Consider the following 247,044-nt stretch of genomic DNA (forward strand, 5'->3'; position numbering starts at 1 on the left):
GATGCTTTCCTTAAGAGGAGGGTAAAGAGGAGCCAGGAAATTTGCTTGTCTAGGTTTCCCCATGGGGGTCAAGTGGGGGGAGAGAGTAGCAGAGGGTTGGCTTGTAAGAAGGAGGTGTGGTCAAAGAGGTGGCGCTTAGGGAGCGCACTTGTGTATTTTGTTACTGCTTGCCATTACTATTATCAGAGGAACAATCACAGACTTGACTTTTTAAAATATAATACAAATGAAATTATCTAATTAGGAAATTTATATCTGAGCTACTTCGCTGACATAAATTTAAAAAAAAAAAAACAAAGTTTCAAATAAAACCTGACCCTTCTCTCACCCTTCTCCACGTCTGAACAAAATATATCCCTGCTGGAAATGCTGCTTTTTAAATGTAAAAAAAGACATAAATTGGTTTAGAGAAACAATCGACTGCGTGTTACTAAAAATGCCACTCATCCCAGTCTCAGCCCTCGGCTAGTGCACAAATCAAGACTGACTGACAGCCTATTACACAAAAGACTCAACACACATTCTTGGTATAAATGCTTCTCTTTCTTTCTCTCTTCCTCTCCTTTTCTGGCAGCTGACTGCTGGAATTTACTATCATATATAACAAATAACTTTGAGGCTGTGGATTTGAGATTTGGCCCCACGTTAAAAAACACTGGAGTGACTTTCCCAGACATGTGGGGCTGGATGTAAAAATGATGTGTACGCACAAAAAAACACCTTTTCCCACACATATATCAGTATGTGCATGTGTGTGCATGTGTAAATGTGCAGGCATACCCACATTACTCCAAACAACACAACAATTTTTTTAAATTTACAAATACAATTTACCCATTAAAAACCTCACCGCAACTAATTTTGAGTACTAACTTTATTCTTAACATTTTTTTAAATTATTGATCATTTCTCATGAGCGGTGGCTGTGTATAACAGTCTGCTTCCCTTGTGTGAACTTCTATACACTTTTCCCCTCCTTTTTGTAGCCCAGCTGTTTCTTTTTCTTTTTTTTTTAACTCTGTCACATTCTTTTTGTCTTTTTTCCTTCAGAAGTTTTTCTTCTATTTGTGATTCACATCACAAAATACACATTTTCTTTTACTCCACCACTCTGGTGAAGTGTCTTAAATACAGTTTTATTTACAAATATAAATATACCTTTTTTAGTTATATGCATGTATTTTTCTCCTTTTCACGAGTTTCTGTCTTCAGCGATGAGTGAAAAGGAAATACATGGAGACATGGCTATGTGGCAGTTTACTGTTTAATGCAAAAACATTTTCTCGTTTAAACAAGAAAACATACTTTGACTGATGTCAGAATATTACAGATTTACTTTCATATAAATGGAACAATTTTAAACACGTGATGCCAAATTTGCCTTGCAGTCCAGCACTTCTCTGTGGAAGCATTTGCACAGGATACAATGCCTACTTTTGTTATGTTAATCACAAACAGTCACAAATTACTATTCTGGATTCAGCTTGATAACTATAGACAGCTTCAGAGCTGGATAGAAAAGCAACAGTAACTCAAATAACCACTTGTTACAACCAAGGTACGCAGAAGAGCATCTCTGAACCTTAAAGCAGATGGGCTACAGAAGACCACTCCAGGTACTACTATTCTCAGATAAGACAAAAGGAAGCTACAATTCACAAGGGCAACATCTGGATGATAAGGTTCAAATTTGACGTAAACAACATAAAAGCATGAATCCATCCTGCTTTGTATCAGTGATTCTGCCTGGTCCAGCTGGTGTAATAGTGTGGAGGACATTTTCCAGCACATTCTGAGCCACTTAGTACCAGTTGAGCATTGGTTTTAGGCCACACCCTACCTGACTATTGTTGCTGACCATTTCCACTTCCAGTGGGATCATGCATTACTTTACTCTGCTCAAATCAAGCACTTTTGGGATGTGGTTTGATGGTAGGTGACAAATCTGCAGTGATGCTGTGTGATGCTATCATAACCCAAAGTCTCTGAGAAATGTGTTCAACACTGCGTTGACTCTATGCCATGAAGATTTAAGGCGGTTCTGGAGGCAAAAGGGGGTCTAACCCAGTAAAAGACAGGTGTATCTAATGGATGATGTCACCAAAATCAATAATTAGGGTAAAATTCAAATCTCAAAATTCTGAAAGCGCCATGATATTTCCTTGTCCATGGTAGTGCAGCTGCGGTAGCTCTGCTCTGACAAGCCATGATGATTGCTGCGCAAAAGACAATACGCGAACCATTCTGTGGTCTTTTTCCTACCAAAGGAGGAAACACTCTCAATTCACCAAAGCAAAGATCCAGATCTGTTCAAAAAAACTAAAGCTCAGCAACTGTCACAGTAACAATAGCTAAAGTGTTATCCTTAAGTTCTACTGAAATATGCATTAACATTTCATTTCATGCAGCTGGCACTCGTATTGTAAATCAACTTTACTTCAGGCTAAAATGTTAGCAATGGCTAACATTGTATGCTAATAAAAACATAACATAATTGTAACATTAGTTGCTTAATCTGCAACCATCGTAAGATTTCATCAGTCAACCAAGTATAATGTTAACATTTTAAATAAATGATCTGCCACCCTGTCACGTTTTAATACAACCTTTTAATAAAGGACTTTAAAATGGTCAACCCATGTACTTAAACATTATGTGTTATTAAATTGGATATTGAGAATCATGTGGTTATACAGGTATTGGTTTCTGATATCGTGACATTCCTAGTAACTAATAAAGTGTCCAATGAATGACTGTATTGTATTGTAGCAGCCACCGACTAACTACAGATCTACAGAGTTCAAAAAAGCTGACCAGAAAAAAAGCTAACTGCCAAAGTAAGTAAGACCCTTACACGACACTTGGAGGTTAATCTCTTCCACGTCCTGCTATTTCAGTGACAATCTTTAATAAAAAAAAGTCACTTTATGTGTCAAATGTGTGTTCATCTGAAAACTTGCACAGTTATGTATACACCGATGTATACTACTCAGCTCTCATGCATTTGGCAAATCCTTTAAAGCATGACTGATCTAGAACTGGCGTTTTACCGCTCAGTTAGCCAGCTCATTAAGTCACATTAGTACTCTGGAGATGAGATACAAGTACTGACTGAAAGAATAATCACTAACCAATCTCTTCCTCTCAATATCTCACTCACTCACTCACACACGCACGCACGCATGCGCAATCTTCACAGCGAGACCGAGACACTTACCCGAGTCAGAGCTGGATGTGGCCACGGGCATTTTAGAAACTGGTTCTTCTGAGTATCCTCCACAAGACTTGTTAGGTCAACTGCAATAAAAAAAGAGAGTGCAAAACGAGAAGGTAGATGCATTAAAAAATGAAAACCTTTATCTATCCCACTCCTGGGTTAGAATTAGGAATGAAATAAGCGACGGAGGGTAAAGTTGTGTTGTTAGGTTGAAGCTCAACACTGAGTGATCGGGAGAAGACTTAGTGTACAAATCCCTTTCTGGCACAAGCGCAGTCAATGGACTAAACATTCACACTAACAAGCTCCCACACAGGGTAATTGGTATTTAACTTTATTAAGACCTAAAAACAGAACAGCTAGTTGCCCTGGTAACATCTAAACAATTTTAGCCATTGTATCTGTTGGGAATACCATTAGCAACAGTTGGAAAGACTTTGTAAGTGGGTTCAGCAAGGCCAGTTATCACTAGCTTAGTGAGGATCTCTGCTGACTCTAATTGATCCATTTATCGTCATGAAAACGTAACAAGCGTCGCAGGCAGAAGACTGCAGGATTAACGATCTATTGTTCTGGGATCTAAAATTGGCTCCTCAAGTCATGAAGAATTTGTGAAAATGCAAACAGTGAAAAGTAAATAAATGACATGGCGAATGAGGGGGAACATAAACTCAGCAGAACAATGAATGGGAATCGTGTCTATAGAGAAACTGAAAATGTAAGCGGAGGAGAAAAGGCAGGAGGAAACTAAAACGTATGCAAGGGAGTTAAAGAGAGAGGGAACAATGGTGAGGAAGAAGAGAGCGTTGCTGATAGGAGACAGGCAGCACTATTCAAGGATGCTAATTCCTGGTTGTCATGACAATAGCTATCCTTAGTGGAATAAATGCTGTAGTGGTCAAAAGCGAGCAATGTCACCGCAGGGTAAATGTAAATGTCTGGCAACATAAAAATCCCATGTTAGCCTTATTGTCACGTGGATGGGATGATGCTTATTTTCAAAAAAATGCTACATTATGAATGTTTTCTGTCAGGGTTACAAAAAATTAAAAAGAAATTCAAGCAGCAGCTTCCAGGAAGTTTTCAGCTCTCTGATAGGCTTCACCCAAACTAACTCAAATGACCAAACTGGACCTCTGAACTGGGTTTGGGGTTTGGTGCCTTTTGGATCTGTGTACATCACTGACTGCACTAACAGTCAGTCTGAGAAGTCTGCAGTCTCTATTTTATTTGTAATCAGTATCTGAATCTGTGAGATGCATCCATAAGGTCCTTGGAGCAATGCCATCTAAATCTAATCAGTTCTGGTACCAAAGACCCAAGACAGTGTGGCCATAATGCTGATGCTGAGGTAGTAATGTCACAGTGGCTACGTCTACCTTTTTGTGTGTGTGCATAAATAAATACCAGAATAATACCAGATCAGTCTACTAAAATCAGACCCATACTCAAAGAGGAGTTGCGATTCCTGTCAACTATGGATGGACGAACAGACGGATGTTGGATGCCTCGCTCATTTGTCCTTCAGCTGGATGAGCTAAAAACTTTTATCTTTTACCACTACTGAGCAAATGATATTTTTTAACTTCCCCTTAGGTTGAAATTTCCAATAACAAAGATACTCAGAGCAGTTTCTTGTAGCCCATCAGTTGTCAGTGAGCACAAACATAAAGATGTCTTTAAGCCCAGCAGTATCTAATCTTACTCATTTCATTCTCTGCACTGAGATCAAAATATTCCCAAATCATATTTGCTCAGATATCGTCTGCAGTTTTGTGCCTCAGCATTTTATCAACATATCCCAGGGCACAGATTGAAAATTCAGCTTATTAACTATTAATGTGACCCCACTGTGCTTTTTGGCCTACTTCGAAGGCATACGCTGCAATAAAAACTATGATCTACCAAAATATAGGGAGCTTGGGATTACTGTGTTACCACCACACCTACCTCTTCCATCTGAATAAGTGTCAGAGTGATTTGTTTGGATATACTAATGATACCAAACTGCTGAATATCATTATGCTTTTATTAGTTCGACTGGTTCCACTGGGCCGCGTGTTTTGATTCTGTCTGTGGTCTTTGGCCATATATACTTGCCTTATGTAATGAATCTACTTCTCTTTGTCCCCAGACATGCCATATCATATCACATCTGGAATAATAAAACCCAACTGAATGTAACTGGCCTTTAGAGAAAAGCTTTTGCAGTTTTTATTTTTTTGCGGTTAGTAATTGTTCCTGGGTGTATTTTAACTTAATTCTAACGTGTAATGATACCAGAAGTGTCCAAAACTGTATATTTGAAAGTAATTTACATAATAATGAACCACAGATGGAAAATATTCTCATTAGATTGCTTGACTGCACGGACAAAGGTCTTGTCTCATTCCTCTTTGTGGATTGAATATAACTGGAGGGCAGTATTTGATCTGAGGAGCAGTACACAAGGGCTGGATGAAAAAAAGGATCTTCAATAATCGTCACAGAGTACAAAAAATAATTTTTTCGTATGACATCAATTTTATCTGAATATACCAATTCATTTAGCAGTCTGCTCAATTACTTAGCAATTATGTTAAGTTTTGTGTTTTTTCATATTAAACCACAATTTTGTGGTTTAATATGAAAAGAAGACAATAAAAAGCCTTATTCTGAAATACTTTCAAATTAACCACTGAAAGACGTAGCTTGATAATCTATTTCAAATCTGACATTATTCCTCCCTTTTATAGTTTTTATATCGCTATATAACCCTTCTTCAAGTAGTATCACAAATTTAAACCTACAAATCAATCTCATCACAAAGTTATTACATTTTGTATTTAAAGTATTAAGCTATTTTTATTGACTCGGTGAGAAACAAATCTATTCTTTTGCTCACTAAAAGGACTGTTCTCTGGATTTGTGATTCATATGAATATTGTTGATGACAGTATTAAGGAAGAAGCTCCAATGTATCATATCTATTCTGTGATTGGATGATTTCATAGCTGCAGATTTAGCACACAGCTGAATCTCCCTCTAAAAACCTTAGTGCAGCGTTTGATACTGTTGACCATAATATCCTATTAGAGCGATTAGAACATGCTGTAGGTATTACAGGTACTGTGCTGCAGTGGTTTGTATCATATCTGTCTAATAGACTCCAATTTGTACATGTAAATGGAGAGTCCTCTTCACACACTGAGGTTAATTATGGAGTTACACAGGGTTCGGTGCTAGGACCAATTCTGTTTACACTATACATGCTTCCCCTAGGCAGTATCATTAGAAGGCATAGTGAGTATGCTATGTACCTTCCTTGGACCACTGCAGACCAGAAACACCCCACAAGAGCTGCAGTTTTGGAGATGGTCTGACCCAGACGCCTAGCCATCACAATTTGGCGCTTTTCAAACTCGTTAAATTCGTCACTGTTTTCCTGTTTCTAACACATCAACTTCGAGGACAAAATTTTCACTTTCTAACATACCGACCCGCTAAAAGGTTCCATGATGAAAAGTTAATCAGTGTTATTAACTGTTTGTGGTCAGAATGTTATGCTTAATCTGTGTTACCTTGTGTTACCTCTTTATCAGACCCTCTTTTGTCTTGCCATCACAAAAAAAGTTACAAACTTTAAGATCTGCCCTACTTAGACCTGCAAGTAGTGATACTAAAGAATCAAGAGGAAGGTGGATCCCCTCACTCATACCTCTTAAACCCTGAGGAACACAATTGAAAAGAATCATTTTGAAAAGTGAAAAAATATAAAAAATATATTAAGTCAGCACTAAACAAGTATAATGCCTGCCCGATAATTGTCCCAATAATAACTGATATAACTCAAATCCACAAATTCCCTTCACTATAACTGTAAACATTGTTTAACCTTAAATTAAAGGTTAAACAATGGAACCCCGACTTACGAATACCCCATTTAACGAAAAACTCAAGTTACGAAGGCACTTAACGGCAATATTTCTGCCTGAGTTACAACAAAATGCCTGTGTAACAAAATCCGCTGGCTCTGATTGGCTGAGCCCAGAATGCACACAATGCCCACAATGCCTTCCGAATCATGTGACAACCCCTTGGCTTTCGTATTTGCACTTCGCTGTTCCACTTGAACGACGTATTGTTGTTGCAGTTAGCAATTAGCCTATAGTCTATCGTTCACTCAAAAGGCGCGATGGGTGCTTCGACTTACGAAATCTTTGACTCTCGGGAACGAATTAATTTCGTAAGTCGGGGTTCCACTGTTCTAGCTTATTTCTCTTCTGAATAATTCATTCATTTCCACCTCATTAGAAGTTTTGAATTTTTTATTTTTACTTAGTTTTCTGCTGAGTTCTGCTGTCAGTTAGGTTTAAATACACCCCCTTTACAATGTCAAACACAGGTTAGAAATCTCAATATTTTCAGCTACTGGGGTCCCAATATTCACACAACCGAAAGTTAACATCACTACCAGAAGCTTTACACTGTCCTTTCTAATGGCATTTAACTGAAAAGCCTGTGTCCACCAATTAATTATTAAATTGAAATATGGTTGAGAGTCCCTCTCTGTTATCGACTAAAATGTGACATTTGGGGCTGAGATATTAATTAACCAGCCTGTGTATCCTGTTTCGTTTACTGGGATTTGTAATTGATCATTTTTTCCCCTGAATCTTCTATTTAGATGGTTAAATTTCCCTTTTTTTTCTCACTTGTTTTTTAATTTTTGTAATTTTTTTTATACTTTGCACTTCTGATGGGAACACCTACAGGCCGTGTTTCTAAAAGTGTAACAGTAAAACACATTCTTAGATGCTAAAGAACTCATGGCTTTTGCAAAACTCTGATCCGAGTGGATCAGGTCCTTAATACCACATACCAAGCCCCCCAAGCTTATCCGAGGCATCCCATGTTTGCACTGAGAAATGACGGCACTTGTTAAAAGTATGCAAAGACCACACAGCAGCTAAGAAGTCAAAGCCGACTGCAGCAGACCTTGGCCATGCAAGATACCAACACACCAGGAGGGTTGGAAGGACAGGATGCCGGGAAGAGAACCGAACCCTTTGAGCTTTTTACTCTGCTATTCTGCCTTTTGTAATATTAATAGGGTAAATTAGTCGAGAGTCAATGATGGTGCGGTCATAACCAGCCAAGGCATTTTCTTGGTAATTGGTGCCATTTTCAGAGAGAATAGCCTGTTACATGTAACCAGTAATCAAGCTCTACAATCAAGGATAAAATAGGTATTTCTCAAAAATAACATTAAGGGTGAAGTTGTTCAAAATTAGCATTTCTCGCTAACTGCCTTTCTACTACAAGCTACAAGAGACCCTGCATGCAGCTTGTGGGTCAGTGTGTCTCCACTGTAATACTGTATCGCAGCATCTAAACTATCTCTGCTCTCTGAGTGGTTTTTCCCGCTGGGTCCGCATTAGTCAGCTCACACACACACGCTCATGCAGATCTCCATCTTGCTCACTGTATTGCAGGAAGAGAGCAGCTGTCATGACATCACATTTGCCGGCCTGCTATCATCTCTACATCAACTGTCAGTTCACCAAAACAAGAGGCCAGCAGCAGGTTTGGTTCTTGTGGTCGACGTACACAAAAAATTATATTCATTTTAATATAGCTTACTCAACATTTCCAGTGGAACAACATTATTCTGGAGATTGCTGCAACACAGAATAAAAAGGGCAAAGGTCAGTTAAAAATATCCCTAGAGTTGAAGGGAATTCTTAATTCTGCATTCAGGGAATTCTTTGTTGCGCAGACTGTAAGCCTACACTTGTGTGAACCCAATGCACTGTGATAAATTTATTATTAACTCCATTTCCTTTAAGGTAGTGCTTGCAGATATATGGCATACAACTGCAAAGAAAGCCTGTGTCCAATTTTCCTGAAATTGCACGCTCCAGGACACTTTGGCCTGGAGCAATGACACAAGCAGCGGCTCAGGTGTTTGTACGCCAAGTGTAAAACGCCTTGAGGTGTTCTCACAGTGAGGCTGCATTAAAGCCTGCACACATGCTCGCACATACAGATACACATGCGAGCACACAAGCACCAGCAACCAAACAAGTCTTAATCCACACATGCAGGCTGGCGTCACGCCTAAAAATAACCCTGTGCTCCCACAGGTTCAGCTCCTCTCATTACTTTACAAGGGAAAACTGTCGTATCCAAGACAACCGTGAGCAGCTCTTTTTCTGTTCCCCGGTGCTTTGCCATGGCAACAAGGGAAAATGCGTAAAATAATAATAAGTTGGAGCTAAAATTGGGTCTATTACAGTGTTTGAGCTACACTTCAACTCAGCTTTGCTCTTTGTCTGTGGAAATGATTTCAGATTAGCTTTATATTTCAAAAGTATTCACACAACAGCCTGGAAATACATTTTGACAGATCTCACCAGCCAAAATTAAGCTTGTAAAGGACACATGACACCAAAACAAACCACAAATAAATCTATGGGACAATTACATAACAGCCATTACTACAAAGAGCCAGCCAAACAAAGAAACATACTGTTTGAGTCAATCATGTTGTCGCACTCACACATGCATGCAGCTGGGCTTCACAACAGTCAGTTGTTTAGTGACAGAAGATATCTATGTTTCTTGTTGCTGTTGTAAAGATGCAGGTTAATGGATTCGAATGAGAAATGCACCGATCAACCGGCCAGGGACTGGATCGGTCAGTTTTCCCAGACAGGCGGGCAGCCAGTCGGCTTCCTATAATTACAATTAAAAGTCTGTTTCATGTCTACACAACACGTGCGCATGCAGCACACGGAAATCACGGCATGCATACTCGCACCCACACGCTAAAATGTCACTAGCATGATAGAGCCTCACCGTGACACAAACTTGACCAAAGTAAACTGTGGGGGGACCTGAAATACAGAAACCTAATGAGACAAGCTTTTGCACAACTGAACATGGTCATTTTAAAGACATGAACAAAGAAGTGGCTAAAGCTAGCCAAGAGCCTCGGTATGAGCAAAGGATCAAAATAATTATGAGTGAAAAAGAGAAAAGTATTGGTGACATGTTATCTAATGAAGTTATAAGCATACTGAAAAATAATGTATGTACCCGACAGCTGTTTTGTTATATAAATCAGTTGGACCTGCTTTTGTTTGATAGGGTAAAATATGTCAGGTAAAGGTGGGCGTACAGCAGCTTATATTTATTTAGTTATTGGTACCTTTTTTCATTAGCAGAGCGCTTTTTTCCAGTTGTTTAAGCAAGAGAAGTTCCTGTAACCTACAGCAGTTTAAGAAGATTGTTAAGTTTAATCATTTCTTTAATTTCTTTTATTTTCTTTTGGGGGGGGGGGGGGGGGGTTGCCTATCCGGTCAGTTATAGCTCTTACAAAGAAAAATGAAATTGGCAGAAATTGCTATTGGCAGGTCATGTGTACAAAATAAATAAATAAACATCAGAAGCTGGAATCAGCCAAGAAAACGACAGTTGTTACATCTCTAATTGAAACATTCTAGGAGGGGAGCAATGTAAAAAAAAAAAAGTGTTAATTAGACCCAGTGCTACCTCTGCTTGCTTTGTATACAGAAAGACAACGGTAATTAAAAACTGGACATCATTGAAAATTGTCTTTTAAATGCAAAAAGCTAATAACATTGTGCTGGGGATAAAATATTATCAGCCATGTTTCACAAAACACAAATTATACTTGACCTTCTAACAGGAAGAATGACATTTATACTGAAAGAAAAAACAAATACATTTGTAAAAGTCTGGAGATATTTCTTTAAACTTTGTAAAATATGTAGTCAATCGGGACAATTGAATGTCATACCTTAGCAGCATTATATCTTTCGAATAGACATCTCAATTCAAGGATATGTAGTACCATGTGTCATAAAAGAGAAGGAGCTTTTGGTTATCTTTGGGGCTTTTTAGTTTAGATTTTACTATTGATCTGTTCAAAAAACAACTAAAAAGTAGACTGTAAAAAACTTTAGGTGGCTGTACTGTTATTTTTATTGTATATCTAATGTGAATTAGCATGAGATTAGTTAAGTAAACTGTTGGGATGAACCAGATGAGGAAAAAATAGGATATTTAAGCCTGCTTTTCGGACAAAGTCACCACACAACTTAAATATATTTAGCTGGATTTCGCTGGACAAAACAAAAGTTATGGGTCTTTTCTCATTTATTTATATAGGAGGCACAGTTTACCCCAAAATAACTCTCCAGAGGAATATTAAACTCAAGGTTATTGCTTCATATGAAGTCAAACTTGATTTAAAGTGGGCTAATAATAGTAACAGTAATAATAAACTCCAACAATGTTCCCTATCTTTTAGTGTAAATAAAAACAAGCACATTCTCGGAACGTTAATGGGCCATTCATCTAAAAAACAGACGATGAAAAGCCCTGCTTGTCTTTAAAAAAACATAAGTGCAATTTCACTAATATGTGTATGTTTCTGTGTTTTCCACATAGAGTCAGTGTATTATATGTGCTTTATAATGTACAAATCACACTTTAAAGGCACAATGACATCACATATTTTGGAGCTAATAAAAATATCTGATATTTTGCAATCTTGAAATAACTTTAGCCTTCCATATATTTCCACTACTGTGTAATGCTAGCATTGGAATACCAGGAGCAGCAGTCTGTTTAATAAAAACCAAAATGTCAGTGACGTAGTAGCTCTTCTGACTCATGATCCATCAAAACTCACACATTATTTCAATGTTTGACGTACTGAAGAAAGCAGTTTTGTAATCATTGTTTGACTATGCTTCACAATAATGAGAGTTTCAATCCTATCCAGAACAAATTAATCGCATTCACCACCAAATACAAGTGTTTGAGCTGAGGAATCACTGTGTCACAGCACTGACCATATTACCCAACCACACCTTCCTAACGTGGGAGTCTAATGACTAATAAGATGATGATCAGCACCTTTTGACAGGATACAAGTGCTACAAGTGTGTAGCAAAGTGATATTTCAAGCTTTCCCATCATTTTGCATTTCATGATGTTCTTTCTTTATCAGTTTGTACATGTAAAAGTAATCAATATAACATTAATGACACAACCGGCCATGACCCTAGCTTATGACATTATTATGCTATAAATAAACCTAATGATGAGCACACGCCAACGCTCATTTTATGATCATTACAAACCAGACCAATAAGTACGCATAGAAAAATGGAAAACTCAAAGTCAACTTTATTGTCAATTCTGCACAGAACATACACAGGATCAAAATGTTGTTTCCCCCGGCCTACGACAGGCAGCCAAGATAAAAATAATAAATAAAGTAAACTAAAGCAGGGAGCTGTAAGAATACGAGATATAGGTATGAAAATAATTATTAGTATGTAATCTGATTTCAACAAGATACATTCACGCTTATAAACAACAATTAAGCTATATGCATTATTTAAATTATTTGTATAAAGTAGCAAGTATAAATGAATTACTTGCAAAGCAACAAATATGACCTGATATATGTTTAATTAAATTCTGGCCAGTGCTCTATCTTCACTTTCCACTACTGATATGCTATCACACGGTAGTGGCTTTATGTGCTGACTCCTTAAGATGTGATGAAGTTGTAACATCTGCTGCTAAAAGCACTGCAATACAACTTCAAACAAGCATACTTTAAAACTTTTAAGTTCTCTCACCGACATAGATTCATTTTGATTATTCTTACAGAAAAAACATATTATAGCTTAGCAGGTCTCATGAAATCTTCTAGGAGAACATTGGTATGTTCATTCTTTCCTGAAAGAAATGGAAGAAGTGTCCTTAACATCACCTTCTGGTGATCATATTAACTTTCAACTTACAAATACTGATACATATCATGATAGTGTGTGGAGGTCTTTTGAAGGAAAAGTTAAACTGAAAACCAGTTTAAATCATTGTTGAGTGATTCAAAATAAAAGTGTTCTCTGCTCCCCACATGCATACTAATACACCCAGTGCACAACAGTTTGGCTGCATGAAGAAACAACATGGAAAAGAACACCAGATGTAGTTTTCCGTTGAAGAGATTGAGGTTGATAATGAAACTTTATCTTAACGGGGCTTTAAAAATCTAATTGTAGATGGTAAATGATTAACAATCAGCTAACAGCTTTCAGACCCCATGGCCATTTCTGCCACGAGACAGTTTGTGATTCTCAAATAGTTCAATTAAGTTCATTATCTCCTCTGTCTTTTGCTTTGTATTTGGCTTTATGCTGCTTTGCACAAAACCCCCCAAAAAACAACCAATTTTCTATTTTAAAGCAACATGACTACAATTGAGTGCAATCACTGCATATCATTTGAAAACCTGTGGTTTAAGTGTTACGAGTCTTCCTTTTCTCTCTGGTGACAGAGATTGTAATTAGACTTAAATGTCATGTATGTATCAGTGAAAGGGTAAAGGGCTTAGGCAAAGTGCTGTGAGCTACCCAGGGGGAGCTTTAACAATCAGCACCCTGGCTGGATTTCATTAAAGGATCACTTTTTCTTTTTGTCGTGATGAAATATAATTGTGGGCGTTTCATTGAACCCAAATGTTTTACACAAAATAACTTACATTAGCCTGACTAATATCAGCATTTATCAAGTATAACACAATACAGTATGGCATGCGTAAAAATATTAAAATTACAGCGCAATACAGATACTTTTAGTACAGCTCTGGAGTACGCTAACAACATCTGACGCCAGCTTTGTAATGTTTCGGTTTGTCTCTTCATTTCAGCAGCTTTCATTAAAAATGACTAGTTGCTTCATCAACAGTAGTGTGAAAACAGCTTTAGTAAACACAGCCAACGGGTACAGTCATGTGAAAAAGGAAGTACACTCTTTCCTAAGAGAAATCTAAATGCAGAAGCAGAGTGTGATAAAACTAAGTACACCCCATGATTCAAGAGCTTGTAGAACCACTTTTAGCAAAATAATGTGAAGTAATCATTCTCCGCATGACTTTATCAGTCTCTCACATCATTATGGAGGAATTTTGGCCCACTCTTCCCCAATGTGACGTTGTAGTGACATCTTTTATATGTCATTTTTGCACGTCTAATTTTGGTCCACTGAAGGGGACGTCTAGTGTTGTCGTTCGTACGATCTCCATGTGCGGGTTAAGTTATTTTTGCTTCTATAGACTATGTAGCCACATGTTTCCAGCGGGTGGAGGCCATGTTTTTTGTTCAGTAACAGTTATGTGTGAAGGAATGCAGAACAAAGTTCAAATGTTGAACGTCATATTGACGTCTAAGTTGGGTCATGGCTGGACGTCGAAATTGTAGACTTAGTTTGGACCGCCGTACCCAATATAGACATGATCTGGACATCTATCTGACCTCCAGTGCTTAGTTGGTTGGTCCTTGCAGTTTCTCTGAGCATTGCAGTATCTGACCTTCAGGTGAATTTGTTGGGATGGCTATGCCTAGGAAGATTGGCAATTATTCTGAATTTGCTCCATGTGTAGAATTATAAATTTCAAATTCTTTATCAAGAAGACAACCATTGCTTTCCTAACATACTGCCTGATATCTTTCTTCCTTGCATTTATGGTAAAACACACCTGAATGCTCTAGACCAGCCAAACTGCAAACACCTTTGCTTTTATAAAGATGATCAAACTTACTGATTATTACTTAATCAAAGGCAGCACCTGACTGGTATTTATGCCATTAATTCCTATGGAAGCAGGAAGGATGTATTCAGTTTTGCTAAATAAGTAATGATGTGTTTTATGTCATGTGTTGTTCACGAGGTTGTATTTGGACCTGCAAAAGAACAGATGACTTTTTATTATGTTCTGATAGAAAAACCCTTTCAAATTGAACATTGCACTACCATTCTGTCCTCCAAAAGAGAGGTCCAGTACAGGTAGCCTAGCAGACGACTAGTCCACCTTTTTTTTACCGAGATGTGAACATGTTTATTTCTGTTGTTAAATTAGGCATTTACACGGGGGGTCCATAGGGATTCACTCTTACAGCCACCCTCAAGTGGTGATTCTAGTGACTGTAGGTTTTGGCACTTTCACTTTGGCTCCCTTTTAAAGCTTTGCAAGTTGCCGCCTGGTGCCGGAGGGGCTGAGGTGGCAGGTAGAGAGTAATGAGCAGGTCATTTCTTATGAATAGAGGTTGGGAAAAGATGCTGAGGCTATGTGAACCACGACTCATTAATTTCCCTGTGGAATCAAGCGTGGATGGGGCCTTTCTTTTAGCCTGCTACAATTGATTAGAATTCCTAGTTGATGCAGTAATTCACCACTGGGGCTGTGAAAGCAGTAAGCTGAACAGAGTCACAGTTGAGAATCATTGAAGGTGGTTTGACTAAGAGTATTCTGTATGTATCATAAAATAACTTTTTATTGTATTTGGTTGTGACTCACACGTAGCTCTTTGAATCCTCCTGAAAGTTTGAGTAATACAAAAGGATTAGAGTTTGTTTATGCACTAAATCGAGGCTATGGCATGCTGACATTTTTCTCCTGATCTAAATCAATGCCTAGAGCTACATTTATTCACATTTTTCTTGCGGGAGACATTCTCACTTTATATAAACAACAAAAAAATAAATAAAAGTTTAAAGCAAAGCTGCTAAATGATTAAAGAACTCCTTTGGAAATCTTTCTGTCGAAGTGGAGCCACAACTGCCAGTCTTCTAGTCAATCCCCAAAGCTGGGAAATTTATGGTAAACCTCACACTTCCAAAATAAAACTGATAAGAAGGCAGAAGTTTCTTTAATCCCAGTAAAAAAGCTCTTTAGTAGATTATGGATCCAAATGCAGGACTCAGGAAACAAAGACTCAAATCAAATTTAAAGCTGTCAGCTCAAAGTGAATACAGAAAGTCCAAATATTTGCAGAGCAGGGACCCCAAACACCAGAAATCTCAGGAAACATGAGGCAAGCTGACATACAGGTATGAGGGATGATACGGCAAAGGACATAGGACAAAAGATAAACATCGGTCAAATGCATGCTTGTTTCAGTGAGTGCATCTTTAAACATTAATGTCGTAAAACGCTGATTAATAAATAAAAACCTTGGTCAAATTTTTGGATATCCAATCTTATTGTCATCAAAACAAACCAAAACGCCTCTAATCTATAAATCAGACAAACTCTGTTAGCTACAAATTGTTGAAGAACAATCTGAGATACATTTTAAAGAAGGCACACTTTTAGGCAAAATCATTAAACACAATGGGGTAGTTATATATTTTGCTACATTTTAATTTAGAGGTAAAATAAATAGCAATGGTCATTGCCTCTACTTAAAGGAATAATAATAATAATAATAATAATAATAATAATAATAATAATGTGCAGGCTAAATCAGAAACAAAGGTCACTTTAATGTTTTTAAATTGAAGACACTAGCAGTACTTTTTAGACTAATATAACGAAAATATTTCACATTATAGATTACTTTGCGGCTCTATGCCCAAATGAACCTTTTATTGTCTATCTTCTCTCTTATTGCTCTTTATTTACAAATCAGGCGTATTGTTAGTTGGGTAGTCCTCACGCGCTCAAACACCTGCACTTATCCCCACTATACGGGCATGCGCAATAGCATCGAATCCAGTATGTTACCAATGTTCCCAACAAATCATTTCATTGTACAAAAAAAGACAATAATTCTGCCTAGGGTTGCCATACAGAGCAATACTGTTTGCCTGTTCTGACTTTACACAGAAGCAAATAGCGTGTAGCCTGAGGCCAATTAGGCTAGCTCAATAAAAATTGCATTAGCCCCCCCCCCCCCCCCCCCCGCCTCCTCAAGCGAATGGGCGTAACCTCGAGAAACGACTCCACGACATTACCTGGATTTTAACAGGAATTCCTAATGGCAGCACGGTCTCTCCTCCTCGGAAGCGCTCATAAAGACAAGGAGTGAAATAGCTGGACTTCTTTGTAGAGGGTAGGGTAGCTTTAATGACAAGAACGGGGTAATGAAGACTGAACGTAGCCTGTAACAGTAGACACCTGGCGAGTGGGGAAGGTAGACTATGCCGCTGGGAAAGGCTTTGCTTCGATTAACGGTATTAATACTACCCACTGCCGCTAAAAACTAAACACCGCGTGAAAAATAATAATAAACCACAGGATGAGGTGCTCACCTGCCCGGTCACCTTTATCCGGACGCCCTCTCGATATGAGATGCAGGAAGAAGACGAAGAAGGTGTGAGATATCAGACTGACAGTTGCTGGAGCTCGGCAGCCTTTTTCCCCCCTCTGTGCAGTCACTTTCACAAAACCAGCAGCTACCCACACAAACTGCTATCTTTAACGAGACAGCACATAAAAGGGCTCGCGTGCTAATAGAAATGGATCCATTGATTAAAAGCCAGTAGGCTGCCGGATATTAAGCACCGGTCTTGTTTCCCCTCCAAAGGACGTCCAAGAAGGCTTTGTGATGGCAAACGCGTGTTTTGGGCTCGTGCCCCTGTGTGAAGTTAAAGCCTGTCCACTGCCGTCGATGTGAACCCACGCACGAGCAGCAATAGGAGAGCAGAACTTGGAAATGTGCGTTTTCTAGTTATATAGTGACACCTAGCGGCAATCAAAGTCATTGCAGTTACAGTGCAGCTGCTACAAATACTCTTACTCCCATCCTCCTATTACTACCACCACTATTACAACTAATAATAATAATGATAATAATAACAATGCAGGATTACAAAAGCACACGTTGGTCGGTGTAATACTTTAAATTCACAGAGGTGTTTATTGTAAATTTGATTTCGATACAAATTATTTACACATTTGGGAGAAGAATTATTACATGTACTTAGAAGGGCAAACAAACATAGTGAAGCAAATAGACATACATGCTTATCATATAATTAAACATATGGCATCACTGGATCCCAAGCAGGTTGCTTCTTGAGGATGTTTTGGTAGTGTGGGATTGTGTGTTTACCACTGGTCAACGTAGTCAGAGCTGTTAAGAAAAGAGAGATAGTTTTAAAAAATGGTTACATTACTTGAACTTTTTTTGCATCTTAATAAGTGGTTTGCAAAAGCGCTAAAAGATTTCTCATAGTTCAATAATATAGTCGGTTTAGTCTGAGTATTAATTAACTGTTGCTTTCTGGTAATGGGGCTCTTATTCAATATTGGTTATTAGCCTGCCTAGTAAATCTGATACACCTATTTCAATTTTTTCACATTAAAAAAAATTCTTCTAGGCATCATGGCATGTTACTCACCGTGGCTCAGTGTCTTGGTTTGAATTTCCTCCATACAGCAGCCAGGCCACCGCCTCCTCAGGGGCTGATCTCTTCCCATACCTGAAGAAAGTCCACACCAGCATATTTAACAAGTACGACTAAATATTAGAGGTTATTATTGACTATACTCAGCATCCATCTACTAAACCTAAGCACCCAGACATGTAAAAATCTAATTTTGAATATTTATGACTCAGCTTTGACTTTCACCTGTCAGGAAACAAGGAAAATGAATAAAAATCTGTGGTGTTCCAGAATGTGTATTAAAAGATCTGGAGTATCAACAGAAGCATCACAGTCTGTCTGGATTGCAGAAAAAGAAAAATAGCTGGACTCTTCACCAGCATCTGAAAAGCCTTGATTTAAAGTATTGAACAAACTTTACGTGACTGAGTCATGTCACAACGGGAGGGCTTCCATGCCCCATTTGGCAAACCTTGCAAACCTGTCCTTGAGCCCAAGACTTTAATCCCTCACATCAAAGGAGACAGACTTTGTATCTGATCCAACCAGAGCATGAAGAGGTACCACATCCCTACAAGTTTATCCAGCATCTATTAGCCTTCTTCTCTTCTTTCTCACCTTTTCCATCTGACATATTAGCTTATTTAAGAAAACAACCTGATGCACACCCGGGTTTTCGCTACTCCTTTAACTTTCTTTTAGAGACTCACCTCTGTCTGGTGATGAGGTTGACATAGTGCCTGACGGCTGCGTGATATTTGGCCCAGTCCTCCGGTGAGGCGTCGCTCCCGGGGCTCTCTGGTTTGGGAGGGTAGGCGTCCGCAAAACTGCTCAGACACACCAGGATGCAGACGACGAGCGCTGCGAGCATCATCCACGATCTGAGCGTGTTGGCCATCTGAGGAGAGAGGAGAAACAGCAAGGAACGATCACATCAAAGGCAAAATCTGCTAAGGCTCTGTTTCACAGGAATAGAGAGTATTACAAAGGTTATATGAAAGTACGCAAAGTGCCAATAAGTTTCGAAGTGTGTGTGTCTGTTTGTGGTGAAGTTAAAAATCAAGACGCAACAGAGAAACAGAGTAAGAAATAACTTACTGTCTGATTTGTCTCCTGATGATCTGACTGTCACCTCGGCAGTGCACCTCTCTTGTTTCTCTCCTCTCAGTTCACGGTTTTTATATGATCTGGATGGACATCTGATGCGCACCGAGTTAACGATTAACCACACCCCCCGGCTTTAGTGGCCGTGTGTAAATGGGGTAATTATGTCCCCCACGAAAAAAAAAAAACTCAGACTAAACTTATGTGCCTGGGTTCCGATATTTGGCTTTTATCTGAATTCTGAAGTTTTATTGGGTTTATGGGGAAAAGACGCTGATTTTACTGTTGGATTAGCCAGTGTGTGTTCAGCACCACGAACAGCGCATCAGGGCAACAATATAGAAAAGAGCACAAACTGCTCTTTAGAAACCATAGCATGGTGTTAATAGAAGTGAGATATATAATGTTTAACATGTGAGAGAAAACATTTTAACACACATTACATATTAACTCGGTAGCCTATCACTGTTCTCACATAGTCCTGCTTTATTTCACGATTACTCAGTGAACTGTTATTTTGTTACACTGCCTCGTTCCCATAGCGGAAGACTTTCTGTATTTCTTTGCATTTATGTGAATGAATTCATTCTATGATGCAGCAATGCAACTATAAATCCTGCTGCATACATTTTTAGTTCCCTTCACTTTCTTTCTTGGTTAAGAAAGAAAATTCTTTAACATCAAACCAGAGTTCCCCCCTACTCTCTCTCTCTCTCTCTCTCTCTCTCTCTCTTTTTAAATAGCATGTTTAAAAAAATCAAAATCAATAACACCACAAATCTCATAAATATCAAAGCTTTCTAAATCCTGGCATATTATTGTTAATTTGCGGACATTGTTGTCTATTACCCAAAATAATTTTTGAGCCGAGCACAAGATCTTTAGTAACTGATTCTGTCAGTATCAGAAAGTTTATATCAGTTGATCTTTTATTTGCTTTTATTTTTTAATAAACTTTTTTTTGGCACCTGGGAGTTTAATTTGACTAGACAAAGTAGTAATGGCATGCTTATAAGAGTTGGGAAGCCAAACTTCAAATTTAAAAAAAAAAAGATTTGTGGAAATTTCTGCTTTACTTTAAGAAAAGAGACTTCTAGAATTGTCCTAACTTGTGTAATTATTAGTCTGAAAATGCTTAGCTTGCTTTGAATAATCACCGCAGCATGCATTATTCAAATGGCCATAAAACCTTTGTTAGGGTAGGGGTCATAGGCCACACATGAGTGTTTGGGCCATTGCACTCACGTGTAAGTGGCAGCAGTGTGCTTCATTTTCAGTGAATGCTTGAATTAAATGATTTAATGAGGTGTTGGAGAACCAACCAAACATCGAAAATAATAACATAACCTTCATGATGCATGGATGTCATGTCACTCTGTCCGAAACACTGTGTTTACAAGATACCTTTCAGGTACTGAGTGCTGAGGCTGACTGTTAAACGCTCACGTGTGTGACCCGTGAAGCAGCTCCAGCGTATCTTGGATCTTCACAATTCGCTGTTCACTTCATGATGCCTGAAGGCATCCTGCAGTGCCTTTGTTGAGGTTTGTGTGCAAGCTGCACAAGATGGAGGTGTGCAGATGGTAAATGTTTTTTGTTTCTCTGCATTTTTTCACTTTTGAATTGTTGTGTATGAATTAAGCTGTAGGGGATACTTGCAACTCCTTGTTGATTTTGCAACCCAAAGGTTAGCTTGAAATTCACAAAGTCAGCAAACAATCATAAATCTGTTTGGTTTTTTTCATGCATTTTGCCCGAATCTTATTATATGATATTAGTTAGGATTAAACACGGGGATAAACATGACACAGATGTGCAATGCCACATAGATATTACGTTAGGTAATTCTCCAGAGAATGCTTTCAAATCATCCTCAGAATGCAAGAAAAGCAAAACTACAGCACAACTACAATACATACATCAAAAAGTCAACATTTGCAGTAACATTTTAAAGGCTCTTGTGAGATAATACATGAATCAGAGATGCTGTCATCATAGAGTAGAACATAAGAGCATGTTTGTCCTACTCGGCTCCCGAGGGAAGTCATGAAAACTCTTCTCTCCTGTGTTTTATAGAGTTGTAAAAAACAAAGGTTTTTCCTTTGTCTGTCCCTAAGCCCTTGTCAAAAAAACAAGTTGACGCAGGCATAAATTCCACCTGACAGCCTCTGCAAAGCTTTGGACAATAAACAAGAAATTAAAGTGGATGTTCCCCTGCCATAAAGGTTGTAAGTGGATTGTGGTATTGCCCGTTGATTGCGCTGACCATTTCTAAGCAATTATTGTACAATAATTCAAACCGATAGCGAGGGGCAATTGTGTTTTATACAACCAACGATGCTGAAATTGACGCAAAATAGCAAAAATGGAATTTAAATTGGTAAATCTTAGCTTTTAACAACCCGACGGGCTTGGATAGGCTGCTTAAATTACACTGATCAAATAATAAATAAGTAGTCTACTATTCAAGATGACCGATATTTGTCCTGTTCATTGTAAGCACCCATTTCCCCAAGATAACAGTGGCTATCCTATTATTTCTACTCCAGTGGTTAACCTCTTTGCACTCTCTCAAAAGCCCATAAAAGTCAATGGCAAGAAACAACAATATGCATAAGGCAAACTCATTAGCTTGGTGCAATGTTTGTCAGTAAACACCAAGAATGTAACAGGCCCCTGATAAGAGAAAGGGCAGACAGTGAAGTTTTCACAGTCGAATAAGCCCCAGCTAATGCACTTCTGAAGAGCAGTTTGGGCTCCTGCATAGAGGTGAAGTGTTTGGATTGCCATCAAGGCCAAGATAATAGCACCTGCAGGGGTGCCACTGATTTCAAAAAACTTTTTCTCTCTTGTCTTGTTCAGTTTTACCAACTTTTCTTTAGTGATATCGGTGCCGCTGATGTGTGTTACAGCATTAGGTATTACATTTAAAATGAAAGACTTCTTTAGCTTAGCAAAACTTAAGCAAATCTACTTACTGTAGGCATTTACCTGCATTCTCCAAACGTAGCCCTAAAAGCTTTTCTCCTGTAAGTCTGTCTTTACTTTAGATAGTAAACCCACCTCCATTTCCATTTGCATTACACAAGCTAGTTCCCAGTCCAAATAAGAACACACACACACATACATGCAGGGAGTCCATTGTGGTGTAAGAGCAATCTGCCTGGAGAATGTCTGACTCCTTCCTGCCTTTGCAGACAGTAAGGGGGAAATGATTAGGCCCTTTTTATTTTGCCTTATCTCCCGAACGGGGTAGCAGCTAATATGAGCAGAGTGCTTTTCAGACAACCAGGTCTGTTTGCACACCTCGGGAGACAAAACGGGGCTGCCCACCAGCAAAGGGCAATAATTCAAGAGCACATAAGTGGCTCGAAAGGGGTCTATGAGGGGCGCTGTAGATGGGAGGCCAAACATAACACACATTTCTCTTTCACGGTACATACTTACTGTCTGTCTGTCGATGACACATGTGCACACACACATAAAATGAGCTTCTTCGCCACAGCAGGGTCAAATAACAGGTGCACAAGTCAGGGCTTCACATTTTCTCATTTGGTTTCCAAACCAGTGATACCTCGTATTATTTCCTTTCTCCCCTCCAGGGGCTTTCTCCGCCAGCTGCAGCATTCATCGTGACCATTTGTCTGTTTTGGGAAGCAGAGCTGACGCATTACATCAATATCCCGCCAACGGATACGTGTATGAACGAGCTGGCAGCGGCAGTCAGATGGGCGATGACACACAGGTTAGACAGCTCAAGTGGGGCTGATGATTTAATTCGGTGAATGTCCTCAAATATATTACAAATTAAGGAAGCCATTGTGTTATTTAGGTGCCCAACCTGTCCCCTGAAAATCTGTCACGCTCTATAATGTGAGGTGTAAGAAAAAAGGAGATCATACTAGATGTGATTGCAAAGCAGCTCATGGAGATATTTGATATTTCCTGTAAGCTGTGGGGATTTTGAATCTGTGGGGGATTGATTTGGGATATCTTCACGATGGACTTGGCAATTACTCAAAACATGGGAGAATCTAAATGAAGAATGCGCCCTGGAGCCTAACAGGCACGGTGCACACCTACCAAAGTCAATTCTTTTAGTAATTACACCAAATGAGTTTCATGGAACTAGTTGGTCATCAATAACTAATCAAGCAACAAAGAGACTCATTGTTGTCTATGAATGCACGTGTTGTGTGTCCATTTTTAATTCACAAAGGTTACATGTGCTCCTTGGATGCCTTAAAAGGCCTTTAATTAATGCAAACTGTTACCATGATTACTGTTATTGAGCTGTTTCTTAAAGGGGACCCGTGCTCATTTCCTGCTACTGCCAGAGCTGCCTGCCTGAGATGACTGTATTAAGAATATCCCCTCTCACTGATCATCATATTCGCCTCAGCTATTTTTCTCAAGTTCCATTTCCCATTATAAGAAATTCTAATGCAAAGTCTCGGTTAAATGGCCGGACAAGAGTGCAGACATTTCAGTTAATGTATGACTTGCTTAAGCGCGAAATAAGGCGTGCATAATACGAGTCAAATTATATAAGGGCGTCGCAAAGTGGCTCAGAGTAGGTTTACTTGAATGAAGGACCATTTTTTGAACATAAACTAACCAAGACACAAACATCCAAGCAGGTGGATGCCAGGTGGAGAGGAAGAGACTGAGCAGTTCATCTGGGCCAGCTTTTAAAGCCTGGAAGGCCCAGGTGAGCTGCATTACTGGTGACCCACTCATGTCAGCCAATTATCAGTAAGCGTAGGCCAGGACTTCCTTGAGGTAGTGGGAGGGGTGACACGATGAGTTACTCTACAGGTGACTGGATTCTTAGACAGGGTTAAAGACAGACTTTAGCTAGGAGTGATAAAAAAAATTAAAATGTGCAGTTTTAACATTTATTTGGTGAGTTGTGCTCTTAATAAATGTTGTAAAGTAGCCAAAGATAACATTTCCAGACCTCCAAATCTCACTGATAAAGAGGACGGTGTAGCTCAGATGGGAAGTCAAGAAAACTATTCAGTGCCCCGAAATTCATGGTTGCCAGTAATGAAAATATCTCTATATCCATCCCGTATTCTTGATTTGAGATGGTTCCTAACAAGATCTCTGGACTCTTTCATAATAATGTATCTCAACAACTGCACTGACTTCGTTTAATTCAATATGGTGATGATAGTCTCCAAGTAAGCTTTTAATCTACAGTGGGAGAACCACCCATCCCACATCCTTCATCAAATCCCTGCTACTGTTCTTATTATTCTTTAACCCTTAACCTCCTGAGATCCAGGTACTTGTCTGGGATGAATTTTTAATTTCTCCTGCTGGAATTAGTTGGACCTGATAAAAACAAAAACTAACAATCACGTTTGATATAAATAGTGTAGAAAAGCCGAAATGTGATGCCTGTAAGTGAGTTTGTCCAGTTTGGCTTTCAATTAAGCATTCCTGGTGCTAAATCAGCTGCTGCAGGACACTTTGAGCTATTCTGTTACAGAGTTGGCGTTCTGTGTCAATGACATGATGATAACTAGTTGCCGTGGTGCTCAAATGTGACTCCAATGCAAATGCAAATAAGGAAATTGGATTTATTGACTTTGGGCTCCATTCCCAAAGTAACAGCTAACATGTATGCCTATGTGAATCAGTTAATAATGTGGATAATATATCTTAAATAGGATTTGTATGACCCAAAAGGTGCACATATGGAGTGTGTCATGTATACAGTGAGTCACTATGAAAACCTCACTTTTGCAAGGAACACAATGCACGCAATCTCGTGCACTTTTGTGCATTGGCAGTATCTTTACAGACGTGTAATGTAACAAAAAGAAATATATTATATAAACTTTTGAGCTGCGTCAGTCCTCGCTTGTTGCGTTGCCAATTTGAAGGAAAGGTTTTTACAACAGATTGCCTTCCTCGGTGAATGGAAACTTGAGGCAAATGGCTTGTATGAGTGTGGCCACAACTAGTAATGTTTTTTTTCTTGACTCTGACCAGCAGCAAATACCCTGGCAGTTTTGCAATCAATCACTTTAAATCTCAGGCTTTAAAGTGTGTGTGCGTGAGTCTTTGTTTACCAGCAGAGCCTTTGAAAACAAGCGGTGATATTGGAGTAGCCTGGAGAGCCGGTGAAAGATAGCGCCATCAAGAATAAACCACAGACAACAACAGTAATTGTTTCAGCTTAAAAAACAAAAAAACAAAGACACAAAGAAACTTGAAAATAAATCTACAAAGACATCCATCTATTTTCTTAACCACTTACCGACTACAGCATCAGAGGGTTTGGAGCCTACGTCTGACTTTGGGAATAAAGGGTAGGGTATTTTGGGGTTTTTTTTGTTGTTGTTGTTTTTAAAGTACTGGGTATGAATTCTGGAATTATGTCAATCATCACAGTTGATTTTGTGACCACTGATCATAAAATCGAATCATGCTTGAGTCCCATGTGACCATTTGTGTCAAATTTAAGGAAATTTCCCTAAGGACTTCAAACGGCGTCTCCTTGACGATGACGGGACAAATGGATGGAAAATTCCTCTCGCTGGCTGTCACAAAGGCATAGCGAGGCAAAGAGGTGGCCACCTCTGGATTTGCCCTTGCACAACATTGAGGAGCTAAACAATGCAGAGGCAGCTCTTCAATCACAAGAGGCAAATAAGGCAATAAGTATATAAAGGTTATGTACACTTTGTAACTATAAAGTGTAATAGCTGTCAGATGTGATTTAAATACATAACGACGGCATTTTGATTATACACACAAGCACTTGCATACACATTTAAGACATGAGACACGCTAATTCCATCTCTTAAAATGTGTCTATAGGTGAGACGCTTTGCCTTGATTGGTTGGAGGGACCACACTGGAGGTGCGAGTCCGCCGTGTAATGGCTTATGCCATTACAAACGAGCTGGCCTCGGTACTCAACTGAGCAGGGGAAAAAACCAAGGACAAACCAAGGTCATTTAAAGATACAGCGCTGTGCAGATGCATATTTGGTAAGTTTTACCGTTTATTGTAGTTTTATGAGCCTAAAGTGAACAATAAAGGGATCAATTGATGTGCTGGGTGTGTTTCACATTTCCTATGTCCGGTTTTTGCTATATTACTTTGTCTTTCTTAATAACAAGACTTTCATGTCCGGTTAATCTGGAGATGGAGTCTTTGCAAAGATCCATCTCCAGATTAACCGGGTTAGGGTTAGGTCTTCAGCTTGTTTAGTCCTCGGGTTGTACAGTTTGTACAGCCCGAGGACCCCATGTTTATTTTGTTTTAAAGGATACACGGCACACCAGGCTAAGACTCACTTTTTCCACTCATAGCTCTTACGAGTACTGGCGGCAGTCATAAATATTGTAAAAACATAAATTGCGCCCTGATGATGGCGCAGTTTATGTTTAATGGCAATTAAAGCTCTGGTCATGCATTTGTGTGCTGAATTTAATGGCAGCCCTTCCAGTTGTTGGTTCACCATCTCACCAAAGGACTCCAGGTATTCTCGAGCTCTTTTTCAGTCCAGTCCTTGCCCCTGACCATTTTCAGAGGAATATTTGTTTGTTTGTTGTTAGGCCACTTAGCAACACTGATGATTCAAGCAGAAAAAAGGCAAGAACCGATGCTGTGATTACACATAACAGACAACTTAGCAAATAACCAATTTTAACTCGTATTTGTAGGCACTTTATTCCTACCAGCCTGTCATAAAAACACACGTCTTTAGTCAAATCTATGACAAATCCCAAAGATAGTTTACCTGACATGAAATAGTATTTTTGTTCCAGCAAGGTGATTCCAAAAGAGCTGTTAACATGAAAGTTGATATATATAAAAACTAACTGCAACAGATGACGAGTATGTGAAAGTCATATCCTTTGGAATTAGAAAAACATCAGCAAAGACCTGTCACAGAACCTGCCTGAGCCTTAACATTACTGAAGCAGTGAGAACAAAAGGCAGCCAACATCCAAAGAAGAGCTTTGAAAGTCCTTCAAGACATCTGGAGAACTAATCCTGAAGACGATTTTTAAAAAATATGACAAGAAGTAAGAGTGTTCAGGATGCATTGAAGAATAAAGGTGGTAACACCAAATGTTAACTTTTGACCTCATTAGAATTACTGTTTTTTCTTTATTTACTCAGAAACACAGATGTTTGCACATTTTAATAAGTCAATTTCCATTATTTTGCTTACAAAATGTAAAGGAAGGAGGGGAGGATTGTGAAATATGGGCCAAAAATCAAACCAAAACTGCACATTACCACAAGTTTCCTTTTTTTAAATAGCAGTCAGACCCAAAATACACTGTGAATCGTGAGGGATCACAAATATCCTAACCGGCTGGGTCATACGTTACAGTTTCCTCTGTAATAATGTGGCAACAATAAACATCCTGTCATTAATGTGAACCAGCGTCAGATTAACATGTACTATCTCATCTCAACACTCTTTATCATCACAGCTATCTCCATAGGCCTATCTCACAAGCAGACCATCTGTATTTCCCTATAAAAGTGAGATGAATGATGTTAATCAGCACATGGGAGCTCTGTGCATCCCTCAGCTCCACCTTGTCCTGCTGTAATAAAGAAGACTGCCTGCCTGAATAATTACTCTCATCTGTCTAAGTCATATGAGCACAGAGCCGACGAGGGAAACAGAAAAAAAGAAAGCTTCGCCCAACGGCTTCTTTCTGGAAAACCGTGAAACAAACAACTCTATTTTTGCAAATTTGTTACACTTTACAACTCTTTATGTAAAAGAAAGTGTTGAGAGGAAGAGTTTTTACAAAAGGACTTTATTCAGCTGAAAACAAGATGTGGAGCTGTTAAACCAAACAGAATGACTTTAAAAATAAGACAGTAAAACTAAGTCACGTTAAACTTAAAAATGGGCCAATCAGAACCTCAAATGTGAAATATTCAAGAACTCAGAAGTACAAACGTACAGTATGAATGAAAACCATTAAAAACATATAATAGACAGCTGTTTGTCCCTTTTTTTAATGATTCATTTACACAGCATTTACTGCATCTTTTTTTCATAACTAATACAAAAAAAATCTTTCATTTAGGGAAACATATTGCCTTTTAAGCACTAGCCTCTTCTTTTTCTAACAATGTCTCTACCATCTTGGGTAAGAAAGCTTCCAGGAAATGAAAGAAGTCTTGAAACACTCCTGTCTTGTCGCTGCTCGGCTCTAACTTGAGCACTGCCCTTGTGCTTTCTGTTCCTCCCAGCATCTGGGGCTGAACATTAAACTCCAGGGGTTCCTTGAGCTCTGGCTCTTTTTCAATGATGAAAGCCGTAACCTGGGACTCCAGCTCCACACAGCTGCCCTCTGGCCTCGAGTCAGCATCTTTGATCAGCTCCCGTTTCACTTTCCTCCTGCCCGCCCACACTACGTGTTTTTGCATGCACATCCATGCCAGGAGCTCAGGCTTCCCTCGTCTCGCCATTCTTGGCTTTTTGCCTTGCGGCGACACCGAAGCATCACTGCCAGAAGACAGCGGCCTCTTGCCACCGATAACAACTGTACCCAGAGGGCTGGCTTCGATTTGGGCTTCAGCACCGTCAAAGCTGTCACTGAGTGACGATGTGACAGAAGCTTGTGTAGTTTCCATTTCCTCAGCAGAAATGGACGAGTCCTCGCCAAATACAGCATCTTTAGAGGGAGCGAGGTGACACTTGAGAATGTTTTTCAGTACTTCCTCCACAGCAGAGCAAACTCTCTGAAACCACAGCAGCCGGAAACCGTCTCCCGCTGCGTGCAGTTCGTCGCGCAGTCGTTCTGGGAGCGAGGCCGACTTGAACGGGATACTGATGGTCAGCTGCTCTGTTTTGCACGGTGTCGCTTCCCCATGTGGGCTAAATAAGCGCACCAGGCCCCACGGTTTCCCCTTAGTAGATTTTCGCTGATACTGCAGGCTGCGGCAGTACTTCTCAGCCTCTTGGCACTCCCTCTGAAAGCTGCGCTGACACCGTTCATTCAGGTTTCCTGCTACATTGTGGGAAAGCTCAAAGGGGTCTAAGAGGTTTAGGGGGCCAAGTTTGGGACGTTGCTGATGGGCCTTGGTGGACTGGTCCTCTTGCAAAGCATCGTCCTCTTTATTCTGACTGAGGAAATCTGTGATTGGAAATGAACGGCCCTCCCTAACAGATATAACACTACTTGCAAAATCAAACTTGGCATAAAAGGAGAAGAAGGCAGCCAGCAGGGTACCTGGACAGAGAAACTATTTGTTTAGAGCGAGCAAATCTCTGACTAACACATTTCTTTCTTTACATTTTAACTTTAACTTACAGAGCTGCTGAGTGTTCTTGCTGGGGGGAACAGCAATTGGCTGACTGGGGAAGGTGCAGTTCCAGCCTTCAATCACACACTCTTCCTCCTCACCTGCAATCAAGTTAATAATTATTAACACAGGTTAAACAGTTAATACATAAGCTAAAGTCACAGTATACATTATCTAAGTTACCTTTAATAGAAACGGTCATTTTAGTCTGTCTGCAAGACAAAATATATTAAGAAGTATTTTGTTTTTTATTAAAGTTTTTCTTTAAATTAAACAGTTAATTGTAAAAGTAGGGTCAGGTAACTCTCGGTGCTCATACACTCAGATTTGTTCCTCAGTGCAAGTGATGAGAGTTGAGGGAATTCAAACTAAACAGTAGTTTAAGGAAGAAAAATTTATTTATATAGCATATTTGACACCAAAGTGCTTTACACTAAAATAAATTCGAATAAACAGACACGCATTCACAGGGTTTACATGAAAAACCAAACAGTAATCAATCATCCAAACAGAGGTCCGGCAAAGTTTCCAAAAGCATAACAGAAAAGCTGTGTCTTTATTTTAGATTTAAAAACAGCCACATATTTGTCTGAGGTCATTTGGGAGGTCATCCCATAATTTTTGGTGCAACTGCAACTTCTTTTTTTTTTTTTCTCCGCCTGTCCCATTTGGTTCTTTAGCCATCAGAATTGTTGTCTGAAGACCAACAAGGATACCCAATGGATTTACTTTGCCAAATGGATCATCGTGGCATTGCCGTATTGGTCCATTTGGTCGATCTTTGTTTTTATTATTTATTATATTTTATTTTCAGATGTTACAGACGGGACAGACATGAGTGAGATAGGAAAGGGAGAAAGAAAGAGGAAGGAAAGGAAAAACAGAAGGGGAGAGGGACAGTGAGAAAGGGGGGGAGAAAAAAAATAAAAATCTCCTGGATCACCTGTTGAGAGAAGAATAGAAAACAAGCAAAAAAAGACAAAAAAACAAAAAAAACAAAGCAACATACTAAACACAACACCATCGCATTAATCTAGCTAAGTGTAAACAGCAGTAAATACTAAATATTCAATGTTGTTGTGCAGCACGCAGGACAGATGTGCTTCGAAGTAGCAGCCAAGAAAGGTGTAATTTGGGTCTACGAGCAGTGAACACCCGTGTGCATACCTGTGTGGATCAGCGCGCTTGTATTCCAAAGGTTTCTCCATGTAACGATCTGCTAGGGAGTGTGGGGGGGCCACAGCCCCGTCCTCCAGGGTGTGAAGCAGGTATGGAGGAGATCAAAACTCCAGACATCCAGAGGCCCCCAGAACACAAGAAACCATGGAAGACCAACAGAGGGGCAGCCGCGCCACTGTTCCAGTAAGAGCTGAGGAGAGTCCCAGATGAGGGTTCACTCAGCAGCCGCGGAGCAGAAGCCAGGGGGAGTTGCAGTGACGCGCCCGTGAGCTCCGCCGGCCGCCAGCTGTGCCTGAGTGACCGAGCCCCAGGCCGAGAGGCCGGGGGCACCCCACCCCCAAAGGGGCCCGAGCGAGCCCCAGGCTCCAGGCCCCGATAAGCGGCCGCCAAGGAGTGAGCCGGTGTGTACCTGGACGCCCACCCCCAGACACAAGGAACCACCAACGCACCGACACCTGAGGGAGTCCGCCACCGGCAGGGGAAGTGGTGGTAGGTGGAGATAGGCCTCCAAACCTTGGAGGGCCTGAGGTGTCCCCAGAGAGGTGGCGTCTGATACCCAACCTGACATATAGACACAGACATACAGGCACACACAGACACAAACATCCATTCCCACCCTCATGCTCTCATATGCACTCACTCCACACTCAACCAACGTGGAGACAGACATAAAGAGACGCTGTACACACGATCACACTCCCCAAGCGTACTCTAAGCCCCAGGTCTAGGTACCCTTGCCCCTGGAGGGGGGAACTGCACCCAGACCCAGGTGGTGTTACCCTTTTCCCTGCGGTGGGGAGAGGCAGACCACCCCGACTCCGTAGCAGCAGGGAGGCCCCACACTCCAGACCGCAGTCGGACGGCCAACTCCACCTAGCCCTCCCGCTCCAGCAGGCCGCAGAGAATGGGGGTGGGAGAAGACTCCAAACCTCCCTCCACCCGCTCATTGTAGTGTTGATGCATGTGTGTTCTAAGGTGCAATTAAAACCCAGGAGGGCATGGAGCTACCTGCCAAGGAGCAGCAGGTAAGCGCATAGTCCCTCCTGATAGCCCTCAATGTCTAAGTGTATTTAAAATTGAGAGGTGGGCAACGACGCCAGGGGTGAGGTGTACACCCTGATGGTAATTTGGACTCCGTGATTGTGCCCACCCCCAAGATCCTATATGTATGTGTAATGAGAGTGTGAATAATGTGAATGTCTAAGTTGTGGGATAAAATTGAGGCAGAGGCAGCCAGAAGGGGACAGAGGGGGGGGGGGGGTAGCCTCCTCTGCACCCTGGTGACATACCCCTACTCCAAGGCCCTGCATGTGTGGGTGGTTGTGGTGGAGCGGGAAGAGAGAGGCAGCTGGAGATGCCTTCTCTGGAAATAAACTTCAACCACAGAGTGATTGAGAAGCAAACCTTAAAGATCTCCAGGGAGCGTATCCAACACGAGACAACAAACTGTGCCACTTTATACTGGACTCTGTAATGCACCAGAGCCAAAGCTGCCACCGCTGGAGGAACGTGACCTCGCTTTTTCGTCCTACTCAGTAATCAGCAGCTGCAGCGTTTTGGACTAATAGTAAACAGGCAAGGGATGATTGATTAACTTCAGCATATAGTTCATTACAGTAGTCCAGTTTATGTGTAACAAAGACATGCATAATCCTTTCCAGATCAGAAGGATTTTGTTTCTGAGCTCTTGATCTATTCCTTTGTCAAATTTCTCATTTTTGTCAAAGATTGTCTCAATGTTCTTAACCTGTGTTTTGGTACAAAAAGAAATCTTAAGGGGTCGTGAGCCGCTGAAGGAGCCATGAACAGTTTGACTCTCCCTAGGACAAAAACCCCCCGAACATCAAAATGGAAATATATACACGAGAATATATTTTTTCTCTTCCTGAAGCATTCTTCAGGAATCGTTCTCCAAGCTTCTTGAAGGACATATACATTGGAACTAACATTTACGAGGTGTGTTTGCTAGTCCCAAAAAATGTCTGTTAGCTACAAAAAACAAAACAAAAATAGACTGAGAAAAAGACAAGTAGTTTTTTTTTTACTTAAGTCAGAGGTAAAGCCACGTGTTCAGCTTGGGGAAAGCAGATTGCTGTTTAATTACTACAGTTTGAAGAAAGAAATATAAGAACTTGAATGAGCAGAACAGATATCTAAAGCTTTGTTAGCCAAGCTGCAAAAAAGCCTTTTTCACTGAGCTGTACAAATCTAGGTATGCAGCCGTCAGGACCAGCTTTGTGATTTCCCAGAAAATCACATAAAATTAACACTGAGCAGAACTGAGTTCAGCTTATTGGTGCACCCACAAAAGCACCTCATGTGGACCCTTGGGTAAATTAACTGGCCACCTCTGACGATCACTAAATACTCACTGTTCTACCTCTACCAACCTCCGTGCATATTAATGATGATATTAACCAAAATTTTTCATTTGGATTCATCACTCCATCAGACCCATTGCCACTGGTTTTCAGCCCAGTTCTTTCTCCCTGTGCCTCCTTCTTAATAATGGCTTCTTGACAGCCACCCTTCTACTGAGACCATTTCTCATGAGGCTTCAGTGAACAGTAGGCAGATTAACTGGTCAGGTGCATCTCTCACATCCTGTGTCAGAACTTTGCTGGATTTTTTTCTTAACGACTTCAGATACTGTTCATCCGCTATAGATAGTTTTTTAGGCCTTCCACTTCTTCTTTTGCCCCCCCTTGTCCAGTCTGCTCATTTTCTAAGCAAACACTGTGCAGAGATAAACCAGGCTTTAAAATTAATATTCTGTTCATTTTTGTTCCTATTAAACAGTGTTATCTTTGGCATTTTTCATAGATTCAACTAAATAAAAAGAGAACAGATTATGTGTTTTTGTGACAGGCTGCTAGTAACAAAGTGCCTAAATTTAAAAATTGCTTAGTTGCTTGTTATGTGTAGACACAACACAGGTTCTTGCTTTGAATTAGGTGCCTTTTTCATCCTTGGATGACTCACAGCTCAGTTCTAAGTGACTTAATAAACAAAGAAACATTCCTCTGATATTTGTCAGGCACAACAACTGGATTGAAGAGGATTTAAAAAAGCAGCCAATGCCCAAGGAAGAGCTTTGAAAGACCTTAAGAAAGCCCAGAGAACTATTGCTCAAAACCACTTTAAAAATGATTAGCAAGTCTGGCTCCTTGGAAGCAAAATATAAAGAAATGAGGGGTGGCTCAAAACTTTTGCACAGTACTGTATTTAGTTGGTTAAGTATACAAAAATGTCCTTGTGTGAAGTGTAGAAGCGATGCAGCACTTACAGGCCAAGTCTTTGAGCTGATCCACTGTAGGGAGGACAGCAGGCTCACAGTTTTGCAAGAAGAAGATGATCAGCAGCGTGAGAGCGTAGTTGTTCAGAAGGGGACCGGCACCACTGGGATTACCTACACACCACAATGTGACAGCATTACTAAGAAGAAGAAACGAATCAGAACACAGCCACAAGTTTTTTTGGGGGGTTTTGTCACCCGTTTGTTTACGCACTCAGACTGACGGTGACTCACGCAGCCATAACATCATTACAGTTCACTAATAAACCCGAATAACTGTTGTGCTGCTGTGACAACTGGAATAGAAGAACCATGGCTCAAGAGTAAAGGTAATCACCAGAAAGGCAATTAGTAGTGTCAGTGAGCAACATTCATTAAGATTTTAATATGAGTCGACACTGGCAATACAAGAAAAAAAGCTGTTTGTGTCGTCTTATTTCATCATAACAAGGTAATAAAATTGTAAAATCACTCTTCTCGCATCAGTGATCTAAGAGGCAGTGAAGTTCTACTGACATCTGTTGACCAGAAAATGAAATAACCACCTAAAATACAGAGGAAACTGAAACACGGGCATCCGTTTCAATGATCTTGTTTTAAGTTGCTGCGTCTTACCGGCAAGCTGCTTCTGCTTGGCCCAGTACCGGATCGTGTACACAAGAGGCCTCAGCCTTTCATCAATCCCTGAGCACAGCTGGAGGAAGCGGGTGTTTCTTACTGCTAGTCTAGTGAGGAAAAACAGCTGTTACGCTCACAGATAAAATAAAAACAGAGCTGAAGACAGCAGATGCTGCACAATATTGCATTCGCTCACCAACCTGTTATTAATGGTGATGTCCCCCTGCAGGTTAAGCTCACGGTGATGGAATTTGACAACGGGGAGACGAGCGCTGCTGACCACGTGGACTTTATGCACGCTGGGGACGCAGCGTTTCAGGATCATCGCCACGAGGTCGAGAACCTCAGCTGGAGCGGCTGTGGACAGGTCGATATCAGACAGTATAGAGTCCTCAGACCGCCCATCGTCTGACACGCCTTCCCCTGGCTGAAGAAAGAGGGAATCTCACCAAAGGCGTCTTCTTTATCGAGCTACATGTGTGATATTATGTGACCAAATGTGCGCATCGAACCTGTTCTGTGGTTGACTTGGCATGAGCCTGGAACACCTTGGTGTGTTCTAGGTCTAAGAACAGGTCCAGGTCACATGAATGGATGCCAAACGTGTTGACAGATGAACCAAATGGGAGAATCTGGCTGTCTGCAAACCACCCAACATATGGCCACAAAAGTTAGAAAAACATTTCCTTCTGCTCTTTTCCCCTCACCAATATGCATGCAAGACCTGTGTACGGGTATTTACAAAGATCACCTGGGAAAAACTCTACAAAAATCTCCTGCATGAGTTGAACCAGCAAGCTTCGGGCATTCTTTTCATTTTCTCCCAGCTGAAATTGCTCAACAACATGCTGCATCTGGGCGTTCACCTAGAGGGGAACAAAGGGCAACACCGTAGTCCCTTTGTTAACAAACATATATGTTATAAGCTCGTCTAGTCTATTCTCAAAGCTGCATATTTTCGATTACACTAAACTTGTCTATTAGCAGAGTCGAGAGTTTCATTGCTCCACAAGCACCAAACAAGTGTATTTGTCATTTTTTAAAGACACACACATTTTAGCAAAGTTTAAAAGAGGATGCTTACAGACACCAACTGACACAAGTCGGGTTTAAGGCAGTCAAGAACTTGTTGGAGGTTCTCGGGATCGTTCTTCTTCTTGGGAATCAACTTGAAATTCTTCTTTTCCCGAGGTTTGACGCGCAGCTTCAGGCCTTTCAGCTTATGCTCAATACAGGACAGAGCTGCTTGGATGCTGTCTGTCTCGCTGAATTGCACGATGGCATACACACCCTGTGAGCGCAAAGGGATAAAGTCATGCTTTAATAGAAATGCAGTAATTTGGGGTTGCTTTAAGACTGTGCACATCTGGATCGGGTATAGTTGTCTGACCTTGTCTTTGTCAATGATGACATCTGCGACTGACCCAAACTGCTGAAAATACTCCGCTAAGTCAGTTTGGGAGATCTCAGGATTGATGCCACCAACGAACACGCTGTGGTCTTCCTGGGTCTTTCTAGTGGCGCGCACGCCACTCAGTGTCTGATGCTTCTTCCCTTTCAGATGCTGATCCAAACTTGCCGCTGCAGGACAAAAATAATGCTTCAATAAAGTTCAGGTACGGGCTCTGGAACGGGGCAGATGCATCTCTCAGGTCCTGTGCCAAGTGTTTGCTGTATTTTTATTTTATTTTATTTTTTTAACTTTGAGACATTGAACATCTGCTACAGATAAGTGGGTGTTTTTTTAAGCCTGACATTTTTTAAGGACACACTGTGCTGGTTAATAGCTTTTTAAGAATCATCTTGTTTATTATTTTGTGCCTTTTAAATTGTGTTATCTTTGGCAGTTTTCATAGACTCAACTAAAGAAATGTGAACAAAATATATATTTTTGCAGCATGCTGCTAGTAACAAAATGCCCAAATATACAATTTAAAGATGGTTTATTTTTTTATTTTTGAATGAGCCAAAGGTATGCGTTAACCGGCATAATAACCAAAAGATTACTCTGAATATGGTCAGGTAAAACGACTGGACTGTAAATGAGTGAAAAACAGTCCATGTCAAAAAAACAAAACAAAACAAACAAAACCTTGAGGCTGGAGAACTAGTGCGCAACAACACTTTACAACATGGCAAGAACGTCTGGCTGCTTGGAAGGAAACTATAATCCTTCGGATCAAGACTTTTGCAGTGTTGTAGAAAAAATTACGAATTTTCTGAGTAATGTTAAACTTTAAAGCTACGGAAAATAAAGCAGACATAACTTAGTAATGTATGTGTAATTTGCAAAGTGCGGTAACACTCATTAAACTTATGACGGAAATGACTGCAACGTTCAAACTGTAGCCGCAGTTTTATTAGTTATCTGTAAATTAAAGAAACTATTACATTCACAGCACTTCAACAGACTCGTATATGGTTGAGTTAGCTTCCGTTACTTACAGTTGGATAAATTGACGTTGCACAGGGTGCACTGAAACCCTCTCGGCGTTGTTTTTATGTCAATGTCCTCTGACATGATGTAAAGAATAAGTTATAACGACAAACGCAGGAAGCACAAAAATCGCTAGCCAAGTTTGAGGCCAACAACCTTCCACGCGCCTCAAATCTCCCTCCAGCGTCGACTCCGCGTTTGCTTTCAGTCCGTCACCAAACTCCGTCCGGGTTGCTCCCATGTTTTTAATCATACAGTTCCTCTTAGCTTTTGAACTAGAGCACTCACTGTAGCAGGCATAGTCTATGGAAGTTTATTTATAAAGGGGTGGCATTGAGGCCATAGAGAAACGCTAACATTAATTTAAAAAAAAAAGAAATATTTTAAAATTTGTCCAATTTCACTTGAGGTCTCTAAAGTAGAATTATAAAATGCATCATTTTAAAGCCAATTTATTTCAGCTTGAAACCTTTAAGCCTTTCACTTAAGGTGAACTGTAAACCTACTGCAGAATAGAGCTTAAATTACAACCTCTGAGGTAGTTACAGCAGAGGTCTCAGGACACATTTAATTAAAACATTGTCACAAAGCCCACTATGATAACAGGCTAAACATACTATTATTTTCTTTATCACTAATTCTATTACACTAATAACTATTTGAGTTATAAACTGTGTTTACTTCTAACCTGATCATCTATTTACCAGCTGAACCCAATATGTAGATGCATTCAAAAATTGTGATTTAAACATTTTTTAATAAAATAAAAACAATTTCCACACATTTTCCAATGTAGAAAAAAATTTAATAACCAATTTTTTGAACCATAAAGTATTTGCAGAATCAGTGAAGAATAATACAGCTTGACACCAAATGATTAAAAACAAAGATTCCCTGCTGAACTCAGGCAAAGCTTTTTCACTATAAAACTATGGACTACAAAGCATTACAATCTTAAAAAAAAAAGAGAGAGAGAGAGAAAAAAAGCCACAAGTACAAAAATAGATTATCATTAAAAAGGTACTGATGTGTACAAATACATCTATTTGTTTGCTGATCTTCCTCTGCGGGTTTTAGGCTGCGTTTTGGCTTCAACGTTTTTCTCTGGGTTGTTTGCAGGTTCCACTTTGGCAGCAGTCTTCGCCCCTCGTCCGACTCTCTTAACAGGTCTACTGTCAACAGCTTTATCTGAGAGATCCTCCTCTTCAATTTTGTTGGCATCATTTGACACATTTTTGCTTTCACTGTTGACTTGGTCTGCAGCTTTAGACTTCTTACCTCGCGCTGCTTTTACAGGTGTCGCCTTTGGAATCTCAAAGACTTCCAAGTGTGATTTCCACTTAACGCATCTTTTGGGCATCTTTGCGTTGCTCTCAACAGCTTCAGGATTCTTCTGATCAGTAGTCGTCGTAGGCTCTTCTGTTGTGGACTTGAATGCTCCCCGTCTTCCCTTTCTTGCTGGTTCCACTGACGTGGGAGCAGGCTCGGAAACCAAAACTGTGGATTCTGTGCTGACCTCCTCAGGAGAAACAGTTGTACCTCTGCGGGCTCTCTTGGCTGGAATGGCTTGTGAAGTCTCACATTTAGCAGAAGCCCTCACTCCCCTTGACCTGCTAGTTTTCATAGACGAGGAAAGTGGCTCAGCGTTTTTCGCCTCCTCAGCCTTCGGCTTGTGTTCAGGACTTTCGGCAGTGGCTTTAGTTTCTTCGGCAGCTGGTTTTCCCCTCCTGCCTCGTTTGGGTTTATTTTCTGTGCTGAGAACAGGGACCTCTTGGACCTCAATGGATTCCACACTCTCTGTGTCTTGTTTTGCTTTCCGCCCTCCTCTTCTGGGCTTCGTGGCCACACTGGCCTGTTCGCTTATCTGGGCTGGTTCTGTTGTTTCTGAAATGACCATTTTAACAGTTTGGGCTTCTGTTAATTCCGTTTGGGCCTCCTCAGACTTTCTTGTTAGTTTTATTTTTTTAGCAGGCTCATTCATCTTTTCTTCATCCTGTTTGGCATTTCTGCCCCTCTTTACTCTGGCTGGAGGCTGAGACTGCTCATTCGTCTCCACTGCTGCCTGCTTGACCACCTCTTCTGTCACCTCATTCTGTTCAGCGGTATCCTGTCTTGCCTTTCTCCCTCTTCGTGGTTTTCCAGCAGTGGGAAGAGTGGTCTTCTGAGGCTCAGAGTTTTCCACTTGGCTCTGTTCCCCACTTGCTGTTTCAACCGTTTCAGGCTCTGGTTGAGCTGGCTTAACAGGTGTTTGTTTTGCTCTCCTCCCTCTGACTGGCTTAACAACAGCTTCTTCTGTCTGGAGTGCAGACAGACTGGTGTTTATCAGAGACGCTTGGGCACTGGCATCAGCGGAGGTCTCAGAGGTGCTCTCCTGAGACTTTGCATTTCTGCCTCTTTTTGTGTGTCTAGCTGCAGGTGGCGCTACAGCTTCCATTTTCTTCCCTCTTCTTTCTCCTCTCGCTGGAGTAGGCACAATGGGATCTTCAGCAATTTCAGCTGCCTCTTTTTTATCTTCAAGTTCTTCAGATTCGGCCTGTTTTGCTCTTCTGCCTCGGACAGATTTCTTCTGAACTGAAGCTGGTGTCTGCACGTGAAGTAAGCTTTCAGCTTGACGTGCTTGGACAACAGTTTCCATGGCATCAGATTTGTTTTCATCAGCTCTGCCTGGCAACACCTCAGGCTGGTCACTGCAGGCTACATTTGCATCTAATTTAAACAAGAGCAAGATAAAACAAGGGGGAGAAAATTATACATAAATTATAAACATACATATGATAAAAATGAAATAACATAATGCAACATGCTCAGTTATTAGTTATACTTCCTAAGAGAAGGCACTAAATAATCTAAAGTGTTATACCTGGTGTATCTTGGGGAACATCCTCAGTTGCATTTCGTTGCTGTGACTTTTTGGGTTGCTTAGCTCTTCTTCCTCGCTTGGGCACAGCACTTTCATTTGCTTTCTCCTCAACATCAAGTGGGTGGCTCTGAACACGCTCAGCTTCAGCAGCAACTTCAGGCTCATCAGAAGACTGCTGTGCACTTCTACCCCTTTTTGGCTTAGGAGCAACTTTGGGAGAAGGAAGGTGATTCTCTTCTGCTGACAGCTCAACAGCTGTCTTCGCATTTCTGCCTCTTGTCTGTCTAACAGCAGGTGGTGCTGTAGCTTCAGTTTTCTTTCCTCTTCTTCCTCTGGATGGAGCAGGGATTACAGGCTCTTCCTGTTTATCCTCAGCTGCTTTAGATTCCACCGTTTTTGCCCTTCTGCCTCGTACAGATTTCTTCTCATGTGCAGGATCTGCATTCACAGCAGTCTTCACCTCAGCTTCCTCAAGAAGTACTGCATCTGCCTGAGAGACCGTTTCCATGGCATCTGATGTTTTATTATCATCATCATCATCCAAAAGGAGAGAGAGAGAGGGGGGAAAGAAACAGTTTAACGCTGAATCTGTGTGGAGGCTGATATGTTTTGACAACATTACAAAAGAAAGTCACACTGATCAAACCCTTTTCAAGTCCACGCTCCCAAGAACAAACATTTAACAGTTTTAGTTAACCTAACCCACCTTTTACCACGTTTGCACTGCTGTCGAGAGACATCTGAGCTTCACCCTGCTAAAAATAGAACAAAACCAATTTGGACAATGAGGTCTTGTTAGAAAACTAAACCATGCACACCAAACAACTTTCTAAAACCAGGGATTAGAGGCAATGGCATTGATAAGAGTTAACTCAGTAACAGACAGATGTTCAGACTTTTTTGGTGGGCATGTATTTTGTATGAATACTGAATGCATTACCTCCTTTGCCTCTGGTTGTACTGTGGGCTCAGTCAGTGGCTCCTCCATAAGTTCTTGAAGTCCCTCGAAGTCCTCCACTGGAGCATTACCCCTCAGCCTTGGCGACTTCATGAGTCTCTTGAGCCCGAAATTCGCCTCAACAGGTTCGCCTTTCTGTCTGGGAGTTCTCATGAGCCTCTTCACGCCAACCACATCTTCGACAGGAGCACCTTTCTCCACAGGTGTCTTCATCACTCTCTTGACTCCAGTGAGGTGAACCACTGGAGAGCTTTTTGGAGTTTTCATGCCTTTTGCGTCAGATTCTTGCAACTGTGCTGGCGTCTGCAGAAGCTCCTTACCACCACCCAAACTGGCATCACCAGCTTCTGGGACTTCGGGGGTCTTCAGAATCTTCCCTTGAAGGTCTTCAAGCGGTTCAGCCTTCTCCTTTGGAGTTCTAAATATTCTCTTAACCCCAGTGAAGCACTCTTGCTGTTCAGGCTTCTGTTTGGGAGTCTTCAGAAGATTCCCTCTGATGTCCTCTAAAGGTTCGGCTTTCTGTCTCGGAGTCTTCATGATCCTCTTGACTCCAGTGAGGCACTCCTGTTTTTCAGGCTTCTGTTTTGGAGTTTTCAACAGCTTCCCTCTCAAATCTTCAACAGGCTCAGCCTTCTGTTTTGGCGTTTTCATGATCCTCTTAACTCCGGTCAGAGAATCTGGTAATTCTGGCCTCAGTTTGGGAGTTGTTACAGTGGACACCTGCAAATCTGCATTCTGCCGTTCACTTGACTCTGACTGAATCTGGCCGATGAAGGTGGCGTCTTGATCTTCATCAAGGAGGCGTTGGACTGCCTCATTGTTGTATCTTCTGCCTTTTACTGCAGATGTAACACTCAGCGGAGATACTATCATCTCACCTGTAAATAAGTCACATTTTTGTTTTCCTTTATAACAATTTAATGTCCCAGCCAGCTTATTTGGACTATGCAGAACTCAAGATTCACTACCAATCAAAACACCACAAATACACAGCTTACCTGGTTCCTCTGGTGTGCTCAGCACAGATGGCTCCATCACAGATGCGCTCTGACCTCCAGCTGGTGTCTTTGTGACGCTGTTATCATCGATTAAAGACTTCCGCTTCCTTTCGTTTACAGGAGTTTTAAACATTTCAGAAATACCTGAAATCAAACAGCACAATGTAAGAAGGCACAAAACTGAAATTGGCCACAAGTTTCACCACCTGCTGCGGATGAAGGAGAGGTGCTTACCAGTCAAGTCTTCATCCATTTTCATGTTCTTTTTGAAGAGTGCAACATTGGTGACCACTCTTGGTGCAGCACCAGTTGGCTGCACAACGGTCTGTCTGTGTGCTCTACCAACAACAATGGTGGCGGGCGAGTCTGCATGTCCAGTGCTCACGTAGCCCTTCAGATTTCTGGCAGGTGTCTGATTGGTGTTTTGGAAAGACAAGTAGATTTGATAAAGATCATTATAAAGATTCAGAACAACAGACGCATAAACATAAAACATAACTGTACTTGGTACAATATGTACCTGTGGTTTGGGCACTGCTCTCTTCTTAGGCTTTTGGCCAATGGTTTTTTTAAGTGGAGCAACAACTTGAGCCTTAGGTTGACCAAATTTCACAATGTGCGCCCAAGGATTGGAGACTGGATGGACATGAGAGAAAAAAGAAAGAAAGAAAACACACAAAATTAATCTTCTCATTCTCATCGTGATCATCAGATTTCTTTTTCCACAACAACTGCATTAATTAATTATAAACAGCTTTGAAAGATTAAATTAAATTTACATTTTTAAAGATGATAAAAAGAAAATGAGTAAAACAAGTAGCTTTCAGCTACTCCCACTAATGACCTTCATTCTGACTGGAACTGACAGATTTCTAGTGCTGGGAACAAAAACCAAGAGTTGAAACCAGCTATCAAACATTTCAGCATTTATCATACCTTTTATAGATGCTCTTGAAATGCCACTTCTTCTGTGCATCTTTACTGCACTCTTCGCAGCACCTGGAGTCTTCTGCGAGGTGCTTTTCCTTCCCTTGTGTGTTTTAGGGGTGACGGTGGGCAAAAGAACCTGGTCAGTGACCTTGTCGGCTTCAGCTATTGGAGAGGGTGTACTAATTTGTGACACAGAAAATCGCCCCTTGACTGTGGGGGTCTGAACTCCTGAATTAGTGGGAGTTTTAGCTGGTGTAAGGACGACAGTAGGGACACTTTCCAGAGAAGTACCAGGCAAACCCACAGTTGCCCTTCTTTTTCCAGCAGGAACTTGCTCGTGGGGAATCTGCCCTGGGGCTGAAGCCCTGCGTTGAGTTTTCTGCTGTTCATTGGTTTTAGGAGTTTCCACTTTAGAAGGAGATCTTCCTCTTGCAGGAGATGGGCTCTTGGATTTTGGTGATTTATTCGCGGTTGCTTTAGGAGAAGCAGATCTAGATTTGGGTGATTTATTGGTAGGAGAAGCTGCTTTGGGAGACGGGGACCTGGACTTGGGTGACTTGGGCGACTTCTTCGCGGGAGACGGGGACCTGGACTTGGGTGACTTGGGCGACTTCTTCGCGGGAGACGGGGACCCGGACTTGGGTGACTTGGGCGACTTCTTCGCGGGAGACGGGGACCTGGACTTGGGCGACTTTGCAGGAGACGGGGACCTGGACTTGGGCGACTTCTTCGCGGGAGACGGGGACCTGGACTTGGGCGACTTCTTCGCGGGAGACGGGGACCTGGACTTGGGCGACTTCTTCGCGGGAGATGGGGACCCGGACTTGGGTGACTTGGGCGACTTCTTCGCGGGAGACGGGGACCTGGACTTGGGCGACTTTGCAGGAGACGGGGACCTGGACTTGGGTGACTTGGGCGACTTCTTCGCGGGAGACGGGGACCTGGACTTGGGCGACTTCTTCGCGGGAGACGGGGACCTGGACTTGGGCGACTTCTTCGCGGGAGATGCTGCCTTGGGTGATGGTGATCTGGATTTGGGAGACTTCTTCCCAGAAGTTGGAGTCTTAGGAGAAGCCATTTTCTTGCTCGGTGATTTCTTAGGTGATGGTGTTTTTGTTTTTGCAGGACTTTTTGCACGTGGGCTGCCCTCCTATGGAAAACAATATGTTTTAAATAAGTGTTTAACATTCCAAGTATACTGTCACTTTAAACTGCCCATTCTTACTTTTAGCAAGCCGATGACGGATGCTCGTCTAAGCAGTGACTGCTTGGGTCTCAAGAGAGACAAGCTCCTCCGTGGGGTAGCCCCCTTGCGTAATGGAGAGTCAGGAGGCAACCGTTTGTCAAACAGCTCTGGGCTCAGGTAACCTCCAAAGGAAACGCGTTTCCTCTTCGCTTGCTGTTTGGGCACGTCTTCTCCAAGTTCTCCACTCTTGCGTTTTTTGGACACTTCTTTTCCTATGAAAACAAAATATGCTCGTACATTAGTATCAAGCTACCAGAAGTGTACAATATCAATTATACAGCCACACCCAGAAATATTATAATTCAATTTTGAGCAGGAAAACCTTTTCCAGCTGAATTCCTGGGTGATGCCTTTGTTTTTTCTTCTTGGTTCTTGGTCACTGGAGTTTTGCCAGGTGACATTTCCTTACTCCTCCTCCTCGCAGGCGACTTGGGTGTTTCAGCTGTAATTTGCTCAATAACCTCATTTACAGTAAACTTCTGAGGAGTTGCGCCATTTCTTTTCCGAGGTGAAGCCGTTTCAATCACGCTGCCATTTTCAGCCTTTTCTGCTCTGGGTTCAGCCGTCTCAGCAGCTGGAACCTTCGCTTGCTTCCTCACAGACGCTGGGGTTCCCCCGTTTGTACTTCCAGGTCCAGCTAGAACTTCACTTTTCTTAGGAGTGCTTTTTCTCTCAGTGAAAATGGCACTACCTTTTCTGACCGAATTGGGTTTTGGAGAGGCGACCTTTGAGGAAGGCGTTGCAAGCTGACTGGCACAAGATTTCCGAGGGGTCTTGACATCCAGAGATTTTTTGATCATTTGATACAGGTCGCTGAAGGGGGAGTTGCTCTTGCCTTGTAGCAGGCTATCATCTGCCTTGGACTCCAACTCTCCGGTTTTCTCCAAGGAACGCTGAATATTGTCATGGCTGGCTCCATCTTTAAGACAAGTATCTTAAAAAAATAATAAAACAAATCAGTCAGTGGCTGTTTAGCTGCTTGTTCTGCAAGACCATTTACAGCTTTGGTTACATGGGTCTGCTTATTTTCAGACATATTTAGTAAGTGTACGCTGCTTCACATAGCTACATTGCTAAAAACGACTGTTTCTAAATAGAAATCACACCTGATGACACTTCAGAGAATCTCTTTTCTCCTTTTTCCACAATAGGGGTGTCACCCACTTGCTGGTCTTGAAGAACCTAAGAATAAGACGCCCCCATTAGTAAAACAATCCAATTTATTAGAAAGGTAATAACTTTTTTAAGAGAGTTGTGGAAGGCTGAAATAGAGTGGTTTAAAAGGAAAATAAATAAATAAAATTACCTTGAGGGTTTCAGGTTTGCCTCCAATGGCAGACCTCTTCTTTGGCGTTTGTGCCGGAGGATACTCAAACCTGAAATAATCAAAAGCAAAGACATAGAAGACGCCCTTTAGGGTGACCATGACAATGCTAACATGGAGACACTAAGTACAGGACTGTTTCATTTCCACTGCAAGCAGTATAATCTATGAGCTCTTAAAATATGTTAAACACATCAGAAGATTCCAATTACCCACCACTTTTCTACAAGATAGATTATCTCATTTTTATCTCTACATGAAAAACAATAAATTAACTCCAGTGCTGCTCACCTGAATTTGCATTTAGCAATAATAACCAACAAACCAATACCATGTTAACTGAAACGGCCAACACAGATTTCATATTAGTATAGAGATTGAAAATGTGACGTCACTCAGGGGTAAAACCGCAAATTCTGGGAACTCGTGGCAAGAGGTACTAGCGCACGCAGGCTTTCAATTGAAATCAGTTATACAGCGATAAAAAGAAACACAAAAAATGGCAGGAAGCTGTTGTATTATTAACTGCAATAGCCGGTCGCATGACAGCCACGGAAAGCCGACAGGTAAAGAGATCGGTTGTTATCGGATTACGTCGTTGAAGAGAAATTGTTCGAGCCATGTTTCCGAAGTAACAAAGAGGCGACTGGATTGCAGCCATTCAAAGACAAAATATAACGTCCCAGAACACTCCAGCTCACAGGTTAGTCTGCTCCAAGCATTTCCACAAAGGTCAGTCTGCTGTTGTAGTTAATGCGTCATTTTTATCACATAATTGGTGATATAGGTTACAAGCAAGTCTGGCGCTGAACAGAAATTGTCGCGCTATGCTCCTTTATTTATTGTGCATAAATAGTAAATTGTCCTGACACAATATTGTGTTTCGCTTCTGTTATTACCATGGTACACTGACAAAAACATATACTTTTATTCACAGGACAAAACTGTTGTTTTGTATCACTAATTGCCCAGTACGATTACAGCATACAATATTATTGTCACTGCTACATTTCTGTAATGAACCAGAAATTATTTCTTCTACTAATTAATTACCGTTGAGCTCAAAGGTCCTATTAATAAACTGTTAGCGAATGTGTATTTATGAAGACGATTTGTGAGACTGGTAAACTTTTGATATGTACGATGGTCTTTACTTTCTACACGGTGCATTTCAAGGTCCTGCACCCATCCGTCGGTAAACTGTACCTGGGCTTGTTGCAGTGACCTGAAGTTACTAAACTTCACGAGTGTATGCACTCACTCAAAGAACCGTATAATTATAAATATGAGCGTGGTGAAGTTGGGCAACACGCTAACGTATTTTGTCCCTCTGTGTGCTCGTAAGGGTCTAACACTTTCACTGGTTTGATTTTTTTCCTCGTACCTTTTCTTTGACTTTTCATTAAGTCTGTCTTTGCACGGACCGGCATTGTTCTCCTTCGTTTTGTACATACCTTTTTGGGGGGCAAAGAAAAAGCAAGAATTTATTGGAACCGAAGAATGAACGTTTTGCGGTGCTGCAAATGCTTGCATTTGATGCAGGTATTTGGATTGTTTTGCCACGAGTTACCGGCATGCAATGCGCGAAAGTCACGTGGTCTGTCAATCTCTATTGTTGGGCTTAAGCATTACATTCGGTTTCAGCGGGTTCCTCACATCCTTGACTTTTTGCAGGTTGCATTTCAGAGATTAGACTTCTGTTCCAACAACACACGCAACTTGAATGCCCTTTACCTCAGCGTTTGTCTAACGGCTTATGAAAAAAGGTTGTTAAAATGTTTCTTTCAGACCACACTCACCTGAAAGAACGGTCGATAATGGTTATAACATCTCCATGCTTCAAGCGCTCAGACTGCTGCAAAACCTCGCCATTGACAAGCGTTGGATTTGCTGAGCTTAAATTGGTCAAAATGACCTGGCAGAAAGACAGAGCGAGAGAGAAACACCACATGAACAATGAAAACATTTCAAAGCAGAAGCACAACTACATGATTACACAGCATCTAAGCAAACATTCCCCACAGTAATCATTTTTTAAATATCGGCAAACTAAGGCCATTAAAGCAGTCGCGCTCCTTGTATTTTCTTACCTCTTTATTCTCATTCAAGTCAATCCGGCAGTGCTCCTTGGAGACTTGAGGAAGCTGAATACGAATATCACAGTCAGGCTTCCTGTAAGGTCACAAGCAGAAGGCATTCAGCTGCATGATAAGTGGAACCTCTTCATATTTACATGTAACTGGGAGCTGATCTTTAAAGGCTCATGAAGAAAGACTGATTCTTATAGAGCGCTTTTCTACTCTCACGGAGTACTCAAAGCGCTCTATACAACATGCCTCATTCACCCAATCATACCCATTCTCACAAGCACTTTATTTATACATAGTGCTTTCTAACGACATTCATACTCCGATGGACCCATCGGAGAGCAAGTTCGGGTTAGTATCTTGCCCAAGGATACTTGACATGCAGACTGGAGGAGCCAGGGATCGAACCACCAACCTTCCGATCAGTAAGTGACCAGCTCTACCTCCCTGAGCTACAGCCGGTCAGATGGTGCAAAACTGATGTGGATTTTCTTGAGAGCTTTGATCTAACAATGTAAAGTCTACTGTATATGAGAACAAACATAGTTTCTTCACTTCAACAGCTTAACAGTAAAGTTTTTATAGCCCATCACAATCGCAACATGAGAAACATTGATGAAGTGTATGCGTTTTCTGTAGTACACGAGGGTGTCTTACATGTATGAACACTACTGTAAGTGGGATTAAAACAGAAGGTAAACAAAGGCCAACTCTACCAACCTTCCAAATAAACATGCTGCAGTCAGAGGAAATTCAGTCCCATCTCCTCCACTCCGCTTAATCACGACAATCTTACCGTGCAACGGCATTTTCCCAACGTTACCTGGGAACATTACGAAACACAAGTGTCAGCAGCGAAAGGCACAGTCAAATCCACATTAGACAATCAAACTTTAAATGTTAAATAGCATTTAAATGTCGTTCCAAGCCGAGGAAAGACATTTACTAGGCGGCAACATTGTATTCATACCTAACGATGACATTTAGCTATTTTTTTTAATTTGGTTTATGACATTTTAGGTAGTTTTAGTTTATTCTACACTTCTTTTTAACTCTATGTAGGATTAATCTAATCCTAGATTTGTTTTGTATTTCTATTACAAACCAGCAGGACCGTTGTTCCTCAGTAAAGCGCTAGCAAACGTTTTCCCAGTATCCCACGTGCATGGTGGCCTCGACTGTAGTTTTCGTCTTGCCAGAAATACATAGCTAGCTGTAAGTTTGATTGTTTTTTATCATTTACTACATTCTCTAGTTTAAAAAAAAGAAAAAACGTGTATCGTTATAACGCCACCGTTAAAAAAAACTTAATGTCGGGTCGCCACTTGTGTTACACGACTTATTAAACTCTAATATAACGGTCGTTTAGGACTATCGTATCCTCACCTGAAAGTCACTTTGCAGATGCGTGAAATCCTGGGAAATCCATAAACATAGACAAGGATACAACGAGGACTTTAACTACACGATCATATCAGCCTAAAGTTAAAACGACAATCTGCCATGCCGACGACTACCTAACGTAAGCAACCTTCAACAGCGGTCCCTTGTTGTCCGTCGCCTGGTCCAGGGAAGTGTTGTGATATCAATCCGCCAGACTTAAACGCACTCGGTCGCCCCACTAAAACTTGACTTCACTTGTGTTTTGTAATGAAATGCGTGTAATATTTTGTCATACTAGGTTTGTCATGCACTGTGTATTTGCTCTGATCAAATTGAACTCGCGTTTAGACAAAAGGGACTATTTTGTTTACAAATTTGGCGGAACAATATCACATCGGTGAATGGATGGGCATTTGAAAATATTTGAAATTCCGCGCGAAGCATCGTGATTGGCTCAGACGTCATCGTTTCGTAAAATGGGTGGGGCTAGTAGCGCAGAGTAAACTTCTCGAAGCAGCACTCTAAGCGCCCAAGTAGGCTATTTAAAGCTCAGCAGCATATTCAGTCCACTTTGATGCAAATAAATACAAAAATAAAAAGTTACTAGTACTTACCTTTTTCATTCACAGCAGCTCCACAATGGTGAGAAATACAGTCTACACAATACCATACCATACCACCTTTATTTATAAAGCACTTTAACATAAAACCAGAGTTCACAAAGTGCTGTACATGCTAATAGCATAAGTAAAGAAAATTAAAATGAGATAAGATAAAATAAATAACTAAAAAACTAAAATAAATTGAAACATGTTAAAACAAATTGAGTCAACCCCTCTAATCAATGCCAAAGTCTTCAGCGAATAAATATGTTTTAAGAAGACTTTTAAATTCAGAGAGAGAAGAGGCCTGCCTAACATGCAAGGGTAGATCATTCCACAACTTTGGAGCAACTACAGCAAAAGCACGATCACCTTTAAATTTATACTTGGTTTTCGGTACCTTAAGGAGCTGCTGATTGGCGGACCTAAGGGAACGGGCAGGTGTATATGGTTGTAGTAGCTCCGAGAGGTGGGGGGCAGGCCATTAAAAGATTTAAAAGCAAATAATAGAATTTTAAAAACAATCCTAAAATGTACAGGTAGCCAGTGGAGTGAAATTAAAATTGGGGTAATGTGCTCAAACTTTTTTGTTCCAGTTAAAAGACGTGCTGCAGCATTTTGCACAACCTGCAGGCGCCTAATGGACGCATCACTAACCCCAAAATAAAGTGCGTTACAATAATCCAGTCTAGAAGTAACAAAGGCATGGATTACTGTCTCAAAATGCTGTTTCGATAAGAAAGGCTTTATTTTGGCTAATTCCCTCAAATGAAAAAAGCTAGATCTTACAACAGCTCTGACCTGGCTTTCAAGTTTAAGATTTGCCTCTATTTTAACTCCCAGATTAGTGATGACTGGTTTAACATACTGTGCCAGTGAACCAAGATCTATAATAGTGGCCTCAGAAGCGCCACCAAAAACCATCACTTCTGTTTTCTGTTCATTAAAATGTAAAAAGTCCATCCAGGCCCTTATTTCATCAAGGCATCTGAGCAGCGGGTCTACTGAGAAGCCATTTATCTTTTTAAGTGGGAAATAAATCTGGGAGTCATCGGCGTAGCAGTGGAAAGAAATCCCATGTTTCCTGAAAATAGACCCAAGGGGTAGGAGATATAGAGAGAAAAGAAGCGGGCCTAAAACTGAACCTTGTGGGACCCCACATTGAAGAGAAGCAGCAGAGGATACAAACTCCCCGAGTTTCACAGAGAAAGTTCGCTCTGCCAAATAGGATCTGAGCCACTGCAGTGCGGTACTCCGCATACCCACCAACTGCTCTAAACGGGAAATTAAAATATTATGATCCACTGTATCAAAAGCAGCAGTTAAATCTAACAGCACGATAATAACACAGTCACCTGAGTCATTTGCCAAAAACACATCATTAAAAACTCTTAAAAGGGCAGATTCGGTACTATGTAAAGCTTTAAAACCAGATTGGAAAACTTCTAAAATACCGTGTTCTTCTAGGAAGGACATTAATTGCTTGTAAACTACCTTTTCAAGAATCTTTGAGATAAAAGGCAGTTTGGAAATAGGTCTGTAATTCGCAATAATATCAGGATCAAGAGCAGGTTTCTTGAGTAGAGGCTGAATCACTGCATGTTTGAGATTGACAGGTACAACACCAGAGGACAGACTACTATTTACAATGGATTGTACAGCTGATGCTATAGTGAGAAAAACCTCTTTGAAAAATCGAGGAGGGAGAGCATCATAAGGGGAACCTGAGGGCTTCATGTGAGCAACCAACTCCTGCAGGCAGAGCAAGGAAACTGGCTCGAACCTGTCAAAGACAGCAGAACTAGGGACAGGGGTAGAAGGGTCGAGAACAGACTGGGAAGTCTGCGCTTTGACAGATAGCACTTTATCAATAAAAAAGTGTAGGAAGTTTTCACAAATTTCCTGAGAAGACTCGACACCAGCAGTCTGTGGAGCATGAAGGACCATGTCAATAGTCTTAAATAAGACATGAGGCTTACGACAATTTGCCTGAATAATAGCAGCAAAATGTTTCCTCTTAGCATCTTTTACAGTTTTCTGGTAAGAATTCCAGTAATCTTGTAACATTTGGTATGACACCTGAAGTTGATCCTTCTTCCATTTACGTTCAGCTCTCCTACACTTTCTTCTGGCAGCCCGGGTGTCTTCATTCAGCCAGGGTTCAGGTTTGGCTTTTACTTGCCTAAGCTTAAAGGGGGCCACTGAATCTAAAGCAGTTTGGCAGACAGAGTAAAACCACGTACTCAGCTCTTCTGTATCATTGCATATGAAATCAGGAAGGCCGCCGTTCTGATTAAAAACAATAGAGAACTGTCCAGCAGAGGAAGGGTTAAAAATACGACAGCTCCTAGCAGCAACAGGAGGAAGATTAACTTTAGTACAAGGAAGGAAAACCTCAAACAGGACAGGCCTATGGTCTGACCATACAACATCACAAACCTCTAAGTTAGAGACAGGTAAATTGTGAGTTAAAACAAGATCCAACGTGTGCCCATATTTTTGTGTAGGCACAGACACAGGTTGCACAAGATCAAAAGAGTCAATAAGATTTAAAAAGTCCTTTGCCATTGGCTTGTCAGGGCAGCACACATGAATATTGAAGTCCCCAATAATAAGGACATGATCATATTTGGGCATAATTTCAGCCAACAGATCAGAAAAGTCATTTAAGGAAGTTCTTATTGTATTTTGGGGGTCTGTAAACCACAGCACAGAGCACTGTGTGAGAGCGACCTAGCTGAGGTTGATAATGGCAGTGGTTTACATTTATACTGCTTCTTAAAAACAACCGCTAGTCCTCCTCCTCTGCCTGATATTCGAGGAGAGTTTAAAAAGCAGCAGCCATCAGGTAAGAGATCTGTGAAAGCGCTGGACTCACCGGCCCTCAACCATGTCTCAGTTATACAGAGGAAATTCAGTCCTTGGGTCATAAATAAATCCCTTAAAATAAAAGTTTTATTACTCAGCGATCTAGTGTTCACCAATCCAAACCTGGTGGAGGTCAGCGTGTTCGTGGCTGACGGCGAGACCCGACGCAGCGGCCGCAAGTTCTGTAGGTTCACAATAGACATTTCTCACACATTTACTGGATAGCTTACTGGCTAACTTGGGATATTTATTGAAGAACATTTACTGTATTGTTTACAATGTTTTCTGTACTGGTATCTTTATCTTGACACTGGTTTCTTTTCCAGTTAGTATATTCTGATATGCTGCACGCATCTATTTTCCACTATCTGCATATAGATTCATCAGCCAGTTTTTTTGTTTGTTTTTAAGAATAGCTTGCTACTACTGCGTTCAACCCCTTTTCTTTCAAGGTGCTGGAAAAATTCCTCTGATATTTTCTGACCATACTAACATGACAGCATCACATAGTTGATGGCGATGTGTCGTTTGCACATCTATGATGACAATCTCTTGTTCTACCACCTGGTGACTGTGGAGACCATTTGAGTACAGTGAACTCATTCTGAAAAGCAGTTTCAGAAGATTTGTGATCTGTGACATGGTGCGTTATCCTGCTGGAAGCAGCCACTGGAGGGATAGATGTGGTCAGCAACAACACCCAGGTAGGTTGTGGCATTTAAACAATACTATTTCGGGATTAAAGGGGCCAAAAAAGAAAATATCCTCATACTATTACACCATTATCAACACCAGCCTGAAAAGATGGATCCATGCTTTCATGCTGTTTATGTTAAATGCTGAAGGAGACTCATCAGACCAGGAAATATTATTCCAATCTTTTTCCATTCAGTTTTGGTGAGCCCATGGAAAATTGTATTTTCAATTTCCTGTTCTTAGCTGATAGAACAAGGTGTGGTCTTCTGCTGTTCGAGCCCATTGGCTTCAGGATTTGCTATGCTGTGCTTTCAGAGATGCTCTTCTCCATACTTTGGTTATAACAAGTGTTTATTTGAGTTGCTGTTGGCTTCCTATCCTTTCAAAGCAGCTTTGCCATTCTCCTCTGTCATCAACATTGTCATATTTTCACAGAGAACTGCTGCTCACTGGATAGCTTCCTTTTTTTGATCATCCTCTGTAAACCCTAGAGATGGTTATGTGAGTAAATCCCAGCAGATCAGCAGTTGCTGAAATACTCAGACCAGCCCACCTGGCACCAATGACCAGGCCACATTAAAAGACACTTAAATCACTCTTCTCTGTGTTGACCTTATTAGGACATCTTGACTATATTTGCATACCTAAATGCACTGAGTTGCTTCGATTTGAAAAAGAAAAAATACCCAAACCATTTCAAGAGAAAGTATTTTTACAGCTTACAAATTTGCAGTGCTGGATAATGTTTTACTCTGACATTACTGTAATGGAGGTTTTCATTGTGGTCATAAAGCTTCTCTGTTATATATTCATGCAACACAGCTCCTGGCTGTTAATAGTGGCCCCAAACCTTCCAGAAAGCATAATTAAAGTCAGTGACTGCGTGTGGATGGTTCACCAGTGTAAATGAATGAAAAGCTAATGAGTGTGATGCTGTAAAGAAAAGAATTGAAAAGACCACCATATGAACAACACAAACGTTTAATTATTAAATGTTGGTTTTATTATTTTTTCTAAATCTTTTTTCTCGTTTTGTTTTTTTTTGTTTTTTTCCAAAGTCGCTTGATAATCTTGACAAAATTGCAACATATTCCATACTTTTCAAACTGACGGTGTGTCTGTTGCTATTCCAGATTCGCTGTGGAGGGAAAATTTGTGCACCGTTCTGGACAGGTTAAGTCCTAAAATGACGAAAGCAGCTTTGACCGTACAAGAAAAAAAAAAAAAAGAGAAAAAAAAAAAAAAAAAAAAAGAAAGAAAGAAAAGAGGACATGTGAACGACTCGGAGAGAGTCCACACTGGCATCCTACGGATGTTGGAAAAATGAGCGGTCAGGGGTCAGTGTCTCTCGGCACAAGTCCTGGTTTTGCCAGGCCAAACAAAAGTGAGTGAAGAAAAATCTGAAGGGCTCAGTAGCAGAGGTGTGTGTGTGCATCTGTTACCGGAGAGGGAGGGGGTTGCAGCACAGAACATATACAAATGACAGGCCAAGCACACAAAAATGATTCCTTCCTGAGACATTGGTGCGCGTACAGTAATGATGGTCTGGGTGACGTGTAGCAATGGTGAAGGCGTTTTTGGTGTCACAGGGCACGAGGTTGCTCTGGATTCAGTTAAGTCACATATTGTTTCTACCACAGGTTGCCAAGGTGGAGGTGAGGGGCGGGGAGTTAGCTGACAAACATCACATTTGGGACCTCGCCTTGCCTGATCGCTGACAGGGCAGAGGTAGAGGAGGGGGATCAACTAGAGTCTAGTCTTCTCCTATTGACTACAAATTGATGCACTGAGAGAGAGCACTGAGATTTACTTGTGTTTAATACAGAGTGTATGTACACCATTGTTCACATTTCAACTCTCTTTGAAGCAGAGCCGCCGCCGCTTGTTTGAGCCCGTCAGGCCACAGAAGGCGTCTAAACCATTTCCTCAAACGCCGCCTTCTCTTTCTGCTACATGGCCAAACACACAAAAAAAGCTATGCCCCGACAGGAGTGCTACTTTCTTACCTACTGTACATAAAAAAAAAAAAAGAAAAAAAAGAAAGAAAAGTGGGGTCGGGGGGGCAAAACTGTTCGTGAAGCCAAAACCTTTAGAGCCAGTGATTTGTGATGGGTCTGCCATGTTTTTGTTTTTTTAAAGTAGGACACGAAACATGAAAGAACTTCCTTCAGTAAAATGTGCTCAAAACGTCTTTTCTTGAATCACAAACCTAAAAACACATAAAACGGTATTCTTTAAAAAAAAAAAAAAAAAAAAAAAAAATAGATCAGGTGAACCCTAAAACTCTTCATAGTTTTAAAGAAATGAATACAGCTTATATACACAAACTCAAAAGGCTACTTAAAATACACCTTAATAATGAATCTTCATTAATTTGATTTCTTGAAAGGACCTGTGACCATATCATACAACTGAGTTCATACAATCATTTCCCCCCCAATCTCTTGGAAGAAAAAAAAAAAAAAAAGAAAAAAAAAAAAAGGAAAACAAATCCGACCTGGAATAGTAGGTGATAATCATTGCGACTTGTTTTCTGTGCACATTTGTGTGTGTTTGCTTGTGTAGACTGGAAAGGGAAAAAAATAATCTTATTTTTCTTCCCCCCGTCAATTAGAATATACAAATGTGAAACCAAAGCATTTTTCCTCAATACTCGATGGGTATGAAAAAGATTCAAACAGTGAAGGAGTACAACAATTTCTAATCTCAGCTCAGAAAACATGTCCTCATTTCAACCTGCCATCCTGTTCTGGACATGTCGATCGCAATAGGTCCTTAATTTTTCTCTATATATTTATATATCTTTTTTTTTGTACGAAATCTGTTATTTTTTCATGAAACTGGAAAAGAGGAAAAGACCCAGAGTCTTTGAGGAGTGGGTTCTTTTGACAAGTCCCAAAAGTTCAGTTGTAGTCTGCCTCAGAGCACAACAACAACAACAACGAAAAGAAAAGAAAACAAAAAAAAAAAAAAACAAAAGTGTCTGGTGTTTGTCAAGTCAGTCTGTGTTCATTGTTCTCGTCCTTATATTTGTTCCATTGTGCTCCAACCGCTCTCGGGTTCATCCACACCTCATCTCCGTTAGTCTTTTCAAAAAGAAAAAAGAAAAGAAAAAAAAAGGTGGAGAAGGGAGGGAGAAGGAGGAAGAGTCATCAGCAGTATTTACGGTGTGGTATGTTGGAGGCATCCGGTTACCCTGGCCTGTCCAGCCTCATCTCCCCTCATGTCTGGATAGAAATCCAGAGAGAGGGGAAAGCGGATCAGGAAATTGGGATTTTTGTTGTCGGAGAGGAGGTGGTTGGCTCTGCTGGTCTCCTGTGTTCAGCAGTTAGGGGTCAAGAAGACCCACCTCCTTCACCCCTCCTCTTCAGAACATTAATGGGAGGAGACAGAGCGCAACACAAAGAAAAAATGAAAATGAAAACGTGGGCCGTGACTACGGCGATTGTGTAGCTGGACTGCTTTGGGCAGAGCTGGGGGACAGGCTGGGGCTGCAGCTGCCTGCGGGGGCGCCGCTGGGTCGTCCGCCTGCGGCTCCGCTTTCCAGACCTTCTGAGTTCTCCAGCATCTCCTGGATGAGAGGTGGCATGGAGCCGGGGATCTCCATCTTCAGCGTGATGACACGCTCAGCTCCTGCAAGATGGAAAAATGTAAGCTATCAGTGTAAGTTCTGGTAAAACATACTCATTCATTCATTCAAAAATGGAATATACAAAAGAAAAAGTAGAAATGATCAATTGTACACCTGAGTAATCACTGTAGCACTATATATGTAGAAACACAAGGGAACTACAGACCTTTAGCACTGATGCTTCTAAGATCAGTGATCTTCATCAGCATCTTGGGGAACATGTGCGGTTTGTGTGGCCTCCTCTTCCTTACATAAATCTTCAGCGCCTCCAGAAGGGGTTCCTGCAGGATGTCCACCTTGTCTGCCTCTTCCAAGTCCTGTCGATCTGTAAACAAAACAAACAAACAAAAAAAAGAAAGCACAGAGAAAAGGGTCAGCCAATACTCTCCGACTGTTAGAACCACAGTGGCCACTAGATGGTGCTAAGGAAAAGAGTGCAGCATTGCTACCCCGCTGCTGTTTCTGACACAAACATGACCCAAGCAAGCTTTAAGGGCCTTTTTTTAAAGACCTGCCGTACCTCCACACAGCAAACAGATGGCACTAAGCAGCCCCGTCTCTGCATCATCCATCTCCAGAGGAAGGAGCTGGTTGGCGAAGGCAAAAACCAGATCAGTGAGGGGACCGAAGCCAGCGTTGTGCATCTGGTTTCGGTTTAGCGTAAGTCCATCTGAGAAAGTCATCGTGTCTTGCTCTGGTGTGTAGCGTGTGCAGATCCGCAGTATCTGTGGACAGCAGACAGACTCGGTTTGTGAAAAAAAAATTAAAACCGAACTTCCAGTTTTATTCATTGAAAACATCTAAGGTAGATGTTTTTTGTGTGTGCGTTATTCGTACCAGGATGTCCAGACAGGCAGCTTTGAGCAGAGTGATCTGGTCGGCGATGGTGAGCGTCGTGAAGCCGGGCAGCTGCTTGGCAAACTCCACTGTCTTGATGATGCACTTAGTGGACAGCTCACTGAACTTGTCCCACAGGTCTACGTCCAAGGACACACGTCGTTCTGAGCTGTTAGTCTGTACGAATAAAGGAAGAAAATATTTGCAGATCAATTTTATTTCAAAGGCAAAGAAAAAAACAAAACTCTCACACTTGAAAAAGGTGAATGAACATAAGGACACACAGACTGTCAGTCTCATGCCACTGACCGTAGTGTATTTGCCCAGCTGGCAGAGGGAGGGGAAAGTATCCTGGTGTGCCTTGCGAACCCTGTCGATCATCTGCTCCGTGTCAGGACTCAGCACGTAGCTCTCTGTGCACTCCTGCTTCTTCTCATCCTTTTTCTTCTTGTTCCGGTCGTTCCTCACCGCTAAAGGGACGGAAGGAACAGAGAGATTAGTATGCATCTCGAACCCTTTCGACAAAACTAAGTCTTGGCAAACTTTACATTTAATCTTGTATTCTTTTTCCTCTTTAAACACAGCGGTTCATGCAGCAGCATTTCAGAGCTATTTCAAGTGTAGCGTACAGTTCATGGAGCTAATTACAGTCTGCACGCATTCCTTTATCAGTAACCCCTGACTGCAGATCGAGGTAAAACTGAGGCGAGTTATAAGCAGGAACCGATCCTCAGTGTGCAGCAAACAGCGGCAGCAAACACATCTTTTCTTATCCGATACTGTAAGATAAATGTTGTGAGACAGCTCCATCCAGGATGGGCTATGGTGATGGAGAGGGAGAGAAGGGGAAAAAAAACAAAACAAAAAAAACCTTGAAATAATCCTCTGTCGTTTCCCTTCGGGCGCTCTGGCTGCGAGTGGTGTGCTCACCCCAAATGACAAAAAACACTAGGAGGGGTGTTTAGCATTGGAATCCCATTATGAGCTCGATCCATTTCTCCCATCTACGTTTGGATGCGGTTTTGCTTCGACTATGTTGTGTGTACGTGTGTGCGCTGAGGCTGGGGTGGGGGTGTGTTGGGTGTGATGGGGTGCTAGTTGATAAATAGTGGTGGGGGATGGAGCTATCCATAAGGCTGACAAATTGCCACAGCTTTCATTAGAGGTCCCAGCTAATCTAATAACATAATATGACAAATATCCTGCCTCTAATGGTTTTAAAAGGGCTCGGCTGCGGAGACCATACCGGGGAGAGAGAGAGAGAGAGGGAGAGAGAAAAACCTTCCAGCTTTTTCTCTCCCTCTCACATCTCTCTCCCTCTCCTGGTTATACAACACGTTCTCGCTTTCCTAGTCATCCTCTCAGTGCGTCTCATTCTCAGCCAATGCACGCCCTCTCTCATTTTCAAAATGCTTTAAATCATCCACCTTTCCAACTCTATCACTTCTCCAATCTCTACCTCCCCTCAAGGTACCTGCACCCCCCCTCCCCACCTCCCCCAGCCACTAACCTGAGATCAGATTTTCCTTGTCTTAATACCAACCTTGACCATTAAGGGCAAGAGCGCTCGGGCTGATGGGAGATCAGTGTCTTTTGACAGAGGGGGCCTGGACCAGGGCCAAGGAGAGGGGGGGGGGGAGCACTACTCTGTGCTGCTGCTCATTCATCAGCCCACAGACAGGCCTCCCTGCCTGGGAGAACAAGAAGGCGAGGAGGAGGGCGGGGGCTGGAAGTCTGATCTGGCATTATGTTATTGCTAAGCACCGCTCACCACAACAAGAAGTGAAGAAGACCCCGCTGCGATCGTGGTAATGCATTATTTTCCAGCATGCACTGGTACTTGCACAGAAAGCTCTGCAGCAAAGAAAGGCCGATGAAGAAGAGTATGCTGTGATGAGACCGCTTCATAAACTATGTGGGTATAAACACGGAAAACAAAATGTTTTTTTCATTCCCATTTACTTTAATGAGCTAATTATGACTTAGTTAGGGAAGGAACACCCTGTTTAACAAGCCCTCATCTTAGGTTGCATAACACTGTAGTAAGCTGCTGAAGATATTTGGGCCAGCCCTGTTTGTGGAGCTGATTGGGATTCTGTGTCCTGTGTGCAATGAGGGGAGGGGTGGAGGGCTGCAACGCACTCAATGTCCAATTAATTCACAAATAAAAGTGGGGCATCCCTAGTGCCCAGACATTACCCTCGCTGACAAATCGGCAGCACAATCATAAGCCGCACAACACAATTTAATGAAGTCATTAAAGAACTATTAGGCACGACTGGCGATCTGTCATGGCGAATTGCCACATGCAATAACTTGGGGGGAAGGAGGCCTCTGGCAGGGGAGTGCAAATGAAAGAAATACTGCCTTGCCTTGCTTTTCTTTTTTAAAAGTATTTATTATCATCATCATCATCCGCGTGTGGATGTGTGTAGATACAAATGTACATTTGATGTTTGTGTGTCAACTTGTGTGTCAACCAGCCATGAATCTAAAAAATGTATTATGAGAATATGAATGCTAATGGAGGGACTTGCATCATGGATTGTCCACAGTTGCGCGCTCGTTGCATAAAAAGGATTTACATGAGCCGGTGTGCAGCGTGCACAGAATACTGCGTCGGCGTGCACGCCCAGCCATCACTCAATCATTCCCTCTCGTAGTGGATTTCGGCTGCGCACGTGCAACTTAGACAATTTCGGTGCCACGGGTGTGTATGCGGGGGTTTTTTGTGCCCGCGTGTTTGTGTCTGTGTACAAGACAGAGGGAGGTGGGCAGACAGGGATAATTCGTGTGAGGAAAATTAAAGCTCTGGCAGCTCGTCCATCACACAGATTAAATTCAATGGAAAGATAAAAATGTCAATGTTACCCCTGCTCCTGCTGCTCGCAGCGCAGAGCCACCGTCGACAGTGATGAAACTTTCCCCCCTCTTTCTCTCTCTTTCTCTGTCCTCCAGCCTCACTCCTCCCTTCCTCCCCCGACTCCCCCCTCGGCTCTCTCAACTCTAGATTTTCATTCTTGCTCACACTGGGTTCAGTACACTTCTCTCCCTCTCTCTGCCTTCATCTTTCGTCGCTATCCTGCCTCTCTGGTTGATGTTATCCCCTCTTCGCACCATTCTCCATCATTCTGCGCTTCATCTTATTTTGCTTTTATTACTTTTTCTATCGCTGAATAACACCTTCCTCGAGGAAAGGGTGATTACTTTGGGAGAAAAAGGTGGGATACTGTTGAGAGGACTCCAACATGAACGCAACATGGTAGTGAACTGTGATTATATAACAACAGTTAAAAAGTGGAACTGATTTGCTATAAATACAGCCTTTTACTTGAAACTTCTGCTTCTTGTCCCTTCCCCCCCTTTCTTCTTGAGAATGTACATATTTCTCACAAAATTTAGAGAACAATGTTGCAGCTTTTGCAATCCCTTGGAACAGCTGTTGCTCGTAGCTGTCCGCTTCAACCACACACCGTCAGGTTGAAGCTGGCACTAGCCTTTACAGGCGTTTCCCTTGTAACCCTCCGCTTGCTGCCAACGCCCTCCCCGCTCCTCCCGGCTCTGTCTTGTGTGCCACTGCCACCTGGCAGCAGGCATGGCACTGTCATCTGGAGCTGTCTGCCAGCAGACACAAGGTCACCCAGACGTCCCCCGGCACTAGCGGGGGGTCCACCTTCTGCGTGTGTGTTTGACAGGGAAGTGTATGCCGTTCCAAGCGAAGCTGTCGGAGTGTATTTCTGTTACGGGCTTTTTATTCCTACCAGCTTGTGTTTGTCACCTTGTATGCGCATAATTTAGGCATACGTGCGCATGGAATTATGGTGAACAGTGCACTTTGATGAGCGTGCCCGTTCTCCTGTCTGTGTCAGAGGCGAAGAGAGAGTCCCTGCTGGCCCCAGATGGCCAGTCCCTCCCGCCTCGCCACACCAGACCAGTTCCACTGGCCAAAGTCAGCACTGTGTGATATGAAACCTGCAGAACATGAACACACTCCGGAAAAAAAGTATTCAAGTAAAAACCAAAAGCAGCTCAACAAAAGGAGCCTGGAAAACTATAAACTTATAACAATCATACATCCTTCCCTTGAGTCTACTTCAGAAAAGCCCTCCCCCGCCTGTTCTCTCTCTTATCCAGTACTATACAGTCACCACTAGATGGCTCTCCAACTCCAGTCTGTTGTGTGTTGGGTGCCTCGGTGCCTGTGTGTGTAAAAGAACTGGCTGCTGTGATCTTTCTAACCATGATTAATGGCCCCATTCAAAGGTAAGGAGCTCAGAGGATAACTTCTTTTACTGTAAGCCACAGCGCTGTGGCGTGGGGAGCGCTCCCTGCACTTTCTGCAGCAGAGAGACGAGGTAAATAGCTCCGGGAAGACAGGAGGCGCAGAGAGACTGAGCAAGGAAAGCTGTACGCAAGAGTGTTTAAACAGGAAGGAGGCATGCTGCACTTTCTGATCACGTGATTTTTATTATGATTTTCAAATCGACACATGCCCAGTTTCAGACCATTAAAAAGTGTTTATCAGAATATAAAAGCATCCCCCGCCTACACACAAGCACTCTCCCTCTCTTTTCTGCTGGGAAGTAAGTATGTGTGTGTGTGTGTCATGTGATCTGGTTGAGGTAAAAACCCTGCTGGCCTCTGTGGTCACACCTCTCCCAATTACTTTATCAAGTCTGACTGCATGCGTGTATGTGTGTGTTCACACAGCCCCCGGGGGTGCAATGATTGGAGCAGACGCCTGCTCTTTCACTCTCGGCAGGTGAGAACATATTCATCACAGAGGCCTGCCAAGCCTGGAGACACCCTGACTGCTAATGCCAGTCTGCATCACGACTGCATCTCTGCCGCTCACACATACGGTGGATACTCTTTTCAAATGGAAAAATCGGAAAAGCTTTGTGCTTTAATTTCTTTTGATAATCTTGATAAGACTCCACCTATCGAGTAGATTATGACATGTGTTGTCAGATTGTGCTGGAGGATGGGGATGAATTCTTACGCAATGTTAGCAAAAGAGCAAATGTCAACAAACGCTGCGACTTAAGACTTCCTGCGGTGGCCACAATCATGTCAAAAACCCTGGGATTAAAGAGCGGTGATGAGATCTGTGCTTGTCCCTAAATGCCCTGTGAGGGCAGGGCACTCTGGGTAAAAATGATCACGTTTTTACTCACACTCCTTCGACATCCCAACTTCCAGGCACTTCTGCAACCGACAGTACTGGCAGCGGTTGCGGGTGACTTTGTTGATGATGCAGTTCTTCTCCCGGTGACAAGTGTACACCATGTTTTTCTGAATGCTTCGCCGAAAGAAGCCCTGCGTGACAGAGAGACAGACGTGTAAGGTATTGAAGAGACAATGGGAGGGTTGTGTCGGTGGAATCATTGGTAGAAATATGACTGCCATAGGAAATGGAGCAGTTAGTAGTAAAATAAGCAATTTTGCATACTACATGTGTTTAGGCTTCCTCGTCCAAATTGCGCGTTTGTTATGGCATTCGCCTTTTGTCCAGTTCACATTAAGCAAACAATTTAGAAATAAGAAGCAAAAAGAGGCCATGCTGAATACTTAGAAACATCTGCAAATAAAAGGCAAACAACAGCCAAGTCCAGCAGTGGCGTAATCTGTGTGTAATCACTACAGAGATAATGGTCAGTGAACTGTCACCAACTTATGAGGCTGCCCACCTGCTCGGAGAAAGCTCAAATGAGAAACCTAAACAATAAACGATTCGGGAGGTTTTTCCAAGTCCAAAGGCTTTTGGGGTAAAAGGCACAGGGTTATTGGGTGTCACATAACCATGGCCTAGTTTAGAGAGCCAGAAATAAGCAATTCTAGATCCAGGCCAAGTGCATATAATTAGAGAGAGAGAGAGAGCGAGAGCGAGAGGGAGAGAGTGAAAGAGAGAGACTGACTATAGGCTAAAAGTGTTGTGTAAGAAATAAAATGTAATCCAGCCCCATGGGAGATGAGGGGAAAAAAGGATAATGAACTCATTTTTGGTCAGTAGGCTGAAATGGGAGATTTCTGTGGACCACAAACTAGTTTTTGATTGCACAAGCACGAGCAAAAAAATATCCGATTTATACGACATGCACACCAAGAATGTGGTAAGATCATTTTTAACTCCCTAAAAATTTAAATACAAAAAAAAAAGAAAAGGTAAAAAGCAGTGCAAAGTTCAACCTGAGAGAACCCAGACCATCTCACATGCATTGAAAAGTAGTGCATCCCAACCTATATATTCCTTAATATGCCTATGCAATAAAAATCAATGTTCACCCGTGCAGCCTCACTGCTTAAACATCCCTATCATGTCAGAAAGATAAAGAGAGGTTAATGCAAATTAAGCCCAATTGAGTGAGTACTCAGCAAGCAGGTCTCTGGACAAATGTAATACAGGTCAGTGTCAGTATTGATGCGACGAGGTGGGTCATGTTTTGTGGGTGGGACCAGCTGGGGCGGGCGAGAGGGAGCTGGGGTGGAGTGGGGTAGAGGAGCTGCCAGGGAGCCCCATCCCACGCAGAGGGATTAGCTTTGCTAGCTGACAGATGGCTGATGGATCTAAGCCCGCAATTTGTCCTTCCCGGATCACCGGCCTCTTTCTACATCTCCTGTCCTCCCGCCACAGAGTCATTCAGGCTCCTGATAGGGGAACTGTGCGCAGTTTGTCACGTTTGTCATCTGTTTCAACAAGGCACTTTACAGGTGTGGGCGATACTTGTGATTACGTATGATGGCCTCCATCTCTGGCTAGAAAAGAAAGCCATTTGGTGCTCAGGTCACCTCGTCAAACCCTTTTTTCCCCTGACTTTGTAAGCGCCTCACATCTGTGCTGCAACATGTCAGGGTTTTTTTTTTTAATTTGAGAAAAAAAAAAAAAAAAGAAAAAAAAAAGGGGGGGTGAAAAACACAATTTCCAATAAAATGTGCATTTTATTGCAATGCTTCCAGCAAATAAACAATTCATTTTCTGCTGCTTTCAGATATTTCCAACCCCCTCTCACCCCCAGCCGCCACCCTGGAAAAGAGCTGTTATCTCACAGTGCAACCTGAGCAAACAATCAAGTGAAAAAGAACAAGGATTGTAGCTTATTTATAGCTGCTGAAGCTGAGGGATAATTCTCCAGTCTTTGTTTGGGCGAGTATCATCTCCTCTTTGATCCAATAGTGCCCCGACCCTGACCCCAGGGTCATCAGAGGATTGACCACTGCCTGCAGATAATGCAGAGGCTCAGGTGCCCGCTTGCAGCACCTCCTGATTGGCTGTTGCTGCTGGCTCGTGGGGCAGTCGATTGTTCCTGCCACCACCACCACCACCCCCTCCAACTCCTCCTTTTAGGAGTCATTGCTTCCTGTGGCTCTTAAGCCTCTTTTTGTATCACCGCTTAATCCGCCCGGCGACAAGAGCCCTCAGCAGGCCTGTCAGCCACCCTGCAGAGTTCAGTGGAGATGAGGGCGGCAAGAGGAGGGAGAAGGGAGGGAGGCACGAAAAGGACGAGTGAATGGTTCCTAGTGCATTTGTGATTGCGAGTGTCATGTGCTCCTAAATTCCCTGCTGTCTACCTGGTTAAGAGCTTCGTGTGCTTGCGATCACGTTCCGCTCTGTGCACGTGTGTGAGGAAATGCTTTACTAAGTGGGATGTAAGGAGTGCCTAGAGTTGGTGAGTTCACAGGGAAGCACAGGAATCTTCTCTGACACGAATATCACACTGCGCCTGGATTAGGAACGCGTTCCCAACCTCCTACTGCGGTCATGGACGTGTGTATATGCAGGCCTGTGCTCTTGCTCCTATTACGAAACAACTATTGCAACAGCTCGCACACTAATAAAGGCTTTGTTTAACAAAAAGAAAAACACCAAATAGGGGACATTCATCACGGGGAGGTTGGGGTTTTTTTTGTTGTTGTTTTTTTGGGGGAAATAGCCACTTCCCTTGCACTGCAGTGCATACCAGGAAGAAAGAATGCCTGCTTTGCACTGGCATGCCTCAAAGACAAAAACATAAACATGAGGGGGTGGGCATGCATATTTAATGTTTAAGTGTTAATATCTGCAGGGGGGGAAAAAAAAAAGAGAAGTGCAATTCTAGTAAGTGTTTGCGAGCGGTAGAACTTAAACAAGAGAATGAGCTGTCTCCAAGCAGCAGAGCTCGATACCCCCCCCGCTCCTGCTTCCTCCGTTCACTGCAGCCCCCAGGAAACGCCTTTGTAGTTTGGCATGCTGCAGTAAAGCAGACGCTGCTAACCGTCAACTTACCCCAGTCTCAGATGAGACACCGTATATATTCTCACGCCTGTAGTGTTGAATTATTGAGTATGCTATGCCAAGTCATCTCCTCTGAAGTGAGAGATGCGGTGAAGGCATGGTGAACTTTTCAAATTATTACTGCAGCTACTGAGTGAGGAAGGCAGCGGTTTGTGAAGAGGGATGGGACCAGCAGGTGACAGCGGCTGTCGAACTAATGAGGTTTTAGGAGTTTTAGTGCGATTATGACAACATGTTACTAACCTGATGAATTGTTGTGCTGTTAGGGCAATGACATTATTTGAATGGAGCACAGAGGTTTATGTTTTTATTGCCTGCCTGTTTGGTAATGCAAAGAAGCGCCCAATTAACTGCTCCCTCCCCCACCTCTGCCTCAGTCTAACAGTGGCTCCCTCCCTGTATCTACTCAATATATCTGATTGACTGAGTAGAGCCGCTCATTATTCATGCATTCTCTATCTGGTTAATAATCTACCATTCACAGTAACACACCTATTCAGCTGAGAAGGCATGCATGCCAAATTTGCTCGTGGTTTTCTAGATAAAAATTTTATGACCTGAATGCGAAGAGATGAAAGAGCAGAATTTGTATATAGCGGAGGTGTTGCAGGGGGAGAGAGGCCGTCGAAAACTGACAGTGAAACCTATCTAGTACGTTACTGCTTTTCATCTGAAACAACTTATTTTGTGCAGAATATCTCATGACTGACTAAAATATCAGTTATATCTCCAGTGCATGAAAGCCTTCAAAGGCTGATTGCAATATTGGTTCTGACACAACTGCTCTACAGTCAGAAAGAGCAACACTCCAACCACTAAAGATGTCTTCATCATGTGCTTAATACACCGTTTAGAGTTTTTAACCAACCAAAGGAAGTGTATAATAACCGATTCAGTTCGTTAAGGAATAATAATATTATTAAAAAAAAGACTATCCACACTTCAGAATGTTGTAGTGTGAATTTTACAGTTGTTTTTTAACACTGCCATCTGAATATGTGAAAGAAACTGCTTTATATTTTCCATTTTTATATCAAAAACCTCTCAGATTAATGCAGATAAAACTGCCTGAGGTGACACAAGGTGTGTTCAAAATCAGTAGACACACACACACACACACACACACACACACACACTAGAATGAGGTGTGATTTAGCCTCATTATGTATCTTATAACCCTGCTTAATTATTGCCTGTGAGACAATGGGGATACAATGTTAAGTGAAAACATTAAAAGCAGATTAAGACTTGGAATAGCCGCATTGTTGCAGTGCATCTTTTGAGATCAAAGTCAGAGCTCATTACATGCCAACAATCAGAGGGGGGAAAATGGATACGCCCACTCAGCTTTGAACCAAACCTGATATCCACTCTCTGTGCCACAGACAACTAAAATGCATTAAATGTCTAGAAATCCCAACTTGCTAATTTAAAAATAAAAACCAAATTGTATATTCCTGAATTGGTCATTCCTTCTTAATGATAGTTTCACAGGATAACCCTTAGCCACTGAGGTCGTTAGCATCATCAAATCCCAGCATGATGGTTCTGGGAAGAAAAAAAACAACACCCATCAACTGTGTTTTTTGGTTTTGGTTTGGAGCTTGCATGCTCTCGACATGCCCGGGTTTTCCCTGTACTCGTCCAAGGTGTACCCCTGCCACCTGTCTTATGACAGCTGGGATAGCTTCCAGCCCCTGTGGCCCTTAACTGAAGATGATGAATGTATAACTAACAATGTATAAATAACAATGTAGCTTGCCATCACCAGTGTGTGAATGTGTGTGTGAATGGGTGGATGACTGGATATGTAAAGCGCTTTGGGGTCCTTAGGGACTAGTAAAGCGCTATATAAATACAGGCCATTTACCATAACTAACTGTAGCATGTAACAAGCTTACTAAATACAGCATACTTAAGTAGCTGTGCATCACCATTATCTGCACATCTGTGGGGGTGAAAACTAGGCATGCACCAAATATGAAATCCAGCAGTTCCTGACGTTTAATATAAAAATTAGACTGATCGCACATGCTTTCCTTCGTACCAAGAAAACAAAGAAATCTTTGCAATAAATGATGTTTTCAAAGCCTCTTTCAGCTCCTTGAAAATAAACTGGCACCTGACACTGGTAAAGGTGCAAAACTGACAGATGAAGGGAAACCTGACAACAACATGTGTGCAGTTCACTGCTGGTGTAATGCTAAGCATCATCCTGTTGTTCAAACTGTTTGCTATTATAATCTGACACCACTCACAAAATGTCATGCACATGCCGATTCTAAATGAAATTATTTCAAATATATTTTAGACATTCACGTATTTAAATGGATTCATACATGTTTTCACATATTCGGATATGGCAGCACACAGTTATGACACTTCTGACCCTCCTTTGCTTCCAAAACTTAAAACAGTAAAATAAATACATATTCAGATACTCGAGTTCATACATGATAATTACAAAAGCGGTGAATAGTAAAAATATCAAGAAGAGCAACTACAACATCACCATTCTCGTGCATTCAGACACTGAACATCTTCTGCTGTAAACATGAAACAAAGACTGACAGCTCTGCCAATATTATACTTACATATATTTCCATTACTACTTATCACACGTAAGGACATGCAAAAACTAAATTTCATCTTGACCAAAGTGGTGGCTGGAAACTGCTGTCTTTTGTTAAACCAGCAGTTAAAAATGCTACTTGTTAATCGTCAAACTACCAGGATTTTCCTTGGAAAGTGGATGGAGAAGCACAATAAGCAGCATTGTTGTTGGCCCAATTTATTTACTCTGCCAAGTATTAACCTGCTGGAAAGCCGGGTGTACTTTGTATCACACTCCCAACTTTCCTGTGCTCTCCTCCCTTTGTGCATTCTTTTCCTTACTTTATCCCTTCCCCCTGTGCTCTGGGGCGCTGACCATCTTTTACTTTTGGTGTCAGTGAGTTCAGCTGTGGCCCCTGTGCCCTAATCGGCTGCCCCTCCAGCCATCCCAGCTTCTCTCTCTCTCCTCTTTTTTCTTTTTGCTTCTTCATGCCTTCCAGAGCACAGTCTGCTCTCTCGCTCTCAACCAGCTTAGGCCTCTCAGTCTTTGAATGGTAGCGTCTGCATTTCTACATCCCGCCTGAGTGTGTGTCCTTTAATGTGGACTTTTCTTTTTTCAGTACCCGTTTCCTTTCATTAGGCTACTATCCGTGCATGTATGGAAACAAATACACACTGGCCGAGGAGCCATTGGTCACAACTAGTACACCACCCTGCCTGTGCCAAACATACAGCATGTTTTAAAGGCGAAGACTTTCGCTTTTTTTGATAGCTAGAAGACGACCAGAGCGTAAACAGAAAATATTAACAGCACGTTGGGTTTGTGAAATGCACACACCGTGCAGATATAAGTTATGCACCTGGCAGTAACATTACATTAGATTGCACAGATCCCTGCTCCTCATCTCTATCCTCCTCCGAGCTTACACAACTCTGGCTCCTTGCCTTGGGAGCCGTGAGATAAAGAAGTCTGTGTGCTCACACTAACAGGAGAGCGTGTACACGTGCACACAGCAGCTATCAACTGATAACAGAACAGATGGGCGTTATGAGGCCTCTTCTGCACCTGTGCAACATGGCTGTATTGATAATGGACAACCGATGCAGACACGTCAGCAAGAAGGCGATACGAGGAGTAGCAACACTCAAAAAGAAAGAAAAAAAAAAACGATGACTAGATGACAAAATTTCACATTTTGTTCATGATAAGAGGCACATTTATCATATACGTGTAAAGGCCTGAGTTTCCATATTCTTGATTAGACAGCTCAGTGATAATGTCAGTGATAATTCTCAACATGCATTCAAAGACATCTAAAGTCAACAGAAGAAGAAGAAGAGAAACAGGGGGTGTGAAATACTCAAAATGATGTGATTCATCATTTTTATCATATGAGCTATAAAAAGTTTTTTTTCTTTTTTCTTTCCAGTGGAAATCACATGAAAGCAATAAGATTGACAAATATCTTGCTTGCTTGGCAGATTCAGAGGAAGGCCGGGAGTCTCACCTTGCAACCCTCACAGGCGCTGACACCATAGTGGTACCCTGAGGACTTGTCCTGGCACACAAAGCAGGGCTTGTAGACGCGGGGTGGAGGGGGAGGCGAGGGCGGGCTTGGCACTATCTCCTCTGAGCTGGTACTCTGGGTCTCTATTGCTGTGGAGAGGAAAGAGCAACAAGAGAAAAAGGTTAGTGGACGCTGCCAGATGGAGCTCCGGCACACTAGCAATAATCAATGAGTGGGATAAACGCATAATCTCGTGTAGACACTCACACAGATCTTAAACAATCCAGTGCAAACAACATGAAGGGGGAACGCTCTCAGTTTCAAGTGTTTTCAGATCAGCCACAGGAAAGATGCCTTCAAAGAACAAACACTCTTGCACACACAGAGGGAGCACAAATGAATCCACCCCTCTACAACATTCTTATTTACAGCTGAATACGTGGTTTCTCTGCCTCTGTTTGGACATTACACAGGGGGTTACATCGCAAGCAGGGTTCAAAGGCAGGTTTTCTCCAGGCGGCCTCGAGTTGTGCCTTTTAAATTTCGTGCTCTTTTTAAGTGCTTCAAAATATAAAAAGGATTAAGGGTACACGCTGTACTAGTCAAGAGAAACAAGCTGATTCTCACCAACCAAGACAAGTCTTTGAAACTCCACTACCCCACACAAGCTTATTTAATATCACACAGGTAAACATGAGGTTAATTACTAAGTAAAGGGTGAAATGACAAACCAAAGAGCAGTAAGGTGTATCAAGTTATTCCAAAGTACATTTGGTGTCTTATTGTAGCATTTCTAAAAAAAAAAAAAAAAAAAAAGTCCCTTCATTCTTATTTTGAAAGTTCAGTCACTTCTGACCAGCTATCTCTGGTCGGCACGCTGACCAGGTTGCTTTAGTGACCGTTATCCACAACATTTAGCTGCTTCACTGGTGCCTCGTCCAGCAGTCGGAAGTACTCCAACTCCACAGACTTGGGACTGCAGGTGGCGAAGGTAATCCTCCTTCCACATTGGTTATCAGCTGCGAGCTTGATGTGCTACTCTAAACAGAACCAGCAGCAGGTGGATAATAGATTCATGAACCACTACACCGAGCTCATTGAGGCAGGAATACAGAAACGTGGACCGAGGGCCAGTTCGGCTATAAAAGGGAGACACACTGAAGAGGCAAGACGATCGCTCTGCACCCTTATTTATTTGTCACAAAGAATAAGCACCACTTTATAAATTGCATAACTGTGTGCGGCGGAGTCTCTGTTTGAGTGAATGACACACACATACAAACAGCATGTATCCTGTCATATCATTTGTGCATGTACATGGTAAACAAAGCGACCAAGGATTATACAGAAGTAACCTCCCTTCACTGGCCTCAATGTTTTGTGTATTACAAAACACAGCGCTTCCATTAGATATAACAACACACATTCACAGCAAAGACCTTCACCCTGTAACTTATAAATGAAGCCAGAAAATAAGCCACAAACACACGAGTGATGGAGCAGACTGGAGCTTTAGAATCCCATGCTATGGCACTCAAAGCAGGTTCAGGTTCATGACATGCAGGTGTGCACCCTTTTAACCCACATTGCTCCACCCAGCATCATCAGCTTAACAGAGAGAGAGAGTGTGTGTTGGCAAGACGCTTAGGAGTTACCAGCACCTCAGTGCTTGTGTGTAAACAAGCCGTGTACAGTATATTATCAGAGGGGGTTGGCTCAGCAACACACTCCACGTGACTACACTTCAGACAAACCCTGCGCTTGCATGGTGCCTGCACTGCACAGTGGGCAAAATAACAAAAGAATGCCTGCCTGCCTGCCTGCCCGCCCCCCACATGCACACACAACTATCCTTTTATACTGTCTCTGTGCAGGTGTTTACTTGCCAGTCTCTACGCGAACAGAGCAGATGGTGCAAGAGAAGATTATATTCAGAACAATCACAATAAATCTGACACCCTTATATGTTCCTGTTTCCTGGAAAAGGGTAACAGACACAATCACACTACACCAAAATCTAGTCCCTCCAAAGCCTGCTTGTTATCTCTGCCATCAGGAGAGAGAGAGAAAGAAAAAAACAAAACAAAAAAAAAAACATACTGCGTGTCCGAGCAGGTTTCAGGTGTCGGAACAGCTAAGCTTCAAAGTAATAAAGCTCACTTTGCATCAGCTAACGGTGACACTTAATAAGGCCTAGCATAGCGAGAGGCGTCGTTTATGAGGCCCAGATGTCGTATGCCACTTTCGCACCGACGGCGACCTTTAAAGCTCTTGGTGTAAATTGGTCAATGTGATTTAAGGGGGGAAATATGTGGCTCAGAGGGGGGAGATAGTGGTTTTCATTATTTTTAAAAGCAAAAAAAAAAGTTTTATGGAGTGAGCAGAGGGGGGATATGGGGAATGAAAATGATCTTTTTGGATAATGAAGGGTGGAGATAAAAGGAGGAACAACAAATCTAGTTTTAGGGAAGAAAACTGTGTTGTTTGAGTAATAAAGCAAAAGACAAAAATACAAAACAGATGAACTGCCTACAGACATCAGCTTTACTCCTCCCTGAAGAGTCATCAGCAGGTGGTATATCTGTCCAAGAGACTATTTGAAAACAAAAGAAATCTTCAATCTGACTCACGATTCCCCATTTAGTTGAACTCGTGTGATCACCCGTTTAGTTGTGCTTGGATACAAAGAACGGGACTAAAGTCAAAGCAAGAAGGTCCAGCTCCAACCTGCTTTCGATCATATTTTATTGGTAAAATTCGGACCTGAAGTGATCATTTTAATTGACAAACACAGAAGCCTGGGAAGGATAATCAATGCCAAAATCAGCTGTATCCATCTCACACCCGCTGCTGATGGATTCACTGCCTGCAGGCATCGTAGATGGAGAGAGGGGGTGGAGGCTGTCTCACTGCGCAGCAAAGTTTACAAGATTTGCCAGATTTTAAGATGCGCGTCAAATTAAGCTTTCATTTTATCTTGATCATAACAATTCATATAAGCCAGACATGGGCACTGTAGTGGTTTAAAACATACTCTCAGACTCAAAAGTATAAAAAAGCGTGATAAAGGACACGACTGGCTTCTTGCTCAATGCGTACACACATAAAGAGCAGAGTTATCAGCTCTAGATTGATCTTTCACTTCACTTGAGCTCATTACAGAAAGCATCAAACTGGAATCTTATCCAGAGCAGCAGGTGATTTAACTGGACCAGAACCTCACCAGCATCTATCATCACTGATATCAAAGAGGTAACGTGTATGCAGAGCCTAAAGGGTACTAAGAGACGCTACAATACCCTGCCATAGCCGGTTCATCCTGGCGCCATCTGGCAAGCAATTAAAAATAAAATAAATAAATAATAAAAATCGAAAAAGAAAAAAAAAAGATGTACCACCAGACATCAGGGTAGCTTCTTTGCTCTGACTGTGAGGCCACTGAATTCACCCTCCTACGCTTCATCATGAATTAAGCTTCAGTTATCAAATATCTCGTCATTCATTTTTTTTGGTAATACAAAGGGAACGCATCTGTTTGGTTATACAAGTTAGTGTTGTGTAATGATCACTGAAATTAATCTTGAAAGCGGAATCAGTGTCCTCATCGCCGCATCTTTAAAGATTTATGCGTCAGATGAGAAAACTCAAGCTGCAGCTCAACCATGAAAAAAATAAAATATTTGCACTAAATCGGCAGGTGGTATGGAAAGAAAAAGCACCACCCTAGACTTAACTATATTACACAAACTTCTGTTTGCACTTCAATCCAGGCATTCAATCCAATTATAAACATAACAGAGAATAGAGGGCAGGAATAATACATCCAAGAGAACATGTGTGGACATATCCAGAAAAGAAATTACAAATACAGGAGGTAATTTTGTCCGAAGGACGTGAAGGATTCAGTCTGAATGAACATGACAAGGACGACAGATTGTGGGCAGGGAGACGGCCTGCCCTTTGTTTGCATATTGCCGTTTTATTGGTGTCATTATGAGCCATCTTTGCCCATGCCACTGGGCCATGTAGTCACCACACTCATGTCAAACAAATTAAACTTAAATAGAGCAGGCCTTACATAACACCGCATCTTTTCTCATTACGGATAGAAGGGAAAAGAAAAAAAAACATTCACAGTTTTGCGCGCTCTTCTGCGCCTCTTGATGTGGACTGATTACAGCCCTGCATTATTAGGGTGACCACAGAACTATTCATCCACATTAAAGCTGCCATCATTAGAAACACATAGACAAACAGATGTGCCACCCACAAGCACACACACACACACACACAAAAATCACATCTATGCTTACATTTAAAGCAGGCTAAAGGGTCTCTAACGGCCATTTAAAAAAGACCCAACAGTCGAAAACAAACACACAGAATGTACACTCGCTTAATGAGAGCACCCATGGAAATCTGGGACACAGGGATAAGAGTCTGTGAGAGGGCTGGCGACTGTAATTAAATACAATGGCTGGCTTCTGGAGCCTTGTCAAGCTGAGGCATGGAGCAAAACAATGGCAGGCCTGTGGACAGCGAGGCAGAGGAGCTCAGAAGAGAGGACAGAGCTATTTAGTCCTTAAGCAGCTCTCACCCATGCATTATTCAACACCAGCCTGCATCCAAGCTCTGATCAACACCACCCATCTTACAAGCCTGCCTTTTGTATGATCTGCAAATATCATACGCACAAGCAGTGGAAAAACTGACTCACGCTCGCCTGGAGAGCTTCCCTCAATATCCTTGAAACACGTTAACACTGGGGATGTGTGTGTCTTTTAAGGTTTCCAGATCCGAGCCCCTTCCAGAGCTAAGTCACCGCTGTTAACTTCAGCTAGAGTATCACTCCTTTAACCAAGGCAGAGCAACAAAGAGCAGACAATAACCTTAGGGGATGTCGGTAGGAGTTACTGATAAGAAATCTATTGTGCTTCGGTGGGGAACTGAAACACAAACCATATGGTTGCAACAGTTGTTAAGCAGACACAAGGGTGAATGAAAGTCTGCAGCAGCCTGGAATTTTGTCAGACGAGTCCCAGCAGCGGGAATAAGCGACACAGACTGCCAGGTGTAACCAGCGAAAACCAAACTTGACATGGCGATGACTTGGAACTGCAGAACTTCCCTTAAAGGAAGCTTTGTCTGACCGCTGACTCGTGACCGTGTCTGAGAGTTACGAACGGCGGCTACCAATGAAAAGTTTGAAGCATTCTTTGGTTAGAAATTGTAGCGAGGAGCCAAACACAAAAAGAACAGAGTTATCTAATAAAACCAATTCTGAATGACCAGTATGTCCAAGCACCTTGATTTAATTTAGTTACACATCTCCTTTGATTCCCAGACAACTCTTATACACATGTGCGTGCATGTGAATGTGCACGTACGTGCAAGCTACCCCCAGATGTTTTAATAGCTTAATGTAGTGCGGTGTTAAGATAAGATAGAACTTTATTAATCCCTCGGGTGGGTTCCTCTGGGAAATTCGAAATTCTCGAACTCAGAGCCAAAGCATTTTTGATTTAATTAAGTTCAAGTGTGAGTGGTCTGTAATGCTGCTCTTCAAATTCACTTTGCATACATCATGAGCCACAAGTGCACTTAGAGCGAAGCCGAGGCCTCCCAGCCACATCCTCCATAAGCAATTACCGCAACACTAGACTTAAATGGACAAATATGCACGAGAATGAAATGAAATTTATTCTTATGATAAACTATCCTTAGATGTAATACTGACACAAGATAGCCTGGCTAACATCAGCACTTCAAAGGCATCAAGACCAAGAGGCATACACGCTCTCACACATACACAAACCCCACTGGCTATTATCAAGCCTCCAGACACCAGGCTGTCTCGGCCCAGTGCTGCCGAGCAGTTCTTGAGGTTCAGCTCTAGGTTAGTCCTCTGAGATTTGATTACCTTCATCCCCACTGGTTACTGGGGCCAGCTGTGAGGCATATTAATGAGATTTCACCATCATTAGGGAGAAGCTAAGTACATTAGCAGGCTGGCTGGTTGGCTGGCTGGCTGAACTGTAGTAAAGACTATTGCAGAAGAGGAAGGAGAAAAAAAAAGGGATGGAGAAAGAGACAGGGCTTCATCGGGGTCCTCCACTTAGCTGAACCCTATTCAGTCAGACTATTGCGCTCTCTGGGTTCCATTAGATTATCTGGACACACAGACATGCACATGTACAGACACATGCCGGCCATCTGTACGCTACGTACGACATATAGACTTCCATTTGTGTTTCTGTACAGTGTGTGCTGGAGAAGAGACATCAGACAGACCACCATGCCACAGGCTGCTGCATTAGGACTCGCTTTGAAGTCTGCTTAAAATAATGAGGTGGGATGGCCGATGGAACAGCCCTGTGGATAGAGAAAGCCTAGGGAGTTGTAAGCCAATGTATCATGACTGTCCACAAAAACGAAAAGCAGCAACCTAAGCGCTGTAACAGAGCAGCAAGCGAGCAGAGAAGGGCATCATTCATGCACGGTGTTTGACTTTTACCAAATATTCAGACTTTATTTCTGTTTTTCAATGTAAGGAATGCGTGTAAGCATAACAGACAAAAAAAAAAAAAAAAACTTACACACATATGTACAGGAATGCTTTGTCAGCACTCTTCAATTACCGAAGGGGGAAATGGGACCGCTTCCTTGCTTACGGGGAAATCCTGCCATTCTCTAACAAAGCGTCATAACAGCTCTCTGCTGAAAATGGACTGGGGTTCCATTCGCCGCTTTCACACCGATTACTGAGGACACACACACACACACACACACACACACACACACACACACACGCACAGACTGACAGCTGTAAGGAGACGACCAGTAGGGTGTGTTTGTGTTCAAACACAGAGTGCGAACAGTTATTAGATGGGAGACGGGGGAGGAAACTGGTGGCGAGGCCGACAGGCGTAAGCGAAAACACACGCTCACAAACAGGAGAGCCCGGGGAGGTTAACATCGGGCAGGAGTGGAGCGCAAAGCCTCCTCCGCTAAGTGAATTTTTCCAGTTCATCCTTGCCAAATGTGAGTCCCAGAGCTTTGAGCAGCAGTCATATTCAAATTTCTGCTTGTCAACACACAAAATAATCAACAATATATAACTGAAGTTTCCCTGGTGGAGGGCTAGCAATGGTAATCATGTCTCCACAGCTGTTTTCATACAAACTGCTGGTAACGATGGGAGAATGGGGCGAGGACACAAGCGGTCCATTCGCTTTAGCCCTCAGCAGGAGATAACCTGCTTTGGATGTGTTCACACTACAAGCATAGATAACAACAGGCTGCTGACTGTGAAATCACCTGACAATTACCTGTGCTGCCCTAAAGCAGAAAATCAGCATAATCAGACATCGCACGGACTCTGTACTGGGGGCAGTTGGTGTAAAGACCATTTAACCTGTGATCAGCCTGAGATATTGAGACATTTGCGCTCTCATGTGAAGTTCCTTCGAGCAATATCTTTTAAATCAAAATGGCTCATGATTACAGCTTAGTTTGAACAATGTGAGTGTGCCACCTAAACATGCAAAGACAAAGACTCATAGGTAAGACGAGCAGACTGCTCACAATCAGTGCTCATATGAAGCTGGGTTAGGGAGATTATTGGGGATTGCCTTACTTCCCTGGATGTGCTCCACCTAAACTGCTGCATGTAAAACCTTCATTCTACCATCTCAACGTACAGAGAGGGGGCAGAGCGAGGTGACGAGAGGAGGACAAAGTGACAGAGGAACACGTGAAGTTACAGGACTCTGTCACTAGCGGGTCTCCAGGCTTTCTGAGCATAATAGCGACCACATATTTCCGGAGTTGTGCAACAACAACTGATTCCAAGCCCTGTTTGAAGGTCACATGATTCACATATATATTTCAAATAAAGCATCGGACATCACACTGCCCTTAATGCAAAGGAAGGGAAGCTCAAACTGACAAGTTTAGCCTGATTATATCATTTTCTGCAGCAGATGTAACATCACTTCCACTTAAGTGAGTGCACTGTGGTCTACATTTCAGGGAAATGACAGACTAGTATTTTGCAACCATTGCAGATATCCAGATTCTGCAGAGAGAGCAGAAATTGATGTGACAGCTTAAGTTTTTATTGTGCACCATGTTTTGAAGACTTCACTGACTCAAGACAAAATTGTTTTTGATGGATAACGCACCAAATTGGGGCCCAAACACCCCAAGCCGCCAAAATAGTCCCATCCCATCTAGACTGCAAGAAAAACACACACGTATGTGAGTGATAAATGAGGGCCCGAGCAGAGGCCGAAGGGCAAGGCGGTTCCCGAGTAGGGAGTCTTTCTTGCCTGTTACTACGATCTCTCCTCAACACCAGGAAATGGTGATGTTTGTCTTGGACCAGGAGTGGGGAAAACAGCAGGTTGGGTTTAGCATGGGTAATTTATCTTCACACCTGGACGAGCAGGAGTGTCTGCATGCATAAATGTAACAGTGAGATGCACTTTTATTTTCTGCTTTATTAAGGGAAATAACTAACAAAAATGTAGTTAATCAAAAAGTCTTGTATGAAAAGAGCAAAAGTTAAAGGATTTTAAATTGGCGGTTGTCCCCTTTAAGGTATCCTCGTGCAGCAAACACAGCTCTCAGTGCAGATGTTATGCTTGGATCTCTCATAGGAAGTCCTATTCTGACCACCTGCTGGTGCAACTTTCACTGGATATCCTCAATATGTCTGAATGCTGCGTTAAATTTCAATTCTGAGAAGGGGACAAGACATTTTTGGTTAAATTTAAGGTAGTCAAATGTTTCTCAGATACAACAAGATGATGAAAGAAATTCACATGACACCGCCAATAATAGGGTGAATTTACGATACAGAACTTTGGGAATTTTGAAGAAAACAATGTTCCTGGTTGCACTCCTGATCTGATAAGCGTTCTTTGGAGATACAGAAGGTTCTTTCACAAAGACCGCTGCTTGTTCTGTCATTAGGTCTTAACCAGAGACCACTCATCACCAATTATGATCCTTTTCGTGACTGCATTAGCATTACAAAAAAATTTGTTTACTCCTTTACAAGTTTGGGGTCGATGAAATTGTAAATGTGCACCAGCAAATGCTCACATTTCCAGGAAGCGCTCCAGTTCTAACACTGGAAAACTATCTCTGCATTTTAAGACAACTGATGTGAAGCAGCAAATAAGTTTATATTTATAAATGCAGTCAAACTGTAACTGACACTTATGTAAATGTGGATCTGCCTCTCCAAACATGTATACTGTGTCATATTCTGTATGTGTCTCGGAGCCTGTGCGTGTGAACACCAGCATCTTCTTGTCAAGGCGAGGCCTGGTTTTTATCAGCGCAGTGGCCCCCATTATGTTCCCAAAATCCTTCTCCAAGGGGCCCAAGAAAACTTCCCACTCTGTGCTGCCAGGACTCTGAAATAACAACACGCCAGGTTTTCCTATCACAAATGGAGAACGAACTGAGAACATGTGTGGACAAACTGGATCGTGGGGGGAGGGAAAGAGCAGAGAAATGAGTGATTCAGCATATGGCAAAGGTGAGCTCTACGGGTGCTAGACTTTTTAACGGAGACTTCGTGTTAACCTCAGTAGCTGCTATGTCCCGCTGCTGCTGCTGCCACATGCTGGCTTTTGGTACAGCTAATTCTAAGTATTTAGTATTAGTATTTATTTATTTATTGTCATTGTCAAGAACAATGAAATTGCGTTTGGGGCTTCCATACAACCCAAAAAAAAGAAGAAAATAATAAATACCCCTTAAAACCCAAGTGTACATATTTAACCCAGTGTGACTCCAATGCAATAAGACAATCCTTAGCAATAATGTTCGTAGAAATTCAGACAAAGACCTGAGAAACATGACAAAATACAACAATGCAACCCATTCAATATTATTGTACTGTGAGATATGATATCAGATATGATAGTTATCTATTTAAGAAAGAGGGGGGGGGGGCAGGAGGGGGAAGAGAATAAAGATATGATGCACCAATGCAGACCAGTTCATTGCTATTAAGAAGTTGGATATGGTTATTGTCCGTGAGAGGGGGGCAGAGAGTTCAGGAGCCTCACAGCCTGTGGATACAGGCTGTTGGCCAGTCTGGATGTTCTGGCCTGTATAGACCTGTACCTTCTCCCTGAGGGCAGCAGATGGAAAAGGTGGCGCGCAGGGTGATGTTGGTCCCGCAGGATACTGTGCACCCTCCTCAGACAGCGAGTGGGGAAGATATTACTGATCTCTGGCAGACTTGTTCCAATAATTCTGCCAGCTTCTTTCACCACCCGCTGGAGTGCTTGCTGATCGGCCTTGGTGCAGCTGGGGAACCACACTAGAAATCCATACGTCAGAACGCTGCTGATGGCACAGTTGTAGAAGTTCAACATCAGAGATCTGGGAATGTGTGCGCTCCGCAGTCTCCTCAGGTAGTAGAGGCGCTGTTGGGCCTTCCGTACAACTGAGGTGATATGGTTGCCCCAGGACAGGTCCTCGGTCACAGTTACCCCCAAGAATTTAAAACTGCTCACCCTCTCCACCGCCTCACTGCCAATGAAGAGAGGCAGATGGTTGTTATGACCCCTCTTCCGGAAATCTACAATGATCTCCTTGGTCTTTTTGGTGTTTAAGACCAAGTTATTGTCGTGGCACCATGACTCTAAAACACATTTCATAAATGCAATAAAACACTCCAACATTTAGGGACCCAACTGAAAGAAAAACAAAAAGACAAACACATCAGAAGGCATCCAAAGACTGCCATCTAGCTGGAGAGAACCACAAGATCCCTGACAACAACGCTCCCTTGCAACCACGAGTGATGCGGTGTAACTCTACCCAGCAGCTGTCCATGCCTGCTGACTGACACTGGGACTATGTGAATTGGCACTCGCCCCGGGCTGACTGGAGATATCTGGCATGAGCTGATGGTGTGGGACATGGTGGTGAGCACAAGGGGGCAAAAGGCAGCCCCTGTAAGCCAGAGGATACCAGGATGTGCTCTGGAAAAGCAGCACATTTTAGTAGCCTGTCGAACTATAGTGGAGACTCCGTGATAGTGAGTGCAAGAATATAAGCTCTTGATTAGAGAGCCATTAATCCACATGATGCCCACAATGGATCTGCCATTGAACATGGAGTTACTTTAAAAAGCTGATCACACACATTTAGCAGCTGTATAGAGCTGAGTATAATGACTGACCTACATTAAAGGAGAGAAGAGGGGAGGCAGGGAAGCGGGAGGAGAGAACATCTGAAGAAAAAAGACGAGATGAGCGACAGGACCAAGGGAGGATGGTGACACGTGAGACAAACATTTCAAAAGCAGGACCCAGATAAAAGCTCCGCATGCTGGCATGTTTGCTTTTAGACGTTTAGTTCAAAGTAAGAAAAAGCAGAAGGTGTAACCACAGTGTAACCTTCCTTTGTCAGCCATTATAAAAGGGAATTTACGCAGCGTTTCTGGAGTAACATACAGCTGGGTTACTTCAGTACAACTCAAGATCAAGGTCATCATCGGATCATAACAGGAACACATGCAAGTAAAACCCCGGCCCTTTGCAAACTGCTCTTTAATGTTACCACTCTGACTTTAAAAACGACTTCATGAAACATTAAGCCTCTCTGTTACAGAGTGCCTGCATTGGTTAATTATAGAACTATGCATGAGCAGATGACTGTGTACATGTTTTTGGGCTTTTTCCCCCCTAAGACCACAAACTGTACTCATGCACACTGTGAGCCAGGAGGGTGCCAAAACAATACTAATCCTGGGCCACCCAATACAGACTCAGTGTGTGGTCTGACAAAAAAAAAAAAAAGCCTTGAAGGTTAGCATTTACTCATCTGGGTGATGCAGTTTTGCAGAGCCACTTAGAAAGAGTGCAACATAAGCTTCAATTCCCTCTATTCCCATAAAAGCCTCAAGGTCAGTGGCATTACAAGCAGAGTTGGAGGGTCAGGGGCCTGGAAATATTCCTGTGACCTTAAAGTAATCATGGAGAGAGACAGGTGCTGGGGAGGAAGGAACAATGGTTTAGAGAGAGGGTGAGTTTGTGAACACTGCACGTCTTTTTCGAAAATTACAGTTGAGTGATGCGAGACAGATGATTTCAGTTAGAGTGGAGATCATGAACACATTTCTGCCTTTAGCATTTAAAAACAACGACACACTAGAAAATGCTGGAAAGTGCATTTGATAAAGGAAATGAATTACGTTCACACACATTAACCGGGCCCTATTCATCTTTATTGGCAGGAGTGCCACACACATTGCCTCTCCTGGTGTTTGAAGGCCAAAAGGCCTTCATGAATACTTGTGCTCTAGTGTTTGCACTTCACTTGCTAACAGAGAGGTTATCTGCCCATTGACACTCACTAATCCAATGTGGCTGGCAGCATTCAAAGTCCTCCGTTCTTAAGCGCATATTCAACAGTGGAGGAAGCGGGTCGTAAATATGGGAGGGAGAAAAGGGCTATTTGCATTAGAGGGCTAAAGTGGACAAGGAGAGGCCTCGAAGAGGTAGATAAAAAAGGGGGGACAAGGATCAAGAGGGGGGAAAAAAGAAGAGGATCACGAGGATCTGGAGAGAAGAGAGGATCACCAGGGACAGGCTTTGTCATGTTAAATCGCTTCTCTCAGCCCATGTTCTCCCTTTCTCCTCCTCCTCTCTCTGGAGAATACAATAGTCAATCACAGGGGAATAGATTACAAGGGTCCGATCTTCTCAACTTCAGAGCAGGATAGTGACATTGGAAGTGGGCTTGAGGTCGCAAATAAGCGTGTGCAGGACTCAAGTGGGTGACAGCGTGTGCTCAGGGCGAGCAGCGACCCACAGGGCAGAAAACAGAACCCAACAAAACCTACAGAATACCTCGAGCGCACACAACTTGAGCCAATTTCAGCAGGGCCAAATTTTAAATTTACAACATTGAAATCTCTACATCTATATATGCAAAAATCCACTATTTCATTTGTGTGCTAGTTAAGTAAATGAAAAACACACTTTCTAATTTTGGCCTGTTTCAAAACAACACAGCAGAGGTCAGAAGGCAAATATTGGTTATGAGGCAATAAAAAATGCTTTAAAAAAGTGCCTCTTCATCACGCCATTTCTCCCCAAAATTAAGAATCCTTTTAGGTTTGTCACTTCATTTACTTGTCAACATGAGTTACAGGTTCTAGTTAAACCTTACATCTGCCTTCAAGCCTCAGCAGGTTAATGTGCATTCCTTTAACATAGACTGCAAACATAATGACCATGGTTCCCTTCATAAATTAGCTAAAAGTACCAACGTCAGCTTTAGAGTTAAAAGGGCATTGTGCATGTAAATGGAGGCATCTGCAAGAGTCTGGACAAGATGATGCAGCAGGCGTGCCATTATCCTGTCACTAGTCTGTTAAAGAAGTCAAAGATGCTATGACCCAAGGGCTTTTTTTTTTTACTAGATCGGCAAAGTGGTTAGAGTGGCCTAAAGACCCCTCGGAGACAGCTGACATATGCAGAATTGCCAGACGCAGAGGAAAACAAGCTAAATGCAATTTAGTGTGGCTGCCCATCCTTCATATACAGAGATTTGGAGCCTATATCATTGCCTGACGAGGCCGCACATTTGACAGAGCCATTCTGCATAAAGCAATGCGAGTAAATCCAAAGACGAGAATAGCAGCTTATAACAAAAGTTCCCCTAAAGGCTGCACAGCCAGCCAAATCTTCTCCTGCTCATGTCCCCTAATGATGAGTGATGACAGGCGTTTTATTCAAATGCCTGGTGCACAGTGTCGGTGGGGCTCCTCGGCGAAGATGTGGGCAGAGTGAGGGGTAAAACTGGGAGGCAGCAGGAGGCACATTCAATTGCATTTGATGTCAGTGCCATCGCAATAAAAAACAAAAAACCCAAAAGCAGAGGTGCATGTCAATAGCGCTGGGACATTAGGTTTGCTCTGTGTTTAGGACAAATGGCTGCTGACAGCAGGCAGAGTCATTAAGGGAGTGCAGTGGGATGTTACTAGAATTTAATGGAGGACATGTTTAGCTTCCTCGGGTATGGGTCGTGCTCTTCCCTTCTCTTCCCCTCTCTGTGGGTGCTGTCTCTGTCTCTGCAGACACTAATTTCCTGCATGGATCCCTGACCTTTCAATATAACCTGGGGGAACCATTTGATCACAGCACAGACACACATAAACCACACACCATTTCCTGTGATATGGCTGCCCACCAGTCAGTGGGACTGTTTTTTGTCAGACCACATTGCCTCTTAGAAATGGAAGCCTTTATCATAGAACATCAAGTAACTACATCTTCCTCAACTTCCCTTTTTTCCTTCTTTTTTTTAAGAAACAGTAACAAAACTGAAACTGACTTTCAAAAAAAACAATCTAGTTTATAAGTTTTGTGAGGTCGCCATTATTGTCAAACTAGTTTAAAAGTGAAAACATGAGTACAGTTGTGCTCCAAGCCAAGCGCTTGGATTAGCCTGGTGTTAAAGCTTCCACCTCTCCCTCCTGTCCTTTCCCCCCCCAGGGTTCAGTTAACCCCAGCTGGCCTTTGCCGATTCAACTGCTGCCTCTGCCAGCCCTGTGACCTGGGCTTCATTATGACCCTCGGGGGCGACTGGGTCTCGTTTTGCTGCGACCCAGTTCCACTGCAATAGCAATGTATGCCACTCCCAGTTAACTCTGTCCATTAAGCTAAGTGGGGCCCGTCAATTATTCAACAGTTTCCAATGTATAATTAAAGAGATAAGGTGTACTGTCATGAATAGCGGCGCACGCAGGTGAGGAAAGACAGCAGTACTTTTAATTCAGTGTTCTTTGTTATCATATATCTGAATGGCAAATTTTTTTCCAATGTGATGAGAGGGATGTTCAGAGAAACAATAATGTTAATCAGTAATAAAAAGCAGCAGCAGGGTGTTTCATAATCATTAGATAAAAGACAGGCGAGAGGACAAAATGAGGAAGTGGAGAATTAGGGGAAGTGGTTTAGCATAGGGATGATGAGAAGATGAGAGCTGCATAGAAAGAAAAAGATTCACGGCCCGAAGGATGAGTAGAACATACTGTGTGTTTATTCTTATGCTTTAAAAAGAAAAAAACAAAACAAAATCAACTCATTTATAAATCACACTGAACTCAAACGAGAGTGAGTGCAGAGAGAAAATTAGGCCATAGTTTTAAAAGCAAGAGAAAGCAGATTTACAGAGCTTCCCCCCCTGCTGTGTAGGTGTGCGTCCTGGGGGAGCCCGTGATGTTAATACAGTTATTAAGCCTCTCCACTGAAGCCTGCTCCACCTCCTCTACCCCGAGCATCAAGGAGTTCTCTCTGCCTGCCAGGCAACGGGCAAGCTTGCCTCTTCCACAATGAGATCAAACAGACCCAAGTAGGCCAGCTCAGGGGAAGCCTGTGATGAAGCGTCCCACTGAGCAGCGAGGGCAGGTGGGGTTGGGTATGTCAAGCCCAAGGAGAATCCCAGCAGGCTTTAGGAGAAGGGGTGGGGGTTAGACTTTAACCTTGCGATAGCTCCTCCTTCACTTCTTCTTCTCTTTAAAGTCAGCTGACCAAGATTCCCATGCACCTCTTCTTGGAGTTGGGGATTACAGCCATGAAAGGTTTTAGTGAATGTATATGAGAGCTGACTTTTTCTCTCGTTAGCTTCAAGGATATGTGCAGCCATCAAGGAGGTTTGCAGGTTGATAAGACGTGCACGGCGTACAGCCAGGAAAGCCCCCCCCCCCTCTCTCTCACAACCTAACTGGTTACCCCTGCAGCAGGGTGTAGGTGTGTGTCTAATCGCTGCGTTACTGCGTTATAATTCAGACAGGACAGGGAAGGTTAGTGTTGCCACTCCTGCCTGTAGCCAAAGGGAGCAAATTTGGACAAACATCTAGACAGCGTGCAAAAGTTGTTTTTCTAAAGTACTAGCAGGTTTTTTATTAACATTTTATTTTCCACTTATCTGCAGCAGTTTTTAACAGGAATATAAATGAAATGGCTAAGTTTTGACAAACATTGTGACAATGCTGGCCAACTGGCTCGCACACATTAGGAAGATCACAGGAGGGCGTTTTGTGTCATGATGACACTTGAAACTAAATGAAAGGAAAGAAAGTTAGTGACTAAAGAGATGGGCAAGATAAGGCGTAATGTGCTGTAACGTGGTAAATAGGACGGGGATATAGGTCATTCTGTACCAGACTCAGTTCCCCAACACTGGCCTGTTGGCAGCTAATGGATGCAGGCCAAGTCTCTATCAGTCGCACTAGAACACTAATAATATGAGTCACCGTGGCAAGAATCTCCCCTTCTCTTTCCCTCTCCCAGTTTTATCCCTTTACTCGTTTGCCCCTCTTCCTCCTTTGCCATTTGTTCTCTGCTGCTTTTTGTTCAGAAGGAGAAAAGGCCAAAAATCCAGAGACCAAAAAAATGACATTAAACCCCCTGAAAGGCTCCACAGAGATTACTGTTTGAAAATGCCAGCCCCTGCCCACCTCCCCCTCCTTTTCCCTGCGCCTGAGATCTCTTTTTCCTCCCTCCCCTTACCTCCATCTCAATTTCTTTCAGCTGAGAGGTGCTGACAGCCCAGACACAATAATCTGGCTCTATTGTGGAACTGCCACAGTGGCAGCAGCGCTGTGCAAAGGTTTCCCACGTATGGCGCGAGGGCAAAGCGGGGTGTCACGTCACGGCGGTGCCACTGAACAGTGCCGCTACAAGGGGGTGGGGGGACTGGTAACTACTTGCAACAGAGCACCATGCAGAGCTGCTTGACAACTCCAGTTCAAAATGTTGTCACCTTTTCCATTAGTCAGCTCCGGGGCTCAAGCAGAGACCGAGAGGAGGGGAAGGGCTATCTAAAATCAGAAGTGTAGGAGCTCCTTGGCAAAGCACAAAGAGGACTTCTCTTTGATCACAATGCTATCACTGGGAGCACAGAAAAGATTATTTGAAGGTTGTTAGACTATGGTCAAAACAAAGCAAAAGTCCAACACTGGAACACCAACTGAATTATTTAGTGAGCTCCATCATATCTTTGGGCAAACCTAGTGGAGCAAATGTATTTCTTCATACACTTTTCTCCGTTTCCTTCATCTTTTCAGCCAACTATAAAAAGCCTTCTACAGGTTACTGTTAAAAATCTCATGGAATAACAGAATGCACCCTCTGAGCTGCATGGCTGCATATTTCCCCGTAAGCCCAGCCTTAAACTGAAAGGATATCCATGAAAACAGGACTATTTTTTTGAAGAAAAAAAAAAATAAGGAAAGGATAAGGAAAAGAGAATCATTTGTGTCTGATTTTTAACCAGAGAAGAGAGTGCGTGTCATCCTGAGGGTTGTTGACTTAACTCCACTCACAGCAAAATGAACAAGCAGCAAGGAATTCCGGCACATTATTTTTCCCCGGAACAAAGAAAGGACCTCGGCATCTGACATAACCATTTAATTAACATGATATGGGCCTAGAAACGCTCTCTCCTTACTATCAGCCAGGGTACATCAATAACAATAGCCCAGATAAGAGAGAGCAGGTCACAGCAAAGGTTAGACGTATCTTTAAAAAGACAATACCACCTCCCTTTTGAGAACACAGCAACTCCACTCGTAACAAACAGGATCGAGTTGTTTCAGTCTGCACTCGTCACCTTTCATAACCCGCACTGGTTTGGAGCTGCTCAGCTAGGATGCATCTCTTTGCTCACAGAGAGCACAAACATATCAAACGTGGTTACGGGGGAACAAGTGGCATGTAACCTGAGCCCGTCTGCCCCCTTCAGTCGGACATGCTGTCCTATCCATCACTATCCAGCTCTATACTCTTCCTTCCCACCTCGACCACACTGCTGGCAGTCTATTTCATCCTGGTCCCAGGTGGGTCTTTAAGAGTCAAATGTCAGAGGCCGAGCTGCAGCCAGACACATAATGAATATGAAGCGATTCAGAGGGGCTGTGGGAAAGAGAGGAGACTGGTGTCCAGACAGTCCTGAGTCATGCTGAGCAGACCTTTGGCTGGGATGATATGAGAGAGAACCACAGAGGAAATGCTACGCAACATGGACATCTGATGTTATTTAGAAAGGTGCTTTCATAAATCAAGACAAGACATATGAACAGGTCTCATCTTCCTCCGACTCTGTATGTTCCTGCGGGGCTTGTTAGAAACGGAGATAGCAGGTTAAATATAAACCAGAAAACAGACTCCAGTTATTAACTACAATGAGATCATCAGAAACACCGAGACCGTTTGCTATGTTAGGAGCTGGCCTGCTGGCTTAATAAAAGCATAGTTGAAACCAAGGGGATTTTGTTTTGATGTGCACAAAATAACTGCGGAACATTTTGTGATGGGATCACACCTGCTGAGATGCGTTCTCAGACCAAATATTTTATATTGACAGCCCAAATGAGGATGAGGATGGGTCACCTGAGGATTTATGAAATAGATTACAAATTAAAAACAATGTGGGACGGCGGTGTAAAGCTATCATTCCCACACCCTTTACACACTGCACTTGTGGGTCGGATCGCACAGGTGTTTGAACTTGACCTTCATTCTAATCTCAAATACACATGTGCAAAGTTTCACGGCTGCATATTGCACAGTTGAAATGCTACAGTGTTGAGAAACTCTGCCCACAGACTGAAGGGACATGTGAACACCTGCCCTATAAAAACAGCCTTTAAAAGGCAGTCTCTGCTACAGCAGGTGTCACCGGGGAGCACACAGACTCACTAGGTGAAAACAATGGCAGTCATGCTGTTGCAGCTGATAAATAAGGGCAGGTTTGATTCAGGACTCCGTGCTGATTTTTTTCCCCCCTTGCATTCAACGCAAACACGAGCTGTGACAGAGCATTCGTTTTCAGTTAACAACACCAACTGAGACGGCAGCAACACGGTGCTATTTTTTTGTCCCGCTCGTGTGAAAGTGCCAGGCTTTTGTATTTTTAGCACACTAACCTCTAACCTATTTTTCCCCCCCCCCTCTCGCTGTCCCGCTCTCAAAATAGGCGGGCATTCCACTGCGGTGCATGTGCAAGTGTGCGTTTGTGTGTGAACTACTTGAGGTGTGCACGGTTGTCATCCATGTGATGCTAACACAGATCCCCAGAGGCAAAAACTGAGGATGAGTGTGCTGGTGGGAAGCAAGCAGTCCTGTGCTCTGGCCTGGAGCTAGTGGCCTGAGAGAGCCTGGCTGACTGCACAAGAGAGGCAGAGGCATGCAGCGGTCCTCTGCAACTGATGAAACAAGGCAACATTCCATGTAATCACTCTATATATAGAGGATGCTGAAAAAAAAGAAGGTTGGAGGGCAGGAAATCTTGTAAAATATGAGGAAAAATTAGGGCAGGGAAGCATTAAAGATTAATCGCCACACTGACTGCCCGGCTCAGGCTTGCCATGCGGAGAATGCCACCACGAGATGGGAAACAGGGAGGAAGATAAAGTGTGAGAAAGGACACACTTTAGGAATGAAAATGCCTCGCAGATGAATTCTGGGATGATAAATGTCCGTGGTTCAATACCCTGATGAATTTATGTGTGTTCCATTGTGGGAGGGTGGGGATAAAACATGGAGATGGGGAAGAGATGGGAAGCGCAGGGAGAGAGAGGGGAAGAGGGAGACAGTGCCGGTGAGCTAGCCATGCAGAGCACATTGCGAACAAGCCATCTGTAGAGATAAGTAAAGAAGTGATTACAACAGGCCCAGCTCAATTTCTGACAGTTGACGCTTGACTGCCCCTGAAGAGCAGAATTGATTTAAATGAAGCAGCAATGAATATTTTAGAGGGCAGAATCCCCCTTTAACCTGAACAGTTTTGATGTCCCTCCCAGCCCCGTGCGTGTGTGTAACGGTGCTGACACCAGGGAGAATGTAATTATTGATAGCGAGATTACAGCCCTGTTGTCGCAACGGCTACAATCAGCTGCCTCCTTTAAGCCCTGATGAATCAATGACACTGCCTGGATCTTTTCTGTCTGCACTGCTTTGTTCATCAAAGTCAGCTTTGCAGTGTACACCAACCCTTGTTTGGGGATTTAGCGGCAAACCAAACTGGTGTACAGTACACTCTGACTTTTGCCTCCGGCTAATTCTCTCCGCAAACAAGCTGAGGCCCATCAGTTGGTTTGAGCGTGCGTTCATGTGTGCACAAAGGAAAAGAAAAAATGAAATGCCCAGACAAGAATATGCTGAACCCGTGATGTACTCGATATGCAATAGCAAGGCATTACGTCGCGCCACCTGCAAGACAACATCAAAGTTGCGAGCCAGCTATAGCAGTGTTTGGAAGTAAAAAGCCGGTTATTCTGCCACTCTGTTCAAGGTGAGGGACCACACCCAGTCATTACACTTTGTGGAGTGACTGAGCCAACGGGCATTTAAACAAACAAAAACACGCATCTTTGTTGCTCTTGGTAAACTTACTGCAGCGACTGTTGTAAGTAACTGTTGAATTGCATTAAAAGGGCAACGACTGCTCCACAGGTAGGTGGCAAGGTGCCGTTTTTGGGAGCAAGTGATGGCAGGTTGTGAAATGCTGCCCTGCAGCCTTTCCCAGGAGAATGGCAGGAGCAATGCTGAACTCCGGTCACTCCTCTGCCATTGCAAACATACCTTGATGACACAATTTGTTATTGATGTTACCCTGAAGGTGAGAGCAAGCGTATTCCAGTGGACAATCAGATTGCACTCTTTCACCCACACACATCTCCCCGCTCTGTGATGTCCCAGGCATGCAGGCTACTAAATCGCAATCACCTTTGGTTGATCGGGTTTAGATAGATGTGGCAAAATGAGGAGACTGCCTAACGCTTTCCTTCTCCAGAAGAACAGATGACCTTGTCTCAGAGCTGTGCATCATTTCTGCCAGTCCCATCAAGTCCGGACCAATAAAGCCCCACAATAAAATCCTGATGTTCATGATGGCACCAAGACACATTTGTGTACAAGCAAAAAACATAAGACTCAGGGACCCCACAGTCGCATAAAGGGCATGGTCATTCAGGAATACTAAGGCCTGGAATTTGCATTCCTGCCTTATATAAACAGTCACAAGCTGTAATGTTATTAAAGTAGCTTTGCCAAGAAATCCTTGATTGTTCCAAGAAAATAAAATTTGTACTTTATGATCTTCCCCTTGTAGGATAGAACCCCCCCACACACACACTTCTGTGCCAGAAACCGACAGTACTCTAGCCAGTTCTGCTTAGTGACCCGACTCACCGTTTATTTTCTGTTGTTCATGTTTTTCCAGTTTCTAGCATGCACTATAAAAAAAAAATGCACATAGAAAGAAAAGGTGCAGGAAGTGATATTTGCATTTCTTTCGTAAGGCTGACACAATCTGTTCTCCTGCACAAAGTCCAAACACATCACCCACTTTCCGTGTTTCAGTGTTGCTTCACAACACAAACAATTACGGGTGCTTTTTGTTGTGCTGTCTGATACTGCAGACTCAGAAAAAACTAAATGGACTTGCCTGTAAATCTGAAACTTAAAAAAATGCAAATTCAAAAAACTGCTCTTACAGCCAGAAAAAAAAAGGGGGGGGCAAGGACTTAAGGACTAAATATCAAACAACTCAGATTAAGACACATACTGTTCATGTAAGCGCACTTTCATCATCTTTCATCATCAGAAGACAAACATGACAAAGAATGCTTTGCTCTCCATCTCACATATGCTCTATGCAGTGACTAATTCTTTTACACTATAGACAGCCTGAGAAAAATATACCCCAAAGAGCAAGACGCCCATGGGCTGCAGAGCATTTGAGCCTACCGTGCAATCCCCCCTTTCCACCATATCCCCAGTTTTTAGTGTGTGACAGTCATGTGAACAAAGCCGCGTGCATTCTTTCGTGCATGAGCCTATAACCGCTGTAAGGATTCTGACTGTGACTCAGTGAAAAATCAAGTGGATTTAATCTGCAAGGCCACACACTTTTCACCTGAGCCATTCAGAGCCTTCTTCCAAGTAGAACCAAAATACAAACAGCACACAATGCCTATGACTGGGAAACCTGGTGATAAACAGAGGCTACATGTAAACAGTCAAACCTCTTAATACACACCATCTTTTAAGAACTCGTTTTACAGGCTCATAGTGTGCTGGATTATATCAACTGATGTAAAATGGAAACATAATCTTTCTCATATTGCACCTTTCAGTCTCTTTAAGGATCCCCTCGGGAAAAGACCAGTCTCCTATGATTAGTTAGCTAGCCTGGCAAAAGAGCACTGAACATTGGTTATGTATCATAACCTCTACTCTACGAATGCTGTTGTAGGCCTTAACCCTTTATCATCAAAGTATCATACTTGCTGTGTAATTCTGACTGTAAAATGACAAAATAATGCTCATCTTTCTTTTCTCTCTAGCCCAAAATGATTGAGGGGATATGAAAATCTAGGCAGGGCTGGTTTTTCTGTCTGTATTCAAAAAGCAGTACTTACAACTGAATTGTGTTACCGTGATACACCGAATATCCCGGCAAAACCTGACTTCTCTTCTTTCCAAAAATCATTAATATTGTCTCTAGAACAAACAGTTATAGAGATGTGATCATCTGTCATTTAACTATAGCATTACAGATTCAAAACAGCCATGTCTAATGAAGTGTATGAAGGGGCTCCAACAGATGAATAACAATGGAAGAAGCTGCTGATTCCATGACTTAAGCTAGACAGGTATAATTCAAATATATATTGGTGATACAAGTAAGAAAATGAGGAGTAAATCTGAATGTCAGTAAATCCAAGCTGAGCAACAGCAAGTCCTGTACGACTTAATTACACCCCATTGGTGTGTGCTTTGGACTTTATAACGTTTAAATGCACAAAAGAAGCAATTTGAAGGAATATCACTATCACTAATATCACTAAAGGGAAGGGAGTAGGCTCAAAAGCATAATATGGCCTTGTTAAAGAACCAATAATACTGGGATGAAGCACCCATATGATGTGGATTTATACCCACTCACTTAGTGGGTCCAGAAGGCCGTTTTAGGCTAGATTCACTTTAGCAAAGATGTCACTGAGTGCATGCTTAGAGCCAGAAAGCTCTTCTGTGAAGCCTGTAATGAATAGTTAGATCCAATGTGGAGGGGTTGAAAAAACAGAGGACCAAAAAAGAAAAGCACAGAGGGGGTAAAAAGAAAAAAAAAATGGTAAGACCTACCAGGAAAAGTGCAGAGGAACATACCATGACACTACTCTCTGTGAACTTCAAAAAACAAAAAAGCAAACAGATGTTTATGGGATTGTCTTGTGATTTTTTTGAATCTGGCTCATTTGGATTCCTGCGTGAGAGCGGGGAGTGACGAGGAAATCTCGCGCTGTTGTCTGGGTTGTTTTCTAGCCCTATGATCCAATAAGCCTCTGAGCCACGTGATGACACTTACGGATGTTGCGCCTCTCTGCTCTACACCCTCCCGTCAATGTTCTCTGGTTGTGCACTAAATTTTTTATTACATTCAAGCAGTAAGGCAAAGAGCAGATATGCTACCCCTCACCCACACACACACTCTCACTCTCCCCCTGCAATTCCTCCATTGAGCAAAACAATGTGGAGTCGAGTAAAGGATCAGAGGTCTTTTCCTGGGCCAAACCCCCACAGTCTCCCCTCAGACGAGCTCACATGGTTTGAATCAATGCCACCACTAGAGCTGTTTTAATGGACCGGTTCAATAAATACTATCAGGCTCTTTGAATATCTGTTTAGAAAAAAAAAAATGTACGGGCTTCGCCTCTTTACTCGGGAGAGATCTTTTTCAAAACAAATAATGAGATGAGAAAGATGAAGAAAAGATTACAGCACGTACAAAATAGTTATGGCTGCTTGTCTTTTGTTGTTGCTGCCAAACATTAGAAATTCCTGTCTAAATTTCCCTTTGTCGTGCGTTTCTATAGTCTTGAGACAAGGAGGAAATTGGTCCTTAAGAGCCCGTGGAGATTCCTGCCTTTTTTTTTTTTTAGCTCCTTCACCAGTGAAAGACAACAGAGCTATCCCTTCATAAAAAGGGCCTGCTCACGCTTTATGCAGCCTGGCTCTACTGAGGTAAAGAATGGGAAGCAGCTCTTGCTATACTTTGTTGCTGCAATAAAACTCTCTCTCTCTCATATCTGCAGCAGATATGCTATCAGCAAAATTAAATCTCCCACGGCTGCTGGCGGATACTGACCCAAGGAGATCATGCAGCAAACGCATGAACGTATCATCAATCTAAACTAAATCTCACTGATATAAAAGCACAATAAACCTGTCATTTATAAAGACTGCTATCCTCACTACCTAGCACAGGAGTCTACACATAAAATCATACTAACTGAAATATTGTTTTTTTAAAAATAAAGTTATGCGAGAACATCACTTCAAATTATTTATTAAATATAAATAAATGAGTGCAAGGCTTTCAACATTTAACAGATACAGTTGTCTGGTGAAGGCCATGGTGCTGCTGCTGAGGAACTTTGGCCTGTGGGTACAGCTTCCCAGAGGACCAGGGGATAACACTGGCATGAAAGTTTGATCTGATTAACGCTGGCATCGCTTGCACAAACCTGGTTTGCATTAAGTGCAGATTTCAGGAACGCAAAAGCTTCGGGTAGCGTGGCCTGGATCAGAGCGCAAACAGACTGGCAGGAAAGAGAAGGAGGGAAAAACCCCAAACCTGAGCGAACGCTCAGAAAGAAACGAGAGAGACGAAAGTGGGTCAAATATATATAGGCCTGTTGCAGCATTGACGGCTTACTGATTGTGATAACGTGCAGCGCTGTTGAGCACATATTATGGGGTTTAAATAATGGAAGTGGTAACTCCAGAATAAAAAGGCCTTCAAATGATCGTTTCACATGCGACCGGCGTGTGCTGGGAAGCGCAAAATAGGAAATATAGTGATTATTATGCACACACACTAACAGGGAGGGTTCAACTTCACCAATTAGTGAGATGAAGGGGAGGGGGGGGGGGGGGTGTTTAAAAAAAAAAAAAAAAAAGCACCTACAGTGATTGGAGCCGTTCCAGTGCTGGTTCCTGATGGACGTGCTGTACGGATGGGGCGCCCCGGGCATCAGTCCTTTCTCCGGGATCAAGCATCCTCTGCTCTGGTTGTAGTAATCCATCATTAAAAACGGGTTCGGGCTGGGATTCAGTCCCACAACGTCCACACTCTCATACATCATATGAAGCAGGGCGACGGCAGGGGGGAAATATTAGCAAGAGGGCAAAAAACAAAAACAAAATACCCGAATTGTTTGTGAGGGGTTGGTTTTCAGCTCGCCACCAGCAGCGGTGCCGAACGGAGGGGGGGAAACTGCATTAAAATCGAGGGGAAAGTGGTAAATCCAAACACAGCAGGGACATCGGAACATTTGGCATCTTCTCACGGCAATGTGAAGATCGAAAACCAGACCGATGGATGAATCGGTGTCCGAATGCGCCTGATCGGATATGAAAACATAATCTCAAAGAGCAGTCTGCGTTGTGTCCGAGGTAAGAAACTCGACAACAGAAATACAATAAAAGGAAAAAAGAAGAAGAAAAAAATCGGGGACGAGCCGAATAACTTCAACAGAAGGTGTCTGTCTTTACGGCGCTGCTCAAACAGAGCAACATATGAGGCTGTATCCACACGACAAAGAATAAATCCAACCCCCAGTCCAAACAAATCTTTAAATAAATACAACACAAATCTCCAAAGTCTGCGTGGACAGCGCAGGGAGATTTGGGAATGTGTTGCAGGCGCAAATATTAGGAGAGGGAATTCCGCAGAGTTGCAGTTTGTCCTTTTGGGTTACGGTCGGTTGTCCCGTTTGCGCCCGTCGTGGGTGGACTCCTGTCAGCTCCGTAAAACGAACCAGTCCCCCCTCCTCCTCCTCCTCCCCCCAGCCTCGCAGACTCTGTTGCACTACAACGAGCGGCCGCTTCCCTCCGTCAGACCCTGCTCTCCAACATCCAGGCTCCCGTTAAAACGCGCAGCGCCGCCTTGTTTTGTATTCGGGGAAGAGAAGCCTAAAACCATTCCCACACCAAACCGTGCGGCTATCATGTTCTGCAGAAATGTGACAAGGCACAGCAGCTGAGAGCTTTGGCTCCACCTCCACTCGGCTCTTTCTCTCTCTCCTCCCCCCCCTCTCTCTCCTGCTTCCCCTCGGTGCCTTTCATGCGTTGCTCCGCCCCTTCTTTAACCCCTTCAGGGACGTCACGACGGATCTCCCTCTCCCGAAACACGGGCACTGCGGGAGTGTTTCTTTTTGGGGGGTGAGCCCGCCGGCCGCCGTCAAACTGAGCAGCGAGGGCTTTAAATAGGAAAGTATTTGAGGACATGATTAAGTTATATAAGCTCAGTAATTAGTCTTGCGTGTCTTTACAGAGTGATTGTGCACACAGCGGCTGCTATATCACAATCTAACTCTCTTGTTTCTTTTTTTCTTTTTCCTGAAAGTCCCCGTTTATGTTCTCACTCTTTACTGGGCTCCTCCTTCCAACTAATTTGACCCTTTCCCCTCATCAGTCCCTAACCCTCCCGATTTTCTTCTCCCCCGGCCGCGGTCTCCCTAATTTGCCTAATGCTATGCGGCTGAACTTTTCCTGAACCCAGGCAAGTAGGCAGCCTCACCTTCTGGTGACCCACTGGCTGACTCGGATCTCTGGCTTGCTCTCATCCCCACATTATTCAAGGTTTCCCACCTTGTATACCCAGTGTAACACTATTACACTTTTCCTCTGGTGCTGCCCAGAGAGGCGCCTCGGTTCACACAGCACACACAAGGATAAAAAGTGCCAAAGTCACCCAGTCATAGTAGCAGGGCGCTTAACTTTTTCTTTCCTCCCTCACAGTTTAGTTACAGCTAGAAGAAGTCCAGGAAGTTGTTTTCAGAGTTGCTGCCTTTATACCGCAACATTCCAGGTAACATTGTTCCAGCTTATTAAGCAAACCCTGCAGCTGTGTCATCCATGAGGCATAGCAAAAACTCACACTATAAAAGCAGTTTGAACAGTCAGCTGACGCTAATATCAGTGCTGATAAAATATAGTGGCAATGAAGTTTGTAGCCCCGTGAGTGCATCCAAACTTCTCATGTTTTGCCTTTTTCCCCTTATGTGCTTCAGAAATCCCAGCCTGTAATTTTGTGATTGTCATGTGATCTGGAGGACAGCTGCTGGCCCAAATTGTCTGTGCATGCATAATAGTAGAGATTAAGGCCAGGCACCAACATACAAAACTGTGTGGGGTTTTTTTTTAACCTTAACAATGTAAAAGCAGAAATGTAACGTTCGAAACACACAGAGCAAATTCTGCCTGTTTCATAACTCAGTGGGACGTCCCTGACAAAGTCGAGAACATAGGAGGACACTTTCCGAGCTGTTTTGGTATCTCGATGTGGACGCAAAGCTTTTCCAAAACTGCCTGGGTGGACAGTGAACATCTGATACCCGATCTTGTGAAATGTATCTGCGCAAACACAAGCACGGCCAAAAAACCCTGAGTGGCTTGTATTGTAACCTACACCACAGCCGAGACAATACCTCTCCTCCCCCACTTTCCCTACACCTGAGCCACAGGCCACAGCTGGGTCTGACCAGCATGTTTTTTTTTTGTTTTGTTTTTTTTGAAAGGGATTATCTGCACACTGGCAGGGGGGCTCGGCTTGCTCCGCCTCCAGTGACTGTGACACTTATTTAATGCAGGCCCCTAGTGTGTTTACCCTGCCTGATAAGAGCCGATGTGCAGGCCTGGGCCATGGCGACCCCTCGTCTGCATTGATAGCGCAGCCACACATTCCTTGACAGGATTAGCCCAGTGAGTAATGGTTGTCAGAAAATGCTAATTTTCCAGGCTCTGTTTTCCTCTCTGAAGAGGGAGCATTCATCCCTGGGTAATACCCCATGATTGCATAAAACAAGCTGAGAGATAACAGACTGCTGATCATTACTTATTAAGAGAGGGGAGAATACAAGATTAGGCTGACATACAGTCCTTTTCCCACAGCTTTTTATTTGTAGCGAAAAGAGGAACTCCATTAAGTCAAAAAAGAAAAAAAAAGAACTGAATATATCCAAGTGGCTAAGAGTAAATACGTGGCAATTTTCACAGGAGAAGGTGATATTGGAACAGCGGACTCCTCTGAGTACGCAGTTGGAGAATTGAGTGTGTTACACTGCATTAGTGGAAAAATTAGGACTGGTTTTTATTCCCAGTAATAATATGTAATATGTCACTCTCACATGAAAGTCAAAATATAAGAGCCAGGACATACACTTGACGGCTGGTACCACAACAGCAGAAGTAAGAGTGGTAAGTTAAAGAGGGAGAGGGACGAGAGGCACGCACACACACACAGGTTTCAGCCCACATCAACACACACCAGTTCAAGTGGCTATTCTTGTTCCAGCATCAACAAGCGCCACACTCCTGAGAACATGGAAAAGTACTTTGGCACTGGAAAGCCAGAGAGAATGAGATTGTGCCTCGATCCCCTAAGTTGACGCTGAGGACCCAGTCTCAGATTCGTCGCTCGGGCTTCAAAGTGAGGGTGCGTGAAGTGCCGACTCCAAACCGATGCACGGACCTGATCAAAGCTGCATTCAGACGCAGGGGCCTTGCAGAAAGAGTTATGCAACTGAAAATAATAGGGAGACACCACGAGCGGCAAACATAACCTTGATCTGAAGCAAAGCTGCAAGTGAGAGTCTGGTGAAGAAATAGAGAGAGAAATGGGGGGTGGGGGTGGGGGGGTTTAGGAGAGAATTCAAAGAGTTTTATGGGCTAAGAGAGAAGAGGAGATTGCTGGCTGGACTTTGAGGGTGTCAAACTATTTTTACTGCCCCCACTTTCCTTCTTTCTGAGTCCAATCAGGGGCACTAGGAAGCTGTAAAAAGTGCACGCCTTGCCATTCCTTCCCCAAGGAGATGGGCAGACAGGTTAGAACAAACAATAGGTTGTTTTGTCATTTGGATTATGGCGCACAGCAATAGTGGGGGGGAGCACAAGTCCTGTGTAAGTGCACAAAGTGGACTCAGCAGTATCCTTCTTTAGAGCATGAGTGAGAATTTCTGTTTCTGGAGACGATCCACTTACATCTGCAATCAGCCCTTGGCTCTTGTGTTGCTACCTTCACTCTGGAGATCATTTCTGTCCTCTGTGACTAACGAACACATCCTGCACAATGTGCTCTTTATTGGACATGATGGTCAAATCAAAACAGAATCAAATTGTCTCAATGTCATGGAAAAGTCTGCTGAGCTCTGGCTGCCTAGAGACACTAAACAGGCAAAACAAACAAAAAAATAAATAAAGAAAGAAAAACCAACCAGACCTGCCGTATCGCTCAGACAACAGTCGGCTTGGGTAATAGCCATCTCTTGACACGATAAGGCCAGAAATGTTCCAGTTAGAATGGCCTGGGCCTAATTTTAGAGTTCCTGTCTGCCTTAGTGGCTACTACACAAACACAGGCACTCATGGCTCACCTCCCCCAAAGCACTCCTGCACATGTGCCAGCAGATGGCTAATGCCCAGACGATAAAGAAGTTGGGGCAAGCCTCGGCAAAGGTTTCTATCTTTCTTAAATCTTCCCAGCGGCCTAATAAAGCAGCACAGCGGTGGAGAATTCAGAGAAGAAGCACTTTAAGGAGTTGAAATGTGTCCTAATTTGAGACGGCAAGATAGTGATCGAGTCTGTTCAGGTCTCTGTCACACTGTGAGACAAAACGGGCTCTCTGTATGTCAGCATTATCCCACGACTGATCAGCACCGTAATCCCACCCCACCCCACCCCTATCACTAGCATAGCCCTGGCAACCACTTCCTCCTGTCACTCTCCAACTAGAATCACATCTTTGGCGTGCATACCTGTGTGGGTTTACGCATGTTTGCTTTCAAGTCTACCTGAACCTCCGTGGCCCGTCTGTTACCACTCCGTTCCCCTTACTGCCTTTACAGTTTCCGTGTGTGTGTTTGTTTGCACAGCTGGTTTTGTGCAGCCTGTACAGGCAGCACCAGCCAAACCCAGCAGCTGTGCTCCCTGACATTGAGCCAGTGCGTAATGAGGGCCCGACCCTCCAATGTGAGAACAAGCTCCAGTTATCAATGAACAACTGTATCACTTCCACCTCCCTCTGTCAATCTAATGGAAACACATACACACGCATGCGTACGCATGAACGCACACAAACCTTGACCTAAAGTTAAACTGGTCTATAGATCTCAGCCTTGGTGCTTTGCCATCCTGTGTGTGTGTGTGTGTGTGAGAAAGAGTGTCTTTTCTAAAAGGACCCTCTTAGCCCCCCCCAGTCATTATCCCTTTAATGTCCTTCCGACAGCAGATTCCAGCATTTATGGTACAGGCATATATCTGCCCATAAAGCCTTTTATTGTTCAGCCCAGCTCTATGGTGGCCGTAACCTGGTTTTCCCATTTTTTATGGGGGACCTTCACTATATCACAGAGGGGGGAGGACAAAGCTGCCCACCATCGGTGTTTACCAAAGTATGGCCGACTCATAAATCCATCGTGGCCGGCGGCATTCTGGAAATACTTCAGCAGAGGAAGAGAACGAGAAAGAGAGAGAGAGAAGAGGTAAGCGACGTAGCTTATTGTATAGCTTGTAATTGTCCACACTCTACAGCCTTGAGTTAGAGAGCCATCTCCTCAACGATCATTAGGTCTATGTTGCTTTGCACCAAGTCCATCACTCAGCAAATCAAGAGAAAATTGCTATGGATGTTACCCTGGAGGAAGGATATCTCAATATCAGTCATCCAAGACTTGGAATGGCCTCCATTAGATGTCAGAGACGGGGAGATGTTTTAGTGCATTCAGACGGATACTGGCTAATTCTATTTAGAGAAAAAAAAGGACAAGAAGAAGAGAGAATAAAGCACAGAAACAAGGAACAACAAAGAGAGCAAGAAAATGAGAAAAACAAGGGGAAAGAAAATATGGTCAAATTCCTCCTGAAGTTTTGTTGGCAAATTTATAAGTTTTGTTGATTATCAATTACAAAAAAAGTGTTTATTCACACATTAACCATGATTAATCACAGAGAAACCATTGCAGAGAAAACAAACTGTAACCAAACCTTGACTGAGACTTGATAATCATTATCCTGATTTGAAATTATGTGCGCCTGTCAGCAGAGTCATCATACCCGTATGGTATATTGTCTGGACTGGTCCCGACACGTTGCTACCAAGCTATCAACCTCCAGGGCTGAAAAGTGAAGCCAACAGAGTTGAAGCAAGTCCCAGTCCCCATAGACTCCCGAAAGTGAAAAACTTCAGATGTTTACAGCCCAGCGCTTTAGTTGATTGCCATTGGTTAGTTCCACCTCGGCTAGTTCCAATAACTTCACTCTCAAAGCTGACGGCTGTGTTAATTACAGTAATCAATTACACAGATTGGAAATTAATTGCAAATTTAATGTTTAGCTCATTTTGACAGTGCTCCCTGCAATGCATCCCTTGCTTTTGCTTTTGCATACACGTTCCTGGATGACATCCTTCTATACTCATATTTTACCTGCAGCTGCTGACTAATTAACTAAACTGTGAGAAGCAGGCGAAGTATATTATAAGGAAGTTACAGAAAGGAGATGAGCTCTTGCAAGAAAGCGCAGAGGGAGAGTCAAAAGGCAAGGAAGCAGGAAGCTGGAAGAATAATCTCTCTGCTCTGCCAAAGCTCACTCAGAAACTGGCATTACTGATGCAATTACAACTCAAGCTACACTCATTTATCCATGTCTGCATTTCCTGAATCCAGGTTTTCCATCTCGTGGTCTTAAATCAGAGCTCTCAAAAACTAGAGATGTGCTGATAAAATGGGGGGGAGAAGTAAGCATGTTCTGCATCTCTTTCAAGTTTTTGATTATGACCATGCTGTCTGCTTTTCTGGTTGAAAGCATTTCATCTCTTTCTTTTAGAGATCTAAGTATTTTCCCCACTCCCTCTTGGTGCCTTCTCTCTCACACTTCAGGATTTGAAGTGCTACAGAGGACCAATTTCCTGTTTTCTATTCAGAAGTGTGATGCTCGTGGTGGCCTGGAGGGGATATGGGAGGTGGTGGTGGTGGGAGGGGGTTAGTGGTTCACTTTAAGTGGATTGCCCTCATTCTTGTTGTGCCCAGCCCAAAGCATTATGATGCCTCGGTGACTGACCTCCGCTTCAGCAGTGCCCCTAACACCAGTACAGACAGGGCACACCAATTGTTGTGCTTGTTGCACAAAGGCTGAATGTGTGCCACGACCTGCACAAAAGGTTGGACAACTGCAGGCCAAATGTGTAGTCAACACTCACTGAAACCACAGTCTGCAGTGTGTGGAGTGGGCTGGGAGTTATTTGCGATACAGCTCTAATCCTGTGCTCGCTCTCTCATAAAAGTTGACTGCCCTCTCTCTCTTCTGGGCGCCTGTATGCATGTCGGTGTCTGTGCACAACTCTGCCAAATGATATGAAATGTTCAAAAAGTGCCGATCTAATTTGGATGTTGATGAAACGTGTGAAATCCTCAGCTTACCCAGCAAAGTTGGGAGCCGGTGGGGACAACAAAGGCCCTCGGGAGAGCGGCTCAGAGCATGAAAAATGCCCCTTGCCGTCATCACCGCCACAGCCCCTGCTGGCCTGCCTTTTACAGAGAGGTGGGGGGAGAGAGAAAGAGGGGATGGGGGGTTGGGGATCTGCCTCATTCTAACTTGGGAAGGCAAGAAGGAGGAGGGTTAATGGAATGGATGACTCCGGCACATTAGATGAGAAGTGAGCAGAGCAATGAGCAGAGAGGGAGTCATCAGCGTTTCAAAAGAATGGGGTGCAGTGAAAGTAGACGGAGCAGCTATACTCCTTTCCCTGATTTTATTTATATATATATATATATATATATATATATATATATATATATATATATATATATATATATATATATATATATATATATATATATATATATGTGTGTGTGTGTGTGTGTGTGTCTAAGAAACAGAGGAGTTAACTGGATGAAAGGCAGCCACATTTAGCCACAAATCCCAGAGGTACACATACGGGTCAGCTTCAAAGATATTCACTGTATGTGGGGTTGTTACTGCAGTCAAAAGGTTTACTCATCGTAGCCCCAGGGAGTAGAATAGAGCTGCGTCATTCTCACACAACTGGCACGTGAAACAGATATCAGTGGAAAACCTTTTGCCCTCAGACATTGGCTCGTCCTACCCTTGGCATTTAGGTGCACAAACATTGAGGTGGGGGAAAAAAAGGGAACTAGTGAAAGCAAAACTAACATCACATGGCTTATCATATGTTTAAAAAAATGCATTTGCATCTGGCAGCACAGAGAAACTTTTGTGCTTTTGCTTCACTCGGTTGCGCATATCATTGCAATCCTAGTGAAATGTGACCGTAATAGAGAAGAGGAACCTTTTTTAAAAAATGAACAGATCTGTGAGAAAGTCAGGGTAGAGGCACTGCTAATTTCTTTCTATTCATTCACACTGAAGAAAAATTTCTTGAAATGAGCTGCCTTTGCAGTTGGGCCTGCCTGTGATTAAAAAAAAAAAAAGGAGAAGAAGAAGAAGAAGAAGAAGAAGAAGAGCACAGACTGGCTTTGGACTGATGGCATCCAATGGCAGTCGCTATGGCTACCCAAACCATCTGTGTTGTGAACCCATAGAGAGGGGGGAGTGTCTCTAAAGTAAGTAAATAGGCTAATACAAAAAGTGAATGGCTCAGAAGGGCAGATCATTAGCTGACCACATCTTGCTATTCTCTGTGTGATACCAGGACAGGAGGAGGGGGTGTTGATAGATTAAAAAAAAAGAAAAAAAAGCAGCCTGATAATATTTAACCAGCAGAGATCTGTCATCAGTCTGGACCATCTTCCCCCCACCCCACATCATCTGTCCTCACCGCCAGCTCTGACCCATTGTCATTCAAACCCCAGCTCCCTTTCACTCCTTATTCAATATTTTTGAGCCATTGTTCCACCTTACATGCCCCGGCTACACTACATTAACTTTTCCCAGTCAGTGGTTTAAAAGGGTGGAGAGCAACAGCCAAGAGAAAACAAAACAAAAAAAAAACCCATAATAAGTTATAATGTCAGAAAGTAACAAAAACATCAGCCGGCCGTCACACAAGTCTGAGTTTTGCACACATTTTCAAGCATGCACATTGTGACACTTTCTCCACTTCATACACACACACTCCTTTTCTCCCCTCCCTTCCTCCCCCCCCCACACACACACACACCCACCCACACGGAGCAACCCTGTGGGCTTCACTGGGCTCTTTGAATAAAAAAGAGAAGTCATTTATCCGACTCATCTTTGCTGCACCTCGCAGCACCTTTTAAAAACACTCTATATTCCTTGCTAAGGCTAAAGCTGCACCTTACTGACAGCATGATGGAGAGCCCTATTCTACCCCCCTTCTCTCTCTCTTTCTCTCTCTCTGCAGTCTCCCGTCTTTCCATCTTAGCTGCCAACAGCCCTGACTTACAAAAAAAAAGTAAAGGCTAAGCTTCAGTGACGATGTAAGAAAGTGTAGATCCTTGTGCATCTGTCTGTGTGTGAGCTTCAGTGTGTGTGTGTGTGTGTGTGGTGTGTGTGTATCAGTGTTTGCATGTTTAATCGGGGGGAAAAAAAGTGGCATAGTTAAATGTGTAAAAAGGTGGAGGGGGAGTTCACAGATGAGCTTGCTCATGTGTGGAGGTGAGAACAGGAGTGCCAGAGGCTGCTGGGAGGCCTGTCGTGTCAGAGCTCATCAGCAGCTAACAAAATCATCCACCAGAACCTGTCAATATTCACTTCGCTACCCTCTCTCCGGATCAACTCGTTTGCTGTATTCCACTCATTCTATTCGGTTTTTGTTATTATTGTATAACCTGGAGAGACATCACAGGCACGCTTGTCAACTTTGCTGTTGTTAAATAAACTAGGTACATCTTTGCTTTCTCACAGATTACTTAGGTTTTAGTCTTTCACGTGTAGGGAGACCACACTATGCAAAGTGTGGACCTGTGTAGGTGTCACGTCACCATTTTTTTCTTTAAATCAGTCAAGGTCACTGCAGAAGCACATTACACTGAAATCGAGTTAAACAGCAGTATACCCACTGCACGCATTCGTCTCAGGATCTCGTAGCATAATGCTCCATCTTATTGATTTTGGGGCAGTTGTTTTGCTTTCCTTTCAGGACATTGTGGGCCAGACGAGATGGTGCGCAGGCTGCGTCTCGCTTGATTTGGAGCGTGCTGCGTCCGCATTTTTAGAGTAAAAAGCAAAAGGTCTGTGTAAAAGGTTCTCTGGTGACTTGTATTGTGGTATGGTGATATGGTAGCATGTAAATACAAATCATACAGATTGAACTGAATATAAATCAGTTGGAAATCTAAAAAAAAAAAAAACAGAAGGGAAAAAAAAGAAAAGAAGAAGATGGCGTATATTTCTGTTAGCACACGGTCGAGCGTTGGGTTGTCTAGACTGTATTTGACCAAAGGTGTGCGCGCTCCACATTTGTGTGTTTATCTGGAACAGTTTCCATGTAACCGAGCAGACATCGACAGCAAAACCTTTAACCTACTTGGCAAACAGCCCGGTTCTTTCTATCTCCCTCTCTCCATGGACGGATCATTCATCATGCTCTTCCCCTCCCCTTTCTCTCCATACAGCATCGTGGTCTGCAACATTATCTTCATCAATACAGCTTTTAAAGCAGATAAAGGTCACGATCGAGACAAGAATGATTGAAAAGTGTTCTTATTGAATAAAGTAATAAATGAAGGGGGGGGGGGGTGTGTAAAAAAAACTTATGGTATAAGCCTAAAAAAAAAAAGTTTGTTATTAACCTGTGCTGTTTCAAAATCATTCATTATATTTTTTTCCACCTCTGTGATCATCTGTATCTAAATCTAACTATGTATGCACCGATGCTGTATGGCTCTCTGAGGCCTGGATGCTAACGGTTGCCTCTTCCACATTTTAACCCTTAAAAATATTAATATATATCTGTTCAATTGAAGATGGTAAGGAGTTCAGAGTAAATAATCTCACACTGCTGCTATGTCTTTGGATTGTGTGAGTGGTGGGTCTAATTCAACCAAGCATCTGTCATGGGAGGTGCCGCTCCATGTCCTCCATCCTCTCCCCTCCTGCTTCTCCACAGTGGTATCAATCTTCTGCCCTTAACGACTAAACTGATTCCTGAAGTGTTGCTGCTCGGCTCATCAGGGCAAAGTGTAGCTGTGATCTCCTGTGTGGATAACCCGAAAGCATTTTGTAACAGATTTTGAAACAAGTCCTGATAATTGTTACAACAGTGGTGACGGCAAAATACAGTAAGTGATGTCAAAAAGATACAAGCGCTGACAGTAAAGACTGATGGTTTCTACACTTCCCCGCTATCAAGCAACTTCCCTCTATTTCAAAATGGTTGACATCCATATTTCTAATACTCAAACACATTTTTTTGTGCGTGAGCAGAGTTTGTGTTGTAAGAGTTGCCAAATGTACTCTGACGGTGGTTTAGTCATTGTGTCATTTGCGTATCCTCCGGTTCAATTTCTATCATACTGCACTGTTGCACACTGTTCAGTGTTATTGTTTCTACATCTGCACGTATATCCCAGCCTCCAAGAGCACTTGTCAATGCACTTGTGTCAATGAGTGTTTATCCAATGTGTCCACAGCTCTCTGCCCGAGATGTCCCAATAAACAGCTCAAAATCCTTTGCGCATCACTCGTGCTACATCCATTCTCAAGGTCAGGCCTCAGTATGATAGTGTTCTTAGTCCGCAGTGACTTGAAAAGGCAAAAAGTTAAATATCTGGAAAACGTCTGAGAAGTGAAGTGAGACAACAACAGAAAACAAACAAACAAAAACAATCGGAACTATTCACTGAAGCCATTGTTTGCTTATTTCTCTTTTTGGTGAACTGTGCCGTTGTTACCCTTTTCAATCAACCAGCATTACACACAGCGGCACCAGCCTCAGGCTATGAGGAGTCCAAGCAAGTGCATTTCTATATGCTCTGTGGTGGTTGAATTCCCAGAATTATCTATGCACAGCCAGAGAACTATGCAAATTGGTATCCACATGGGACCGTAAAATCCAAAACAACACAAAAACACAAGCAGAGAAAAGCATATCCCTATGGAGTTGGGGCTTTCTGTTTATACTGAACTATTGTATTGGGGGAAAAAAACAGAGAAATGTGTTTTTTGACAGTTCCGCACATATGTATATATTTCTGTGTGTGTGTGTCTGAGTGTGTAGATGGTGGAGGAGATCGCGAGTATGAAGTGAAGAAAAAAATATAGTGTGAATAATTCATAAAGGACAAAAAGTGACAGTTAACGAGAGTGTCACAGGACACTAACGTCCTATCCGTCGAACCATCTGTATCCCGCCCCATCTCACCCTCTCCTCTAGGGAGTTCAGATAAAGGATAATGGATCTGCTGACATTCATCTGTCCTAAATAAAATTCACATAAAATAACCCTGTTGGTACGAAGGAGCATGAGAGTGCCGTACACGTATAGCAGTCAAATGAGCTCACGCACGCTCTCAAGCCTGTTTGAGCTTTTGATCAGACAGGTGTATGCGCGATCAGTCCACCGCAGAGCATGTATGTGCATCCATACGCCTGAAAATGTACACAGCTTCACAAAGTGGTGCACAAACGTATATACAAACATAAATTTATAAACTAAATATCACTCCACACATACTCTATGCATTTACAAAAACTAATTCATAAGCGATTAAGCACGTTGACCAGCTAGCTTCTCTCTTTCTCCATTTTAAACACGCACATGCACAAAGTACCCTGCAGACCTGGATCCGAGATAATTGCTACACCTCGGAATTTAATCTTCAATTCAATTACTTTTGTACCATTAATTCACAACAACAGTCACTTCAAGGCATTTTATATTGTAAGTTAAGATCCGATAATATTAGAATGAAACCCCAGTAACCACAGAAACCCTATCAGCAAGCATGCGGGTACAGTGGGAAGGAAAAACTCCGTTTTAACCGGAACAAACCTCTGGCAGAACCAGGCTCAGGGAGGGGCAGCCATCTGCTTCAACCGGTTGGGGGAGAAGGCCAGGATGTGGAGCGAGAGATAGAACAAAAGGCACAGATGGGAGAGAGCCAGAATTTAATAATTGTTAATAATTAAATACAGCAGTAGTGTATACACACAGAGTGAAAAGAGATGTATAAAGAAGCCCATAACACACTGAGTGGCAGCCTAAGCCTATTCCAGCAGGAGTAGCAGAGGATTCAGGTTTAACTGATCCAGCCCCAACTTTATAAACTTTATCAAAAAGAAAAGTTTTAATTCTACTCTTAAAAGTAGAGAAGTAAGTCTGTCTACCAAATCTAAACTTGGAGCTGGTTTCACAGAACAGGGCCCTGCAAGTCTCTATCTCCAGTTCTACTTTTGAAAACTCTAGGAGCCACAAGTAAGCCTGCAGTCTGAGAGCAAAGTGCTCTGTTAGTATAATAAGGTCTTTAAGCTGTGACAGGGCCTGATTATTCAAGATTTTGTATGTGAGGAGATTTTAAATCCAATTAAATGCAGGCAGTCAGCCAGAGCAGCGCGGGCTAAACATGGCTTTGGCAGAGTGTGACACCAGTGACGGCCACGTACGTGTCACTGCCACAGTTCAGATACCGAGTAATGGTCAAATGATCTGCGTGCTGTTTGCATGTGAACGCACAAAGAGTTGGATGCAGATGTACATAGGATGTAAATGGACAGAAAGTCGGGTGTATGTGGATAATTAAAGAGACTGAATCAATAGATATGTGCAAACAATAGGTGACTTCAGCGTGCCAGGTCACCAACCACTAAGCAACACGCACATACTTGTGAGTATGTGCAAAAGTCACAGACCAAGCAGATTTTATCAGTTTTCCAAACCACTTCAGTGGAATTTTGATAACTTTTTCATTACTCTAAAATGAGTCATGAATGAATTAAAAGGTTATTTTATTTTCGTTTTTAAAACGAACTAAAGCAAGATGTTAAAGCATACCATTAACACACACACACACACACACACACACACACACACACACACACGGAGCAAATCCCACCATCAGCACCACGCAGGTGCACGATCATTCCAGCAAACCGATAACAATGGACACCATCCTCTCTGTGTGTGCCCAAAACCCAGTCATCTGGCAAAAGAGCTGAGTGGGACACATCATCAAGGGTATTTTTGTTGTTCCAAAGCACAACCACACAATATGGCTAACACACACACAAACGCATGTAGCTCTCACTCACACAGACAGACATGCACACTCAAAAGCAGGCTCAAGGCTCTGTTAAAACTGTAGGTGTTAATATAATAATTATAAATAATATATATAAAGATACAGATTTTATTCCCTGCTGTAATTTCTTTTTTTTTCCTGTTTTCAGTCCTGTTCAGACATTTCTGGTGTGTACACATTATTATTATTATTTTTTAGATAACAAAATGCCTTTTTATAAATGCACTTAAAATAACATTCAACTCAAATTACACTTCTGATTTGAAACCATCTAACGCAACTGAACAACCCCATGAAAGAATAATTAGACAAAGATCAGTGTGGCATTCATGTGACACTCAAATCACCTTCATGACGCTGCTCTCAACTTTGCTCCACTTTTACACAGGCAACAGGAAACAAAATGGCAAACACCTGACGCTTTCAACCACCAGCTTAAAACTGCTCGAGCAAAAAGTGATAAGAATGAAGTGTCAACATAAAGACATGAAGATCTGGATCGCTTGCTTTAAAAACCAGGCAACAGAATGAATACGGTGCACTGTTTAAGCATTATTAAGCTATATGGATATATGGATGTTGCAGTCACTGCAGTTCTTTAAGCCAAACATCTCATGGTCTAAAAATCAGTGGGATTAAAACTCTTGTTTGTATTTTGGTTGATTAGAAACCTGAGACTGAAGAAAAAAGAAAGAAAAAAATGTTGGCATGGTAACAAAAGCAGTACTAGCTTTGCTTGTTAAATATAGTACTTTTTTGGCAAGAAAAAAAAAATCCATTTTTAGAAAGCACATCCAAAAGTACAATGACTGCACTTAAGGACTACTTGAGCGTCCTTTCAGTTCCGTCGAATTTGGGAGAGAAAAGGACGAACGTTTTTAGAACTGTTATTCTTATAACTCTTCCATTTAGATAAGATAAGATAAGATAGAACTTTATTAATCCCTCGGGTGGGTTCCTCTGGGAAATTCGACTTCCAAAAAAAAAGCACAGCAACGACCAAAGTTACAGTTACAGAACTGTTTTTTTTATATATATATATATATATATATATATATATATATATATATATATATTCTCCACCACCCTTGGGGGCATCTCCCATTTGAGAATGACCGAGCTAAGATCCTGTGGGACTTCCAGATACAGACGGACAAAATGGTGGTGGCTAACCAACCGGACATAGTGGTGGTAGACAAACAGAAGAAGACGGCCGTAGTGATCGATGTAGCGGTTCCGAATGACAGCAATATCAGGAAGAAGGAACACGAGAAGCTGGAGAAATACCAAGGGCTCAGAGAAGAGCTCGAGAGGATGTGGAGGGTGAAGGTAACGGTGGTCCCCGTGGTAATCGGAGCACTAGGTGCGGTGACTCCCAAGCTAGGCGAGTGGCTCCAGCAGATCCCGGGAATAACATCGGAGATCTCTGTCCAGAAGAGCGCAGTCCTGGGAACAGCTAAGATACTGCGCAGGACCCTCAAGCTCCCAGGCCTCTGGTAGAGGACCCGAGCTTGAAGGATAAACCGCCCGCAGGGGCGTGCTGGGTGTTTTTTATATATATATATATATATATACACATACACACACACACACACACACACACACACACACATATATATAAATACAGAAACAAATATAAATAAAATATACAAAGGGGATAAATAGAATAAATAGGAATAAAAAATAAAAATACAAGTGAATTGCACATTTCAAGTATTGAGTCTATTGCACTGTTGACTATTTACAAAAAGTATTGCACAAGGTATTGTACAGTGAGGTGCAGAGGCACTACAGCTTAGTTGTTCCCCCCTCCTTTGTCCTCCTGTTTCCCCTCCCTCTCCCCTCCAGAGAGGAGTTAAACAGTCTGATGGCGTGTGGGACAAAGGAGTTTTTAAGTCTGTTAGTTCTTGTCTTGGGGAGAAGCAACCTGTCACTGAACAGACTCTTCTGGTTGTTAATGGCCGTGTGCAGAGGATGCCCAGCATTGTCCATAATGTCCATCAGTTTCTTTAATGTCCTTTTCTCTGCCACTGTCACCAGAGTGTCCAGCTTCATGCCGACCACAGAGCTAGCCCTCCTGATCAGTTTCTCCAGCCTGGATGAGTCCCTCTTTGCTGTGCTGCTCCCCCAGCACACCACAGCATAGAAAAGTACTCCAGCAACCACTGACTGGTAAAACATCCATTTACAGTTCTGATTGGCCAGAAGTAAAACTGAGTTTTACTTTTTCAAATCTCACTCATCTAATAATAAAAGAAAATTAGACCTATTGTAGCCAGAAACATAAAAGTGTCTCTTTTCTATAGAGCTCAAGGTTTGGGGTTTTTTATTTTCCTAAGTTCCGTTCTGCACTTCTCTGAATTTCTGTGTTTATTCTCTCCCCATACAGCGTAAGAGCAGTTGGGTTGAAGGGCTTTTGAAGCTTTTATTAAGCAAGTATAATTTGAAAAAACATTCTCCAGTAAATCTATGTTTTTTATTCCATCATACAAAATTACCCCTACAATTCTCAATAAGAACAACCTTTCTGAACATACTTGTATATTTGTTGACATGCCTGTTATTATGCTTCATTATCCACCATTATTTCATTATCCAGTTTGTTCCATTCTTGGAACTTACATTAACAGGATCCTTCCTCTCTTCTCCTTCACTCTGCATATCCTATATTAACTTATTTCTCCCTCCAATTACTCTCTTCTCGAGCATCACAAGTATCTCCTTAGCTCCCTGAGGCAATGTACATCTCTATATAATCAACTTAAGTGCTTTGCCGTCTGCCACTGCCCTGCTGCCATGAGGTTTACTGGTCACAGGACCGTACTAAGCTTGTTGTGCAGTCGTCAGAGGCCGAGGCTGGCAGCGACCGAGGATCCAGCTGTGCCTCGTATGCTGCTCCTGGTGGTTACGCCGACTGAGTAGCTAACAAAAGAAAGTAAGAGTTGGGGTTGTGGGCGGGGGTTCTTTTTTTGGTTCAGTAAGTACAGTGTGGCAACAAGAACATTACTTTTAATACTTGTGGCAGAATAGGAGTAGAAATCCTGTGAAGAAAATCTACAAAATGAGTTTGCAGTAATTTTTAATAGTCACTGTGATTATTGATGAAGATGAAATTGCATCTTCTTTTTTTCCCCCTTTCCTTTTATCCAGCTTTCTCAGATATTAGAAGTGGGACAAAATATTGATAGGGTAATATGTCAAACAGTTTGCTCTTTGGATACAATTACTAACACAGAGTTAAAAAAAATCTGGGTTTTTATTAAAACATTCAGCCGCTTTGGGCAAATTTCGCCACCAAATTTATTTCAAATCACTACTTTATGACTCCTTGCGGTGAAGCTTATCAAATGAACGAGGGTAGGGTGAACAGAGGAGAAGAAGAAACTTACGGCGGGAAAATGGCAGACAGCAGGGAAAGCAAATCAGCGAGCTAATGGACTGAACGGACGAATTTAAACAGACGCTGCAACGTACCGAACATAAATCCCGTATAATCTGTAAAGTATCACGGGAACACTGAATTGCGAGACCACTTTTGCTGCGTGGAATCAAGACAGTTTCAGATCGTGAGTTACTCCACATATGATTTAAAATGGAATATATTTCGAGGATTAGTTGTTGATCATCTTAACGGGCTTTTTGGTGTTCTTAGACGAAGTCATTAAGTTAACAAAACACACATTTTTCCTTTCTCTGTTTGTTTGTGCGAAGCTGAATGGTGGGCTAATGTGAATGCAGCAGCAAGAGAGGAAACAGGTTATAATCGGGTTTCCTTTTACTGTTAATGTTGCCAAGATACAAAATAATGCCTGCCTGTTACAAAGCACACCCAGATTCCTACTGAACGCAACTGGTCATAGTGCTTCTCCTGGCGCAAAGACGAAAGTCGACGGGGAGAGGTGCAAGCGTGACATTCGTCGGTGTGCCTACACTCACGGTTGCATGTCTTTATCCAGCAAAAATGAACTCTTATCCAAAATGCACAGGAGATGAGCCAAATCCTGCAACGAGGAAGGGAGGGTTGCTAAGGGAAGGATGGGAGGAGGTGATATGGAGCAGAAGAGGAAGATGGATGTCATAAGTGTGGGGGACTGTGTCGGCGAGGCTCGTGCACAGTTCTATCCGAGTGCTAAATGACTGTTACCAAAAAGGTTTTTCCAACTCTTTCTTAAAATACCTTTGCCAGTTGTTGTACACTGTAATCTGACCATTGCCTTTTCCTGTCTTCTCTTCCGTCTGTCCCGCTTTATAGCAAGCATCCTACCCCCTCCTTCCCTGTTTCTGTCTCTGTCTGTCTCTCTCTCGGGGGAAGCTCTGTGACAGTGTGGGGTTTTATTTGTGTAATTTACATCCACCCTGACAGCCTTCTGTGCCCCCCTGCAACCCTTGGCTTTTACTACAGCCAGACCCTTGTAAAACAGCCGGTCTTTGTGATGAGAGAGATGGGGGGAGAGTGGCACTGTCTGAGCTACAATCCAGACAAAGCTGATTGTAAAAACACCACGCGGTCACTTGGTGTCATTTAGCTTCCTCGCCAGCTATTTGCGGGTGTGAGTGTGTGTGCTCGAGTCTCCAAATCTGGATGTTTGTGTGTGTGCCCTCGTGCGTTGCACTAAATAGGACTGGGGAAGTTGCACGATTGGTTTCTAGACCCAGCAAGCTCTAGTATATCCAGGGATCAGGCATTAATCCAGCAGTCATCATGGGCTTGCTGTGTACTTTGCAGGATCGCCCTTGGAGGTTAATGGTCAAACAGAAATCCCATTAATAGTTAGTAGGGACTTCCAACTCACCTGTAGAGGTGAAATCCCTTTGGGGTCAGGTACGTCGCAGAGTTAAGACAGCTAATTTAACACTAAGGAGACGAAAACAACCAACAAGAGTCTTAAAGCAAATCTCAAATGTAAATGGTTAAATTTGGATAACTTTTATCTATTGACAGAAGGAGAAAGAAAGAAAAAAAAACATCAAAGAGGGGAAGAGATCAGTGAGTTGCTGCATCTCAATGAGAGAAAACACACAGATGAAGGCAGGGCGATTTAAAGCAAAGACTAAGGGGGGGGGGGGGGGGGGAGCAAAAAGAGGCACCACCGAGAATATAAAAAGTAAAGTTGCTTGTTTGCAAGAATCGAAAATGTACTTTATGAAGAACAAGGTCACAGATGAATAAATCAGTGAAAGTGAGCAGCAACCCCAATCCCCCCTCTTTTATTCAGCTGTTTCTCAACCTCACTTGTTGTGATGTATTAAACGAGTGATGAACTCGTGGTGAGCTAACATCGGCACGGGCTGCACGCACAACTACACGCACATGTACTCGCACACGCTGGAACAACAGCAGAGTTTGAGAAGGAGCTTTGGGGAACAATGACCCCCAGTGGCTGCAATGATGCTTTAGAGTAGAGTGGATCAGAGGTGTGTGTGTGTGTGTGTGTGTGTGTGTGTGTGTGTGTGTGTGTGTAAGAGAGCTGAGAAGGAGCTCATTAGGAGTGTTTGGCCAGTCAGCCTCTCACAGTTCAGAGCAGCCAAGGATGGTAAACAAGCCCACTTCAGCACCCACTCAGTAATGTCACACACATACACAGACACTCCGCAAGCAGCCTCTGTCTGTACGAGACAGCATTTGAAACGTGAACACAGCTTATTAAAGCTATGAACGCACTAATACATGAAAACTTTGTTTTTATTTGTATTCTGTGAAAAGATAACTCAGACAAAAAGTTATTAGACCCACAGCGAAAAAGGCAGGTTGAGAGCATCCAAGCAGACAGCAAGTAGAAAAGCAAAGACGCAGTTAGCAAACACAAACATGCATCATGTGTCACCTGTGACCTGTGTCATCTGCTTTAATTGAAAACTTTATAAAAGGAGGAACAAAAGGACAGTGGACAAGAGAGGAGATTCCATGCTTTACTTTTTAAACCCACGAGATGTATTATAAACAATCACGCAAAAAGCCATTTGACCGTTCATCAATTATAAAAATCACTGAATTTGCGCTATTAAATCGTTTTTCTACCTCTATAAATAACCAAACACCGGCAAACCACAATGTTTCACATATGCCCGTCCATCCATAAAATCTCAATCAGTGTTAATGTGAAGAATAACTCCCTCCTGTGATGTGGTTTCAGCCACAGTACCAGCAACATCATGACGGAGCGATGAGTCTTCTCAATGAAGGGGACCTGATGTGTTATTTTAATCAACTCGGCCTGCCGGCATTAATTATTCACCACGTTAGTGAAGTGGGACAGCCCGCAGGGTAGAAAGAGGGAGGGATTGGGGGGGGGGGGGTTCCTTCTTATTAAGGGTTGTGGGGAGGGGAAAAAAATAAAAATGAAAAGAGAAGAATGTGAGAGAAAATGAGAAAGAGGAGATGTTGAAGGAGATTTGTGCTATACCTCCTCCCCTAGATCGTGTTAGCCTAGTATGTGCATGAGTGTGCGCGTGCATGCATGAGTGTTTGTGTGCGTGTGTGTGTAGGTAATAAAGTTGCTTACAGACACAATGGGAGTGTGAATGCGTGTCCTTGTGTGTGTGTGTGTGTGTGTGTGTGTAAGTGACAGTGAGAGTGTGTGTATCAAAGGTCAAATCTAATCATGATGCTGCATAATCCAATTCTGAATGGCCAGGCAGGTCAGACCCCGCCTTCATGAAAAGAGGGACCACTGGATTGGTGAAATGTGATTGGTAGGACAGTATGTGGCCTGACGCACGCACGCACGCACGCACACACACACACACACACACACACACACACCTGACACTCCTACAGTGCCTTCTAGGCTGGGATGAGATGCAAACCGATTGGACCAGATGTGGCACCCATCTAAGGGCCAGTGTGTGTGAAAAAAGTCTTAAGTGAGACCACATGAGCGCCTGTCTGAGAGTGAGTATTTTTGCGCCAAAAACACAAGCACCCCATGAGTGAATGCCTGTGTCTAAGCAGCTCTGAGAGCCATTCTCACAGCAGAAACAGAAGGGGGAACAGAGCGCCCCTGCTGACACTCTCAGTGGGCTGACACAGAAAGCTTGTTTGGGGCATTAAATCTTAAAACACACGGACACTGGGGAGGAGATAGGAGAAAGAGAGAAAGAAAGTGAGAGGCTGGATTGAAGGTGGAAGGACGATGATAAAAGAGGAGGAGCCGTGTTAGAAAAGGAAGAGGAGAAGGCTGCATAGCAGCACACTGAGGGGAACTCCTGGGGGGCAGGAAGGATGTTGCAAGGGAAAAGAAAATTCTTTCCTCTCCAATCCACAGGAGGATAGCCCAAGATGCCAGAAAAATGTAGCACGGCACTAAATCAAACCACTTAAATCATCATGTGTTAATGAGTCCGTTAACCCACTTCTCCCCCTCCCTCCCTTTTCTTTCCCCTTCACTAAAAGCCTGTACAGAGGCTTTGTCAACCCTAATTCATCCTCTCAGCAGACAGAGACAGACGATGGTGAGAAAATTTCGAGGGAGGCAGATGATTAAGGGCTGCGAACTTTCTCCTGAGATTTCTCTATAAATACATTCTGCCAATCATGCCTCAGTTTGTCGACAATATCACTGTAATGGCATCATTATGTTGCACCCCTGTGTAGCTGTGGACTGACGTGCGTCTCCACTATATGCTACTTAGCATGTACAAGAATGACAGGTACACCTGTATGTGCTCATGTGCGACCCACTATGCACTGTTAGGTTTACCGTCATGTAGCAAGTTCCATGTAGCATAGTAAAAACTTTGTGTTTACTGCAAGAAAAACAATTTAGTCTTGTTAACCGAGTGTTTGTGCTGCTCTTCAACAAAGACTCTTAAAAGTGAGCGAGAATATTGTAATGTAGAGTACAGACTGTACTTCCTGTCAAGACGGGTTTGTTCTTATGACAGCGCACCATCCTTCCACACCTGCTTTGTTTCTGCAACAGAACAAACTGGATGAACAAAAATTTTAGCATTTGGTGTCTACCAAAGAAAATCAATTTTATCCATTTTCCAACTGCTCGACCTGGCACTAGGAAAAATATGCACATAATCTCTAGATTACTTCAATCAGCCACAGCAAACCGGATCCATCATTGGTTGCTTTGTTTTGTGTTTTTTTTTTTAGTGGTCTCTCCCTCACTCTGAGAATTCAGCTCTGTAAAAAAGACCACAGCTTTGCTTCCCTTGTTCTTGTTTTGTTGAGTTGAACTAAAGTGAAGAACTGTCCACAGACACTGAAGGTAAATGGTAAATGGCCTGCATTTGTATAGCGCTTTACTAGTCCCTAAGGACCCCAAAGCACCAGTGCAGATGTTCCCATTCATGCGTCCAACAGCTTTGTGAGCTGACAAGTTATCACAAAGCCCAAGTCAGGTAACCTATCCACACTTTCCTAACTCTTCTCCAACCTCACCACACGTTATAAGTTGCACACTCTTATGAATTAATAGCATGTTGTCCCCACTTGATTGATTATGTAGGTTTATATTATATTTTGACAAAATGCAGCCACATCAGTGACTGCATTGACCTGCTGTCAATTAGTTTGTAGAGGACTCAGAATCAGTGTTACTATACTCTACTGTAATCACCCTACATTTTTCTGTAATGCAGTAATATAACCCTTTATTATTCCAATTTCAGTAATTACATTAGTTATAATTACGTCGTTACTTGTGTTACAAAGGTTCTTCAGTTATTCTTGCACTACAGTCAGCCTACTTCAGTTCATGTGTGGGAGAAGGCAAATGGCGTGAGTCATCTACAGCGAAGATATGGAGATTACTTTGACTATTATTGCCCAAAGAGATAAATGTGCAATGGTAAAGTGCATCCAGGACAGAAATGACTGCATTATACTGCAAACACAACTTTGTCTCTTTGCACGCATCTGCACAGACAGCGTGCTAACGCAAAGCTAGCCAAGGACCCAAAGTAACATTAAAGCTGCTGCCAGACCCTGAACTTCAGCAGGTAACAAACTGATGAGCAGTCAGGCTTGCAGGCTTTGTTCCTACCTGTTCATGTTTCTTCAGTATAATCACTGTGGAATTGCTTTGATTGCGTTGTCCGCCCTATGTTCATGCATAAACACTAAAAGAAAGATCCCATGCGTGTCTTTGTTGGGATACCTCAACATTGCTCTGAGTACATGTCTGTTAATAGTAGTGGTTTAATGTGTTTCTATTATAGGATGGATGTTTTTCCATGGATTTGGCAGTTTTCTCCTCATAGGTTACACCAGTGCTTCCCAGACCAATGACTTGAGAGCATATTGAACAAATTGACCAGTGAATTTAACAGCTATTCTTCTACTGGCATTATACTTTCCCCATCAAAAGCCAAGTTTGTGGCTACATCCTGAATTTAACAGTGATTCAGAACAGAGGACAAGTTTCTAACTTTAGCTCTCTAACAGTGCAGAACTAAAGGGTTAAAAGCTGTCATAATAATAAAACAATAAGACTGTGAGGAAGGAAAAATAAAAGAGCACATAATCTGTTCCGCTATGTTGTCCTGGAGGGCTCCAACACAAGGACACTCCTAACTGCAGATGTAAACACACAGTCAACACTTAAAACAGCAAGAAAATGCAATCGCAAAAGTCTCCCCGGGCGTTCTGACGCAATAATAAGAGCCTTCAGATGCTAATTACACGCAAAAACATTCATGTCTGCGCTACCTTTTAGCACCTTGTCACCGTCCGCTGTTGATCAATCAACACAATGGAAATCATGTTTACTCCACTGGCTTTGCCCTTTGCAAACATGCAAAAATGTGCAATTAGTTTTCAACAGTCTTGAACAGTTTACATAATAAATTCAACAAACATCTTCAGTGGCTCTGCTTTGCCCTGTGAATGTGTTCAAGATGTTAACAGCATAATCATTTAATGATCCCTTTTCCAGAAACGGTTCCAGTCAGTCGGAGTGGTTCTGTATGCAAATAGCGGACAGGATCAGTGTTTCTCTACCCTGTTTTTCTTTTCGCTCCCCGCTTCTTCCCCCCCAGCTCTTTTTACTCTGCCTCTCTCGGCTGAGTGATAAACGCTGTCTGTTGGCCATAAATCCAGGGGGAGTCCTGACAGGCGTCCCAATAAAGCGCTCTATTTTCTCCCTGTTTGGTGGGTTTGTCAGAGGCCCAGAGGAAGTGAGATAACATTAGGAAGAGGGAGAAGAAGAGGAGGTGGGGGTTGGAGGAGGAGATGCAATTTCATCAGTGGCGTACACACACACACACACACACACACACACACGCGCGCACACACACACACACACAAATGCACTCATAAACACACTCATAAACAGTGGGAACGTCCACATGAAAGGATGAAATACGCTCAGCAACACACAGGCATACTCGAAATGAGTGATTCATGTGCTGAGCGGCCAAAACGCTCAAGCCGCAAGACAGCTGGTGAAAATGGCAGCCTGTAAGAAAAACACATTTTTTGCCTTTTATGTTTCTCACACAAACTTACGCACATAAACAAAGCTAAGACCAAAATTCACAAAATCACAAACCCCAACTGCCTCGCAAAGAAAACAAGAACTCTCACCCCTTCCGTCTGCGGCAAGAGCCTGATGCATTTAGTACGTGCAAGTGTGATGCACTTACGCATCACGCTTGCACTGATTATGTGCATTTCCTCAAAATCTACTAGTAAGATAAATTTATTGAGCCGATATCCAATGGTACAGCCTGGTTACAGCCGCTAAGATCACTGCCTAAAAACAAGCCATTTTAGCTCCTCAACCTTAAAAGCCATTCTTGTTTTTAAGGGCTAGTTAAACAGCAGGTGGGTGGGACTCCCAATCAGACCTGTACACCTCACACTATATTAAGGATAACCGCTCTCACTGACATCATACAGAGCATAGTAAGACACTTCAACTATGCAGATGAGGACACAAGTATTAGCCTCACTATGAAATGTGACATATTCGTTTTTATATTATATTAAATTATTAAAAAGATTATTTTAGAAAAAAAATTACATATAATATTATTAGGCCCCTGAGAAACTGACCTTTTTCTTGAGCCATAGCACAAACCACTGTTGTGCAACGAGCTGCTTTAAGGTCGTAATGCTAAAGTTAAAACTGAGGGCTACCTGCCAATTTACACACAGCATAAAAACTTCAGCAAGGGTTTGAGCTGTCACTTCATCAAGAAATTCAAAGAGAGCCACACAGTACAGAACAAGCCTCGCAGAGGTAGGAAGTGAAAAATTTCAAAGACTCTGGAAAGAAAACTAGTGAGAGACGTGTCTAAAGACCCCAGAACAACTGCCAAGACACCAGTGAATGACTTAGCCAAGTCGGGAATTGTAGTCTCAAAGAAGACTATCATTAGAACCCTGCAGGAATGGACTGCGAGGTTGCCGACCAAAAAAACCCAAAAAACCCTCCTCAGCTTTTGCAGAAGAGATACCTTCAAGCTAGATTGAAGTATGCTAAGGACAACTTGGAGAAGGATGCATAGTGGAAGCCTGTCATTTGTTCAGATGAGAGAAAACTAGACCTCTTTGACCTCAAAGACGTTTGGAGAAAGAAGGGAGAGCTGTACGACTCAAAGAACACTGTCCCCACAGTGAACCATGGTGGTGGGAGTATTATGCTGGGGGATGCTTCAGATCATCTAGAATCGGGAATTTGGTCAAAATGGAAGGAATCATGAAGAAAGAAGGACACGACTCTGAAAGAAAACCTCAAGCACTTGTGTTCGAACACAACGATGTATTTATCTATGAGCACCAGGAGACGCACGAGCTGTACGATTACATTTGAGTTTGAATAAAAACTTCCAGTGGCATGCAACACTGCAAATTTACTGCACAAAGGCCAAGGACAATATTTCACATTTTATCTCATCTACCTGTTTTTTAAATTTGCATCTATCATTCACAACGTTCTCCCTCTGTTGGTCCCCATCGTTATTTTATACAAACACCCCCACTTCCTTAATTCATTCCATCCAACTTTTCACCTATATTTTCACCCCTCTTTCAACTCCATCACTCTCTCACATGCTTAAATTTCACCACTGCTCCATCTCTCCCAGACTCACTGGGCTCCTTCTCCACCTCTTATCTTTTCTTCAATGACTGATAGTCGCGAAGTGCTGTTTTCTAGTGCTCGGGGCTAAGCCTTCACTTACACCACAAGAAATATAACAGCATAAAGTCAGACATGTTGGAGTGTGTGTGTGTGTGTGTATTTAATCAGCTTGGCGTTAATGAAGAAAAATGGAGAAGGGGACAGACAGAGGCAGGCACAAAATGAGATATGGAGAAAAAGTGGAGGCTGGGAGACAAGAGAAAGCAAGAAAGCCTGGGCTCTTCGGGTTGAGCGTTTCTGCTCTTAAGAGGATTCCCACCTGGTAGCAATTTAGGTTGGGCCTGGTAAAGCAGGCCCTGGAAAGGAAAAAATAATGTCTTTTGGGTTAGTGGTTTCATTTTTCAATCAAATAAATCACGACCTTACAGAAAATAATTTTTGTCTTTTAATGGCCCCCACGGCGTTTGAAGTTTCTCAAGGGGCAGCTAGCTTTGAAGTCTGTGAGAGGAGGAGTGAAATTCCCTCTCTCCTTTCTGTGTGTGTGTGTGTGTGTCTGTGTGTATCCATTGCCTTCTCAAAGTCCTGTAACACAACACTTGAAGTAGTCCTGACAAAGGGCGTCCAATGAAGGAGCCAAAATGTTAGAAACACAAGCAAATTCCTACAAAAGCAAAAACTTGTAAAAAGATGAAGACGAGGGAAACTGCTACCCTAATTTAGACCATAAGTAACAAATCTACCTACCAGCGTCTCTAAATGTCACTGATTAGCATGTTACTTAACCAGAAAAAAAAAGGAAGAAAAATATGGGGGAAGAGGTCTGTGAGTAATTCAGATATCTCAATGAATATTCCTGTTCGCGGCCCATTTAGGAGAAGTCTATTAGGCTCCAGTAGAATGGTCCAAATGTGCAAATCTCGGGTGGGAAGTAAAGTAAGAAATGGACAGATGTGCACGTAAAGGTGACACAGGGGAAAACTACGTCAGCTCCTGGGCACACAGTTCAAACAGCCACGCCAATGTGTCGACAGACAGATGACTACCTTCACGATAAAGACTTAAAAATATCGCCCTGAAAACCTTTCCCCCCCCGAAGCTCCGCCACTACTTTCCATGTGTACTTTAAGTCCAAGCGATCTGCTTTTGACATAAAGGCTATTTTTCAAAAGGTTTTAAAGAGACTCCGGCTTTGACGGCACATCTGTCAGGGCTAATGCACTTCAGAAAGACGTTCAAATACTCGCTGTCTTTGCGCCATTCATGTATGAGCGGCCAAGCCCACGGGGACAAAAGAAAGGCAAACTCAAACACACAAAATTAAGAAAAGGTGTGGACGTTTCCCGGACTTAATCAAATGCTAAAACACACTCACTTGTCTTGCACACGCCCGTGGGAACATCAGTTAGTGTATTATTTAAAGCAACATAATTCCCCAGGTCAAACCAGCTCACTCACTGTGTACTCTCTGTGTACACGGCTTGATTAGCATGTCCTATTTTTTTTTTTCTTTAAAGACAGTTGCTGTGAAAGGTTTGCAACAGTCAGGGGGAAAAAAAGGAGAAAAGGAATCTGATGCTTGAGAAAGAAGACGCTGGGAAAGACGGACAAACAAAAGCAAACCGGGGAGGGAAAACAAATCCCGCAAAAGTTTACAACGATGAAAGGGAGCGACATGAAAGCCTGCTCCAAGGGTGGGGGGGAGAAAAGGAGATAAAGCGAGAGGTGGTGCTGAGAGACAGAGTGATTTTGGCCTGACATGAAGTGCTTACAGGAAATAGTTCTGTTTGATGAGTAAATATTGAATCAGCAAAAACCCATCTGTGGCACAACCTGATCTCTCCGTCACTCCGTTTCAGGCTTTCTCCGTGTTTACAGTAAACAGAGTCATACCTACATTCCAATCACAAGTTCATAAACAGCTGATGTAACTAAAACTGCATCTGCACCGCTGTACAGGCGTCTGAGAAACTGAAACACAGCGGCTCAGTTTATAGGGGTTTGGAGAATGAGGAAGCTAAACGTTTGTCTACATGGGGATACTTTCTCATTGCAGATCGTGCACCACCTGTATATTGCTGGAGGTATGTGAAAGAGTCGGTGGGCATCTGTGGAAAGCGTGAATCTGCTCCTGATTCTTGGTGAAGTCTGGGCCTGCTGTGATTTAAGATGCCTGCAGGGAGCCTTCACTACCTTCATTCGCTCTCTCCCTCTAACCATCTTTCTCTTTAGCCCTCGAGCTTTCTTTCAAAGAATCTATTAGAGGCATCTTCAGGTCAAAGAGCAAGGTCTTGGGCTCCAGGTATATAGTGTCACTCTAAATCTTTATCTTTGAGTATTGGCCCCCTCTCTTTGAGAAGTGCTGCTTTAGATATTCATAGTTGATACTGAATGGATAAATCATATGTGAAGGATCATAGTGTTTTTGTCTTGAATTTATTTCTCTTTGTTGTGATCCTGCAGACGATGACCAACACAGGCCAAAAGAAGAATGCATAAAGTGGAATATCCATAACTTTAAATTTGTACTTTATAGATCTAACACATCCTAAAATGTTTTTTTTATAAGACATATGCTACAACCACAGGCTGATATATCATATTAGCCAATTATACATATATAGAAAACACATCAATAGAATTAAAAATTATTATTTGTATAGGACTTTTGAAAACAGAGTTACAACTTCAGAATATGAATATAGCCACAAATTATGTCGTTATTTATGTGTCCGTATGTTTGAAAATGTATACTTGTACATGTTTGAACACGCAAGATGATTCTTTACAAGCAAATGGTTGTAAACTACGGCCCAAAACACAGGGGAGAAGATTAAGAGTTAAGCTAACCTATAATAGCTTAATGTGTTTTCAGCAGTCGTTTAAAACAAATCAGAGATCTCACAGGCCATACCAAAGTTTGGGTGCTATAGCTTCAAAAACATGATTGCCTCTGGGACATTTTGAAGACCCTGGTTAGAAGACCAGAGAAGCCGGCTGCAGTGATGACGTCTCAGAATCTCTGCTTTATAAGCGAGGGCTTGTCCGTGTGGAGATTTATATGTTAATAATTGGATTTTAAAGTAAATTCCGAAGGGAGAAGTGAGTTATACGGTGGATGAAAATTAAGTGTTTACTAAAAGTCTATGCATCTTTGCTTCTATCTTTACACCACATCATATGCTTTAAGGCGGGTGGAAAGCATTTTACTTGTGAACACATGACCAACCGCTGTGTGATGAGACAAAAACACTTCTACAAACATAAAACAGGCTGATCACTGTTGAACTACAGCCTGCTTGGCATCTAATGCTCAGATGAGTATTTCAGATGACAAACCATAATCTTCCCTGATTGCATTGCTGTGGGACATAGTTTCTCTGTTTCAGATTTTTCTTCAGCACACAGTATACACAAACCAAGCAGCTGATTAAAAGACTTGGCTGCTTTTGTGTAATTTTGTGGTGTTGGTGCTTGGTCAAGATGTGTATTGTGCAAGCTTAAACAACTAAAAGAGACAAGATCCATAAAACCGTGTGCCACCAAACATCCCTGTTTGCAAGAATTAGAAGATTAAAAGAAAAAGAAGTGCTACAATCCATCCAAACTGATACCTGATATTTTTAACTTGGCAGTAACTGATCATTGTGACTGCTGTGGAAGTCCATCAAATCAAACTGCACTGAAAACCCTGCACAGTCTAATCCACTCAGTGCTCTGCATGTCGGGTTGACTGGTGTCCCTGTGTTGCATGTTTTATAGTTGCCGGTTCATGTTTTGTGGCATTGCTCAGAATAATTAGGTTATGGCAGTGAGAGTTATTGTGCAAAACAGGCTTCTGTTACAATCCTGGCAGACAATTTTGTGGCTGGTATGACTGTGAGACTGAGCGAACATCTGTTTGTTGCATGAGATCAAATTAAGGGACTAATCAAGGCATAATGCACACCAGTTGTTTAGAAGGCCATTTCAAAGCGGTGTCACTAATCACATCCTCTCCGTCCGCTTAGCGCACTCGCATAATGTCTCTGTGAAATGAAGGAAGACTGGACCACGATGATAAAAGGAGTGTGAGGCCTGAAAGGGCTGTCAAACGCCAGGGCAAGTTTCAGGTGCCTCGTAGCACTAATCACAGGCTACCTGCTGAACAGCTGTTTTCTATGGATGAAAAGAAAACGACGCAGGGAATGAAAAGAGAGATCAGAGAGATGAAAAATGAAGGCAAAAGAGCGAGAGGTAAAAGGAAAATGAGAACGAAAAATGGAGCATTGAGACCACAGCACAAAAATGTATGGCCCATCACACCATAATTTGCAGGTTTAGAAGTAATTTGCACTGTCTTATATAACGAGTTACAATATAAACCCATTAGTTGGGTTAGACGACGCTTAAATATCTGTGTGACTGAACATCTTCTGTTTGAATTAGATATAAATTGCTTGATCAGTAAAAAAAAAAAAAAGATTGCTCAGTGTTAAACTAACTTAAAGAATTTGATTTAATATCATATTCAAAAGAAGAAGCACTCCTCAGCTCTTTGCTGTGAGTTCAACGATGGGGCGGTCGTGGCTCAAGAGTTCGCCTTGTAATCGGAAGGTTGCCGGTTCGAGCCCCGGCTTGGACAGTCTCGGTCGTTGTGTCCTTGGGTAACACACTTCACCCGTTGCCTACTGGTGGTGGTCAGAGGGCCCGGTGGCGCCAGTGTCCGGCAGCCTCGCCTCCGTCAGTGCGCCCCAGGGTCGCTGTGGTTACAATGTAGCTTGCCATCACCAGTGTGTGAATGTGTGTGTGGATGGGTGGATATGTAAAGCGCTTTGGGGTCCTTAGGGACTAGTAAAGCGCTATATAAATACAGGCCATTTATCATTTACCAAACAGGGAGAACAAAAAGGGCCAAATATAAGACAACCTTTAATTTTACTGGATAACCTGCAGACCCCGAAGGATTTATGAATTCACACCCAACATCTGTGCCTCATGCAGCTGGAATTTATTTCTGTAAGAGAGATTTGTTGATTTTAATATTGCATGTGCTGATCGCTGATTTTAATCCCGTCTGGAGCACATATGCTTGTGTTTCTTTCCCCTCTATACACCAGCAATAATTACAGTCCTGAATATCTGCTTCTTTTCCTAACACAGGGCTTAAAGACACAGGGTGTGGTATGTGGTAAACACTGTAAAAGGTACTGTGCAATTTAATTTTAATAACATATAACCTGTGATTTATTGTTACTATTAGAAATGACACCAGGTCATAATGTTCTCTGTTTTAAAAAAAAAAAAGAGCTGCAGTCACAGCTTGACAACTTTTACCTTGCGTTCCTATTCCAGTATCTGACTCCAGAAAAGGGGTTGCGATCTATAAGTCAAAGTCATTTTTTAAAAAGGACATAACTGGAAAAACAAGCTGCTGGCACCCCAGGAGGACACGGAAGGTCGAGAGATCATTAAGCATGCGTTTCCACAAACCTCTGGAATGCTAATGAGTATCTAAAGACAGCACAATTCATTCTGCATTAGCAAACCCGTGGTACACTTAGGACTGTAATGTGCTAATGTTGTCACAAGTGCATTATCTTTCCACTCTGAAGAGGTTATGTGTTAATGCTAGCAGACAGCCATGAGGTTAAGTGTGGCCAGAGGCCCCTTAGAGAAGTGCCAAGAGAGAGCTGGTGGCCCCATGAGCTCTGGGCGAACAGAGCTCTCTTAGCCCCTCTCCACAACACAGTTAGCCATTGTGCCAGGCTGAAAAAGCGCATTAGCTGCTGAGAAAAGGGCTTTCCCCTCTGAAACCCTCTTGGACAACAAGCAAAAGCCCTGCTTGATAATTCAATCACTTTCTGAGCGGTGCGGGGCAGACCTGCACAACCTCTCGCCACCTTTCCTTGCCACTCTCCTTTTCTTCCCTCTCTCGTCTCCTCTATTAGGTAACTGTCCTATATTTTACAGATGCCGTCATTCCTACCGCTTATGAAAGGACAATAGAGGAATGATGCCTGTGAGAGAGAGAGTCGTTGACATTTGAATGTATGCAGCAGTGTGAATTATGGCTGTGCGCTATGCGTTTTGCAAAAAGGGCATAAGAAGATAGAGATATATGTGTGCGCATGTGTGGAAAGGGTGGGGAGGAGAGATAAAAGGAAAGAGAAGGGGGTCATTTAAAGAGTAGGTTGAGGGAAAGGATAGAAGAATAGAGAGAAAAAGGAGGGAGGGGAAAAAGAGGGACTTCTTATCTCTTTACCCTTGTCTTGACTTCCTTCAGGGGCCTTTGAAGAGAGCAGAAATAAAGATCCTTGCACTAAAGCATCACAGAGAGATTTAGATTATGCCAGTGTTTACCCAACTGAGTGCTGCATGGCTGCTGGCGACAGCCTGCTGGTTTTGAAGTTGTTATGGCCCTACTACAGCTACTCAAAATATAACACTCATGCTGCAGAGGAGGGGGGTTCTCCCTGCTTGTGTCACTGTATGCGTATGTGGATCTGCATGCATGAGTGCATGAATGCGGCAACTGGAGCGAATGTTTGAGAGATAGCATGTGTCCTTGTATCCTAACACTGTATGCAATCCATGTGTGTTTGTCTGTGTGTGCAGCACTGGGAAAATGGAGCCATCCATCGGATTACTGGTAGACAGCTCTTTGAAAAGAAGGGCCTGTATTTGCATAAGCAACCGTGGAAGAGAAAAACCTGTAGAAAGAAAGACAGAATAAGAGAGCAAGCAAAAGAAAAAGGAAGGAGAGAGGACAAGAAAATAAAAAGAAGGGGGGGAGCTTGGGGAGTGGACCGCACTTGCCAAGCTACTCGGGGATAAATCCTGTGGTTAGGATCAAGTATTGTGGGCAGGGATTTGGCCCCAGGTCCCCTCAAAGCAAATGGAAAATAACAGCCTGCGAGTAAATAGGTGGCATGGTAATGATAGCTCTGTCAAGTCCTAAGGTGGAGAAAAGGAGGGTGGGAAGAAAGGGGGATAGGAGTAAAAATGTGGTGAATGAAGAGGAGGGTGGAGTGCAGGTATGAAGAAAGAAAAGGGAGTGCAGAAAGGTGTAATGGAAGGAGGGGAGAGAAATGTTGAAGAGGGGTTTGAAAGACGACGAGCAGGAGCCAGAAAAAAAAAAAAAAAAAAAAAAAAAGAACGGGGGTGGGGGGAGCGAGGAAGGACGAACACATGGAAAGGCAAGCGCACTAACAGCGAGGGTGATGGGTTTCCTAGTGCGTACCCGTTGGCTAAACTCGCAGGTGTTCTGGTGCACGATGGTTGTACAAGACAAGGTTGCTGCCAAAAGTATGTGTGCCTGTGGCTCTTACTCCTAGCACACGTGCAAGCTAGCAACACTGATTTCCTGCCTTTCATATTTTTCCTTTTTAGACAGAAATAAAACAAAACAAACTCCACTTGCTCCTTTTTGCCCTTTATTTCCCTCCTAAAATGGGCACTCTTTTGTTGCACTCCTGTCCTTGCAATCCTAATGAACAAAGCCCAGAAGCTCATTTTGATACACACAATAAGGAGGCCACTCTCATTCGGTGAATTCCCTAACACACGATCATATACAGAAACATCAGTAGTAGATTATGGCAGCTGCCAATAAAAGCCATTGATATTTTTGATCTTGTGCATGCTCTTGATACTAGGATAGGCCTATAACGCCTCATTGAACCTATATTTAGATGCCATTGATCACTAATTTATCATACGTTACAAGGTAGCACAAAGTTTGTTATACATTAAATGTGTTGTTACTCAACAAAAGCAAAGTGAAAATGGCTTTTTTTCTTTAAAAAAAAAAAAAAAGGTAATATTAATAACCCATAAAGCCCGCTGAATTAGTCTAACTACTCCCAAAGTACCTTCAGAGACTATTGCTTCTTTGAAAACTTAAGAATAGGATAGTCCTTGTGCTCATTTTTCAACCTCCAAGTGTTGAGCAGTTAATTAACAAGGTCATTAAGCTGGGGTGAACAAGTGCTTTGCTGACATGCTGGATGTGTTTTACACACCATGTTTAATAAGCCCGCGTCTCCACCGTCAGAGTATTGGCACCCCTCAAATGACTTTCCAATAATGACAAGCAGCTCTCCAGAGGTACTGCTTCTATGTAAGAGTCTTTGTGTGTGTCTATCCGAAGGAGCTAAATAGCTGGCACCTGGTAACCTGATAGAAAAGGTGATTCTCACTGTCATTACACTTATCCCTTCCACACAAGCTATGTGTGTGTGAAAGTGTGTGCTTGTGTGCGTTTGTGTTTGCCACCCATGGAGTGCACTGACACGGCCCTCTGATTCCTGCAGACCACCATCGCAGAGAGGAACCACCTGTCTGTCCCAGAAACCAACACACACAGCCCAGTATTACCATATCCATATTTGCTCGTGGTTTGTACATTCCGCAACGGGCTGCTTAATGGGATGGGTAAAACACACACACACACACACACACATATAACCTTCCTTGAGGTCTGAAAATATCCTTTAGTATTTCTCCTACTGGCCCCAAAGTACATTCATAAATGCCATTTCACCCTCTAATAAGTCAAACGAGATGGTGCTGGTACGGGTTAGCCATCCTAGGAAATGCTCCTGTACCAAGCAATTACTGTGGCTGCTGAAACAAGAGAGCTCTGTGGGGAAAAGCCAATTAGTCCATCGCGGCAGCAGGTAGGAAGCTGGCTCCATTCATTATGATCACTCATAACACTGCGCTAATGTAATAGTACAGTGTTAGTGAGCTTGGTGACAGACAGCAGAAGGCTTAAATGATAATGACGGGATCGATAGTTGCAGGTGTTAATGCCGGATACTTCCATATTCATACAGGCCTGCAGTGAGAGGAATTTAATCAAAAACACTAATGAGAGGTGTGCTGTATGTGCCTATGTTTGAGCGTGCATGTAATGAGCACATACTGTTCAATACAGCAACGTGCAAGTTCCTGGTTGCGTGACTGGGATCAATCCATAGTCATAATATTCCGTTAACTAATAAAGCTGCAGGCTATAAATGTATTATCAATATCTGAAACTGATCTGCTCCAGTGCGTAACCCTCTGAAGACAGAGGGAGAGAGAGATGAGCTGTAAGCTGAGATTAACCCTCCTGCTGTGCTTGGTCCAAATAATTGGCCTGTTGTGGTTTACCAAAAAAAATAAAACCACAACAGACCAGAGCTGACTGGCAGAGTTAGCCTCCCCTTTCTCAGTGATGTCCGACTCTGAGGAAGGGGAGGCGGAGGAGTGTGAAGAGAGGGAGGAAAGCAGAAAGAAAAGACAGAATTTTTTTTTTTTTTAAGCGAAAGTACTCGAAAAGCTTTTGATTGTAAATGATTTCCGCTTTAAACCATATGCCAAGTCCTGGATTCATGACTGTTTATTCACCATTATTCATTTCAAGAATTTCTAATGACGGTCTTTTACATCAGCGATTAGAGTGCAATTGAACAAAAAGAAAAATGCAGGTGTTTCTGGACCAAAAACACATTAAGGATGCAAACAGGTGGTAGCAATCAGCTTCTCGTCACACTGTGTTCTTCTACAAATATTGACTCATAAATACTTTGGGAAACAAAACATTGCAGAGTGATATTAATCAGCTGCTTATCCAGTGAGTTTCTCAGAAAGACTCTAACTGCAGGATCTTTCGACTACAGCTGACGACGACAATCCTTGCTCTTCTGCAAGGATTACCATCTACTTCATTTGCTCCAGTTTGTAGATAGAGTGGCAGAACATTTCCAAAAAGGTCTTCAGAGCAGAGCTAGAACTGCCGCCAGCCTGCTGTTCATAAATGTTGCAATTGGTCTAGACCACCAGTAGGGCTCCTCTTTGGAGAGTTAACTGAATGACATGTCTTGGTTAGGAAACAAGATGAGAAAGGAGGCCGGGGCTAGCCGGTTCAGTCAGTCCATTTCAATACCAAGCGCAGAAAATAAGCATGCTTTCTTTCAGCATTCAATATTACCACAATGTCGCAAACGTTAATAATTCAGTTTGTGTGTTTGATTTAAATCAAGGGCCAATCTGACCCTATGTGTGGAAAATAATGCACGAGGATTCAAATAATAATGTTATAAAATATGCTAATTATTTGCCACAAAGGTGATAAGAACAGCAGCTAAGCATTTGCACTAATAAAAAAATCCCTGCACCCCAAAGTCATGTCTGTGGACGATCTAGAAACAAGCTAATCATCAGATATGATTTTCATTCTGTTTACAGCTGTCGTTCATTCCCAGCTGCGAACATAATGAAGCTTTAAAACATAACTGAGCTCTGTGTTAACAACTACAAAGCTTGACCTTGAAAATTTTAACAAGGTCAAAGCTATTCATCTGGCCAGCTGTAAGCAACTTTCCAGTTAAAAGGGGGAAAAAGCACATTATTTGCTCAAACATGTATGAGTGTAAACATACATGCGTGTAATTATTAGCATTTAGGTGAAGAGTTTCTAAATCCCTCCTCTCCTCCTGCATTCAAGCTCCAAATACTCTCTCCGTCTTCCTCAGCAACCCCTCTTCTTTCCTCAGTGCTCAGTACTGAATGGGAGCTTAGCTGGTGTGTGTGTGTGTGTGTGTGTGTGTGTGTGTGTGTGTGTGTGTGTGTGTGTGTGTGTGTGTGTGTGTGTGTTGATGTTTATGTGTGCTACGCGAGTGTGTGCATGGGTGAGGAAGGAAGGAAAGGAAAAAGAAAGAAAAGCATGAGCATGTGTGAATTATGCCTGCAGTTATCTACATGCGTGGCAGAGCACGAGTGAGAAAGTGAGCCAGCATGAAGGGCAAAGATTGTGTTTATGTTGTCCGTGTGTGCATGTGCGAATGTGTACTCATGCACGTCAGGAAACTGTGGTGTCCCTGGCTCTCCAGTGTTTACTGACAGGAAATGTTTGTCCAGGCAAAACGGAAGAAATCTTGCCGCCCCACATGGCAAACACTGGGACAAGGGATACACACGCGGACGTGCATAGACGCACATGCAGGAATGTACACACGCATGCACGCTTGCAAAGAGCGTTTTAAAAAAAAAAAGAAAAGAAAAAAAGAGGAATCTGACGAGCGCTCCAGTTTATGTGGTGAGGTGTGGTATCTGGTATTGGGGAAGTGGGAGTGACTGGGCTGGGCACGGCCTGTTCTTTACTTCCCTCCACCCTGACTGCCAACACAAGCTCCAGCAGATAGAAAGTCAATACGCTGACCCCCTCTGAACCTGTGCGAGTGAGCACAGGGTTTGACAGCTTTGTCCACACTAATGCACACAAACTGACCGACTTCATTGCTTCAGTTATTGTTTCTGTTGCTCCCTCTACGTTAGCACATTAAGAGATTGTCCAAGCGCATTACTGTTCTGTAAACAGTGGTGGTGGTCCATTTACCATACATATCTATTACCTTTGTAATTCCACCAACCTATAATCATCTATAATTCACAATATTGTGATCTGTAGTTGCAAGTTACTTTGCAGATCAAGTATACAAACTGTACAGAGTGCATAAATCTGACTTTCTTAAGATAAATGATAAATCTGTCAAACCACTGCAGTCATTTCAACCTTTACTGGAGATTAGCATAACTGAAGAACAACAACACTGTGAGACTCTGAAAGCTGCCAGCTCTCCCTGTACTTTGTTTTATTTCAGCGTATTTGTCTTAGACTGAAGGTCGAAATACTTCAGTATGCTCTGAGAAAATTCTTTGGATGACCTTTGAAAAATGTGATGTATTCTTAAAGATTAAATGACACAATGGCTGCCCAATGATATATGGTGACTGATTCTAGCATTTTTCAATCTTCATTTTCAGTCTTCTTTCACATTGTATTGAAAGTTCAGTCACAGCTAACCTTTGCGTTCCAATTTTTACCCAAAAAAACAAACAATTTCTTCCTGCAGTTATACGCCAGCATCTTTGGCTAGAGGCTATCCTATCTGTCACAGGGTGAGAGATGGGATAAACCCTGGACCCGTCTATCAGAGGGCATTCACACCTATTGCCAAATTAGAACTAGCTTTCAATATAATATAACAGCAGATTTGAATGCAGGACCTTCATCCTATCAGTGCCAATCACAGCACCACCATAATGTGGTGAAACTAAGGAGAAACCTCTGAATGCCAGAAAAGCCTGCACGCACATATGGACACATGCACAAATATCTTATCCTAACTGACACCCACAAACCGCTAACTAACCCACCAACACTGTTCCCCCTGACTGAGCCTGACTGAGTCCAAATACTGAATCCAAAGCTGTGGAAAAAACAGCTATAACATAACATAACTAGTTTGGAGAAAAAAAAAATGATGAAGATTTTACAATCTTCAACATTAGAAGTTCTATTTCCTACCACTGTTCACAATTAACCATATTTCCCATTCCATTTTCTGAATTAATAAACCACTAACACTTTAATTTACTTCTGAACAAGTACTTTTTCCACCAAGTCCTACTTTAATAAGCAACACTGCCAGTTCGCTCTGAAGCTTTTGATGGATTGAATAAAGAAGTTATAAGAAGAACGCTGTCTGCGGCAGTATTTCCGAGATTTACTTTCGGAACACTTGCCAAATGTGTGTTCCCCAAATGAACAATGCTCCTTTCTGGCTGTCCTGCCTCATTTCCTTGTGATCTATGTTGACGTTGCAATGCGTGTGTGTGTGGGTTTGTAAATTAAGGACAGCGCTGGAGGCGACATGGGCATGTGGGTGTGTGTGTGTGTCTGTTTACCAACACACACTTACACACTTACACACACACACACACACACACACACACACACACACCTTTCAAACAAGAATGATCTAAACAGGACGAGATGAAAGTGTTTTTTACCAGCATACGAGTATGTACGCAAATACACACAGCAGGCGAGCTGTACCGGAAACTGTGAGCCACAGCGGCGCAGAGAAACCAGGACACACGCACAAAGGAAAGTAAATCTCCATACCTCCTGTCACTCAAAACCTGCACAACAGCCAGAGCATCAAACACTTCCACATGCAAAATGCGAACCAACGCAGAGAAAACTGAAAAGTTGCTCAAACTCTACTCACTGGCTGGTGAGGGGGTGCTGTATCCACTGAGAGGCAGTCCCGGCAGGGCTGGAGGCGACAGGCTCCCCAACATGTGGGGGAAGAAGTAGGAGTAGGTGGGCACGGGGAAGCCGTTGAGGTGGGGGCCCGGCACCGGGTTGCCCTTCCCAGCCATGATGGCTCAGTCCACCTACAAGTCACGAAAAGACCTCACTGGGGTAAAGAAAAAACCCTCACTGAGAGGCAACAGCGCCACAGTCAGGAGTCAGTATGGATTCCTGTAAGGATTTAATCCCCCATAAGGATGCTGGGTAAGAAGATATTCCAACAGGCAAAGTTTGCAAAAAAAAGAAAAAAGAAAATATCTCCTTAAGGTTCACAAGGTTGCCCTGAAAATGGCCGCAAAATCCTATTGGGTTTAGCGAATGTATGTGGGTGAGTGTGTCTGTGTGTGTGTTAAGGGCTGAGTTACTAAGGACACAAAAGATAAAAAAAGAAAAATGGGGCCGAAGTATAAAGGAGGAATGTGGAGCGTTTTATCCTTCCTTTCTCTGGGATTGTGAAACGGTCTTATTTGCAAGAGGCGTTGGGAAGTAACGCGGCCATTCCTTATCTCGAAGATGAAGGCAGAGAAAGACAGGAGGCAAGTTGAGTCAAGAAGAGGTGCACTTTGATGGCAACAGTCAGGAGCGGCAATGGCGGTGATGGGGGTGCTAGTGGTTGTGATGCTTTCACGGGGACGTCATTCCACTCTTCAACTGCAGAGCGCTCCTAGGAAAAGTGCAGATCACATGATGCCAGGAGAAAGCTCTTCTCCCTGAATGGGCCCCCTGTTCGCAGTTGCAGAGCCTCTGTCTAAGAAAAAAAAAAGAAAAGGAGAGAGAGAGAGAGAAAAGGAGATCATTTAGTGCTTCAGTGGCAAGGTAAAGAGATCACTTCCCTTTGTACTTAAGTGTTTGAGCAAAACAGTGCTTTTCTTTTGACACTAATTAATGGTAATGTCTCATCTGAAACGTTACAAAAACACCCCATCCGCCTTAATTATCTAATGGAGTGTTAAAATTGCGATGCGAGCAGTGGGTGTGTGATGTCTCCTCTCAGCTTTGTGCGCTCACACACTCGCTCATTAACAGTGACAGAGTACAAATACTGTGGGAGGCGAGCCAAAACATAAATGAAGAGAGCGCCGCAAAAGAAAACTTTGCTAATTACACCAGTTGCAGAAGCCAGAGGTGAGACCCAAGGTGGCATTTCTGGGAACCGCTCGAGACTCCTGCTGCAGAGTTCGCTTCCAAATTACGAGCGAGACGTGAACAAACAGACCTGTAATCACCACGGAAAGCGTGAGCAGGCAAGAGCGCGCTGACATCTACACACCCGGAGAACAATTATCATAGAATGGTACATTAGCATCACAATATACACAGGGATATGAGAAAAGCCATTTATCCCAAACAGCTCATCATAAAATGAGCAAACTTTTTTTGTTTTGTTTTTTTAAACCATAATGACCTTTTTATGAGTCAGTGGATGTGATGCGGAGCAGTAAAACAACTCGAACCACACAGATGCCTCACAGAAAGAAAAGAAGCATGTGGAATGTGTCTTTGCATGAAGCAGGAATGTAGCACTCTAGCATGAATTACACCGCGACATCATGGATGAACTCCTGTAAAGAGAGAAGGGTTAAGTCAGACGTGTTCGTGTGCCTGTTTCCACTTGTGTGGTGTACAGAAAGCGCTGGGATATATGACAGGAGAGGCATGCACAGATGTACAGATTAATAACAAATTTAGGAAAGGGGGGGGGGGACGACATAATGAGGTGAAAAAATAGACCATATAACTTTGGTATAGATAACTCTGATGTTACTTGTCATGTTCCCCCACTGTCTGTATCATCATCATCATACTACATTTGATCTTAGTGCCATTTAGATGGCGATTGATTCAACTATTTACTTCAAATAAAAGTGCTGTTTCTTCTTCTGTGTATTTGTATACAACGTAGTTGGTTTGTGAACATGAACAGTTACACGAACGTTTTAAACACTCAACAGGGGGTTTAAGTTTTAAGAATTGGAAAGTTTTTATTTAGTAGTTCTTTTCTCTTAACATATTTAGTCACGTGATTCTTTGATTTTTACAAACATATGTGAGTTTATTCACTACAGACTACATGGCCTTGGACTTCCAAGGCCAAAGTGCTATGCAGTCATTCTGTCACAATGAGCTGGTGTGTATGGTGGTCAGGAGATGAGCACATGAGAGCCTGAAAGCCTTTACAGCCCATGGGAGCTAGGTATAGTTTTATTTGCTTTTAAAGCCCCTGTTGACCTAAAAAAAAATAGTTAAGAGTCACATAGTAACAATCTCCATCAGGATATTGCATCTGGTTCAGACTACAACACAACAATACGCATTACGAAACACTGGCTTGATACATTCTGCATTGAACCTTGCTGCAATCGCGTAAAATGCAACAGCATTGCTGAAAGTGCACACTGAAGTGATGCAATGCCATATATTTTTTTAATCTAATAAACTAAGGAGGCCACAAACGTTGAACCGATACTTTAAATGAGGAACTGCAACTCACCGGGACAATGGGAGACCCATAGACTGGAAATGGGCCACTTCATTCACCATTATCATTACACTGCCTCATATGGGTGCCATAAAAAGTCATACTAAATGATAAGCAGGACCTCATGTTACTGTTCACCTGCACCGACTCTGTTGTGCATTTCCTTTTTGCTGATGTTACAGTAAATAAACATGGCTGCAGAATGACTGGCTTTGGTTACATTTCGTCAGGGATAATAACAGCGTAGGCTGAGCTAAAGGCAGCCAAAGCTTCTGCTCACTTGTGTTTTGATTCATAGTTAGGTTGGACTGTTTAGAGAATGTAAACTGCCAACAACAGAAAGCATCCTACTCTCAAAATTGGGAATAAAGTTCAGGTCAGGAAACTACAAAACAGCCAGCTCATATGTGACATATCTAACCATACAAGTCACACAATACATACAACCAGTGAATTTTGTTGTCTTTGTTACTTAACAACCCCTAATAACAATAATCTAAATCCCCGTATTTGCTAATCCCAAAAACAATTTACATGTTGCGCTGTTTGTGAGCATTGGAGCGTTTCCTGAACGAAGCCCACATGTCTGATGCTGAGAGCTAAAGAAAAGCATTTTCTGATGCATGTAAACAAAGACTGATTGTCGCAGCTGAAGCGTTTCAAAGGCATTATACAATCAGTCATTTTTCCACTCATCCGTGCATACTTGCAAGCGTCAACAGTTGGAGGCAGAATGTAGCTGACTACCTGGGTAATCCCCTCTGCCAGGACAGAACAATCACAGGGAAAAGAGATCAAACAAACACACACACACACACACCACTACATGAGGAACTGAGACTCACCTGAAAACCTGTCTAATCTGCTGTGAGAGGTGCACATACCACAGTCAGGTAAAGCTGTCGACATACATATCACAACTCTCGCAAACAGCTGTGAGCTCTGTGTTTGCAGTGGCTAGCATGTTAAATAACACACACTTCATCTTAAAACATCTGAATACGAGCATATATTCTCTCCACTTCACCCAATCTGATCTCCTCCACCCCTCTGTCAGGCAGCTCTTGAATCTCTGTGGCAGGTGGGTTAGGCAGTGATTTATGTGCATGATATGCCTAACACAGAGAGGTCATCGATATGATGAAGATAGAAGGGGAACAGTCGTGTGCCTAATGCTGTACAGTTTCTGCTCTTTTATTGTGTATTTGCTCAAGATCTCAGACTGAAACCGAATTTTTCTGTATGGCACATAAAAAAATTAACTCACCCATCTGCTACATTAATACAGCAGAAATGTGGACAGATGTGGAATAAAAACAGTTATGGACAGAGTGCAAAAGTCTAACATCAAACAGTAATGCAATAGCAAAGCCAAGATAAGATAAGATAAGATAACTCTTTATTGTCATTGCACAGTCATACATAGTACAGTAGTACAATGAAATTGGAAAAACTGTCCTACGTCGGCACTACATATAACACAACACGACACGATATGACACATCACAACGTGATGTGTCATATCACAAGACAAATCCACAGAGACTGTGGGCCTAGAGCTCAGCCCATTAATGTACATCTTCTTAAAGATTTTCTAAGATTTCCTCGCCCATATCTGCCAAACTCATTTTAAACTGCTCAAACGCACACAGGCAAGATCTAGCATGGAGGCCAGCTCCAGGGGGAATGTACAGTATGTGATCACTTACAGTAGAAGGAAAAATAAACAAACATTCTGGGTCACTTGGTCTTAACTATGTTTGGCATGTAGCAGGCAGAGGGAAGAAAGGGTTAGAGGTCATGAGAGAATGTAATTGGATGTGTTGGAAAACACTGAATTAATCAGAAAAGCCAGCAAATGGCAGCACGAGGTCCGGGCGGACAGCGAACACAGAGACGCAACCAAGGGAGATGGTCAATGCGAATACATGACGTATAGTGAGATTCTGTTGAGTGGATAAACATAGATGTATTCAAGTTCAAGGAGTTCAGAGTTAGAGCGTAACACAGACACCATTTTTTTGTTTCCTTTCTTTTTTTACCCCAAGACTTAGCACATGGACACAGCAAAGATACCAGTGAGTTTAGTGAAGATAGGCCACATGTTATGATAATGCCACACAAAGCATAATTATAAAGGATCAACCCATCTTAGAACAAACCTGTGATTACCCTAAGTGCTCTTTTAACTAAATTCTAAACGTATGCAGTGCATTGTGGGGATTTTACCAGTCATAGAAAGAACAGGTTACAAAAGCAAATACTCTACAGCCATAAACACTGCATCAGCTCAATTACTCGCAACAACACCTGCTACCTTCTGAACACTTTGCTGCATGCATGTCAGTGAAATGCGGCTGATTTGTTGCACGTGCAGACAGAAATACTGCTACATATATGCTTTTACATTTGTAACCGCCTTTAGGTACTTCCCCTACAGCACCGCACTTCATTGTTTAACAGTGAAGGCCTAAACAAAAAATGTGTATGGCTTTGCAGTGGCACATGTAACGGAAGTCACTCAAGCACAATGCAGTAAAATTTTCATGAGGATAGCAGCGTGGGTGGATATGCACGTCAGGTGGGAGTGCAAACAAGCATGTGTGAAGATATGACTGTGTACATATTATACTTTTTCAAATGTCACTTACTTGCTGTCATATAAACACCATTACTGTAGATAATGCTCATATTAAACTAAAGTTTCCACTAATGAGGTCAGCGACAGCAATTCCTGTGAATCCAAAGCACAGGCAGTTTTTCTATTCCAAGCTCTGTATGAAGTTAAGAGGAAAAATATCAGACACACAGCTCTAGCTGTGTACACAGCAGCCCCTCCAGTTTCCTTTTTAAACCTTCTGTTTGTGAGGAGCAGCCAATCAGGAGAAAGCTGGCTTAAAAGGGAGAGGAGCTGTAAGAGCTTGTTTCAGACAGTGAAGACTACATACAGGGGTGTACAAGAAAAAACACATGCTTATGTAATATATCAACAAGTGCGTGGGTATAAGGGAGCGGTGTGTGTGCTCATGTGTACAGCCTGTGTGGCATGTGATTATTGAGGTTTGTCTGAGTGCTAAATCCCATTTGCACATCTTTGTGCCCCGGGGGAGTTTCTACAGTACACTGCATTTACTGTATATGATCAGCTCAGATGGGAGGGGTTTTGCATAAAGAGCAGACTGCGTGTTTGGTGAGGTCCAGTGAAAGGGGTGGGTGCTGGCTGATTATGATGTAAACAGAAACAGGTTACACGTGGAATCACTCTCAAGTCTATTCTGGCAAAATAAACTCAGATAGAACATTTTAAAAGACCCTACATTAACACACTTACATTATTAATGAAGGCTGCTCATTTACTGTGTATCTTAAGAACATTCTCTTTTTTTTTTCTCTGACCACACTAAGAAGTCTGTGATTGTTCCCAGTGTAAACATAATCCGGGAAGACTGCTGGCTCTAATCACCCTACTTCTAATTCTAAAGCACTTTAAAATGTCTAATAAAAAGGCTTCAATGGGACAAAAGTGTAATGAGACATGCTCTGTTTCCATTTACCTATTACTCTAATAACCTGTTATAACAATAGAACACCCTGTTCTCAAAGCGCAGGCTAAATCGTGCTTCCTGGAAGTACAATAGGATACAGAGCTTTTAACTATCAGGTTACTCTCACGCAGAACCAGCACCCAGTTTTGGATCAAGACACATGAACCCGCTCAACTCTCTACTATTAAGATTAGGCTTAAAACATAGTTAGGGCTCAATCAGGTGACCCTGAGCCATACTGATCCTTAGTTAAGCTGTTATAGCGCTGGGCTTTTGGGTGGACTTCCCACTGGGGAGCTGTAATCGTGCATTAATATACCTCTACTGCACATCGTGAATTTTGTCTCTTCTTCTCTCCCATGCGGTACCTGTTTGCTAAGCTCTGAAGCTGTAAGTTTCTGATCTGCAAGTTATTTGTTGTTTCTAGCTTCTAGTTTTTCTCACAGTGCTCTCACCTCGTCCAAGGAAGGTGGCAAGGAAGCTGACGCGTTTTGATACTATATAAATAATAAAAGAATTTAATTCAAACAGAAAATGCTAAATGAGTGGCCCTTTCATCCAAAATCCCCCCAAAAAACCTGTGATGCATTATTTGAAGTGCTGTCGTCAGTAATTCATGTTTTTTGGCCAAACCACCACACAGAAGAGTACTGCTACTTTTATATACAGTAGCTGAAAGGGTAAATGATTACATCCACCTCGCTGCTTCTTCCACCTGCATAGTTTTGAGACGGTCAGAATCGCAGCTTGCTGATGCATTGTGGGAGAGTGAGCAGGAGGTGGGAGCTACTTCTCGATGATGATGGTCAGAAGGTGTGGCGCGAGAAAGCTAAAGGGTGCTAAGTGCACTTCTAAAGGTGGTGAGAATCCTCCGCTGTTTTGACCGAGGCTCCCTGTGGGGTGAATCCACTTGTCAGTGGAGCAGGCTGCGTGACATTTCTGCCTCACCTCAGAAAGGTCAGCCTTTAATTATCTCAAATGCCAGCAAGCACTGCACCTGGAAAAAAACCAAAAAATAAAACCCAGAGACGAGCTGAGCGCTTGTCAGGGTAAGACGGTGGCCTGTTTTCTTCACGCAAAATGAGCGCGGCTGTGGCTGTCCGTGCAGAACTGGACCATCTGCCCACCTGCGTGTATGCATGCAGACTCACAGCCAAAGCTCGCATACGCACAGACAAACCCTGACAGATGCAGACACACACACACACACACATTCTCTAACTGTGTCAACCAAAGTCACTAAAACCTACAACTAAAGTTGCTTGCCAAGCTACCCTTTAAATAAGATGAAGCGGGTTGAATCCCTGGAACAGTGGCAACTTCTGGGAACACTGATTTAAAAATAGGCTGCTGACAGTATGTGTAGACAGATTACGGAGCTATAGATAGAAGAGTAAGATGGGCCAGTGCTTCTGCTAAATATGGGTAGGCCATGCGACGTAAACTCGCATCACATTCTGTTAATCGATACGAAAACTAGGCATGAGTCAGAGGAGAAGTGAGCGTCTGAAGATTAGAACGCTGAAATATACGCAGCGAGAACGCAGTTGCTGTCAAAACTAAAACTGCAGGCATATTTATCAGCGGATGACTCGACTGTTTGCATTTGAGTGACTCACTGTAGTTTCAACTTTGTTGATATTTGCAGGGGCTATGGTAACAGAAAGCTCCCATACCTGCATAAACACCGTCCTGTACGCTTCAAACTCAAACCTCACACACACAAAAACCAACATCGCTGCCCAGAAAATCCCACTTGAGCTCAAAGGAGGTCGGAGAGACAAGGGGCCATAGATCATCCGTGTGGACGGCGTGTGGCGAGCTCCTTGTGTCCAGGTTTTTCCGCCATTTTTCTCTCGCTCTAAGAAAACATGGAGGGTTGGTCCCTATTGTTTACACAGCTGGCTCCATGGAAAGGATTGCCTAATATGAAATATGAAGAGTGGAGAGGTGAGCGAAGGAGAGTTGGGAAGAAAACAGGGAAGGGAGCCAAGCGAGAGGGGTGTGGCGGTGGTGATGGTGGGGGTAACACACCATCGAAGAGAGCAAGAAGGACGGCTAAAGGTGCTCTGAAGTGGGAGACACAGGAAGTGAGTAAATTTAGACAGAGAGGGAGAAGAACTGGAAGAGGAAGTGAAAAATGGAAGGAAGAACACAATATGGCAATTGCGCATCTGAGAGGAGAAGACACCATGCGGACAACTAAATGAGGAGAGAAGAAAGAGCAAACAGAACACGGAGCAGAAAGCCCTGAGGTTTCCTCGTGGTGAGGGAGTCATGCCTCCTGCGGTCTGGGGTCTGCAGTGCATGTTATTCTTTCCCAACAGTCGCACACTGCTTCCATCCATTCAGTCATGCCTCACAAACCATGTGGTAACTGTCCTGCCGATCCCTTCTTCTAAGCTCTGTCACTTGCATCTTTTATCTGACAAAACGTGCGCTCTTTGAAGGACACGTGGACGCACAAATAACTACACTATTTTAAATCCGTGCCACACACAGATATAGTGTGTTTTATTTTTTTATTTTTTTAAGATAAGTGCAGTGCTTTCATAAATTTCCGTGAATAGCCTTTTGGATTAAACTGGCCGGATCCTATTCAGAGTATAAGTGAGTCATGCCATTTGTATAGTCAGAATCATTTTAAGAGCAGAGTGCATTTTTCTGCTGAATGGTAACAACACAAAATGCTGTTTTGGAAAGGGGAAAGCAGCAGAGCTCAAATCTATGTGTAAGCAAGTACATTAGCGTGTATGTGACAATGAGAGCAAGAGAGTGTAGTGGCTTCCTTTGCCTAGTTTCAAACCTGTTCCAGGTAGTGGAAGAGGCTTCACACAAATTAAGTCTATATTTCTGAGAAGAAGAAGAACAGTCAACACCCACCACCCGCTGACATACACACGTGTCTATAGTATATCTACAGTCGAAACACTTCAAAGACACGTGCACCGTCGCCAAGGCATCCGCATCACTGTGCTGCCTCAAGAGGATGTTTCAATCCACTGTGCTGGTACTTTTTTGTCTCCGTCACCTTAGTGTACCTATCCAGGATATCGGGCTAACAATGTTATGTGAAACACTCCAGCACATTTCAACACAGAACATCCAATGACACGAGAGCAAATGACGCACTAAAGCACAGGGCCCCTTCCTGTTTATACTGCTTGCTTGCCCACTGGAGGATCAAACAAGATCTGTTCCTCCGAGCGGGTGTGCCCCCTTTAACAGTCTGTTGCTCCTGCAGCAGCTTCGCAGACAATACCAGGATTAATAGGTAGATATTTTATTTAAAAATAATAATAAAAAATTCTGGTCTGTTGAGGTGTAAAAAATAATCAGCATTTTAAGTATAGTACAAGTAAAAATGACTCTGACCAAATTAACACTTTCCTATCCCAATGTGCAAATGTGTGACTTTAAACGCACTCATGCGTGACCACAATTCTGCACAGGAGTGTCTGAGTGTGTGTTTCTGTGTGCTGCAGTCACTATTGTGAAAGTGTGCGATTAGTTGATATCAAGTAGTGTGCATATACAAGGCGAGTGTGTGTGTGTGTCCACGTGCATGCATGGCAAAAAGCCAGTTTGACTCACCAAACTAAGTGTCCTGTATTTCCACCAGGCTTGTTGAGTCTTGTTTACAGACAGCTTTTTTCAATTACTTGAATGATCCCGCATAGTGTTTAGAACTGTGCGTGTGTGTGTGGGTATAGTCATTTGTTTTTCACACTTACAGTAAAACAGTAAAAAAGGCCATAGTGCAGGCCACTGATAACAGATCAGACTTTATACCACATCAGCAAACCCAGAGTTTTAGGTCAAGGTCAGATATCTGCATCTAGTTTACTTGTTCACGCTGCTGCTGCTCATCATTAGCTCACATAAATAAAGGTATTTTTCATGAATAATTTATAAGAAAGTCACATAAAAACATGCAGCGGCTACACTTCTATTATTCTTGTTGCCAAACAATAACCACACTCAGATAAATATGATTCAAATGTGCTGATTTTGAACCGATTCATGAGTCTCAAGTTGAGCCAAACAGGACTGGAATGCTTCAGATCTTGACCGACAACCAGTTACTTATGAGTTCTGAGCGTTTCCCTAAAGTTAACAGCAGTACGTCGATAAAAACTCGTTTTCATTGTTTTGACTGCACTGACAATAAGTTGTTATCAGATTGAGCGCAGTTTCCTTCACTCCACCCATTTTTCCTGTTATCTCTGTTCTACCCGCAACCCCAGCCCTCCCCGACATTACCACACTCACCTGGTGAAACAGAGAGCAGAGGAGAAGAGGTGACCACCAAGCATGACTCACAATGATAGCCAGTTTGGGGGGAAAAAAACCCAAAAATCAGTTTCCATGAAAACCGAAATGTGGACAAGTGCTGTCACAGGAGAACTTGCAAGTGTGGCGTGGTTTGATTGCACACTGGGAGGGAGATTAGGAACAGGATTGCACTGAGAATGTAAGTGGAGAACTGTAAACACTAGCCCAGAGAGGTTATGTAACCCAACAGCAAGCAATACTGATGAACCACATTTTCTCATCTTATACCTTATATAAGGTATCGAAAAGTCGACATGACTCTAGCAACCCCAGCAGGAGGTTTATCAGACACTAAAACATTGCACAATAGTCTGACAATTCTTACAGGCAGGCTTGCACAATAATCTCATCCTCAGCTGCTTTGTCTTCCATTCTGGTGATTGCAAGGTAAACAGAGAGAAAGAAATATAGCAAACATAGTCATCTAACATCCATGTGTGCTTTTCTGGCCTACAGAAGCCTCTGCCAGATGACATCACATTACACTGGAGCAAAAGTTAGGGCGGGTGCCAGACAACCCTGAGTCATTTTGTCCGAGACCCCTTTGTTGGCAGCCCCTCTGCATCGACAGACTGGCTCCATTCAAATGAATGAGGGCACGGCTTTTTTTCTTTTTTCACCTTACACTGATCACTTAGTGATGTCATTTTATGTTTAAAGTGCAGACTTGGGTTGAAATTTCCATGTCAAATGCATGCTACAGTATAGGATCACCAGCCTTCCATGACAATGCTGCCCATTGTGTTTTTGTGCACGTTTCATACCACAATGACACTCCATGCAGGCAGTTTTTACCTCTTGAGGGGAAATGAAAATCTCCATAGCCTAGCACCAGGGCCATCTGCAAAACAACCAGGCCTACAGTTGCACTATGTGGGGCACACTGCAATCACTTAAAGCATTTGCACATGTGTTTTCATGCTTATATGACAAGAGTAGAGGCAGGGGTTTGTGGGTCAGTCCATACACAGATTAAGCCCTATAAAGTGCAGGTCATCCTGATAGGACCTCTCTAGGACACATCCATCACTAACCCAACACTGTCTAAATGAGAATGGCATTTCTAGAATGACCTTTGGCCCACTCAAAGCTGCGAGATTAGGAACATATACAACCCAAATGCACACACTGTATAGCTATATAACTAATGCCCCCCTCCCCCCGCCAAACAATGCAGAAACATAAAGACGACAGATACAAACAACCTTGCAGGAGAGAGAAACAGTGAAAGCGAGCACGAGCAAGATTATGATACTAATCTTTTCTAATGCCTCTGTCCTCCATTTTCCATCAAGCATATGCCTGGCTCTCTTTCCTTGCCTCCTCTTCAGGAGTCATAAAACTCACATTTAAAAATGCATGGACTCCATAAGCTGCCAGGCCTATCTATTAACTGCGTTATAGTGTGGATGGCTATAGCTGCTGACGGCAGCCAAGGAATGCTGCTTTCCATTAAGGGAGAAATGGAGAGACGAGGAGGAGGAGGACTGAAAGGGATGAGGGATGAGGAATGAGGGGGAAAACAGAATTTAATCATTTTTCTTTTTCCCATGGCACTGCAAACTGATGCCTTGGCATCCGAGCATGTGGAAAAGAAAAAAGAAGAAAATAGAGGGAGGCACTGACTTCTTCACAAAATCCCACATAATAAGGATGAATGCTGTAAAACTGCATCAAAGAAAGAACATAAACACGTGGATATAAGTGGATCACACACCCCAGTGACAGCCTGTGGCCCAGGTGAAAAACTAATTGATTCAAGTGTTTCAGGAAGATCTTCCCCCAGTGTCCTCAGGCGCTCGCAAGATGACTATTGATTGGCTAATTGACTGATTGACATTCGCTTGACACCAAGGCAACAACATCATCACTCTTCATACGAACATCACCACCAACCTTCCCCATTTGGTACTGCTATTTGCAAAATCCTGCATGCTGCATGGATTTAATCCTCGTCAGTACCTCCAACCAATAACTCCCTCTTAAGTTAAGCTTAAAAATTCATTTCAGTTTGCACTTTTCAGCCTTGCAGAAGCTGCTCGCTAATTTGCACAAACTTCTGCTGTGCTAATCGGATATAATGAATCTGCATTAAAAACATATCATTAACAAAAAACAAAAAAACGAAATGTTTTAACTTAAAACAATGAAAACTGAAAACTTTTAAGACTTTTTCTTTTCATTCACTCTGCAACACAACTCTCCAAAGTGTCCTTGAGTAAGACGCTAAACATCAACCAGCACTAGATATGAGCATCTGCTTAATGACTTTGCATTAACATGTAAATGAGTTTTCAATGGCTTGGATGAGACTTCGACATGCCAGTGCGCATTTCTTCTTGGTTACATTTACCCCCACCTCCCCTCCGCCCCCACCTCTCCGTGCACTTATAAGTCAAACATAAATTAACGAGCTCGCGCCTAAAGCCGCGCCGACACTTAGGAACGACTCTCGCCCCTAACCCCCACCCCAGTAATGGACCTTACAGACAATGCCTGTGGTATTTCAATTAACAGACAGTGGCGTGACATGAAATAACGACATATAGCAAGAGCTGAGTGACATGTGCGAATGAGGCAGTAACGGCAGCATCTATTCCCTTTAATGGACCATTGTGGCTGAGCGCAGATAATACGAGTTAATAGGAAATGTAAAATTATGATGTAGGCTCTTGTCTAAAAGGGTGAGTGACACCTGGGAGTAAGCGGTTACATCTTAATGCACTGCTGCCACCAGGATGAATCATCTCTCCACATAGGAGGTGGAAACCATCTGAAGGTTGCTAACGGTGGCTGCTGTCAGTCTTACATTAACCTTGAGAACAGCCAGGGGACTGGTTAGCCCTGCTGACCTCTCTCTGTCTCCCTCACGCACAAACACACATGCACAATCTCCATTATGACCACATTTATGACTAAAGGGTGACTTGGTGTGGGTGTGTGTGTGCATGCACGCGTAACTTTGCCTCTTCCTGTGTCTTACGAGCAGCATCAGTGGGATTAAATCAGTCCATCACCGGCTGCTGTAACACCATATAGGCTGTCTGGGCTGAAGAGAAATCACCTCAGACCTTTCCTGTTGCCCCCAGGGTTAGCAATAACACTCTCTAAGCTGGTTTTCTGAACACTCTATGTACATGCTCATATTCACTGATCAGCTCAGAATTAAGAACAATGTCCTACTATCTTTGATATCTTTGTGAAATGCATACAATAAATCCTCCCCATACAATCCAAGCAGCTAAAAATCCCAAACAAATGCAACCATTTGCATTTGGAAAATCCAAAGCAAGAAGCATAGTTTTGGTGAAAGCTGCTTATATTTTGCTGTTTGGTTTGAACAACGCCAAGTATTGTTGTGTGCTGAGGCATAACTGGGCAAGCTGATGCCCATGTGTTTTCAGTCAATTTTCACTGACAGCAGGAGAGACAGAACGTGAGAGAGGCCGAAGGGAAGAAACGGAGAATGAGCAGGGGGAAACAAAGAAGTGTTTTATACAATAAAATTGTTGGGATGACTGCCTGGGAACGGGCGAAAGCGCGATCAAACACACTGACCTAATTTTCCGCCACATCCTGCAGAGAAGCGAGAGGAAAAGCAGCCCATGAACACTGGAGAGAGTGAAATCGAGATTTTTAATACTTTAATACTTCCCTGCAATCTGTGAATGAATCCATTTTCACGGTTTTCTTGGAATACGACAGGATCTGAACTGGGACGGATTATTATTTGTTTGTTACTGTTTGGTGTTTTTTTTTTTCCAGCTTTTGTTTAACGTCTAAATTTTGCATTAATTACACTCTTAAAAAGTTAAAAACAATACAGTTCATGTATTTGTAACAAAGCTGTATCTACTGGGAAACTGCTGATTGTAAACAATCCAAAAATCACATCATTTTAACTGAATCAGTATGAAAATGTAACAGTTAAAAATTTTAAGCAAAATGAAAAATATATATATTATATTAGTTACCACTGTGACTGACTCCACACCACAGGACGGGTAGTATGGAGATGCGGTCTAGTATAAAAAACATTTGTTTGTTTTTCTTTTTATATTATTCATAAGCAATACCGGGTTTACTATATCACTGATGCCCTGCAGGGATATTTACTCTTGTAAACTCAAACATTGTGAGTTTATATTATTTGTGGAAACTCTTCTGATGGAAAGCAGCAGTCTGGCTCTGGTAAAAATAAGAGAATAAAGAGTCTTATATCTTCAAGAAAGAGATTTTAGATATTTATACCTTTTGCACAGTTTTTGGAAACTTAAACTTTCATTTATGTTGTTTTCTGAGATATGTTTGGTCATTAAAAAGACATCCCTCTATATCGGAATGCACGATGAAAAAAGTTCAACATTTAAAGTTGCCTTTTCGGGGCTTTTATTAACAATTTGAAAGATTTTCCAACTTCATTACAAACAGGGACCAATTCGTGTTTAGAGCTGTACGTGGCTTGTACACATCCAAGACGGCTAAAAATCAGCTTAAAATTGATTCAAAAGTGGAAGCTGCAGACAGTCAAAAATTAACTTTCATATGCTAAGGTATCAGAGGGATGCAGCAGTTTACAATGTCACCTCAAAGCTAGAAGCTCTGGGCTTGAAGCTGCTGCTCGACTTAAGCCTTGATTATACACCGCTATGGACACGGACTGCTAGAGAGCCAAAGGCTGGATAGTCATTCCTGTTATTCCGCTTTGAAGTCCGCTTGAAGTTCGCCACCTGGGGCGCATCCATCGTTGGTGTATTGTAAGGGAAATTTTCCATGGGCAAGTCCATGTGGTCACAAAAAAAACAAAAAAAAAAAAAAAAAAAAAACAGGCAGGGACGCGGACATACGTGCAAACCCTGTCCTCACCACCTGAAGATGAAATTGTTGTCACTTTGACCCAAATGGACCAGAGCAGACTTGTGGACAGGGGAAGTATAATCAAGGATTGAGCTGCTATGCTGTAGAGAAGGAAGAGTTCCTTCCTGCTTTTTAACAAACTTCAGAGATGTTTACATGGCCGAAAAAGTCATCATCGACGTCTTTCCAACAAGTTTTGCTGGGTAGGCTGATGTTGATGAAGCATGTTTGGGTCTGAACTATCAAAAAACCCAAATTACTGCCAGATAACAATCTAGTAATAATCTTACTGAATGGGATGTTCACTCTTATTATCCCCATTATGGTCTCTGAGTTACTTTGAGGCTATTTCAAAACTTTACCCAACTTCCTTCTTCCTCGGATGATCAAAATTACAACAAATTATTGTTGTTTGGCTGAGGATGTTGTTTTTTCCGTAGAGAATAAAGTCTCTTTCAGACAGTCATTACTGCATCGATGCACCCGTATGCACTTGCAAGGAAGCCATTATGGCCCATACTCAAATCTAATTGTCAACCCCTGTCTTCTACTTTTCCGTCGGGTCTTAGGACAGTGCAAAAAGCTTTTAAAGGGCTAACATTTGTGCTTGAGTGGCCAGAACACCGCGTGCAGCCCCCGCCTCTGCCCATCGCTGCATCAGGTCCGCTTGTAGTGCTGCTGTGCTACTGTGACTGGACTGGAAAGGATATTTATAGAAAGCCGTTAACAATATCCTGTCCCCAAACGGGTGTAATCGTATTATGCTGGAGGTGCTAAAAGCCTCGAGTTGGGAAAGCACATCATCGGAGGAAACGGGCTAAGACACACAAGGACCATTCCCGGGGAGTCTTCAGAGGAAGAAGCTCAGAAGCACACTGGAAGGAGTAGATAAAAAGGCAGACACACATACAAACTCAGCAGGTGAGGAAGAAAGAGTGACAGAGAGAAGATTAACTGAAGGTTTACTGACAAGTGAAGAAGTGACAAGTATAAGATGCAAATTATGCTGCTGACTGAGAGCAATAGGCTTGTTGCTGGAGGAGTGTGGAGGTGGTGCGGGTTGGAGGCTTGATCGTTTTGACAGTGTTTGGTATTGGCAGCTCTGAAGGTTCAAGCCAGCCACGGCGATGATAGATGGAAGACTGAACTTTAATCAGAGTGGCGCCCGGAGCATTTTCATGGAGGTAAACAGGTTAATCAGTCAAGCCCTCCTTCCATCCTCCCTCTCATTCTCCCCTAGTCTTTCCTCAGCACATGACCACTTCTGACACTGGCACGCCATTTGTCTATTTCCCATCAGCACCTCGCCCTTCTCCTTTCCTCCCCCTCTCATTTTCCCTTACCTTGCTTCACATCTTTTGCAACCAGCCAGGAAAACAAATGAACCCCCCCCACAAAAAAAGAAAGAAAATCCTTCCCTGCAGCCCATACCATCAGGCACATCCCACTATCTTATAAAAGGGCATTTCAAACCGTTCAGTCAGCTCATTTAATACCTCCCAGCATCATCCACCATGAAACTATGAGGTGGGAGGAGAGCATTCAGCAAACAGAAACTGTTCATATGCTCTCAGTTTCTTGCATTACTGCCCTTCCACTAGCCTGCATCGAGGGAGGTAGATAATTTGCAGTCATAACCCTCAAACATACTGTGCCTAAATCTAAACACAGTGAGGCAAAGAAAAGAGAAAATAGCAGGAGCAGCGTTGCATTTCCCATTGTTTCTGCTATATCAAGGGTGTAGTTATTAAAATGCCCATGTCTTACAGTCTCTCCAAGAAACAGCACGACATACTGACCTCCATAAAAACTAAAGCAAGTGCTAACCGGTGCCAAATCACTGCATGCATAACCACCAAAATTTTAAAACAAGCAACCAGTGTACAAAGCAAAACAGGAACTAAAAACTCCTGTCAGTTTACGGTTTAAGCCGCATTTCGTGTTGTCCGTCAAAACTTCCTCTATCTCTGTCCCCCAAAGGAAAATTAACAATCAACTCTTAACAAACCATGCTGGCAAGCCAAGCGTGAACTTTAGAAAAGCCTTAACAGCTCCTGTGGAGGTGGGCCATGTCTAATCTTTGACCACACTGTATTTAGGCAGACTTGGAAAGTGCGATTATACTGTGTTGTCTGGAATTCCAACCACATACTTCTGCGAGCCATCAACAAGGGCTGCCCTTTGCCAAGATAAACTTCAGAGAAAGTTGCCACATATTTACAGGCTTCGCTGCCCCACTTTGCTTCTTTGTAGCTGCAAAGTGTCGTTCTGGTTGCCTTGAAAATTTTTCTCTGAGCCTCGGTTGGAGGGCAGAGTGGGCTTGAAATAAATGCTCTTCTTGTTCGTATTTGTCCAGGATATTGCTAAAGCGTGCTCGTTGTGCAACACGAGTTAGGAAATACACTTAATAGGGGGCCTTCAAGGAAAACAAAGGAGGGAATACTTACTTTGACACCATACATGCTGTATGCAGGGAAACTCTGAAACTATGTTGTGCTATTACCTCCTACCTATCTCCCATTGAGTGATAGAGAGAACTCAGCTTGGTCCCTTATTTAATGATGTGAGGGTTCGTGATCAAGTTTGAATAATACACGCGAGCTTCTTTAGAGAGAAGCGATGCTTTTAATGATAGAGTGACCCATAACTTAAAGGGGCAGCAAGAAAGGAGGAGGAGGACATCAACAGCCTCACCCTTTGAAAAAAAAAGATACAGCGAGTAGAAGTTAAGAGAAGATGGGACAGAAAAGTGAGACAGTCGTTAGTTACATTGTTAGGCAACGGGAACTGGCTAACACCCACACACACCCAGACACACATGCACACAAGGAAATCAGTGAGTGTATTGAGATTTCTCACGCGATGTTGTGTACACATTGCTTAAAAGTTGTCCAACATATTGGACATGCTAACAGCCACTAGTTGTTAGCAAAAAAAATGTGTATTTCCTTACTGGTTACGGCATTAAGTAAGTGAAGTTTATTTATATATTGCTTTAAAAGACACAAAAGTGCTAAACAATAATTAAAATGTAATTACTATCAAAATGAAACATGCAAAAATAAGTAAAAAAAAAAAAAAAACAAATGAAAAAAAAAGAAAAAAAGAAATCACACTATTTCTGATAAAACAATAAAAAACTGCAACACAAACCAAAAACGGAGAAGCTTTACCTTCAAATTAAAAGTTTTGTGGTTTTTCAAAAGGCACAATTGTCTTTGTTTCCCTACTCAGAGAGTAACTGGACAATGTTTATAGACAAGTCTGCCATTCAAACCATAACTGCAGCAATATGCTAGTAACCAAAGCAATTACAGAGATTTTTGCCAAACAGTTGAGGAATACACATTTTTCTTACTAACATGTGGTAGCCAAGGGGTCATGACCCGGCCTGTAGGCCTGTGTGACTGGGTCTTTAGCAATCACTTTCCCAGCGACTGCCATCAACCTCCAGCAACTACTCACAACCAGTTGGGTAATACTCATTTCTCCCCTCACGACCAGGTAGTCACATGTCTGCACAACCTCAATAAATTACACAAACATCTATACACAAACGTATGCAGTACATGTAAACACATCATACGCTTAAGTCCTCGAGGGCCAGAAATCCCGTGTGAGTTTACAACATCACATCCATCCTCAGGGGGGATTTCATAACAGCAAAAATATCTAATGCTACATACAGTACCGCAGTGTTCCAGTACCAGTGGATTAGCGCTGCCTTCCCCCCACCCACCACCATCACTTCAGCTGCTGTTTTCATTTTCCCCGAGGCCACTCTCAGCTTCCCTTCATTCAGTATGCATACAGTTTTCTCTCCCTCTCTCTGTTTCTCTCGCTTAAGGGAGTGGTGGCTAGAGAAAGTTGAAGATTTAGTAAGGACACTGATTTGCTCATGCAAGACTTATGAAACCCTAGTTTCCTGTGCCTCATACAAACACCCATACAGAAGTCATTTTAAGGTAACATCCTTAGTGCAGTGAGCTCACTCCCATGCTCCTTCCCCACACAACACAGAGATCCGTGGCACTGCATCTTTGTACATTAACTTTATGAAGTTTCTGCTTCTGTGGGGGGAGCGGGGGGGGGCTCTTTCATCCCTGATGCCATAGAAATCCTCACTGCTTCGAATCCTATTTAAAACAAAACCGCTGTTACACGTTACCACTCTTATATAAATAGAGAGCAGAAAATGCATTTATTTATAACAAATTCAACCCTCAGACAACCAGTTCTGCCGGAACTAAACTGAGATTTGCTTGATATGATTTGGAACTGAAGTATCATAAAACAATCTGACAAACACATTGAATGAAACACAGTTTGCCAGTAGGACAAGGTGCTGGACACAGACACACATTCGCCATACCCTGTAAAGTGTCTCCACAGCCTAATAATGCAAGGCAGATGAAGCCCGTCAGAGTGACGGTCCAGCTGTAAGTAATTTGGAGGGCCGAAGAAGAAAAAGCAGAGGAGGAAAAAAAAGAAAGAAAATATTAGACAGCCATCAGGCCCTCTTCTGACAACTCTCTGCAGATCTAGATGAATTTGACCTGACAACACAGGAGCGATGCAGACAACACCTCCTGCACCAGCTGCAAACCACAAGGGCACACAAACTCCTTCTACAGCCAAGAGAGGAGGGAGGGAGCAAATGAGCCTGTGAGTGAAATAAATAAAAACATACTGAACGGAGTTAAGCGTGCCTGAGAAAAACTACTGACAGCGTAGAGCGAAATATAGAGAGAGAGAGACAGCAGATGAGGGACAAATCGATTTTGGTAAAGAGGCAGAGCAAGCAATGAGCATGAAAGAGGATAAGAAAGACAAAGAGCCAAGAAGGCATGAATGATGGCGGAGGATATGAAGGACAGCTTGAAAGAGAGAAAGTGAAACAGATAAAGAATAAAAGGAGGGGAGGAAAGAGAGGGCTTGATGGAGGGAGACAGAGGGAAAGACGCACCTTGTCAAAAAGATTGAGAGCAGAGGAGAAAATGAACAGGGAGCTAGAAACTGAGAGAGGAATACAAAGAATGAATGAAGATAGAGAGAGAGTGAGGGAAGATGAGAGGATGCCTTATTTTCTTCCATCTCAATTTGCACAAAACTTTCATTACCACCAATTTGGGCTGGGAGCCGTAGGCTGGACCATTAGGCGAGCCCAGCATCAATCAGCTTAATCTCCCTCCCAGGCCGCTAAATTACAGCGCCCAGTTGCTTATTAAAATTTGTCGCCCGTCTCCCAACACCCGGCACTGCTGGAGATTAGACAGGGGCCCCCAGACAAATCTGTTACAGAGAAGAAGACGGAGAAGAGGAGGGGGAGGAGCTGGAAGGGAAAAAAGGACCGAGAGAGATGGAAGGAAGCAAAGGGACAGTAGAAATGAAAAAAAAGGGAAAAAAAGAGGAATGCACTTGCTGAGACAGAGTGGATCAGAGTGGGAGGACGATCATCCGGTTTGATTTATACACTTCTGTAGATCTGCCGTGCTCTCACTCACACATTTCTACGCACGATCATACATCCCAATAAATCCTATATACACTCGCATGTGCCCACACCCCCCCAAATGCAGTTTTCCATTCCTGTCAACACCCCCAACACATAAACACACACACACGGAGGTATAGAGAATGCAGGGTTTGCAGTGCCTCCCATTGCACACTCAATCAAACCGGCGGCCAGATAAGATGCATGATGAATGGCGTAATTGAAGGCGGCGGCAGAGTAATGCTGCATCGCTCTGCATTCAGTGGGGGAGGGCGGGTTATTGGTGAGTGTGTGATTAGCCTGTAGGATTTATTGTTATTGCCCAACTTATTAAAAAAAAATAAAAATACAAAGACTGTCTATCTCGCCTACAGTAGCACACCTCCAGCTACAAAGCATACTGAGCCTACACTTTCGGATGGATGAGGAGACAGCAGCGCTGCATCATATAGAGCTGGGTGGGGTGAGTTCTTTGAAGTCTTGAAGTCTGTGCATGTTGCAGAAATGCGGCTTGGCTAATCGTATAGGTTGCAAGGCAGAAATCTCGATGTCAAAATCTGGAGGAAAACCACCCACACATTGAAGAAGTAGCGGTAAAGTCTCTGCTCCCTTTAAACACTTAAATAAGAGAAAGCAGAGGATACATAAAGCATACAACAAAGTGATAGAACCTGCAGGTCAATGGGTAAAGGAGGGAAATAAAGCAATTCTACTTCACACTGGTAAGCACTCAGCGGAGAAAACACTAATGTATCAAGAGTTAGTGAAGGTCCTTGAAAGAAGGAGACCAGAGAGTGTCATTAACACCAGTGCACTGTCTGCCTGCTGACATCATGTGTGCACAGGAGTTTCTTCTTCTTCTCCTTGTTAATACCTATGGCATCTGAAGACACTGAGCTGCTATGGTTTACTTTGGTTAGTGACCTAACGTAACTGCCTTAATTATTTCAATTAGTGAAGCTTAGGATGTGACATTTTTAGATACTCCAGCCAATATTAAACTACACAATCTTGGATAAACAGTTATTATCAGATTCAGATGGGTATTAATCAGTAATCATTTTGTTCTAGTTTCCTTTTTGACACTGAAATTTAAACTCTCTAAGATTTAAAGTAGAACAGCAGGTGCAAGTACTGCATGCAACTCTCTATCTTTGGAAACTAACGAATTCCTATAGCTGCAGGTATGAAATAAACTTGGCAGTGAGACTAAAAGCAGCTACCCAAACTAACTCATGCTGTAGCTGTTACTGCTGAGTCATGTTAATCTGTGCTGCCGCAGACTTTTTATTCGCTCAGGTAAACAATTTACTCTTAAGTAGTGTTTTATAGGCAATTTAATCTGTAATGACAGGAAAGTCAACATACATGAAAAGTTACTTTGGAGAGTTCTGTATGTGTACTTCCCCAAAGATGCAGAAAAAGTACACTCAGTTCTAAACTTGTGCATGCCTCTTCATTAATAGGAACATTTCATTCAACCTCAAGAGCTGAATCATACGAGACTACGATATAGACTCCGTAGCTGAGCCACGCGTGCAGTTAATAACCTTGTGGTCATGTCTCGGTGTTTTATGCAGGGCCAGGCATTATAAAAACAAATAAAACCCTGAGACTTCTTCCTCCTTCAGGGAAAAGATGTTTCCCCCTTAAGTTTCTCTTCTTCTTCATACATTCACTCACGTTCAATCCGACAGTTTCAGCAATCTGCACCCAGGAATCCTGTTGACATATCTGAGTCCTTATATTAAAGGCTGTGATTACTGTTCTTTATATTAAGGCAGTAATAATATTCACTCTGATCCATCCAAAACCTGAGGTGAAGAAATATTTGAAAATCTAAATAAAATATCAGCAGATCGAAGCACAGAACATTACATTTCTGATTTAGATTTAGCTAGGCTGTTTAGGTCACCAAGTCTCAAGGGTAACCATGTGCTACAGGTTCAAAACTAGCATGCTTGTCACAGCTTTTCCTTTCTGTAAAAGCTGTAACAGACACGAAGCCGATGCGCCGAGATGCTGTCAGATGAATGAAAAGGAGCGCGTGTCTGAAAGGAGCTTATGAAATCATAAACTGCAGCCCTAAAAATAACTACTCACTTCTGTGAGCAAAAGCTATAGTTTCTTATTATGATGGGAGTATGCAGCTCTCGTTAATCAAACAAATGGAGAAAAGAGCAAGGTACTATTTTTAAGGGGAAAAAAAAGGGGGGGAAATTCCTGCCTTTTCCCAACTCGACACAAATTGAGACAAAGAGCAGAACCCCCTTTGTACTGCACACTTACAACAGATTAACTAAGAACAAATACACCACTTACATATATTAAGGTTAGCAAAAAATACACAATGCCATGAATGCAATGAAACCTCACATAAAATTTACAATTCAGTCACACACACACACACACACACACACACACACACACACACGAGTGAAAGTAAAGCAACTACAAACAGTGTGGTTGTACAGAGCGTGTCCACTGTCAGCACATACTGACACAGTAACCAGTACAGGGAAAACCACACATGTACATACTGAGCCAGCTGTGGTCTCAGACAAAGCCTATAAATAGAAGGAAAACAAACAGCTGTTTTGTCTGAAAGTTAAATTAGCATATCACCTAGAGTATTCAAAGATATATGGGCTGGCGGTGGCAAAGAGTCCCCGTTCCAAAACACTCTGGCATGTCTGCGCTATTTAAGAGATGAGTGTGAATGTTTGATGTATTGCTGTTGATTCATTTGGCTTCGTTTCGATATATAAAACTTGGTGCATGACATTTACTGCTGTTGCAGGATATGTACATGATTTATCAAATGAGCTCAGTTCAGGATCTACTGCTGTATATATAGCGAGAGTGCGTCTACCTCAGTTGGTTGCCAGAAACCCTGGGTGTTGCTGTTCAGACTGATTGAGTGGTGTGCTGTTCGGCCAAGTGGGCTTCCGGTTGGTGGACTGCCTGCATCGATTGCTCGGAGAGGCCCTTCTTCTGGCGCACAGACAGAAAAATTGAAAAACAGAGGAGGAAAGGAGGAGAGTAGCAATGAGGAGAAAAAAAAAGTAAGAAAAGAGAGAGGGGGAGGGATGGTGAGAAGATGAGGGGAGGAAAAAAAGAGGAACATTAGCTTAAATGAAAGTTTATTAGGTGTATCAGTCAGTCAAGTCGATGGGGTGGGGTTTTTTTGCCTCAGGCTCTCCATCCTTCCTCTCTACCCCCCCTCCTTCTGCTTGCGTGTGTGTGTTTGCAAAGGAAGGGGTTTCGGGCCGGTGGGGGCAGCCATGACGGGAAAACATTAGGTTGTTGGCGAGTCGCCGGTACACCAGCCAGTAATTGGCTTGGGTAATGGTCATGTCCAGACAAATGGTGTAGGCCCTAACCGTGTTACGAGCAACCAACTGCTCCGCCTGTATTCACAGCATAACTCTGAGCACTGCTCGGATACCAAATGGCACCAGCGTGCGTATGCGTTTGTGTACAAGACTCACGAAACATGTGATTTACTGGAACAAAACATTATTACCCCCCCCCCCCCACTACACCCACCCACACATGCACACACCACTCCCCAACTCAAAACCAGCGTGGCGTGCACGTGTGATTCATGCCTCTCTTGCAGTCTGTGTGGGAAACTGTACCACGATAAGGAGGAAAAATATGGCAGCACAAGCGCCCGCTCACCTCGAGGGACAAACTGACATCTGCTGTGTCCTCCAAACAAGTGACGGATAGGATATAAGCAGGAAGAAAGAAGGAAAGAAGAGGGGGGTGAAAGAAGGTGGGGAGAGGATGACAAGAGAGAGGGAGTAAGAGGATAAGTTCCATTTTTCATCCGTCCCTCCCTCTGCTCTGCATCACTTCGCCTTCTGTCTGACGGCAAGCTGAGCCGCTAATGTCCATTGTGTCTGGATGGGCTATAAACGTGCGTGTGCGTGTGTCTGTGTCCGTCTGTTGATGTTATTTGAGTGAAAATGAAACATATATGCTCCCACAGAAGCTATCCAAGCTAAATGGCATGCATATATGGATAAAGCTGAGTATGTGCCTGTGTATGTGTGTGTGTGTGTGTGTGCGCGTGTATGTGTTATGGAAGCCCTTCAGCCATCCAGCTATCATCTCCTGCCAGACAGGCCCCACCAAGCCGACCCAGCTGGATAATGAGATCCATTATGATTTACGTGCCAAGAGGACAGCCAGACAGAACAAAGACGTGTACACACACACACACACACACACACACACACACACACACACACACACAGGGGGAGTTTGGTGTAGTTGTCAGTGTGTGTATGAATGTGGGCTCTCTATCTTATACTGTATGTGCTGATGTGTGCTGCCACTGTTTCATATTTCAGTTTCTTCTCTGTGTGTTAGTTGCCTGAAGGGCATCCTGCAGTGGGTCCTCTTTCAGTCTGCAACTAGAGAACACTTCTTTCTCATTCTCCCTCTCTCTCTCACACACACTTTCCTCATCTACCTCTCACCTGAAGAAGCAAACTAAGTTGAAGATAGAAATAGATTAAGGTTGCTGTGCGAACTCTCTTTTAGTTTCTCACTTTCTCCTTTCTCACTCTCTCACTCTCTCACACACACACACACACACACACACACACACACACACACACACACACACACACACACACACACACGGGATTTGCTCCAAAACATTTGTGAATGTGTGTCTCCATGCAAGTGTGTGCTGGGATTTGTTAGTGGAGAGCTTGGAGAAGCTGTCAAACACATTCTGGAAAAAGGAGTAGACCAGTGCTTCATTTCTGTCTTCTGGAACGAGGGGTGTGCTCAGCTGAGAGGAGGAGGAGGAGATTTCTTCAGGGTAAGCAAGACAGAAAGTGTAAGAGGATAAGTTCCAGGTTTAATTTCTTAATCATGACTGACTGTATTCTCGAGGCTGGTGCATTTATGGTTGCATGCCATGAACTACTCTGTCACACTGACTCTTATATTGGTAAAAAATTGTCAGCTGTCTTCATGCAATCAACTCCTAAATGTACAGACAGTCAATTCGGGCAATGCACATTTATGAAACTGAAAAATCTTTACATTTTTTTTTATTTGCCCCCCCCCCCTTCCATTGTAAATGCTCTCTCTCTTACTCAGACAGACTGGCCCTGCCTTCTGTGTCTGAACACAGGGTACAGAAAACAATGGTGGGATTCTCTGTTGTTCTTTTCCATGAAGTATTCAAGGGATGCCAGCTCAATTAGAGGCCTAAATGCCAAGATCCAGACTGGGGAGAGATGAGTGGAGATTAAAAGATGAACAGAAAGAGGGGCAACGAGGGCAACAGCAGAGGAGGATGAGCGAACAGGCCATAAAGAAAAAAAATGGAGGAAAAAGGGATGACACTGAGATTTCTTTAAAAAACAAACACACAAACAGATGTATTAAGAGGAAAAAATGGTTTGAGGTGGAAAAACATCAACGCTGGGAATGTAGAGCTGAAGACTCAGCAGAAGAAAAGATAAAAGACAAACATGCATAAACAGTGAGATTAATACCCTCTACAGACACTGGCAGGACTATCATCACCTACACAATCTGCTTTGTATACATACACACACACACACACACACACACACACACACACACACACACACACACACACAGAGACACACACACACACACACACACACACACACAGAGAGACACAAACACAATCCTCAGTGGTATGCGTTTCCATCATCAAATGTGATCAGAGCTACTGTCCGCAAGCCAACATTCACTCAACTGTGATAACCCCTGCGGGAAGGCGCACAAAAAGCGCACCACACACACACACACAGCGACGGTTTCTTACAAGTGAAAACCGAATCTTGGGAAAGGTCTGACATGTCTGGTTAAATTAAAAGGTCAAATAAATTAAATACGCATCAAAAGGAACAAGGCTTCAGATGAACGGTGCAGCAGCCCGGAGGTACAGCCCTCTTCATAGTTTTGGCTGCCATTTCTGTGGGTAATAATAACACAGTAGTCACACAATTTATTGCTGAGAGCTAAGAATATGGTCACATGATAAAAAAAAAAAAAAAAAAAACAACAACAAAAAAACAACAACAACAAACAAAAAGTCAGCAAAAACAAGAAACACAGGCAGACTGTTTTAGAACACACCTCCAGGTAAGCCAGATAAACTCAGGGATGTGATGATAGCTGGCCACAGCAAGAAAATTTTTATTAAACCTTGTAAGGTCTAAGTCATCACTAATGATCATAAACAATAGGGGTGGGGGAAAAAATCGATACCGTGTAGTATTGTGATATTTTGTTTGCTAATAATGTATCGACAGCAGAAATCGATATTTTGTTACAAACAATTTTTTCGTGGACTGGAACATGCTCTGACTTCAGAGCACGTTGATCCCTTTTTCTGAGCAAGAACCCTGACATTCCTTCACTGTCCAAATGTGTTTAACTTTTTTTTTTGGCAGCAATAAACATGACAGTTTACTTATTTTAATTTAAGACATGTTTTATTTTAATTAAGTTTAAAACTTTTTTTATTTAATGTAAAATTATATTTTGTTTTAATTTACTTTCAAATTCTTCAGTTGCTGAATGGGCTGCATAGTTTTCATAAATTGCATGGTTCAGAATAGCTATAATTGTACCAGATGGTTGCATTCAGTTAAGTTGGACTAGACTGTAATACAAACCGTTCAGTTTGTCAACAATAAAACTGACTGAAATGAGAGAAAGACTGAGTGTGAGACTTTGATATTAGATAAAATTAATATTGATAAAGTTTACCTTTATGTACAGAATTTGAATATCGCAAAATATTTTTAAAAATTGCAATAATATCGTATCGTGCGTTAAGTATTGTGATATTATCGTATCGTGAGTTGTATGGTGATTCCCACCTCTAATAAACAACCCAACAACACAAGGAAAATTTGTGATCATCTATCTGAGGCTAGCTTAAATAGAAGAAGGCTATTCTGAAGGCTTATTTGTTATAGTGATGCACTGTGACAAAGTCCAATGAATGCCATTCGTTGTAGCTGTAGCATGGGTGGGCCATGCGACAGCTAAATCTTGCCATGCAAAGAATATCGCCATTCTCTGTGGATTTCCAGACATTTTTGAGGTTGCAATAAAATTCCCATCAGTGCAGAAAAAAAGCGTTAATCTTCCGTATGGTTAGCCACTTGCGCAACTATTCTGACTTCTAAGTTGGTATGCGTGTAGTCTGTGTGGGAGCTGAACCCACAACCCCATTGTTGTGGCGTGTCCCACGCTCCAACCGAGTCGACAATCGGTACCAAGATCAAAACGTAAAACACATGCTGCCACCAAAATAATTCCCTCTAATTGCGCACCAACAAAACAACATTGTGTCTCAGATCTCGCTCTGACAAAAACCTAATGTCAATATTTCTCCAGTAAACCAAACTCAGGCGAGATTCCCCCCCTTCCTGCATCTCAATCCGCCTTAACAAAACAGCTCTTCGCTCACAGCAGTGCCAAGCCTAATCACATTCCCTCAGCACCAGGTGGTTCTCATTGACTGAGGCCCAGCTCCTCCACTCTGCAGGATGCTCCGCCAGAGGAAATTGGCTCGTCTACGAGCATTTATTGCTGGTGAGCTCGATTGAACGGAGTTGTGCGGGCCCTCCAATGCTGTCGCTGGACTTCGGCCTCTTTGAGGAGCCTACTTCACCAAAACAGCTGTTCAGCACACGCTGCCCTATCCAAAGACACAATTAGAAACACCCTTTTCCTATTACTCCCTGCCATTAAACGCCATTGAGTGGAATTAGTGGCAGTCTATGGAATAAGTGGATTCTAATTCATGCCCCTCTTTACATGGGCCACGGCTGCTACCGTGGCTTTCCTCTGCTAATGAAGAGGATAAAAGAGAAGTCTTAATCAAACTGAGCATCTCATCTGTGGTAATAAAGAGCACAAAAGAGGCCTTGGAGTGGCTCACTAGTGGTGCTTGTGTACACATAATCATGTGCGTATGGAAGGAAAAGGAACTTTATATACATCCCTTAGAATATACTGAATTCAGCGTTCTGTGTGGTGATAGTTAAACAAAACAAAGCAAAAGTAATAAACACATAAATGAGGGAATGCATGAAATAATGTTTCTCTTGGTCTTGTTTTCTAATTGCTTAGCCTTGCCCTACAGGGATCAATGACCCACTATGGACCAATGCTTCTCTGCTGTCTTTTATCCCTCCCAGGCTCCCTCTTGTCTTGGACCAAAGTGCTAACCAGCAGGGTCTGATTAGATTTAAATGTCAAGAGAGATAGGACAATACAGTTATCTTCCCAAATTATGGCCCATTAAAGGGCCTATGCAGTGTGCCTCCCTCCTCTACTAATCAATCACCAACCAGATTCATCATCTCGCAGACTGGGGCATAATTTGGGGGGCTGCGGTTTCCCCTGCTTCTCCATTTCTGTGTGTGTGTATCGCACCATGTGCAAGGGCATGCAGGAGTCTCTGTAATGCATGATCAGTGTGTGTGCACGCTGTATGTGTGTTGCTCCAGAGGGAGCAGGTTCGGCGCCCCAGGCCAGTGCCCCATTAAAGGAAAGAAAGACAGAAGCAGTGTGTATAAGGGAGAGACACAGAGGAGAGGAGGAGAAGGAGGAGAGCACCTCCTCATTTAGACAGCAGGAGTGGCAGGCTGTGTTCCACCTGCAGCCAACAGACAGACAGAGGGAAAAGGCTGGGATGCCTCCCATCTGCCTCCTTATAATTCACCTGCTGTCCTCAGGGTGTCATAAGAAGCCGGGTGCCAAAAACGGAGTCTCCCTTCTAAGCCCTGTTATTAATTTTACACTTTTCCCTCTTATGTCATGTTCCTTCACACACTTCTTCTCTCCTTTCTTCATATGCTTTTGTTGTCCTTGTCCTTTATATTCATCTTTCCTCTTCACTCTGCTTGTTCCTCCATAAGGAACCCCATCACTGATCTACCATACATCGCAGCTTTCATCCTACCATCACAGAGGTGGAGATGATAGCGGTGGTGGTTCGAAGTCCTATGGGAGAAGGAAGAAAGTGGAAATGCAGGGCTCATATCTCAAGGTGGTTTCCTCCATATTCTCGCCTCTTTTCACCTCTTTCCGCATTTCCATTACATGCCTTGCCCATCTTTCAGTATGCAGCCTCTATTCATCTTCTCCACGTGGGATCCTCTCTCCTCCTGTGGCCCCTTCTTTCTTTCATAAGAGCTTTTGTCTGTCCTTTAATATCTCCTTCCTCTCCATCTCCCTTTTGTCTATCACGACGCACTCATACAAGGCTCTATCTTCAAACTTCTGCCGGCAATTTATGCACAGGAGCCTGGCTGCTGTGCATTAGGGCCCATGACATAAGGCAACACATTATGGATTGCACTATAAATAGCTACTGTGTACACGTCCTGTAAAAGCTTTTCATTACATGGAGACATTGAACAATCAATATAAGCCCTCTACTGAATCTAATTACCAAAAATGACAATAGCTAGAAAATATATACTTATTTTCAAGATGATCAGTGAAGGAGAACAATGTTTCCACCAAAGAGCCTTCAAGAGGCCTCTTAGTCAAGTATCAGGCCCATTAAAAGCTCAAGGCAATACGGAGATGAATGTGGGAAAGATAAGAACTTCTTTTTTTTCTTTTTTTTTAATGGAAGACTAAATGATGAGCAGCAGCTGCAGAGTGGTTTTAAAAATATACTTTCTCAGTAATGTGTATCCACAAAGGTACACCATTCAGTTCTGGGTGATTTTAGTTCATACTCCCACAAATCTATATATGATGCATCTATTATGTTGCTACTGGAGCCCAGACGAAGCTCCATGGGTGCCAGTGGTCTGAGCCAAGCACACAGCAGACCTTCCTATGAGGTGCAGCTTTAGGTAGAGTGCAGAGAAAGCCAAGAAAGAAAAGCGGAGTGAATAGGAAGGAAGGAAGGAGAAAGGGAGAGAATGGGAGGAGCCCCGGGTGTCATTTCTCTCTCTGTCAGCTCCCAGCTCTCCCGTCCTCCCTCCCTCCACCATCACCCCCTGAGATGTGGATGCTTCGCGGGGACAATTACCGACTGACACTTCATCATGGGCCGCGTGACAGCCGCTGACGGCCCTCGTCCAAACAAATGATGCCGAGGTCGAGGTTGCAGGCCTGCCTCCGAGTCTGCCTGCCTGTAGCCCTGCTGTATGGCCCTGCACTGCATTAGCAAGCACCCCCCCTCCAGTGCGCACGCACGCACGCACGCACGCACGCACGCGCACACGCACGCACGCACGCGCACACACACACACACACACACACACACACACACAGGGGAAAAAAGCTACATTAAAAGAGACTCCTCTAAACCAACCACCTTCTTCCTTTAAGAAAAACACATTTATCAGCAGCGGGGGATGGTGTGTGAGGGGAGGGGTGGAGGGGGTTTCAATAGAAGGATGGAGGGAGGGTGGGGGCGCTACAGTACTGTCAAACCCCATTCCCCTTAGGTAAAGAGAGAGCTCTTCATCTTTGTGAGGCAACTAGGACTCACACACACACACACACACACACACACACACTCCCCAACCTGCCACATACGGCTTATCAGATAATGGGGTTAAAAATCAACTTAAAAAGCCAACAAGGCAAAAAGGCAAGCAATCACCACAGTGACACTGGCGTGCATCAATTAACCCTGTGTCTTTGTGGAGCACAGATAACACCGCCCTCCCTTCACGAGCTAAACTCACAATCAAATCGCTCCCTTGACTCGGGGTTGAGTGCAGCTAAGTTTAGATTCATGAAGTAGGTCATTTGCTAATAGTTTTAAAAAAAAAAAAAGGGGGGGGGGGGGGGCAGTGTATAGTTTTAAGAGAAAAAAAGAGAAAAAGGAAAGAAGGCATGTGGTGGACCTGCTGCTAGCAGTCCCTTAGCTGTGAGTGTGAACCTGCAGATTAATAAATGTTGCCTGTGATCTCGGCCCAGGGAGGCAGATGAACAACAATCGAGAAAGACATCAAACGCTCGACTAACACTGAAACAACACTTGACAAAAAAAAAAAAAAAAAAGAAAAAACAGAAAGCCCGCCGGTCTCTGAAAACATTCACCCGACTAGATGTAGGATGGAGAGGAGGAGAGAGAAACTGAGACGCAGAAGAAAGAGCATAAACAATGAAACATTTATCAAAGCGAGCAGCGGAGCATCTTCTGCACGGCAGGGGCAGCCTGCTAATGCAGGTGGCTTTGCTGTTTTTGGTATCCTGAGATGACATTGGCAGGAGGTGGTGAGCAGTTATGCCTCAGGTTTGACAAAAACCTTAAAAAACAACCCTCTTTTTTTTCTAAATTTTGAACTATACTTTGTGCATGTCCTCTGGTCTCCTGAAGGAAAGCACATTTTTACTCTTTGTGGCTTTCTCTCTGTTTATTATCAAATTCTTTTCATTCATGCTCTGAATGTTTTCCCTGTTGGTCACTGCTCTTTATAAATGTGCTTGGCATCGCTTGCATCTTCAAACTCCTGCACAAGATAAATAAAAGAGCAGGCAATGGAGGGGGGAAAAAAATCCAGACCTATTTGTCATGTTGGAAAGGCCCTTGAGAACACTTTCAATCTTTCCATCAATAGTCGGCGTGTAGGCCTGTATGTGCCATCATTAAAAAGTAGATGCTTCTCTGTTTATTTATCATACGGACGCATGGCTGACAGCTTCCTGTAAACAAGTCATATGTTTATATGTGTGCACGAGTGTGTACGTACAGTCACTGTAGCTTTCTCTCTGTCCTTTATCTGCAAAAAATGGATGGCTGCTGCTCACTAATGTGTGTGTGTGTGTTGGGGGGGGGGATGGAGTTGGCCAGAGTGCTTTCTGATAATGACTGCTACAGAGCTCATCACTGTGTACCAGGGGAAAATGCTATTTCCTCACTGACCGGTGGTTAAAGAACTCAAATCACTTCAATGGGAACAAATGAGGTGGTGTTTGATGCTTAACAGCCTCAGAGATAAACGTACAAATGGCGAATGAATCATTCGCCTGATGTAACAGAACTGTCGATGGATCGCTCAGGTAGTGAGAAATAAGGAATGGCTTTTTCCCTTTAATGCTTTGGACACTTTTGCCACTTGCTGGCCTTGCTTTTTAGCAGGTGTGGCAAGAATCAACTGAACATTACGCGCAGCATAAAGAAGCTACCATATGTCTCAGGAACATCACTAGTTTAGACTACCGTGTTTAATGGTTAAAAGCTGAAAACGAACATGTAAACTGCATATTTTTTAAAGCAAAAAGAAAGTGTTGTTCATTGACTGTCCATCATCAACTGAAGTCACTCCATTCTCAGAAAAGGTCAAACTAAACAGCTCTTGGATAAAAAACAGGATGTTGTCAGGCTGTCAGTCAACGCTTCAAACATGTAGGAAGAAATTATATCCGGGTGATTATCAAAAGCAATGTAATAACAATATCCCCTGTTGCTAGGCATCAATCCTTTAATACAAAGAAATGTGCAAAGTGTGTATTTAAATATAGCCACAGAAAAGGAAATGGTTACAATGAGACATTTTGAGGATTCTTCAGCAGGTGAGCGTCTTTGCATGCTTGTGTGTATCTAGGCTGATGGGTCTACAGAGAAAGACAAATGGCTACAGCAGGGGGCCGTGCTTGACATTTAGGTTTCATGTGGTAATGGACGTTGACCTGCTGGGGTCAGGCCTGCCAGCAAGGCAGCACAGAGGCCCATTCCTGCATCCCTGTAACTAGATACTAGCAAAACAGTGGTGGACACACACACACACATATATATATAATCATTCACTCAGTAGAGGAAGAGGACATCCCAGAAGGTTGGACCACATAGGTGGGATGTCATTAGACAGAAGAGACAGATGTGTTTGGTATGTGGTTTTAAGTCTCAGGAGCAGCATGTGCCGACCAAATAGAAAGGTGACGTGTAGGTGTGTGTGTGTATTTATTTTGTATACATTTCCTATTTTCTATATCTGTATAATGCACGTCTGTTTCGCCTGCTAAAGCAAAAAGCAGCTTCTCTATCGTTCCAGCAAGGCACAGCAGTGGTAGCTGCTGTTGTTAGGAGAATGCCCTGTGTTCACCCACAACTCGGCAACAGGAGGCTACTTTATATACTGTTTGTGACAGCTTTGTGGTAATAATGGAGCCCAGGCCCCCGCTAGTACAAGTGGCATGCTCAGTCAAGTGAGACTTTGCCTAAGAGAACACACATACACACAACAGGCAGCCTCCTTCATGCCTAATGAGACCACTGGGAGAGTGGAGAGCAGGAGGCAGGGAGAGTGAAATGAGTAGAGGGAAGAGAGTGAGGATGGGAAATAAAGGGTGAGCGAGGGAAGAGGAATGGAACAACAATGGCAAGAAGGGAGTGAGAAAAAGAGACAGAGAGAGTGAGAGCAACCAACTGATTTTCCAGGTTCGGGATCATAGAAAGGAGAAGAAGGGAAGAGGTGATGACCTGGATTGCTGCCAAAGAAGAAAGAGGAAGATGGAGGGGGAGAGCAAGGGGCGTGAGGAAAAAAGAGGAACGAGGGTGTGAGAGAGAAAAGAGATCGGGGGGAGGGGGAGTTGAGGTGAACCTCTAGCGGCGGGTGGTTATGCAATGTACACAACGCAGGAGTGCAGGGGGAGATCAAAGACATGGGGTGCATACATAACCAAATTTGACACCATAGTGCAGCAAGTGATGATGAGCAGGAAGGGGGGGGGGGGGGGGGGGGGGTGCGAAAAACTCACTAAAATATAAAAAGAACAGGCACTCCCTGGGGATAGAGCTAGGGAGAAAGAGTACATTTGGTACAGGGTACACATTGTCTTAGTACAGTAACAGAAAAGGTAATGACAGAGGGAAAAAATCCAAAAAGATGGGAGGGGGGAAAAGAAAAGAAAAATAAAAACAAACAAAACAAAACAAAAAAAACCCCCAAAAAAACCCCCCACACATACACACGGCCGTGCTTCCCTAACTTTGCCTCTAGCACTACAGCATCATCTGCTCATCCGGGCAGGTGCACATTGCAGGGTGTGTGTGGCTGTGTTGGGGAAGGGTGTAAGTGAGTAAATAACTTGCAGTCCAAAATGGGAAACGGCTTGAATGTCCAGTGACAAGAAATCTGGACAGACAGCCACAGCTGAGCCTTTTGGTTTTGCTTCCAGAGAAAGCAGAGGATAAATTACTAACAGACGCTCAGTCTAATAAAGTGAAGATGGGCCACTTGGCTTCAGATTCCCTACAACAGGTGAACGCGCTGATTCGAACCCCTCAGCAGGTTTCAGTCTCAACAGATGGCATTTTACCTGGACCACTTTAATAAACTCTGCTTTATTTCTGTAAAAAAACAAAACAAAATGGATGTGGGGTGGCTTTTAGGTCGCCACTCATGAATTTAGTTGACTTTGCAGTTTCTTTTTATCAGGAAAAAATCTTAAGCTTCTAAGTATGGATGAACAGAGTTTCAATTCACCTAGTTTAAAAGTTTAAAAATACATTTCTACTGCAGGACTGCCAGAGACACCCACGAAAGTGAAGTCACTTTCTTGTGGAAAAGGAACACGCTGCCTCAGTCCCTGTGTTTATTGTGAAAAGTCCAAAATGGATTTTCTCATCAGCCTTCTGAAAACACGCCAGTTTATTTATTTATCATGTTCTCCACTTCCCATACCATACAAGCCTCCAACGGGATGTAAATATTGCATTTGCCAACTGCCCCAACATGCTCATCTCATCTGTGACAAAAATCTTCTGGTTCTATAGAACAAATCTGCTTGAACAGCCTGTCACCACTTCCGGCGGTCCACATGCCACGGCTAATCCCTCTGAGACCCACAGGAAGGCTTTGGGATCATTCTGTATGAGAGCTGGAAAAGACAGGAAGCTGGCATGCGTACATCGTCTGGGTGAAAAGCAGTGGAGGAGGGCTACACGCTCATTGGGAGAGCTTCACCTTTCCTCTACATAAGGTATACACAGTTTGACAAAGAGCTGCTGGTGTTGCTGTTGGATAGCGACCTTGCTGACCAGCTAAGCTATTCTTACATGTGTTTGACGCATAGCCAACGGTTATTAAACCTTTGCTTTTTTCCAACATACTGCTGGTTGGTGACATTTAGAGAAAACAAGGGGGAATTTCCACAAGTTCAAATCTGATTATTCTATTAATGCTTAAATTGAGAGTCAGCTGAATCACTGTGCCTAATATCAGCCCGTGGCCAATTTATAATAAGGCTTGTTGATTAATACAAATTTATTTTCAATTATGTTTTGGTTTCCAGTCATTATGAATGCAGACTCTCGCCAAGACAGGATGATAACTTACCACAGTTCTTCGATTGGTTTCTGAGTAAAACCTCCCTGCCTTTTTGGAGCACATGCTGTTCTGTGCAATTCTCAGAAGCAAAGCAGAATTCAGCATCAACACAACCTATAGAGCCACAAAAGCCATAATAGCCGCAAATACAACTATATATATATATTAGGGGTGCAACGATACACAAAATTCACGGTTCGGTTCGGTTCGATACTTTGGTGTCACGGTTCGATATTTTTTCGATACAAAAAAAATGTTCATGCATTTTTAATTTGTCATTTATTAAAATTATAAATATATATTTTAACTCAAAAGTACAGTTTTTAAATTTAACCCTAACCCTTGTGCACGTTTTTTATTTTGACAGCGAATGCGCACCTGCGGACCACTTATGTGCAGCCCTGGTTATATAGCTCGTCATATTGCAGCCACAGAAATTATTTTGTCCATGAAACCATAAAGCTGCACTTTCTTTTTGCCTTATAGTCTGATTTGTCATAACTTCTCCGTTTTGTGGTAAGCTTTTCTTTGGCTGTCACTTCTTCACCCTGACCTGTCTTATTTGGCTCAGCAGAACTGAAATGCTTTTACACACGCACTCACATAAGCTCAGCGATTCTCTGCGCGATCAACCTCTCACATGTTTAAGCTGCGGGAGATTTCACTTGTCATGTTTGCATAGTAAGCTAACGATTAATAAGACGATGTCAGAGGAATTGGTGCACAAATTATCATCACTCACAGATCAGTGCTGTCGCTCTCTATACACAGTTCGCACGATTGCAAAGTGAAAGCAAAAAAACAAGCGCAAATTCAAACGCGAATTCAATATGTCACATATTGACAGTGGCTCACCGATGCCAATGACATAATTACCCAGCTACATTTCTGAAAGAATACAAAAGCATTGACATATATTTTTCCTTCCTACAATAGCCCGACAGGCAGGGAAGAGATAGATTTTGGTAGCCCGACTGAAAAAAATCGCTAGCTCCAGGACGTCGGGCTAGCGATATTGCAAGCCCTGTATCTGATTGAGGAATCACTCATCTTTGGAAAAGAGAGTTTATTACAGAGAAATGGCTCTTTCCAAAATAAAAGCTATACTATCCGCTTCTTCTGGGCTATATTCTCAGCAGCATAAGGAGAATCATGTGCTAACAGCTGTCTAAATGACTCGGCTAAAGTTAGTAGCATGCTTGTTGTTTTTGTCTTTGCACTAGGATGATGTCGGTGTAAATGTGCAGTCATATTCGTTGTGTTCCCACTAGTGCTTTCAGGTTAATCTCGTTGAAATGACCTTAACGCCACAACACGGCAAATCTCCGTTAACGAGCTACCGCCGATCGCTCCGTGCATGGGGCTAGACGGCCAACACGTTAACGAGCTAACTGCGCTAACACACTAGTTCACACCAATGTAATTGAGCATTGCATGGCACATCCAACATACTGTTTTACTTTAGTCCATGACTCGCTTACCTTCAGGGTCATATGTCACATGAAAACCAAAATAATTCCAAACGCCAGATCTGAATGAGGGTCAATTTGCCTGTTGCAAGGAGAGCTTAACTTCTGTCTCGCTAGCTTGCCCTGCGCTCTTCCTTCTGACTATGCTGTCTGTGTTGAGCGCTCAGTGGATCTGCGCTCGACAGTGCAGCCTAGGCGGAGTAGTCGAACACAGATTCACTGAGCGCTCAACACAGACAGCATCGTCAGAAGGAAAACTGATAAAATAAATTACAAATGTTGTATTGTTCGATACATATGCGTACCGAACCGAAAGCACTGTATCGAACGGTTCAATATCGATACGAATATCGTTGCACCCCTAATATAAAATATATATATATATATATATATATATATATATATATATATATATATGTATGAAGATTAAAGAAACAATAGCGTGGAATGCTTTGTCTTTATTGGCTTACAGTGTATAAAAAGGGTCTGAATATAAATGGAGTAGAATTGCTCAGTGTGTCAGTACCATATAGTATAACTGAACACATAAGAGTTATTAGCCAATATACTTACTAGGTAATAATTCCAGTGAAAACATGTTTAACTTTGGCAGCAGGCGCAGCCAATTAGACCATACCAATGCGGCACAAACACCGAGTGTCAGGCCCTGCCATTACGAAGACAACTAACGATAAAAACCTCAGCGCAGTCACAGGGATAATATGCTCAGTTATCATTCAATAAGGCAATTCTCATCTATAAGACTGTCACGGGCACAGCACTCATTCCCGAGGAGCCTGCAGGCAAGAAACAATACTCAGGTGTTGAAATGACTCTTTGCTACATTAAGATCAGTAAATACGTGCACTTTCCCACCAGGGGAGGTAGACCTTAGCAGGATAAGTATATACTTTAATGAACACACACAGAGGCCAGCGTAGTGCGACTAAATCTTAGTTACCGACAGGCAGTGTAAAAGGCAACACCCAGAACATGTCCGCCCGGGACTGTATATATTAAACACAACTCCTTCATCTCGATAAATCTGGAGTGTGCAGGAAAGGCCTACATCACTGTATACAATACATCAGTGAGTGCTGTCGTTAAAGTCTTCGGTCCCTCCTATTCTCTCGCTCACTCCTCGGGGGTTTCCAGTGGCTGTCCGGAGCACACGTGTTTTGGTTTACCTAGAGCGAAGCCCTATCTGAGGCCATGCTGAGAGCAGACTATGGGCTTTGTCTGTGGCACCATTAATCAACTGTCCTTTAACAAAAACAGAAGACCAGATGAGAGACAAAGGGAAGAGACGTGGGGGGTTGGCTCTTATTTAGGTAGAAAAAAGGCAGAGAGGGTTAAAAAACAAGGAAGAGAGGAGAGAGAGAGAAAAAGGTGTGTGTGTGTGTGTGTGTGTGTGTGTGTGTGGTGGGGGGGAGTGCTTGACCCAGATCCAGGACTTCAATCAATCAAGTAGCAACAATAACAAGCAAAGTTTTCATGTGGCTTGACTGATTAATCAGGGTTTTCTTAAAAAAAGAAAGAAAGAAAGAAAGAAAAACATGCGAGTCATTTTTATCTCTTTCTTTTTTCAAGACTGCAGAGTTACTAAGTGCGTCTTTTTATGCCGGCTGCTTAGGTCTTCATGCTGCAAGGTTTTGGACATGGAGCCCTGAATCGTTCACGATTTAATGACAGCGAGGCCTTCACTCCATGCTACAGCGGAGCGATTTTACTGAAGGTCTCCAGCCACATTAACAGAGCCCAGGAAGGCTTGACAGAAAGACTGGACGGACACTCACAGCCCTACGCACTCCAGACATATGAAGGCAGGGCTTCTTTTCTAGTAAACAAACACGCACTGTTTTACACACATGCACACACAGTATAGACGCACAGTGTGTCACGGCAACAGGCTGTGTAGCAGCCCTCTGAGACCCTGCGAGGTGCCGATCGATGTGGATTGAGTGCAAACAAGGAGGCATTGGGATCGATAAAGGGCCGTTACAGAGATGTGCCTAGTGGGACATAAGAGAGTGCAACGGGGGAGAAGATACATCTGAGGGTCTTGATGCTGTCTTTTTCACCTCATCGGTGTGAGAATGTACTTACTCCCCGTGAGTACTGAGACATACGCACACACAACAGAAGAGCTTTACATACTATACATGTGCATGCACACCCAAACTATTCCAAGAGACCTTTTCTTAATCTCCAAGTTTCACTGTTCTCATATAGTCTTCCTGTGAGGGAGGAGGGGGAACTTTAACTCACTTTTGGTGCCATCTTCTCCATTTCCTCCACATTCCTTTAAACAGTCTCTCCCTGTGCAGTGCACTGTCACCAGTTCAGCCTGCACAGTGCTCTGTCAGTGGAACAGCTTGATCCTAAGACTTTCTGTCAGCCCCTCCTCGTCCTCCACTCCCCCCCCCCTCCTCCCCCCAGCTCTGCTGTTTGCAGAGAGCACTGACTGTTCTATTCTCGCACATGAATGCGCGCGAGCAATAGGGGAAAACGACAGCATTGTTACTTCCACAAAATATGTGGCAGTGACATAATCGCCGACACTTCCTGTTTTTACATGTTCTTAAGAAGTCCACAATGATTTTGCATAAAGGTTTACTCTACCAGTCATTTCAGCTGTGCAACTGGCCCACCGCAATTGCACGCAGGTGAAATTACTCGTGGAAAGGGTTGATATGCATGCAGTACAAATTTAAAAAAAAAATAAATTAATGCTTAAGCCATTATTGCCACTCACTAGGCTGAAAATAACCACTGTGACCACAACTTTATACTCCCAAATAGTTTTAGATATAAGGTCTTTCCTGGCTCAGAGGGGCCCATCGGTGTTTGCTATGTACAGCTGAATGAGTGTGCATCTACATTTTTTTTTTTTTTTTTAAACTACACACTTGATTGTGACTTTTACTAAACAGATTTCACATAAGTCCTACAAATACACTACTGACTATGAACCATCAATGAGGTGACAACAAGAAACTTGGTAATTTTGCTTGTAAATACAGGTGAAACAGAGCAGCAGAGCAGCCAACACTGTGAGTCAGTGCTGATTTCAATCAGACAGCTTCTTTGTTATAAAATCAGGACTGAAGAGAAGTAGTCTGAAAAAGGGTCTAAAAATATAAAGGCTGCTTTACATTAGCTTCAGTGGGCGACCTTTCATATCAGTCATATTACAACAAAAACAGGAAGGTATTGGAATGAAAACAGCTTTGTTTTCAGTTCAGCTGCATTACAATAATGTTCTGTGAGCACAAACAGATGTGACTTCAGCTGTGACCTGTCAACCACATGTCATAGTCACACCTGACTTTCCCCTTCGATCGTCCCACCTTGTTGCATTTATTCTAGCGTCTGGATGAATACTTTGAAAAAATGCACACAATACTGACCAATATGTCCCGCTAATCAACATTTAAAACAAATACATAATGCAGTAATCAATGTCAATTGACTGGGTTCTATCATGTGTTAGTCTAAAGGTCTAATTAAAACATTACAAAAGAAACTAAGGTCATCATTCATCATTATAAAATCTTGTGCAATTGAGCTTGTCCTCTCAGAGCTTGGTGCTGAAAGAAAAAAAAAAAAAAAAAATCACAGTTTTAACTTTGTACATGTGAGCTGCTGTTTATGAGCATTGCTGCTCATTGGTGTTTATGAGTAGAATAAATAATTATCTTTCACTCTCACTTGTCAGGCACAGAGTCACAAAAAATTTAAAAAAGCTCAGCCCTGGAAGTGGTTGGCACGCAAGCAAGACGCAGACAGACCGCAGACTGAGAGGTGTGCTTCCCTATATCAGTGAGACACTTCAAGCTAGCATGTCAACTTAATCACAATAGTTTCTTTTTGCTGACATCAAACTTGAGCAATGCAACTCTGAATTTTTCTAGACATAACCAGCCAGACTTAAGAGGTGAAAACACAAATGTCAGAGACAGACAATCAGCAGTCTTTAGCCTTACAGTTCCACAGCAACTCTACATGAAGTCCGACTGTGCCGATCTGTGACAACAGTGCACATTAATGGAGCATTTCCAGTAGTGAGATTGTGGCTGGAGCTACACCTGAGAAAAGACAACTTGGATAGTGTCCCAACTTGATTCTGCAGACACTGCCCCAAGATTATGTGAGAAAAGCTCTGGAGAGAACATAAGATTACCTCTTAGAATTCACTCTTTGTGTTTTGTTTTGTTTCTTTTCTTTTCATGACCAGAATGATAGTCTCGCTTAATCATCTCATTAAAGTTGTAAACGCTGACACATGTTTCAACATGAGGGAAAAGCCCGACTGTCCAGCTACGTACACACTCGCCTAGATATGCAGGGGAAATGTGATTTTCTTTTTGTGCCTGTGTGTGTGAAAGAGAGATCGACAGGAAAGAACTAGAGAATCTGTTTTTAAAAAAAACAAACCTGCAAACAAAAACCCTTTGTACTAGTGTTAAGGATACAGCCATCTAGTATATCCCATGCAGAATACATTGAACATATTTCATTTAATGCCCACCCCAAGACAGACAGAAAATCCAGCCTGTTGAAGTACTTTAGTGTGCCACTATTCCACATTATTACAGGTGCTAATCACATGTGAGAGCACACAGACGAGCTGCTGAAGCAGATGACTGAAACCACCGAGGCATTTAATCCTCCTAGTGAGAACTGAAGGAGGCGAAGGGTCTTCTCCTCCTACTCGCCTGCTCCAGGAGCACCGCCCTTAAAGGACGGTTGAAAATAGTGCATTTGGATGATGTTATGGAGAAGGACTATTAAAAGTCAGGCAAATGCCTTTACCAGTACTTCTGAAACTGCGCTGAGGTGCCATGTCGGCTCCTGCAAGTCTTGTCCAAAAACCTCCTCTGTGGTTGATCAAAAAGAATACTCAAGTGTACACACACACACACACACACACACACACACACACACAGAGTTTCTGGCCTCAGCCAGAAGTCCCTGTTGGTTTGGAAGGCCACAGCGGGCTATAACAACTACAGCCTGGCCAGCCTGTTACTAGTGGCCCCTCTGTTTCAGCAATCTGGGTTCTCTTTGCCTTTGGACAGGGACCAGGTCAGGCTGCACAATACACTACTGTGTTTGAAGAGGGTGAGTGAAAAAGAAAGAGAAAACTGCAGACATCTGAGTTTTTTTCTGCACACAAATGCATAAATACAACATGTGCAACACAATGCATTTTTTGGTTGTGCAACTGTTTGGGTATACGTTATGACTACTTTAGCCATCGTGTCCCCTCTCTCTTTCATTCCAGATTGCAACAACTGCATTCGCTTCGATCTCCCCCAACCGCCATCGCTGCCATCATTACATCATCCTTGCTTTGGCTTTTTGCTCACTCAGCACAAATTCGGGGACCCCTGGCTACAGTTCCCCTCCCCTAAGCATGAAAGGTGTTTTTTTGGATCTGTCAGGGGTTTGTGCAGGAGGAGTAACACACACCGCTGTCAGTCTAGAACAACACAATGAAAACAGACTGCAAATACAGAGTGGCCCTGTGCCCTATGATGGAAAGCCAGCAGCACCTGTCCCTTTAAGATCTATTTCTCACCGCTTGTGGGTTCTGAGCTGAGCATGCTAGCCTGAGCTGGGTTGCGCTTTGCTGTGCATGTATGGTAATGGGGGGGGGGGGGGACCGCGCCGCCCAGCCTGCCAGCCCACCACAGGGAATTTGTTTATGTTTCCTTGCTGCCAAGTTCCTGTCAGGAGGCGCCCCAAAGAGGAACTGCAGACTACTCAGTACTGTTAGCTACGCCCTCTCGCATAGAATGACTGGGGGTTTCTGCATCCAGTATCGAGTAGTGATTTGTAGCAATACTCAAATCCAGGGAGGTCTCTTCATCAATTTTAGCGCTCACACACACTTCAAACACTCCATCTGTTGTTCCAAAAGCAGCTCTGAGAGCAACGAACTTCATAAAACATGTTCTAACAAAAGGCTTAATTTATGAGCCCCAAACAGATTAACACCAATTTTCGCAAAACACAGTGCATAAAACAGCACAAAGCATAGTTTCATTAAAGCAACACTTTATGAGTGGCACTTTGTTAGGCTCGTGGATAATGGGTATTGTAAAAACTGAGCACCACCACATAAAAACATAGTAAACAGGATTGGTAAACTCGTGGGCATTAATCCAAGCACTTGTGGGAAAAAGAGCTAAAACGAAATTACTCTCCCACTAATGCAAAAGAGCACTGCGACTTCCAACGACGCATGCACATTTTCCCAAATCATTACAAAAATATGATGTACCGCTTCCAGTGAATCAATAACTGCAACACTTTAGCACATTAATACAGAGCTTTAGAGTGACATAGCCAACGCACGAGCAGCCTAATTTGACCGGCGCGGTCAGCAAGTGTTGGAAACTTTCATTTAAGCACGGCAGATCTCACCAAGTTTGTTTCTGGATAAAAAGGAATGAGCTATTTTTTGTCTCTGTATCATACATGTGTAATGTCCACTGTGTGGTAGGTGACGCAGTGTGTTCCCATGAGCAGGTGATGAAAGGAGTAGTGAGACAAGGCACCAAAACTAGATGTGGGACCCACGATGGTGCGACACAGGAAGAGTTAGGGCGGGGCGAGGGGGTACAAAAGATGGAAGTATGGATGGAAAGATGTAGGCTGAGATTGAGAGCAGAGGGTGAAAGTAAAAGAAATTTTTAAAACAACAACAAAAAACCCCAGGAAGCCATTTACGTTAGCCTGGATGGCCACGTGCTGGCATGTTTCACTAACTTTTGACTGTGCAGCCAGAAGCTGGCATCTGCATTTGTTTGAATGGGATTAACGCTGTGAAATTGCTCAAATTTGTCACTGTGGTTGGAGTATTGAGCATCACTTCTGCTATTTTGTCCTTGGTGAGGAAGTAACATGCCACGCAATGTCTTGCTAGTCAAACGCCTTACAGTAAATGAGCTTGGCAGCACAACACATTAACTGAGCTCGAAGTAGTTTAGCCGACGATTTAGATCGGTTATTCGATAGTGAAAAATTGGAACAGCAACATAATCGCACCAAAACTTATAGCCAGATTTACCACAATGACAGGAGAGAAATTACCATTAGAGCCACTGGAGTCAGCAGTTCACTCCATGAAGTTTCATCAACAAGAAAAAAAAGAAGATACAGAAAGTGTTATAGCCTGGCAGGTAAACACAGATCCAACTGTGTCCAGCCTCTGAGTGAGACTAAGAAGAACCATTACATGTAAATAACAGTGTATAGCTATGCACTTCAACTTCCCTTAAGTTTCCATGTATGGAGTAAAAAAAAAAGGGAACAACACTGTGAAAAATACAGGACTCCTACTCTAGACGGAGGGAGAGGCAGCGGGCTCGGCAACCACCACCGACCTACCGCACAGAGTGTGAATCATTAAAGGCATGTGTTCCACATCAACTGCCGGGGCCTCTTCCCAACCCACTTATGAGACTGGATCTAAATTATGAAGGGAGGGAGGGCAGCAGAGGGGGAAGGGGAGGGGAGCTTCAGTATAGTTTTACATTGAGATGAAAACCCCAAACCTGCTAACTCAGAGATAAAGTCCAAAATGGCTGCAACTATCCTCTGCCAAGTCACAGAGTAATGGCTTAACTGTGTGATTTCCACAAAATGTGATGAAGTTAACATGATGAAGGCAATAAACAAAAAACTGAACAGCTTCAATTTGTACCTTTTTTGTGTCTACCTTACAAAAGCTAAAAACACAACACACGGACGTCTTCTGTGGGTGTGCGTCTGTCCACAAAGCATATCTCTGTTGTGTGGGTATGCCATGACGGAAGTGATCTGCAGAGAGAGTCTGCATTTTTCTGGGTATTGGCTGGCATACTGGTACACACAGCATTCAGTTTGCTTTTGCTCAGAGGCTGGTATGAGGGCAAGTGCATGTCTGAGAGGAAGAGATTACCTTTCTCCCAAGGCCAGGAAGAGCCGGTTTAAAAACAGTACAGAATCTCCTCCTTGATCTCCTCCACACCTGCTTCACGCCCTGGAGGACGGGGCTGTGGCCCCCCCACACCCTCTAGCAGATTATTACATGAAGGAACCTTTTAAAAAAACAAAAAACAAGCGCGTCCATGCTCACAGGTGTACACACGGGTGATCACACCCACAAACTACACCCTTTTTGGCTCCTACCTCAAAGCACACTGTGTTCTGTTGATCTTATGTGCTGCACAATAATGTTTAACATTTAGTATTTACTGTCATATTCCCATATATCATTGTGATGTTGTTTATTCTATTACTCTTGTTCTCTTCTGCTTGCTTTCTTTTTTCTTTCTCAGCAGGTGATCCAGGTGATTGATATATGCATTTTTTTTTCTCTGCCCGTTCTGTTGGTTTTTGTCTTTTGCCCTTCTCCCCCGTCCCTCTTCTCAGCTGTTTCTCTTTCCCTCTTTCTTTCTCCCCTTCTTTCCCCCAGTCAAGTCTGTCCCGTATTCAGTAAGTGAAAATAAAATAAACAATAAAAGGTGAATCAAATGGACCATTACGGCAAGGCTGGGATGGTCAGTTTGGTAAAGTAAATCCGTTGGGCATCTTTCTTTGCCTTTTAGACAACAATTCTGATGGCAAAAGAGCCAAACGGGACAGGCCAAAAAAAAAAAAAAAAAAAAAAAAAAAAGAAATCTTAAATGTGAAAATAAGTTGGCAGCATTAGAAAAAAAAAAAAAAAAAAAAAAAAAAAAACCAGGACAGAATGGGACAAGACGGGACAGGACAGAGGAGTAAAACAAGTCTGTACAAACAGGACAAAACCAGACTGAGGAGGACAAACTGCGATCTTTGATTGGCTGAAAGATCGCAGTATTGCTGTTTTCATCGTAGTGAAAATTCTTTCACTACGATGAAAAGAATTTGTCAAAACAGTATGAAATGACAGAAGGGATAAGAATAAACTAATAGCAGTATTCATTTAGCTGCCAGTCTAATACAAAGAACCAAAATGAATCTATATTCACACAGCAATGGTCTGTGCACTTCAAGCCAATATAGCGAATGATGAACGGCTGTTTGTGTTTGGTCTTTGTCACTTTAATATGACAGGGCAAATCTCCCCGCTGCCAACTCCAGCTCTGATGCAACAGTGCTCATCCTAATGCTAGCAGCACGCAGGGCACAAGACACAGCACCCCCTCCAAACAGACGCACAGTGTGTGTGTGAGTCTGTGCAAGGGTGTGTGAAAATGATTGGAAAGACTTTAAAAAGTCAGCTGTCCACAAGCTTGAACTTTACCCAGCCAGCGAAATGCAGACCATGTGTCATGGGAAAAACAAATGACAACAGAGTCGACCTCTCCACGACATTAATATGGCAAAGAGCAACGCTTATATAGAGACATGCGTGCGAAAAAAATTGGTACACACAAAGTGTTAAATGTGGAAAACCAAAATTACCCGGAGTCAAAAGCAGTGACAAATTCGGGCTTACCCCAAAAACGTCAATCTCGCCGTCCTTGAATCGATTGTGGCTCCTAAGCTCTGAGAGAGAGAAAAAAAAAAAAAAAAACAGAGAGAGAGAGAGATTTGAAATCGAGAGCTTTGTGGTCCTTTATCCACGTGCTGCAGACTCAGTGACTCCCTGGCTTTCTGGCGCAGAGCTGCTTTACTACATGAAAACTCTTACACACTTTTTCCCCCCTCTCGTTCTCCCTATGATCTCCCCACCCTTTTCCAATAGATTGTACTTTCTCACTTGCTGCATTTGTACCCCAGACATCATGTGAAAAGTGGAGTAAAACAGTGCTTTTGTGGTGTGTGAATTACCTAGGGCCTAGGCAGGCACAGTAGTGCTTATGGCCACAACTCAATTACAGCAATGTGAATCAGGTGGCGGCCTAGAAATCCCCTCAGCCTGATGCACAAATAGGGACACAGAGGCGCCTTCATTGCCAAGACAGAGACAAATCTGAAGTGGCGTGTCATCTTTTCATAGTAGAGCAGCTTAGCCGATGCTGTGCAGATGAATGGCTGCTACAGACAACGATCTAATGACTCTGGTTTTCAGCAAGTGTATGAATGCTTCCATTTTGTTTATGCAAACTGCTCAAATATTACAAGTGTTTACTAACAGGTCTAGTTACAGATCTACATTGAAAGAGTCACATGGTACTTAGGCTATCTGATAAATGGCACCTTTGTGCTGGAGAAAGCATGGAAAACGCTTTGTGGTATTGTTTTCAAACCAAAAACAACTAGCTGGAAATTACAGAATGGCGGTTAGTAAATGTTAAAAGGCACTTTCGTGGATGCAACGTAAATGCCAAACTACACAATCACGGTCAATCATATTTGAATAGAAAATTGGCTCACGTCAAAAGCAGTGAGCTTATCCTCTCTCTTTCTGAAGGGGGGGGGGGGGGGGGTAGCAAATCCGGCTCCAATAAAATGTAGAACTGTGGACCAGGACAGGGTTTTCCAAAAGCAAGAGAAACCAATGACATTTAAAACTGTGGTCTGTTTGGGTATATTTCACTTCACTTGTCACAGTGAGAAAGCAAGTTCCTTACACTTAGTTAACAGCAAGCTGTGGCACAACAGAGCTTTTCTGACAGCCAGGCTAATAGTTGCTCTTTAGAAGGGTCAAGATACTGCTGGAGGAAAAAAACTAAAGAAAACAGGGAAACACCATCCCTTGAGGAAGAAGTGGCCTTTTATTGGCAGCAAATGAATTTTGCAGTAATTTGTTATCACAAGCTACCAGGGACAGTGAAACAACAGAGCTTTAAATATAGCATTTTTAAAATTTATTTATTTATTTTTTTACACAAATAAAGATTTGGGGTTATTATAAAGAATGGCTTCATTTGCATACAACTCAATTACAAATGGCTCTCAGAGACACCTTAATTTGGGGTTAATCAGGAAGCAAATTTACAAACTAACATCAAATGCTTGTCTACAATTTCTATGGTCAAAGAAATATTGCTCACATCCTTTTACTACACGCTCACCTTCCTCCTGCATGTGCACATGTCAAAGATGTGGCAAAGTGAAAGGACTACGAGCATTTCGAAGCCAGCTTCATTTTTAGATGTTTTTTCCTATGAACTTGTCTTTACCTTAGACTTTTTAGTTTTAACCAAATAATGTTTTAGCAGTGTAAAAAGCAGTTAGCGAGCACAAAGGTGACATAACACAACAGATAAAGGCTCAACACTTACACTATTGATTGCCATCTTGTTTGTAGGCTGATATGACTACGCAGATATCACCCAAGTGTGATAAATCTGTACATCCCTACATGCAATACTTACACTTTCCAGAACTACAGGATATGGACACATATATCAAAATATGTTATTCATTTTGAGGTGGATTGTGAATAACAAAAAAGTAGTTTCATTACCCATTCCACCCTCTACCCATCAGTTGGTTTGTGCAGAAGCTCCTTGTGCCATTTCCTGTTTTGTTTTGTTTTTTTAAACACACCCTTACTTCCTGTTTATGAATATGAATGGTATCTAAATCATGTGTTCCTACTGGTCCTGTAGAGGAAGAGCAGCATAATTTCTAGAAAGATGAAACAAGGACAGAGTTTGTGTATGTGTGTGTGTCTGTCTGAGCCTCCAGCCTGCACTGATGAGAGTGGAGTGGACAGGATGAGCCCAAGGTAATCGCATCTTTATCTTTGCTGATGGGTGAAAGCAAGTCGCTGTAGACGCTCACCTTAAACACAAAGAAGAACATGGTGTCGTCACTGTTGACGCGTGGTTTCAAACCAAAGCTGATATCGCCACACATAGGAGGTCTTGAGTGCTCAGGAGCTCGCAAGGAGTCTAAAATAATAATTCAGTGGGATCACCCATCCTGAGTGTACAGCCCAGCATCTCAGCAACTGTAACTATGCTCAGGGTTGCTCAACCGTTCAAGGTTTAAAAAGGTTTGATGGGAAGCAGTCCAAGTCTCGAGTAAAATTATCATCGGCCCTTGGATGTTCACTTATTCACTGTGACAGCATCGCCCCTGCGTAGACTATCAGTACAAATAGAATCTCTGATTTTGAGTACGACCAGCAGTCTCCAAGCGTGTGCTTACTTGGGAATGACAGCCCTGCAGCGAGGGTCATGAGCTCACATTAAAACAGACACAATGTGTTGTTTTAACTTGCTTTGCTTGGTCCTATAAAATTCCACCGGCTGGCTGCCTATACACACACACACACACACACACACACACACACACACACAGAACATAAACCCCCTGTTCTTGAGGCTCTGACTCTGAGCGGTGGAAAGCCCCTTCAGTGACACATAGATCGCATAACCTCTGTTGACACAAGAGGACACAACTCCCAATGGAAAGATGCAGATTCACACACATACTGATTGCAGGCCAAGGCTCCAGACTGCTATTGTCCTTCAGAGCCATCCAAAGAAAACAATGAAGAGGGTCACGCAAGGCCCCCTGTGGAATGGTAAATAACCAGAGGGAGTGAGACCGAGAGGAAGAGAGGAAGAGACTGAGGAAGTGAGAGAGAGAGATTGAGACTAATCCAGTCTGACAGCGTTATATGGAACACCAAGTGCAAAATATGACCATCTGGGGACAGGTGAATTCCACTAACGTTCAATCATTCAGGAAGAATCTGACACTGCTTGAATGGAAAATATGTCAACTCCATGATGCAGAGAAGAAAAACACACATGAAGAAAGAATGCAAATCATTTCACCTCTATATGGGATTCAGATTTTCTGTAACACACTTTGAAAATGCAGCGCATTTCTTCAGTCAAGTTTCACATCAATATTTTACCAACTGTAGTGAAATAAAGGGAACCTAAATCTCACGCAGTGCAGGAAACACTCTTCTAATGAGCAAAATCAGTTTACGTGAGTGCTGCCCAGGTCAAAGCCATGCACAGACAGAAAAAAAAGGAGGGATAAAGTCCAAACAATAACAAAGGCTGAGATTGTGGTGATGTTAACCATTCATTAGTGCTGAGTGACCCTTATTATAAAATCATCTTTGTTGTCATTATTCATCTGGCATAAAATGCTGGCCTGTTAATTCAGACTCAGGATGTTGACAATAGGCGGTCTACAAAGGGCTGAGAAGGCACAGTCTCCCTCCCGATTGGTCTTTCATATGCTAATGAGGGAACTGTTTGGGGTTTACTGGCCTGGTTGGAAATGATTTAGGGCGACACCGGTGCTCTGAGCCTTTATGTTAAGGTTGGCCGTAGGGGCTCATATATCACCCTGATCATTAATCAATTAGCGTCTCCTAGCCACCTGTCGGACACATCGGCACACAAAACATTCCTGCCCTTGGGCAGTTGCTAGACGATGATCAGCAGTAGCAGCAGCAGCGCCACTGCTACCTTCTAGCCCCTCGATAGCCCTCCCCACTCCACTTTATGGTAATACCCTGATGGATTACATAATCACACCCAAATACTGTCACCGACGTCAAGGGCTACTCTCCAAGAGCAGCAGATCTGAGTGGAAGCTGCCACAAACCTTTTACGGGTGCCCCCACCCCCTTACCTCCCAATTCAACACAACGCATTTGCTCTCCGCTGTCACAAACAAGAAAAGAGCGGGCAGAGAGGAATTGATGCAGACCTTGAAGGAGAATCAATAAGCTGACGCCTATTCAAAAGTGCTGAATGCACACCAATGCTGTGTCCTCCGTTGTTTTAAATGCAACTGCCTCCAGTGGGGTATTGATGGTTGCTTGGTATTGACGATGTGACACAATAGCCAAACAAGTGCGCGATGGAAAGGTTCAAACTAACAGGGCATTTGTGAAATAAGTCCAGAAAAGTAAATTTGTTTGTAGATGAACTAACTGCTGCTGACTTGCAGGGTGACAACCAAGTGCTAAACAAATGCACGGCAGACTTCTAACTAACAGCGCACACTTTAATCGTACACAGCCTGGATCTAAGGGTCTGTTATGGAAAGAGAAGGTGAAAAAAGCTGTGCTGAATTTTTTATGGTCTGGGCTTTTTTCAAAACACCAACTGACTTTGTGATCTCATGGAGTCACTCGAGGCACAGTGTAGTGGGACTGAAATACTCCTCAAAGATTTCTGTTAACAGCTGCCCCTCTACTCAACTGCCACAAATTGAGTTTTTTGTTTTTGTAACTGGAGATTTGTATGTAAATTTCACCTCTTATGCAAAGAGCCCTCACTGCCACTAGACAATCCGTTTTCCACAGCCTTGCTTCCTCTGACAATAGACAATTCCCTCCCCTCCCAATTTTTTGCTCCACACTTTTTTTCTGTTATTTGGAACTAATTCTTAAAAGCAGCTGAAGAAATAAGTGGCACTAAAATTAGCACCTAATCCGCCAACCCTCAATGTGAGGACATGGAGAAAGCAGATTTGTCAAGCCTTGATTTAGCAGTATTCTTCCATTATAAAAGTAGCACTCTTCACGCAGCTTAGCAGGACGAAACGGCTCAATCAGTCTCATGTGGAACGTTTAAGCACGAAGGGGGGGAAAGGATGGTGCAATGGCCTATCTGTGAACCCAGAAAGCCTGGCGTCACAATGGTGCCGTTATTAAGCTGCACTCATTGTTATTCCTACCTGTGTTGCACTTTTCACCTTCTGAGGGTTACCCTTTGAAATAGACATTCGCCATCCACTTCCAAAGCTCCCCCAAAAAACAAGAGCTGTTTTACTGAGGGACCGCAAAAAATCTGGGCCACTATGTAGGATGTGCAATGCTGGAGTGGTCACTGGAGACAGAGCTTTTTTCTCCCTTTTTTTCTTTTTTAAAATCCAACCAGCTCAGGCAAGGAGCCAGCTCCCAACATTATCAGGTGGATTTTCAAAAAGAACAAAAGCTCCTGTGCAATTCTTTACACTGCCAGTGGGGGGGGGGGGGGGGGGGGGAGCATGAAACAAACAGAAACCCCACGAGTGTGTGTGCATGCACATAAGCCCATTGTCCTTGATATTTCAGTTGAATTGATTTCAGAAGATTATTTCAATGATAATCTCACACTTTCTTCCATTTGCTTATCTCTCCAGCTATGTCCCAAAAATGGCAGGGATTTAGGTGTATGCGGGTCAAAACTAAAGCTGAGAACACTGGGAGTGGAGCTATCTGTTCAGGCTTTGCATATCTAATCATGAATGTATTTCAGAGGCCACAGGACAAATAATAGATATCTTTGGAAAGATAAATCAGGAGGAGGAAAACATCTCACACTTGACTGCAAACACGGAAAGTGAATAGCTGTGTTGCCTTGGTATCTGTATGGCGGTCAAGCAGTATTGGAGAGAAAAATGTTGCCTGAGCAGATAAAGGCTATCCACAGGGTTTCAGGGGCAGCTAGAAGACAGCGGGAAGGAGGAGGATGATGGGTGACAGGGCAAAGGCTTGACCTCATGGGGTCAATAGGTGATAAGTAACATTTATCATACTTACCCAAGCTGCTAAATGAAAAACCAGGCAGCTTCTCTTCTTCACATTTCAATGCCCTAACTCCAATGAAGCTCACACTACTGGCAACCAGATGCCCTGTGTTTATGACAGAGACAAATCCTGGAATCCCTAAGTGGAAAAACATGCCATGCTGGCACACAGTAGCGCCACTGAAACATTACATCACTCTGACGATTTAATGAGCACAGCCTGGATCAGATCAGAAGTTTAAATACCTGCCAAAGCTAATATAAAAGCTTGTATTTCACGCTTCATGAGAGAAGCTGAAAAACAAGCTTCATTTGATAGGACAACAATGGTTTCCACGATGAAGGGCTTGTGGTTGAGGGGGAAGCAAGGATCGCTGTCTAAGTCCTGAACGCAGGGAATCCATGGAGCCACAACTCAACCACAATGACATTCACATGGAGAAAAATGACAAAGAAGCAATTGAGTGTTGGACTAGATTTGGCACAGACCTATCAGAAAGCACCCCACCCCCAGGGGGCTCCTCGACAGTGGCTCTCTGAAGGATCACGGCAGCTTGGTATTGTTTTGGTGCTCTGGACAAGTGGACAACAGTTGTAGTGGGTACCCTGGGCCATAGGCCAACCGAGAACGAAGACAACGTTGTGCAAGTGGACAATTAGGGCACACTCACGCAACGGGCATTCATCAAGTGGAGATGACAGCTAATTTCAGGATTAAAACAAACATGGCCTTCTTGTTGGCCATTTCATAACTTGTGCATGGGCAGAGCATCTACAATGAGACTACTGGAAGAGAAATGCACATTGAAAATACAAGTTAGGGATGGTGGTTCATTTTCATAGACCGCAACGCCAACGCACAGCAATTTTCATACGCTAACACAAACTACATCTTGTCAACTGCAACACTTTCTCCATCAAAGCTCTCGAGCGTTTCAACTTTAAAGTAAGGAGACATTTCCAGGATTTCTCCATCATCCGATCATTTTAACTTTGTAAAAATACATATTGTGACATACAAGCGTCTTTCTGCTGTTGCTGTTCTGCCAGTATCTCGCATGCTAGAAGATGTGGATCCATATTTTTAAACAGTGGTGTGTTGAGTGTGTGTGTGCCCTAAAGTGAGTGACAGATATCCCATCAGGCTCAGGGAGACATCCTTTTTGCTAGAGTGGGAAAAGCAAAAACGTGTCCTAACAAATGTTTTGTTCTTATCGCAAATTAGAAACAGGGATCCAAATCAATAGTCCTTTTTTCCCCCTCAGGTAACTGAAGAACTCACAAAAGACGCACAACAGAAACAAGAGTCAGCTGCAATCATTCATGCCTATCAGTTAATGTGACTGCGTGCAGCTTAGGCTAGTGCTCTGTTTAAAGTGATGTCTAAATACTACAAGAGATTGCTGTTAGACAAAGCTGACGTTCAGGAGCCCTTTGATTAATGCAAAAGAGTGCATGTCTACAAGGGATGAAGAGAAACCAAAACGATAATTACTGTTATCTTTATACAGGGTTCTTCCTCCAAAAGAGGAATTTTTAGTTCCTCCCAAAAAGGTTTTAGAGTCAGAGAGAGAGAAAAATGACCCCATTGTCATATACAATTTTCAACGAGGTTGACTTTGAAACTCCATTCTGAGTCTAACAAAAACTACACAACGTAAACCCATTTTTCACTTTTCCTAACACTTGCAGCAGTGCACACCCGTTTCTACTTTGTCAGCAATTGAGCTGCTGACCTGCCAACTGAAGACAAAATTATATATACATTCTACTGTCTCCACTATAATTTAGCAATTTCTTTAAACGGTTATGTTAATTAATCAAGTTAAACAGCCAAACGTTAAGTGTCAAAAACAGAGAAAAGTGAAAAGGCAGTCTTCTCACATGTGCAAAGGTGTGACAACGGGCAGAGTTCCAAGTGTTCTGCAAGTAGTTTTCTCATCATTTCTCACATTCTTGCTTTCCACCACTGTCCATATTCGCTGTTGAACTTTAACAGTCACTTCTGTGCCGACAGTGATGGTTTGACAGTGAACAGTTTGCGCTCTCCTTCTGACTCTTTTCCTCAAACTCACAGTCTGAGCGGTTTTATTTCTCCACAGCCAGCCTTTTACATATCAAGATAGGAAAAGCCACAGTGTTACTATTAATGATAACTTCAAGAGTCCCAGCAGGGTATACCAGTGAGCCATCATACACGATGTCATTACCCTGTAACTGGCAAATGCAAATGGGATGCAGATATTAAGTGTGTTTGTGTAAATGGCACATGATGAAATTTGTGTAAGACTTCCACATGAAAAGACAACTGCAATATCCCTTTTTATGAGGTCAAACAAAGCAATCTTTGAGTCAAGTCTAGCTCATGATTCGAGTCCTTGAGTGTGGCAACAATCATTTTGTTGACATCTGAAGCTAGTGTTTGCTGCAGGGGTCTTAGGTTAGCAGCTAGAAATACATAACATCACAAGGTATCAGCAGGAACCATTCAACACCAACGTCCCTGGGTTCTTTTGCAATTTTTCTTTCTCGACTCTGTGGATCCTTTTTATGTATTAACAACAGCATCCTGTTGTGCCTGGATTTGCCCCCACTCTTTTGGATTTTACATATTTGTCTCTTTGTGGAACATTTATCAATAAACAGACTTGTTGTTATTAAGAGGTGCCGCTTGGATGGGGGGAAAAACATAGTATTGCACTAGAAAGATTCACGGTTATCAGTGATGTAGTTAGGGCTGCTCGATTATGGCAAAAATGATAATCATCACGATTATTTTCACTGAAATTGAGATAACGATTATTTGACGATATTTATTTAACCCTTTAAGACCTACTATAGAACCAAGTCCACCAGAGCTTATATTATTTTTTTTACATGTTGTAGTGCCATTTGTGGGAGCATTTCAAGTTGCTATACAACTGTTATAGCCCATATTTTAATAATATGTATGCATTAAGTCCATAGTAACTACATTAATTGCAAAAAAGTGCAATAAACTACAAAAAAAATTGAAAATCGCTTTTGTTTTGTTTACATATATTTCTACTTGGAGAAATTTAAGAGGTTTATCCCTCAAAACTTTAAATACAAAAAAAGTTGCAAAAAATAGTTTACAACAACAGGAAATTTATTTTGAGTGTCTTAATAGTTTTATTTTGGAGATACAGCAATTTTTATATATTGCAGGAAAAACAAAAAACAATCCTATGATGCAAATTTGCAAAGAAAACAGCATGTGCATCATTTCACTGTGGGAAGTGTTACGAACAGCTGATAGGAACGGCGAAGCGTGTTTCTGGAATATTATGTTTTTGTTCCTGCAAGCGCTTTTTATGCAATTTTTGCAAAGCTATATGTGGAACGAAACCGTGACCGAGGACAAGCTGATGGCATAAGATGTAAGTACAACTCCTCCGGTTTCATATGCAAAACAAATTATTGCGCTAGCTTACACGGTTCAGGTTCTACAGGGATTTAAAAATAGTTACGCAAAACGGAGCATGCAGCTCTGACCGGCTTTAAAGGGTTAACAATGACTTTAAAAAAATAATATAAAATAGTGTGCAACACCACTGAAGTTTTTTTTTTTAAACTCTCTTTTCAACCAACGGCAGTCACTCTCCTCTCCAAATAACTTCTGCTTAGCTTTCCGAGCTTCCCTCGGGTCCTCTTAATCAGCGGTCTCCAACCTTTTTTGCGCCACGGACGGTTTATGCCCGACAATATTTTCACGGACCGGCCTTTAAGGTGTCGCGGATAAATGAGGGAGGGGCTAATAATCGGCTCAGTCATTTTTAATGATCGTTGAAAGCCCAGATCGTAATCGTGATTAAAATTCGATTAATTGAGCAGCCCTAGATGTAGTAATGCTTTAATTTACAAATAACCTAATCCAGGAATAAAACACACACAACTCAAAAAATAGTTTGTGAGTGTATCAAACCTAAAGCATTCTAAGTTTGTTGCAGAGTTATCTGTGGGATGAAGAATGAGGCCATTTTTTAAAATATGCTAAATCTCACCAATCCATTGCCCTCCTTAATTTTCTAAAGCAGGGGTGGGACTGTTGTGGAGGGCCACAACAATAATTTTACAAGCAGAATTAAATCCAGCTTATTTGTGCAGCAGTCCACAACAGTCCCAGTTTCTCACATGACCCTCTTGGGGAAACTAATTGCCCACCTCTGCTCTAAACACCACAGGGCACTGCAGTAAAGTGTCTTCATAATGTAGTGGTTTACACAATCACGATGCAAACGAAAGCCCGGTGGTTTGATTCCGGGAGGGGACATAAATCCCTCTGGGGTTGCGTCAGGAAGGGCATCTGGCGTAAAAATGTGCCAAATCAAACATGCGGAGCGCCCCGCTGTGGCGATCCCTCGTGAATAAGGGAACAGCCAAAAGTAGCTTTCTTTATCAGGGCGTTGCAGTGAGTGAACCAAAGGAGTGTTACCAAATAAAGTGTGAAGTATTAACAAAAGCCCCTTTTGGATATCAGCTAGAATTACAGCCTCACACTTGAATGCCTCTGGCAACCAAGTCAAGCTGCAGTTTAGAATCATCCCTGCTTCTGCTATAAGGGCACCGAATAACATTTAATGAACATTTGGTTATAAAACGTCATCGGTCCCTCCGTTTCCTCTGGGCATTTGAGTGATTTACTAGTTACTACTAAGCACATGACTTAGAAAATTGTGAAAAACATTTGAGGTCACAGTGAACTTGAACTTTGACCACCAAACACTAATCAGTTTATTCTTGAGACCAAGTAGATGTTTACGCCAGATGTAATTGCAATTATTGAAATGACAAGAATGACAGGGATGGGATGGGAGGTCAGAGCGACTTTCCCTTTAAAAAAATAAAAATCAAACAGAGTTTTTGTGCTAAATTTGAAGAAATTCCCTCAAGATTCTCATAAGATCTTACAAGCACAAGAATGTAACTAGTGGGCGATGAGTAAATATACTCTCACCATAACAAAAGAGTGTTTGAACGTGGAAAGCACCTCTAAAAAGGTCAACAGTTGGCTAAAACCTGCACTCAAACCTCAGTATGTCTACATCCTGTTCAGACCTCCATGCCACAAGAAGCATGCATGTCACAATGCAAAGCAAAGGCACCAAACTATAAAGTTCGGGTCCAAACAGATGTGGATGAATTCAATGATAAAAGTCAGCGTATGAATTGGCAACAAAATTGAGCAGGCAGTGACAGATTACGAATACGTACAAATGTGAGGTTCTGTGGATATCACTCTGAAACATGAAGAAGAGTGATGCAGAGAAGCCTGCTGGAACAGAGTCAACACACTTTACACGCACAAGGCCTGGAAACAACACGCTTGGGGCTTCCACCTTCATTGAGATGAAAATGGACCTCCTCGAGAGGAAATAAAGCCATTTTTAACTCCCCCCCCCCCTCGCTTCGAGTCGGCCTCCCATAATATGCCCAGTCAATGGACTGTGGGTCTATTCAACTGCAGGCAGCCCACAGCACAGCCATAAATAATGTAGGGCAGCTCACATGAAACCCTAATCACCATTGTGCTGTCACCCAACAGAGAAGATTGCTTGTTTAATTTACTGCACCGCATCTGTCTCAGTTCTGCCCAATTTAGTTTCAGAGTTTCAGCGGGCAAGTACTCCAAATATTTATCAATATGCTTTTCACACAATGCCAAATCAATAAAAAACAAACAAACAAATAAATAGTAATGTGTAATTACGTCCGGCTGTGTTTGTCAAAATTCTTTTGGTGGGGTGGGGGGGTGTTTGTTTGTGCTTTTTGGGGTGATGATGTGCGTTTTTGTCCTGAACAACAAACCAAAAAAACCCAAAACTGCATCTTGTGTAACAACAAAGGCTGGCTGAGAAAAAGCCATCAACACTCAATAACCAGAGCTCATTACTGGCAATATACAACATACTTCATTACATTACTATTCCATTAGCATGCTCCCATTTGCATATTCCAGTCACCTCCTTACCGAGGCAGTTGATCATAAATGGCAGCCATATGCTGTGTGGTGCGCCATATTACAGAATTATTACTGCGACACAAAAAGCAAAAAAAAAAAAGTGAATTATGTTGACATGAAATGAAGTACAAAACCAATCAAAAGGATCCGCCGTTAACGATAGCGTCTCGCAGTCTCATTGGCTGAAAGTGTATCATTTCAGGCCACAGGTTATGGTGCCTCGGTAAAAAAAGAAAAAGAAATCTGCAAACCTGACAGCCTAGTTTAACAGACAGGGTGCATTTCTGCTACACCTCCTTTAGTTGTACTGTACATCAAGTTTGTTCATGTCTAAACTGCCAAAATAAACATTGTTTTGCTGTTTTTATTGGAAAAATTGATTGGGGCACAACAAAGCTACAGAAAAGTAAATGTAATTGGTTTTAAAAATTCTTTTCTACATTCTTTTTGGGTATTTCTGGCTTTCCATCACCTTCTCCAGCTGCAAACGCAGAAATCCTGTCATCTAATGGGCTCTGTGCTGCAACGTTCCAGCACGACGATGATTTGGTGTGATGGCTCTTCATCGGGGCTGGCTGCATTGAGATGACAGACCAGGGAGACAGAATAAGTACCAGCGGCTCACTAGCTTCACAGACTCGTTGGGCACAAGCCAAGACAGCAGAGCAGTACGATAACGATGCTATGTGCCGAGCCACTTACAGGAGCTGCCTATTCGTGCTAGCAGCAGCGAGCGCGGTATCATCTTGTTCAGGACCATTATCTCACCACCGCTCTGTTCTCCTCACACTGATAAATGTGGCCTATAGCAACTTGAGCTAATGTGCAAGCAGCTGCAACCACGGCATCTGGGTAATACACTGTTGACGGCCACATACGCCCACACAGGAGGCACAATAGAGAGGATTTGTTCCACTAAAATCAGTGTGAAGATGCCTTGGTTTGTGCAGTGGTTTAACATTAGCCAATGCTACTTCTCGGGAAGGACGCGGGAGCTGTCAACCGCCTCACTTAGAGAGACGTTTGTTTGTTTGTTTTTTTTAAATGGGGAGCAGACCAGCCAAACGTTATCCTCCAAGTAAGAACTAAAATATCAGTGTAACAAATCAAGGCAGAAGATGAGACTAAATCTGCATTTTCTCTTACACACCTTTTTGGAAATATTTAACTAACAAATACATTCAAATTACATCGGTGTCAGCAAAGTGGACATGAAAACTGAATGCTATGACTGACTGCACATTCACACTTGGCACAGAGAAATACGCATATTATCAAGAAGCACTTAAGGACAGATTGGTCGGTCAGACATCTGTGTAAGTGACACTGGCTATCTAGCTAGCTGTCTGACTCATGACAGCAGAAGGTTAACTTGGCAGCTCAGCTGTACAGCGCAGCTCTAAAAGGAATATTAACAGCATGTCCCTCAGTGCTGACGGAGAGAGAAAGAAAAAGCAGAGAAAAAGGAGAGATGGAGAAAACGCAAGGAGCAAAAGGGGTGGGTGTGCAAATCCAATTTCCAGTGACGGTGCGTTCAGGATCACCGTTTCGCTAAAAGAACATATCATCAGTCAAAGTTAATGGCAGTGTCCTCGGGAAAATGAAGGAAAATAGAATGAAGACCGTTCATTAAGAAGGTGGGGGACGGGGGTGTGTCGAAGCCATCGGTCTGCTCCGCCGTCTCCACGGGAAAATAAATATATACCCGAGCTATTATTTGTGCATTTAGAAGGTGGCAGTGCAGTCACAATCAAGAGCCAGTTCACATGCAGAGGTAATATTAGTGCAGGAGCAGTCTGCGGGCTCAAACACCGAGCTATCGCTGGGAATGAAGAGGTCGCCCGGGCTGCCTGGGAGGACGGTTGGCAGGCTAGCTAACAGGCCCAGCCAGGCTGTCTCTCACTCAGAACTGTGGATGTACTCAGTGGAAGCAATTGATACCATTGTTTTATGGAGAGGAGGGTGGAGGGGGATTAAGAAGCGACAATAGGTCTCTTTCACTGGAAATGTCAGCCGTCACGCTGGGGGACTGTCCGACTGGGCAGAGACACTTCTGCAAAAAGCCAAGGTACAAAATGAGTGTGGAAAATAGTATGAAATTTTGTGACAAGTGCAATGAAACACTGCGACACAGGCCAGAAACATCCACATGCCAGCTGGTAGAAATGCAATCTCAAACATGCAAAATAAGCTGTGGGAAACTTTACAACAAAGATCAGTCAAGCCATGTCAACCATAAATACAACCCCCTCAGTGTAGTATTATTTTATGTGATCTTGAAGTGGGGAAGGGGATCAGCGCTTCAATTCTGCAGTAAAACATCAATGGTTTCAAGGTCTATCAAAACAATGTGCAGCTCGAAACAGATTCTAAATCAATAACCTGGATAATAGGTTATATGGGTCTTTAGCTCAGCCTCATTAGGAAAAAAAGGAGACAATCGTGGCCTCATTCTTCAGGCAAATTAACATAGCGAGGAACCTAAAATAACAACCGATGATCCATTCTGGGACGTTTTATTAAGAGACTATACAACAGAGAGACACAAAGTTCTTTCTCTGAGTGCTTTGATAACCCAGCTGGCCTTGGACCTCTTTGAAAATGTTGCTCCGAAGGGTTGAGGTGAATATAAAGAACAAATGGAAGCGAGGCAGCCTGCCGCTTTAAGACTGAGATGATACCAAGTTATTCTACCACTCTGACCTAATTGCTCTCTTGCTCTCCCAACATGAACACTGGGAGCTGTGCACTCTGACACGTAAAGATTATTTAATACCATCAAAGCCATTAAAAAAAGGAATAAAAGGAAGGCAGCATAAAAAGGAAGGGGGAGTTAACCCTCACGTGACTGGCAGCACCAGGCACGCTAGTTTGCTATGTGGAGAGCTACAGAATTGGAATCAGTATGCAAAAGCAGGCCTGTCTAACTGCCGCCGGCCAACATGAGCGGAGCTCCCACATCACAGCGGCTCCACTCCCCCTCCAAAAAAAAAAAAAAAAAAATCCCACTCGGCTTCAGCTACACTCTCCTCCCACCCTTCTTCTCTCCTGCTTTTCCCACACTCGCCCCAGTCCCAAAGGCAACGACTACGTCATTGGGCACCACAGAAAAACCACAGTAATATCCTAATTTATTTCTACTTATTCTGACAGACCGTGGGCCCGTTTCATTTGGGTCAAGGCTGGTTTTATTAGTGTAAAGCCATACTGTGCGGTTCCACTGGACTCCATTTGTAGAAGCATGTTTGCTGCTTACTACTCTTTACGGCAGCATCAGTAGTCAAACACCTGTGCACACCAAATAGATTCTAAGAAATAAAAGACAAAAAAAGAAAAACCCCAATCTTCACATCAGTTTTTCCTATTTACAGCAAGTCGAACTCTTATTTCTGCTGTGTGGTTTTCACTAACAAAACATCTAGCAATCAAAATCTGACAGGGCGTTGGTGCGACTGGGGTAGAGGTGTTTACCATTCAAAAAGCACTGGGTGACACCTCTAGTTGCAGTGAACTTGGTTCATCTGTCAGCACATGCTGACTTCGTACTGTACAGTCATAACCTCGTGAGTCAGCCTGGCACATCATCGACAGGGTAGCAGGCTACTGTGGCCAGCAAGACTACTACAATCAAAGCACCTGGCAGACGCCATCCTTATAACGGTAAAAGAAGAAAAGAAAAACATACTTAAGTCCAAAAGGAGGTCACTAAAAATGCATTAATTCAATACACAAGCCTTATTATAGTGATATAATATTACACCACATATACATATTAGTATATAAATGTGTGAATTGTGCAAAAAAAAAAAAGAAAACCCCAAAAACTAAAACAAACCTTCAAATAAATTCCTCTCATCAAGAACAATCCAAACAACCGTTAATAACTCACCACGTATCATCTGCTGAATTCACTAGTTCCATGTATGATGAGAAAAACTGTCATCACATGTAACCAAACTCATAGAGCAAGGAGCTACTGACTCACCACTGCCATGCCAAACCAACAACAACAAAAAGAGAGAGAGAGAGACAAAAAACCCTTTCTAGTGTTTGAGTTGAGTCTACAAACTATAGAGGAAGCAGAGGGACATGCCGAGGGCATGGGGGAGGTGAGGTGGCAAACTGAGTGTGCCACTGCCTCTGCTGACATGATGATACATTTAGGGCACACGAGGCCTTTGACTGGCACGGTTCACACGAGAAGAGTCGCTGCTTTCCGCCAACACTTGTCACAGAAGTTCTGACTGCATCACAGAAACCACTCCTGTCACTTTTTTTACTAACAAATGCGACAGTGGGCAGTATGACTAGGTCTTTAGATCTTTAATAGACCTTCTGAGAACAAAAAAAAAAAAAAACCCAAAAAAAACAACCTTTAAAATCTTACTAGCATGAAAATGGCGTGTGACTGCAGGAAACCCTTTCTCTGAACCTCGCTCAATTAAAACACTACTATGAGATCTGCTCGCGAGTGCCAGTATCATGCCTTTCATATAACCCCGCAGCTTATCGGGAACTGTATTTTTAGAACACAATGATGAGCATGCGTGACATCAGATCAGGTACCACAAGATGGCTAGACAGCAAACACAACAATTTTATGCAAAATGTCTGAAGGTTATTATCAAAAATTTTCATCAGAGTGACAGCTTACTGGGTAGGAAAGAATAATCTTGTATTCAGGCCAAGCCTTGCCAAACCGTGGTGAGGGCACAGCATTTAACTGTGAATCACACCAAGACGGGAGGTGACAGGGTGGGAAAACCCTCAAACACCCCAGATTTCCCAGTGAGTGACTCTTCCCCTAATGCATCTTGCTCTGAATGTCACAGGAAAGGTCGGGTATCTTTTTTCCTTTCAGTGCCACCCTGCGATCGCTTCCCCCTGAAAACAATCAGTCTGCCCTGCTCTGCAGCCAGCAGAGAAGATCTAGAGAGTCATAGCTTAAATAAATAAATCACTCAACAAATCCTACACAGGAAATGAGGGTTCATTCAAACACAGGGAAACATCTCTACAAAGTACCGCTATCAACAGAGGGTACAGAACACTGTAATCTGTGGTTTATAAGACAACATTTTACAAGACAACACTGCAGGATTTTGATGCTGCAGGGTATACTTAAAGACTCCTGACATTTAATTTGAGGTGATGCAGACGCCTTAAATCGCCACATTATCTTGACAGCAGATAATCGAGAGTGTTAACAAATTGGGGGAGATATCTGTCAGTTTGCCAATGTACCTTAAGGCTATAAAGAAAAGCAACAGAAAAAAAGCATGTGGCTGTTTTTGTTACAGTGCTTTTTTCCCCCCTTCTCGGGTCAGCAGGTATGCAGCTCAGTTTCAGAGCACCTTGAAAGTATTGCAAGCAGTGGCTGGTGCCTCTAGTCTGCACACCGAGGAAGTGGCTCGGTATTAATTATGCACTGGAGCAAAGTTTACCTCCAGCCTGAAGTAGCCCACAGCCAAACAATGGTGAGCGAAATGTGCATAACGCACCATGTGAAATGAAATACTATCTCCCCACATTCCGCTGTCCCGACGCTGCCAAAAACACTAGCTTTTCTCTGAGAGGGTAACAGAGACATCCAGACACACATTACAGGGTTTTCCCCTCCTCCTCTTTTAATCCGTAAATCCCCACTTTCTCAACAGCCAAGCTAGGTGGACACCGAAACGGCTCTGCTAATTAAGTAAAGGAAGCTGTCAGCACTTAAATGTGACCCGGTGTCTTTCCAACCTCCACCTAGGCAAAGACGCGTTAGCTCTGACATGCTAGCCGACCTAAGAAGCGTCGGATTCGCACACTATAACGTCGCTCGGTTAAACACACCTATGGTTTATTTTTTATTTTTTTTGCTTAATTGGCCATGAGAACGCCAACTTGACAGGGAGTTTTATGGTCAGGCTGTCCAGTACGCTTCTGACAATGAACGGCGTTAAAACAAACAAACAAACAAAAAACTGTCACACCCGTGCATTTAATGACCGTGCCGACTCGTGACGCGTTCAAAGTCCTCCAGGTGTAAAGCGGACAGGTTACTACGGTGCCTGGCTAACCCCCCGAAGGAGACCCGAGAGCTGGACACATGCTGTCAAATGTTGTCTAGCTGTCAATGACAAGTGTATGGTAATACCTGGGACCTGTTGACTCCTCCTCCTGCCGCTGCTGCTCGCCTCGGACTGCTGCTGGAAGTTCAGTCGCGCCGCTGTATTTCTAACGCGGGTTGTACTCTCTTTTTTCTTTTCTTTTCTTTTTTTTTGAAAGTTTTCCGCCGACTTCTCAAAATCTCCAAAAAACGGTGGCCCTCACGAGCGCTGAGTGAGTTAACCCCCACCGGGCAAACAGCGGGTAAGAAGTCGGCGAGTGGCGTTCAGAGAGCAAGCAAGTTCGAAACGACGTTCGCAGAAGCAACCATGGCAGTCACGTTCTCTGGCTGTGAAATCCAACACCAGCCCTGACCCCGCCCCCTTTCTCTTATGGGGCCTGTCATCGAAAAAGTGGATGTCCTGTTTCTCTCCAGATGTGCTCCGCGCGCTGCTGCAACCAAGCGAGGCAACAAGAAGGAGCACTCACTTTGTTTTGGTTGCATTTTTAATGCGTTTCTTGCAGCTCGTTTATGCTCCGTTAAAAATAAATAAAAACAGTTTTCTATCATTCTCTGTATCTAAACAATGAAACCAAGCACACAGTACAGACATGAATTTTTATTATATATATATTTTATTTACTTTTTTTTTTTTTGACAAAACAGCTTCAACTTAAAATGATTTCGACACTTTAAAAAATTCAGTGATGTTATTAACTCCATATCATCGCGGTGGGACGGGAAAGCTGTGCAGTCTTTCTGATTTTTGTTCAAATATGTATTATCAGCATAAAATTTTAAACGATCCCGCCGCCGTTGCGTGACTATGTCTCGGTGTCATGCTGAGAACACCATTAAAGCCTCTAAAATATCTTCCATCGCAGGTTGTGCTGTTCCCTTTTGTCACACCGCATTTGGGCAGTCGGCTTCTTCTGTTTAATCCTCCACTCAGAGGAATGCTCCACCTGAGCGCATAAAGAGGGGCCGCGCTGTCAGTGGCTTTCAAGCATAATTATGCATCTGTTTAACAGCCATGTGTTCGGTTAGTCTGCATTTTAATTTTGTAACACGCACCTTACATTTGTCTATGTTTAAAGAGCTGTTATGCATATTATACGGTACTGTGCAAAAGCCTTGAGCCACCCATAATTTGGGAAATGGATAAAGGGATTACTCAACAACATGTGCAAACATACAAGTAAATACAGAATATGAAGCAAAAACTGAGTGTTTTTCTGACAAATTTGATCATATTTGGTAGGATCACCTAAATTCTACTACACTCTCTGTGCTCCTTCAATATTGCTATTCTCTGCTTCAGTAGTGTTGAGCTCCGGACTTTGGGGAGGCCAGTCTATGGCTGAGAGTGTTCCATGTGTTTTTCTATCCAGGTATGCTTTTACTGCATTGCTAGTATGTTTGGGACCATTGGTGTGCTGAAAACTGAAGCAGATGTTTTCCAGATGACATTGTGGATCCAAATCTGACTGTACATTTCTGCATTCACAACTCCAACAATTTTGACAGAATCTCCGATTCCACTGGCTGAAAAGCAACTCCAAACTGTGACACAGCCTCCACCATGTTTTACAGAGAGTTTTACGTACTATTTTTGCTTTGTTTTGTTTTTTTGCTTGAATAGTTCACAGGTCCCTGTTAGGTGGGTTAACAAACAAACAGACAAACCAACATTCCAAAAATGGTCAGGTACAAGGACTGGACTGAAAAAGAGTGAAAAAGCAATCGATGTCCAAAGAAAAACCACAAAGCACTTGCTTCGATAAAAAGGTTCACTGTGGGGACCAACATTTAGATCTGCCTTCCCAGAACCACTACTGTTGTACTTTTACCTGTGTCTTTGAAGGCGTACTGTTAAAAGTAATCAGAAGCGATGGCTAACTGCTTGAACAAAATGCAAACAGGTTTGTGTGGATGTGCCGTCATCAGCTGTAGCACTGGTGAGTGTATACAGACTGGGTAATCCAGTCTGTATACACTTTACACATAAACTGTATTCCAGGAAAAAGGACAGGTCCTCCTCCGTCTCTCAGACATGGTGGCTGCATTCGAATGCTTTCCAACCCAGAAAGCAACATTTTGTGACAGGTGGCAGATGTGAAAGCCCTTGTCCCTTATGACTGGGCAAAAGGCCACAAGAGAGCTAGTGACATATTTTCCCTCTGTGGTATCTTCTCAGTTGCTTTTCATCTTTCCCTCAGAGCACTGACACTGCTACAGAGAGAGAGCAAGCGTCAGTATCCTCCTTGTTCTCCCCTGCTGCCTTTAAGGCTTTCCTATACAAAAGCTGTGAGTGTCACTAAACTGTGTCAGTTGTCACACATCACCACACAAGTGAGGAATGCATTGCTGGGGGGGGGGGGGTGCTGGTTGTGACACGGGACACGCAGGCATGCGAGTAAGCGTGGAATGAGGGAGTCGTCAAATCCTAAAAGTATGCTCTGGTGGAAGTTGTTGCTGTCATAGGAGAATGGCTGTAGAGATGGAGCTGTCTTATTTCACCGCTTCCTGACAGGTGAAACTTGGCCCCAGCATGCATGTGTTCATCTAGACTGGATAGACTCAGACTCATTTACCCAACTGCAGTGTGGGGATTTGTATTGTGAAGCTTTGTGTTTCCTCTACATATCTCTAGGTTGGATAGTGAGGCCTCTAGGGTCTCCTTAGCCCAGCTGCATCCTCTGCTTGTAGCCAGCTTTAAAATGGAAGTTACTGGAGCTGAATCTTAACGGTTCCCCAGTCCAGCGCTGTCTAGCAGAGCTAGCCTCTGCTCTGTAATAGTGATATAGACTGTATTTCAGCATCTACCGTAGAGCCATCAGAACATGTTAAGCAAAGTGAAACGCCGTGTGCTGCATGCTTCGTTTAATCAGCCTTTAACATGCCCTCATACAAAGCTCTCATACTGTCTGGCTTGACAGTACCTTTAAGGCACTTGCGCTAACTTTTTGTTCAGCTACAGGCAGAAAATGTTGACATTGCTGAAAAATACAGAGATTTCTAATGCCGCTTTCGCTTTTTTCAAAGAGCAGCAAAGAGTAACAGACAAGCCTGACAATGGCTTGAAGGATTAAATACAGCACGCACACAGCACATGCAGGTTGGAGAAGCTCACTCCAAAACTCGAGCAGCTCTTGAGGGTTAGGAGTCACCAGAGAGCAGCGGTCTTAAGGCACCAGAAACAGAATAGGAAAGGCAAACAAAAGTCTTCAGTCCTCTAAATAGCAGACAGAGGTAAAGACACTTTGATTCACATATGCACTGAAACACAGAATCTTTCCAGGCATTACTCAACCGACTTGTATGTGAAGTCGGATGTAAATGTTTGGCACAGGCGAACTGCAAGTCAGAATGTGTCTGAGTATCTCCCAATGTTTGCTACATGTGAGAAAGTAATTATTTTACATTTAGACAGAAAGAAGCCAATATCCCTTTATTTCTATGCTTTCAAAGCTAAGGCCGAATACTACTTATTTATCACACAGACAGCTTATCAGCCCATATGTTCATTTCATTGATTAACAGAATAAACCTTCTGGGGTCATCAGACTATACCTTTACTCCAACAAAATATTAGCACCCACTGAATAACTTAAGTCAGACACACTTTAAGATGCTTTCAGAAGGCCTCAGGGTTATTTATACTCTTAGTCCTGTCATTTCCCCCCAAGAAACAATAATATAAAACAGTCCGTGTTAATGGTTGTTGTTACATGACTATAACAGAGAGTCCCTTTCATGTTGCTTTTTACAAGGCGCCGTGTGAGCCCTTTAGCAGGTGCTCGGTTTCTGCCTATTTACTGTCCAGCGTGAAAGTCCAGTGCTATTTGCAAAGTGTGGTAACATTAGCCAGCCTGATCAATGTGCTCAACCCCAGCGTGGGGCCACATACCACATGTCACATCCTGGTTCACAGAAAAAAAAAAGAGAAAAAAAAAGAAGAAGAGGGTGTCAGAGACCCCACACCCCCTCTGTGTAGGGTGTCACCTACACCCAAGAGAAACATTTCCAGCTCTCCAAATGTCAGTGGGCAATTACAGTGGGGTGTCTAATGCACTAAGGCAACCTGAGAGGAGGAGGCTGGCATGAAAAAGGGAAGCAGTCTGGCAGTTCTTCTTGGGTATACTTCGGGAGATAGCCTGCAGCTGGAAAACTGTGAAGGATGTCAAAGCTCGGTGGTCAATCACTGTATCCCTTTTTGCCCTCTTTTAAAAACCAGATTTGTTGGAATTTTCCATTCCTATCCATTCATCACTTTGCAACTCCTGTTTATTAGCTTGTCATTCATAGCGGAGTATAATGGTAAAACCATCAAGCAGGCACCATAAAAAAGCACCTCGGGGTGAGGCTTAAGGCTACTTGATCAGGCTTAATAAAAGAGGCTTTATGGATATATCGCAGTAAGATGAAGATATCACACCACTCGAACACTCTACTGCTACTCCGCCAGAAGCTTGATGTGCCACTCGTGTCTGTAAGTGTGTCTGGACAGGCGTGCTGAAAGGCTGCATGGCTTTCACGTTGGTTCACTTTATGGTGCTAGACTGTGAAGAATAAAGAAGAAATGGAAACGAGGGGGGGTAAAAAAAAAAGAGAGAGAGTGCAGGGTAGATGGTATCAGCCGCATGGAAACAGTTAGCCAAGCCTCAAAGCCTCTTTTGAACTACAAATGGCTGTTAAGAAACAGCTTTCACTCAGAACATGTTCAAATAACATGCCACCAACATGCAATAGGACTCAGGGAGAGAGCTCCCCTTTGCACAGCAAAAACACAGGTATCCCACCCACCCACCCACTCATCCACCTCCCTACCTTATCTTACCTGGAGAGAGAGAGAAAAGCCTTTTAATTTTCTCTGTCTCATTTTTTCCCTTCCTGGCAAATACAAGATGATTTTTTTTTTTGTAATTTTTTTTTTTTGCAAACCTCTGACAGGCGAGCGTTTCGCAGGATTTAGTCCATCTGAAAACATGTGGTAAGCCTTGAGGAATGTTTCAAATGATTCCCAGATGTGGGCCGCAGACAGGTTTAACCCATTCTTCTCTCGATTGGTGGCCCAGATGAAGCAGAGAAGACGCCTTGCCAGGAGAAAGTCTGAGCAATATCGCGCAACTCTTATCCTTTTCTGTCAATTTTTGTTACTTTCAAAGCATTAGGGCTCACTGAACTGTAGCTTAATATAATTTGCTGCGAGGCTAAAAATGGAAGTTCTCTTATGGTGCATTAACCAAGAATAAAGAATGCGAGAGCGCTGCTTTCTTTTCTTTCTTTCTTTCTTTCTGTCTTTCTTTTCTTTTTTTTCCAGACAACTCAGCAAACACAGGAACCTGGCAAAAAACCAAAACAAAGCAAAACAAAGGAAAACACCTTTAAGAAGGGAAAATTCACACTCCTGATACAGTTAACTTCCGAGTGCAAGCTCAACAGAATGCATTCTTTGCCCTTTTCTCTTGCAAAGTAACCTGGAAAAAAAAAGATAAACATCTCTTAGTCATTTAATATATTCCACCGAGCGCTGACAGTGCCAGATAAAAGAAATGCAAGCTTAAGCTTACTTAATGCTTCGGCTGAACTTCATCTTCAGTGTTTTATATTGCGCGATTAAGCCGGGACTCAAAACAGGGCTGCTGGATTGTTTTATGAAGAACATTGTTGTTATAGTAACACTCCCAAAGATGGCAGTTTTGGTAGAGATAGAGAGGGAGGTAGCAGAAAAGCCAGACTACTAAACGGGGTGGAGAGAGAGAGAGCTGCTTGATATCCTATGAGCAACAAACTCAAGTGACCCCTTTCCCAGTTCTCGCTCTATCTCCAGCTCTGATGTTCCCTCCCTCCACCCTTTTCTCTCTTTCTTTCCTTTGCTCTCGCTCCTTCCCTCTGTACTTCCCCCTCGCTCACCAGCCCAGCCAACTGTGAAGCAGTTGTCCAACACGCCCGTCTGCCTGCCAGCCAGCACGCTGGACTGAGGCCCATTATACACAATCATAACAGACAGAAGGGGTACATGCAGACAACTGATAGAATTGCGCTAAAATTGAGGACAGAGGAGAGTGGCAGGCAGTCACTCTGGCAGCACATTGGTGAGCAAGCAAAGGAAGAAAGGGGAGCAGTCAGACAGAGAGCGGGAGATAGAGAAAGAATAGTCCTGTGCTTTGAGGCTCTTAGCAGGATACTATAGGCCATATGAGGCCAGAGCAGGCTGGGAAAGATTGTTACTGCTTTGAGCTTCCACATGTGAATGCACCGCAACCCCCCACCCATTTTTGTGCATCCCTCCCACAAGCCTCCCCAAGGAAAGACCAATGTTTTAAAAGAATCACAAACAATTGCCAACTCCGTATTTTGCTTTTTATTTTTGAAACAGAGTCAAACGTGCTTTTGCTTTTTTGGCCATGCTGTGTTGCAAGCAGCTCTATGCACTTACTCAGTGCAGCTATTAGGACCAAATAGGCCTGGGGTCAATTTCCCCAGAAGGGATTGGCCTTACGATATGATGTGAGTCATACAGCTGTATTTTGTGTACCTGTCATTTCAATTGCTTGAAATCAAAAGCTGTTACCGTTCATGAGCAGAGGGTGTAGTGTGATGCAGGAAGAATTCGACGCAAATGCTGGATGTCAAAAACCTGTGACAATCAGCTGGTCACCCCCACTTGTTAACATGCCCATTAGAAAAGCAGAAATTAGCAGGTTGGTACCCATTTTGGTTTTGATCTCTGCAGACCAATCACATTCAGTTTTATTGGGGTGTGGCCACTTTGCTTGACAGGTGAAAGCCTTTTGGTCCTGTTTTTTTTTTTTTTTGGTTGTACTAAAGCATACTCTAATCAACTGTAGCATCTACTGCAATAGCTCAGTAAATATAGGCACCTTGTTAACTAGGCTAGCTAGATATCTAGCTAGTGTGATGACTAGCTAGCTAGTTTAAAATGGTCATGTGCTGTTTGAAAAGCAAAAACAAGATGGCGACCGCCATAATAATGAAGTTATCTGTACAGTTCCTGCCAACCAATAGTTTTCTGTCACAAATTGTTTTAAGGATCCAGGATGGAAGATTAACCCACTGCAGACATGCTTTAAATCTTTAGCATTTTGGCTACCAACTTATTTAACAAGCCATTAGCCAATGAGCAAGTCCTCATCACGTACGTTTTTTATAAACAAGATGGCGATGGTAAAAATGCCAATCCTTGGGCTTCAAAACTTTAAAAACCAGCAGGTGATGCTGTGGTAGCTATTTGTTTTATAGAGTTTATAACTGAGGTGGGCTAGCTGTTTCGCTAAGCTCTGCTTGTTGTTTTTATAGAGTGTGCCTTTCAAGGTGGAGCGTTCATTATACCCTTACTGCAATATAAGTGAGCAGCACGCTTCAACAGGTGTACATCAACAGAAAAGGTAGGAAACTGTATTTCTGCCATTTCCTTCAAAAAAGCAACGATTACTTTGATGGTATTAGTACCTAGAAATAATTCACAAAGGTTAAATTGTGAAACCTTGCAGTTTCAAAGGTGTAGCTTGACAAAACTGATTCAGATGCAGTCTACAGTGCAAGGGTTTCCTGTATTCAGACTGGCAGATCAGTGTTAAGAGGTTAAGGCTGGCAGAGCTTTAATTAAAAACACAGTTTTATACCTTCACCTCTGAAGCATCTGAACCCACCATGTCTTGTAATAACACCATGTCAAGCAACATGAATTCCCAAACTGACTACCTGGCAACCTCTGTCTACGCAGCATCTTAATTCTCACACATAGTGTTGTGTTACATGCCCTCCCACTGGGTCTTCTATTTTGGATCACCAGGGTGCCAGTCGCCAACATGTTCCCCTTCTTAGCATCTCATCAGAAGAAACCCAGAGAGTATGTCCCTTTAATTAGACCGCCCGTGAAAATAATGGTGCATTAATGACTTTTCTATGGGGGCCAATGAGCTGGAACAACAGAGGAAAGACTAAATCACAAATCAATTCCAACAAATGTAATTAAGGCTTAATTAGCCTCCAGGGTGTCACTGCAATGCCATAGAGGGGATGATGTGGAGGAAGAAAGCAAGAGAAAGGGGATATGAAACAGAAATTTAAAGACAGAAAGCTAGTCACAGGCCATGAAACAAATGAGCGCTCTCTTTTGTGACGATTTACAGTCCTGCGACCAACTGCTTGTACATCAGTTTTAAAGAAAGTACTACATTTGTTGCTACGCTTTAACAGCATAATATAATTCAATGCTTATTGCTTTGATTACACTCATAAGGAACGCTAGCTTCTGTATGCTAAATGTGTGGTTCTTGGCACGTGCCTGAGCGGTTTTAAAGGGGAGGGCTGATTTAAAGGCAGCACTTCCAGTGTGGAGCCACACAGCCAGTGCTGGGTAGAGAAGTGCTAATTCTCTATAAAAACAGCTGCATGTACGGTTAAGCCCAACAACATTCTGGTGTAACAAAAAAAAAAGAAGAAGAAGAAGAAAAAAGGAAAAAAGAAAGGAAGAGGGGGGGAAAAGAAAACAACAGAGAAGGAGGTTAAAAAAAAAGAAAAGCAAAAAAACCACAGGGAGGCTTGGATAAGACTGGCCTGCCTTGCTGGATGCCACATCACACAAACACAGACTCCCGAGCCAATAAATGAGCTTCATAAACTGCAATTAAAACCCTGGGCACTAATTTAGTGGAAATGGCAGCCTGTAAAAAGGGAAGAGTGTTAGAGAAAGGGGGAGAGGTGTGAGAGAGGCAGAAAGTGGGAGAAGTGGGAGTTTTTGGACTTTAGTGATGGTGATCTTTTTTCTCTCCTCCTTTTTTTTATTTCTTTGCATTAATGCAAAACACACGCACACGTTTGTGTGTTTTCCTTGCTTGTAACACACACACAGAACAAACGCAGGCACAGCGTGCTACTCGTTTTAACTCGGGAAGGGTCGAATCCAAAAACACACATGCTCTTGATTTTCATACATGGTAACTTTAATAAACTTCAAATAGCGCTGATTAAGATGAAAAGCCCTATTTCTTCATTCGCAACACACACAAATACACACTCGTACACACGCAGTCCACTCATAACACCACTGTGCTCTCCAGGAAAGCTGGCGGGCAGGTTTATCATATCAGAGGTGACGGGTAGAATGGGCTGGACGTGGCTGATGGGTGACATCTGCCGCATCTGCCTGCTATCAGGTCAAAGAACTAAAGAATGAGGTGACAGTAGTGTGATTAAACAGGCCACACACATGCTCGAAAACAATGCCAAGAACAGAAGTAGGGAAAAAAATGCCGGGAGCTTGAAAAAAAGCCCAAACCCTATAAACACATCTCACTCCCACTACCCTAGCAGACAAGACGGTGTAAACCGTCAGTGACACAATCGATATGCTCGTCAGGTTTGTGTGTATCTTAGGGCAAGCACAGCTGTAATTGGGGGGGGTGGGGGGTGGGGGGGGTGTTAGGCGATGCAGTGCAACAGCGTTAAATGATGATGTAAACATCTCTGGTTGCTGCAGCCAAACATCAGATGCTTTGAAACGGTGTGACAGTCACAGGCGCTATTCGTAAATCCTTCATAAACCACAGGATGGGTGGCTTCAACCACTCTTCCTGGTTAAGATTACTACGAGTATCGACTGACCTTGAGCTGGCTCGTCTTTTCCCCTCCTTTAATCATAAGCTGGGGACTTTAAATGTTATTCACGGAGCTTGCATAGGCAACTCATCGAAATGTCAGGAAAATGGCAAATGCGACAGCAGAGTCAATAAAAAAAATGCTCCAATACCGTACCTGCAGTGGCAGATATAAAAGCTACCAAAGACTTTGAGCTGCTTTTGTAGCTTTCGTGCTTGCCAGGCACACACACCAGTGGTCTCACCTGTGCATTGTGCCCCTGAGAGAGAACCAAACGAACATTGGAACTATAAGCAATGTAAGGCCTCTGCCACGTTGCCTTTTTTAATTGCTTATTGATTAGAATGTCATGCTATGACAAAAACCGGGAAACAACAAAGGAAACCTGGAAGTGATGAGAACTGGGGGTTGTAATGCATGGCTGAGCAGGAGGCTGTCTCAGAGGGGGTAAAGTGAACTCTCTGCTGGAGAGTAAATAAAGGGTTTTTTTTGTTGTTGTTTTTTCTTTTCTTTTCTAAAAGCACACCCTTGGGAGGAGTTTGCCTAGAAATGGAAGAGAACTACGCAGAAAAGCAAATGTGTCCTCAGCTGCTAATCTGGGCATCAAGCACATCGTGAAAGAGAAAAACAACACGAGCTTGGCGACGGAAGTTTGAGGTTAAGACATTTATCACCACCCAAATCCTCTGCTGTATCTCTTTTTTGGGTTTCCTGTGTAAGTCACCATCGTACTAATGTGCCCCTGAGGATTGTGTAAAGAGGCAGTCACATGCAGTTCAAATAGGAGCGCAGTTCTGCTTGATTTCTAGGTAAAACGATAGCGTAAACACACACCGAAAAAATGTTATGACTAGATAAATTATAATATGTTTGACAAGAAGATTTTCCCGCGTGATGAGCAGAAATGGAAGGTCTGCGTTTATGAGATGAAAAGGGGTTTAAGAGTAGATTTTATCACGCATTACGTACTTTCACTGCCCTCGTTGCAAAAGTCTCCAAAAGTCAAGGGTTCGAGTTGATCGTTAAAGATGAAGAGGCGCGGTTTTCAGGGCTGCCGTTTCCTTTCGAGCGCTATATTTTTACATTGAGATAATTATCTTGGCGCTTCAGACATTTCAGTCACTAGTTTCAGTGTCTATATTGGCACTCTGACTCACTGTCACTATGACTCATCGCACGCAGGCACGCAAATGGGAAATGATACCCACTTATAATGATCACTCGGGATCAGATGTTGCTCATCTGTGACTCCTGCAGCCTTTCCCAGGCCTGCAAAGACAAGAGTGGGTGCACTGATACTGACAGAAACAGCCTGTGAGTAGTGACCATAATCCTCAAATGCCCCCCCTGTGATCCACAAGGAACCTACTGCTGATCTGATCTAAATGAGGCAGAGAAGGAAAACTCCTTCCCTTGATCTCTCTGGAAGAAAAAAAACACAATGGCTGCCACAGAGCTGCAGCAGTATGATGGCTGCAAGGACTGCAGTTCATTATAGAATATAGGAAAAGTTGTTCCTTTTACCAACTGGTAGAAAGTGGTATTCCCAAATATGAGACTTTTTTCTCTTTAACATGATCGTGAATATAAAACAAAGATTAACTGTCAAGCTAATTTAATAAAACAACAACAAACTATGCTCAGTTGTGGAGTTTTATGGTCAAAGGAGAGTGCCGCTACTAATGCCCTTGAAATGAATCACAAAAATGGCAGTTTTGCTTTTTCCTGTTGTCTTTTGTCTCTGGCAGTGGCAGTGTGGTTTGTCTGTGTGTCTGTTGCAAGCAGGGAGGGAAGAGGAAGTGTAGTTTCTTGTGTATCTCTACAATGAAGGCTGCATTTTAAGCTACTTTTTCAGCATTACATGGAGAGCATTTCAAACCCAACCCCCTTTAAAAAAATGAAACCACATGGGTACTTCAGATCTTGATGTATTTACAGTATATGAACAAAAGCTGGCAGGACATTGCCGGGCAGGGGGGAGTTTGGTGGCGCAACAATCTAATTTACCTTATAAATAGAAACTTCCCCTCTCAGCAGATAATTTATTAGTACAATTGCTACTGTAACAGAACTGGAAAGCGGCCTTCGCAGTGAGGTTGCTGGCAATGTGGCAAAATAAATGATGGATGTGTTCTGCATGAGCAGGAAAAATGTTCTGCAGCAGAATCCTGCCTTTTTTGTGCAACCAGAAAGCTTCATTAAGAGGTTGAATCTAAACATAATCTGTAAGCAGTGAAGCTTAGACTGATGGTAGGGTGGGTTTATGGATGGTAACGCGGTGAGCGTTTAATCACTCTTAAAGATCGCCATGTTTCGTTTTGATCCCCAACATGCCTGAGCTGATCAGGGAGTGCAGTTTAATAAGCGCCAATCCATGGTGATGCTGTGATGTGCAACCAGTAGGGGATTATTATAGTCACTGTAGGGCACACAAGAACAGCAGAGGCAGACATTGCTGTTGAATCCGGAGATGTGCCAGATGTGTCAGGAGCTGGGTTACAGGTGAAAAGATTAAGGCCGCATTGTCCTGGCTGGATTAGCGCCATGAGCTACATGATGCTAATGGGCTGGCACTGCCAGGCGGAACGAAGGCGAAGATAGGCTGGCAGATGTCGGCACGCCGGTTTTATGGTTGCGCCTGGATCCTCCCTGCACATGGCTCCCAGTTCCTCCTGCAAGCTGGCGTTGCTCAACTCAAAAAAAAAGATAAGCGGTGATATAAGAGGTTTGGTAGCAGCAGCAGGGTTACGAAACAGTCCGCACCAGCCAGAGGTCCCAACCTTTTGATCTAATCGTGGGCAAAGAATTAGTCTCCAGAATATTAGGGGAAATGTACTTTCTAGATGCTGCAAAAAGGCATGCAGAGAGTGAGAGAGAGAAGCTCAATATGAGCACAACCTAATGCTTTTCAGTTCAACACCTAAATCAAGCTCTGTGAGGTAATTATTGTTGGATCACAGAGGTCTTCTATACCTTATAGATGTGGTTTGATCCTGTGGTTAGATAGTTGTTTGATTAGTTTTCACAGGATAAAACTTGTAAGATTAAAACCTAAACGGGAGGATTACTTCATAAAAACAGGAGTATATGAAACTGCCTTGTTTTTAGAAATCCACCCAACAGTGGTTGACACAAGTGAGAGGAACTTGCTGTGATCAGTGCACTGATAATAAGTAGTACAAAAACATGTTTTGGTATTATTGAGGTAACATAATATGGTTTCCCATTTAGATCATGCTGTCTGTCTGACACTGGCCCTCATCTACCAAGTGACATCGATTAAGTCTTTGAGGGTTTAGTGATTAGTGATTCCCACGTGGCTCCAAAGAACTAAACAACTGTAACCTGGAATCAGCAAATCCTGGATCAGACACTTGATCTTGGATCTTTTAAGCCGTATACATAAAACGAGTCCCAGAATAGAGTGACGGGGAATGTAACAGTGTAGGATGCAGAAGAAGAAGGTGCAGAGTGGATGGGGCCTTTCCGTGTGGAGTTGACGTACGCTCTCTGTGCTCGATTGGGTTGCCCCCAGGTTAGGTAACTTGTTGATTCTAATTTGGGAGTAGGTCTGAATGATAAGGTATCTGATTGTGTGCGCCCTTGTGTTAGCCCTGTGATGGACTAGTGACCTGTCCAGGGTGTACGTTGCCTTTCTCACCATCTCAGCTAACCTCAAGCCTCCCACACACAGCCCACAGTTAGATAAGGAGTCAGAAATATGGATGGATGGATGACATCCTGACCTGATTCTCCTTGACGTTGGCCAGAGTTCATGTGTGACATCAGCTTTAGCCCATCAGTCAGTCAGTCAATCACAAAGGTAAATAAAAAAAGACATCTAAAGAAAATCAGATTCCAAAGACGTTAATGCCAGAATATGTTTTAAAAAGCTGGAACCAACTTTTTGGCTTTTCTGTTTAATGAATTGCTTATTTTATGTGATTGTAATTATGCTATGTTCTAAAATTCAATGAAACACCAATATCAAAGGTTTAATTTTTCTAAATAATAAAAAACAGAAATAAATAAGTCACAAACATATTTTTTGTTAATGCTTAGTAACTTCCTGGACCACTTGAGCAGCGTTTTTGCAAATGTTACTCAAACAGGTGTTAAATCATGCATTTGTTTGCGGCTTTTGTCAGCTGTCCCCAGCTGTGCAGAATGTAATACTTGGAGCAAAAGCTGACTCAAAATAAGCTACAGTCCCAGGTGGTGATAAAGGAACTGGTCAACCAGTGCAACAGTTTGACTCATGTCTGTGTGTTAATGTTTAAAAAAAATAGTAATATTCATGGTTAAACATGCGAAAGTAGCTTTAATTACCTATTGAGTGTGGACTTGTATCTGATATGTTGTAGAAAATTACATTTTGTTTTGGTAGCTTTAATTCAGGAAATGACCCAAACTCTGAAAAAAAACCCTGCTACATGAGCTCAGTGAAGGCAGCACAGTGGACGGTGAAATGGCCAAGCAGGCAGGCAGACGGCAGGCAGGCTAGCTACTCCGGGGAATGGATGGAAACGGGAACGTCCACATTTCTAGACAGTGACTGGCCTAGTTTCAGGAGTACAGTTCATTTGCTTTCTCCCTCGCTCTCCCTCGCTCTCTCCTCCTTTCCAACTATCCCTCTGTTTGCCGTGGAGCAGCCAAACAAATCATGCAAAGTTAACATCAAAGTTTGCTCTCAAAGGTCACCGGATCTCTCATAGAACAGTTGACCTCTGTGCTGCTGGAGGGCGGAGTCGACCCAAAGACAACAGTGTTTTTGAAAGCTGCATGTCATTACTTTTTATTTGGTTTCCTCGTAAATTTAACCCACCCTGTCTTATCTCCTATTGTACTATTTGCACATCTGATTGTTTTTTATATGCATATTTCTCCCTCCTTCTATATTTTCTCCCTCTCTGTTGTCTCACATTTCTTCCAAGTTTTAAGGACACAAGCATGTGGAAAGCATGTGGCCTGTCGCTTAATATTATGGCCAACCTAACACCAGCGGAGTGACGCAAGGTGGCGAAGCCAAAAAAATAATAATTCAGCCAGACTAGAACATTAGCTCTTTCTCTCTGTCCTACTTGCTTCTCTGTCCATCCTTATCCCTCAGGATGGGAACAAACAGAATGCCTAGGCCACGGAGGGAAAAAAAAAAAAGATGTGGGAGAGTGGAACATATAGGAGGCGAAATGACTAGCATAGCACATAATCGAGAGAGGAAGGACAGAACAACGAAAAAGGAGAGAGTCTTTGGAGCGAACTATAATCCAATAAAAGGTCTTGTGAAAAGACACGCTGACCATAAAAAGGTTACAGGAGGACTTTGCTAGAAATATAGAGCTCGTCCAGATGCCAGAGAAGGATGATGGGACAGCAGAGTAGAAGTGAGGACAGGTTTGTTCGTTTGTTAATCCCCAAACACCCCCCACTCCCCCGCGATCTGTTCATCCCAATCTTTCCCCCCAGTCGAAAGTCACCTCCCCCCGCTCTGCTGTGATGAGATTTCCCTGGAGAGAGTCAGATGGTGCCGCTCCACCCCCACGTCCCCGTACCTCCATTCCTCCCTTTTTTTTCTCCTGTTTTTCGTCTCTCTGTCACTCGTTAAGTCTTCCCTTCTCTTCTTCTTCTGCCATCATATCACTCATTCCCATGGCAGTGATCTGTGAAGACTATTGGAGGTGGTGGTGTGTGTTGTGTTTGTGCGTGTGTGTCTGTGGGAGGGGGGGGGGGGGGGGGGGGGGTTACATTCACCAAGGGGCCTTTTAAGTATTCAAGGTCACCGCTTGACAAAGCGTACGCTGCAGCGCATTGAGTGTTTCACAAGGCATGTGATGTTTTGTAATTTTTGATGAGCTTCCCTGCAAATCTGATAGTGTGTGTGGGTGTGTGCATGTGATGTGTGTGATGGCGATGTGTGTTTGTGTGTGTCTATCTTTGTGAGGACCAGTTTGGGGTTTTCAAACCTTGGAAAGTGAGGAGATTGCTCCTGGACTTCAGTCTGGGATAGAGCCTCCAAAGGCAGTTTGATGGTTACATTAGTGTTAGTGTTGGGACTTGAGTTTCTGTTAAGGAATGCATGATATCAGTGTGAGTCCTCACAGTAATAGATTTCTATCTGTGAGTGTGTATGTGTGTGTGTGTGTTTGCAGTTTGTGAAACAGGATGACCTGTGGACCGGGTGTGTCCCAGCAATGAGAATGTTTACACTCTTTCAGATGTTCTGTTTCAACATCGTTTGCTTTTCTCAAGACTGAGTTGATTCATATGGTTCAGCCACAGTTATCACATGCTCCATGTCATCGCTTACTCACGTTACTGCATCAGAAATGTGTTTACTTTAAAGGAAGCAAACTTTGTTTTTAGACTAATAGCTGCGTAATTATGACTGCATGTTTATTAGACCAAGATATTAAATGGTACTCAACCACATTGAACTGCTGATCCTTTAGCTGGAGTTAAATGGTACTTTTACTACAGTCCACCCTTGTTACATTTCATAGATCCTTTCTTTCTTCCTCAAGACACTTTATAAAGTTTAGTTTGTTGTAAAGTAAACACCCCACAATATCAGAGATAACTCCAATGATCAAATGACCACCTATGAGCAAACACTTGGCGACAGCGAGAAGGAAAAACTCCCCTTTAACAGGAAGAAATCTCTGGGAGATCCAGGCTTTCAAAAAGATATATTAAAAATCCTTCCTCTTTTGATTTTTATATGTATTTTGGAAATTTCATTAGCTTTCTGCTAATACGATGTTGTGCTCCCATCGTATTGCATTTGTTTCATGTGTTAGGTTCAACTCACAACTAAACACAATATGAAGGTTTTTGAAAAAGCATGTGGATAAGTTGGTGAGTTACAAGAAAATCTCAACTGCTGTTATAAATTAACAAAACTCTCATCTACCAGGAAGCACACATTTATTTTAACAGTCTATAGGCAGTATAAAAGAGGAACATAGCCACCATGATGTCACATTAGCTTTGGACACCAAACTTTGAAGCTTTAATATTTGCATTCGGCTGTGGCTATGTTGATTTTTTGGGGGGGTCAGGAGTTGTGGTGGAGTGCTAATTTATCGGCTAACACTAGTTAGCATTCATGAACTGTATCAGTTGAGTGGGGGCAAGTGTGGCTTAGGAGATAGAGAGGGATGTCTATCATTTAGAAGGGCGGTGGTTTGATCCATGGCTCGGTATGAGTGTGTCCTGAGAGGTTAGTCTCTTCAGTCACTTCAGTTCACTTGAAGTATTGGATGAGACCTAGAAGAACATTGAAAAACAATTGGCACTTGACATGGCCACAGCCTAATTATCCATCCATTATCTTCCGGGATGGAAACCACGCCGGCCAGAAGAACAAGGAGGGGGCTCCTGTTGCAGACATGTCTCCTCCTGACAGCGCGTCACCGCACAGTCCCGCCCCACTCCACACCTGAACACAGCCTCCCTCGTAGCACCGCCAGATGCAGGCAGAGGGGCACCCCTGCCCTGCTGTGAATTGCGGCCATCGCCACCCACTGTTGCTGTTCCTGCCATGGGGACTGGATCGCCGAATGACTCGTGGCCCCCCACAGTCAGGCAGCAGTTCCTCCAACACATGTGCAGGCTTACACGCGTTTGGTTTTCTCCTGCTCACCTTTTGTGCGTCGCTCCTCTTGTCTCTGCGCTCACCATCCCTTTTAACAGGTCAGTCTGGCGGCTGATAGGCCACCTCGGGGAACGCCCCCACCTCACAGGTGCCTACAATTGTCTGCTTAGTCCACAGTGGATTAGAAGAATATTGTGCAACAACACTAAAATACATAATGTAAATATGAGGATAAAACCATGCAATATAAATATCAATAAACAAACATGCAATATAAATATCACAATAAAATCATGCAAATAAAATCAACTCTATGTACCAATACACAGATTGATAAAACATAAAAACACAAATTTCCACTGTGTGACACTAACATGAAGCTAACCAAGCACGCTGACCCCAGCCTAGCAGCCAGTGCCTGATCTTCGACAGGCAACAAAGGCAATGGTGAGCATTCACACGTGCAACATTGCTGCCTGCATTTATACCTGTAAATGTTTGTACAGCACAATGACTTGCTTTGAAGTTTATATGGGCTGGTTTTTAACTATGAATTTTGTTGCTATTCTTATGTTCATGTGTAAAAACTAGTGCTGTCAGCGTTACTCTCATTAAAATGACGTTAACGCCATAACCGCATTAACGCGACAAATCTCCGTTAGCGAGTTAACGTGGATCGCCCCATGCGTGTGGCTGCACGGCGCTAACTTGTTAACGAACTAACTGTTGACGCTAACGCGTTGACGGCGTGCAGCCCCACGCACGGGGCGTTAGCATCATTTTAACGAGATTAACGCTGACAACACTAGTAAAAACTAAAAGAAAGATCATATACTAATGTCCTCATTAGGACAGGGATTTCCACTGGGTTGTGGAACTGTGGGTTTATATCATTAGCTGATAATTATGTCACAGCTCATTTCAGGTCATGTTAAAGAGTAATGAAAAGTAATGTAACAAGTAGTTACTTTCTTTCAATTAAGTCCTTGCTCACTGTCTTCTGGAGTCACTCCCAAGTGCTCACTAAAGAAAATGCAGTTTTTTGGACGTCCTCATTTTTGGCGGCGTGTGTTACTTTGTGAGGTTGCGGCTTGTTTTAAACAGTATATGCTTAATAAATCTGATGCCAAATATAATATGACACCATAAAAATAGAACAGCTCAAAAATAATGGAAGTAATAAAAGATACACACACATACTGTGAATGACAGTGATGCACGGTCTGTGGCTGTCATCCAAGTTAACATTGATCAGAACTGTCAGCACACCACCAAATCAATCATGCTCATTGATCTGACACAACATTGGATTGGGGAGCGTTTGTTGTTGTAGGCTAAGAACATGATATTACTGTACTGGGTAAAATTCGAGGAAAATCAATTTTGATTTTCATGGTGCTTGGGGAAAAAAAAAAGTTGGATCCTCACTTTCTCAGGAAAACAACACAAGATTAAAGCTAAGGCTAAATGGAGCTTGAAGGTAATTTAAGGTCATTAACAAATGTGCTTAATTTCTTTTCTTAAGAAGTCTTAAGAAACAGAAGAATTGTGTCAGACTGAATGTTTTAAAGTCACTTTCTTCTGACAAGCAGCAGATCTATCAAAAAGAAAGGAGGGAGTTACATATCCCATTATACCAAAAGAGATATTAGTAAAGTACATAGAGAAAAGTTTAGCCATAGAATATAAATTCTGGTCATCCTGTCTTCGACCTCGGGGCAGAGATCAGAGCATAGAGGGAACTAAAGGAGTGGGAGAGACACGGCCCCTAGACCTGTGTGTATCTCTGTCTCACTTCTTGTCTCCATTTTTCCACAGTCTGCCCTGGCAGAGCGGAAGATGTTTGACACAGACATTGTGATAAAAGGGTGATGAATAAAGAGAAATGAATGTTACAGTTGGGTGGGATAAGAGCGAGGAGGAGAGAGTGTATGTGTGAGGGAAGGGAACTGTTGCCATGCTGGTGGAATGAAGCATGCTCTTATCTGTCTGGAGAGGAGACAAAACAGAGTGTGTATGATACAAGGGCCAACACATAAAAACCCGATGGCGGGAAAAGAGAAGGAGTTAAGCAAAGAGGAACCCCACCACCACCACCACCAAAAAAATCAAAACACCAGACCTCCCCCAAAAGACAATTGAAACATGAAACGCCTGCCTTCATGGTTCAAGAACAATGTCCTGCATTCTTTCTCTTAACCACAAAACTTGCAAGGAACTTACCCTTCTGCATCCACACACACACACACACACATGCGCTAAAGGATTTGCACACACCTCTTTTTGAGCAAATGAAGCCAGGCGCCCTCGCACACACACGTTCATGCACAAAGGTGCGCTGCCTTTTTCCTGTAGAAAAAAAAAAGAAAAAAAAGGAGGGGTGGGAGAAAAAAAAGGGCAAATTACACATGAAAGGATGTGGGGAGAGGTGGTGGGCGGTGTGCTGGCGGTGGGGGGAAGCGCAGGGCGGCTGTTTTGAGTGAGTGTCTTTTTATCAGGTGAAGGAGAAGCAGGGGGGGGGGGGGGGGGGGGGGGGGCTGGTGGTGTAAGATTTATCTGCTGCTGTCGGAAAACTTTGACCCCGGAGTTGTAAATCTGTCAAAGGAGTCTAGCCAGCTCAACAGGAAACACGAAAAGGAAGGGGGGGGGGTGAAGGGGCGGGAGGGTTGGTGTGGTGTGGCGGGGGCGGGGGGGGGGGGGGCACACCCATAAGCTGAAGCATGAGGGGTTTTGTTAATGGGGGGGATGTTTACAATCTTGAAACTGAGTCCTCACAGCCGGTGGATCTCTGCCTGCAGCTTCACCTCTCACCCACTTACGCATGCTTGCAAGAAATAAATACATGAATATATTTATTAAAAAAACTGTGAATGTGCAAAGACATAACTGGCTGGAAATGACTGTTTTGATATGTAAATGCGCACTGCGGTTTGTAAGTGCGAGTATTTATTAATACTGAATGTACGTCGACATGTTTTCATTATGTTTAGTTTCCACTTCCAAAAATTAAGCGTTTGGACGCATGAAGAAGTTGACATGGCCGATCTCCATTTGTGAAAGAGCGACTAAAAAGTCGACTTTCTGTCAAGTACTGTTATGTCTATGATTGCTCAGTATTACATTCAGGATGACTAAGCACACATATTGGCATCCTTATGTGTATTAAATATGGTTATTTAAATGACGGTCTGAATGCAGGTTCACAAGAAAAAACTCACATTCACATCTAAACTGAATATCTGGAGCAGCTATAGGAGTACACAGAGCAAAACAGTTAAATGCTCTTATTACTAATGATTTATAAATCTCTATAAGCAAAGAAGGAGGATTATAAAAGCTCATGCTGACCAGGAATCAGAAAAGAAAATGATCATTTTACATACACGGAGCAAAACGATAGCACACCTTGTACCTTTCACCTCACACAAGAAAGTTCTGGGTGTAGTCCAAAGCCACGCATGTTAGGTTAAGTGATCATCTGAAATTTGCTGATTTGATTGGCTGTCTTCCTCTTACTGTTAGCTGCTGAGGTTGTGCGAGGCCTTTCATGAATGCCAGATGTGACCTGTTCCAGCCTCATGTGACCCTCTGCAGAAAAAAAGATGCAGTAATGGATGGAGGGATGTTGCCCTCTAGCAACCGCTTATAATGACTAACCAAAAAGAAAAAAACCCTCGCTTTTATTGAACTAAGCATAGCATTTGGAAATACAACAAGGTAATGATCAGGTGTGGTAGGATAATGCATATGTTATTGGCTCCTTTTTCTGAACTCAATTGCAGTCACAGGAGATGTTTGAATCCACATCGGGCACAATAGACTCACTCGACCCAGCATGTTTCAGCCCAGATGAATGTGCTTTGCATCCGGTACTGTGAGCCTTCTCTGTGTCATTGGGCAGGGTAATTGGACACACTTTACGTAGACTAAAAGCATCTATTCTTGAGCCCTGGGAAACGGCAACACCTTGGCACAGAGTGGCACGCTGTTACAGGCTGCCCTGAGAACAGCTCAATTAGCCACCTGGCCACTGCCTTCCCATCACAAAACTGTGCCTGTCAGCCCACGCATACTGTAGATGTAGTGGATCAAGAGAATGGGAGGCTGTTTTGGCAGCAGACATCGCACAGACCGGCTTACTGGAACACATTTCTTGGATATTGTCCTTTTTCCTAATCAGCCCTTGAACGTCTCCATGACACGAGTGACCGGTCACGAGAATGAGCTCATCCGAGAGCTTTTTGTTCACTACTAGCAGCCCACACCTTCGCACTGCATCGCTTTACCCAAAATTCCCGGGAGAAAACACTGTGAGACAATGAAAAAGCTGAGCCATTGTGTCAGTGGGTTCATTCACAAAAAAATAAAAATAAAAGCAGAGCAGGTTTTGAGGATACAATGTGAATGTGTATTTGGAATGAATGTACTGTCTACAGAGCTGTAAAAATGAACACACACACACACATATGGATAAGGATAATAAAGTGAGGTGTGGTTTGCTGATCTGATGCTGATTGACTAGCTGCATGCTGGCAGACCCGGAGCCAATATGTGTGAGAGGGGATGTGAGCTCAGACTATTTCTGCATGCATGTGCACATGCAGTGCATCGGGTATGTAAATGACAAAGACGTAGGCCAAACAAGGGCATAGTTAGTCAGTGCCCTAGACAGACACTGAAAGCATGCGCACACTCACACACACACAATTCTCACATTACTGCGGGGGAGGGATTTTTTTCATGCTTTCATTGAGTGAAAGAGAGAAAGAGAGGTGCGAAGCCTCAGTCACGCAATGCTGCTCCTTTTGGCTTGCTATATGTGTGTGTGTGTGTGTGTCTGTGTGTTTTGGATGCCATGCCACTGATAGTATGTCAAACTGAGTTTGTATGTATTAGTCAAATTGAGACAGTGGCTGTGCACACAGAGGTGAAAATCTGCCACCAAAGGACCTGCACACAGGAAGTCAGGGTTAGTGACGCCCTCATTCTAAGTTCAAAAACAACTTAACACCTCTAAAAAAAAGAAAAAAGGAGATTTCTTTCAAAATTCTTACCATTGCCCAGGGGTCAGAAAGCATCACGAGCTTGCAACAGTAAACACAAGAGACAACCTCACTGCCAAAATAACCTGCTGGACACCCTCCTCGTGAAGTACGGTGGTGTCAGTTTTTCTATATATACATATATGTAAGTACACCCGGAGGCACACGTGTGCATGTGTTGGCACGAGGGAGGCACAGAGGGCATTAGAGGCCACGTTTAGGGAACTTGTTGTGGTAACAGATACATGTGTGGTTTCATAGAAGGGGAAGTGAAAGCAGAGGGCTGCAGCTGTTCATGTCTAGAAGGCCTCATCTAGGCTAACAATTGAGAAAAAGGAAGTGAAGAGCAGAAATTGCCCATGTGCCACAGTTATCTGAGTGTTACAATCTTCCGTGCGTGTGAGTACAACCGTACATATTGGTGTGTTGCGTATTGGTGCATTGCATATTGGTGTGTTATGCCTGCAAGACAGAGCGGTGAAACTTCTTCCTCGGTTACCACTGATAAGATACAAATGATCTGCCATTGAGAGATGATTTTTTTTCTTTGTATTACTGAAACTGAAGTGATTCGTTATGCTTTCTTTTGTGCTGACAAAGGAAACTGCCTTAATTTAGAAAAGGTCAAAGTTACACCACACAGAAACTGGCACTTACCCTCACCTAGACTATTTCCTCTATCAGGCTGTGTCATTCGCAACCACAAAGGTCATGATCTGGCAGATAGTGGTCATGTGAGCACTTCTGGGTTAAAACTGTATCATATCTGTTATGCTAGTTTAATAAAGAGGGATTTAAAAAAAAAATTTCTTAAGGTTATTTGACTTGTGTGAACAAGTTGAAAGTTTCTCTCCCCCCCCAAAAAAGAAAACTCTACATGTTTGCTCACTTAAAACACACACGCGCGCAAAAAAAGCTAAGTGGAGGTGAAGGTTGTTTTTGGCTTGATCCCAAACACCCCCACGCTCTCCATGTTCCCCATCTCACAGACTCCCACTCTAAGCCCTGAGCTCCAGTATGAAATCAACATTGGGCCTGCAGGAAATGAGAGATCTCCACAGGAGATAGTGGAGGGAGGCAAGGAGGTGGAGGAGACAAAAGAAAAACAGCAGAAAGAACCATAGATTTGACTTTTGTCCCTTCTTTTTCCTTTATCTCCTCCTTCCCTCTTCTCTCTATCTCTCTGTCTGCGTCTCCTCCGACATCTGCTTGCTGTGTTCGAGCGTGCAGCTGTGCCTGCGTCTATATGGCGAGCTTGAAGCGCTCGCTCCCGTGAAAGGCTCTGGGCTTGTTGTTCTTTCCTGGCACGGTAATTCGCTCGGCTAAGCCAAGAAAGTGGACAAGCGGCAAGCTATTTCAGCAGGGCCTTGTTTTTGTTGTTCCACATTCAAAGACAACATGACCTCATGCGACCCCCGTCCTCCCTCCTTCCCCACTTAACTACTCGCGCCTGGAAAACGGCAAAGTTTTCAAGGTGTGGGAGGCACATGACGCCGTGATCCCGCAGTACACCGGCCTCTGATGAGTCTGCGCTTTGCTCAGACTACTTGAAAGCACGGAGGTTCAACAAGAGAGGCCACTCGAAGAAGCGCTTTCTCGAATGCGCCGCGCAGGGCCGAGGGGGTGTTTTGACTTTTGCACACGAGTGTGCAGGCAAATGTGTCTGCGTCTCTGCGCCCAGATAAGCGAGACATAAAAAAAGAGAGTTGCACACACTCATATACACAACGGGGTGGGGTAGCAATGAGGGGCTCGGCTAATAGCTTTTAAATTTCCACTGAGTGAGTGACTTACAACTGTGGAGGAGCACAGCTGTTCCTGATTTGGGGAACAAAGAGGGGGAAAGGCAGCGATCTGAGAGACTGGACCGAGCTGTGCTCATTTAATGGGCTAAAGTCTCCCAGGAATGACACAGATGCATGTGTGCGAGGGAGTCTGTGTGTGCGTTTGTGTAGTCATACATGCTCATAAGTATCCACGGTCATCCTTCATGTGCTTATTTCACAGCGCAAAGTCCCTTTTGAGTGCACATATGACTGGATGTGTACGTGTGCACTTGTGTGCAGTAGGTTGCTCGGACAGCAGGATACGTCTGCATCCACAGCCGTAGATTAAGGCAGCAGAGCAAGTGAGAGCAGACTTATGGCTTTGCGGAGCTGAGTGATGGTGAAGGTCAACTCATGGGGGAATAAATAAGAGAGCTGGAGAGGCAGGGAAGAGAGAAAAGGTTCAGATGCGCGAGATTTAATGCGGGGAAAGGGAGAAGGAGATAGGGAGTGAAGGAGAGAGGAGATTAAGGCCAGAGCTCATCTTAGCATGTCAATTGGACTTGAGAAATATATGTGGACCAGGTGAAAAAAAGAAGAAGAGAAAAATCAAGCTGCTCTGATCAAAGGTTTTCCATCTCAGGCCAACAACAATGCAGCACGTTTGAACGCTTCGTGATGTCAAACTTTTTATAGCGGAGTTCCATCGCTTGAAATACTGCTTCCTGATCCCCCACCCACACAATCGCCCCACTCACACACGCACAGACACACACTCCCCTTCTCCTCTCCGACTTTTGCTTTGTTTCCTGCCGCTGGTGAACGCAGCCCTTTTCCTCAGAGGCCCCCTTACTGCCCTGCAGCCTTGTAAAACATAGCAGGTCAGCGTCACATGACTTAGGTCTAGGACACTGTAGGCTGGAGCCAGCCCTCTGCCGTGCTGAGCAGGAGTTGGGTGTCAAAGTACACATGGGTGGGGCAGAGCGGAGGGAGAAGGAAGGAGGGGAGTAACTTTAGAGGGAAAGAAACACTGAGGGAGAAATATGGAGAGGAGCGAGAGGAGAAAGAAAGAAAGGAAGTAAAGGAAGAAGGAATGAGCGTTTGCAGTAAACCAATAACTTTCCAGAGAAGCTGAAACCACTAAAAGAATATTGTTTCCATCCCTCCCTCCCTAAAAACCACCTTTCTCAACTCAATTTATCACCTCCTCCCAAAACAGTGGAACCTTTTTTTTTCATCACCTCTGTTCTGAAATACACAATCTCCATCTACATCATAGACTAATGTGCATGGAGAGTATGCACTGCCACCCCGCCCCATTTCCACTGAGTGATCGGAGATGACATACATATGGAACAAACTCATCTTGGCAGCACTCAGAAGAAAGGAGGGGGGGGGGGGGGGGGGGGGGAACATGCATACACCAACACGTAGATTCACATGGATTCACATGTAGGCCCATCAATCTCCACGCACATGCACACACACACACACACACACACACACACACACACACACACAATCTACATAGACAGTAAATTCACTTTTCAATCCAGCCTGTAAATAAAGTTCCGAGTTGCATCGGCTGGCTCAGTAGCAATGGTATTTCCATACGTGCACATGTGCAGTACGTGCAGCATCCTCTTTCTGGGCCTGAGATTTTGGCTTCTTTTACTGCCTTTAATTTTAGCCTCCTGTCTCTTCTTGTGTCTCTTTTACCCAGCCTCCTTCTATCTCATAGATTTTTTTCATTTTTTGGGCTAAGCAGTTGAAGTCTTCATCTCCATAGGTGGCCTACCACACATAATAGATTTTGCTTTCTCTCATTTTCTCTCTCTCGCTGTCATTGCTTTCTCATCTGCTGCCCAATACAGGCAAAAATGTCTGCTCAGTACAAGATACTTCAAACCCACAGAGACCGATGAATATCCACGGCTTTATTGTTTCCACTGGCGGTGCTGTAAAATTCAGATTTTTGTTTTTAATTAACATCACGCTTCTCACAAACTGCTGATGTTTAGTGCAGAAAAGGGAGCCTGTACAGTTGATGCAACCTCCCCCAGGTAGTAGCCTACTGTGCAGAGATGCTGTTAAAGGCAGACATAAACAGCAGCAACACAAGCCATTGTAGTTGCTTAATATGATGTGGCTAGCAGCTCACTGAGATAAAAAACAATAACAATACATTCAAGCTCATATTCCGGTACAATGAATGTGCCGTGCTAATGTTTGCTAATTAGCACTAAACTGTGTCTGGATACGTGCATTAGACTTCTGTGTAGAGCAGTACACTTCGTACTTACATGTGTATAAGAAAGAATCTTGACATTCTAGTTTCCAAAAGCACATGATGTTGTGCACTTATAGAAAATTACGTTTTAGCTAATTGTTGTGCTAGCTGCAGGATTTTTTGAACATTTACCACGTGCAAGGGCTCTGATCAATCAATACTCAATAACTCTATGGTAAAGGTAGGAAGTCAGCACACAAAAACATGTATGTGATGTTAAGTAGCTATTACCTTGCAGGTACTGTTGTCATGATCAGTGCTGATCATTTATTTTCCTGCTACTGGCTGAAAATTGGTTGGTGATCCTGTTGCTTCTGCTATATAATCGAGACACGAAAGTTTCAGCACAGACTATAATACAGACAGATTGTTGATCTAAAAGGTAAAGCCGGTGCAGACGTGACATAAAATCTGCATTCTTTCTTATGGCCAGCAGGTGGCGACACCTGCGATTGTAAAAATAGGTGAAGTTACGCAAAAGTGTGATGGTTTTTTAGCCTCAAGATTAGCGTTTTCACCATGTGTTTACGCAGGTCACGTCAGAAAGTCATTTTTCCATAGGACCACAAGTCCTTTTGCAGCCACAGCTATCCCCATCTGGTGGCTTTCAGATGGAATGCATGTTGAAGGCACTTTCACATTGGCTTCATTTTTCTTACCTGGCAGTTTCCCCCTGGTTTTATACCGTCTGTGGGTCTTCCCTAAGCCACTGTTGATGTTCTGGTGGCGGTAGTCATCTTTTATTTACAGTCTATACAGAACAGCGCGCACTCAGGTTTTTGACTCGTATGAATGCACCATTTAGATAGGTGTAGCACACTTCATGTAGCGGTACCTGCTGGTGAAAATGCACTTACTGTCACGGCTGGCGGAGGAAGCCGTGTGGTGTGGAGGAAAAGGAGGACCCAAGATGCAGCAAACTGATGATACGAGTGATGTTTTATTTACAAAGGTGGTGGTGACAAAAACAGGCAACGAGGTATGAGTACTTTACAAACGGAAACCTAAACTGGGAGAAACTAAATAGCAAACCTGAGACCGTACAAAGGGGGTGCGGGGCAGAGGGACGCAGAGACAGGACACCATGGAACGCAGATGAATGCAGAGATACGCAGAAATACACGGATGAGTGCAGTGATACATGGATGAACGCAGACGAGCCGACAACGAACACAGACCGACACCCACTAAATATACACACACAAGGTAATCAGGTAATCACACACAGGAGGGAAGAACAGCTGAACCTAATACACCTGGGGACCGGAGGAGACAAGCTGAACACAATAACAACAGACACAGACCTTCAGAACAGAACAGGAAATCCAGAACACGAGCCTTCAAAATAAAACAGGAAACAGACTGATGTACAACACAACACGGGGACATGAACAGAGCACCAAGGACAGACACAGGTAGGGCTGACAATACACCAAACTTCAGGTTAACCCTAACTAATACAGATCAGAAAAAACGCAAAACGCTGGGTCAACGACCCAGGACCATGACACTTACAGTCTCAAGATAGATAGCAAAGGTATGGAACTATGCATTTTGAGACACAGCTAAGGTACAGCCAAAACTTAAGCAACTGTGGCTAGTTTTCTTGGCATGTCATGAACAAGAGTGGGCTACTGGATAGAAAATCCCCAACCTGCAAAAACACTGGAATATTAACATGACTGCCATTCACTGGATATTTGAGTTTTGAACAGAGTGGTGGATAAACTGACAGACTGTGTAATCCATAAAATCCACTACAGTCGATTATAACCTGCTATGTTATGATAAATTCCCACTACATGATATTGAAGATTTCCATGTCTTAATAGTAATACCAATATGCTGTTGAGTGTATTCATGCTTTAATGTCTTTCTGCATTGATTCAAGTGCTCCGGTGGAGTCCTGTCAGTGTTAATGTTTACCTCGCTTCACGGTTATTTACTTGATAAAAATCTGTTTCGCTCTGTCTATTTAAAGTATGCAGGAGTTTGTCAGAATGCAGTCAGTCTGCGTCCCTGACAGCCCGACTTTGTGCATCTCTCAGTCTTGTGCTTTGAAATGTCCCCTAAAATCTACCTTCTGGATCCTCACCTATCACCCTTTTCCTCTTCCTCGTCCTCTCTCCCCCCTCACTCCATCTTACTCATCCTGCATGTCACATCACATTTCTCAGGCAGCCTCAGGAAAAGGGCAGAGGCCTTACGAATTGATGTGGGTCGCTTACAGGAGCATGGCCAACACAAGGACAGGAACACAAACACACACTCACACACAAAGGTGGATGACGTGGCGTCTGTGTACACATACCGCCCTTAACCTGTCACCTACTTTCATCTGCAGTGTGTTACTGACAGAACCGCAGCCTCTGCATCCGCACGCAAAATATTTATTCATAAATCAGCGCACTTTAATTTACGCGGACACACTCGCTTGCCTTTGTTGTCTTTATCGTGACAGAGCTACAGTGCACGGTTACCCCACATCTTGCTACAATAGGTCTGAAAGGGAACGATCTCTCTCTCCCTTTCTCTCTGCCGGCTTGACCTGAGAACAGGCTGGGCAATGACGACACCTATTGGTGGCTCTGTGACTCTGTGCCGCAATGGGAGCATTTCAGAGAATATATGAGATGAATAACCAGCGATATTGAGTGCATTCATCATCCGCTGACAGTAAATTCACAGAAGAAAATTGACATTAGCTCATAAACATCTATCACGGGCCTGTGTATTCGGCAACACACATTCGAGTGTGGAATGTGTGACGGATGAATCAGACGCAGTGGGGCAGAAGCGGCTACGTTGTCATATTTTCAGCTTTTTATATCAGTGCTTCATTGTTTTCACACACACACGCTTCCTATCTGTCCTTTCTCGCCATAATCTCCTTTCCCATGACACTTCTTTGCTACTCCTTTTATCCTGATTTATTCCTGTTTCCCACAGCCTACATGCAGTCTTTTACATGTCCACTTAAGTATTTATCCCTTCTAATTGGTTAGTGGGGAGCAGAGAGAGAGACCGGGAGGAGGGGGGGGAGACTGGTGTAAAAGGGAAGTCCCCGGAGCCTCTGAGGCCTGCTCCATGCCCACTGGACTGGAAGGGAGCCAAAATGTAGTCTCCACCAGGCATCGCCCTTACGCTTGAATTTTACATACTAAAAACGTGATAGCACGACTCAGAGCTGCCCATCTTAAGCCACTTTTGAAACCCGAATATGATTTTAGGACGGTGACAAGCACAAAGAAATCATTTTGCATCAATAATGCATCAAAACTTCATCCATTAGCTCACCGAACAAATTCCAAGGCAGGAACCGCAGCATCATATCAGCTCAGCGCTTTAGAAAAATGCTCGGTGGAAAAAAAAAAAAAATGGAGCAATTTTTAGAAACGGTGTCTTGAAGCTCAGTGATCCAAAATGCTTGTGCATGCAGCTGTCTCCCTGAGGATAGAGGAAAACACAGGATGGAAAGAGGGGAGGAGAGATGGCAGAGAGGGAAGAGAGAGAGTTCACATAAGCCCACAAAGAGGAGGAGAGGTGAACTGGAGAATGATGCAGAATAAAAATATAGAGAAGCTGTTCAGTCTTTATATAGATTCTTTTGTATAAAAGGTCAAAGTAGCAAGAGGGACGAGTAACGCCGTCCCCTCTGTGGCCTTAATTCCCCCTTTCCTTCTCTCTCAGAGTATCTTTATTATCAGCAGTGGTGTGAAAAGTGCCCATTTTTACTCGCCGACATCAAGCAAAGCACTTACTTTTGTTTGCTATAGGTGCCTGTAAAACTGCAATAGTCCACCACTGTGTATCTTAAATTCTCTCAAAATCCTTAATCTACCACAAATGATCCTTATTGTCTCATTAATCATAGTAGCAACAATACTGACATAACTCTTTTTGATTTAGTTGCCAAAAGGAAAAAGTTAGTCATATGAGGCACCGAGGACATAATATCACAGTCCTGAGGTGATCTATATATGGTTTGAATTGCACACACACACTTTATGTTTTGTTTAGAGATAGACTGGAGACCCCCACCAACTGGTCGATGTCCAAACATCTTGTGCTGTGATACTCTTTCTTTTAAAAAAACAGTCACAAGCACAGTCCAGTAAAATCTTGAACTTGCTGCGCTCACTTTTGCTGTTATTCTTGGACTCTGGGGTTGCACTGCATGATTCACAGTTCAAAATAATCCTTATATACACTGGGTTTTGGTGTGACCCCCCCTCCCTCAGTTCATCTTCTCTCTGAAACAATTCTTTTTTAGCTCCTCTCCCTTTTAACCTAACTTTCTTCTTAGTGGCTCCCCTTCGCAAACAGAAGGTTTGAACAACAGGTGTGTTAGGGACACCCACCCACACTGGGGTTCGTGAGTAGAAAATACTGTCAGCTGCAGCTATTTGACAAATTACAATTTTAAAAGCAAAAAATATGATTGGTTTACATATGTCTGTGAAGGTTCTCAGTCATCCAGGTCATCGTAGTCAAAGGAGCTTGCAAAGAAAAGCGTCTGAACTTCTTTAAGTTACTTGAAGACTTTTCACCTCTCATCCGAGAAGCTTCTTCAGTTCTAAGGTCAAATGACCTTAGAACTGACCTTAGACACACACATGTAAAGGAAGCACTCAAAACGTGGGGCTATCCTAAATGGGCGTTCTTAAAGTCAGCAAAGAGGCACAGAAAAGAAGATCAGACACCAGCGAGGGAGGATAAGAAGGACAGACGCAACAACATTGTCATCCCCTATGTAGCCGGTGTATCAGAAAAACTCAGGAGGGTTTTCTCCAAGCATGACATCCCGGTGCATTTCAGACCCAGCAACACGCTCAGACGAAAACTAGTTCACCCGAAAGACAAAACGCCAAAACACAGACTTAACAATATAGTGTATGCTGTACAGTGCAGCGAGGAATGCCCAGACCTCTACATTGGAGAGACCAAACAGCCACTTCACAAGCGCATGGCACAACACAGAAGAGCCACCTCCACAGGACAAGACTCAGCAGTCCATCTGCATCTTAAGGATAAAGGACACTCTTTTGAGGACGCCAATGTTCACATTTTGGACAGAGAGGACAGATGGTTTGAAAGAGGAGTGAAAGAAGCCATCTATGTCCACTGTGAGCGACCATCTTTGAACAGAGGCGGGGGTTTACGACACCAACTCTCTGCCATCTATAATCCAGTTTTGAGTTCCCTTCCCAGACGCCTTAACGCCCACTCACATCCTGGGCCATCTGACCTCAGGAATTCGCATGATAAGGTGGGGCCAGGTTTCACAATGAGCTCACCCGAAACTCTGGCTGGGACCCACACCCAGTTTCACACCTTGGCTTAGGCGATTAGAGGATCATCAAGGGGTCCTTTTGTCCCCCTGTGGGGGGTTACTCCCACTAGGTTTATATCTGGGACTCTCCACCATTTGACCTTAGAACTGAAGAAGCTGAAGAAGTAACTTAAAGAAGTCCAGACACTTTTCTTTGCAAGCTCCTTTGATTGGTTTACATAATACAACTGCACTTATCCAGGTGAAACATTTCTGCAGCATATAAAATTGTTGAGGCTGCTTCCAGTATGACAAACTGAAACAAGAAATATATAATAAAACCTGCAATCTTGACTCATCTCCACCTATGGACATGAGTTTAAATTTATTTTTTTGGCTATTTCATGCATGCGCATGAATTTTGTTGATGTTTCCGTACTTGATGATATATGTATTTCCTTTTGTAAAACATTATTGATTTGTATCTGTGCTGGTCGGCAGGTACCTGAGCTGCTTTTGCTTTTTGGCTGGTCATGGTGGGGGTTTGCGAATTGGGAGTTTGGGTGGAGTGTGTAAGTTGGGGAAAAGGTGTAGGGAAAATATTTTTTTTCTATTTTTATACAGATGTAATAAATCACTGATGAAAAATTGTATACCAGTCAGAGAGGAGCTATTTATGTGAGTGTTTTTCCCTGACTTCGTAAGTATAGTACCATACTGTACCATCAGAGGGGAGAAAATGACCTTAATCTAGCTTTTTGTGTATTCTAATGACACCCGTTAGAGCCTACTCCAAGCTTGAAAAGTAAAGCAGAAATGTCCTTGAGCAAGGCACTGAAATGCTCCAGTGGAGCTGCTTAGTGGCCAGAGAGTAGCCTTTTATCCAGCTGTATCCAAGCGTGAAAATGTGTAATGGTATAAATATGAGTCGAGGTGCTGCATGATAAATCAGCCATAGCCTGAAGGTTATAAGAAAGATGTCTCTGTGTTCTTTGACACCGGGACTCTAAGATGAGAAGATGGTCGCATGGTATTTAAATTTCTCCTTGTCCTATCAGCTTGAGCCCGCCAGCTGCAAAGGAGCAGAGGTCAGGGTTCAAATTGTGACAACTGCAAATGTCAAATGAGTTTTGTCCCCTACTGGGACTGTCACCTTGGTTCACCGTTAAGGAAGCCAACCAACCGGTAAGGAGATATTGAAAGAACGAGAGAGCGAAAGCAAAGTGGAGAAAAAGGACCCATCTCAAGAGGGTGGGTGGATGAACACATGAAAATTTTGCATTGCATAATGGGACATTGCGTAACGTGTCCCATTTCATACCATGTCACACATTGATATTAGAGTAGGGCCCCGCATAATGCTGCTAGTAGGCAGCCAAATGGGGAGAGCGGTTTTTCGGGGGTGAGGTGAAATGAAGGGGGAGGGAAAAGCATGGAGGGCTCATGGTTCTGTCTCCGAGCAGAAGACATGGAGTGACGGAAGTAGACAGCCAATGGGGTGCGGGCACGGTGCGGTGGAGAAAGTGGGAGATGGAAGGGGGGGAGGAAGTGGATGGTGACGGGATGGAGATCGTGTGTGTGTGTGTGTGTGTGTGTGTGTGTGTGTGTGTGTGTGTGTGTGTGAGACGGTGGGTGGGCGAGAGCACGGTCGGTACTGGTATTTCTACCCTGTCACATCGTGTTAGTGTGCAGCCGAGCACGACTGCTGAGCACACCACTCTGGACAGCTCTGCACGCACAGGGTGAACCATGCATGCACACACTTATGCACACACTCACACAAATACCGAGGTATACGTTCACAAGGACACAGTAGCTACACTTGAGTGCGCACACACACTCTCTGTAATCTCCCACGAGGACCGCAAGGACATCAAAAACAAGTGAACACCAACGGAGAATTGACAGAAACCGGGGGAGAGCTCAAACTCCCAACTTTACTTCCATCCATCCATCCTTCCATCCTTCCATCAATCTTAGAGCAATATTACTTTTTCCATTTAAATGTGCAAAGGAAAAGACAAAAAAAAGATACAAAATTAATCAAAAAGCATTCATGTTCATAAAATATTGCAATCTAATGTTCCTGGCTCTGTGCTTTAGCAACCCAGGCAATACCTTGTTTTGGAAAGAAGCTCTCAAAACAAGGCAGTCAGCTCATCCACTTTCCGGTCACTATTTGCAACATGGCCTTTTTTTGTGGCCATAAGCCCAAAGGCCTTTACGCAATATTTTCCTTGAGAAAACGATAGCAGGGGTAAGGGTGGGGGTGAGATAGGATGACAGTGTATCATTCACATTGTAGCCCAGCATCCCGTAACCCCCACCCAGCCCCTTTGGGCAGAGGAAACAGGAAGAAGCGAAGAAAGCAGATGGAGGGAAAGAAACAGAGGCGACGAGAACATTTCCTTGCAAATGCTGCGCACAGTGTGCCCCGTGGCAAAGGAAAGAGAGGAAGGGTGGAGGGTCCAGATGGATGGATGGATGAGGATGAGGACTAGGAAGAGTGTCGAGGTGTGATGTGCGGTGACCCGAGCTCTTTAGTGACGCCATAAACATAGAGGCACGCTTCAGCTGCTTTGACCGAGGGAAAAGAGATGGGATCCATCAGCTCTGTGTCCGGCTGTGTGACGGGCTAGAGATCAGCAAGTACACACAGAACTGTACGGGAAAGCGTCAGCATTACCGAGGGTCGGCGAGGTCACGGTTACATAGTTGCGTAACTTGGCCCTAAAAGACTCTAAGGTGGTAATCGAACTTTTCTGGTAAATTAGCACCAGAAAGGCACATTCAGTCTGCAGTGACAAATACATTGTTTGCACCAAAAATGACCTCATGCCTTTGCATGGCTCTCTGAAGGGAAGAGCTCAGAGTTTTGGAAAACGCTGCATTTTACTTTTTTGCCAACATCCACTCTTATTTTCTTATTTTCATGAGCATGATCAGCAGGTAGCGACTAGGTTATATTTTTTGGGGGGGGAGTTGCTAAAAAGCTGGTGAAGCCAGCTGCAGTCATAAACTGTGTAGGTGTATAACACAGACACAGATACCTGCTAATAAAAATAGAATTTCATTCCCTAATACTTCACAAGCCTCATGACAGATAATTCCAATAAAAATACTACAAAAGGCATCGACACAACAACTGTCACCTCAAGGCACTTTATGATACGAAGAACTTGCAATAATAGATAAACCCCCAACAATCAGATCCCCACACCCACCCATACCCCATGAGCAAGCACTTGGTGACAAGGGGGGAAGGAAAAACTCCCTTTTAACAGGAAGAAACCTCCAGAACCAGCCACAGGGAGGGGCAGCCATCCAAGCGACCATTTGGGGGCGAGGGAGGGACAGGAGAAAAAAATAGACACACTGTAGAAGAGAGGCAGAGATTAATAATAACTAATGATTAAATGCAGAGTGGTGTATAAACACAAAGTGAAGGAAGGTCAGTGAAGAAGAAACACCTAATGCATCATGGGAAGCCTCCAGCAGCCTAGGCCTATTGCAATGCAACTAAGGGGGGGCACATGATCCAGTCCTGACTATAAACGTTATCAAAAAGGAAAGTTTTAAGGCTAATTAAAAGTAGAGAGGGTGTCTGTGTCCTGAATCCAAACTGGGAGCTGGTTTCAGAGAAGAGGAACCTGGACGTTGAAGGCTCTGCCTCCCTTTCTACTTTTAAATATCGTAGGGACCACAAATAAACCAGCAGCCTGAGATTTTGAGTATAGGCTAATATAAGCTGAAAATATCGGTGTGACTGACTCAGTTATAGATGAATATGTGTACTTGAGTCAGTTTTTCCAGCATTTGTTGTTTTCCTCTGCCATTTCTTCGTTTTGTTTTGTTTTCCAAATAAGCATTTGTCATTTGGTTGTCACAGGAAATGCTCTCTGTTTGTTCTCCTGCCATTAATCACTAATCAAACCCCCATGCAAGTTCATTAGCAATAAAAATACATACAAATGTAAGACGTCTTCTTCTGTGACTTGTTCGCCAGTGTTTACTCTAACCCTCGGAGACTTACATCAACATCATTGGGTCACACGCTACCAAAGTCAGTCCGGTAAACAAGCTGCTTGATTTGCTTAGAACTGGGCGCTGTGCCATAAATAAACCAAATCAAAGAGTGACGCAGTAGCTGAGAGTGAGCTGTTCATACTTTGTTTGGAGCAGAGAAAGCAAACTGTAGGAGTGATGTTTCTGAGGGGGGGGGGAGACATCTTGGCAAGTTTTGTCCCCACACGACTGAACAAGATGTGGGACGCTCAGAGGCACTCCGCACGTGGAGCTGTCACTCAGGTCGGTGTGTACTGAGGGAGCCTCCGAGGAGCGCGCAGAGGACACAGGTAGAGCGCGGGGAGCCCCTGAAGTGTCTCATTCAAGGTGGAGAATGAAAGAGGGGTGGGGAGATGGAGAGAGCAGAGAAAGATGTTATCATTTCCATCTCCTCCTCCGTGTTGGTGTGAGGGGAATCGCAGAAAACAGATGACCTACATTTTCTCTGAGACAGCACCGAAGCCTCCTTGGATTCAGAAGAGAGAGAAAAAAGAACGAGAGAGAGAGTGTGAAGTGTAGGAAAGCATAGAAAGTGGAAAATAGAGAGGGTAGAGAAAGAAAGAAACAGACAGGCTTCCAGTTTGACGAGACAGACTTAAAAAGGTAGAAATGCAGGCGGGCAAAAGGAAAGAGGGGAACGGTAATCCTCTTCGACTCTTCCTTCCTTCCCTCTCGAGCGGTTATATAAAACACATCTAGAATTCTGCTCTGTGCAACATCAAAGAAGCTGCACCACTTTGCAATCTGCATATATGATGCGTCCAGGGAACTGCAGGAGGGGTTTGTGTGTGTGTGTGTTTCCTGGAGGAATGCATAAAGCAAAAAATAAGCTCCTTTGGAGATTATTTAGATCATCTTTGTGTTCAGATGAGCCACTTGGACCTATGGATGCTTTGGTGTTCAAATGACGGTCACCTTGTTTTTTTTTATGTTCCAGCGCTCTTTCTTAACTGAAAACACAGAACCAGTTCATTCAATTTACCTCAAATGACAAAGCTTTAAAGCAAGTAAGATATTGCACAGTTTCAGTCTGAACTGTTCGTGAAGAAAAGAAGCGAGGCCTAAAAGGATTGATATGCATGAATAAACCCTGCAGTGTAAAAGATACTGTCACTGGGTGTCACTGGGATAATGTGGCTGCAAATTAAGTCATCTTACAGAAGATGAGTGGCATAAGTGTGGGATTTAGTGTTCCACTGCTGCCCCCTACTGTTGACAAGACGAACTTGACAGAATAATCAAGGTTATCATTTTTGCTTTAGTGCAAAATTTCTTTTCAGCAAATTCTTTTGTGGTATATTATTTTAAACTATGGTGTATATTGACTTCTTTAGCAGACTGTAGTCCAAAAAAATGTACATATGCTCCTCAGATACTTCCACCACAACCTGAAGTTGATCTAAGATGATTTGAGGCATGTTACGTGGAACATCAGTGTGTACCCAACAGAAGATGTAATCACTGTGGTCATTATTAAGGCACGGTCATGGTTAGCAACAACACCCAGGCATGCTGTAGTGTTTAAATGATCATCTGCACCATTCGGCCACTAGCAGCAGGCTGAAGTGTTGATGCAAGGATCCACGCTTTTGTGTTTATGATTGAAACTTTTCTTCCAGTGGCCTGTTGGCCGATTCGGATGAGCCTGTGTCAGCAGTACCCTCGGTTTGAAAGTCTTAGCCAGCAGGAGTGGCACCAGGTGTGGTTTTCTACTGATGTAGCCCATCCGCTTCAACGTTGTGTTGTTCAGAGATGCTCTTCTGCATTCCTTAGTTATAACGAGTGGTTCTTTGAGTTATCTGTAAACTTTCCATCAGCTCGAAGCAGTCTGGCAATCTGACCTCTGCCATCAGGAACTGCTCACTGGATTTTTTTTTCTTTTGTTGGCGTGTGGGAAAATCCCAGTCTGAAATAATCAGACCAGCCCATCCAGCACCAACGTGCCGTGTTCAGAGAACCTTAAATCACCTTTCTTCCTCATTCTGATGGACTTGATCACGTCAACGTGGCTAAACTCACCGAGTTGTGACATGTGTACCTATTAAAAGGGCCAATCAGTGAAGGGTAAGTTATATCATTATTACGCAACTTATAATTATGCAACAGTGGTTACACTGCAGGGCACAAAAATTCACTGTCTGGAGTTTCTGGAAGTTTTTGTTATACAACTGGTGTCCCAAACCAGTTTTATCACTAATCCTGGCAGGAAAAACACCTGCTTGCCAGAAATGTGAGGTGAGCAGAGGGAAACCATCTCTGTCATTCAAAAGAACATGAGAGAAATAACTTTTACACATACACTGCCCGTACCGTCAAGGTCAAACATCCAAGTGAGGTAACAGCAAGCAAATCAAGTTCCTGAGCAGAGGGGGGCTTTAATATTCATGTTGTGCAGCTGAGCGGTGATCAAATGAGACTGCTTTGATTAGAATATTTTACACCACCTGTGCATGTGACACAAGTATTTAGGTCAGAGTCAGTGTTGGAGCTACAACAAAGACACTAAAATGAGACAGGCAAACTGAAAAAACACCCAGCAACAGCAGTTTTGAGATCAGATGATCGCAAAGGGTAACGTTTTAAAAAAGTCTGAACCATGAAATAACTGCCAGAAATGTACATTTTTTAAACCTTCTTTCAAATGAAATAAAAAAGAAATGAACTAATAAATCTTTTTTTTTTTCCAATTTATTGCTTTAAAATGTATTGTGCAATTTATTTAGGTTTTTCAGGAGGAAAGAAAATCCACAGTGATGATGCAGAGGTCTCGAACACTCACAAAAACTCATGTATCAAATATGATACTCTTGGCATTACAGGGTTAAGGCTTTACATAACAATTTTTTTGACTGAAACACTGAATGAAATTCAGCGCGATAAACTCATGAACAAAAACAACAGGTTCGTGTCCAAACTTGCGCAGCAACGACTCTGAAAAATGCCACAGAGCTTGTTTCTTATGACATGATTACATTCACCCCCCATGATCCTCGGCCACAAACAGAAACGGCGCGCATGCTGTCTCGTGGTGTGTGGTGTGCCGGCACTAGAGCAACTTATTGACGGTACACTACGATATCCTTTGAAAAAGGGCGCCGGGAGAAAAGCTGCTGTGTCTGATTATTAATAGTGAAATGTGTTGTGACATCAATAAAAGGAAACACCGTTGAACTCACAAAGAGTCTATTCATTCGCTCACGACCGTGTCGGAGACACAAATATAAAAGCTGAGCAACCAGTCCAGCTGCCTGCTGCTGGTGTGCGCCTCTGAAAGTTTCCCAGCCATCGAGGCTAAATACTCCACTTCAAAAGGAGAAATTCAATTCGTTAAACTCCACTTGAGATCTTTGTTGTTTAAGGATGCTGTAGCATTTTTAAATAGGAGTTAGAGTGAAGTGAAGTCATCCTTTAAGAAATGTAACACCACTTTTGTAGACTGTACCCTCTATTGAAGGTTTGGACATTTTAACCATGGTTTTGGTTAGCAGATGATTACAAATGAAGATGAATTAAAAAAAAAAAAAAGGTTAATCGACTGGGAAAACGCAGTGCAGATATGAATGCGAGTAATGCATTCCTTATACTAAATGGAGTTTGTCCTCTAAGGCTTTTTTTTCTAGAAAGGAAGTGTGTGGAGTTGGCCCCGTAGAATGTCAGCAAATCTTACATTAACCATTGATAAAACCATTAGTCACAAGTTATGAACCCCACATAAAGACATACCAGGCAACCATGACAGGCGTACATCACAATAATATCACAATATGGCTTTAATAACCTCATTTAATTCAATTACAGTCATATCGATTGTCCATTCATTTAAAAAAAAAAACACATTTGAAAAACTAAACAAAACAAACAAACTGAAAGTTACAAGCTCCATCACAAGAGTTGGAAACCGTGATGTAATTATATTTTTATTTTATTAAATAAGTTAGCTATGACTTGATGAAAGCAGATTTTATTTGCTTTGAACAAAAACACAATTACTGTATCACAGTCATGTACTGCATATTTATCTGAAAAGCTGATCAGCAAACAAAAATAATCAGTGAGTAGAGACTAATTTGTGACTAACTGTAAGTAATGAGTAATGAGCCGAGTGAATAACCTCAGTCTGTGATCTGCTAAGTAAAGTGCTGATGCTAGGTTTTACTTTTAGCTCGTGTGTCATGTCTACATTCAATTATGTTTCCTGTTTTATTTTGAAAGTCTTGTGTTTCCATGTTCAGTGTGTTTAGTTTTGCTTCCCCTGTGACTCTATGTTCATTTGTGTCAGCTGTGTTTCCGCTTCCCTCATTATCCTTCTGTGTGTTTTAGTCGTCTGTTCAGTGCGGGTCCGTCTGTTGTCTTCATTTCAAGTCACAGAGTCTTGTTTTCAACTGCTCAGGTTAATGTACATGCTCATGTTTGGATTACTTCAGTGTTCAGTTATATGTTCTTGTCTCTTTTCATTGTTTTCATAGTTAATCTTAGTTTCCCCTCGCCTTGTTTTTTCTGTTTTGTGTATCAGCTGTAATAAAGGTTCGCTTTGTGTTTAAACCTCAGTTCATGTCTCCCGTGTCTGCATTTGGGTCTGCTTCACAAACACACCTGCTTCTGTCAGCTACTCTGACAGAACGGACCCTGAACAGAGGAAGACAAAGGACTAAAATACACAGAAGGATAATGAGGGAAGTGGAAACACCTGGGGAAACACACCTGACACAATTAAACATGATGCCACAGGGGAAGCAAAACTAAACATGCTGAACACGGAAACACAAGACTTTCAAAATAAAACAGGAAACATAATAGAACATAGACATGACACACAAACTTTACAATGTGGACACATAAAGATGAAACACATGACAGACTAGACAGGAAACATGATATATAAACCAAGGGGTATGGAAATATTAACTAAAATTCATCTCAGATAAACTAATAATAATAATAGAACTTAACACTATTTCAATATAACATAAGAACTCAAAAATATAACAGAAGTGAAAATGGAGACCCAGCCCCCTGACAGTTATAGAAACTCTTAAATCTCTGTCAGAAACTCAAAAACACAGTGAAAAAACCCTGAAAAACAGGGTGACCAGACGTCCCTCTTTATGTGCGACTTTATTCCTTGTACCCCTCCCCTACATCTTGAGACAATGCCACACATTTTGACTAGTACTGCTGGCTGTGCACTTTTCTGAAGTCTGGCATTTGAAACAGAAGGGAAGTTTTTTTCTGATAGTCAGAAGGTTAACGCACCTAATGATATACTCACAAGTGGCTTCAAGTCGAGTAAAAGCTTTGCAGATTTTGGTGAATACGATGGAAACTACCTTGAATGAAATGAAGCAGCGATATATTCCGAGTAACAGAGTTTGCATGTACATCCTACAATCTGATAACGTGCAGAATTTGGTGTATTTGTATTTTTAAAGTAGACACGAAAATTTCAGACTACTTCCCAGCATCTCACTTTGTCTTCACATTTACTTTGCTGGGAATTTGGTCACTCTACCTTGAAATAATTCCAACATTACAGATTGGATAGAGACAGATGCCTCCATTTACAAAGCCTTACTTCACTTTCCAGATCTGCTTAAATAAATTAATCTTCACACGCTGCCTCAGGGCGGATTTGTCCTTTAAAGTGGGAAGAACACAAACACAAAATGCAATCAGTCTTAACAAGTGTTATCAAGTGAATTCCAGAAAGTTCTCCTTTAAGCCTTTAATCAGTCACCAGAACGAACAAGTCAACAATGTCTCACATGCATCCTTCTTGTCCTTCTTATCATCTGTGTTGTCTTTACTCATTTCCTGAAATTTGATGGGTTAGCTTCCATGCATTTTTTTTGAAGTGTGTAAAAACTCCTAAAAAGGGAAATTCTTTCAAGTGAAATGGAATTAGAAATGTTGCTGTGAGTTTAAAATAGAAAATAGAGGATGCTTTGATTGCAGCATGTGCTACTGCAGAGTCATCTCACACCATAAGCATCTTCCTTCTCACATATTTTCCTCTTGGACTCTTGCACTTGCAATAGACCTTTCGACCGGAGCTGCTTCTCACTGATCCCTTCTTCACTTTCACACTGCTGGCTGTGCTCTCTGACAACGTATTTCCTCCCGATTTCTCCTGTGTCTCCTCTTTCTCGAGGTTGTGGAGGTTCTCGCAGTCACAGTAGTAGATTTTGTCCTCGTCGTTTGAGCAAAACCACTTTCGAGAGCTGTAAAGAAGCTCAAAAAAGCTGGAAAATGCTGATATCACCCCTACAATAAAGTAGAAGAAGAGAAAGATTGTCTTCTCTGCAGGCCGGGAGGTGTAGCACTTCACTGTCAGGGGGCAGGGAGAACGACTACATTCAAAATAGGCTTTTACCTCAAAGCCGTAGAGATACCACTGGGTAAATAGAAAGACAATTTCTGCCACCAAGCGGAAGATCACAGTGATAATGTAAAGCCTCCTTAAAGCTTTTTCTTCTCTGTTCTCGCTGCTCCACCTTTTACTCGATGGGGGGGGATTAGCACTCTTTTTATGCTGGTGTGTGGCGTACACGAGGAAAAGCAGAGAAGGTGTAGCAATGAGGACTATATGAAACACCCAGAATCTGTACTGGGAGATGGGGAAAGCTAAGTCATAACACACCTGCTTACATCCTGGCTGGAGGGTGTTACAGATAAATTCCGCCTGCTCGTCCTCAAACATGTCACTGGCCACAGTTCCCAGGATCACTATCCTAAACACCAGCATGAGGAAGAGCCAGAAACGACCCAGCATCGGCGACTCAGTCTGGAGGGCATCGAAGAATCCACCGATGAAGCCCCACTCACCCATGACTGCAGCACTGTCAGGTCTGGCTTCTTTTAAGTCTGGAGGCTTGTTCACCTGTCTGTCTCAGAGCAAAGGCTGCCTTTGTTTAAAAACACTAAACTAAAATTCTTGTTATAATCTCCCATATATGACTCACAGTGAAACTAAACCCAATAAAAGTGATCAAAAGAAGTGGGTTCATAGTTTTTGCACTTTAGGTTGATTGAGTTCATATTCCTGCAAAGACAATAATTCAAGGACATCACTAAAGGAATCAAACAATATCACCAGCCTACAATAAATCTCTATATTTCTTTTGCTTTCAGTTAGCGTAATATTTCAAAGAACTAGGAAGCTGACAAACTTAAATTGTAGAGTATAATAATGCAGTTTTGCAGAATACAGGATTTGTAAATGATTTTGATTACTAAAGGCTGACTCTCATTGACATATACAGGCTGGTTGAACTGCTCAGTCAGAGACACATGTGCTGCCACAATAAAAAAGGTCGAGCACACATTTGATTTAGGATTTAATCTGCAGTATCTAGACAAATGAATGACCTACACCCCTTAAAAAGCCTTAAAATTCTCCTACCATGTATAAGCTCAGATAAACCAGATAAAAAATGGTCAATTCTCATGCCCACACGATCTTATAGTGTACTCACCCTTAGCTCTCTCCAAAGTGCCATGTTCCTCAGGCTGGCTGGCACTTATGATTGAAAGGGCGGCAACAGTTGTCAGGAAATTCCTGCTACATCCTAATCAGTGTCCATCCAGCCCCAGACAGAAGGTGTTTATCCAAGAAAGGCAAACTCTTGATGAGCATTTCCTAAATGGCAGGAAATATCTCTTTTAAGTTGGTCCACCAGTTTCCCTGGTAACCGCATGAGAGGCTGCATGTAAAAAGAAAAAATTGGGAATGTTTTTCCTCTTCATTTAGTCAGCTATCACCAAAATCAAAAGAGCTCATAGGTTTTCAGTTCAGGCTTTGTTAGCTATAGAAATGTTCCAGTAGTTTTGCATTGACAAGCTTTTAAAAGAAGTTTAAGGTTTAAAACAAACATGTTAATGGTATGAAACTCGAGCTGTGCTGTCTGCTGAAGTTACAACAAAATATTACTTGTTTCCCCCTACGTAAATATTTAAATATTTCTACAGAGCTCTGATTTTGGAGGCAAAATATGTGGCAAGTGACATGAAACAGGACACAATAGTAACACAGTAATAGCAACACAACTTCAAATAAACCATATAATTAATGTAAGCAAGTCAAAATTGTGTTTTTTAAAGGTATAACATGACCAGCCAAAAAATATTTACAGGTAAAGGCGAAACACTAACAAGTGGATTATAGAACAGAGTCCCTTTATTTTAGTTAGTTTTAACTTACTGAGTCTTTCCAATTATCTAAGCCATCTTCTTATAGGTTGTGTGTATTGTAACATAACCTTTATCTTCTCTTAAAATTCATCAAACAAAACACATAATTTATAATTCTTGGTAGCTGTTTTGAAGTGAAGAACGGTCTGCTTGCACATCTTTAATGCTGCTGCACATAAGCAATGTGTTTCTTTGTGAACTTTAACAAAAATCTAAATTGCAATTTGTTATTTTACTGACGTCATAACTTATTTATGACAGTCAATGCTTTTGAGTGCTGTGATATGCTCTAATAACCGTGCAAGACTAAGCACCTGGTTTCCCACAGTCCAGCAGCATACCAGTGCAGGACTCTGCAGTTTCTATCATGTTGTTGAAAGTATGCAAACTAAAATTTGCAAAACATATGTAGCAATATTTATATGACTGTGCTACAGGGACACTACAGTTGTACTTTCATATGTGAATAACAAGATGCACTTATGACTGGATATGGAGAAAAAACAAACATAAAAACCACTTAAACCTTGGCACTCTCTGCTCCCAGGACGCCTGCCAACCTGTCCTCTCAGCACAAATTACTTCATCTGTAAGTCAAAGAAATTTTTGAGGATATCCTGCACAGACTCATACTTTTTCTGGCTGACCACATGGCTAAATAGAACTTGAAAAACAAATGGAAAAATGTTGACGTTTCATATGGTTTGTAAATATGTAAATAAATTCTTGGGATTTCACAGGAAAGCAATAGACGACTTTATTCATCCTGCTGTGAATGTGTGCAAATAAGTGGCAATCGTTACCACAGAGTTGCAGGTGAGGGAGCTCTGAAGCTTGAAGACTTTATGGAGGCCGGCGGCCTCAGCCTCCCTCAGCTTCTCTTCTGTCATCTTGACCACAAAGCGCAGTGTGATGTTCTCTTGTATCTTGGTTTCCTTCCCTGTGTCCCTCATGCTCGCCTCTGTATTTAGTCAGTCTTGTCCCCAAATTCACATTTCATTGTCTTTGACTCAGTGTGTGTCACTTCCTGTTTTATTTTGACAGTACCTCATCTCGTGTGTGTCTTGTTCAGTGTTCCTTTCTCTGTCTCTTTAGTTTGCATTAGTTCTAGCTGTGTTCCCTTCTGTTGCCCATCCTCTCGTTATCCTGAACGAAATTCTAACTCTACTCAGTCTACCTCTGCTTGTTGTCACATCATCCCAATTTGCCGTGTTTCCTTTGTTTATCCCTAGTTTCAAGTTCCGAGTTTTACAGTTTCCTGGTTTCCTCCTGGCCTGCATTTTTGTATTTTTTGTTTTACAGTTTCTTGTTACAGCAAATGAAGCTGTCTCCTTTAGTTTATTCCCCTGTCTCCAAGTCCTGTGTGTAGGTTCTACCTTGCCTGCCACACAGAGGTTAATAACTGTCTCCATCAAAATGGTCTAAGAAGTACAACAAATGAATAAGTGTATATTTATTAAAGTCAGTTTAATATACCTACAAAACCGGCAAATCTTGAAAAGAAAAGCGTCTGGACTTCTATAAGTTGCTTGAAGACGTTTCACCTCTCATCCAAGAAGCTTCTTCAGTTCTAAAGTCAAATGGTGGAGAGTCCCAGATTTAAGCCCTGTGGGAGTGTCCCCCCCAAAGGGACATGGAGCCTCTAACGATCCTCTACCTAATCACATGAGCCAAGGTGTGAAAAGGGGTTTAGGTCACAGTCAGCCAAGATTTTGGGTGAACTCATTGTGGAACCTAGCTCCTATCATGTGATTTCCTTAGGTCAGAAGGCCCAGGATGTGAGTGGGCGTTAAGGCGTCTGTCCTCTCTGTCCAAAAGATTTTGGACAGAGAAGACAGATTGTTTGAAAGAGGAGTGAAAGAAGCCATCTATGTCCACTGTGAACGCCCCTTTTTGAACAGAGGCGGTGGTTTATGACACCAACTGTCAGCCATCGGTAATCGAGTTTTGAGATCCCTTCCCAGACGCCTTGAGAAAGGGTTAGGTTCCACAATGAGTTCACCCGAAATCTTGGATGATTGTGACCTACACCCATTTTCACACCTTGGCTCATGTGATTAGGTAGAGGATCATTAGGGGCTCCATGTCCCTTTGGGGGGACACTCCCACAGGGCTTAAATCTGGGACTCTCCACCATTTGACCCAAGAACTGAAGAAGCTTCTCGGATATGTCACGATCTGAGGAGGCAGACCGTGCGGTGGTGTGTGTGGTGGACCCAGGTGCGAACACACGAGAGTAGACTGGAGTAAACTTAACTGAAAGCGAGCCTTTATTGTGGCTGATGACAAGGAGTGCAGACAAGGCAGAAACGCAGTGACAAACTAAACTATGACTAAACTGGGAAAGTAAAACTAGGAAAAACTATGAAGACACAGGAAACCATAACTATGAATACTAAGACTGGCTGTGACAACATGGAGGGTGGGAACACAGATGACGCGACACAGACTACATGAAACACAGAGACTAAATACACATGAGGGATGATCAGGGGAAGTGGCCACACATGGGAGCACAGCTGACACACATGAACCTAACGACAGGACAGGAGAAGTGAAACTGAATACGCTGACAATGAATACAGACTTTCAAAGTAAAACGGGAAACATGGAGATTAGACATGACAAGAACTAAACATAACCACGCAGACATGACGCATGAACCAGGGAGACTTAGTACAGGGGGAGATGACATAAACAACTAAGGAACAAAACTAAACTGCAATCTAGAAATTAACTAGGTGAACTAAGCTAGGTGCAAATGAATACAAAAGATACATGAAACTCAAATACTGGGTCGCTTGACCCAGGACCATGACAGGATAAGAGGTGAAATGTCTTCAAGCAACATAAAAGAAGTCCAGGCACTTTTCTTTCAAGGCTCCTTAGACTATGATGACCTGGATGACTGAGAACCTTCACGGACATGTAGTTTATAAAGTTCCTGCTGACCTGAGCATGGTGAAGGGCTGGCAGAATCCCTGTCAGTGTGACACACACAAATATGTAATTACTTTATTAAATTATTTTTGTTATATATGCATTTAAAAAAAAATTACATTTCATACTAATTAAGTGTAGGTGGTTTGAGTGTCTCAAGTCCTGCATGTTTGGTGTTTCAAGTCAGTGTATTCCACTATTATATTATGTGTCCGATTTTACAGGTCAGGAATGTGTCCAGAAGCAAATAAATATGCTTAAATGACCTCTGAAATTTACCCAATATTATTTCACACAGATGTGTAATGGATTTCACTTTTTTACTTGAACTACAGGTGTGGGTACCACTAGCAAACACTCCTGTTCCTGTAAAGTGTAAAGCTATGTGTACAGTTGCAGCGCCCCTGATTAATTTCTTCTCTTTAAGATGTTTTTATTTATTATTTTGGAAAATGTGTTAAGCTAGTCTGAAGTCATTCATTAAAAAATAAGCTATCTCTCTGTTAGCAGCTAACTTGCCAGAGAAGATACAAAGCCAGAAAACTGAGTTAGAGTTCCTGCCTCTGTCCAGCTACAAAAGGGCAATAGGTCCCAAAAAACAGCGTTAAACAAGTTTATCAAGTGTAATCCAGAAAACGTTTCCTCCTTGAACTGTTTACAGCATTTTATCATTTACCAGAACAATGTCAACAAGTCAACAATGCATCGCAT

General features: G+C 42.8%; 5 protein-coding genes across 6 annotated transcripts; all 5 read right to left on the reverse strand.

Moving 5' to 3' along the window:
* Nucleotides 1-18,134: 18,134 nt before the first annotated feature.
* Nucleotides 18,135-19,310, reverse strand: LOC146626434 (peptide Y). The gene is made up of 3 exons (XM_085360551.1): nt 19,123-19,310; nt 18,428-18,508; nt 18,135-18,159 (listed from the first exon to the last, which is right to left on the reverse strand). The coding sequence occupies exons 1-3, from the start codon at nt 19,308-19,310 to the stop codon at nt 18,135-18,137; spliced, it is 294 nt and encodes a 97-aa protein (XP_085216677.1).
* Nucleotides 19,311-28,612: 9,302 nt separating this feature from the next.
* tut1 (terminal uridylyl transferase 1, U6 snRNA-specific) lies at nt 28,613-37,538 on the reverse strand. Its single transcript, XM_085360552.1, has 10 exons — nt 37,356-37,538; nt 36,301-36,491; nt 35,995-36,201; nt 35,662-35,776; nt 35,423-35,550; nt 35,111-35,337; nt 34,908-35,017; nt 34,284-34,406; nt 29,827-29,919; nt 28,613-29,745 (listed from the first exon to the last, which is right to left on the reverse strand). The coding sequence occupies exons 1-10, from the start codon at nt 37,429-37,431 to the stop codon at nt 28,613-28,615; spliced, it is 2,403 nt and encodes an 800-aa protein (XP_085216678.1). The 5' UTR covers nt 37,432-37,538.
* An 851-nt stretch (nt 37,539-38,389) lies between these two features.
* mki67 (marker of proliferation Ki-67) lies at nt 38,390-48,559 on the reverse strand. The gene is made up of 15 exons (XM_085360553.1): nt 48,471-48,559; nt 47,754-47,835; nt 47,463-47,578; nt 45,646-45,715; nt 45,446-45,521; nt 44,662-45,273; nt 44,319-44,551; nt 43,100-44,243; nt 42,684-42,799; nt 42,398-42,575; nt 42,164-42,307; nt 41,148-42,043; nt 40,914-40,962; nt 40,208-40,720; nt 38,390-40,053 (listed from the first exon to the last, which is right to left on the reverse strand). Exons 1-15 carry the CDS (start codon nt 48,557-48,559, stop codon nt 38,390-38,392), a joined length of 5,982 nt encoding a protein of 1,993 aa, XP_085216679.1.
* Nucleotides 48,560-56,665: 8,106 nt separating this feature from the next.
* Nucleotides 56,666-199,890, reverse strand: raraa (retinoic acid receptor, alpha a). 2 transcript variants are annotated; one of them, XM_085361298.1, is made up of 11 exons: nt 199,599-199,890; nt 181,532-181,581; nt 158,137-158,258; nt 134,469-135,302; nt 70,101-70,249; nt 62,945-63,086; nt 58,077-58,237; nt 57,768-57,944; nt 57,451-57,655; nt 57,097-57,255; nt 56,666-56,932 (listed from the first exon to the last, which is right to left on the reverse strand). In XM_085361298.1, exons 4-11 carry the CDS (start codon nt 134,620-134,622, stop codon nt 56,736-56,738), a joined length of 1,344 nt encoding a protein of 447 aa, XP_085217424.1. In that variant the 5' UTR covers nt 134,623-135,302; nt 158,137-158,258; nt 181,532-181,581; nt 199,599-199,890; the 3' UTR covers nt 56,666-56,735. The 2 variants fall into 2 exon arrangements, with proteins under 2 accessions (XP_085217424.1, XP_085217423.1); XM_085361297.1 differs by lacking the exons at nt 134,469-135,302; nt 158,137-158,258; nt 181,532-181,581; nt 199,599-199,890 and adding an exon at nt 95,115-96,190.
* A 41,290-nt stretch (nt 199,891-241,180) lies between these two features.
* LOC146626438 (gap junction delta-3 protein-like) lies at nt 241,181-242,032 on the reverse strand. The gene has a single exon (XM_085360554.1). It carries the CDS (start codon nt 242,030-242,032, stop codon nt 241,181-241,183), a length of 852 nt encoding a protein of 283 aa, XP_085216680.1.
* Nucleotides 242,033-247,044: the final 5,012 nt, after the last annotated feature.

This window comes from Diplotaxodon limnothrissa, linkage group LG8 (assembly GCF_057381915.1).
Source record: "Diplotaxodon limnothrissa isolate DT_005_m linkage group LG8, D_limnothrissa_male_GT1.1, whole genome shotgun sequence".
NCBI classification, from domain to species: Eukaryota; Metazoa; Chordata; class Actinopteri; order Cichliformes; family Cichlidae; genus Diplotaxodon; species Diplotaxodon limnothrissa.

Coding starts and splice junctions, on each gene's coding strand:
- raraa (XM_085361297.1), bottom strand. CDS start 95,292: ATGATGTATGAGAGTGTGGACGTTGTGGGACTGAATCCCAGCCCGAAC. Junction 63,087..70,100: donor GCGCCTGTGAGGGTTGCAAG/GTGAGACTCCCG, acceptor TCTGTCACGCAG/GGCTTCTTTCGGCGAAGCAT. Junction 57,656..57,767: donor CTGCCTGTCTGGACATCCTG/GTACGAATAACG, acceptor TGCTGTCCACAG/ATACTGCGGATCTGCACACG.
- tut1 (XM_085360552.1), bottom strand. CDS start 37,431: ATGTCAGAGGACATTGACATAAAAACAACGCCGAGAGGGTTTCAGTGC. Junction 35,777..35,994: donor ACTTGTGTCAGTTGGTGTCT/GTAAGCATCCTC, acceptor GTTCCCCTCTAG/GTGAACGCCCAGATGCAGCA. Junction 35,338..35,422: donor CCAAGTCAACCACAGAACAG/GTTCGATGCGCA, acceptor CTCTTTCTTCAG/CCAGGGGAAGGCGTGTCAGA.
- LOC146626434 (XM_085360551.1), bottom strand. CDS start 19,310: ATGGCCAACACGCTCAGATCGTGGATGATGCTCGCAGCGCTCGTCGTC. Junction 18,509..19,122: donor AACCTCATCACCAGACAGAG/GTGAGTCTCTAA, acceptor GACTTTCTTCAG/GTATGGGAAGAGATCAGCCC. Junction 18,160..18,427: donor AACCAAGACACTGAGCCACG/GTGAGTAACATG, acceptor TTTTCTTAACAG/CTCTGACTACGTTGACCAGT.
- mki67 (XM_085360553.1), bottom strand. CDS start 48,559: ATGCCGTTGCACGGTAAGATTGTCGTGATTAAGCGGAGTGGAGGAGAT. Junction 47,579..47,753: donor ACTTGAATGAGAATAAAGAG/GTAAGAAAATAC, acceptor TCTTTCTGCCAG/GTCATTTTGACCAATTTAAG. Junction 44,552..44,661: donor CAGGAATTCAGCTGGAAAAG/GTTTTCCTGCTC, acceptor TTGTTTTCATAG/GAAAAGAAGTGTCCAAAAAA.
- LOC146626438 (XM_085360554.1), bottom strand. CDS start 242,032: ATGGGTGAGTGGGGCTTCATCGGTGGATTCTTCGATGCCCTCCAGACT.